Genomic DNA, 204270 nt, shown 5'->3' with positions numbered 1-204270 from the left:
ATCCAACTTTAGAGTGCAAGAGACACCTTGGTAGGAAGGTTCGAACACAGGCAGACACATACACTGACACCTATGGGCAATTCAGTGGGAACGATTTTGAGCTGAGTGACTGGAGGAGTCATATGCATGTCTGGTGCTTTTGGGCCATTTGCGCATCTTCCGATTGCGCAAATAATAGATCCTTAATTCGATAGATTGCGCAAGTATAACCCTGCACCATTGATAGATTGCGACCATTGCATGCTCATTATTGTTGGTAAAATGCGCAGCGCAATCGACTGATCTTTAAGCATTTGCGCAGTGCAATTTGTAGATGAAGAGAACATGCGAACTCCACACAGATTTCTTTTCTTTCTCCAAATGTTACAGTTTGGAAAGACAATTATCAGCCCTCCACAGTAAAGGACCCCGCAATGATTTACATCTGTAGGAAATTATAAGTCATAAACCGAAAAGAAAAAACATGCTGGATTGTGTTTATTCAGACTATCAAAGTTTGATCTGTGTCGCTGATTTCCACAGTGGGACCTGTGCGCATATGCATGTGCGCGCGCGCGCGCGCGTGTGTGTGTGTGTGTGTGTGTGTTTGTGTGCGTGTTTCACAGTTATGTGCCACATGTTGGAGAAATGTTTCACTCCCCCAAAACAGCGTCGTCACCGGCGCTCTGCTCTCCCGCCCGGCTGCAGCGTCCTGTCCTCAGTGTCCTGTGGCGGCTCGGCCCCGGAGGACGCACTTCAGCTCCAGACGCGCTCAGAGGAGGACCGGCGGCGGCGGCGGCGGCGGCTTCCCCTCCAAACATGTGAAGACCTAAACCCCGCGTCTCCTCACCACCACCACCACCTCTCCCTCCGGAGCAGACTCCTTTACACTCGATGCAATCCGCAGATCTCTCCATTTTTGTTGCCTCTTTTCGTGTAATTTCTCGCGTCCGTGCGCGCTCGCTCGCTCATGGCAGATCAGTCCACATCCGGGCCACAATGCTTTGACTCCATTATTGTCTAAAAACTGGCGGAGAGGTTTTGATAAACCTTGTCATTATTATTTTTTTTTTTTACATTTTTTTACCCCCTTGCTTCTAAACGACACGTTTTTGTTTATTTTTTTTCTTCTCCTCCGTGCGGTGACCCGGCCCGGGATCCAGGGGAGATGTCCAACCAAGGAGTGCGGCGGAACGGCCCCGTGAAGCTGAGATTAACAGGTAGCCTTTAAATCCCCCTCGTTTATTCCCACACAGCGGCGGCGGCGGCGGCGGGAGCCGTCTACATGCTGGAATGAGTCAGTTCCCAGGGGCCGTGGAGTTTTGGCTCCATGTCGCCTCCACGCCGCGGCTCGGCGCCGCAGAGCACTTTTAAATGTCTCGTACTCGCATGTGGTTGCGTGTTGTGCTGAAACCGGCTCGGCAGGGGGAAAGGGGTGAAATTTAAATGTGGTTCTGGGAATTAGTCGGAGCCCTGGTGGTGATGGTCGCCAGTGCATCAACACGGGAGCAGCTCCACACTACTACACACTAAATCGCGCATTTGTGTGGTGAATTGACATTTAAAATATGAATAAAAAGTAAAAATAAACGAGATTAAATATGAGAAAGAGAAGGCAGCCGCTTTGCTGCATGTGTGTGGTGCTGACAGACAGGCTGAAAGTTGGCTAGCCGCTGTTAGCATAGCCTGCTATCATCAGAGAAGACAGGCTGATCCACAGGTCAACGATCTGCAATCTCAAGTGTCCCAGAGCTGCGCACTGACAGACACATGCCTCCCTTTCCCCTCAACCCCTCTTATTTTTGTCCAAAACGGGTCAACATCCTGTCTTGATTCATAAATGCAATGTGCTGGTAAAAAAACATGCATGTTGTGGTGGGAGTGACTGGATGTGTGAAGCAAGCAGTGATGATGTGCTGCTCCTGGGTTGTGTTTTCACTGCACAGACAGATAAAGGTTGACCAGAGAGCATCAGGCTGTTTTGACTGGAAGGAGGAGGAGGTGGGTCAGACAGCTGCCCTCCTTTTTCTTCTCTGATGTATGTCCAGGATGTGACCTGAATCCCGGTCGCCTGGAGAAAACAATCAGGATGGAGTAAAAAAAGGGGGGAAGAGACGGGCAACGACAGGCTGATCTTGGTTGTATCGCTGCATGTCTCCATCAGGAATGAGTAACTTTACGCCGATTAGTGAAGCGGGAGTTTGCAGGTTCGAATCCCACCGTGGACAGGTCACTCCTGTGGCTTCATGAGGAAGAACCCTTGACCCCCATCAGCCCCTGGAGCGCCTCAGCGTGGCTGCATCCCAGATATGGGGGAACTGAGGTTATGATAATAGAAATAAGCAAATTGAGAGTATTCTTTTTTTTTTTCCAACTTGAAATCCCCATGAATCCCACATCAGGCTAGTCGTTTTTTGATCCCGTGCCTCTTCGCCCTCTTTCCTTTCTATTTCAACAACATTTCTATTGACATTTTTTTCATAGCTTCATTTTCCAGACGACTCTTTGGTGCTTGTAAATTAGTTGGTCGCTGCAGTTGGAAATGGGCCGCGGTGGTCTCCTGCAGGAATGTCAAGAATGTGAGTTTGCTGTGAAAAATGGCGAGAGCGGGACCTCGCAGACGACCTCTCCTCTTGATGCTGAGTGATACTGCGTGCCCCCCGCAAGATTCCCCATTAAAGAACAATGGAAAACCAGCCCTGCATAAAATCACCCTTCTGCTCATGGGTCTGTTTATCTTTGCTTCTGCTTTTGGGGTATTTCCACCTCAAATCAGACAGATTTGAGGAAAATTCAAACCGACTGACCATGTTTTTCTGCATACTCTATGTGAGTGATGTCAGATTTGTTGGCACAAATCATCTCGTGGGAAAAGCTTGACAATAGAATGTCGAATATTGTGTGTTTTCTTTCTGTTCTCTGATGCTGTTTCATTGTGAAATCAATTTAAGCAAGATTATCATTCTTAAAATCACAATCACTGTGCAAATGACTGGAATAACTACTTTCCAAGGAAATCATCAATTAGTACAGAGTCGCATCAACATGAATAGTTCAGAGAAATGAAGTAGTACTTCATATTTGCTGCTACGCCTCATTTCTAAACCCAACATCCCCCCCGATCTCAGAAGCTAAAGGCAGTACAAGCTTAAAACTCAACAAGTAAGGAGATTTATGTTGTCGACGTTGAAGCTTTTTCAAAAAGTTGAGTTTTCAGTGACTCCAAGTGCCGCCGTCGTGTAAACGTACCCCCAAAACACAACAAAAGCTTTTCATTTTTTTCTTTAAAATGTTGTGTAAACAGGGCCTGGGAAGCACCTGGAAAAACCCCATATCCATTCTGCATTTATAACTCGCAAACTCTACCGTGCATCCCACAAATGCATGTTTATTAGAAAAGTGGCATCAAAGAACAAATAAACTTTCCAAAGGTTAAAAGTTACTGCTAAGAAAAATTAATGTCACCAAAGCTACCAGTTCGTACCTTGTCAGAACGACTAAATCGATTCTCGAAGACACAATTTTGTGAAGATTATGGATCCGTGTACCTTTCGGCCATTAAATTTTCCCTTCGATAACGGGAAACCATCCGATTTTCGTTTTCCGATTTGATATCGGTAGACAAAAAAAACCCGTAGACGGCTCGTTTCACGTTTGGAAATTGACCATCTATTTCCATGTGACAAACATGTTGAGTGTTATCCTGCAGCTCCATGTTGCAAACCGGAGCTCAGAGCAGGAGAAGGAGCTCTATAGGAGGGCGGCCCGACTCCTCAGTTTCACAGGAGCGGCTTCGCTCCACACTGTCATTATGTGTTGCTTTGTTTAGCCCTGCCTTGCACAGCTGTGTGTTCTGGGGCTGGTGAGTCGAAACGTGTCGTCGTGCTGCTGGAGCTGCTTGTTGCCGATCCGAGACGTACGCCGGTTCTGACACGTAGCTGTTGATTAATTTCTTCCCGGGAAGGTCGTGACTGACAAGTTTCTACATCGAAACCGACCCATAGATGTTTGTTGTGTAGTCGTCTGCACCCCTCCCCCACCCCCAACCCCACGCCTCCCACACCACCTCGTCCATTCAAACCAGATGTTGCAGATGTTTGCCAGCTATTAAACTGGAAAAATATTGCAAGCAAGCTGCTAAAACCAACACTCGGGGGTGAGAATTGCCCCTCGACTGCGCAAGACGGGTTTCCATTATTGCTCCACAGCTGATCTCCCCTGAAATTATGTCACACACAAACATTGGGCTAATGTCATAACAGGCCCGATCCGCCGAGTCAGAAGTGACATCACCGAGGCACGGCTCATTGCTTCGTGTCTGGTCATTCTTAAATTCCGTCACGTGCGTGCTTTGCATAATTTGCGCCGCTATTCCATGCGAGCCATAAATTTGCCGACACGCGGCTGAATGCAAATTCGCGGCGCCTCAACTAATGGGATTGAGAGCAGGGAAACACCAGTCTGCCACAGACGCGAAGTCCCAAGCCGTCTGTCAACGGGGTCCTGTGAGCAACTTGCCCGTGAGCTGGAATAACCATAAATCCTCGACGGTTACCGCCGTTGTGTCTCGGCCTGGAGTTCGCATGTGACTTGTTCGGCATATGGTTTGCTCATCTGCATTCTTTGGCGCGCCGCGGACCGGCGAAGAGAGCTATCTCAGTGGGATTCCCTGCAATTCTCCATTCGCATTCCCACCTCTTCCTCTCTGAGTCACTCCTGTTCTTTCCGACTGTAAGCCTCTTCCCTCTCGGGGCCCAGTCCAAAGCGTATTTCACTCCCACCCATACCGACTGCGCTTCCTCCGCCATCCCTCGTTCTCTTTACGCACACCTAATCGACCAGGGTGTGTTTGTGCTATTTTTGATGAAATGTTTGCAGAGTTTCCTCGCCCCGACAGCTGCTGCTCGAGGGGGGGGGGGTGACTAAATATGATAAAGATGCTACAAAAGCTCGTGGGGGCTTCACACTGCCCCACTGTGTGGCCCCCCAGTGAAAGGCTCAGGTCTGCGAGCCTTCGCCTTTCAGAGCGCCTTCCATCTGCAGATGGGGGTCTTTGCATGTTGCCTAATTGAAGGAGAAACCCCCACAGCTTGCCGCACATGGGGCCGCAGAGGACCCGATGATCAAGAAAGTTTTCATGTGGTCTGAGCCGGGGCTCTCATGCCTTTCATGTGCTCTCGGTCTGAGCCGCTCCTCCAGAGCGCGCGGTATGGAAGTGATTTGGGTTCATCTGGGTGTTCAGACAGGATACACTGTAAATACACAGTGATTAGCTGCATGTGGTGAACTACTGGCCCGTCGTCGGCACGACTTTTGAGCAAACATTTCCACATTTCGCTTCTGACAAGTTGCAAAAGAAACTGGCACATGACGAGGCAGGAGAACGGACAAAAACAAGGGTGGGCGGTTGTAACGAGCAATTATGGCACATCGTTTGTAAACATTTTCCTTCCCCCTGCTGAGAGCCTCCCATAATTTTAAATTGTTCCATCAATTAATTGACTGGCTGGAGTTGGCTTTCCTGTTGGTTCAGCTGCTCCTTCAACGAGGACAAAGCCTTCTGCGGCCGCTCTATCCTCAACCGCCGCCAGCAACGGCCCCGGAGGAGACCAGATGTATCAGAGGGAGAGGGAAACAGAATGAAAGAGGGAGCGAGCGGGCAGCTTTGTAGAGAGGAAGTGCTCCCCAGACCCCAACACTTGTCCAAACGTCACCCCTGACAGGTGGGGAGCAGAGCGGTCCCAGAGCCCCCTTTTTTGAGGTTCCCTTGCAATAGCAATGTGAACAACTGCAGCTGTATTACTCAGCGGGGCGTCTTGTGTGCGTTCGGGGTGGCTCCCAGCCTCATCCTGTCACTGGAGGATAACCGTGTGCCACGGCTTTGATTAGTGGGCCGCCCTTCCTGCTGAGTGGAGCATCAACGCTTCATAATGGAGGCTTTGTCATTTTGATAGGGCGGTGTTTTCTAATAGACGTGCACTTTGCCTCATTTGTAGTCTGAACGAGAAGAGTTTTGTAGTTGATACTCGAGCGGAGGCCACTTAAACCCATTTATAGTCACTTATATTCTAAAATACAATGTATTTTCTAGGATGAGACAACCTCCACAACCACCGACATGCCGAGAGCATCAGTGCTGGATCAAGGATTTCGGCAGCTGTTTTGAGTTTTTCGGGACAGATATCGCATTTTAAGTTGCATCTCGTTCTCCGGAAAGCGACGATGGATCTTTTTCCAACATTGCTTGACATCTGAGACCTGAAACAACTAATCAATAATGAAAATAATCATTAGCAGCAGTGCTAATCAGTGGAAAATAAGTGGAAGTGATGCTTCTCTTAGCTGCGTTGTCTTCAAAGAGATGGTGTAATGGGGAACTCGAACTACTTTCCATGGGAAACATGACTAGACCATCACAAGGACAGCTAAAAGGCACTTGAATGTTTACGTTATACCGTACATGGGTCTAATTAGGGTTATTGCAACATCACATTATCCGTAAAATAAAATCTACCTGTCTCACGACAGATGGGAATATATCACACCTTTGTTGCGTAAACAAACACCACAAAAATTTCCCACTTTCACTTGACTATGTTGTGTAAACAAGGCCTTGGTTGAGTTGAAGACTAGTCGAAAGCTCACTACTCTTCACCTGAAAGAGTGTGTGGAAAACTCAAATCCCATTGTTTAGCAGTTTCTGACATAGTCTGGTTAGCAATTACAATAAAAAGCTGTGATCAACTCTGCCAAAATGAGTGTGAATTTTCCAACAGTAGAGAAATACAGTTTTCTCCCATCTCTTTCTGATTTTGGAATTTAATTGGGTATCAATATACTGTGACTTTGTGGTCAGGTTTGCCACATTTGGGTAATTTGCTGATCGTGTTGCTCACGATCCGCTCTGTTCATCTCTTTTAATGCGATTGAAATGCTCAGTGAAATCCTAACCTAATTTATATTCTGGTTAAACTTGTGTAATGTTGTATATTAAAGTTGATCGAATTTTATGATTCCTGCATTGCTGAAACCTCAGCACCCTTTCAGGAATTTGACATTTTATTTGTAAAAACCTCAATGTGGCTTTACCGCTTCAGCCCCAAACTTAACCTCTGATCTACTGAATAAGCTCTTACAGTATATCATTGTGTGTCTTTCCCCCCTCAGGGCAGAGAGATGATGATCCCTTCCTCTCATACCTGAAAGCAGTCACAATCTCTTGCTTCAGCATTGAATGCAGCCATTTTGCTGTGAGCCTCCGTTAATTACAGCTCATAAAGAATTCAAATTAGCGTGGTGCATTCAGGGTCCGGGATGAGCCAGATCCGTATCGTTGGACCGGGCTACTTTGGGAGCTCACACTTTTCTGTGTGCCTTCAGCAGCGCTGGCGGCGGGAGGGATCCCGCAGAGCGAGAACATCCCTTTGGCTTTGGGGTAGCGCTAATCCTCCTGGGTGGTTTGGGAAAGACCCTCTTCAAAGACCTGCTCTGTTAACCTGGCCGTGGTGGTTAATGGGTCAGAATTGGATTAGTGGCGAGTGTGAGGGAAGGAAGCTCCGCAGACGAGAACTAAACAGAATTTTTTTTTTTGCCTCTGGCACTTTTCCTATCGCGCCCGCCTGGCTGTTCTACATGCTGTACCTCCCACCAGCCAAGTCCCCCCCCTCCCCATTTCTTGCCTGTTTCCCAAAGAAGTACACTCTTTGAAGTTAGGAACTTTTCTTGGGGGTATTTTTTTCCTATCAAACACACTAGCATGCATATCCAATGTCGGGCTCGAACTCTGTTTGACTTCAGTTGCCCTTTAGTTGCCTGTTGTGAAGTAGGAGTATACTCAGTGTTAGACATGTACACACTTACTTTACAAGTCTTATGACAGTACTTTGTCTGATGAGTATAACAAAATGATGTTAAAATGATACAATAAAGGTTAAGAATAAGTTGGAAATTTAAACGAGAAGAGTGTAAATATGGTGAATAATCTTTAAATCCAAACATTAATGTTGAGTGAAGTTGAAATATTGCGATAATTCAATGATTATATTCGAGAATGAAGTTGAAACGTTGAGTACAAGGTTGAAATGTCATGAATAAAGTTTCGATGTCAACATGTGAGAATGAAGTAGAAATCTAAACAATGATTTTGAATACAGAGAATAGATTTCTCTTAAAATGTGATGGAATCAAATGTTGAGGCTGATGTTTAGAATAAGCGAATCATTAAGGCCAAATGTCACGACTAGTTGGAATTTGAAGTCTTGAGTCAATTTGTTTCAACCATTTTAACGTTGATCTCAAACTGAAAACCAAACTACTCTTCACATGTTCATTAGCTGTCTCGCAGCATCGCTTACATTTGTCTTGGCCTGAGGAAAAGGGGTCTTACATTGGTTTGCCGGCAGCAGCAGCAGCAAACTCTTTCGTTATTGTACTGGCCTGCACCTCTGAGAGACACTGGGGTCTGGTCTGGAGGCCGTGGATCAGTCGGCGAGGGAAAACGCCTCTCCCATCACATTCCACGTCTGATCCGTGATTGAAGCGGCGGCATTAGGCTCCTTTCCTCCCCCGTCTCATTTGTTTGCCGGGATGTCTGTGATTATTATTATCATCTCTCAGGCAGCGCAACCAGGTGAGATCACTCAGCGAGTTTGCACCAGGTCTCATTAGCCCTGATAAACAGCCACACATGCTGCGCGGGTCATTTCACTTTCCCCAGAAACGGCGCTGGAGGCCGGGTGGCCGTCGTGTTCGTGCCCAGCTGTCTGACGAAGCGGGGCAGGGCGGAGGGGCGGAGGGGGGGGGGGGGGGGGGGGGGTGTAACCTGAGATTAATTCGCCGACGTGCCAGTTCTGCCTCAAACCGGTGTGGACATGGGTTGATGCGATTAACTTCTGTAACTCTGACTAACCTCAAGCAGATGGAGGGGGGGGGGGTGAAGGGAAAGGTGGGTGGTGTTGGTGCAAAAGACGCCAACAGCTGACTGGAGACGTCTGTCCGTGCCTCCGCCTGACGTTAGAGCCCCTTCAGTCCTCCGAGGAGACGGGATCAGAAGAGAGATGTTTATATTCACACCGGCTCACATTTCAAATGGCATCTCCACTCGAGTTGAACAAATACACCACAGGATTCCTGCATAGTAGGAAAGAAAACAACCTCTGCATATGCAGACAGAAGCAAATCTGATATTCCAGCTGATTTTTTTTTCTTTTCTTTTCTGACACCTCTGCCTTGGAAAAATCCTTAATAATCACAGAGGCTCCTAGTTATACTCGGTATCTGTTACCTGCCCTCAGTGAGTCTTGAGATTGGCTCTGAACTCGAAGTGTAACAGTCTTCCTGATAAGAGCTGTGGTTTTGTTTAGCAGGAAATCATCTATGAGACTAATGTAGGAGTGTCTGATGATTCAGCGAACGGGCAGACGCCACAGACGCTGTTCTCATTCATGTTCAGATATGTCGTCTCACCTCATGAACTTCATCATCAGAGTTATTGTACACATTTACAGTCTGCTGCTGGAAACGGAGTCCTCCAGAAGTGATGACTTTCTGTAATCTAACCCAGATGTTATTTTTCTATTGCTGTCCTAAGACTGAATGAAATTCTTGTGTGGGCAGGCTTTTTATGCCTCAGTGCCAGTAACAGCCATACTTGGAGGCATTGTGTGTTTTTTGTGTTGGCTGTTTCATTTTGGTTTGTCTCAGGAACATCCGGGCTAATGTCTTTGAAATTTGACACAAGCATCCAATGTGACTCATGGATGAACTGACTCAATTCTGGTGGCCAAAGGTGGAGAGCTTGTCTGCGTCGTCGTAGATATCGTAGAGAAAGAATACTTGTAGGGATGGGATCCAAACATGATAACCATGTTTTACCACAGCTGCCAATAATCCTGAACCGATTAGACTTTAGTCTTCCACTTCAAATTGTGAGGTAATTTTGTCAGGAACATTATGAGGAAATGTATTTAGTTTTGGCACGAACGTCCATTGTGACTCCGGTATAAAAGGTCTTTTTGATGTTAGGTTTCTCATTCGTTTTGCCATTCCTGCTGCTACCTTCATAATCTGGATATGAGTGTGTGCTGGCGCTTGTCCAGTTGAACAAATTGCATTGCTTTTGGTCAGTGTGGTAGCATTTGTTTAACTGCATACAAAAAAGTGTTGAGATACTTGTACATGGAGGCCAGAAGATATTTTTTCCTTGTTTTCCCAAGAAATGGTTGTTTGAGTTCTAAGTTACCCTCAAACCTTTTACCTACGTCCATTGTGACTCGGAGGGGAACTCAGCAGATTTTAACTCGTTTTTGACACAAAGACTTGCATTGACTAATTCTAATCCAATAATTAAAGGTCACTGTTTCTATTGCCGAGTTTGCAAACATCAATAGTGGTTTGTGGAGGAGTCCGAAGCAGTAGTTTCCTTCACTTAATCAATTGAAGGTTATAAGTTGCCGCAGGTTAGATTGTTTATTTTACTGCTTTGTTGAAAATCTTTGGCTTCATTTAAGAGCTCAGGCTTCGAGGGATGACTTAATCAGCAGCTAAATTTGGCTCCAATACGATGATGCACATCCTGTCTATACTTGTCAGCCACTTAGCAAAATCTTTTTATGGCATGCACCTGCGCGAGGCGTTATTCAGTCGTTGTTTTTGATCGGGAGACCACCATCGCGTTGCTGTGAATCATCAACGCCAGTAATGCTCACGATTACTATTAACTAATACCTCATGTCACAACCAATGGATGGATGTTTGCAGATTTCAGTCAGGCACGTTCATCTATAATTACAACACGATTATTGTCCCGGTTCTTAAAAAGTGGCTGATGTTCCTCTCAGTCCAACACATTCATTGGCAAGGGAAACTGTGGAAAAGAGGAAAATATGGCTGGGTGGTAATGATGTAACACTGCTCCCAGATGAAGTTGTGAAATCATTCTTAGAAACTAAAGTTCCCCAGGAAATTTGGAGGGGGGGGGGGGGGGGCGTGCAGTGTTTCTGGCAGGCAATTCAGGAGTGTGGTGGTCCTCAACTTCTGCTAAACAGGTTGGTACTATCCCACCCCCTTCCTTCCACTGTAGTTCGATCCAGACCTCTCCATTACATCAGAACGGGCATCGGGGCCAAGGAGCTCGCAGAGCCACTCAAAACAGCTCGGGACCCGGCCAACGGCGGTGCAAGCTTGCAGAAGCACGGAGACGTGCCTGCACTCTGCTCACTGTTTTGACTTCACACTTAGCGGTGATGATACTGTGGAAGACTTTACTCGCCTGGATGACTCTCCGTTCGGCACGTTGTATCACAGAGTGGAAAGAGAGAGTGATGTACTATGCAGGGCTAACAGGAATGCCACTAGAAATTTGCCAGTGTGGCGTGGTTTCCCACTATTTGGAGCTGAAAATAGGAGGGGTGGATTCTTCTATTATGCAATTACAGCAGACTGTATCACAGAGGGAAAAGGTGACGTGAGACGGATGAAATGTTCTCACACTAAGAATGTTGCCAGCCTCTTTCCTCTCACGTGTGGATGTGTGTGGTGATTTTTCCCCATGTCATCGAGCAGGTTTTTGCACAGGAAGATGAGCGCTTTGCTCTTCTCAGTCAGTGCATTTGTTACAGTTGCGTCTCTTTGTGTGCACATTATATCTTTGTTTGAAACTGGTTTGGTTTGAAAGCAGTCTAATGCATTGTTTTCCTTCTGGTTTGCACCGAGTGTGACAGCCCAGTTGGTGACACGCTGAAGACTTTGGTCTACATAACAGCCCCATGACATCCCTCAAATGTTTTGTCTTGTCAGACCTGAAGCTGAAACATTTTAGGTTGTATTTTGTTTCTTACATTATGCAGATTACATTTTTAAGTGCAGAGTTTTGAGGTTAGGTTGTAGTCACTCAAAATCTATCGTCACAAGTTATTAAAACGCTTATTAAATAATGCTTCTTGTGATGTAATCTCATCATTCCTAATCCTACAGTGTTTACCTAAATGCTACTTAAGTATAATTTTCTGATAATTCCATCTAAAGTGGATTTCAGAGGGAAGACGCGTTTCATATGAAAATTGGTCACAATTAATATTCTTTAGTTTTATCTAAAATGTTTTCTTGAAATTTAAATCATGTTTTTTTCCAGACAGCCACATGGCGTCGGAGTAAGGGTTACTATTCGGTGTTTTCATGTAGTGGTTGAAGCCGTGACATCTTGTATGTGCATAACAGCATCAAACATGGTTAAAAACAAGTCCTACAATAAACCTACCACAAAATTGATTAAAAGCTTGTTTTTATAGAAAGAAACCACTTTCTATGTGTCATTGAGGTTGAACTGCCTATTGAGCAGCAGCAAGTTTGATTGACATTTAGAGTCCACAATTTGGAGAGGCGTTCAAGGCCGGTTAAGAGAGTTGGTCATTTGTGATTGAAGCAGTTTTGGAGAGGTGTTCATGGACAGTCCTGAGCGTCACTCGTCTGTTCATATTTATTTTGTGTCGCTCAGAGGCTCAGTTTGCAAGGATTGTTGTGAAGCTTGTTAAGTGGACATAAATCGGGTCACTGCCACGGGTAAAGGATTTATTCAACTTTCGGAGCTAAATTCAAAAACAAACTAGAAAATAGGTTTGTTAAAACCCATGCATTAATTGTCAATACTAGGATTCTTTCTGTTCCAGCTCAGCTTAGACACCACTAGCGTTGCTGTCGGTCTTCTCCTCGTTCATTTGAAGCGTTTCATATCTTGCTTGTTAGAATCTCCATTAGTTACAGTTGCCAACATCATGGCACCGAGAATAAATCCAAGACAGGTCGATTTGCTCCACCATTATTTATCTTGGCCGGGTTCCCACACCTTAACAATGTCTAATAATCACTTAGATTTAGTGTTGTGTGGTTTTCCAACCGCGGCGTGTCATCTGTGCTTTTAACACCACCTGGCAGAACAGGTCTCTGCTTCCTCGCAACGTCTCAATGTGTTTCAGCAGATCTCTCATCACGTCCACAGCAGGTGCCGAGTGCGATGTATAACAATTTATGGCTTCTCGTCGTCACAACTCCTTTCGTCCTTTCTGTAAAGAAGTGATTGGGGATATGTTGTGTCTTCTGTCTTTTCTTTTACTCTGATTCCAGCGTTTTCTTATTCTTTTTTTTTTTTTTTTTTTTTCACACTTCTGGTCACAGTGATTTGGTGCAACAGATGTCTGCAGAGATCCTGCAACAGGAGTCCGCGGCCTGCACGTTTTCTACATTTGCTCTGTGGTATTTACTGGACGTCACAGGGATTATGAGTTTCTTTAGTACTTTTCGCTGCTGGTTTCCCCCTCAGCCCCGCGATTGTTGACAAGATTGCACTTTTCCCCTTCCTCACATGAGGCACATGTGAGAAGGAGATGAAGCATGCCTCTGTGATTTTTGCAACTTGGAAAGAAGCACTTGAGGTCCAGTTTTTTTTTTTTTTTTGATTTCTTTTTTCTAGTGTTCCTTTTCTGTTTTCCTCTCAGTATGAAATGATGCACTGGCAGATTTTGTTACTTTTTCCTTTCTAATTTTGAAAATCTTGGAAATTGCAGGTCCTTTTAGAGGTATTAGAAGATTTTCCTGGCAGCCAATGAGTTCCATGATCACTCTGCTACCAGTGACTCTAATATTTGCTCCGTGTGACCAGGGGTCTTATCAGATTTGCATATTACATAAGTGGATTTACTAAGACGGAAAAACCTGGCAAGGCTGAGATATTTCCCAGTGCCTTTGAGCCAATTTGTCCTCAAACCACATTTCCACAGATAGCCCGCACCCTGTGAAGAGGGAGATTCGGTTTCTGAAACTTGACCCCACTTTCTCTCTCTGTTCTGCCCAAATGCAGTTTAAGGGCTGAAGTTAAGTGGTATAGCCAGGTCTTTTAAAAGTAACCCACTTTCACTACTCCCCGAATGCCCTCGATTAGTTGTTGTGGCAAACATAGTTGTCTAACCCCCTGAAAAAGAGTAAAATTCCTTGTTTGCTGCATTTCGTCTTGTTGACGTTAAACTTGCATCAGACCAAGCTAGTATATATAGCAAATCGTTTAATTTTGAATATTTAGAATAAATTAGGGCTGGGCAGTGGTGTGGTGGTTAGCATTGTGCCTTAAACTTAACACTGTCGCCTACGACTGGTTCCATTGAACTTTGATAATTCAGAAAGGCGGATGGATCAAATCAATTGTTCTAATTGTTGCTCTCTAACAAAGCAGAATTACACTGGCTTTGAAATTAACTATTGCCATCTTGCAGAAAACTTACTTTAATGGTGATGTGATGGACCGAAAATCCTGTGGTGATCACTGACAGAGAAGAAATGTGACATTCTCTGCAATTTAGGGAAAATTAAATGTGCACAGCTATCAAAATCAACCATAATCGTTGTAAAATGTCTGCTAAACAACCAATTTGCTTGCATCTGTATGCATCATTGGTCTGTTCTCCATGACTTCTTCAGTTGCAGTGGAAACCCAAACAAGGACGCACAGAAGGGAGTTGATTCTTATCTGACGCCATCCATACTTTCTGGCTGTTGGTGAGTCTCTGTGTCGGTTCAGCTCAGAGTGGACTCAAGCTTATTGAATATCAGCTTTCCTTTGCTGCAGCTACAGTGATGTTGGTCTACAGAGGCCATGTTCAAGACTAAACACAACCCAACAAGCTGTCAGTATTGACAGATTAGGAGACAGCTTGGTGATTAGCGAGAGACTGCGAACAGGTTGCTGAGCTCAAACATCGGCGCTCATCAGTGGCAGCCCTCCGTCTCGGTTTTTCTCCCTCGCTGCTGCTTTTAAAGTCCCGCAGAGGTTAGGGAGGAGTGTTGAGGGGAAGAGGAAGCCCTTTGTTTATAGAAGAACAATGCCGCTCATGAGAGTCCGCGGTCCTGAGCCTGGAGTCAAAACAGCGGAGACAGACAAACAGGCAGACAAGCAAAGGAAAGGTTGTGTGTGTGTGTGTGTGTGTGTGTGTGTGTGGGGGGGGGGGGGGGGGGGGGCAGTGGAGTACTATTCCCTGAAGATGTCGCCGACTGTCTGGCAGCATAAAGTTGACGCACTAGACTGGATGAACCAGGTGGACAGGAAGGGAGGGTCACAAAGCAGTCAACCTGGAGGGTGGGTTGATGAGGGTTTATTTAGGTTTGCACAGTTTGTGCACCCCCCCCCCCCCCCCCCCCCCCCCCCCCGTCTTCCTCCTATTAGGCTTTTTCCAGACAGTTTTGATTTGGGACAGGGATGGGAATAGTGGGCTATTGCCAGTCTCTGTCCGCCCACCCCACCCCCCACCCCCACTTCCTCCACCTCACGGGCTCCACTGTAATGGTTAACCGCAGAGCAACCGCTCGGAGGCGGTGTGAACCCTCTTTTTTTCCCCACACGGTGCTCTGTCCTGATCCCAGGCTGGGTTTCGTTGCTCCGTGTGAACGAGTCAGTTAAATATTTGCTTCACAACACATGAAAATAGCTCCCCTGCTCCATCTTTTCCTGCCCGGTGGTTGCTGCCATGATGACGGCCCTTAACCCCCCCCCCCCCGAAACATCACGTGACCACCCCCTCGCCAGGTGTTTGGCTTGCGTCTGGTGGACTTCATTGATTCGCCTCCACAGTAGGGCTCTTTGTGCTCCGCCTGTGAGAAACTGTGCCCGTCCTCTCCCCACAGGTGGGACTTTAACGTCACCCCCCAAGGTTTCGCCTGTGCCGAGGCTGCTCGTCGCCACTCTGAGGAATCGGCTTATTTTAAAATTATTATTAAGAGATGAGCCGGCGAAGGAAGGCGCGAACGCAAGCTTGGTAATCACTTGTGTGCAGGGTTTGTTTGGCTTTCCCAGTTGTCCCTCAGGCAAGCAGCACTGTTTGGGCTGCAATGTGAAAAACCATTATGTCGCTAATAAGTCGCAGTTGCCGAGAGGCAAACACACGGCACCCCTGTTCCTCGTGTCAGCTGCCAGGTTTTCTTTCCATGCAGTCACTGACAAATTTGTTTATTTTTCTGCCAGTCGTAATGTGTCAGGCTGCAGGTGATGCAGCTTTTTAACAGCATTTTCGACGGGTCTGTGTGGGCGAGCCTGTCTGCCTGCAGCCACATCCTGTAAGTCAGCCTCTTTAAATGCAGGGGATAATACATGCAATCTCTTTTTCCTCTCTGAAGTGCTTTATATGGTACTATCATCATCGAACTGAGCTGAAATCTGATCGTCGTAACACTGCTGCTGAAGAACGTCAGAACTGGGTGTCGTCCTTTTAAACATTACACTGATGGAGAAATCTGCCAGATAAACTGTTTAAATAGCACCTTTGATGCAGGTTAGTCCAGTTGGTTGATATGCTGAAATAAAACTGATAAAACACGTCTGTTGAAAAACCAGATCACAGAAATGAGTGGCCCAAGAGGAAGAATCCCTTCGGTCTTTACAGTAACTGTCTGCAGTTTCTCTTCAATGTCTCGGCGGTGCTCATCCTGTCTGTGTCTGCAGTGGTGTCCCCCCCCCCCGGTCCCCCCCTCCGCTCGGCCTCATCAGTCAGCGCTGCAGTCCCTGGCGGTGGGAGACGCTGCCACCGGAATAAGAAACACAGGCAGCACAGAGAAACCCTTCTCTCAGCTCTGCCTCCATACTGGCCGTCGCTATGACGACAGAAGATTTTTTTTTTTTTTTAACAAGCCGGGATGCACGGCTTTTTTTTTCTTTCCTTTTTGTGATGCTTTTCCGGAGCGGGCGTCTGTGTGTGTTTATTTGACCGAAGACGAGAGAAACCAGTCGTAGTCACACAGTCGACAATACAGACTTCATTGTGTGATGTACTAATGAACTGCTTCACTTTTTTTTCCAAACTCTAAACACAGATTGTGGCGCTAAAATGAAATGAGACCGGGTGAACATGCGATATTTGATAACAATACAGATTTTTTTTAATGGGTAAATACTCAAATCTTCAGCTTTGATTTTTCAATCATCCTTTTTCAGATTTGAAATTAATTCAGAAGCAGAAATGTGGTTGTTTAATTGACCCCAAAAAAAAAAAAAAAAGAGATTTATGACTGTGCCCTGTAGGTGCAAGCTCGCCCACTTCCTCTGCTCAGCTATGGCTTCTATCACCAGCAACTCCATTTGGACATAATGACATAGATTTGGGTTGATTTCTGCGGTTCATGCATTAATAAGCAATCATGAACTTAAATTGTCATGAAAATATTTTTGTGCAACGGAATTTTTATTTCTCATTAAGCTTCTTTTGTTGTTCCCCTCTCTCTCTTGCCCCTGCTCTATATTCAAAACCCGCTCACTTCTCCTCCTCCTCCTCCTCCTGCTCCTTCGTTTGATTTCTTCGGCGAACTTCACAGCTAAAGTTAGCACAGTGTCATTAGAGAGGCTTTACTGCCTGGAGGTGTGACAGAAACTTCGAATTATATACGCCGAATGTGACGAGGACTTCCAGTGCGAAGTAGGCGGCGGGCCCTCCGTGGAACCTCATCAAACATGAATGAGGCCAACGCTGCCATAAAGGGTGACAGGCAGCTCAAACCGAGGGTCCCAGCCCGCCCTTCATGTTCGGCTCTCGCAGCATCAATCACTCCACCTCAGAGTTACAAGCGAGGCTTCACTGATCCGCTCCCAGAAGCCCCTGGTTTAACTAAAGCGCGGCGTGCGCTCAGTGACTGGCAGCTCGTCTGTTAGCATATCAAAGCAGCGAAGATGAATGTGAGCTATTTCATCATTTCACTCATTTTCCAACTCTGTCGATCGAGGGCTGTTTACAAAGAAAATATTCATCTAAAAAACTTTGAAAGGGGCTTTTGTGTTGAACCTCATGCAGGAAGTCGTAAGCAGTTTTGACATGGGCGTATTTTTGTGCACCTAAATATTTGATGATATTTTATTGATTCCTAAAAGCTTGTTTTTTTTATTGATTGTAGGATTGATCTCAAAAGATGAAACACAATCATGAGTGAATTGGAAATTTAAAAAAAAATTTGCTTGCTCCTTTAAATCTCATCGATATTGGCAGGTATCTGCCATTGTAGAAATTGTAGATTGTATACATTTCAAAATGACTATGACATCTAATAGATAGTATACTTATTCTCAAATAAATATTGAATTAATATTTTGATAAATACTTATAGTTGATGCATGATTGTAAATGGATTTAGATTTACCACTTACCACCGCGTTAGCAGTCCCCAAAGCGCTTTACGCTGTTAATTATGATTTCTTCTATGTAAGAAAGGGCTAAGAATGGATAGCATTGCCACCTAGTGGCCAGAGCATGAAGCACTTCTGTAGTTCTTTGATAAACGCAGCTGGTTAGCTCCGTTTTACCTGTGCGCGTGACGCTAGTGGATGTTTGTTGCATGGTTTAAATACTGACCCAAAGTAAGCCCATTTCAAGCCCTTTAATGCAGCGTTTTCAAGTGAGTGTCCGTTTACAAGACAACAACGCTCAAAGTCACTGAATACACAACTTTTTGAAAATGTCTCCTTTGGTGGAACCTTTTGAAAACAATCCGTCTCCGTGTAAAAAGCAGAAAAATCTACTTTTTGAAAAAGCCGTTGCTGCACATGCGCACCACGACTACAAATGGCGGCTTCCAGAGTGTCATGACTCCCAGTACTCCCATTGTTAATGTTTATAGCCTGTTGGTTTCTGCTGGCATGTGTGTGTGGTTTCACTACAAAAACGATAAGAGCACCCACTAGTGGTTATACATCATAACTACATTCTTTTCAGTGTTTGTTGTTTTGACGTAAACTAGCATCGTTTTCAAAATGTAACCGTGCCGAGGTGAAACTTTTCTGAAACAAAAACGCAAAAACTGCTTTTTCAGGGGGTCTTAGTTTAAACCAGTATCCATTAACCTTTTTGAATCTGAGGTACTACTTCATGAATAACTAGGAGAATGAAATCATGTTGTTTGTATTGCCCGTTAGTTTACTCCTGAAATCTTGGTACTGAATGTCCAGTATTGTCTTGCAGAATTGAACATGAAACAGTTGACGCCTGTCCCCCTTTACCTTATTTAATGACTGTGTCCATTCACTGTGAGTCGTCATTCCATGGTGAGTTTCCACTGTGTCCTGATTGATGTCCTGTTGCACCCACCTCCTCTTCCTCCTCCTCCTCCTCTTCATTGTTGCTCCGCAGCCTCAGACGCCCAATTGGCCTCCTTGCTTGCCATTGTCTCTGTGTGTCTACCATACCAGTGGTTTTCTCTCTGTTTTCTGTTTTCAGCTGTAATTCAGCCCTTTTTATGTTTTCATACGGAGCCTATATGGGTATAATTGCAGTGTTGTCTTCCTGCTGTGTGGCTAGCTCAGGGCAGCTCATGTGCTCACAGGAGGGTCTGTAGGTTTTCCTGGGCTTCGTCGACTGCTGTCTGGCCTTGTTGCGTCTTGGCTTTCACTGCAGTTTCTCCCATATTTTTTGTTTTTTCCAATTGTCTTTTCTGTTGTCCTCAACTTTGAATTGAGGTTTGGTGCCACTTCCTCTTGCTGGTTTTGTCAAAATTGTTCACTGGTTTGTCTGTACCTCATGTGGCTTTAATGCATTGTGATTTATAGATAGGTCTCCATCAAAAGTAATTGCCGCTATGATTCGGTTCACACTCATGCTGTAAACCCGGTTTGCGCTGTATGATAGTTTTAACATGGCGAAATGTGCTTCTGTGATTGTTGAGGCGGTATTTTTATTAGCCGAGAACTCAACCCCTTAGAAGACATATGACCAGTGGAAGCAGTTTCTCAATAATAAAGATCAGCTGTGAGGAGACAGTAGTTAAAAATCCTCCTCTGTGTTTTTTTTTAAATGTATTTAGTGCTCAGATTCACTAATTTGCACGTGAGTTGACAGTAATTGCGACTATTTTGATCATCCTAACAGGCTCTTTTACGTCCCTTCATGACAAATTACCACTAGTTCGCTCTTGGCGTAAAGAACCGGTATGCTTCTATACTGGCTCGGAGCCACAAAGTGCCAGGTCATAACATCACCTTGTGTCTGATGCCATTCTAGGCAATGGAGTCTTTTCACCTGCAATTACAGAATTAGACTCGACTCCACCCAGCCTGTTGCAATGACAAAGGAGAAAAACAAGAATACCCTCTGAAACATTAACTGGGGCATCCATCACATCTTTACACGCTTGTATAAACTCTGAAACACAATTGATGCAAGCTATTTGCACCCATTGGGTGGTGCCTTCAGCTAAGAAACAAAGCCCACAGTGGATCATATTGTCGTTCTGGTAGCTTTTCTGTGCAGTGACGGTTTGCTGTGGGAATGGACGGAGAATTTGGACAAAGTCCAACATTTGACCTCCTGGAATCCGCTAACTATTGTTTGGGTACTGTCTGCAGTCTCGTGGCCGATTACATCGGCCATCCATGAACTTGTCCCCCTTTTCCTCCAATCACACATTCTGAGCCACGTTCAGAGATATCCTCATGATTGCTTGTCTTTCGTCAGAATGTATACGTTTGTCTTTTCGCTCTCAGAAACTCCTTCCCCTGCTTGTGATGTCAGTGGCTCTTCGCTGTGGACCAGTTGGTGCCAGATTAGCACCCCTCGCTCTGGCCCTGTGCCAGATCTTGAGGTGTGAAAGACCTAAGATTTGGCTCCAGCACAGAACCTGCACCTGGTTGTTTCTGGTTGAAAAGAGGGGCGTCCATCTCCCTCCTGTTTTTATGGGATCTCAGACTGACTTCATGATAAGTTTAGAGGCCATCTGTTGCAGGACTTGTTGTTCTTGACACCGAATAAAGTGCGTCATGACTCTGAATAGATGTTTTCTGTCGTCATCGGGCTGGAGAATGAATTTAGCACCATTCATACACCTCTCTGAATGTATGGGGCAACAGATCATATACAGTAAATGCCTAAAACCTGAAACAAAATGCATTTGCCTGTGGTGTACTGCAGCAAATACGCTTACCTTAGTCAACCCCTGTCGCCTCCTCCCTTAAAGGCGCGACATGCACACACACGTAAAGAAACGTACACATGCTGCACATTCTACCGCGCTCGTTAATAAATAATTAGATCAGTTGGCGTGGAGGTCGGTGTGTCTCGTGCTCGCACATGCTCTCCTCTGTGTTCAGCAAGAATGTGACTGAAAGTGATGTGTACCAGATGTTTTAGAAATGAGGTGGGTTTCACTGGAACGTAACACATTCCCAGGGATGTTTGCGGAAAGAAATTCTTTCTCATCTGTCGAGCATGTTCTGCAACCCCCCCTCCAACCCTCCACCCTCTTCGACTGGGTATGCATCCAGTTTTTGTTTTTTTTAAACTTCATGTGCCCTGCCTGTAAACATTATGCATATGTAGATGCTGGCAGTGTGGGACGCCAGTGATTTGTGTGTTTAATTTAGTCAACGCCGCGCTCAGAGCGTATGTCCTCCTTCCTCCCGTTTCCTGGTGCCTGAAGCGTAATGTGATTTTGAGTGATATGTGACGTGGTCTGTATGTCTGAGTGATTGTGGCATGAAGGGGATGTTTATAGGAATCGACAGCTGCTGCAGATTGAACCTTCAGCTGCAGTCTCCCACTTATAGGTCTGCCTTTTTTGTCTATTTATGTCTGTACGGTCTGAGCACACTCACCTGCAGGTGTAGCTACAACTGCAGCTAATAATTCTCATCATTTTTATATTAACTTTGGATTTATTTCAAAAAGGTTATTGGCTCGACCTCCAATCAGTGTTTAGTCTATTCGGCTATGTTTTAGGCCGGATGCCATTGCTGCTGCAACCAGAATTCAAACCCAGGTTTGCTCCTCTTCCTGTTCCTGTAATTTTGATCGTAACTGAAAGCTTTCTGATCTCACTGGTTGCTTTTTAACTAGCTGTGTCAATACCAGAAGCACAAACGGGCTTCATGCTTCACTTACTTTCCAGTAAAAAAAAAATGAATTCCAAAAGCTGCCACCCAGCATCCAAAGACAAAAGCTATTTTATATTTCTTAGAATAAAGCAGCTGTTCCCTTTTAAATACAATGTGATCATGTCGGGGGTTTTAAGAGAGCTGTGAAAAGAAGAGATTCGATCATGGGACCTTACACTTCATGCTACTTCGTGGTCAGTTCAGTACGTGTTACTGGTTTGAAATGAACTTACTATTACAGCCATGTAGTGATTGGTGTGTTGTTCAGGCTCAGAATTTACCCTTCTTCCATTCATACATGTGAACACATGCTTCATTTTGAAGGCCAAACGTCCCTGCAGTAACGATAATGACAGTTTGTAGTGATAATTCAAACACCCTGCGGTGTTGGTGTAGTGTAAATAACACTCATGTACAACATTATCACTCCTAACTGGCTCAGTTAGTACAGTGGGTGGTCTTCAAATCACAGAAATCGTGGTTGATTCTTGGAAGTAAAGTCAGTTTGCCATTTAGCTGAGAAACACCTGCAGTCCAGTGACAACAGGCAGATTGTCGGATTATGTTCCCCCTTGAACAAAATAGCGAAAGATGAGGTCATTCACATTGTGTCTCGCTGCGGTTTTGCCACAAAGAGTTCCAGTTGCCGCTCCAAGTGTTTTGGCGGGCAGATGTTACAACCTCACCCAGATCAAACATTTAGAAAAAATAAAGTGGGCCACAGCGTGTGAGCTGCTTCCACTTCACTTCTTTGGATACCGTTTTTTTTTTTTTTTTTTTTTTACACACACCTAACAATGACTACAGAGAAAAATCAACTCTCACTGCTTGAAGTTTCTATCTGTACTAATGCATCATCCCTCTTTAAACAAGTGAGTCAGCCACATCAGGAATCCAGCCAGATTAGTGGCTCTTCCCCAGAGGGACTTCATTATCGAGAAAAAAAAAGCTGTTTCCACACGCCTGACTCACTGGCTGCAACTTCAGACACCCAGGTGGTTACCGAGCTTCCTCATCCATCTGCACTTGCACAGGATGGTGCGAGTGGCTCCACTTCGTCACCTCCGTCACTGTATCAAGCTCTGTTCTGTGAAGAGTGTGCAGGGACTAAACAAGACTGCAGAATTCAAGTGTTTTCTATTTGATTGTGCTGAAGCTGCAGTTTCAAAGTAAAGTGGAGTTTGCCTCTTGTGTTGCTGTTGACAAGGTGTCACGACACAGACAGGCCGCGTTTTCTGTGCTATAAATAATCAAAGGGAAGATGTGGTTTGTGTAATCTGTAACCAAAAGCTGGCCGGTGTTTGGCTCGGAGATGCGATGTAGTTGTTCTCAGCACAACGACACCCAACGAGTCCCAAACTAGACGAATCATTTCCTGCTGCCTACCCGTGCACATTCCTGCCACTTCTCTAACCTATCATTCAGAAGGGGGGGAAACTGGGCAGGAGAAGCATAAGAATGAGATGATTTTGAGGTTGTTTAAAAAAAAAAAAAAAGGGGGAAAAAAAGCTAAAGATAATCATGCATCAAGATTTGTTTTTTTGCTTAAGCTGCAAAGTTCAGATAAATTCAAGCTTTACAGTTGAGGTTTTATTTTAATTGAAATATCTTTCTTTTTTCCTTTCTGTTTCAGTCCTCTGTGCCAAGAACCTGGTGAAGAAGGACTTTTTCCGTAAGTATCCACCACTCACAACTGTTTATAATAAACCCTTTTGAGGGGTGTTTCCCTGTAGGGATTGTGGGAACCTGATGCACACCCTATAAAGTCCTCCTGAATTGTCGAAATGTGGTCCACTTTGGGCCACTAAAGAGTCTGCTGCAACCCATCAACAACACCCGAGGATGTACTCATTTAGCCCTTTCAGCAGATGTGGATACTTTCTTACACGTCCTCTAACGGGTTGCTGTCACGTCTCATTAAACCTAAAAATGCAGACTTTATGTAATTCCTCATTTATACTTCCCATATAAAGTTTTGTGTCTCTACAACATGCATATATATATATATATATATATATATATATATATATGAATGGGCGGCTCTTATAGGCACCGCTCGGTAAATCCTTAATAACTTTTGTGTAGGTGTCTGCGGTACTGCAAGTGTTTTGGTGTGTTTGGGTCGGGCTGTCATGGTGAATGAGCACGTAAAGGTCCTGTGCTCTCTCAGGTGGTTTCTGTGGTTCCCATTCCTGCCATTCCTGCGCTCAGGAGCTGAGCAAACATGCAGTTTTGGGAGTTGAGTGGTGGACAGTGACACTAAGAACAGAGATAAACCAAAAAACAAACCACAGCAAAAAAAAAAAAACCCAACCCAAAGAATCCTGCGTCTGAAAATGAAATTGGCTTATGTTGTAGCCTCAGATTCAGTCATGTATAAATAATACTCTTTATTGTTAATTTATAAAAAAAATTATATGAATGGAAAGTTTTGCCACAATGTCAACAGTCAAACTCAAACAGATGCACCTGAACGCATCACCCATGTACATCATACTGTTTCACGAGCAGATCATATTAAAGTAGAGGCGTCTCATGTTTCATCAGAAAAGTATTTAAAAAAAGTGCTGTTTACCTAAATTCTGCTTCTGTCAACAGATGATGTTGAGGTGTTGATTTTCGATGTCTGTGTTGAGATTTGATCATTCTTTGCCATAATTGTCTTTATTTATTATCTTTTAAAGGAGAAAACAGGCAAGTTTCCTTATTATGATCAGATGCCAATAAAACCTTTCTCAATTCTTTAATTGTATGAGTTAACCATACCATAAAAAAAATACAAAGCAGATTCCCAAAATACTTGGCAAATATGGAACAGGATGAACATGGAAGTATGTGCTCGGAGCCGCTGAAAATGCAAGTTTTTCAATTGTGGATAGTTTTTCTGCACATGCGCGAGTAGATGGACAATAACAACAATGGCAGCCTCCAGAGTGTCATCACTCCCAGTCCACATTCTCACAACCAACAGCACCAACTTGTGGCCCGACATGAAAACTACATCGTTTTCAGCGTTTCTGCTGTTTTCGTGTAAATGGACATCGTTTTCAAAACATTGCCATTGTCAACGCAAAACTTTCCTGGCTCGAAAACGTAAAAATTATGCGCTTTCACTTGAAACGTTGTCATGTAAACTTGGCCCATCTTGATATCTTGTAATAACATGTTTGTATTGTGGCTCTTTGGACATGCTGATTAATGCATATAAAACTAAAGCAAGGTTAATTTATTTATAGAGCACCGTTCAGACACGTGGCAATTCACATTGCTTTACAAAGAAATTAAAATAAATACATTAAAGCTTTACAATGAAATAGAATTATTAAAGAAACATTAAAGCAAGTTAGGAATCTTAAGCGTTTAAAAGTATGATATACTTTAAAACCTCACACACATCGTTTTCACAGGATCAAGTTTAGGTTGGACTACCACTGAACTCTATTGGTGACGTGAGCTCCTGTTTCAATCCCTGGACTGTTTCATTGAGGAAATGGAAAATTATTAACCTAAACCCCTGAATGCTTCCCGGGTGGTTGCCCACTGCTCCTTTTGGGCTGGTCAAAGGAGGAATCTGACTGTCCTCCTGTTTATACATGGCAAAAGAATCTCTTCAAATAGGCTCAAAGTAAAATTTCAAGCCGGAAAATGTCATAAACACTCTTGTGTAACTCACAGTTTTCAATGATGCTCATTTAATTTGCAATGTTTTAATTTATTTCCAATTTGTATTTATCCGTTCAATGATTAAACACTCAAAATGTAAACAAAATCCAAAACAAATGAAACTTCATTAAATAATTGTGACATTGTAATCATTTTAAAAGGGCTATTTCCATTTTTTATTTTTATTTTTTTAAATTGAATAAATGCGTAAACTGTTAGTCGAGTCATGAAATGGTCGGTGTTTATTGTCTGATTGATGGACCTTGTAACACTGTTTGTAATGAATGGTTAAACACTCAGTTGTTGGACTTGGACTGGTCCTATTTGTGTATTTATATGCGGCTGAATGACGAATCTGTCGGAATGACTCAGCTACAAATGCGCTGCTGTCTCAAACGACTCGCAGCTGTACTCTTATCATCAAAGACCTTGTTTGGCGTCACAATCACACAAATTCTGCTGCAGTAAATAATGTGACTGTTCCTGTAATGGATGCAAGTGTTGCAGAGCAGACATCACAGCGCTCGGGCCCGCTGTGTTTATCACGATCTCGCCAAGCCGCGAGCGAGCGCTGCAACGTTGCTCGGTTTTTCAGCCTCGTTGAACAGCTTGAAGTGACTATTTCTTGTCTCCCCGCAGGCCTCCCAGATCCCTTTGCCAAGGTGGTGGTGGACGGCTCGGGACAATGCCACTCCACAGACACTGTGAGGAACACGCTCGACCCCAAGTGGAACCAACACTATGATCTGTGAGTCCCAACACCTTAACTACAATAAAATAGTTATTATTCTGGTATATTTCCTTTTAAACTCATGTCACAAACCGGGCTGTACACAAATCACTAAAAGGAAAATACACTTACTCCAGGTGAATCAACGACATTTATTGATTAAACTATGGGAAACGCAACAAAAACTTAATTGGTATTTTTAACAACTAAAAGATGTATTAAATGCATCAGATCAGCTACACAGGACCTAAAATATATAGCGCTTCTGAAGCCTGTCACGTTTGGTCAGTTCATACCACTTTCATCTGTCAAGGAAAAGTTAAAAATAAAGCCAAATATATCTTACATCATATCTTCCGCACTTGTTAGGACTGCAGGGCCTTGGAGTCTAACCCAGCCGACGTCGGGCCAGAGGCAGAAGGCCTGCACGCGCGCCATTCTTTACGCCATTGTTGAGTTTCAGTCTGCCAAGTGTGACTACCCCTAATTTGAGGACAAACTGCAGTCTGAAGCCATTCCTGGGCCGTCGCCTCATAAGCCGCACGTCCGTCTTTATTTAACCTTGATAAGTGTCGGGATTTGCGATTAACAGAGTCTGAACAGTAACAGAGGAAAACAGCTCCCGTGTCTGGCCTCTCACTTATCTCGAAACTCTGCAATGACATAACACTTGAGTCTAAAAATGTTCCTTGGAACAGTTTTTAAAGAATGAGGGGAGGAGGGGTGTCTCCACTAGTATTTTCTTCCATTGACCGAAACACGTGTATGTCTTGTTGTACCCCGACTTTCTCCAAAGATGGTTGTGTCCTGTGCAAAGTAACCTGGAAAAATCCAGAGGCGGAGAGCGTGTGAGTGAAAATGTGCGGGTGAAAGTTTCCAGTATGCGCCCGGTGTTTATCCAAACGGTCGCGCTGAGCCAACAGCGAAGAGGAAGCACGTGCCTCCCGTTTGTTTGGTTGCTACGGATACGGGACCCCTCTTCTCTCTGCGCGGCCATTAAATTAGCCGCTCGTGTCACGTCTGACAAGAGGGGGGAAAAAAGTCACTCTCACGTATGCACACCTTGTGAGGGATGAACCGGCCGGAGAACGCGCAGCGGAACATCTTTGCTCTAATTTGTCCCGAGAGAACGCAGGAAGAAACTGGTGGAATTTATGTGAATTCTAATCTTCCGTGCCAGTGATAAAATTACCATCAACACACGCCGTTTGTCTGTGTTTATTCTCCTGGCCGGCAGAAGAACTTTCAGGTGGCGCGTCGGAGGAGGGAGGATTTTAATTGACTGAGAGGAGCCGCGTCGGCCGTCTGGCCGGCTCACGCTTATTAAAATAGGGCCCGCAACACCTGGCACGCTCAACGCAGCCTGGTGCTTTAAAGCTGTTGGCACCGACGCGTTTTTTCCATTTGTCGTATGTGTTCATGTGAAGGTGCAGAGATGCTGTGTGCGTATGTGCGCCCAGCGTTGTGGTTTCGCCGGCCAGTAAACTGTGACCCCTGCAGAATTGCTGCAGGATGTGGCAGGCGTGCCAAGGAGAGGACACGTAGTACGTCTGGCTGCACGCCTCTCAAAGTTCTTCAGAACAAATAAGCAACAGGGGAATAAAAACTCATCGCAAATTCCTCAAGTTGCCGGCATTTTGCCTTTATTCGGACAGTATCTTAAAAACATTGTTTTCAAGTGCTCCGACAAAAAAATAACAATTAAAAATATTTCAACATTATGATTTAAGACTGTATGGATCCAGAGCCTGAAAGGCTGTTAACCACGTTGCGATGTTGCTCTTCGAGAACTTCAGTTGCTTATTATTCGCCTCGAATCTCAACACTGCCCCCCACAGGTCCCAGTGGAACTGCAACATTCAGTCTGTCTCTCTAAACTTTGAGAACACAAATATAGGCCATAATAACATAGATTTTATTCATCCCACAATGGGGAAATTCCAGTGTAGGTATTAATAATAAAGCTAAATGGATAAATAAGGGCAATAGCTCAAAGTGAATATATAATATTGCATTTATAAGAATAAAGCCGCATCTGAAAAGTAAGAACAACAGAATACATGTGGGAGTTCTGAGGAATTGAGTCGCCTCAAGCGGCTCTTTGAAATGGAGGGCTCTGAAAATTCACTAAACATAGCAACAAAAGGTGGCAACACTGAAATGGTTGAGAAAAGACTACAGCACTACTACCTGGGTGAGGAAGGGAAGAGCTTTGGTTTTATTCTTCATTAAAACGCAGTTGCTTTCTATTAGTCTATCAGGGATAGATTTTAGCTTCAGTGGTTCAACATGAACATCTCTGTATTTGCTGCTTATACACAGTTGCTCATGCAAATGCTCACGTTCACAAGCCTGGTGAGCACATTCTTATCTAAAATAAGTGAATGGAAGAGGCCGCTGCAATTTCTCGCGGTGCCATGTTGTTGACGTCACCATTTAGAAGGTTTTTATTTTATGCTGCTCGTCTTATCTTCTCCTGCTAATCCTGTAATGTTGTGTTAAGTTGATTAAGCCTAGTTTCTAACTGCTGTTTATATTTTTAGCAGAGGTGCCGTGTGTTTCCACATATCTCCTGGCTGCTCCCACAGATTCTATCATCCCAGCTGAAGTGTTACTGCTTCTTTTAATCACATCAGGAAGCAGATTGAGCTGATTCACCCGCGTACAGTCTGTTTTAGTTTGAGGACAGGGACACGGTCCACTGGTGACACTTGGATGCATTTTAGATTTCATATTGTGATTTTTATTTTTTTTCTTTGTGCTTGACCATATGTCAGGAAATAAACACAAAAAAAAACGTACGTCCCTGGGGTTGAAACAAGGTTTGTTTTGTTTTTTAATGAACAGATGTCTTTAAAAAGCACATCTGACTCTTTAATCTGCTGTATTGTCCATTTATGGCAGTTTTCCCTTTGTCTTCAGTGTGTGTGTATGTGTGTGTGTGTGATTGCCTGTGACTGTATTAAAAATCTTAGCCAGACTAATGAATTTTATTACATGGAGGGTGATCCAGAAGACTGGTGTTCGGTCGTAATGCTTCCCTCCCGTTACGTCTGTCTGACATCGCAGCCCTCTCACATCGCACCCCAGACAGGCATTTGGCATGGACTCAAAATGTCCAGACGTCTTACTCACAGCCCCATTGTTTCATATCCCTTTTGGTAAGCGGCATGGTAATTACAGTGGGATGCAGTTCTGCGAATCGCACAGATGATTAGTTTTCGGCTGAAGGAGGGAGTCCACTGCAGAAGATGTGCCACAACAGGTTCACACGCTGAGATTATATCACACCCCGGCTTCACACACATGAAGAGACCAGACGGCGAGGGAATAGTTTCCCTTTTATCTGAGTTAGTAGAGTCCATTATGCGGCCTCTTCCAGGGATGTCGAGCTAATTTTAGATCAGTCCTAAAAAACTTATGATTAACAAGCTGAAATTTCTCTTTTAGAAAAGCGCCACAGAAAAAAAAATTTCCCTACAAGGTTTGCCTTCATGCTAATATTAGAAAAAACCTGTTGTTACTCAGGGCCTGGATACATGACTTTGATTTAGGGTGTCCATTTACATAAACTGCTCCCAAGGTGGAACTTTTAGGAAACGCTCCGACTCCATCTCTGTGTAGACTTTTTGGAAATGCAGCTCCTGCACATGCACTCCAGTAGATGGACAAAAACAACAATGGCAGTCTACAGTGTGTCATGACTCCCAGTTCATATTCTCCTGGGACTTGGTGGTTTTATAGTTGAGTCGCCGTAAAAACAATTCGAATTTGTCATCTGTCCATACAAAAGTCTCACCATTATTAATGTTTATAGCGTACTGTTCTTTGCACGCATGTGTGTATGGTTTCATTACAAAAAACAACCAACAGCGTCGACTCGTGGCCCAACATGCCAACTACATCTTTTTCAAAACGTTGCTGTGTAAACGTGAAACTTATCTGAAAGTAAAACGCAGAAAGGGTGCATTTTTCTATTGAAACATGTAAATGGGGCTTCTGGCTTCAGGATTTTGCCCAGGCTTCAGCTGATAATGTAGATTTGGTGCTAATTTAAATTTGCTGTCAGTGCAGCGTCTCACTGAAATTGGCTCTAAATGTCTGATAATTTTACAGGAAAGATGCAACAAACAATAAAATGAAGTTACCTTAATTACATTTAATAAGTTCTTTATCGCTTCAACACTCTGCAATGTCTTTCCCTTTGGCCAGATTGGACCCCTCTGGTGGGCTTGTTTTGGTCTGCAGGCTCCCCGGGCCCGAACAGCCGTTTACTTTCACCACTGATTGAAGCGTTGTGCATTCAAGCAGTGGTTCACAACGTTCTTTTCCTTCTAACCCCCAGAGAACCCCCGTTTATACTCATAAACCCCGTTTATAAATATAACATTCGAGGCTATTGTCGGTACATTTTAATCTGCAACGACCGACTGTCACTTTTTCCTGTGCGCTCGTTGACTTTTTCCACATTAGTTCAATCATTAGCCAACTTCTTTTCGTTTTCGCGTTGGGTTTACTCGGCAAGTCTAAATAGTTAACTTTTTTGGCAAACGACCACTCAGTGGTACAGCTCACATTATGGCCGACCACATTTGACCGCCTGATGGATGGCGGTTTATAGCTAATTAGACTTTTAATTAAGCTGCTTAAATAAAGCTTGTGGGTTTTATCTTTTATGTATGAGGGTGGGAGACGATCATTTATCTTCAAATGTCCTATGTGTAAACCCATAAAAACCAAATGATGGAAGAGGGCGGAAAACTTGATGAGAATGCTCTGAAAGAGCGATCTCCCTTCCCACAGTCTCCTGTAGCGGTGACATTTTCAGTGTGAGCTTTATAAATGATTCAGAGGATCGCACTCTGCTCGTGATGCTTGGTCTCACACTTCGACGTTCAGGGTCAGAGTCACACCCTCGCAGATCCGAGCTGGGAAATCCCTCTCCGCCTGCTTCTTCCTCTTCCTCCTCCACACCCCGACTCTACATGTGTTCGACGTGCGTTGGGTCTCGTCGCACTGGGACATCCTGTAGTTTGATGAGAAACCTTTTTTTTTTGTGTGTGTGTGTCTTTGTCCTCTCAGCTACATCGGAAAGTCGGATTCCATCACGATCAGCGTGTGGAACCACAAGAAGATCCATAAGAAGCAAGGGGCCGGTTTCCTGGGCTGTGTCCGCCTTCTGTCCAACGCCATCAACCGCCTTAAAGACACAGGCTGTAAGTGTACGTCATCTCTCAGGTTTTTCTAGACAAGGGGATATAATTTAAAAACACATGGTTTGTGGATCAAGACCGAAGTGGCGGTACAACCACATAGTTACCTTATGGTTCTGAAATCACGGCAGTTGTGTTCAGATGAAGAAGCATTATTCATGAGGTTCTGTGTCCACAGGGCAAAGAAATAATTCAACAAAGAGATTTATGGGGACCTCCGGCCCTCTATGTCAAAGTTTTTATCATTTTACGGCATTTGATGCCAAAAACATGATCACATTGCACCATGTAGTAGAAGGTTGTTGGAAATAGAAAAATGAAAACTGTAAACACAGTTTAATGTCAATGATAATAAAATGGCTTTCACAACAGACACTTTACTACAAGCATCAAATAAACAAACAGGTTTAAGCCATGAGCTATGAACTGTCTGGTTAGTTGAAAAAAAGATTTTATTTTATTTTTTTAACTTTCACTTTCAATTCTAGTCGCGTGGTCAATTTTCATAAAAGCTCTATTTATTTTTGATATTGCACGATCATATAGAAACATTCTGAAGTCCTGTGTACATGTGCCCACTCTCTGTTCATTTATACGAGTAAAAGTTCTCTCTACGTTTACACACTATAATTTCTTTGGCATTTGTGTGCGAAGCACAGCGCTGCAGAGGCCGTCTGTCCTGAAGGAGAGCGGCTTCACAGACTTATTTATTTGTTACACTTTTGCCAGTTATTGACATATTGCTTGGTTTTCTCAATTTGCCCCAAGTGGATAGATGTGAAATTAGTAAATGTGTGTACATCTACAGCCGTAATGAAGCTGTATCCTTTCGTTCTGTGACGAAGGAAAAAAGTGGTTAATGACACATTTGGACTCCCTGCCTCAGTCGGTAAGCCTGACAGAGGCCAGATCAGGGTGCGAGAGGGGGTCAGCACACTGCAGAACAGGAAGAGCTAATCAACCTCACCTCACAATTACTGTAAAAATGTCTCATGGCAGACGCTAACAGGATGAATGAGACGGGTGCTTTTTAGTAAATGGCTCCTTGTAAATGCAGTGTAGCTAAAAGGACCTGAAGTGACTTCAAAGATTGTGAACCTGTCGTGTATGATCTGTTAAGTTAAACTGTTTAAATGACCAAACTGCCAATGAGTGCGCTTAATTGCACTTCAATTTAAGACTTCATTGACGAATTGGTTCATCTGCTTGGTACTGATTAACCTCCAATATGCCAAACTACAAAAAAAAACAGACACACGGAGCCTTTATGTAATAACGGTACCAAACCATTTTATATTTAAGTAAACATCCTGTAGGAAGTTCAAATTTTGCTCCAACTAACATTAGAAAACTTCTCCATACCATCTTCCATGACAATTTCAACATCTCGTCTGTCATATTGATACCTTTAATGTGAAAATATGCGTCACTTTTGAGTTCTTTTTGTTGAATTGTTGCACTGAACTGCAATCAAACAGTGTCAATGCTGCATGAGTGAATGATGGAACTGCCAGGGACTCTTGCACTTTGCTCGAAGACATTAAACTGCAAATGAGACGGAGGCTTCTAGTAAAAGCAGTGCCAGGCTGCGGCGGTTTCGGCGAAGCAGCCTAGAGGGATTTCTTTGACTTCTGTACCTGCTCCTAGGCCTGCGGTCTTGTATGCAGAAACGGGAAAGAATCCCACCGCTTTTCCTAGAAGCCCCTGACACTGTTGTTTTCCTGGAGCGACACAGGAAACCTGAACCTCGTGCCACAGCTGCGAGTGGTTTGCCTTTGCATTTCCCCCCTCTCTCTCTCTCTCTCTCTCCTGGCCTTTTCCCTCTATCTCTCTCTCTCTTTCTCGCTCTCCTGGCCTTCTCCTCACCCCTCGGTTTCCCTTTCGGTCTCCTCCACAGACTGGCAGCGCGCAGACAAACACACAAAATGCCATTGTGACCAACCTCGCTCTGTCCCTCTATCTGCGTCTGCTGATCTAGACAACCGGTCATTTCACGCAGACACGCGTAATTGTACAGCTATTTAAGTGGAAGCCTAGAGTTGTAGCCCTCCCTTTGTTGTGGTCCCCCCCCCCCTCCCCCTCATGTGTGCATTTGTCATTCTTTTGTTTTTTTCCTGTACATTTACCAGCAATTGCCATGTTGTCCCTTCTTCCACAAGCCAGGGCGAGGGCACTGAGTTGACTTCGACATTTGTTCTAATTGTAGAGCGTCTTGACTTGACTGTAAGGTTTATGTGTAATTGCAAAGTGTTTATGCATCTGATTTGAGCTTATATGACTAAGTATTTATAGGCTTTCATGCGTTGCTTTGTGTGTGTGTGTCTGTCTGTGTGTGTTTTTGTGTTGTCTCTGTGGCTGCTGACCTCCGGCCAGCCTTGTAACGGTTTGACCATTGCCTGTTTTGGTCCCTGTTTAGTCTAGACAGACATCCTGAGCTGATCTGCATGACACCCAGACAACAGAGAGCAGATAGTGGCATTTCTTGTGTCTGCAGGCAACGCTGACAGTTTTTTAGTTGTTTTTTTTTACAGGGGAGGGGGGGGTTCTTTCCGCCTGATCTCTCGCTCTCTCTCGCTCTCTCTCTCTCTCACCCCCTCCTTGCTCATCTATGTCGTTCTCCCTCGCTCTCAAATTCCACAGACTTTAAGAAGTTCAGACAAAGAGTTTCCAGACTTTGGCAGAAGTTCACCTCCATGCTAAGGCTGAGCGGAATAGTGCCGGCTTTGTACTGAAATTTGTCAAATGTTTGACCCCAGCATTTGAACTGAAGCCTGCTCTGTACCGGCGTTCAGTGAGAGTTTTACAGCCCGTGGCTGTTCCACAGAGCAGACCATCTGTTCCAGGGCACGGCCAAACTCCGGTCTGCAGACAGAAGAATGAGAGACCGATAAAGAGGGAGAGAGCGATCCACTCCGACTGATATAAATGATACAGGGACTTGTCCAAAGAGGGGAGGGGGGGGGGGGGGGGATACATCCAAACAGATGCGAGTTTCCACGTATCGTTCACAAAATGATGAATCCTCTCCCCTCTTTGTCCTCTCCTTTCTGTTTTCTTTCATCTCCTCTGTCATTTCCTGCCTGTCTGATTGTGTTCTCTCTCTTTCTTCTCCTTTCTGCTCTCCTCCTGAACAGACCAGAGACTAGACTTGAACAAGCTGAGTCCCAACGACAGCGACACAGTCAGGGGCCAAATAGTGGGTGAGTACAGGCTGTGCACTCCGTCCAAGAGATTAGCTGTGGAAAAATACTTTTACAGAATGTTATTGCTTGCTTTGACAGTCCCTGAAGCCACAGAGCTCGTAATGGCTCTCCGCCTTTCTCGCATGTTCAGGCGTATTATATACAAACATGATTGTAGCTCAAACAAATTCGATCTTTTCAACTTAACAAGAACCGTCTCTCCTTCAGTGGACGTCTGATAAGATTAAACCCCTTTCCTGTTCCCCTTAAGGATGTACGGCAACATTTTGTGCTCTGATAAAGTAGCTGTCGCTACCCTGTGATCCGCTGTCTAGTAATTCCACCGCGTGCATCTGTCTGCCATGTGTTGCAGTGAGCCTGCAGTCGAGGGACCGGATAGGCACAGGAGGTCCTGTTGTGGACTGCAGTCGGCTGTTCGACAATGATCTGCCAGATGGGTGAGTGAGTGAAGTGTATGAGGGGACGTCTCTGGACATCTCAGGAATCCTCAATGCTTCGACTTCAGAGGTGGAGACGATATGAAGAACTTAAACCAACCATTCAGTCAATCCACCTTTAGTGAGGTGGACTAAATGTAAACGAAGTGATTATTAATAATTAGAGAAATAGAAACTAACAGGAAAACAACTACACAAAATAAAATTATGAAAGAAATGTGAAATTAAAATAAAAACAAGATGATAAAGTAATGCTATGACAAAGGAAACGTCTAACCTGTGATAAGAAACATGAAACTGAATTTAGGAAATATACAAATGAACGTTTTTGTAATCTATTTCTGCATACGACACATTTTTTTTGTCTATTTTCTTTTAATTTTGAACTGATAATACGTTTTTTGCATGTTTTTATCTGTGATTATGGGGTGAAAGTAAAGAAGTGAAGAGGCTTAAAGGAGACATATCATGCTTTTAAATCCTTCCTTTTTACATATAAATCATACAGTTGTGGTCTATACAACGCGAAACTGCAATGCTTGGGTCTGAATTCCTCATTATTATAGCTCCACAGGCCCCTTTTCAACCCCTTTTCTGATGCGCTTCTGAGAGCAACTCGTTTTGGGGCGGTCTCTTCAAATGCAAATGACACACTTCATACCCCGCCTCCTCTCCAGGTTGCAGAGGTGACACTCGGTTCAACGTCACCCTGTTCGGCCATCTTTGTAGTTTGATAGAACAGATACAATTATCTAGCGGCGCAGAAACTTTATATTCACACATTATTTACAAAATGTCAACAACGGAAGATTTGTCCATCCAGCCATACATGTTGGAGCCAGAGTCGGACCCGGCGGAGCGAGATGAAAATGACGATGATGCACCTACAGAACAACGTCTTCATATGGATGTAACGCAATGGTGTGTTACTATATTTACACTAACTTCTCCATCCATGCCCACTACTACAATACTGCCTGTATTACAACGACTATTTAACACAGAAGTTACATTATAATCTAAAACGAGCACACAGCGCTAACATATGAAGACGGTGCAACTGCTAATGCTAACAAAACAATGACAGGGACGTCTTATCATCACACTTTTTAGCGTTATATACAGCTTACCGAAGTGCTCTGTTCGTCGTCTCCATAGATAGAAGGAACTGACCGCTCAATCAGACCAAGTCTTTCGGCAAATCCTTCTTTATACTGGCGGAGGTTGCTGAAGCAGTCGTCCTTAAAGTGATTCGCGCACACAAAAATGACCTTACCCACAGATGTGGGTACATTTCTGTGAAAAATAAAACTCAACCAGGCACTTCGAAAAGGTTCTGATGCTGGGAGACGGTGTAACGAAGCTTGTGGGTTACTACATCCAACAACCGAACATTTCGACTTATCCTCTCGTAACTTCGGTTGGACTACAAAATCGCAGCGAGAAACAAAAATGGCGGATTGCTCGAAATGTCGATGTCCTAATTTGGCAGTTCCGCTGAGAATACTGTGACGTCATTGTTCAAAAAACGTAATAGAGAATAGAAAAATCGAAACCGATCGCAAAATATGACCAAAACAGAATATAAAGATATCAACGGAGCACCTGAAGAGACTACTTTGAACTTTTCTGTACTTCTAAACACTCTAAATATACAACAAAATGCATTTAAGGGCTAAAAAAGTGGATTTAGCATGATATGTCCCCTTTAAAGGAACTACATAAAGTGAATATAGAAAGAAAAAAATTAAATTTCGCAATAATTAGGAATAAATTACTAAACCGTCCAATAAATGAGAGCCAGTCTAACAAGGTATATTTGAAGCGTTCTTCTAAATGCTGCATGCAGGTCTACTGGATAGTTCTTGGCTGTTTCACTGTTTCCACTCACTGCTGCATCTGTGTGTGTTTCTGCCACCAGCTGGGAGGAGAGGAGGACGGCGTCCGGGCGAATCCAGTACTTGAACCACATCACTCGCACCACACAGTGGGAGAGGCCTACCAGGTGAGTACACTCCGCAGACCTCCTAAATCAAACCGCAGGAGGCCGCCCCAACACCCGATCCCCGACCCCTGTGCTCCGAGTCCCGGGTACCCTGGAGAAAACAGCGGAGGAAAGGGGTCAGAGTGTCAGACATGTTGCTCCAGACAGCAGTGCTTAATGATGTGGAAGAGCCAGAGAAGTCACGGAGCTGACACCAGGAGAAATAGACCCATCTCTTTCCTGTTTTGACTGATGAAGCATATGGATCCTCTTATCGAAGCCTAAAGACTTGATAAATCCTGCCTACTGGTTTTCTGCTGTTGCAGATGGGGCCTTCTCCTTTTGCTTCTTCTTTCATTTATCCAGTCTTTCACTGTGAAGATTCAGGAAGTCACCAGATCTGTCTGCAGATGTTTTGCATGATGGACTTAATTTTAATTTGTGGGAAATTTTATTAGCAAATTGACTTTTTTCTTTTTTTTTTTTTAATGTATTGACATTTCTCTTATGAGTTTTATGTGCCTGTTTTTGTCTGCAACCTTAATGTACTGCTGTCTTGGTAGGACACTCTTGAAAATTAGATTTTTAATCTCGATGAGGTTTTTCTGGTAAAAGTAAAGGTAACTTTTATTTGTTTTCAAATTGGTAAAGCCCAGACAGAGTGAGCATACACATGCACCACTCAGTGATATTCTAAGCCTGGAATCAAACCCAGGTTTTCTTGGTGTTATATGAGACTATGAACGTCTGTGAACTGCCGCACCGCTGTGCGGCCTTTTGTCCACATTCGAGGACACGTCCACCTTTCAGACCAGTCCCGTCACTGACTCGACCACTTTCCCCGCCGCTCTCAGGCCCGCCTCGGAGTACTCCAGCCCCGGCCGGCCACTCAGCTGCATCGTGGACGAGAACACGCCCATCAGCACCAACGGCGCCACGCCCACCACGGCGATACCGCCCGGTGACTGCGGCGATCACCGGGCCCAGGAGAGACGGGTCCGCTCACAGAGGCACCGCAACTACATGAGCAGAACGCACCTGCACACGCCACCAGACCTCCCGGAGGGATACGGTGAGTGGGAAGCCAGCACAGACGCAGCTGGAACCGACCGCGCAGTGTAACGTCTACATTCATTCGGCAGGTTGCTTTGCAGCTGGGACGTTGCCTCAGTGCTCACTGTTCAGCTTCAAATAAATTAGAATTGTTCAAAGTATGCGTATGTTCTGTATCTCGGTATAATACGCCAAGTTTCACAAAATCATCAACCACAACATTTACCAGGACTAATGGATTTCTAATTGAGATTACAATTACTCCCATTTTTCTGCACCTACGAGTGCTTTTGCAGTCCCCAGGTAGTTGAAATGACTTATAAATTATGATTTGATTACAAAAAAATACAGTCACTGGCCACTTCATTAGATACACTCATACAATCTAATGTGATCCAATTCATTAACTCTGTCATAAAGTCTGCCAGCGGAGTTATGGCTTTCAATTTCACTTGGGATTTTCTGAGAGGTTTAATTATTTTATTTCATTTATTCATTTCTCTGACAGTAACAGTGTCTCTTCATTCAACTGAGGCCATGATTAGTCCAAGCGCTCTCATTGTAATCAGATGTCTCTGGCTGGCTTTCAAAAAAATGTCAACCTGAAAATATGTTCTTTATATTCTAGTTTTCGGAGGACTTGGCCTGAGAGATGGAGAGAAATGCTCACTGTATGAGAAAAGTTTGCAGGACAGAACAATGATATTATAAACTCTAGCCTTTCTGATGATTTTTATTTTTTTTGGACACAAAATACAGAAACGTTTATTTTATTGTGAATGTCGAGTGACATAACGAGGTTAAATGCATGTGAGGAAGAGAAAGACTTCAGATTACTGTCGGTGATCAGTTGAAATCAGCACAAGCTGATTGTTTCATCATCCAATGCAGCAGCCAACAAGATGGTAACGCTGGTGTCAAATCACAAGAACTTCATCCTGCATGTCGGCAGGCTCAGATCTGTTCAGAAAAAATATATATTTTAGATGATCTTTAAAGTGGCGGGGGCTAAAGCGGCATGTTGAATTCATAGACAGGGAATTAGGTTGCCGTTTATTGAAGAAAAATTATAAAAGAACCATATTTGTTTACCCTCAAATTAAAAAGGCCAAACTTCACTTTAATTTATGCTGCTAATCGTCGTTCAACACGGCCGTTTGGGGCTTCTTTGAGAAAAGAGTAAACTATTGTACTATAATGTATAGAGTTCTGCATCTAACGTGAGCTTTATACATTACAGGTAAACAATATGTAAAAAAATCCAAATAGATTTGCAATCTCCTGCTAAAGCCACTTTCCTCATTGAATTTTGATCGTTCTTGTGTAGCTCAGCTGCAGCTCCACATTAGCCTCAAATCCTGGCTCCATCTTAGAGTGTCTAATTGAATTGATCTCGCTGTTAAAAGCTGGCGGCAGCCATTCTCCTCTCTGCCCACAGTCAAACAATCAAATGCATTCAACCACAAACACACGCACAGTTTGCAATCCTCCACACAGCCTCAGGGAGTTTTGTTTATCGCCACAGTAAACTCTTCTGTGCGATTGGGAGGCCGAGCCGTTGAAGAGTATCACAGTTTTGTCCCTCAGTATGTCAGATTAAGAGGCTCCGAGCTTTGCTATGCTTGTTGGGTCTCCTGGAGACTTTGCCAAAGTCCAAATCATTCTGAAATAATACACATTATAACGTTATAGTTAGACATCAGCACATTTCCGCGCATAGAGGAATTATTCAGTGTTTTTAGACTCGCTTCACAAATTAAAACATAAAAAATGAGTGTGGTTGAAATTAAAAAAAGACTGAATTAAAACAGCGCATTAAATATGAAATCAGCAATTTGACTGCGAAATCAACTCATCACTGTAATGAAACTTGGTTTATAGTATATTGCCACTATGAAGACACCATAAACCTGCTAAATAAAGCTGTGAAGAACATGAACGCACTGGTTGACCCGGCCTCGGGGGAACAAGGTCCTCACGTTAACAGCTCGACGATGCCGAGTGTCTGATAGTTGAAAGGGGCTCGACTCAGTCCTGTTAATTTCTCGGCTCTTCCTGTAAAACCTGTCAGCAGCCGCGATTCTCAACGCCCGCCAAGAGCTGTCACGCCGTGCGCCGAATGTATGACGAGCTCACGGGGGCCGAGCGCGGGTTTGGAAGGTTATGTGTACATACATGTTAAAGCGTGGAGGTCGAATCAAAGCGATGCCAGCAAAGGGCTCTGCAGGCAGACAGCTCTTTGAGTTTTCGGTTGGTGAGCTCATTCATCACCGCCTGACATAGATATTTCCAGACATCCTCCCCCCCTTTGTCTCTCTCTCTCTCTCTCTCTCTCGCTCTCTCGCTCTCTCGCTCTCTCGCTCTCTCGCTCTCTCGCTCTCTCTCTCTCTCTCTCTCCCTCTCCTCTCTTTTTCCTGTCCACCGTTCACATCCCCGTCTCACCTCCTCCCTCTTCTTCCTCCTCCTGGCTCCTTTTCACGATCCCCGCTGACTCAGGCTGCGCTGTTATCTCCGACAGATCATCTTTTATGTCGTCAGATTATGAGAAAAATCTGTCTGCATGTGGCAAAAGACTAACCACTGGGTTTCTTCTTCTTCTTCTTTTTTTTTTTTTTTTAGATGTTGTTCATTTTTGCGCCGAATCCAAAACTGCATCCACAAGCAACTTGTAAATCAGTTTTTATTTCTTCTTCCAGAGCAAAGGACGACGCAGCAAGGCCAAGTTTACTTCCTCCACACTCAGACAGGTGTCAGCACGTGGCACGATCCCAGGGTACCCAGGTACGACCTGCACACCATCTCCGACTGACTCCATGTTTAGATTTTCACTTTTACCATTTCACTTGTTGAGCCGACGTTTTCAAACAGGGTTAGTCTATGACACGTCGGCACAAGGTTCAAATCAAAGGTCCTGCTCGTCAGTTAAGCACCTGAACTTTACCAACAATCTTCTCGCTCCTTGGTCTTAGCTGTGTTTCTATCACAACGGTTGCATTTGCATTATGATGGTGAGATGTCGTGATTGATCCTGCTCCCCGTGGTGATTAAACACGTTCACACTAAACCTGCACCCACTAGTTTGGGTGTAGCATTGGAAACACTTGGACTCAAGATCGTGAGAATAAGACAAAAGCTCAGATAATACAGATAATGAGTTGCAAAATCTTGCAATTACGATGTCAGAATTGCCTCTCACACAGCCGATTCGCCAGCTGGGGTGAATTGATGGAAGCCAATTGAACTCGTTTGGGCACTTCTGCAGAATTTCCGTGTGAAAAGGGGCTCATTTTACTGAAAACAGGTATTTTCTGTGTGTATTTTCCTGAGAAACGTATGTGGAGGTGTGAAAAATGGACCTTAATCCAAAACCCAACATGAGTTGCGAGAGCTGCGCCGAACGGGGACGTCCCACACCGGCTGCTCCAACGCATGAGCGCCAAAGGGAAAACTGAGATTTTCACCAAAAGCCTCACCTGCTACTGCGTTTAAAAACTCTGGCGGCCTTCGCAGTCGAACTCTGGTGCTTCGTTTGTGTGGATGTTACGAAGAATTGCCTTTTGAATTTTGGTTGCCCATGAAATAAGCAAACTGAGGCCACTTTGGTGTTGGGCCTTGTTTCACTTCCTGAAATTCTGAAAGCAGCAGATCAGAGCTGATGAGAGAGTCCTGTCAGACTCCAAGGTGTTGTGACGTCTCAGCTGGTAGAAATACAATTACACTTATCCCTCAATGTTATGGCTGATCCATGCAAACAAAATACACTTAAGACTGAATGTTTTATTTATATATATATATATATATATGTATGGATGGTTCTCCTCTTGCTGGCAAGGCCGTTCTGCCTCGTGAATTTATGAAATCCACCTCTTTTCTCTCAGAAACAGCGCTACCTTCTTCTACAGTAACTCTCTTGAAGGATTGGACTTCATGACCTTCAGTCCTCACGTGCACAGCTTTTCTTTCCGCGGACAGCTTTTAGTCGATACTGAACACTGTAAACGTCTTACAAGAGCTGTAATTTCATCCTCTGGCCATCGAAATGTTCAGTTTTTGGCTCATTTATCTCGTGTCAACTAGACCCATCACTTTCCTTCATCCCATTCATTGTCTATGTGAAACGTACTGTAGTGCATGATGGGTGAGGTGTGATGCATTTCAAGTGGCGTCGCCCCTCTGGCATTTGATTAACGTTGGATCCAGCCAGATCCGCCGCATCGTGAAACCTTACGTCTAAACTTTACGTCTAAACTTTACGTCTAAACTTTACGTCTAAACTAGCTGTATTGGAACCAAAAAGAGGACAGATTCGCCAACTGCGCAGCTTTAGTAATAGAAGAGAAAGTTTGTGACCGAGCCGCCATCTTGGTCCGGTTTGAACTCCAGAAGCAGACGGCCCCAGAGTCGACACGTTTGTCCAATCGGGTTCAGGCAGGATTTTGAAGTAGTTTTTGATGTGTGCGGTTTGTTAGATGTTGTGCATGCAAGAAAAAAACACCCCAGTGGACACGTACCAGGTGCCATAATAAATAAATAAATAATCAATGTTCTCTTTACTTCTCAGTGGTCATGATTTTATGCATGAACAGAAAATGACCTGGACTGTAACTCAATCTTTTCTTTTCATTCTGCGCTTCGGTCCAAACCATGAAACCAAATTCAACCTTAATTTACTTCGCCTCGGTGAAACTTTAAAAGTCCTCCCGCATTCGCTGACATGACTGACGCTACCCGTTGCTCCAGTCGTGGCGGTGTCACTCCCGATCCGCTGGTAGCGCGCAGAAAATCTGCAGCCGATTATGAGTCCGACGTGCTGCGAGGAGGCGCACGACACGGCGCTCTCTGGGCAACGAGGAGAACTCACTTGGGGGCACGTGGGGAACGACTCGCTGGTCTCAGTCTGTTGGACTCTGCTCACTCAGGCATGTGTGTCCTGTTCATTACTGTATTGCCAAAGAATTCACATGCACCATATCTGCACATGCAAAAACAAAAAAAACTAAACGGGGTTTCGAGAGCTCCTGCAGTAAAACCTGATCGCTTCTCTCTTGCATTCTATCACTCCATGAGTGATGGATGACATTTTTATTGCTGTAGATAGGAAGATGTTGGACGCGCCACACCTTCAGCGAGCGCTCCCTCGAAGCAGCGTCCAACAATAGCAGATGGCTTCGCTGCCAAGCTCTCGGTGCTCGTGAGGCTCCGGCCCTCTTTTGGCTTTAACCCTCCAGCGCCGGCACAGAGCGCCTGCTGTAATTTCTGAGCCTTGTGGTCTCCACGGAGTCCAGCTGAAAGGGGTTACAAGGCAGCAGTAAATAATTTAAGATGGGAGGAAGAAGAAAAATAGAATAAAAGTGATTTCTCAGACATCTCGGAATCTCGCCGTCCACTTGAGCCCAGTTAGTCAACGCTTCGGTATGTTTTATACTTTCGGTGTGTCCATTCTACCAGGTCACGCCCCGTACTAGTGCTTGTTTTTCTGGAACTCTTACATACTAAATGTGTATTGTGTCCACAGGGATCTGAGTAATGTCAACTGTGAGGAGTTGGGTCCTCTGCCGCCAGGATGGGAGATCCGAAACACCGCCACCGGGAGGGTTTACTTTGTCGACCACAACAACCGAACTACGCAGTTCACGGACCCACGCCTCTCCGCAAACCTGCATCGAGTCCTAAAGTAAGCACCAGGGCCCGTTCAAACGCATGAATTCAATGAGTTATTTAAAACGCCAGCGAATTAAATGGGTTTCTTTTCTGTTTACAGTCCAAGTCCCAATGGATCCCGAGGAGGCATCGAAAGTCAGAATGTCAGGTAAGGTTTGGGCTTTGGGGCAGTGGTGCTTACTTCTTCTTTACTCGAGAAAGAGATATGAAAAAGTGTGATAATGACAGGCAATGCCACACATCAGTCAATACCAGTAATCCTTCTTGTGTACAATGAACGAATACTATGTTGCTGATATTATTATAACCAATGCTATCAAACTTAACCCTGTCTCAATACTAAGCACAAGTATTTTCCAGCATTTCTTTCAGTTAACTATTAGTTCAGAAGAAAACATAAGGAGATGCTCAGGTTAGTCACTTTCCTGATGAAGGGGTGGTGTATCTTTATCAGCGCTCAGCAAGGTGCGATTTGTCTTGATCATTTGTTAAGATCTATGCAGGCTAATCATCGTACCTTTTGCACCTGAAGTTACTCTAGAGCTAATTTTATTGATTTGATTGTTACATTCATTTCTAAAAATGCATCTTTTAATTCAATAGATATTAGTTTTAAACTCCACAGATTCCGTTTTTATAATAATTTCTTGTAAGAGAATTGAATTAGATTAGACACGCTGACGTAGTACTGGAAATACGTAATACTTTGCAGAAAGTTCACCAAATGAAAGTAATGCTGATTGATAGTCATAAGCTAAGTACAGGTTTGCTTGTGCAGGGAAGCATGTAGCCAAGTTATTCAGTCAAATAAGATTTGATTAAATATCAAAATACAAAGCCATCTAGTGCCTCAGACTGTAATTTGAGTTATTCTTCCTTATTCAAATGAGCTTCAATATTGAGAACCTTCAAAAGACAAACTTTTGAATCTTTTTACAGTGTCAAGGTTTTATTGTCAATCCACAGTGCTACTTTAATCCCATCACGAACCTTTTATTCATAGATGGAAAGGAGTAGTGCCTACTTAAAGCTGGGCGACTCTTTGTTCCTGTGCCTGTCTTCACATGTATAATTGCCTGCACGTATTGTTTCCAATTCTTTTGACTTTGCCAGCAGCCCCGGCTGCACACAGACGGGAACACACACACCAGCTCCCAGACAACATTTGTAGTTTCTTCCCCCCACACCCCCGTCAGTCAATGTTTTACACTGCGATCCTGTGCCAAGGTGTGTTCACCACCTGTAGAGGTTCTTCTGCTGAGCAGACGTCTGCACTCGGCTCACTCCCCCATGGCCTTTCTTTCCACATGCATGCATGCATGCAAAAAAAAAAACCTGACTCAAATTCTTCAGGCCTGTGCAGGTTTTGATCATGAAGGCACTTTAGCACACAATCCGTCACAATGCTGTCTTTGGCCAGACATCAGATAGCAGAGTGGAAACCGAGGCTGCCGCGTCTGAGGCTGATGACCGTCTTGCGTTCAGGAAACGGAGCATAAATTCTGCACCCGGAGTCGGCGAGTGGGCTGCGTGCGCACGCGTGTGCGCCAGTTCACGCCTCTGCGCTCGCCTGCGTGCACGGATGCACATGCTCAGGATTGTCTTCACCCTGCGCAGCTGTTCAAACACATACTGAGTAGCAAACACCCGCAGAATCACCCACAGCTCCTCCTCGCTCCGCGGCGATGGAGAAGTTGTACGGGTGCCTCCACCTGACCTCATTCCGGCTCCACACGGAGAGACGAAAGGCATCGATGCAGAGATCCAGTTTTTTTTTCCTTTTTTTCCTCCTTTGATTGATCAAAGAACATGTTGGCAGTTTTGGATTTGTTTCGCTCTATTTAAAATTAAAACTGCGCCCCTTGTGAAACGCCTTTTTAAAAGCTAACTTGGGCCGCAACATTTGTTTTTCATACTGAAATTTTTTCCTGATTGTGGCCAGATGTGTCGCCATCATCGAATTTTGATTGCATATGAATTATGGATGAATAATTAGTGTGGACCAATTTCACACAGAGGGGAAGAAGAAAAAGCCTTTCTGCAGCGATATTTGTATTTCGTGTTCTAAAAGACCATCAGAAAGACACAAGGGGCTGTTTTTACCACTGTACCAAAAAGTTACTTTGGGAGTGTTTTTCACATCGAGTTACATGTTCTCCCTTCCTCAAAGTCAAATACCTTATCATTTATCCTGCATTTTTAGACTGTAAACTCATTAGAAAGACGTAGGCGTTTGCGTCATATATCTGCTCGAACAGACAGCGTCACATAAATTAGATCACTGAAAAGCTCAATCAAAACTGGAACATTTTTCTTTATCTTTGAAGTGCTTTTACTTGAAATACTTAAATATACAGAATGATTGTTCCACTAGGTCTATAGCAACACCTTCTTAAAAAAAAAAAAAGAAAGTGGTTTTTATCAGTAGAAAAGCTGTTTCCTCAGCTGCGCTCAAAACACAGGATGAAGTGATATTGAAGGATACAGAGGCCTGCTCCAAAAAACATGACAGTATTTTGACCCGAGCCCCAATAAATCGTCCCTGTTTGCATTCGCCACGTAATAGTTGATCGGTGAGCTTTTCACTTCAATTTCTGTCCCGACTGCGGAGGGACTTTTCAAGCCTGTGACAAAAGTCTGGAAAACATATCAAGTCTTTGTGAATTTCCATCAAGACATCTGCCTTATATCAGGTCAGGGATTTTAGAAATATTTCACCCCTCATGTGCCGTCATCTCACAAAAATGTTTGATACGTATATATATGTCCATCAAAGTTCGACTTTATTGCCCTTTTTATTCGCTAAAGACACTGCCTGAGCACTGAGAGCATGGTTTCCATTAAATTCCCCCTGTGATGTTGCAATCTTCTGCTCAATCCCAGCAGCCCCCCCCAGCCCTGATTGGTCAAGGTCACTGTCCAATAGGTAACCCAATCCCTGTCTGTTTTAAAGACCTGGCTGCAGAATTGCCCCATCTGTGCAGTTGTATGAGAAGCAAACTGAAGTTTTCCCAGACGTTTGTGATTTGTCGCGTAGCAAAAACATTGTGTTGACTCGTCTCCGCTTCGGGGCGTCTGCAGGTATCGCTGCTCATCAGCGAGCAGCTGGAAGGGGGAACGGAGAGACGGAGCTGGGAGCGCTTGATTTATGGGAGAGGGCACCGGAGGAGATGCTGTGTGCCTCATCTCCTCGCCCTCCCACCCCGCGAGCCGTCTGCCGTGTTTGGGTGCCGTCAGGAGAGCGCCCTTCCTGCCTCCCCGCTCCCTCCCGAGTCTAGTCTGCAGGAAATAAAGGGATTCATGAGGAGGTCTCGAGTGTCCTGTGGGGCCCCGCGGCTTTCAGGGATTGCAGGAAGCGATGGAAAAGCCGAAGTGTATTCTGCTGGGCAGACACCCGAAACTAAACCCAGCCGCTTTAAGGAGAAGTTGTCATTGCGGCGAGGGGGAATGTGTATGGACTTTAAAGTAGCAGTCTCCAGCTAAATGAACTCCTGACAACTGTGTCGGAGGAGAGATTAAAGCAAACCGGCTGACGGCTACGGTTTCTCCACCCTGTGTTTTAAAAAAACAACAACTCAGTGGTTTGAAGTAATTACCTGATAAAGGTCGGCGTGAAACTGATTATTTTAACCTTGGCATCACTTTGACTGTCACATCCTACAAATTCAGGGTGCTTACTTACACACACACACACACACACACACACACACACACACACACACACACACACACACACTGGAGTGTGTATGTGTGTTTTCACTACTCTGTGCTCAGCTCCAATGTGTAGTGTTTATGACCCTGCTCATGGGCACGCGGGACTGCTGCCGCCACTGCAGTGCAAAAGGCCAGTGTGAACATAATCCTTCATGAAGAGCTTTAGAAAGGCTCTTTTGATGTGGGTGTGTGCATCCGTCTCCACTGTACCCCCCTCCTGAAGGTCTTCACCCCAAGCTCGGGTCTAAAGCAGCGTCCTTTATCTCCACAGTCTGGGGCCCGTGTCTTTGTTAACTTCAGAAGAAGTGCCTCAGTTTACACACTTTACATCACTGAGTCTTTTTTTCATGGTTGTGGCCAAGTTGGTAGATCAGACTGTCTTCCACTCCCAAGGTTGGTGATTTATATATGCTTCATATGCAAAATCAATTTTACTTTATTTCTTAATATTTGTGAGTCACTGTTTGTAATCACTGAGAAATCTCAGGTAACACTGAAAACATATGTGGTCCTTTCTAAGAAGGTAAACAAATTCATAATGGACACAGCTCCAGAAGTTATCAACCAATGTCAAGAAAAATAAATGAAACGTGAGAATCTAGTCTAGATTTAACATTTAATCAATTCTTTAATCATCCTGTTTGATGTGGGATTACTATTTCCTTCTTGACAAACTAAGCACAGATCTTTTTTGAAGGTTTGCGGATTCCCTTTCTTCTGCCTCTTCGTGTATTTTAAGATCAACCTCACGATGATGAGAACTCTGTGATGATCAGAGCATCACATCCAGGACTCCTTCATCTTCTTTAAGCTGGCCTTTATACAACAGTGGCTGCGTGTTTTGGTCTCTCGTCCTCTAATGTAGAAAATTGGGCGCTGCCCTAATGGAGAAGTACAAGTTATACCCGCCATTGCATAAAGCGTTTCCACAGTACTGTAAATGTATTAAAGAGGAAGGAAACATGAAGGAGCTGACAACTGGAAAGTCTGTTATTTTATGTGTCTCTACTTACAAAAGTACGATTATGACAAAACATCTAATTGAACTTGAAAGGACATTGAATCTCCACCTTTGGCGTTAATTGAAACCAGACATGGCTCTCGCTTTTAACTTTTAACTTTTAACTTTTTACTCCAGCATGTTTAGCTCCAGACGGTCTGCTCCTCTTATCTCTTCTACACGATGTACCATGCTTCTTCTCGCCATCCTGTAACCTTGGACGGGTCACTCGTCAACGTGCCGAGACTCCGGCGTGCACAGAAATCAATAATCACAGGCTGGCTCTGGTTTGGAGTTAAATGGTGAACAGACCTCACTTTCATTTTCACCACTTCAGCAGTCTCGAATTTACACGCTTCGCCACGTTCACGCCAAAGACGACCGTTGCAGTCGGGGTGTCAAAACACATTTTAGTTCAGGGACCGCATGCAGCACACTTTCTTTTTTTATTGGTATTTTCATAGTTCACAAAATTCTCCACATAATGTTTTGCCTTTTGGCGCTCATCTGTACATTAAAGTTGAATCTCCACAAAACATCCAAACCTCTATAAATGGTACAGAGATGAATGATTGGTCCTTCCACCATATCCTACTAAACACGCTGACTTAAAATCGAATTAACTACATCTCCCTAGAACAGGGAAACATGGGGGCACCTTTTATTTAAAAAAGAACAACTTTGAATATGAACCCGTCAAGAACCTGCAAAAGGAACCATACCCGTTAATGTTATACAAAAGATGGCCTCGCTGGTTTAACATACCTGATCTATGTGTCCCATCTTTTCAAAAGCACGTTTTGTTGCAGTCTCATGGCAAATGTAATTCTTTCCGTCTTAAAAACATCATGTATGAAATCAATCCACACATCCACTGTTGGTTTTTCTAGTTTCATCCACTTTCTTGTAATGGTCTTCCTGCCAACCGCACTAAGTGTCTGAAATAGATATTTATCAGGTGGCAGAGCCCCCGAGACACAGAGAAACAAACTCAAATGGAATGTCTGTCAAAAATATACTCCTGAATAATTTCATAAACCTGCCATGAAGGCAACAATCCTGTACTGGACCAGAATATGTGGAAATGATTTCTCTCTTGGCGTCCGAACTGTCTCCCAACATGCAGATGAGTTGGTGTAATGTTTTTAATTTTTTTTAAACTGGTGCTATAAAAAATCTAATGAGGCTTTTCCAGCAAAACTCTCTCCATAGTCTTGAATTTGAAGTTTCAGCATAATTTCATCTTGACCGCACCGGTAGAATACCGGTCAGGGCTAACGTCTAACGTTAGGTTAACCTGATTTAGGATTAATTTAGGATTGAAACTTTTCAGGATAGCTGAATCACAATCACAGCTTCTCTAGAATATTTTCTGCTCTGCACCTTAAACCAAAACGTCCACCGTACCATGCAGCAGTTCGCCTGGTTGACCTGCGAGATGAGTCAAAAACACTGTTTTACTTGATCAATGCCTTGTTTGTGAGACGAACAGGCCTGTGCCAGGTGGAGAGGAGCAGCGAGGAGGATGTGTGCTCAACAGAGAGGGAGATGTCTTACCTCCACTAATCCCACCTCCGTCCGTCTGTCCGTCTGTCATTGAGGCGCTGAGGCAGCTGTTTGACTTGATGTGCTTCCCAGATGACCTCAGTGTGTTTACTCCTCGTTCTCAGCACTCAGCATGGGACGGAGAGAGGAAAAAAAAAACCTCAGAGAGCTGTGTTTTCTGCTTTTGGCTTTTCTCTTATTTCAGTGCCCTTCCTTGGGTACTTTTTTTTTTTTTTTTTTTCCCCTCACATGGAATCTTGTTTGTAAATGTGTTTAGTTCACCTGAGACTAAATATTTTTCTTTTTCTTTTTCTTTTTTTTTTTGCCTTTCATGTCGCCCCCGTCTCGTCTCCCTCCCCGCCGCCCCCAAGCCGTCAGAACCAGCTGAAGGATCAGGCCCAGCAGGCTCTGGTGTCTCCCGGTCAGCTCCCAGAGGAGGCCGAGTGCCTCACGGTGCCCAAATACAAGAGGGATCTTGTTCAGAAGCTGAAGATCCTTCGCCAGGAACTGTCCCAGCAGCAGCCTCAGGCGGGCCACTGCCGCATCGAGGTGTCCCGCGAGGAGATCTTTGAGGTGAGGCTGGAAAAGAACAAGCTCAGTCATGTCCTCATGTCAACTGGAGCTCAGCTGGGGGTTGGGGGGGTCTGTTATTTACAATATGCAGGAACTGGTACATAATTTAACCCTGAGGAGGAAAGTTTGTTCTCACAGCCAGAGCATGTGTGAAACCACTTAAAATGCATTAGAAAATGTGAGTGAAACTTCAAAATAATCGGACGTGCGCTCCATTGCACAACCACACGCCCCCTCCTCCCCCCCCCCCCCCCCCCAAAACCCCAGCCAGCACATTGACTTCTGGCACTGCGGGCAATAAACAACAAAAAAAATTCAGCGTTGAGGCACAATTTCCAAGTAATAGCCGTGCGTTTTATGTCTTCTAAGTGAAGCAGCCAGCTGAGCGTTAAATTATTGTGTACTTGTTATTTATAGACTCACCCAAGTTATTTTAAACATTCTTGAAAAGGTATTTTCCTCCCTCGTTCCTCACGTGCACTCCCGTAAAGGCGGCTGGCCGCAGCGGCGTGGTCTCCCTCAAACACGGCGTTATCTATGATGTGTGAAGGCAGTCTGCTGGAAATCTAAAGCAGACGTCTTGTTTGAGTTGACCGTTTTTCTCAAGTACATTTTCTCAGTGGGGGTAGGTAGTTGGTTTTCTTTTCTTTTCTTTTCTTTTCTTTTCTTTTCTTATTCTCTCCCCTTATGCATCTAGGAGGTGCATGAGGCCTTCATCAGAACAACAACACCTGCAACAAACTGTGTGACCCTCATAAAATATGCAGCGGAATGTGCTGGAACAGCCACGTCTGTTAATCTGAACGAAGACATTTTTGTTGGCTGATCTCAATGTGAGAGCAGAGGGCGGGAGGATGGAAAGAGGAGGGGGGGGGCAGCAGAGGACGTCTTGAGGTTGAGCGAGACATAACTGCATAGCTTCTTCCAGACCCGCTGAAGCATTAAATTATGCCTGAACAGGCAAGTGTTAGCCGGCGGACTGTCAGAGCCGTCTCGATGTGTGCTTCTCGGGGCAGATAAGACGTTCGTGTCTCTTTCAGAGCTCCTCGATCTGGAGGGCACAGTGGGACCCGGCTGTGGGAAAGGCCGTGTTATTACAGTCTTATGGCTGTGTTTATTATAACTGCCCCTAATCCACTTTAAATGCCCCCCCGATGGTGTGAGCCTGGCACACGAGGGACAAACACTGATTGAGGCGGAGAACCGATTCAAAATTAGAGCTGGAACAAAACACGGCAGCTATACTGTCGCTTCACAAAGCTGCTCGCTTCAAGGAAACAGAAGAAACATGACGACTCTTCTTGTTTTTGCAGAAAGTCACTTCTTCATACGGTCCGTAAATAAGTACCAATCACAACGGACGTCCTGCAGCTCATACAGCGGGAAATTGATTTCAGCTGCTACTGTGTTTGACGCAGCACTCGTGTTTGTGTTGCAGGAATCGTATCGACAGGTGATGAAGATGAGGCCGAAGGACTTGTGGAAGAGGCTCATGGTGAAGTTCAGAGGAGAAGAAGGACTCGACTACGGAGGAGTGGCCAGGTGAGGAAGTGTGACCCTTGTCTATGTCTGGAGCAGACTCTTTCTGATCTGAAGACGAGGCTGTAACTTCGTTCTCTTGTGCTGTCATGCAGGGAGTGGCTCTACCTGCTGTCACATGAGATGCTGAACCCGTACTATGGCCTGTTCCAGTACTCCCGCGACGACATCTACACGCTGCAGATCAACCCCGACTCCGCAGTCAATCCTGTAAGTGCCACGTTGGCGCAGCCACATTTTTCTAAAAGCCAGTACACATTGTCATTTGGGCCAAAAATGAGATCTTTCTGTGTGGCTTACGAGAGGAGCTTCTTCTCTTCTCTTGCACAGTAGTGAGAAAACAATAGTCTGAGGCATTACATTTCATTATTCCTAACTTGAATATGTATAATACCGTTTGTATTCAGTCTTAGTGGACATTTATCTTAAATATGTAAATCACAGAATAGCAGCGAAAATACAACCAAGAAGAAGTTTGATTATTGTCATAGACAATTATATTTACAGGCAGTTTGTTTTCATACATATATACACATATTTGATAAAAGAATAAAAAGAGTCTCATTTAATCAATTTCCATGAGCCAATATTTGAAGTTTTATACTTCTCACACATGCCTTTTAATAGTATATGAGAGTATATGACTACTTTACTCTGAAAGGCATAAATATGTATTATTTGTTATTGCTTTATAGCACTGTATTAATCCCCAGAGGGGAAATTCCTTCCCGAATTATCATAGGCTATTTGAGTATAAGTATCTTAAGTTTATATAATTCATGGACTTAATACTATGTAATATTTCTAGTGTCTGTCTTATAACTATTATATATATTGATATTCACCAATCTTGGATTCTATGATTACTCAATCTCATTTTCCTGATTGTTAGAAAAGAGCCAAATTTCAACTTTAAGATTGTAAACCTTTTCTTGATAACTTAATAATATTCCATTCTGCCTCCCTGCAGGAGCACTTGTCTTACTTCCACTTCGTGGGTCGCATCATGGGCATGGCGGTGTTTCACGGCCACTACATCGACGGGGGCTTCACTCTGCCCTTCTACAAGCAGCTGCTGGGTAAACCCATCACCCTGGACGACATGGAGTCGGTCGACCCCGACCTGCACAACAGCCTCGTCTGGATCCTGTACGTACGCCGCCGCACGTTTTAATCACAGCAGCGTCTGAATTAAAGGATCCGAGGATTTCCGGGTCACGTCACTTTCCATTTTTCACTGTGTTCACATGCACTGTTCATGTGTGACCTCAGCAGGTGAAACTAAAGCTCTCACAAATAACAGCTTAAACCCTTTTTCTTACTTTGGGGGGACAGCGCCCTCTAGCGGTAACAACGTGACGCCTCACAAAGTCCAAGATGTTTAAAGAAAAGACATAACTCCGCCAAACCAGAGCAGAGGGGATAAAATAGAGCTCATGTCTGTTTAATCTGCTCATGAATACTGCATATTTTCTTTATTAGAGAAAACAACTGATTTGTGGGAGGGAGGAGGGGGGGGGGGGGGGGGGGGTTGTTTATTGAACTCAAAAACCTCAACTTTGCCCAATTTTTTTTTTATATAATTATTGGGGTTTTCCCCATTAAATCAGTCTTGTAATCACTTATCATTGGTTTATAGTTTATTACAGATACATGCTTTTTTTCTGCTTCAATGTCTTTTAATGATCTTCAGACGTGACTCATTCTAGTTCAGGTTTATACAACCTTTATGACCAAAAGAGCCCTTTTTATGAGTTTCTATCAAATAAAATTTGTCTGGCGCCACAAACCAGCTTTACCCATTTTAAATATTTTACTCTTTTTAGCTATTTATAACCACTGTGTATTTCCTATTGGTTTGAAGAGTTTTAGCCGTATTAGCAATATTAACCATTTTTTGTCTGTTTTTAATGATTTTATCGTTGCACTATTAGCTGTTTTTGTTTTAGCAGCTTTTAGTAGTTTCACGCACGGTGTGCACATAAAAGATATTGTTTATTTACAGAGTAATTGTCTGAAAGTTTCAAGGAGCCACTACATAGTGGCTTAAATGTAACCTGAGTGTTTTTGTCTTGTCGCCAGGGACAACGACATCACAGGTGTGCTGGACCACACCTTCTGTGTTGAACACAACGCGTATGGAGAGATCATCCAGCATGAACTCAAGCCCAACGGCAAAAGCATCCCCGTCACCCAGGACACCAAGAAAGAGTACGTCCGGCTTTACGTCAACTGGCGCTTCCTGCGGGGGATCGAGGCTCAGTTCCTGGCTCTGCAGAAAGGCTTCAACGAAGTCATCCCGCAGCACCTGCTCAAGGCTTTTGATGAGAAGGAGCTGGAGGTACTTCAAAATGGGCCCCGACTGCGTCGCTTGCTCCTGGACCACGGCCTCTAAAATGTTCTCTCTTCCCCGCAGCTGATCGTTTGCGGCCTCGGGAAGATCGACATCAACGACTGGAAGTCCAACACGCGGCTGAAGCACTGCACTCCGGACAGCAACATCGTCAAGTGGTTCTGGAAAGCCGTGGAGTCCTTCGACGAAGAGCGTCGGGCGCGGCTGCTGCAGTTCGTCACCGGTTCCTCCAGAGTTCCCCTCCAAGGTTTCAAGGCCCTTCAAGGTAGGAATGAGCCTCCTCAGCCCTCCTTTCGGTTGGAATTCCAGAGATGGAGTTTGTGAATGGAATACAAAGCGATCCAGGCTTGTTGAACTTATTTTAGTTGTTCAGAGAAAACAGTTCACAGTATAGGACTGCATCTCAGCTGTGGTATAACCGGTCCAATTAGAGCATAATACCCTATAAATAGTGATAACGCCAAGATTTTCTTTTTGTTTTATTACAAAAAATTATAAGTGACATGGCCAGTTTACACTGTTACATCACTGACATTCAGTTCCAGACATCAGTGTATTATTATGACCTCCACTTTTACTAGAAATGTTAAATTAAGCTCATCAGTTACTATTATTTAAAAAAATATAGGTTAATGTCTGGAAGTGGGCCGGATTGAACCTTCTTCAAGACCAATTATATCACACGTTTGGCACTGGCGTCTTTCGTCGTCGTGATCGACTGGACTCCTCCAACTTAATCGTGACATCAGTTACAAGTATTGCAGTGTTCATTCACAGGCTCCGTCAACACACTCTCTGTATGTGTGTGTGTGTGTGTTTGTGTGACCCGACATGAGCCGTGAGCAGCGGTTCACCGGGTCCGTCCTGGCAAACAGCTCTCCAGAGACGGAGCGCCCGGCTCCCCTGGTCCTCCGGCAAACTGCTTCCTTATGTAACGAATAATAGAACACACATAGAATCAGATTAAACACGTCGCTCCAGTCAGGAGGACAAATGTCCACTCGGTTAACGCTGGAATCCAAATACTGAAGTGATTCTTTTGTCTTGAATAACAAAAGGCCTTAAGGCAGGCATTACATGTGATCTGAGCTTGGCATAAATGCAGGTTACTCACCAGAGCAAACAGGTGTGTTTTTTTCTTTCTGTTTCGATATGATTTGTTAATGTTTGAAGGAAAACACAGAGAGTACAGAAAACACTGTAGTTTGTGTGTTTATAAGAAAAGAAAAGGAAGCTTTGTGGCCACTATTGTGGCGAGTGTGTCAAAGCAGATGAAGGCTTCTATGTGTAAATCTGAGTCTGACAGAGTGTTTATATTTTTAATACAACTTTATCTCCATCCTGCTGAGCCAGTTTAAATTATGGTTGCTGACTCTGGGAAGAAATCAGAGTATCTGCATGCATAGAAAAAACATGCAAGCTCCCAACCCCGATTATGGGTCAAGAATACTTACCACTACATCACTGTACTGTCGGATTAGTTTATATTTTAATGGCATTACTGGGGCTTTTAGCTCTCGGGCCCCATTTACACGACGGTGCTGAAGTGAAAGCGCATCGTGACTTGTTTGTTTTGAACGCAGGTGCCGCAGGTCCACGGCTCTTCACCATCCACCAGATCGACGCCAGCACCAACAACCTGCCCAAAGCCCACACCTGGTGAGTGACACGTTTACAGCAGGACAGTTCAAACCTCACAATCTCCTCAGTGTCCACTGACGGAGGTGGTGGATCAGTCCGACTACTTCGTCCGTTAAGTTTTACTCTGTTTCCCAGTTTCAACAGGATCGACATTCCCCCCTACGAGCAATACGACAAACTGTACGACAAGCTGCTCACTGCCATCGAGGAGACGTGCGGCTTCGCTGTAGAGTGAGTCACCGACGCCTGGCAGAGCTCGCCGCACGCCCTGGAGCTACAGGGTCTGTCCCCTGATGAGCCCCCGCCCACAGGGAGGGGTGAGGGGTGGGCTCATGGATGCTTGCTTCACCCGCGGACCCCCACACTTCCACGTGGTCACGCGAAGGGAGGGCGAGCAAAGAAGACCTGAGGAAGTCACGTGACTCTAGGGGGGGGGGGGGGGGGGGGGGGTAGAATTGTTTTCTTTTTGTTGCCCCTCCCTGCCCTCTTTAATAACTTTTTTTATTTTATTTTTACTTTGAAACGGATCTCTTCAGCTGCTAATAACTCAGACCATTTACTAACTTGTGGAACCTGCAGAAACTTGCCGGCTCTTCCTTTTTTTTTTTTTTTTCTAAGTTCATTTTCACATTTTAAATAAAAACAAGAAAAAAACAAAAAACAAACATATTCCATGTAGCAATGCTTACCACCTTACCAAGCAGAAAACAGTCCACTCCGAAACAAACAGCCACATTAACAAGACTACAGGGTTATCATCGGTCACCGGAGGGACTCGGGCTGCTCGCCGCCGCCGAGCGGCGATGCCAAGGACGAGAAGGCGACGCTCGAGACTGAATCCGACCAACTGTTTACAAACCTTCTCCAAAGAGCGCAGCGTTTCCGAGTCGCTGCATTCCCAGAATCCCCTGTTTCACACGTTTAACAGCTAGCTGTGTTTAAAAAAAAAAAAAAAAAAGAAAAAAGAATGAATGGTTTGAAGTGTGTTATTTTTATATAACTGGGAAAATTAAGAAAGAAACAATAAAATTCTATATAATATATATAATTTATTGCTGTTATATTTCTGAACCCCCTCTTTTCCTTTACATTTTCTTTTCTTTTTTTTTTTTTCCCAGAAAAGCAAAATCTTTTTAATGTAAATTGTTTAAATTATAGGAGACCGTTCCTGGAAGCAGAATTAAGCTCACTGAAGCATGCTGCGGTTTATTTCTCGTAGCCTTTCGCAGTGAACGGTGGGTGGTTGTCTTAAGGGCAAAACAAAGTTAAACCCACAAAGTCCGCTGAGTGCCATATTCATTTGTGAATGAATCTTTGCAAAATCTTGAGCGTACCCTTTAAATTGTCATTCCGGACTGGAGCTGCGTACGATGGCGTGATGTTTCACTTTTTTTCTAACAGTCATTTGTAGCCGGGCGATGTAAATGGGACTGACATGAAGCTCAATGTTCATGCTTAATGGTATCTGCTGTCCACCGTTATCTGTGCAGCCGACGTGTTAAAGAAAAGAAAACCCTTTACTACCTTCCAGCCATGTGGTGCTAAGAAGCATTAACGCTTGCTTAAAGTACAGCATGTTTGTTCGATCCTTTATCATACATTCAAAAATAACAGAAAATATTGACCAGAACAGGACGATACAGTTTCCCTGTCTTCTCTTTGATGTCTAATGTGCTGCAGCTGACCAGCGAGCCCCAGCTTCGTGTCTTTTAATACTACTTTCAGCCACAAGGTGGTGTAGTGAGTCACTTTAACGTCTTTATGTCCTCAGTTCGGTAATGGGTCACTGAAGAAGAAAGAAATCTCATAACACAGGCCCCCTGGTGGTTGTTTGCGGTATTGATTGTAGCTAATGTAACTACACCTCATTTTTTACCATACAAATATGTAGTTTTGCAGTTTTGTTGTGATAGTAACGCACAATGTTTACTGCCAGTTTATAACATGTAAAAAGATTTACTGCCAAAATTCAATATGTTTTTATTTTCCAGCTCGGGGCCACAGGGTCGTGTAGTGTTTAGAGATCATCCCTCATAACGGAATTATCACGAGTTAAAGTTTGATTGAAGTTAGCGTGTTCTCCCTGTGCCTGCATCTGTTCCTCCAGTTCTCTTCCACAGTTCGAAAATACATAGACCTGACATCTGAAATATAACTTAAAATTGTGGCCATGAAATAGTAATTTGGGCTCCCAAAACAGGAAGTGCGCAAAGAGTCGTCCATCTTCCACCATCTTGTGACGCAAAACTCTCAACGCCACACTGAGGACATCCAGAAAGTGACAGTGACTCAACACTGCCACCCAGTGCCCAAAAGTGACATGACTAAAACCACTCACACCGCACCTTTAAAGCGTTCACGCTCACACATGTTCGTGGCCACTAAATGTTATCAAGCCACCTTCTCAGGAGATGTCATACCAAGATTTGGATGTCTGTTCATCTGAGAGAAAAATAAGCGTCATGATATTTTGTCCTGGTAAAAATGTCGAGTGTTAAAAGGGTGTTTTTAATGTTTGTGATCGCAGCAGATCGTTCACATACACACCTGTAGCAGGTTCCTAAATGACACAAGCTCCTGATCTTCACTATACATTTTTACATTGAGAAAGGGGGGGGTTGTTTTCTACCAGTTAAAAATGTTTTTTTTTTTTTTTTTTAAAGATGCTGCCTGTCTAGCAATCTCTACGACCGTGGACTGTTCTTAACGTTTGCATACACTTATATATATTAAAACAAAAAAAAAAAAAAGGTTTGCTTCACGTATGCAAAGTGAAAAGTGTCCTCAGATGGTGCTTTGTACAGTAATAAGATATTGTTCATATATGTGGATCAAACAGACTTGTAATTTATCTTTAACTTAAGAAGAAAAAGACTTTCTTTTTTTTTTTTTTCTTGAACTGAGAAAAGAGGAATTGCACACTCGCACAGAAGCGAGGCCGCCGGGTGTATTTGTGGCGACCCTTCTCCCACCTTTAACCAGTCCAGTGCACAAGCTGATGGCCCTGCTGTCTGTTCCTACACTACCCCGCTCAAACAAAACCGCCCCGTAGCTGCCTCCCACTCAGCTCAACTCTGAACAAGTTGAGAGATGCCGCTCTTTGTATTTCTTTGTTTTTTTTTTTTTTTTTTAAATAGCATGATCCACTAGCAGGACTATATCTCTCATAGCTGACTGATGCAATTTGATGTATGTTAACACTATCATTTTGTAAGAGTATTTTATTTTTGTGTGTAATTAGTTCTAATTAAACTTGCCTTTGTCTAACAATGTAAGGCCTTGTACACAGAATTGTCTTGTCTTTTTTTTCCCCCTTTATACACAAAAAGAAGAAATGTCTGCAGTGGTCATGAAGCGGGGATTTTATACTGTTCTGGCGAGACAGTAAATTCGGCTCCACATAATCTAATAATGGTCATTGCTATCCTCAATTCATATATGCCTTATTGGAAATATTATTTCTATATTTAACTTTTGCTGCTCAATTTCTGCCTTAGTTTAAATCAGGGGTGTCAAATATCAGGCCCTTATACATTGATAATTTGAAAATGTACTAACTCAAGTAATTTTTCTGATAAATGAGTTCTTAACACTGCGATACTTTAATCAGAGGCTTGTTGGTTCCTCTGAGAATAAATTACAACAATCTTGCATTTACATGTGAATGGAGCGTGTCTCAGACCCCCTGCGGTGAAAACACAGATACTCCTCTGGATTGAATGAGTGGCAGATGGCTCCAAGGAGAAAAACAGGAAATAGCCAGGGGGCTGTTGAAGAAAGAAAAGTGTCAAACATCTTTTGTTGTTTCTATCAGCATTATAATACTGGTTATTATGTTAGAATATCCTTTGTATGGAGTCATTGCAGTTTGCACTGTGGCTTTTATTGTTACTTAGTTTCTCATCGGATGGCCTTCTTGGGGTCCTTCAAGTAGCACTGCGCATGTTATTAAAGGTAGTTTTCATGGTCGGCCACTTGTGGGTGCTGCTTTTTGATTTTGTAATAAAACCACACACCTACGCTATAAGCATTAACGATGGGAGTGACAAATGACTCGACTATAAAAACTACCAAGAATATGGACTGGGACTCATGACACTCCGAAGGCTGCCTTTGTTATCGTCCATCTACCATGTGCAGAAGTTTTTGTTTTTTTTTGTTTTACCATGGAGTCGGAGGATTTTAAAGTAGTTTCCACAGTCGGAGGGCTTTGAAAAAGTTGGGTTTTCCTCCGTTTTCCATGGAGACTGACTTGAAGCATTTTCGGGAAGTTAAACCTTAGAAGCCGTTTTGCCATAAACGTTGCATCATCATTGACTCTGAGCACCGTTGTCGTATAAGTGGTTGCCCAAAACACGACAAAAGTGTTTTCAGATGAAAACATTGCGTTAACGGGGGCCTCTGTCTCGATTGCCAAAACAAAGCTGAATCTCATGAATGTGTCACAATGGCCCATAACCACACTCGACATTTGATCGACGCCTCGGCTCAACTCCTGGTGGGTCATGCACAAGCTCTGCAGGAGTCTGATAAAGTTCTATTTATTTGGTTTCTGTCTCTTTTGCTCTGCATGAAGTGAACTGACAGTTTGACATCAACATGAAAACCTGTATCTATTTTGATTTGGATACAAACATTTCAAATAGTTTTCCTTATACAGTAGTTTATGTTTAATTTGAAAAAAATGAAATGAACTTTCTTAAACACTGACATTCTCTTTTTCTTTCAGCTAATAAACCCTCGACAGCAGAGTCATTGAAACACACTGAAAATGAGAATTTATCCAATATCAAATTTTTTTTAGTCATTCTTCACAAAAAAACCAGTATATGGCCATTAGGTTTAGTGAAATTTGTTTTACAATGTGAAATGGTCCAATAAATTAATAAAATAAGCTGTTCATGATGGTCCTTGTTTTTTCTCAGCAACTTTCACATTGTATTTGCCAGTTTATTGTTGTGTTTGACCTTGTTATGCCTTCAGCTCATTGCACTAAAGATTTCTTTCATTTTCATCGTATTACTGGAGTCACTGGCCCTGACGTCCCTGTAACATTTTCCTTGGTTTCAAAATGGCCTAATTTTACTGCCGCCCGTCATCTTCAACGACAATCTGTGAATGTGTTCAGCCTGATTGATCAAAACCCTAGGAGAGATTATCGGAGCTTTTCATTGTTTAACAGTCCGTCTAACTGGATCCACCTGGTATAACAAGAAACAGCTCTGAGTCACATCAGTACATATTATATGTCTACAAAATGCAGGGTGTGACATAGAAAAAGGCTTCTTGGGTGAACTGAACAGACTTTTGGACTCTCATGTGTTTTATGATACTAATGTTCAGTCTTAAAATCAAAGCAAGACTCCCAAAAATTGTTTTCATTGCCTTTGTGATAGAGTTGGGCAACAAAAATGTATTTCTTTGAACAAGAGAGCGATTTTGTAATGAATTATTACCTTCGCCAACGAAAGCGGAAATTGGACAACAAACGAAGTTAGGCGAACAAGGTTTTGTGTTTGTCTGAGTGTTTTTCTGTATTTATTTATTGGTATGTATGTATGTATGTGTGTATTTTACCAACTGATGATTTGTCATCATCCAAGGACCAATCGATTAGTCTTTGGGATGTTAACGGCTAACCGTTTACAAATAAATCCCCCCCAAACATACTAAACTGAAAAAAAAGTCTCTTTCATCTCCTTTTGTGCTTCACACAGTGCTAGTGATGCTAACTTGGTTCCGCCAACAAATGTGGTGCTGGCGAATGTATGCTCTCAACCGATTGCTCGTCTCGTTTAACAATGTGTCTGAATATGAGGCTCATTTACAGCTTAGAATGTTGAATTAACTCATACACATGCTGTATATTTCGAAATGACCTTGATGTGACTGCAAATAGTCCGCAGGCCACCAGTTGCCAAAGTTTGCCTTTGAGCGTCTTTATTGGATTTGACATACAATGACTGTATATAACGTGTATATAATATATATCCTCTCTATTTAGTTAATTTGTAACACAACATTTAAGATTTTTCGCCAAAAATTATGCAACAGGAACAAAGTTTCGTCTCTTCTGTTTGGGTTTGACCGGATGACGTCACTGACGGTAATACCTTTTCAGAAATACAGTCTCACCGCACCACCAGTTTCTGTCTCGTACATATCCGTCCGCCAACATCCGCCCCGATGCTAAAGTACGTTAAGAAAGATTAAAACGCTCCATGACTGAACACGCAACTTAATGTTAGATCATTTATTATCGTCAAAGATATTTTTCGTGTTTAAAAGCTTGTTTTATGTTTGTTTCATGTTGTCGAGTCGCTGAAGCGCAAACTCTTTGAGGCGGATGGATACGACAGAACGTGAGGGGGAGGAGAGGGGGGCTCCTCTGACTATATAACCCGGGCCTCATTTTCACTTTACCGGCATTTCAGCGTCAACTGCCGGTCGGAAATTTTTTAATCGGTGGACAAACTTCGTTGTATTTATTTTATTTATACCGCTTGTTTACATCATGCCTGGATATTCCGACAGAGATCGCGGTCGCGATAGAGACAGAGATAGAGGGTGAGTGTCTTTTCTTGGAAATATTTTTTTTCCTCCGTCGCGTGATCCGTTGAAATGGCCGACAGTATCTAAAACCAAAAGAAACCCGTCCTGTTTGAGCGGTGACTGTCTTTAATGTTTGAAATGTGGGATTGTAAATAGTTTTTACGTAATTAAGAACCCAAGAGAGTCTTTAATGTTGAAGTAGCCGGTGTTGTAGATGAACATGAGGCGCGGGCCGGGTGACGGAGCCTGTTGTCTGGCTTGCGGCCTTGTCCGGCCTGTTAGCTTCAGGCCTGTTAGCGCTCTGCTACCGGAAGCTTATTTTCCGCCCTGTAAACTTTACATCGCGCCGTTTTATATGGGTTTATCTGCCTACACTGCTACAACTGCCATCATGCCACGATGTTTACTGCGTGGTTTTCACCGTGGTGCGGTGATGCTAACTGCTGCTAGTCGGCATGTCGCCATGTGGCATCGTGATGCGGATACAAAATGCCGGCTGTATTTTCCATTGTTCCTCTGCTGGTTGGAAAGTATATGGCAGGTTTTTTATTTCACGACATCATGCAGCTAAGACGGGCCCGGTTTGATCCGACATCCCTTGTTGCCTGTCTTAATCCTGAACTATATTAAAATCTGCTTTTTTTCCCCCCCTCTTAGCTATGGCGGCGGCCCACCTCGGTTTGGAGGAAACCGTGGCGGCGGCGGCGGTGGAGGAGGGAAGTTCGGTAATCCCGGTGATCGGCTCCGTAAGAAGCACTGGAACCTGGACGAGCTCCCCAAGTTTGAGAAGAACTTTTATCAGCAGCATCCCGACGTGGCTCGCAGGAGTCCGGTATGTTGAAGTCGTTGCGTAACACTCGTGGACATGTGCCATGTCCTGCACGTGTTGCAGTTACGCAACTGTTGCCGTCGCTGACTTTTTTTTTTCTTTCTTGTACTTTACAGCAAGAAGTTGAGCAATACAGAAGGACCAAAACCATCACAGTGAAGGGGAGAGAATGCCCAAATCCGATCATGAAGTTTCACGAAGCCAGCTTCCCCTGTAAGAATTTTTTTATTTTATTTTATTTTTTAATTTCTTTCAAATGGCATCTGGCACCCAGTGCATGGAGAAATATTGAACTAATTGTTTACTTTCCCTTTAGCTTATGTGATGGATGTCATCAACAAACAAAATTGGACTGATCCGACTCCCATCCAGGCTCAGGGGTGGCCTATGGCACTAAGTGGCCAAGATATGGTGGGAATTGCACAGACTGGCTCTGGCAAAACACTTTCGGTGAGTAATCTTTTATATAAATCAAAAAGGCTACATGTAAAAAGTACAGATTATTATTAATGGAAGTTTTGCTCCACAGTATCTGCTGCCTGCAATCGTGCACATCAATCACCAGCCTTTCTTGGAACGTGGAGATGGTCCAATTGTAAGCTGACACATTTATCACTGAATTATAGCTCCAGCACTGTCAATGTTGTCGGATATGAATCATGGTGGACAGACGTCTGTATTTCACAAATCAAACGCCTGTCATTCTCCTCCTGGCAGTGTCTCGTGCTCGCCCCGACACGTGAGCTGGCTCAGCAGGTGCAGCAGGTGGCTGCTGAATATGGCCGAGCATCTCGTCTGAAGTCGACTTGCATCTATGGAGGCGCACCAAAGGGACCACAGATTCGTGACCTGGAGAGAGGTACTTTAATGTTCTGATTTTTATATATATAGACGCACAATCTTATTTTTTCTTAATTTGTAAAAGTGAGGATTTAATACCTTATGGTGTTTTGATTAAGGTGTGGAGATCTGCATTGCCACCCCTGGAAGGCTCATTGACTTCCTCGAGTCGGGAAAGACCAACCTCCGTCGTTGCACCTACCTTGTGCTGGATGAGGCCGACAGGATGCTGGACATGGGGTTTGAGCCCCAAATCAGGAAGATTGTTGACCAGATCAGAGTAAGTTTATCGTGTTTTTTTTCTTAATTTAATAAAATGCTCTGTACCTGGTGCTCTAGGTGGACACATTGTACATTAACACTTTTTTTCTTCCCCATAGCCTGACCGTCAAACTCTGATGTGGAGTGCCACTTGGCCTAAAGAGGTTCGCCAGCTGGCAGAGGATTTCCTGAAGGAGTATGTACAGATCAATATTGGAGCTCTGCAGCTGAGTGCCAACCACAACATCCTGCAGATCGTGGATGTTTGCAATGATGGGGAGAAGGAGAACAAGTGAGTACCTACAAAGAATTGCATCATTAAGTTCAGGTGGCCATATTGAAATTTTACAGAAGCTAAGCTGTGGAGTAATTGGGGCGATGTCTTGCAGACTCATTCGTCTGCTTGAGGAGATCATGAGTGAGAAGGAGAACAAGACCATCATCTTTGTAGAGACAAAGAGGCGGTGTGATGACCTGACTCGGAGGATGAGGAGGGATGGGTGAGTATTCTTAGCAAGACCACCTTGATGGACTAATTTAATTTATATGTGACTTAAACTAACATTATCTTTTTGATAGGTGGCCTGCTATGGGCATCCATGGAGATAAAAGCCAGCAAGAGAGAGACTGGGTTCTTAATGGTAAGACTCTCTCTTAAATAGGAGCTGTATGATATGATCCACATGTTGTTCAGAATTTTATTGTCTTTTGTTCCTGCAGAATTCAAATATGGAAAAGCTCCAATTCTTATTGCTACAGATGTTGCCTCCCGAGGTCTAGGTCAGTATCCCCCCTGAACTTTATCTGTACTTAAATATATTTCAAAAGAAAGTGTATTTGCTTTCTTTAACTCTTCTGCTTCTTTCTGAGTTTCTCCCCTTGACCTGAAGGATCAGTCTGTGTGGCAGGGCCTTGGCATGACAAGCCCAGGTATCCAGAGGGGGAAGGAGGATTCTTGGAGGTGTCCAGACTGGCGAGGCACGGGTCTCCCAGTCGTGCAGATGTACAGAGGTGACCAGGCCCAAAGTGCAGCATAACGCGCTGGCCTGCCTAAAAAGAGAACCAAAACAGGGGCACAACTTGCGGGCTGGCTACAGTTCCTGCCCCATATGTTCGCCTGTTCTGTGACAATGGTTTGGACTGCTTCACACCCAGGCGCCAAGTGTCCCCTGCTCAAAGCCCAGCTACACTGTCTCCCATTGTCTTGCATGTATGTTTGGGCGGCGCATTGCAAGTCATTTGAGTCACTGTTGCAAAGACTTTTAGTAAAGCATGGGTGGCGTTAAGTTTTGCACTTCAGTCTGAAGAGCAGTCCGTCAGATCGATCTTACCTTCACCTCTGTAAAGACATGGCTACTGGCGCGTTTGGTGACAGTGGGACATGCTAGTTGGACACACTGGGACAAAATCCAAGCCTACACTCCTCCCTCGCCTGCGTTTCAAAGTCATGTCGAGACCTGCCAACGAGAGACGCTATCAAGTGAACTGAGTCTGGAAAATACTGAGAAGGGGTGCACTGTAGAGAAACTCTAATGAGCTCAGAGCAACAATTTCTTGGAAAAAGACGCAAGTGGGAGCTTAATAGCCAGCAGCTCACGAGCGTACGAGACAAAGGGATGTTGAGTCAGTGTTGGTTGGAGCCTAGACATCTTGTATGTGGGGTATGTGCTGCAATGGGAATGGACGAGTCAATGCATACTCCAAGAATGGTAAGACTGCACATCCAATCGTTGAGGGTGGGTTTTTTTTTTGAAGGGGAGGTTTTTATTTATTTTACTGGATGAGTTGGAGTGTGCATCGTGTCTTCCCACCGTAGTCTCCCCAAGGACTTACTGTTAGTCTGTTGCAGCCTTGTGGGTTTAACCAGCCCTCCCGCCTCGTCACTGTACTAACTTGCTCCTTCTTTGTTTTTGATTTGGTTGCCGTGGCGCTGGCGCACATCCTCGTGTGCTTTCCTTTCTTTATGCCACACTGCAACGTAATCTTACAGATGTTGAAGACGTGAAATTTGTCATCAACTTTGACTACCCCAACAACTCTGAGGACTATATCCACCGCATTGGCCGAACAGCTCGTAGCCAAAAGACAGGCACAGCTTATACCTTCTTCACCCCCGGCAACATGAGGCAAGCCAGCGACCTCGTCTCTGTGCTGCGCGAGGCCAACCAGGCCATCAACCCCAAGCTCCTCCAGATGGCTGAAGACAGAGGAGGTAAATCCAATTGGTGAGATACAGAAACTGCGCAGTGAACTGACTGCAGCCCCTTTCTCTCTGCTGCTCTCTATCTTGACACCTGGATGGGATCACCATATTAAGTTTTTCTCACACAACTAAGATTTGAGGGCGTCTCTGCTGCCGTTCTCAGTGTTTTTTCTTTATTTCTGCAGGTCGTTCAAGGGGAGGCAGAGGTGGTGATTTCAGAGACCGGGATAGGTATTCTGGAAGGCGCGATTTTGGCGGTTTCAGGGACAGGGGTAACGGCAGAGGCTTTGACAATGGACCAAACAAGGCGTTTGGCACGAATTCGCAGAATGGAGGTTACGGAGGCGGCGGCAGCAACGGCTTCAGCGGAGGAAGCTACAACGGCAATGGACAGTCAAACTTTGGGGGCAACCAAGCGGGATCGTTTCCTGGCCAGAACAACTTCCAGGCCCAACAGTTTCTCGCCGGTAAGGCTGCCGGCGCACAGAACGGCACAGGTCACCCCACTTTCCAGTTCCCCCAAGCACAGGCTCCACAGCAGCACCCTCCTCCGCTGGTGCCGTACACGATGCCCCCACAGTTCACTCAATAGACACACCTGACACTTGAAAAGAAGTAAATTATTGCTTTTTTTTGGTATTTTTAAGTTCTGTACTTAATCCAGAGTTTTTGTTTTTGCATTTACACAACAGGGTTGCAACAACTTGAACCTCTATTCAGCCTTTTTAAGATCTGCAGTGCAGCAATAGTGCCGTTGCACACTTGTTTTCCTATTACTATTTAATTTGTTACATTCCTCAGTAATGTTAAGTTTTGTACTAGGGTAATTACAAATGTATTGTTTTTCATGTGTACCATTGAAAGTGATGTTAAGCTCCTACCTTGGAAGTGCACTGCATGATCTTTCAAATAAAAACCCCTGAAAATGACTTGAGTTTGAGTTTCCTTTACTGTCCAGTAGGTGGTGTGGTCCACACAAGTTTCACTGAATCTCTTCAAAGACTTCAGATCATTTAATGTGGAGGTGGTGTTACAACATGGATGTAGGCTTTTCGTTTCCACATTTAAATCACTCATTTCCTCCTTTGGTGTTTAGTCCAGTAGCCAACTGGGATTGGTAACTTGTTCTTCCTGTCTCAGTCTGGATTAAGAGTTATACCCTGGCAGCACATCAAGACCTCAATCTTTATTTTAATCCACATAAACATTTCATATACTCAACCTTAAGTAAAACATCCATTTTGAATTGGAGCTTTATGACAAGTTGCAGAAATCAATGTACACCTGCTGTTATAAAAGAGTTCTTAACCAGCTGGGTCAGTTTTATTTCTGTTTGGCAATGAAAAACATTGCAGGAGGGTGATGACACCATCCCTCCTGTAGGACTCAACCCTCGAATAAAGTACTTAACCGATGCTTTCAGCAACCTCCAATCTGTCAAATCAGAAATGAATGCATGGAAAACAAAGTGGTGACTCAACAGTGGCCGTTTGTGCTGGAATGATGAGACTTAACCCTGGAGAATTGAGAAGTGTCTGTACCACAAGATGCTATAGAAGTTACTCTACATTACTGGCCAGTCCGTCAGTGGCAGGGTAAATACTATTTCTACTGCCTCTACCAATTTTTGCTAGACCAGTGTGGACTTGCGATACCACTTTGTGCCACTAGATGGATCAGCATCTCACACTTGTTCTGTCAGCAACCCAACAGAAGAGAAACTTGTTTGGAGCTCCAAACCTATAAATTCAAACTGTTTATCCTCTCGAGAAAGTGGTAAATTTGGTTTAAGGATATAAAAAAATGTAGGGAACTGTCAAAGGAGCAAAAATGGTTAAAATGCCTAAAACGGTGAACATGACTAGGGGGAAAAAAAGCATCAAGTAGTCTTAACCAAACCAGCTGAATCAGTTAGTCATCTCAAAAGATGAAAAATGCTAAAATTCTGAACCATGGTCATAAAATGTCATGAATGTACCTTTAGCAAAACTACATAAATAAGTTTTTAATCTACATGATCTTTTATGATTAAAAGTGTTTTGTGGCTCCAGAAGAATTATACTGTTTTGATGGGAAATATTGCAAACCTCTGCTTTAGCACCTCCATACTGACCTCACATTACAGCAGGATATTTTACTGGATAGGGGTTTTGGGGATATGCTTGCCTCACAGCGTGAAGTTTGCATGTTCTGTTGGTTTCCTCCTGTTTTTTCCTTCTTTCACAGAGAAAAAACAGGTGTTCTGTGTTAAATGATGGTGAGAATGTGAGTGATCGAGTCTCAATGTGACGGTCTGATGAGCTGTCCAGACTGAATCCTGCCTTCACCCATAGTCAGATTGGCTTCACTACCCTGTGATCCGGAAGAAGAGGCATGAATGATCAAAAGATGGACCACTATCCTTACACAAGCTTGCAATACCACTTTGTGCCACCAGATCCAACAGAAGAGGAAGAAGCAGCAGTCAACAAAGGTGAATTGATGGAATCAAAATTCTCAAAGCAATCGAATTGGCTCCAATGGACTTTGTTGAATATGTCATGGAAGATGTAACGTGGCATGTAAAGTTCACACAAGACGACGAACCACTTCAAAACCAGGTTGTCGACAAGACTTCATTTCAGTTACGTTAGCACCTGCCATGACTTTGGCTTGGCTCACATTTATATGAGTCCAATTCATGTGAGGCGGTGGATCAAAATGATTGTACTCTACTATAACAAAACGAAACCCCTTTCGAGACGTATGATGAGGTCCAGTTGACTCGATTCAGTCGTTTTGAGACGCGTCCCACCGTAGACCGAGAACATCTCTCTTGCAATACCATTTCACACCACAAGGGAGGTATACGAACTTCTGTTACCGGGGCCTTTAACCTGCAAGACGCTTTTTTCTTAACTTATTTTCAACGCAAGTTTCATCTCCTGGCTAAGAATATCCTGTAAATATAATACAGCTGGAATGGCTGAAACCATGAGAGAAGCTAAAAAGGAAAATAAGACAAGGAGCTGTAACTGCTGGAAAAGAAATTATACAAAACAGCTAAAATGACTGAAGTTGATAAAACAGCTTAAATGTTTGTAAAAACATGCATAATACAACAGCTGTAGGCAAAGTTGTCTGGACATGTCACTGTATTTTGCAACAGAATTTTCTTTTTAAATGGGCTTCATGTTGAGATTGTAATAATTTTCCTTAGAAATGGTTTGGTTTTGTGAAAAATAAAGACATTTTCATCGGGTATTCTCTGTGGCACAACTAATAAAAACTTTAAAGTTTAAATTTTAATGTTATTATGGTCACTATTTTACGGGTCCGGCCCACTCAAAATGAAATTGTACTCTGTGTGGCGGCTCCCTCAACGACAATATTTTTCACAAATCTGCTCTGGAAAGTTTGAAAAGGAAAAAAGAAGCAAAATGACAAAAAGAGCCACAAAAGCAAAAACACTTAGAAACGTAATAAAATCCAAACATTCTTTGAAACGTAGCGTCATAAGATACCGTTTTAGTCTTATAGCTCAAACGATGCAGCTTTATTAAAACGGTGTTTAAAGGTTAAACATGTTTTGCGGCTCCAGATTGTTTGTATTCGATGAAAAGTTTTAGTACTTTGTAATCACAACAAGGGAGCAAGGAACAGCAGGTGCAAACTAAATTTACACCTACAATTGTTCTGGAAATGAAAGTCAAACGAGAATTTTTTGCATTTTGGATTTCTTTAAACTAACTCTTATTTATTTTGTTATTTTTACATATATACACGAGCCATCTTCGAACTATTTAGAAACCTTATCACAAGCGTGTCATTTGTATCAGGAGTCCTGAAGCGGGGACAACGTGCAGGACGGTGACCCCCCCCCCTCCCACCTGGTTCAATGGTCAACGTGCCTGCTGATTGTGGCCCTTGGCTCCACGTGTCGCAGCCCCACCTCGCTCACACACTGAATCTGAAGCTCGACGCAGGCCAGAGCCTCGAGTGGTTCCCAGTCGGAGCTCTGCCACTCGTAGTCTTTCTGGGTGCGGCTGCTTTAAATTGCTTTCTACATATTTAAAGAGCCGAGGCCTGTGAAGTATGCGAGGAACGCATTCCGTGTAAATACTTCCAAGAGTTTTTATGAGTCAGATATCTTTTTTTTTTTTTTTTCTTTTTCTTGATAGGTGACAGCCGCGCCCTGGAGTCGCTGACAGCACCTTTTGCACGAAAAAAACACAAAAAAAAAAAACACGTCAAGCTTGTTTAAGCTTTAAATTAGTGAAGCAGAGTGGCTCCGATTCTGACCGACGAACTGGGCTCATCTGGGAGAGCTTTTCAGATTGTGGCGTTTAAACCTGCCTCAGTCCACAATGCAGTACAGAGGGAACCCCGCAGGCCCATGCAGAACGTGCAAACTCCCCACAGAACGCAAACTTCTTAAGTTCTTGCAACACTAACCACTGCCACGCGGTTCCACCTTCAGATATTTTCATGTGTTTGGGACGACGCCACCTCCCAGCCTGGTTCTGCAAAAGGTTCCGTCCTGTTAGAAGGAGTTTTTTCTTTCCACGGTTGCTCTTTTGTTTGGATTTGTTGGGTTTTTCCTCTGTTAAAAGCACCTAGAAATGACTGCGTTGTATTTTGTGCTGTATGAAAGAAATTGAATTGAATTTTTTAAAGTGCAACTTATGCCAACATACAAATAAAAAGTTGCATCAGGAGGCTCCTTTAATTCTCAGTTTAGTCTCTACGAATGATGAAAATATTCCCGTATCTCTGTTTCTGAATGACTTTGACCTGCGTGCATCGGTCAGGGTTATCTTCACACCTCTACTCATTTTGGGACTGAGTGACGTGAGGCGGAGCTTTGCTGTGAAATGAGCGACGTTCATCAATATAAATCCCCACAAAGTCTTCATCATCTCACATCTACAGGCCCACATTGCAACCAATCACGTGTACTTTACTGCAATAAAACGTTCATAAGATATAAACCCTGAATTTAGAAAGAAAATGACTTAAAACTAGTGAAAGTATCGGTCTGTGCAGCAAGTAGTTTTTACTGGATAAGAGATTCTAAACTAGTTTTAAAATCATAAATTCAAGGACTCAAACTAAGCTAAATTAGTACAAGGGTATATAGATTTAAACTTAAGAGAACTTGATTTTATGTTATTGTTTGATACTCCAATGAGCAATAACATATCAGGTTCAAGTAAGAGTTGCTTCTGCAGACACAAACAGTTTTCCCTGCAGAAGATTCCATCTGACTGGTCACTTTCCTGCTTCAGACGACGTATAAATAATGCAATGCTCTGGACACGAATCAACCTCTCACGGGATCTTCACTTTACGTGCGTTCAGAGAACAATAGTGTTACTGAGCCCATGCAGTAATTTCCACAACGCAGTAATCTGTTTATAATGCGGCGCCGCCTGAGGGCCTGAGGAGCCTTTATGCAGATCCGAGTTTCTGCCCTTGTTCTTTATATACAGAGTTTACAATTCTCTACAATCTATGTGAATTTGGAATCAATTAAGCCATAAAACTTTTTTTTTTTTTCATATTTCAGCTGCCTTGAGAACAAATGGGTAAACCCTTGTTTTACATTCGAACGACACTTGGAAATTCTTTTTTTATAACCAACTACCTTATTGATCTGTTCCCATTGCACCTAAATAATTAAATAAAAATCAAATCTCAGGGATTTCCAGTCGCATTCGGATTTGTTTTGTCACTTTATACAATCTCCCATATTTTCTGAGAATTAGATCGGTCTGATTTTTTTTTCAAACGGCCAAAATATTATGCAAATATCACTGTGAAGCAAAAGCAGGAATCAATAAGACAAGCTAACACTTGCATGGAGGCTGCAGCAGGAACTCCCTGCAGGCTTGGGATTACGAATGAACCCCTTCATGTCACCGTTTCAATCATTCGTTACTTGGTCGAAATGTTCTTGCAGATTTAAACGCGGCATCGAGGGCGTGAAGACCCCGTGCTTTGTGTTCTCTGTGGGATTTCACTCCTTTTTCTTGTTTCTTGTCTGTTGCTCCCTCCTCCCTCCTCCCTCCTCCTTCCTCCCTCCTCCCTCTGCCCTGCAGGTACGTGGGTGCTGGTTTGAGGAGTAACTGCTCTCTGGGTGTGTGCGTCCGACACACCCACCGCAAGCATGAGACGGAGCAGCATGCTGGACCCATTCCTTCCCAGCGAGGCGTGAAGAAGTCACATTGTTCCACTTTACCAGCTTCCAACGCTTACTCTGCATACTTACCTCTGACACACACACACACACACACATACACACACACATTGGGCATGCGCTCTGTCGTTGTCTCCTGTTTCATTTGGCAGCAAGGTAAAGTTTGCATTCCTGCTATCAGACCTTGACTCTTGGAGGTAATTTCATAGGGTGTGTGTCTGATAACAGCTGATAGGCCGAGGTCGTTACGCCCCACCGCTTTGGGTGGATGAAGTGTACCGATCCTACAGCACACAAAGACAGGTAGTGATCAGATAAACTGCTTCCTACAGTCTCTTTTATATAACCACTGATCATTCTAACGTTGATTTCTTCTGTTATTAGAACGTCAGCTGGAGTTACAATCCGCTGGATGAGCTCAAAACTGTATATTTATTCTCTGTCGTTTCATTATATTCACCCAAAGAAATGTAGATCAGAGGTTTGGTCACGTCTGAATGAACAATGACGGGGAGCAGTAACGATGATCCCTAGATCCAACCACCGGCCGACTTGATATTCCGCATTCTTTCACAATTGATCTGCTGGAGACTGCCAGTGCTTCTTAACGTCGTGTCACATCAAGTCCTGCATGGAGCCGAGAACTGAACGAGTACGAAGAGGCTTTTTGACGTTTGCAGAAGAGATGCTTGATTGATTTTCTATTTTAAAGGACGAATTTGTCCGTGTGTGTTGATCTCTCACCTGTTTCTCATTTATAGGTCATGGACTGATGACAAAATGAGGTGATATAAAAACATGGAAGTGCGAGCGAGCGCCGTGAAGCCTCAGGTGCGTAGAACAGGTCTGCCCGGTCTGCTGCTCCGCTGCTTTCAGTGACGACACACCTGCTGGCCTGGGAGGAGCTGAGACAGGTGGACGCTCCTTTAACCGAGCCGAGACGCTGCCAGAGACCCGAGAGGAGGAGAGAGAGGAGAGAGAGGAACTGAGAGCAACGCAGAAGACGGGTCCCAACGGCGTCCCAAGATGTCGCAGAAAAAGGAATATGTCAACATGAGCAAGTGAGTAGAAGCTTTGTGTGGAGTTTCCCCTCCTGGCGTCTCTATTGTTTTCTCCTCCCGGTGGGCTGACCCGGCCGCTTTTAACTTTGGTTGCCACCTGCGACCCCGCGTCTGTTTCACGATGACAATAGAAAAGCACCACGGGAGACAGAACAGTGATGCGTCTGTTCACTTTGATTCACTGGGTCCAAAACAAAGCCGCGTCTGTGCGTCAGTCAAAATGAATGAAACCCTCTTCTAAACTTTTTCATGTTGACGCTCCGTTCACTCCGGCCTCTCAGTTTTCACATGTTCTTCTCACCTCGCCCATCTCACTCGGCTCACCGCAGTACTTTTATTCCCATGTTTGATCACTGGGTGTATCATCTTCAGTTTACTGACTTGTTAAACCCCGTGTGTATGCCAGTGTTCTGACTCATTAAGATAATAGCTCAACAGTGTGTCCGCCGACAGTGTATCACAGAGCGCAGCTCATTGTCAGCGCTATGTAGTAGAACCGGTGGGTGTGTGAGAGCGCAGAGAGTCGCCTCCCGTCTGCTCCGCATGGGCATTAAACTGTGGACTCTGTCAAATAAATTATGCAACCTCAGTTTAACCCAGGGTTGGCAGTGAGTCAACAGGTGTTTATCTGCTCTCCGTCTCCGTGCGACCTGTCACCCGGGGGTGGGGTGGGTGGGGGGACACATTTATGAAGCATGAGCGGCCCCACTCAGCAGGGTGCGTCTTGACTTTACTCAATCTGAGTGACAGGAAGGCTTGAAGGAGTGGCAGGGCAGGGTCTCCTCCTTCACACTCCAGTAAGAGTGATTGTTTTAGCCTGACTGAGTTCGGGTGGATTCTGACACGAGCTGCAGGGATCCTCAAGAGATTTTGAAAGGAAATGAAGTCATAAGTGTCATAAACATCTGCAGGAACTACTCTAGATTTGTTTAAGTAAAAGTGCTGCTCCTATAGCGCACAAATACTCACTTACAACGGGTAGTAGTGCAAACAAAAGTTGTCTCCTCTGCAAAGAACAAAGCAATACATGTATTTATTTATTTTCATCAGTAAAATACCAACAAATAGTGAGAAAGGGGTTGAGCAAAATGTGGGCAACTTAAGATAATGTCTGTAAACATCGTAAACTCTGCAAACTCTTATCGTTTTGCTTAATATTGGAGGATTCTCAGTACTTTATTTTACTATTGCTGCATAACAAAAACAATGACATTTCAATGATTTCTTTAATTTACACATTTCTAATTTGATATCTTGAATGTTTAGACACTTATCACATTGTTAGTTACTTCACTTTTTTCCCCCATCATTGTGCAATGAACATAAAAACACAAAAATGGTGTGAAAGATGACAAGAAAAACAGCTTGATGACTGTGAGGCTCTTGATACGACTGACTTTGAAACAGATACCAGTAACAATAGTATAAACTTAAAGCTGCAGTGCAAGAAGAAAGTTTGAAACTTGACGAATTTTCTCACGTTTTTACCACCTTGATTTTCTTATTTGCCCTCAAGTAATGAAGAAAAATTTATTTCTATGTCTGTCCGGTATGCAGTGTCTGCTTGATCACTAACACTAACACTTTTCACCTGAGAGAATCCTTAACAGTTTGACCATCCTGCTGCCTTGTCACCCTTCGGCTCCTCCTACACCTCTTCCTCCCCACTTCTCCTCATCATCTGCCCCCTCCTGCAGTCAGTCTATGTCTTCTCATTGAAAAAACAAACAAACCTTAAAACCCCCTCACACATGAATAGTTTCGTAATTGAAGCTATTAAATACTTGTACAACATTTCCTCTCTCGTTTTAATTACATCTCAGTGAGCAATGATAAGAATGCAGAGCAGAAACTACTCACTCCTACGTCAGTCCGCCTACTACGAACCACAGCGACTGACCCGGCTGCCATCATCCATGTGTCCTTTTTTGCCACCACACATTAGACAAGAGCTGGAAGGTGCAGCGCGGCGCCAATGCTCTGCAGGAATGTCGCTATCGCAAACACTCCCGGCGACATTCCTGACTACAGCTATCAGACAGAGAAGAAAAAGGGGGGGGGGGCTGGCGACACTCCTCTCGCCCCCTCTTGAAATATGGCCCCTCCACTCTGACACGGGTGTGTCACTGTTTGAATAGTTTGGCTTGTCGATGGAGAGGCCGTCGTCATTAAACACAAACGTTCTTGAAATATGATGCATTTCTGCTCCTGATTCTGCTTTTTGAGACTTTAAAGACATTTCAGTGCTGATACCTTAATAGCATTATGCCTGTGAAGCTTAAACTTGGAAGAGATTATGAGTTCCTTCATCTCCCATTAAAACCGGCACCCTTTAGGGGTCACGAAGTTCCTTTGGAAATGGCGTTCCCTTTAAGTGATATTTGAGATTATAGAGCATGTAAGTGCACAAACATGTTATTTAGTCACAGTGAAAACAATGTGTAATCGCTTGTTTGGAAAATCCTCTAAAAAAAAAAAAGTACATGTTACAACTTGGGTTACCGGAACAGAGCTGTGGAGGACTTTCTCTCATTCTGTTTGGTGTTTCTGTGCAGGACTCAGGCCAAAGATCTCTCTTCGGTGATCGCTCGCATGCAGAAGAATGCAGATGAAGTGGAGAAGAACATCCTGCAAACAGAGCAGCTGCTGAAAGCGGTGAGAATTGCACCTCCACCAAACGTTGGAGGCTTTTAAGCACAAAAGTTACGGTTGTTTACAACATAAAACCCTCAATACCAGACTGTGCATTCTCAAGGTCAGGGCCTCAATTTTCCTAAGAAATATGCATCGGCCTTGAGCGTGCCGCGTCTCCCTGCAGGACACCGAGAGATCTGTGAAGAAGCAGCCGCTGCTCCATCAGAAGGAGAATGCAGACATCCTGGCGCAGGCCGAGAAGCGGCTCAAAGAGCTCTTCATGGACGTGGACAGAGCCAAGAAGCTCCAGCACCCACAGGCCAGAGAGATCGAGCGAGAGTGAGTTTGTTACAAATGAAAACACAGACGCACTTGAAACTTGAAACGTAACATGGCACCGAGGGCATGCTGGTCATTACCGCACTCCCTTTCTCTGGCCTCCACCCGGTTTCTCATGAGGTGGAACTTCTTTCCTGTTTGCAGTGTGAAGAATTTGCATGAGCGCTGGGCGAGGGACTGTGGTACCTACAGGGAGCTGTACAGCAAACAGCAGGACTTGGACCTGAAACCGAAGATCGGCTGGGGCCCCCTGTTGGATGAAAAACTGGTCAGTTGACGCGCATGAGTTCTACAAGCTTAACCTCATTATGTGGCTGTGAAGTGTAAACCAGCTTCAGAGCTACATGTTGAGCTGGTTCCTGCTGTGTGGCGTTTTGTAGAAACAGCTGAAGACGGCCGAGTACGGCCCCTCGCTGTCTGACGTGGAGAAGCAGATCGCGGCGCATAACATCCTGCACCAGGAGATCGAGGAGTACAACAAGCAGCTGCAGCCAAACACCGCCGGCTCCCAGGTCGCTGCGCCAAACATCACATGCACAAACACGGCGCCACCGCCGCACACACGGGATACACCCCTAACCCTCGTCTTCATCCTCCTCGATTTCAGGAGCAGTTTGACGCCCTCAAGAAGAAACATGATGACCTCACTGTAAGTTGGTTCTCTGCCTGTTGACTCCCGGTATTTGTGACGCGCTGTTTGAAGGATCGGCCTTCTCCGCACTGCGACCAAACAGTTCAGCTAAAAGTCAGAGTATTTCATGTATTAGCTGAGTCTAATTATTAAAAAAATAAAATCCCTGGACAACCTCTGTGTCTCCAACCAACCAACCAAACTAATAAATAATGTAGCTCTAATTAAAGCAGAAGCAAAAAGAATCTATGAAGAAGCCAGAAACCCAAATGTCTCCTCTCAGCCAGCCGCTCCTCTTTCTAACTTTATAACCTTTTCATATGAGAGGCCACCAACATATTATATGATTATATCATAAGGAGAGAGAGCACTTTCAACCTTTAACAATTTGTCTTAACTTTAATCAGAGTGGTAATTCTGGTGTGTATTACAGTGTATTACAGGGTATTACAGTGTATTACAGTGTATTACAGTATATTACAGTGTATCTTGTGTATCCTGTGTATTGTGCAGGACAGCTCAGAGCGCAGGAGGAAACATCTGGTCTCTCTGTACGAGTACATGCAGAGCTGCAGTAAGGAGCTGGTCTACCTGTCGGGCCAGCAGGAGAGGATCCTTCAGAGGGACTGGAGCGATCGCATGGTCGACCCCTCAGGAGTGCGCATGGAGTACGAGGTGAGGCGCAGACATGTCCCGATGAATCGCCAGAGTGAGAAGCTCAGTGCAGAGAAACGTCCACAGTTTCCTACAACCGTTTATTTGTGTTTGTCTTCAGAAATTCAAAACGAGCGGACTTATCGCACACGAGAAAGAAGTCAACAAGCTGGATGATGAAGGGAAACAACTCATGCAAGCAAAACACCCCGGCACCCCGACGATAAAGGTAGTGGAGGAGTCGTCGTTATTCATTATTGGAACAGCCAATGATGTCAGAAGCTGATGTTCACAGAGCTGAACTTTTTTTTCTTCAGGCGCACAGAGACATAGTTCAGGCCGAGTGGCAGGAGTTCCTCAACCTGTGTTTGGCACAGGAGGTCCACCTGGACAACATCGACAGCTACAAGAAGGTAAACGTTGTGGCGGTCTGCCGTCACATCTCACCGGCTAAATCACCAATAATTCACACAAAGAAAAAAACGTCCGTCTCCTCTGCAGTTCCAGCTGGATGCAGACCAGCTGTCAGATTCCATGGAGAGACTTCGGTCCACCATGGACCCAAGAGCTGTGACCAACAAGAGCAACCCCGAGGTCCTGCTGGCACTGGAGGTACAACGCTGCTTTCTGTCGTCAACGAACTGAAGAAATGTGTTGGTTTGTGACATGGAAGGCTCAATTGTGAGAGATGATTTAGAGCTGGAAAAAGCAAACAGAAGTTGATACGACGGCTCACATGTGTACCCAGAGGAGAAAAACCAACAGACACTACCCAGTCTGAAAAAACATGCTTGCATCGCGCTCAGGAACAGTACTTGAATTTTTTTTTATTGAATGTCTGATCTCAATATACAAAGTCATTAAGATGAAACTGAAAACAAACTTATATTTAAGAAAGAAAAACACTGAGACAGAACTACAGGTGAAAGAGGGTCTGTTTAGTTTAATGAGTTTTAGTTAGAATATTGTTCAGCAACTCCTGTGTTTACTTTACAGTATTTGCTTCGATTTTGTTTTTTGTGCAACAGTCGTCTCCAAAAAGCAAGTTTACTGGGAGAAACAGAGTGGCTGTATTTACACAGGCCTCTTCTTTCGTTTCTCAGCGTATTTCTTTCCAGAAAGTGAAAGTGAAATTGTTCGATCTTTCAAGTTTCTGGTTTTAATGGTGCTCCTGTATGTACTTCATTTTCTGTAATCAGCAAGCCATCAGACCCTCACTTCAAAAGCGTCACAGATTTCACAAGCTTTCAGCGAGATCTGCTCCGTGCCAGTTACAGAAAACTAGAAGGTGTTGTTCTGTTTTAACCATCGTCTCACTGACGTTCCTGACTCCTCCAGGGAGACGAGCCGGCCGTGAAGAGGAACGAGCAGCGGCTGGCGGCCCTCCGCGACCTCAGCACCAAGATCGTCCCACTGAAGTCACGCAGAGTCAAACCCACCAAACCCACTCCAGTGGTGGCGCTCTGCGACTGGACAGACGACGACGTAGGATTCCAACAGCTCCATTAAGTCGCGACAGCGTGTCTTTTGTCTTTTGTAGCCGCCGTGTTAACTCTCCCCTCCTCCGTCTGTCCGGTTCAGGACGTATTGCGACGCGGTGAGACGCTGAACCTCAAATCCAACTCCAATAATATGAACTGGGAGCTGCAGAGCCGGAGTGGGGAGACCAAGACCCTCCCTGGGGCGTGTTTCATGATCCCACCGCCGGACGCTGAGACCCTGGAGAAGGTCAACAGGTAAACACCGAAACCTCTCGGCAGGTTTTTTTTTTTTTTTTATTAAAAAAGAAGTGACCTATTCTGAGGCGTAATATAACTGTTGTGTATTTTCAGTTTGGAAAAAGACCTGACGGACTTAAAAAGAAGCAGAGCCACGCTGATGACCTCCCTGAAGAGCCCCACAGTGGAGGTGGTTCGTTCTCAGAGGGCAGGTGACGAAACTTTCCCTCAACATTTGCATATTTTCCTTTGGCGGCGTTGTTCTCCTCCAGAGGTCATCGGTTTGGCACCTGACCCCGAAGCTGATAAGACCTTTCACATACGAGGCCCGGATTACACAACAACGTGTTCGAGTGAAAATGCTGTTTCTTACAAAAACAAAAAGTATATCTGACATGGGTTCCATCTGTGGAGACAAATTCAAATAGTGACTGAGCACTTCTACCAAAAGGAACAATGAGAATGTTTCCTATTAATTTAAAGAAGCAAGTTATTTGTCTGAAATTTTTATTACCTTAAAATAAGCGTCATTAAATATAATCAGCAACAACAAGTTCAAGTAGAATAGCCTTCTTCCTACCATCACCAACTTTTGGGAGGTGTCTTGCCCTTGTCTGATCTAATGATGTTTATTTTGTACCGGCTGTATTATTATTCCGAAGGCAAATATTAAAAGGGAGTGAGCTTTGTTTTCTTAGTTTATTTTGTTAGTCTTGGTGTAGAAAAACAGCTGTAGTGTCGCTTTAAGAGTGTTAGGTTGGGGTTGGACTGCAGAGTGCAACCTGATGAAAAAGCGTTGAGTGTTTTGCTTATTTCTGTCCTCTTTTGTGGATGTTTGAAAGAAAAGAAAAAGTTTCTGATGGTAACAATGTACAGTAAAGAAAAACAGGTTTTATTTGTGGTATTAATTTATTTTCTGCTCCTCAGTTGCTGTTCAAAGCACTCCGGAAGATCCAAAAGCTGTGCAGCTCATTGGAGAAATCGACCGGATCAACAAGGCTTTGGAGAGGTACGAACTGGAGATCCAGAATCGATTGAGGACTCCGCTTTCCAACCGCAATCCCACACAGGATCTGGCAGAGCGTCTGCAGGAACACGAGGTGAGCACCAACAGAGTCGGGCTTTTCACGAAGGGCACCGTCAGCTGTGATTGTTAAATTTCCAAACGTCCGTCCTGCAGAAATCTGTTCTGGCCGTGAGGAAGCTGGAGTCCGAGAAGGCGGCCATCCAACGAGAGATGGAGCCCATTCTGGCCAAGAAACCTTTGGGACCCACCACTGCTACCCTGCCCATTAAACTCAATACTGCCAACAACAAGATCAACGACCTCAACGGACTTCTGGACCTTTACAACAAGAAGTAAAGAGATTTCAGATATCTACACATTAACAACCACCTCCTCATGCCTCCATGTCCCTCCAGCCATTTCTCTTCATACAAGACCTGCACAACGCTGCCGTCGACTTGTTTACTATGAGTTGAAGATAAACCGATTGCCTACAAATCAAACGTCAACCTCACTGACCTCATAAATTCCTCTTGAAAACAACCCACTAAAGCGTCCTCCCTAATACCTAATGATTATCCCACTTAAGTCGTAAAGTATTTAAAGAAATGGGTTGTGTAACTTTTAGAAAAAGCACTTTCTTTTTCTGTTTGAAAACTTCAACTGAAATACTTACGTTTTTTTTTTAATCTTTCTATTTATTCTTTAAGAGAGACACTTTATGGGTTATTCAGTTGATATCTTGTCATTATAGTTGATTTAAATTCAATTTGCTGCATATATATGGCACTTGCAACTAATACCACAACACAGAACACAAATAAGTAGTAAGTACATGCAGGAGGGGAGAGAGAAACAAGACACTGAGATGGAGAGGAAAATGAAGTAAATACAGATATGATTGAGGCGGGAGATAATCAAATAAAATGGTGGTTAATGAGCACAGATTCCACACATTCCACTGCTCTAACAATTGAAGCATACAGTGGCTGTAAACAGCTAAATGGCTAAAGTGGAAAAATCCATTTAAAAAAGAGGAAAAACCTCTAAATAAAAAGGCAACAGAAGCTAAAAATGTAATAAAATATATCTAAATCGTCTCGACGGAAATTGTAATTTGAAAATGTAATAACAACAAAACCATGTAAATTAAGCTAAAAAATAAACACAGATCAAGCAGAATTTGAAATTAAAACTAGAAGGATTATTAAATGATACGGAACATTTTTAATTCTTTCTTTAACTAGAGCGACGGCCTCCATGTATTTGGAGAAGCAGATGAAGAACGTGGACGGGATGCTCTCTGGCTTCGAGGAGCAGCTGGCGAACGACCGCGCCATTCTGGACCAGCCCAACTCCCTTCAGAGTGGCAACCGGGCGCTGCAGGTACTCTAACTCTCTTCACCAATAACACGCTTGAAGGTATGATGGAGTATGAGGACGGCTGCTAGTTGTTTTGCTTTCTAAATCTCCATCTTGTCGAACAGGATATGCGTAAGAATGTTGTTTCGAGGCGAGAGGATCTGACTAAAATGGGCAAAGACTTGAACCTGACAGAGCAAGTGTCCCGCTCCCTGGAGAAGAGCTTCAACGAGTACTGCCCCGACATCCAGCGGCAGGAGAAAGACGTGAAAAACCTCAATAACCGATACACCAACATCGGTCAGCAGCTCCAGGAGAGGTGAGTGGATAAAACACACACATAGATCTGTACACCATGTGTTCTCCCAAACTGCAGTTCTGAATACGTGTCGCTTTAGGGCCGATCTCATCAAACAAGCCACCAACAAAAATCAAGATTTCAACAACGCGGCACAATCGCTGGATTTCTTCCTCGTCAATGTGCCAAATAATAAGATCAAACCCACCGACGGCGTGGCCCAGATTGCGACCAAGGAGACGTCTCAGAAGGTGTGTGGAAGTGTTCACTCCCCCTCATGAACGACTGTGTGATTCAATAAAGTCATTTGTTGGTATCCAGATTGAATTTTTGCACTTGACGTTGCATTTTGCTTTCTAATACTCTTTTCTTCCATCCAAACCCAACTTTTCTCTAATTGACGGGAAATGATGCAGCTCTGCTAAACACCGAGTACACAGCTCCCATCCCTCTTATGACTTCACAGACATTTAAAGATTTATTGTAAATATCATTTGTAAAGGTGAGGATTTAACTCACACCTTTATACATCCAAACATGGGCGATTCCTATCAAGTTTTACCTGACTTCTTACTGCCATGAAAAAGAAGTTTAGAGTATAAACTTAAGGCATCCAGCCCCTGTTTATTCACTACAAACAAATCTAAAATGAACGGATAAGTTAAGGCCTCGTCTCGGTCAGACTGTTTGACGGTCAGCGGCATCTCAGTCAATCAAGTGTTGTCAAGAAATGAGCTCCGGCAGGAACTCACCTTTGCTCTCTTTCCATTTGTGAGTAGAGGGTGGTGGAGGACATCAAGAAGAAGGCAGCTGATGTCAACAGAGTCAAAGATCTTTCCCGTGACTTGCAGCATGTCCTGAATGTGAGTTTATAGAACGCTGTCATTCATCTACCGGTTTGCTATCTACATGCAGCCCGCCCCTTCAGTGTTTCATGTGTGTCCCTTCAGGAATATGAAACCAAGTCCGGTGCTTATCGAGGCACTCTGAGAGACGACGATGACGATGAAGATGACAGTTACGGGGAGCTGGTGTCACTGAAACGTCAAGCCGGACCTCTGGCTAAGGCTGTACAGAGAAAGGTAATAGGCTTATGCAGATCTCACAGCGGATGGCGTAAAAATGAGAGAAGGTGAAGGAAACTGATTTATTAATTTTTTTAATCTCCAGGAGAAAGATCTTCTGAACCTTTACGCTGAGGTGTCTGCAGAGAACGAACAGCTGCTGAGTCAACTTGGGACGTCAAAACACATGATGGGCCGGGTATGGTGCTCAAACTCTCCTCAGTAACAGTCAAGTTTCCACATGTTCAGATTTAATTTAATGTTCTTAATGATCAAATCTAGAATCTAGCACTGTCCAAATCAGCTTTTTCAAGTGAGCAAAGTCCAGCTTGTATCATCTTTAGTTGTAGGTGTGCTACAGTCTTGTCAAGCAGCAGTGAAAGTGACATCTGGAGCTCCAGCCGGAGGATAACAAATAAAACTGCTTCTGTGTTCCATGCAAACAGTTTATTTAAGTTGCTAAACAACCTTAAATCCAGAATCAAGAACGAAATAAGTAATTTTTTTTTTTCCTAAAAAAAAAAAAAAAGATGTCATCAACTGGAAAACCACCCGTCTATGTGTGGTTACTGCTAGAATTACAACAAGACAAAGAACCATTGATTTTCAAGCTGAAAAAAATTGTAATGTGTCTAATAATAACATTATTTTAAGGCATGCTGCCCAGATTTCTAACTGTCAGTTACACCTTTAAAACGCTGAACTCCTTGTTCTTTTTTTTTTTTTTTTTTACAGAATGAAGACAGAGCAAGTCAGATAGTTGTCTCAGAGCAGCGGCAGTTCCAGAGTCAACAGAATGACCTAAAGGAAGCTGGTAGCCTGAAAAAGGACTTAGAGGAGGAGGTCGCCAGGCGCATACATGCGGAGAGAGATCTGGAAACTTACCATAAGAGGTTCATGTCTCTCAAGGCCAGGAAAGGAGTGGAGAGGCTGGAGGAGAGAGAGGTGGTGGAATATTACCGTGACCCCAAATTGGAGGCTGAATTGAAGTCAGTCAGAAGTCGGATCCACGAGGAAGAATTGAATAAATCAAAAATCCGAACAGAGATAGAGATTATCCATGAGAAGATTATCAAACTGGAGAAAGAGCTCAGCCTCGTTGAACCAAAACTAGTGACCAAAATATTTACCGAATATGAGAGAGACCCGCAGCTGGACATAGAGGTAGTTAAGATGAAAGAAGAGATAAGGAGGCTACAGCTGGAGTTCCAAACAAGAAATAGCGAAACCGTTCACGTGAAAAACGAGTACACCGTTCTGTCTCAGCAGCAGCAAAAGATCAGGGAGAAGGTTGTTAAGAAGGAGGTGGTGAAAATTGAGAAAGATCCACAGATGCTCAAAGCTGTCGTCACTTTCAAAACTGATATCGTGGACGTGGAGTCCCAGTGCAAGTCGCTCAACGACAGCATTTTCGGCACAAGGAAAGAGATAAACACTTTGGAGAGAATCATTCCCACCATCCAACCTAAGATTGTCTCCAAGGTTGTGAAGCAAGTACAGCAAGATCCAGAGATGCTGGAAGAGTCAAAGAAGCTGCGGATCGCCTTGGAAGAGGAGAAGGATGAGATTGCCATCTTGATGAAAGACCTCACCACACTTCAGCTAAAGTACAGCGAGGTGGAAAGAATCAGGCAGAGAGTGGACATGAAGGAGATCGTCAATGAGGTCTACAGAATCGACCCTTCGACGGAGGTTGAAATAAAGCGTCTTAAGAAAGAACTGAAGGACGCCAGCCGAATTCGTGCAGACATCGAGACAGAAATCAACACAGTCATGTCAAGTTTGAGTGCACTGCGTGCTCAGAAGCCAAAAACCGAGTTCAAGGAGGTGACCCAGGAGGTTGTGAAGGAAGAGAAGAGTCCAGAGGTCATCAGGGAATTACAAAGGCTGAATAACCAAGTCTCCCGATTGCAACTTAACTATGACACCACCTACGAGCTCCTGGTCCATCTGAGGAAAGAAAGAGATGACTTGAGAGCAGAAAAATCCAAGGTGGAGACACGGCTAGTTAACAAAGAGCTCATCAAATATGAGAATGATCCTCTTCTCGAGAAAGAAGCTGACAGACTTCGAAGGAACGTGAGGGAGGAGATTCAGAACCGCCGCAGTTTGGAGGAGTGTCTCTTTGACCTGCAGAACCAATACATTACTCTTGAGAGGCAGAAGCCAGAGGAGAAGATCGTGATGCAGGAGGTGGTTCGTCTTCAGAAGGACCCCAAGCAGATCCTGGAGCATGAAAAGTTAAACAGGTCCTTAGATGATGAATCGAAAACTCGTAGAAAACTTGAACTGGAGGTGAGGCAGCTCAGAGGCCTGAACCAGGAAATGGAGAGTAACTTGGCTCAGATGAACGAGCGTCAGAAGAAGATCCAGGTGGAGTCAGAGCTACGGAAGTTAAAGTCCCGCATTCTTGAGCTGGAGACTACTCCTACACCCGTGGAGGAAAGGATCGTCATCGAAGAGGTCCTGAAAGTGGAGAGGGACCCACAGCTGGACAAAGCCACAGATGTCCTATGCAAGAACTTTGAGAACGAACGCACCAACATCAGCCGTCTAGAAAGAGAAATTCGCAACCTCAGGCTCCAGTTAGAAATCCTGGAGAAGGAGAAGTCGATGGAGAAGGTCGTGTACAGAGAAGTCGTTCGTGTGGAGAAAGATCCAGATGTAGAAGCTGAAAGAGAGCATCTCAGAGAGCTCGTGACACAGGAAAGAAATTTCAGACGCGACCTGGAAGACCAACTCCAGAACTTCAACATCAAAATTACTCACCTGACGACGTCGAAGTCCATAACATCAAAGGAGGAGTACACTCTCACATCAAACAGAGACGCTCTACAGCATGAGAGGGACGACCTTCTCAAGAAGCTGAGAATGCTGGAGACTCAAAGGCAGAGCATCACTATGACGTTCCAACAACAGACCAGGTTGGTGAGTGAGAGGACGGAGATGGATCGACAGAGAAGTCTCAGGATATCCTCTGACATTCAGCTGCTGGAACAAGAGATCCTGAGAGAGAAAGAGAAGCTACACCAGAGGGAGAAGGTCATCCTTGAGCTACACAGCACCTTCAAGAAAGAGGAACATTCGGAAACTCACACCAGAGAGACAAATCTGTCCACAAAGATCACCATCTTAGATCCTGATACCGGAAAACCGATGTCTCCATATGAGGCCTACGTGCAAGGACTAATTGAGCGAGACCAGTACATCAAACTGTCCGAGCTGGAGTGCGATTGGGAGGAGATCACGTCAGCTGGTCGAGATGGAGACACAACAATTTTGCAGGATCGAAAAAGTGGGAAACAGTTCTCTGTCAAGGATGCGATGAGGATGGGCCGCTTGACGCAGGCTGAATTCATGCGCTACAAGAACGGACAAATGTCCATTTCCGAGTTTGCCCTCCTTGTAGCAGGAGAAATGAGTAAGCCCTACATTGCACCAGTCATCCCAAGATCTCCTACCAGGCACACCCCAATGACCCCAACGTCTCCCAGCAAATTCTTTCCGTCCTCTCCCTTGAACTCCATGCCCTCCCCTCTGAGGTCCTCCTATCCCAGCCTGAACAATCTGAACAGCGGCAGCTTGAACAACCTCAGTAGTCCGTCTGTTGACGAGTCTTTTCCCATCTCGGGCGTCTTTGACACGACCACTCAGAGCCGCATGTCTGTGAGGAGCGCGCTCACACGCCAACTCGTCGACGCTGACACAGCTCTGAAGCTGCTTGAGGCACAAGCAGCCACAGGTGGGATCGTCGATCTCAACAAAAAGGACAAACTCTCCGTCCACAAGGCGGCGCAACAGGGACTCATTGACACGAGCCACATGTATACGCTTTTGAACGCCCAGAAAGCCTTCACTGGGGTTGAGGATCCTGTCACCAAAGACCGTCTTGCAGTGGGCAAAGCGGCGATGAAAGGATATCTCTCCCAAGAAAATGCCAAGAGGTACATGGAGGCTCAGTACCTGACAGGTGGGCTAGTCGACCCCTCAAAAGCAGGTCGTCTAACTGTTCAAGAGGCTCTCGCTGCCAAAATGATCGACAGCACCACAGCGAAAGAGCTGGAAGATGAGTCTTCTTACCCCAAAGATTTTGTTGACCCCATCTCTAACGAGAAGATTTCTTACAAACAGGCAATGGATCGCTGCACCACAGACCCGAGCACAGGGCTCCTCCTACTTCCTGCTGTCTCCACCGACTTGGCAAGTTCCCCATCCTACTCAAACTACCGGTTCAACTCCCCATACCAGTACTAGGTACACAATGTGTGGTGATTTGAATGCTACAGCCAGTCCTGCTGAAGGATAACTGATACATGAAGAAAAAAAGAAAAAAAAAAGTCAGCATTATGATAACTTTGGGGGGAAAATGTAATATTTGGTGAAACTATACATGTTGGTTCGGATTTGTTTCAGTATGATATTTGATCTGTGGCAAAAACAAGGGGAATTTTATTATATGGCTTTTTTTTTTTTAAGTTCAATCTTTATTAAAGGTGCTTAATAAACTAAGCATGTTTCACATTCTGACTATTATTATGTCATTTAAAATATGGATATACTTTGTAAACTAAGTTAACTCAGCAAATTATTTGCTATTTCTTCCTAGACTGTGTTTTTTTGTTTTCACCCGAGCGCCTATTTTCTAGTTTTGATTAGTCTCCCTTCAATAAATCCAGTTCTAAAATGATGTATTTTAATAGAGATTCATAGCTTTATCTTCAACTTATTGATTTCAGCTGCAATGAATGAATGAATGAATGAATAAAATAATTCACCATCATTTTCAGCATTTGGAGGTCAAAGTATACGCCGAACATCATTTTTTGTCAAAATCCATAATTACTTACATTTCTTTTATAATTTTCACAGTGTTCACAATTGAAGAAGTTGAACGGTTTTCCTCATCCACTTCTATTGTATAAAAAAATAAGTAGAACAGATTCATGATGCTTCAAAAAAATAAGAATGACCTCAAAAAGATAGAACGGAGTCATATTGTTTGCAAAACACTGCATGTTCAGATACTGGCATCGTTCAAATCACTGGAGGAGGAGAAGTGAGTCAAAAGCCACAAAGAAGACCGCATGCACACACACACACATGCACACGCACACGCACACACACACACACACACAAACTACAGTCATTTCCAGAAACAAGATACTTTACAAAGCCACGATTACTTTTCTTGTCCGGGAAAAATCGACAGCATGTGCTTGGTATACACACAGCTTGTAAACCTCTGGTGAGTCATATGCTTGGAAATGATGGATTAAGAATAGAGATTAAATGTGACTCACATGCAGCGCGTTGAGGTTAGCAAGGTCACACTCTACATATGGGCAACGATATAAGGCATGCGTCTATCGACAGACCAATTAAGACTTCAGGAACATGCAGACAATGAAAACACCGATAATAACACAACTCTGTGTGTTATAAAGCAAACGAGTGGAAACCTGACGGATTCACAGTGTAAATGCTTGAAATGTGACATTGGCGGAGAAACGACTGGTTTCGACCTCCGGGTGGAGGCGCCGCTAAACGGTGCTGATGTGGGAGAATTCCAGCCTCTGGGTTGGGATGTCTGCCTGGCAGATTACCCGGCGTCTGAAGGGACTTTGTGGGATTAAGGCGCGTGAGCCTGTCTGGAGGCTGAGGTGGCCCCACGCCGTGTCCAGAGGGGAGGGTTGAAGGATGTTCCCTGATGCACAGGTCATCTCCCTGAAGGTAGTACGCTGTGGTGACAATCCTAGCCTACAAGCGCCCAAGGTGTGCCACCTTTCAAGTTGAAAAGGTCCACCATCTTTTCCCGAACGGCTGCGTCACGACAGAAATGCGTGAATGACATGAAACTCCTGTAAAAGCCTGCTGATCAACTCAGATTATGACTTTATTACATAAAACATGGAAGGACTAATGGCTACCTGATTGCGTGGGCGACGGGTGTAATAATTGGCGGCTGGTATTGTCATTATTCTCCTGTAATACCAGACTGCATCGCTCAACGCTTCAAACCCCGGCGGTGAACATCTGCACATTTGTTTCTCTGAATGAAGGAAGTCGGCGCAGCCTCGTCCGCTGCCCTGCAATCATGCCCAAACCACCTCTACTAGTATTCAACAAACCCTGTGTCGAAATGGGCTTTTCAGCTAAATACAGTCGTGTGCATATATACAACACAACGTCACTTGTTTGAATTAAACATTTATCCTCTCTGAACTGGGGACATTGAATAAAAGCGATTAAACAATTAAGACTAGTGAAAATTCATAATAAAAAAGTAGAGAAGCAGCAATGAAAAAAAAAAAAGAGATAAACTAGCAGCTCTAATGAAAGTAAATTTATGTTTGTGTTAATTACGGGGGGGGGGCTACTTGTTTATCTTTCGTACTGTTAGACACCTTTCATGTTACGGTCAGAGAAACTCAGTTATTTCAAGGTTAATGAAGCGCTCCTCTTCCTCAGATAAACAGGAGTTTAGTGGAGCAGTAACCATTAAGACAATAGCTAAATGCATGTTGAAATCAACCAAGTTTTCTTCGGTCTGGAAAATAAAATGCAGATTCTTACAGAAAATCCAAATTCAGCCTGAGAGCAGAATAGGTGAAATGATTCTCTTGACGTTATAATCACAAGGTCTTAGAATTGAGCTCATCAAATTAATCATCAGCGTCGACATGGATGTTTTTGTTGTGGAGACAGAAACACCTTTAGCTCTGAAGCCGTCCAGTTCAACTTAGCAAAAATGTCAACTTTGGCCAAGATAGACATAAGAGCAAAAATGTCCTCGTGCTTTATACTCATGACAATGTTTGTTTGTGAGATGGACAGTCAGTCACTATCATGTCACTAGAAAGCATTTATCCTTTTTGGGTTTTTCTCTGTAAATCCATGAGCGCACCGTTGTGTTTGGTGCTCGATGAACAAAATTGAATTGAACAGATAAAAAAAAAAAAAAAAGTTTAGTTCATCAACTGGGAAACCTTCGTTTAAAGGAAAATATTAGCCTGCTGACTGTCCCTCACCACTGTTAAAACATTTTCATCACATCAAATATTAAGAGTTTCTTCTTTGCTTTTCCTTCATTTTGTTCAACTGGAGGAAGAAACTGCAGTTGAAACTTCACGGCTTCATCAGCAACAAACTGACAGATTTCCATCTGCAGAGTGAAAGTTTATCTGGACGAATGTGAAAAGTTCTTAATCCCACCGGTTCATTTCCACTGATCGATCCGGTTTTAATGTGTCTTTTATCTCTGAAAGGAGCAGATTTATGAGAAACAACTTTTTTCCATCCATGTTGTTGGATACGGATTTAAAATGTGAACACAACACTCTCAGGTTTGAGTTGCTGCTGGTACTAATGGATGTTCTGGGTCATTTTTGAGGCGACCACTGAGTGCCAAGTTTGTCCTTGAGTGTCGGAGCTGCTCACCGTGGCACGTTAAGGGATTATACAGTGACTGTGTCATGGATTAAAGCTCCACTGCAGAGCATAACACTTCCCATTGTCTCCAGTTCACACACAGCAGAAAACAGTATTAACGGAATCTCTCTAGTTATAATCTGTATTTAAATGGACTGGGCTAAGGAAAAAAATAATAAATCGTGTTAAAAAAACAATACAAAATATTTTATTGAAATTGTAGTTTGTAACAGACACAAAACAAATGAAACCAAGACATTACATAGCCTGCCACAACTAACCAAAACCTGCAAGCGTACATGTTATTGTGAGGATCTGATGAGTAGATCCTTCTTCAAATCCCCCCCATTACTACTGCTAAAGCCCCCTAATAGAGCTGAAGGAGCTCTTATTGAGCAGCTAAGTAGCGCTCACTGACGTCATTGTGTGGTTGTTGGTTCTCAGCAGGAGGAAGCTTAGTGTGCAGCCAGTGTTCACCAAGTGTTTGTTTACAGACACAAGTATCACCTCACAGTTAAAGCTCAAGACACTACTTTACTCTTCTCACACGAGTACAGAGAACACATCACTTTACAGAATAGCACATGTCTTATTTTATTGTCCAGAGAAATAATGATTAAGTTGGAGGAGTGTAAGTGGAAATAGGATTTTGTGGCTTATTTGTTTTGCCTTTGTTAATGATAGATAACTATTAAACAAAAAAAGATAAATATAAATGTAGAACATTTGAGATAATTGTAAAAAAAAAAAAAAACGATCAACTTTGGGTCACAGAGATTAAAGCCACTTTGCAATGAAATTACATGAACTCCCGTTAACTACATTTAAGGTTTACCTGGAAATCAACAAACGTTTATAACATATCTTGTATGTATTGAAAAGTATGTTCACTGCAAGATAAATAATTAAGTTTTATATACATGTCAACGCAGAGTCATGAAAATGAAAGACAAAAGGAATGGTCATCTTATTGTTGGTGATTTGATATTTTTCGACTAATTCTGCTTAACTGTCACAAAGTACATATATCTGAATAATCTGTGATTCAGTGACAATTTATTGCATCAATTGGGTTCTTATACTATTAATACTACTTCTTTTAATCGTGTTTTTATCAACATTTTTACAGAGCAGTTTGAAAGTAAATCAAATATTTTCCAAGCAAAACTTAAAAAAAAAAAAAAAACAACAACTCGAAAACTCCTGCAAACTGAGCAGGAGTTCTTTGTAGTTTCACTGAGATGAAATGAGATTAAATATCATACGTCGACCGGCTCGTCCGTCTTGGTCAGCGGCAGAGTGAGCGAATGCTGCGGGAAGCGGATGGCCTCGCTGTTGCGGCGCATGTACGCGTGTCCGCTGATCGGGTACCACATCTCGGTGAAGGTCAGGTTGGCCACGGTGATGGCGCAGCGGCCCAGCACCTTGAAACCGCATTTTCTGTAGAAAGGAACCAGGAAGTCTTCGCACATCAACGTCGCCCTGCGCACGTTGGGCAGGCAGCGCAGGTACTGCAGGTAGCGCCACATGATGATGGGGCCTTTGCCCTGCTGCCGGAACGTGCGGTGCACGGCCAGCACGTGGATGTGGACCGTGGAGCCGCGGGGCTTGTGGAGAGTCAGGGCATCCTGGAGCAACATCGGATTTACAGACGGTCACACTTTACAGTCAGGCACGCTGTGTTAAGTTGTTAAATGACGGGGTTTCTTACTGTAGTCAGCTTGTCTTGGTCCCAGAGGGATCCGATGATAAAAGCCACCAGGCGGCCTTCCTCGAACCAGCCCATGGAGAGCTCCGGACACAGCGTGAGGAAGTGGCGCACCTCATCCAGGTGAAGGGGACACTCACCTGACACTGAGATAAACGCTGAGGAAAACAAATAAAACCCAGCCAGTTAGAGAGGGACAGAGTTTGGCACGTGCGTAATCACGGTTTGGCTCCACTTTTACGCGCACGCCCGACGCGCACTTAATCTGGTTTTGTTCACTTTTTTGTATTAATACAACTGAAGTAATACATATTCTGGCAGATGTCTAAAACTAAAAAAAAAAAAAATGTTAACTCTACAATTGCCAAGAATAGTTTTACGCGCGCGTCTTTTCACGGCGGATTTGACGCTCACGCGACGGCGGCGGCTCACTCACCCTCACGCTCGATTTCAAAGACGCTTATGGCATCCTGGGTGTTGAGCGGCCGCACCTCGCTGGCCGGGAGCGTGTGTCTCCTCTGGATCCCTGGAGAAATTGAAGGTGAGGGCTGCATTGGCTTGATGAAATGCTGCGCGCCCACAACGGACATCATACGAGGATTTTTCACGCTCACCTAAAAAGGAAATAAAAAACAAAAAACAAAAAAACCGTCTCTGGTGTTGCTCTTCTGTGTCCCTGCTGAGCAGGATCACCTCTGTCGGGGCCCTGCGAGGAGAACAGGAGGGTTTGGTGTCAGTACTTATAGGACAGCTGTGACTCACCGGCTCATTTGCATGTGAATATTTGATGCCAGTCAATGAGTGGTGGCCATAACCGTGTGTGGCAATTTGCTGAACCCTACAATTACCCGGGTCCATTGTTTGTTTTTGTCTGTAAAAACAGGCAGACTATAATGAATGACTCCCACTGATCCACGACCTCCGGCCTTTTTCACGCAGACTCCTGATCAGCCGATGTGTAATAGGTGGCACATTTATCGATGCATTCCGACATAATGAGTAAAACGAAGCGACACGCCTCATAATAAAAGGAAAACATCAGTGCAGGAGCACTTACCGGACGCTGTGGAGGTCAGTGAAGGTCCGAGCTGCTCCGCGTCTCTGCCGCTCTGCGGGAGGCGTCTCCCCTCGTTATGGAGTGATTATTACTATGAGTCACATGATGAAGGATTACAGACTTTGTTTCCACAACTCGGCGCATTAGACACTTTATCTCCCCTCTGACTGTCCACATGACAGGTTCAGACGTTCATCAGGAGGATAACATCGACAAAGTTCCCGAAATTGATGTGAACAACGCATCACTACTTTACAAGTTTGGATGGTCTATATAAGGACCAGCTTATTGTCAGTATCACAACTCCACTTCCAAAAAGGTTGGGACATTTAAATGAGAACAGCATCACCCCCCCCCCCCCTTTTGTTTCTTTTTTAGAAACAGGTATACCTTCTCCGAGTTAATAAAGTTAATAAAGTAAGATTAAGATTCCTCCCTCATTTCATTTGTCAGGTCTCCTGTTCCAGATGTATTCGTCGCCCATCTTTCATGGGTTTTTCCTCATTTTTGATTTTTTTCCTTTGTCAGCTTTTTTCAGTATTCTTATGTCAAATCTCAAATCTCATTATGGTTCTTTCAATCATTTTTAGGCTATTATGTTTATAATACCACCATTAATACCATCGCCCAGCTCGTCATGTTGATTTTCCCTCTGTCATTTATGAGGGAACAAGAGAGGACCCAACACTGAACCTTGAGGAACACCGCAAGAGAAGGAAGCAGTGGCAGACACACATTCAAACTCCACACTGACCACTCCTCCACTGTCCGCCTATCATGCGGACTTTCTCTCCGAATGTGAATGAAACCATTAACGGGCGACAACCGGGCTCCATAGGCTTTAATTCATTTTTATCACTATAATGACTTAATAACTTTCTTTCCATGAGTGTATTGAAATGTGAGTAAACATCGTGCTGTGCACGACAGCTGAAATATATAAATACAAGGATTGTTTTTTTTTCCTGCAAACTCAAAAAGTATAAAAGCTGTCAATAAAAAAATAGCACCCGCCTCCTAAATCCCACAAATTAATCACTGCTGCAACACTAAGAGCTGCACTAAGAGACCCCCCCCCCCCCCCCCCCCCCCCCAAAAAAAAGGAACAAAATTCAGGGCTTCACTTATCTTTCATTACATATGTAGATTTATGATTTTTTTTTTATGAAAATACCTTCATGAAAATACACATAGTTCAATATATGAACAGTATATGTGGCATACATGGGTTTTAGTGAGCAGAGAAAGGCACAGAAGAAGAAGAAGAAGAAGAAAGTAAAAGGAAATACTGGTGTGATTGATGGTGTTTTTTTTTTTTTGTGGGTTTCTTTTTTGTGCAACACACCAAATAATTACAAGTCGACACCGACCTACTGTCAAACATTAGAGCGACGTTTCGTAGCAACAAGGCAGCTTACAGTCACATTTCTATACTCGTCTGCAAAGCAAAAACAATCCTCAGCAGAGGACTGGGAAAAAAAAAAAAAAACACTACTCAGTTACAGTTGAACTAATAGAAGCAAACCTATTCATATGATGGACATTATGGTTTTAGATTGCTGGAAAAAAAATACTGTTTTCGATTTTGCAGAATGGAAGCTTTTCTAAGAGTAATGGTAAATACTGGCCCGGATCTCATTCAGACCAGGAAAGGGGCACTTATTTCTAACGTCTGCAGGTGTTAAAGGAGGATCTATACTTGCACACTTTGCTTTTGTACAGCCCCGCGGCTCGACACAGACGGGTAAGGCAGAGTTCTAGTGCTTCTTACAACCTCAAACTGGGCGGGACAGCGAGCGAGGAGGGTCCGACTGCTGGTGTCCGTCTTCGGGTGGAGGTTCGGGAGGGGTAGAGGAACGGGGGCTTTTCCGTTGCTGATGTCGTGCTGCGTGTGCTTCGGAGAGAATGGGGATTAGTCATCAAGCCGACGGCGGGACAAGGAACCTCCCCTCGTCTACTCCGTCGGGGGCGCCGGCGTCTCGTTGGCGTTGTTGTCGGTGAGTTTGTTCTCCAGCTCGTCGTCGGAGACGAGGTCCAGAGAGGTGCCTTCCACCTGCAGCTGGCGTCGGCCCGAGCGGCTGGAGGAGAAGCTGATGGGGCCGCCGCGCCTGCAGGAGGGAGAGGAGCCCGGGTGGAGCGCAAGTGCAAAGTCAGCACTTTATGTCTTCTATGCCAGGCAGGATACACACCAGTTATTGTTTCCTAGAAATCTGTAAACGTGGCTGCGTGGGTTGGTCACCTGAGGCGGTTCTTGAGCGTGTGCACCTCCCGGCTCAGACCCTCGCTGGCCTCGGTGGCGTCGTCCAGCTCCCTCTGCAGTTTCCTGCGCGAGGCGTTGGCCCTGGTGGCCTCCTCCTCTGCCTCCTCCAGCTGACGCTTCAGCTGCTTCATACGAGAGTTCGCTTTCTCCACCTACACACACACACACACACACACACACACACACACACACACACACACACACACACACACACACACACACACACACACACACACACACACACACACACACACACACACACACACACACACACACACACACACACACACACACACACACACAGATAAAACACAGTTAAAGACATGAGAGAGGAGTTGGGGAACCACAGTTCTGAACACTTTAGGGATGTTTAATGCAAGGGAAATGAGAAAAGTTGAAATAATCACTTCAGGTCAGGGAGAAGAAATCTGCTAAGTGTTTTATAGTAGAAATGTTTTTTTTCGCCTGTGATCAGGAGTGACTTCAATCAGAAGAGGAGTTCTTTGTTTTGCTATCAAACGTCTCAGTAAATTACAGGAAATCAACAGAAATGCCGCCTTCGTTTTGGACCGTAAAAATAGAAAATTCCCAAATGGTTCAGTAAATAAAAGAGGGGCTTTAAGGGGGCTTTATGTGTTCATGCTTGCTGCGTCAGACTCATTCTAAAGGACCAGAGGAGAAACTCAATAGTCTTTCAGATGAAAGGTGAAACAAGGATTTCACTTCTAGGAACGCAGGTAAAGCAAATGCAAACCGTTGTTGCTTAACGAAACTATGTTTTTTTCATCTGTTAGTAAAAACTGAAACAACATGAACATTATTGCATATAGAGAAGAGCTTTGACTATAACATTGAATGTAAGATTTTATCTCATTTCAAACCTGCTCTTTGAACTGGTCAGCATGGCGGCGCTCGTCCTCCACCTGCATGCACACTTCTTTTAGTTTCTTCTCAGTTCTTCTCACAATTTTGTTGGCTGCTGCTCGCTCCCTTCAGTGGAAAACAAGTTTATCAAAGTGTCATGGCACCAACTAGGAAAGTTGTTAAACTTGAGAAACTTTTATTTATTTTTTTCTCACTTTGCCTCCTGCTCCAGCTGCTCCTCCAGCTGTGCTATCTTGGCCTCCAGGGCGGTGATGGAGGCCTTGAACCTGCTCTTCACCGACCCCTCCAGCTCGCCCAGCTTGGCGCGCAGCTCCTTGTTCTGTCGCTCCAACTGCTGGCGAGCGTTTTCACTTTTCTGGCCCGTGCTGCGCTCTGCGCTCAGCTCTGTGGTCAGAGTGTCCACCTGAGGGAGGACGGCACTTTGGGATGAGATTTCACTGAGAAGAGACCAGGAGAGGAGAGAAGGTGGGCGAACTTGGACCACACCTGCATGGTCGTCTTCCTGAAGCGGTCATTTAGCAGCTCCATGTTGCCCTGCTCCTCCTCCAGCTCCTCCTCCAGCTGAGCGATTCGCGCCTCGAGCCTCCTCTTCTCGTCCATCAGGGCAGACCTGACAGGAAGAACAAGGAACAATGAGTGACGAGATACGACTGCAGCAAGTTTAAGGAGTCACGTTTGCGCTCACTGTTCAAATGCATCTCATTATTTGCTCGTTGGCTGTTGGGCAGCCGCTGTGCAAAAGACGTCTTGTGTGTGGCTCACACTGTGAGAGTCTGTCCCATCATCCAAATCATGATTTTTGACGGTGATCTTTGAGTGTCAGTGCAGCGCCGCGTGTGTCTTTGCAGCTGATCGGGAGAAACTTACTTTCCAGAGGTGCTGTTTGAGATTTCATCCTGCAGCTCGTCCCGTTCCTGCTCCGCGTGGCGCCGACCCCTCTCCGACGCCGCCAGGTCCTGCAGAGCACACAGAGAAAAAAATAAAACCATCAATCTGCATCAGAAAAACCTACAAATCTGTGTGAAAATCAGTCCTGACCTCATGAAGCTGCACGATTTCAGCCTCCAGACTCTTGAGTTTCTTCTCATTTTCCTTCGATATGGCAAAAATGTCGTCCCTGGATGCCCGCGCGTCTTCCAGTTCTCTCTGATAGTCCTTCATCTGAGCCTGAAGGAGGCGTCGAGGAGACGTTAATGGAGAATCACATGCAGAGCAGAACTCATTCGTTTGGAATGATCAGATTTAGGTACCTGTAACTTGCGCAGTTGTTTGATGGCTTCGTCTCGACCCTTGTTGGCTCCTTCTATGTGACCCTCGATATCCTTCAAGTCCATCTCCAGCTTCTTCTTAGCAGCAACAGCCAAAGCCCTCTGCTTCCTCTCGTCCTCCAACTCTGCCTCCATCTCCCGCACCTTGAAAGAAACATGACAAGTGTTGAATGTGAACACGGCTGAGTCAGCGGATCCACCCGTAGATCATTATCCCTCACCTGTTTGACCAGCGATCTCTTCTTCTCGTCGTTCTGGTCGTCCCGGCCCTGAAGGTCTCTCTCGTACTGCGCCTTCATGGCCTGCATGTTGACCTCCAGACGCAGCTTGGCGTCCTCAGTGGCCTGCAGCTCGTCCTCCAGCTCCTCCAGCTGAGTCTTCATCTCCTCCAGCTGCTGCTCCAGAGTGCGCTTGGACTTCTCCAGCTCGTGGACCTGATGGATTTTCAAGAGAACACGATAAAGAGGGGGAAGGAGATCCTCCGGGTCTCGAGACCGGTGGTGTCGAAGCAATGTGACGCTCACATTCTTGCCCACGTCGTCCTTGGAGCTCATCAGATCTTCCATCTCGGCCCGGAGCTGCTTGTTGACCCTCTCCAGCTCCTCTTTGGCCTCCAGAGCCTCGTCCAGAGCTCTGGTCAGAGACAGAGCTTTGGTCTCCTTCTCTCTGGCCTCGGCTTCGGCGCGGTCGCGTTCCTCAGCGTAACGAGACGAGATGCCCTTCTCCTCGGCCAGCATCTGTCCAGGAGAAAACAAATTACAATCACATTTCTGAGTTTGAACTGTAAATCCATCTAATACAAACTTGCTCCATCCGGGTTATTCACCTGGTCGAACTTCTTCTGCTTCTTCTCCAGGCTGGACACAATCTGTCTCTGGTGATCCAGGTCCACAGTCAGATCGTCCAGCTCCTGCTGCAGACGTGTTTTGGTCTTCTCCATCTTCTCGAAGGCGATGCTTTTCTCCTCCAGGCGCTGGCTCGACAGCTCAAAGTCCTTCTGCAGCTTCTTCTTGGTTTCCTCCAGGCCTTCGATGGTTCCAACGTCATCTTCAAGCCTCTTCTTGCTCTCCGACAGCTGCACACAGAATCAGCATCAAGTCAAAACCAAGCTTTACTATTGGACCATCGTTCTCTATATTTTCCGAGCGTTACCTGAGCCTGGAGGGTCAGCAGCTGTTTGTCCAGGTTCTTGCGCGCCTCCTCATCCTCCTCCTGCTGCTCCTGCAGAGCGTTCTTCTCCTCTTCCAGCTGACGAATGCGACTGCTGAGGTTCAGCTTCTGACGGGTTTCCTCCTGGAGCAGCTCCTACGTGAAAACGACAGGATGCATCATGAGAAAAAGATTAACGGAGGATTATATCAATAAACACAAGCTGCACAGCACCTGTGAGTCCTGCAGCTGACTCTCTAATCCAGCGATGTCTTTGACCATCTTGATGCCCTTCCTCTCTGCATCCTCCAGCATGGTCGACACGCTGTCCATCTCCGCCTGGACGGAGAAAGAAAACCAAGCTGGTAAATAGTTTTCACTTGTATGGAGCGCTTTTCCCCTGCTTCAGCAGCTTCCAATCACTTGAATCATATTCACTCATTCAACGCGTTCGGTCCATCTGGGATTCACCTTGTGATTGGAGGACGACCGGCTCTCAGCTACCAGCTGAGCCGTAACGTCGGCACTATGTTCACCAAGGATTCAGAATGTTGCCGATTGACCGAGAAGGATCTAACAAAGCTATCCACATTCCACCCTAACAGCCTCCGTAGAATCCTGCGCAACGTTTGACTCAAAATCATTTCAAACAAGGATCTGTTCGAAAAGGTGCGCAACCGAATCCATGGCTGCCTTACATTGGAAACCAGAGAGAAAGCGAAGGGTCGTCATAATATTAATATGAATGCTTTAAGTGTTGACAGATAATTTGATTAAAAATTTTTTTTTAAAAAAAGATTCTATGTCAATGGCTCAAATGATCAATGACACCAAATATCTATTAGCATTTGGGAGTCTTGACCAGAGGCCACATGTGGCCAAAAGGCTGATATAAAGTATTCTTTCCTGTGCCGGCACCTTAAACCCATCTATCATGTCGCCAGTTCACCCGTTTCCATGGCTGACCTGCAGTTTGTGTGAGCGCTCCGCCAGCTCTCCCTTCGCCCGCTCTCCCTCCGTGACTCTGGCCATGAACTCCTGCAGCTGAGCCTCCAGCTTCTTCCTCTTGTGCTCGGACTCGGCCTTGGTCTGCTGCAGACTCTTCACCTCGGTGGCCAGCTCCTTGTTGGCGCTCTCCTGGCTCTGCTTGGTCTTCTCCAGGTTGGCCTTGAACTAAACGTCGCCAGCAGAAGGAAAAAAAAAACCCACTCATCGCATTAACGTCTCCCCGGTTGATCTGATAACCGGGAGATTGTTGATTGTGTGAAAGTCAGTTACTCTCTTGGCTTGTTCCAGCTGCTCGGACAGCTCCTCCAGAGTGGTGCTGTGCCTCTGTCGCATCTCCTGGATCTGAGCCTCGTGGTTTTTAGTCTCGTCCTCAATGGCCTTCTTCAGCTCGGCAACCTCCTGTTCACGCTTGGTCCTAAACAGAACAGACAGGATCAGTGAAACACACCCGCTACGTTAAGATAAATCAGACTGTGAACGATGTTACCTGAGCTCCTGCTGGGCTGCAGTTGTGTCCAGGGTGTCCTCGAGTTCAGTCTTCAGGGCCTCTAGCTCTTCACTCAAGTCCCTCTTCAGTTTCTCGGCCTTGTTTCTGGCCTGCTTCTCGGACTCCAGGTCCTCCTGCAGCTCGCCCATCTGCGCCTGCAGCTCCCGAACCTGCTTCAGAGCGTTGTTCTTGTGGCTCGCCTCTTCTTCACCCCTATTAAACATTGCAGCAAACATTCAATCACAGGGAACGGGAAATCAGTGCAACTCATGGCAAAACTGTGCTTTCTTTTGAAATGCTTGATACCTGGTTGCAAAGCTCAATTTCTTTCTTATCAACCTATTTTTAAGTTTTGTGGACATCATAAACTGCACGGCAGTTATGGTTAGGACGAGTCCACAAATGCCAAATTCTGTCAGCAGTGACGGGAAAGGAATGTGTTTAGGCTGCAACCCTTCAGGGGTGTCATGTGAGCCGCATCTTTCACTTGACCCAAGATTTATGCCAGATGCTCGTTTTGATGCAATCCGAGCAGATTGTGGTAACGGGCCTTGCTCAGGGCCCCTCGGGACTTCAGTCATTCACTGTCTCCCGTTTAAAGTGGTTGCCATGCCAAGCAACAGCATCTTTCTCCTATTTTTCAGGCCAGATGCCTCTCTAGAGATATACCATTAATGATGATTAGAAAACTTTGCATTTCCTGAATCAAATGCACGTGTGAATGATGAAGCTAAAAAAAATAAAAATTTATTAATACTGAAGAAGCTGAAAAAATATGAAGAACAAGAAGTTGACGAGGTTGCAGAAAAAGTTGAATGAGTAAAAGTACTTGTAATAATTAGAAAATATCGATAAAGTTCCAGTAATAATCATAAACTACAATTAAAGTAGCAGTAATAGTGAAAATTGTATCACTAAAGTAGCAGTAATAGTTAAAAAATATAATTAAAGTAACTGAAATTTCACTGATGTGAAAAAGATATTGGAAAAAAAGGTAAAGAAGTTGAATGTTTTAAAAGTTGAATAGTTTAAATTGGTTAATGTTTGAAGGAGTTATAAGCTGAAGACGTTTAAGATTTTCCCCATCTACTACTAAGAAATTAGCAGATAAGTTGAAATATAAAAAGGAAAAAAGACATCAAAAAGTTGGAACACAGCCTTGTTCCCAGCAATCACACAAAGAGGATTTCAATTCATTTGGATCTTTTTGTGAAATATATGCAGCTACATGATGCTTCCACCAGGTGGCAGCAGAGGCAGAATTTCCTCCTGCAGTTTCCTTGAAGGATCTGAATCCTGCAGCATGACTTCACACGAACAACGCCACACAGACAACATGTGTACAAACCATGCAGTGACTCAGTGAGAGCACACATTCCTCTGCGATGAGAATCAGCAGATAAATTAGACTATAATATAACAACGAAACACGTAACCTCACTGATTCACACCTGTTTGGAGAGTCTGAGCAAATGAAAATGTTGCTGTAAATGTGATTTGATTATGAAGCAACACCTCAGTCACTCGACGTTAAAACTGTGAAGCCCCTTTAATGAGCTCACATTGGCGGCGTCTCCTACCGGCTCTGCATCATCTGCTGCTCCTCTTCCTTCTTCCCCAGCTGAACTTTGAACTCTTCCGTCTGCGAATGCAGCTCGGTGATCTGCTCCTGGAAGTCGGAGATCTCTGCATCCAGCTTCCTCTTGGCTTTCTCAAGCTCCTGGCGTGTCTTTTCCTCCTTCTTCAGTCTCTCTAAAAAGACGACGGAAAGGACGGCGATGTGTCAGAAAAGACATTTTCTTTAATGAAGTGTGCAACAAATGTCTGCCGGCGCCCGACCTTCCAGATCGGCCAACATCATCTCCTGCTTGTTCTTGACTTTTCCCAAGCTTTTGGCCTTTTCTTCTTCCTCAGAGAGTGTAGAAGTCACCTCGCTGATTCTGTCCTCCATCAGTTTCTTTTCCTATAGATGAGAGAGAAACACAATTCATCCATCCAAGCGCTGAAGGCAATCATCAAATGTTTACCTTTTTGAAAAAGTTGTGGGTTGATTATTTCTCGTAAGTGTAACTTCTAGACTGTGATGTGTGGAAAGTTCTAAAACTACCAGGAGGTAGAGAAACAGAGCTTTGCTTCCATTATGAGGCTCCATCAGGACGACAGGCGACATATAACATTTTTAACACACATGTCCAAACATAAATAAATCCAGACGACGAACAAACAAAAGTCTCTTGTTCGCTCACTTTTTGAAACTTCACGTTCTGGTCCTCGAGCAGCAAAATGTCCTCTTCAAACTTCTTCATTTTGGCTTCAGCCGTTACTTTTTCTAGCTGCAGCTTCTGCCTTGCAGCTTCTTCCTCATCCAGCTGTTCTTCAATATCCTGCAGCCATAAAATCAGCATTGGGACGGTGAACGTCAGAAGTACGTTGCGATGGATCGTTTGTTAGAACACACTCTGACAGGACAAACCTGGACGTGAGCCTGCATCTTCTTCTTCTCGTTCTGCAGGCCCTGGTTCCTCTCCTCTTCCTCCTCCAGCCTGGACTCCAGGTCGTGCAGGATCTCCTCCAGCTCCTGCTTTTTGGAGGCCAGGCGAGCTCTCATCTCCTCGGCCTCTGCGAACAGCTCCGTCTCCGCCTGCAGCTGCTCTGCCAGGATGTTCTTCTCCTCCATCAACTGCACACAAGTGATGATGACGACGATGATGATGGGCGCCGGAACTTCCTGCGAGTTTGCTGCCGTGAACCAACCTGCTGATGTTTCTTCTCCATGTCCACCAGCTCTTCTTCAACCTTCATCTGCTTCTCCTTCACTTTGACCAGCTCCTCGTCTTTGGCCTGCATCTCCTCCTCCTGCCTGGTCACCTGCAGCAGAGGCTTCACCTGCAGGAGGGAAAAACACAGAGCTGAACATCTGGAAGCATTACGTGCACCTCAGATAGGATCCGTGCATTCAGATAGGCCTGCACCTTAGTGAAAAGCCTCCACCACTGCCAGTGGCGCAGCTTCAAGTAGGCGGCGCAGTTTCTTTGGAGAACCTTCAGAGCGCTGAGCTGCTGCTGCTTTTTAGCGAAGGCCCTGCAGCGACACAGAGGAGAGGAAGAAGCACATCAGACACGTGGGGACGAGTCAAACGCGAGCCGCGGGGGTCCGAGCCGAGCCTCACTTGCGAGCCAGGTATCCTCGACAGACGGCCTGGAAGTAGATGATGATGTCTGTGATCTTCAGGTCTCGCTCTTCCTCCAAGTGGGCGAGGACGCCGGCCCTGAAGAAGATCTTACTCTGACCAATACGGAAGAGGTTTCCATCCAGCTCCAGGGCCTGAATCTACACAACGAAGAAACACAGGGATCAGATTCTGTGTAGGTGATATTATAACCTTTAGAAAGGTAAACATACGTTTAAAATTGTGTCTGTTCTGGTTTTTCCTGGATTAGATTTTAGAGGATTTTTTTTCGGATTTTCATATTTTTCCTTTAAAATCTCCAGTGATTTTTTTTTTAATATCCTCTGTGTGACCTAAACTCTTGTTAAAACAATGAGTTACTAACGACTGATTAAAATTAGTTTGACCAATTATAATCTGAGATTTGAGTTGTGACTTGAGCTGAAGATGAAGGTTTGATCCTCACCATCCTCTCACAGGCCTGCTTCCCGTCCATGAAGCCCTTTGGAATGGCGTTCGGAGTGAGGATCTCGTACCTAAACACAGAAAAACCAGACAGGAGACGAGGCTTTGCTTTTTGATTCTCTCATATTGAAACAGAGAGAAAGTAGTGGAGGTGTAGAAATAAATAGATAAATTAAAAGAAAATCATAAAAACAAAGAGGAAAAAACAAGATTTACAGTAGAGAGGTAATGACAGTAATGCGATACCTCTGTCTGAACTCCTGGAAGACGATGCGGTTGGGGAAGCCCTGCCTGCAGATCCGGATCCCCTCCAGAACCCCGTTACACCTCAGCTGGTCCAGAACCAGGTGAGGGTCCAGTTTCCCGGCCTGAGGACGACGAAGAGGAATTAATTCAACCCGATTCGGGGATCGCAAGATTGAAGCGATGATGCTTTTGTTTCAGTTGTGTGTGTGTGTGTGTGTGTGTGTGTGTGTGTGTGTGTCTTCAGTTCAGTTCCCAGATTGTGGAGGTTTGCTTATTATAAAGAGATTTCCAGGAGCTTCAGCCACTGTTGAAGACTTCGGACACTGACCCGTTTCTCGTGGTTGGGGATGATGCAGCGGACGAAGTTGGGGTTGGTGTTTCTCAGCGTGGCCATCAGTTTGGACAGCTGCTCTTTGTACAGCTGTCCCACCGTACGGAACATGCCCTTCTTGGTCTTGTAGGCGGCACCGAACGCCGTCTCGTTCATCCCTGCAACCTGGTCCAGGCCCACGATCCGGTCAACTGTGACCAGAAATCAGTCAGTGGATGAGGAAGTTTCTTTTTATTAGACACATGAATGTAGAGAAGAGAAAAACCAAAAAGTGTTTTTAATTGTGTATGAGTTAAACATTGATGCGTGTGGATGCAGCCAATGAAGGTTGAGACGAGTCCAGCTGAGCGGAATCAGATTTTTTTCTGCTTTTTGTGATAAAACATGAGGACAGACAGCCGAGACTCCAGATGTGACTGAACCAGCAGCTGCTTTGATTCTACAGGTGACAAAGAAAAAAAACCTTTGTAGAGAATTCATTGTGAGTTTGTAAAAGATTTTAAAGGATATTTCAGGTCAGTAATGATGAATTGTTATTATTATTATGTCGCTGTTTGTTGGAAGAAGTCTGCTCGTCATAACTTACTAAATACTTTTGGTTTCTTTCGTCTCACTGTGTGGATGAACTGCAGAAATATCAGACAAAAGCAGGTTTTCTGGACTCGTCACGTCCTGATTGAACAAAATCATGTATGTAAGATTGACTGGCACTACTCAGAGTACTCAGAGTTATGTGTGATGAAGAAGCTGATATTTATCCTCTCAGGTGCTGTGTTTTCCTTTACTTTATCACATCAGCTTGAGTCCTCAAATAGAAAGGTTATTCAGTATTATTTACATTTCTAAAGTTATTTTTTCCAGTAATACTTAAAAAGAGCAAATTTCTTGTTCTTGCATTTTGAATTTCTGTAATTTTTTTCCATCATTGTTTCCATTCCAGCGTTATTTCTGTACCAGTGATTGTTAAAAAGAGATTCATGCATGAGAAGACAGGAGGTACGCTCTGAAAATGTTAAACTTCTATTATCATTTAATTAATATCCAAGTGTTCTTTTCATAGTATAATGGCTTTAAAACAGAACACGTTATGCTTTAGGATGTTTGTCGAAGGTCATTGGAATCCTACACAATCAACTCAATTCTCAATTTCATCACAGAAATTTAAATCATGCTTTACTTTACTTTACTATTAGGATCATTAGTTTGAAGGAAAACGTGACAAAGTCATCAAATCTGGTCACTTTGCTGATAAAGACATAAAACTGAGAGCTGCTTTCTTCCATTCAGCCTCATGTACCTGATCTTCCCCAGAAAGATTAAAACAGGGAGGTTATCTGGGCTGCTTATGTAATTTACCGGATTAGAACAGAATAAATTCAGCAGATTAATTAAATCATCAATATTTTTTTTTAAGTGCAGTTATGAATATCAAATAAAAAAAAATCTGTAAATAAACCAATAATCCTGTTTTCGGTAGCGATGTTAGACTTTAGTGAAGAGCAAATATGCTTTGGAGCTCGAGTTTTAATAACAAACTATTCATCAAGAGAAAAAAAAAACCTTTAAAGGTTTCTTAAATTCCTGTCATGACCTCATTATTAATGCCGAAAGTTAGAAAAGAGAATTTAAATGCATTGCAACATTAACTGAAACAACGAGTGGAGTGACAAAATCCAATAACGTCCTTTTATCCTCATGACATCATGGCAGTAAAGTTTATGAAGCGCAGTAACAAGCCTTGAAGTTTCACATAAAAAAAGCAGCTAAAACATTAATTTAACTCATTGTTGATGTACGTTACACAGAACGAGACGGATTCCTTTCAGGGAAAATGTTCCCACATCTGGAGAAATCGTCGTGAAGCGTTTCACTTTTTAATAAAGATGATGAACGGCGCTGCGTTGGATCAGACGTCTGGTCCCTCTGATGTTACGCTCTTTTAAGGAGATATAAATGTCAGTACAAAGTAATCCGTAACCCGGATTAAAACGTCATCCCGAGAAGGAGTTTGGACGTTTAGATTTATTTCCACTTTATATGACGTCTGCAGAAATGATCATGCAGCAACTCTGATGTTTTGAACTGTACCGGTGAAGTTAGGGGTTGATAATCACTTTGTTTAAGGAATCATGTGGACTTTTCTTTGTGGCGTAACGAATAAATCACAATAACGCGATCAAACAAATTTTCAGGCAAAACAGATTGTAATTCGAAGCGTGGTTACATAAAGAAATGGCTTTTCCTGGCTTCACATTCTAGGAATGGTCAGACTGCCAAACATGAGCCATGCAAAGCCAGCAGGAGCTTCTGATGGAGGCGCCGGGCAGCCGTGACGAGACAAGTGAACCTCTGAGGAGGAAGATTCACCTGGAGCTTCATGGAGCCCAGACACATTGTCATAGAAAGAGGCTCTCTGAAACGTCTGAATGTCTACAGCAACAGAGACACGGACAGAGAGAGAAGACGGCAGAGTGAGAAGGAAAGAGAAAGTGGACGTGCAAACACACACACACACACACACACACACACACACACACACACACACACACACACACACACACACACACACACACACACACACACACACATTTCCTCACAGCAGCACTGTTAAAAGAGTCAGTTTATCAGCGTTATACTGTAAAAAGTGCAGGTTAACAAGAAGAAGTGGTGGATTACAGCACAATGTCATTAGTCAGGGATGAGATTAGTCCAGAAATTAACATTATATAACCAGATTTGATCTTTATTGTCATTGTAACAAGTGCAACGACATTTAAAAGCGTCATCCGATCCGTACATCCTGCATAAAATCGACTAAAAGCACTAAAAGCAGGAAAACACAAGTTGACGCCCATCACTCAGTCAATGGTTGTATCTTTGCACGGATCCCTTATAAAACACACTGCACATCTAATGTGTGTTTCTGTGTCGAGTAGAAAACTGCTGGGCAGCAGTTCAAATAGAACATGACCACAGTGAGTATTGCCCTTGCACGTCGTGACCGATTTAAATGAAATTTAAAATATCAACACAAGATCGGTGGTTCCCAAAACATGAGCAAACTGGAGAGGATTCTGCTGATTCAGCAATAAAAATGTCATGTGGCTTGTAGAGAGTTTGTCTTTATCTTCACGTCACATGTTTCCTCATGAATGCATGAATAGTTTTTCTACTTTAATATCAATTTGTGTAAGATGTTGCCGAGCTTCTATACAATAAATCCTTATGAATTCAATATTTTTTATAAGGTGTCGTGTGACTCACCATCTTTCCAAAGCTCGGCCACAAACTTGTCCGTGGACTGGTGCAGCAGCGTGGCAACGTTGTCATTCAGAGGATCCATGTTCTTCATCAGCCATTCATCGGCTTTATAGTCCACCTGAAGTGACACAGTGGCTCATTAGGTTTCCGTCGAATATTAAAGAAGACATAACAAGAATATACATTATTGCAGGAAAACAAAAAAAACGACTCGCATTTTATTCATGCGAACTTTGCTTCACGTTGTCTCAGGCCCTGTTTACACGACAACGTTTCACGTGACAACACTTAATCCGCTAAAAAAAGGAGTGCGTTTACACTGCAGCAGCGGACACAGAGACTACGATGTAGTTAGTATGCCAGGCCACTGGAGGGCGCTGTTGCTTGATTTTTTTTAATGAAACTACACAGACGTATGTGCAGAAAACAAAACACTATAAACGTGAAGAAAATGGAGAGAACCCGACATCCGCATGGACTCATGACACATCGGATGCTATCAGGGGAGAGTCTCAACTATTAAACTACTGATCTGGACGATAAAACTAGAATATGAACCGCGGGTCGTACCACTACGCAGCCGCCATGTTTGTTTACAACTGAATGAGCAGGAGGGAGGGGGAGAGATGTGCATGTGTAGTAACAGGCTCTGTTGCCTCCGCAGGAGGGATTTGCTCCGTGAAAGAATCTTTCCACCTTGGGAGCCGGATTAAAAACTTTGCGGATACAGTGCATCCGCACACTGGTGCTGTGTAAACGGACCCCCCATAAAAGTGAAGAAAGTTTTGCGGATACACTCAAATTCGTTGTCGTGTAAACGGGGCCTGAGATGACACGCTGAACGGTTTGGTTTCCAGCCCTCCGGTCTGTTGCCTCGCCTGTCCGTTACAGCGGGCGCCGTGCGTCTGAGCCGACAGCTCCGTCGGGCAGTAACACACCAAACACCGCGGCCCAGTTGTTTTAGCTCGCAGGCCCAGATGTGCTGAATGTGCAATCTCGAGCGGCGCAGTGAAAAGTTCAGCGAATCGGTGGAAATGATCAGACGTAGAATAGAGACAAAGCTACTAATAAGTCATCAAAAAAAAAAAATAAACTGAGGGGAAGAATGTGGGATCTGCAGATGGGTTTAATCAGAATCCTGGAAAAGCAAACTCACCATGTTTATATTTTTTATACCATTTTCAGCATCAAATTAGTTTTTTTTCATGTGTTTGTTAAAAAAAGCTCATCCTGCATTCGTCTAAAGTTTTTTTTTTTTTTTCTCCCCACTGTGCAGGTAAAACATCATGAAACTATCACTCCGGCGGTGAGATCACATTTCACGCTACGACTGACGAGCGCCTTCCCTGGAATGCGACGGCGGCGTCTCGCTTTCCCCCCCCGGCGCAGATGGCGGACCGCCGCACAAAGGTGAGAGTTGAGAACCCTCCGTTATGTAACCAGCACGCATCAAAGACTCCGTCTCGCACCAATCGGAACCAGATGCGGGTTTCCTGCTGCAGCAGCAGTCCGACTAACTGGGCCGTTGTTTTCATGCAATGACCTGGTTAAAGAGGCAACGGAGGGGCTGGAGTCAGAAACGAAGCTGCTGCGCAAGAAAAACACCCAGAAAGCGAAGAATCTGTCACCGTGAGGAAGATTGAAGCGGACTAAATTAAATGCCGTGCAGAGACTCTCCAGAGTATAATCAGGACGGGTCGTGTACACACCCTCCCGGCGTAATGGATGACGCAGAAGTCGGCCTTGTCCTTCAGCTGACGAGGCTTCTGAAACTTGGTGTGTGTGCCCTGCTCCTGCAGCACCTTGTCCACAAACGTCTTGTCGGTGGCCTTGGGGAACCAGCACTCCTCATCCAGCAGAGCGAGGATACCTGGGGGATTGTTCTGAGAGGACGCACACACACACACACACAACACACACACTGTGGTAAATACACAGAGCATTTGCACACACACACACACACACACACACAGACGAGAGTCGAGAAGAGACGGCGAGCACTGACCGGCCTCTCGATGAGGTCGATGCAGGGCTGCAGGTCGAGGCCGAAGTCGATGAAGCTCCACTCGATGCCCTCCCGCTGGTACTCCTCCTGCTCCAGGATGAACATGGTGTGGTTGAAGAGCTGCTGCAGCTTCTCGTTGGTGTAGTTGATGCAGAGCTGCTCGAAGGAGTTCAGCTGCACGGAGGAAGAGGACGGGAGGCGAATAAGGCGTGAATAAGATGAAAAGTTCTTGGTAATACCGCATTTAATCGGCTGCTACTTTTCCAATTACTGCAAATAGAAAGCAACTCATTACTTGCGAAAGTAACTCTTGCATTACGTTACGTTTCTCCCGGAGCGAGGTCTGTTGTAGTTACTCGCATATACCTGAATCATGTGTCCACTAAGGCACTGAGTTAGTTCTTTCTTCATAGAAACACCAACAGTAGTTTACTGTTACACCTACAGGGACAATTTAGTTCCTCAAATATCATTTTTACACACAACTGCCACGATTTATCCACTGTACCACCTGGTGGTGCAATGTGGTATTGCAAGCCTGAATTAGCGTCCACCGTCTGGTTGTTTACACAACGTGACATTAAATCCTTGAATGACAGCTTTCATAAGTTAGCAAAAGTGAGTAATTGATTACAGTAACAGATTTACTTTGTTTCAAAAGAGTCACGATACTTTACAGCAGATAAAAATAAAGAGGCCACACATGCATTAAAGTCAGCAATTTAGCAATTCTTAAAAAAAAAAATATAGTTCAGGATTAAAGAGGTACCAACAAAAGTACCTCGAAGATTTCGAAGCCTGCGATGTCCAGGATGCCGATGAAGGACGCCCCCTGCCGTTTGGTCCGGTCCAGAGCCTTGTTGATGCGGTGGACCAGCCAGCGGAACAGACGCTCATAAGTGGCTTTGGCCAGAGCTTCCACAGCGAAGTCAGCCTGAGGTGAGAGGAAGCAGCAACATGACGGGCGCCATCAACAACACGAACTCGGCCAGACGTGACGAGAGCATTAAAACATTGTGTTGCAGTTTCTGCACGGGCCGGGATGGATTGGTCTCGGTGCGACGTCGGAAAGTGAGCAACAATTAGGAGCATCCATCATCCAGACCCGGCCAAACATGTGTGAGGAGTTAGTGAACACGACGCGCCGTCTAAACAGGAAGATATTACCTGGAAAAAGGGTTTTAGAGCTGAATTCAAGCGAAGTTACTGTGAAACAAGCAGCTGATTCATGACAACATAAAACCTGATTGATTTAAACAAACTTTAAGGATGAAAAATAGTGAACTTTGATGTTTTCTACTCATATTTATGAGAAAGTTTGCTGTTTTAGATAGAAAAATGAGCTACAAAAAGACAATTAAACTTAATTTTTAACATATACATTACAGTATTCTGATTGCCGCGGCTTTACAATCAACAGACCATCAATCTGGACTCCCAACAATTCACACTCAGTTTGATCTTTATTAACTGGTGGAGTTTTTTTCTGTTTATTTCAATGCAATGTCAAAGCTCTGGTCATGTCCATGTTTTATTAACTTTCTACTTATTGCCCAACATCATCCACCGTCTTTCGGATTATCTTAACTTTTTAACCACAGACATCACGTTCTATTGTTAGATTTTTGAAGCCAATGTTTTCTTGGTAGGTTGAGATCGAGACACGGTCCAGAGTGTTTCCAGATCCTCCAGATCAGACGACTGCACATTTGCTTTGTATCAGTAAACATAACATATAAAGATTATAGCTCATCCGAACTGCGGCCAACAGGCTGTAAACAGGCAATAAAAGATGTGACCACATCGCACCTGCTTTCTGTTCTGCACTCATCCGGCTCCCCGTGGGTCTTCCACTTTGATTTGAGCTACTTTTAACCCCTCATGGAAAATGCAGTTTGCTTGATGTTGCGAGACGGTTGAAGAGAGCTCACCTGCTCTTTGGTCTGCGCCTTCTGCACGTAGTCTCGCCCCACCTTGATCCTCGGCGTGAGGATGGCCCGCGTGAACTCCATGACGTTCATCCCCAGCAGGTGGCAGAGCTTCTGCGCCACTGGGACGAGTGAGGAGCATCAGTTTAGACAAACGTCGACTTCAAACCAGCGATCGTGGGCAGGTTCAAAGCAATAACATCAATTTCTGTCACCCTGAATTTAAATCCATTTGAATGTGAATGTAAACAAACACAGATGCAACTCAGAAAGCGTTTGTCAGTTGTTTCCAGACTCATACACACTGAGAATAACTGTAAATTACAGTATCTGTCTAAAAAAAGAAGGAAAAATGCAGCTGTGAGATGAACAGACTGTCTCAAGGACAGTTTTAATAATGATCACTGTACAAACCATTCTATCTGACTTCTGTCTCACACTGTGAGTCCACAAGAATGCAGGAATATCCCGCAGTGCCGACATGATTCCTGCATACTGAGCATTGCTTAATAAACAGATATACAATACAGCTTCAGTGTAATCATGTTTCCATTAAATCTCACAGTGTGATGTGTGTTTGCCGGCTGTCAGACCGCCTGCTGTGGTGGAAGTGGGAGGTTCACATTCATCTCATTTCCTGGAGTCGCACCACCCCGGCGAGGAGCGTTTACCTGTGTTCTCAGGCATGGAGGCCTGATCGGTGTTCCTCTCTTTCTTAAAGACGATGTTCCCGAACTGCAGCACTGCGGAGACGACCTTCAACATGCCTGGGAGGGGCGAGCGGAGCGACAAGAGAATCCAGGTCAGGTAAAGCGGGGAAACAGAGTTCGTTTGGTTTTTTTTTTGGTTTTTTTAGGGGGCAGATCTGGAAGCGCCACTCACAGACGATCTCGTCGTGGTTGAAGCTCATGATGTGCATGGCCTCCATCGTCTCCTGGAAATTGTCCTTGTCCTGCTGGCCCGGGATGGGAATGTTACCATTGGACAGGAAACGGTAGTTGTTGAAGCCTTCGAGCAGCAGATCCGCTGAACACAGGGAGGAAATACAGAGATTTATAGATTTTGCGTTTTTAATGGGTTTTTTCTTTACATTTTTGATTTTGCTGCTCGCAAAATCTTCATCCTAATGAACGTTTGGCACATTTACTTCTATACTATTCATGATATCCAGGGAGATTAATAAAAGTACCACAAAGCGGAGAAATTGGGCTTCGTGCTTGAGGATTTCTCTCCCATACAATCACATGCAGGAGTCACCATACATGTAGTATAAACACTAATAAAAGGGAAATACATGCAGGAAACCTGAATATAATTGGATTCATAAGAGAGTAGAAGTTACCTGCGACTGCTTCAAAGTAAAAAATAAAATTAAAAAAACCCTCAAACTGCAGGCAAGGTGCATCTAATGCAATGTAACGGAGGGATGCAATGTCCCTCAGGTCGATGCTTCACCTCTTCTGCATCCCACCTCTCATGTTTAACTCGACATCACCAGCAAACTGGACAAAATAATTCAATCAAACACACACTCGTCGCTTAACTCACACTCCAATCGCCTCATTCCAAAAATCAAATTCTGGTTAGATGTCAGACTTCCTGTACCTTCACTAAATGTGTAAATGTGCACAATATACTGCAAATTTATTGTAATTACAATATTTCCATGGGCTTTAATCGTATCGCATATTTGCAATAAATTACAGTTTGGTTCCATGCATGGTGCCAAAGCTGGTGTGGATTAATGGCAAGAGAAAGAGCACTGTTTATTTGCAAGACTGTACTTGCATTTATCGTTTATCATATTGTTAGTGTGATACTCAACATGCATTTTATTGTGTCTGTTGGAAATCATTCACTGACACATTCAGTTCTGAAGATTTAAATTCATAATCCTGAAATTCCACTACAGCTTATGAAACAAATATGTTCTGAATCCCCATTTAACAATGTGGTGATCATAAGATACCAAAGCTTTCAGGGGTTTGGGCTTTCATTCTCACCAGTTCTCCTGAGCTCCGTTCCTTACTTATTATTTCCCGTTTCCAGATTCCTCCTCTCGTCTACTCACTTTTAAGATGCTCCCCTGCTCCGGCCAGCAGGCGGTAGAAGATGTGAAAAGTCCGCTCATCTTTGGCCTGTCGGATGGCCCTCGACTTCTCCAGAAGGTCTGACAGCAAAAGTTAAGGATCTGACACAGAAACCAGTCGGATCTCAATGGAAATTAAACTCAAATTACAGTGCAACTGTCCATGTTGGTAACATAAAATGGAAAAGAAAATGTGTTTAAGGCAACAATTCATAAAAAAAATCCAAACAATTAAATTCCAGAGAGACTTGGTCCACACAAGAGATAATAAGCCAAACTGAAAAATAAAAGGGAAAAACAATGAAAACTTTCTTAATGCCTTTTTAGAAGGAACAGCATTCCTGTGGTGAAGCCCGAGCTGTGGTCGACCACGGCTCTCTAAACTCAATAATGGCATTATTGCATGTCAAATCAGTAGACTTCAGGCAATTCTGCCAACCAACCACTTTGGATCGACTCCACATTTCATTAAAATAACACAGACTGCCTCTATTGTGTGGATTTATAAGCTCGACTCATCAGTTTCCGAGCCTCTAAAAGGGTCTCGGTGTATAAATGACAGGCGCTTAAAAGTGGCTACAGACATCATGCAGTCTGATCTGCTTGTGCAAAACATTTTCAGGGACGGTTTTATATAAATAGATGGCTTTTTTATATTATTTTGAAAATAGTTGTTTCTTGATTAAAAATACAAAGTGAGAGAGTCCAGTCCAGTCCAATCCAGTCCAGTTCAGTTAAGTCCAGTCCAGTCCAGTCCAGTCCAGTCCAGTCAATATGTTATACCGTAGCATATCAGATGTTTTAATGTTTCATACAGAATATTAATGTCGAAATTTACTTCTACAACTAGATGCAAGTCTGAATGAAGAGAAAATGCTATAATAAAAAAAAGAAAAAATGTTCGATCTTCCATGTCTCTTCGTTTGGTTCTGGAACATTTATCCTCTCTCCTCCGTCACTTGCCTTCAATAAATAAGGATACAGGTTTCGATGTTCGCCCCAACGATGTAGCCCGTGACGTCAAAGTTGATTCTGATGAACTTTCCCTGCAGGAAACACACACATGTCATTGAACATCACAGGCTAATCAAACAGCCCGGGGTTGGTGTGTTTATTTACGTCTTAAATACCACCTTGTGGATTGTCGCACATGTCAGAAAGATGGTGAAGTGAAAATGCCTATATTAGGAGGCGGCAGGTTCAGCGGTCAGAAAGAATCTCAGGCATGTTTGTGGTTTCTTGACACTGGATAAGTGTGTGTGTGTGTGTGTGTGTGTGTGTGTGTGTGTGTGTGTGTGTGTGTGTGTGTGTGTGTGTGTGTGTGTGTGTGTGTGTGTGTGTGTGTGTGTGTGTGTGTGTGTGTGTGTGTGTCCGCCGATATTCAGCCGGTGATTCACGCGGACCCCGTGTGGTTTATCTCGCCCACATGGTTTACTTAGTCACGAAAAAATGTAGCGAGAGCGAGACGACCGCTGCAACTCATTACAATGTGATGGTAAACCGGTTACAATGCAAGAGCAGGAAGAGAGAAGATCTTAATGAACACAAATACAAAAACTAACGAAATATTCTAAAGTCACATGGTTGAAAATGCCAAAAAGAAGCTTTTCTTTTTTCTTTTTCTTTTTTTAACACTTTGGATGGAGTTCAATGATAAGATATGCATTTAATCATTTATATATATTTATATGAGTTTTACTTGTTCAGTTAGACCAGGGGTGTCAAACATAAGGTCTGTGGCCCAAAACCGGCTCACAAGAGTCTCCAATCCAACCACTGTAAAGGAAAAATTTAATTTTGAATGCAGCTTTCTTAAGGCTAGTGGACATTGTGCCACAGAAAAAACTGGCGTCAAAGCCATGCTACTAGACAGACTATGTAAAAACATGCATGCGAAAGACTGCAAAATGCAACACTTAGAGAAGTATAATGGACATTTCACTACGTTTTGCATTATCAAAATGGGCTTTAAGTTGAAGTTGCAGTCATTTTTGGTATTAATTGTTCAGACTTGGCCAGGTTTTCCTAACCCAAACCCACTCAAGATAAACATTAACTAAAATGTGTTCGACAGCAAGTTAAAGAAGGCAGCAAGAAAAAAAGCTTAATTGCCACAGAAGGAATTAAGCGACTTTTTCATAGGTTTTCAAACTGGGCTTGTGACACAGAATAGACGTGTTTTATGCAGTTTTCGCAGCTGTGTGTTTTTTTTTTTTTCTTTTCCAGCGAACATTTCAAACTGCACTGATGTACAGTCTGTTTCCCCTCTGGATCATATCAGCGCAAGTGTTTGAATCGGGGGGAATCATTTTTCAAACAGAAACTCACAAAGCGAGACGAGTTGTCATTTTTCACCGTCTTGGCGTTGCCAAAAGATTCCAGGATGGGGTTGGCCTGCAGGAGCTGCCGCTCCAACTCACCCTGTGGAGAAAGACAGAGAGGTAAGGAGGCTGACACGTATTTAAATACCCTAAGTATTTCTTGTTCGCTATGGATCACATTTTTCTCTGTCGGCCAGCAGGACACACACAAGCTGGAGAGTCAAAGTCAGGAAAGTGTAACCGAGTCAACATGCTGAAGTCATTTCTCAGACAGTCCACAATTCATCACGGCTCTGTTGGCTTTACCTTCAGTCAGCTGCAGCACAATGTGATTTCTGTCACGGGAACTCGACAAGTTTAAGGGGCCAAGACAACCAAACAGTTTGACTGAACTCGTGAAACCACAAGGGCACGATGCTGAACATGTTCTGCTGCACATCCTGCAGTGAGGCGATGGTGAGCGAGAAGCTCTCTTCCTGCCTGCGCATTCCTCTGGTGGGGATCGTGTACCCTATGTATCCCAAAAAGTATACCACCATGGTGATGATGGCTTCCTTCCAACTATAAAAACCCCTCGACGCTAAAATCCCTCGACGCATGACACAATCTTCTCTATCCAGGGCAATAGTGGTGCAAAAATAACCCCCACTGCAAAGTGCGCCCTGCCAGGAGACGGCCGAGGGTCTCTGGACTCTGCAGCCCACGAGGAAATGAGTAAGTAATTAAATGTAGGAACTACCTGCTGGTATAGAAGTTTAAAGCTGACACAGACTGCCTGATGGTTCAGTAACATTACAGAAACGTCCACTGCTGCACATTTATTTCACCCTTCTGTATGTGCTTTAGGACGGAATGAATAAAGGCATCATCTAAAACATATCTAGTGTATGTACTGCTGACACAAGCCACGTTTGTCCCGAATACCTTTGTCAATGATTTCTAGTAAAATGACAAATGTTACTTTCTGTTTAGAACATACGAAAAGTACAAATATATTTTAAAACCAACAGTAATAGCATTATTATCTTCAAATGATCTATGCACTGTGAATTGAAAACACAGAGAAATAACGGACTGATTAACTAGCCCCAGCTTGCTCTGGTTGTGTGATACCACTTTGTACCACTAGATGGAGTAGAGAGGCACTATAACCCTTTTTTAAAAGTTTTAAAAACAAAACCATTGTTTCTCAAGTTGCTGGTAAGATAAAAAAATAGAAATAAAAACAACATTTTTGGCATTATCTGACACATATATACATAGTGTACAAAAAATATATTAAAAGCAAAGGTAGACTAATCGAGTGCCAGTTGGCTTTAGTCATGTAATACCACTTTCTACCACTAGATGGTGTAGTGCAGTGGTCCCCAAGCCCCGGGCCGCGGACCGGTACCGGTCCGTGGATCAATTGGTACCGGGCCGCACAAGAAATAAATAAGTACTTCCGTTTTACGTATCATCTGTGTCTAAACGATCTTTTATTTTGAAAAATGACCGGATTCTCTCGGTTACGTCTCAGTCACTTGAGCGCAGAAAAACAAGCTCAGGGCTCCCATTGATTTGGCGTTATGGTGAGTTAAAATTTTCTTTCACTCTATGTTCGTTTTTGTGGTGTATCTGTATCAGATTTGGAAACGTTAACATAGCGACCAGAGTCAGCGAGTGTTCGGCTGACGGTTCAAACTGGCAAACTGGTTTAAGTTACAAGAATAGAACTATTATTGCTTTTATTATTATTGCTCAGTTAAGAAATGTTGCTAAAATATTTAAAATCATAAAAAAACCATAAAAATAAACTTCAATACAATGACAATACTGATCAGCTTGGACACGTCTGCTTACACATATCAAGATGAAAGAAATCGTGCTCGTGATTGTTAACGCGTATAGGAAACTGCAGAGTCGACCAATTGAGAGAAAACTTGGAAAAGCTTGGATCCAGTATCCCAGTTGTTGCAGCAAAGTGTGAAAACGAAAAGAAAAACTGAGGATCCCTCTGTGGTGATTTCTCAAGTGTGTCTTGGCCCCAATGTGCTAGCAACAACTCAACACAACCGACACAACAAACAGCAAACAAGAAGGACGCCAGCTTTTCTGATATAAGTCTGAGAACAAGGCTTCATCTCCGATTGCACATATGGGCTACATATGGAAATGAGATTTCAGGCAAGATTATTTGCAAAAAAAAAACCCCATCAGTATTGGGAACAGGAGAGCTTGATGCCTTCGGCTCTGTCGGTCTGAATGTGTTGAAACTTAAATGCGGGAGATCCCCGATGACCCCTCGTCTGCTGACAGACGCGGTTCTCACTCCTATGTAATGTCTTTCTGTTAGTTTTCATGGGCTGTATAATGTGGAGCATTCCTGCATAAATGGCATTCCCATACCTCTTCCTCATTGTGAGGAATTATGCAAGTCTGGTCCCCCTCTGGTCTGCTTTACCTCAACTTCTGCCCCTTTATACCCCCCCCCCCCCCTCACCCCCCCACCCTGCACCATATCTCCTCAATCTCTGGCTTTACATTCCTCTGGAAAATCAGACATAAGTTCACATGCCACACATGCGATACTTAATAAAAACGAATGAATTCAAGAGATTCTCCAGCCTTTGTGCTCAGATGATACCAGCAGGTTTCCACCTATTAGTTCAGTAGAGAATAAAAAAAACCAACAAACACAGGATCTCTTCTCTCCCCCTCCTGCTCGATACCTCTGCTCTCCTTCAGCCTCTACATTCCTCTGGCCGGCGCTCAGGAGCAGTTGTAACGTAGCACGGAGGGAAGAGCCGCCCGGAGGAGGACGGCGCTCTGTGGGCGCCGAGTTACAGCTCCTCACCGCACAGATAACGAAACACGCAGCGAATTAAACGGGCTTCTGCCCACGGCTGCGTTTTGCTCAACGCTGCAGGTCACGGAGCTCATATAAGATTCCCTCTGCTCCGACAGTTATTAAATTTACGGCGCAAAGGGAGACGTCAGGTGTTGGTTTAGCAGGGGAAGAAAAATAGCTTCTGGATGAATGAAGCCGAGGCGACATGAGCCAGAAAATATCAGGTTTTGTAGACGAGAAACAGAAGATGGAATTAGGGCAAATTGAGTTTCACATCCACAGACGCTCAGTCGTGTTAGGGCAAAATCCTCTTGAGTTAATATCTGCAACCTCCGAGTGAGGCCACGGTATTCGATATCATCAAATAAACGTCTTTTCACATCAAACACATGCATTGGAAGGACATTACTGATGGAAAACGAGCAGAAATGCCACAGATCTCACCCCCTGTGTCATCATATTAAATGTTTATCTCAATTAGATGTCAAACTTGAATTAGGAGGAGAGATGTTCAGTGCGGCTTTGGTCTCATTTCTTCAATTTTACCAACACAGTGAGGTTATGAGGACTTCTCATCATTACTCTGGAGGTCAGCAGGTTTCTGACTGACAGTCACGTCTTACGAAACAACTCAACTGTTTGAATGAACCTGCGCCAGCCGATTAAACAAAGTGTTTTTTATTATCACCAGCCGGCCGGCTTTAACGGCAGATTCACTGGGTTTCAAATGATCATGTGAGAAGACTGAGCCAGCACAAACAAATACCTCATGCAGAAAGAAGCTTAGATTAGTCTGTCAACAGAGATTTAGAGCGGAGGCGCATGCAAATACACACAAACAACAAAAACGCACCACACACACACACACACACACACACACACACACACACACACACACACACACACACACACACACACACACACACACACACACACACACACACACACACACACACACACACACACACACACACACACACACACACACACATCTCATTGGATTTTTGGGAGTAAGCAGGAGACACACTTGCCTGTAACTTGAATGCTTTGGGAGATTCGGGCTGTTTGTTATGGATAAACAAATGCAAGTGTTACAACCTGGAAGCGCTTACGTCACACACAGGAAACAGGACGCCAGTCTCTCGCAGAATGGCGTCAGGAGGCAGGAAGCGTCGGCAGTGACATTAATGTTGATTAGGACACGACTTCATGACACCTGATCATCAACGCTACTATGCTAAGGAGACGGAACAAAACCGGGACATGTTCTTCACGAGAAGAACTTTTCAGGATTTATCGTGCAAAATCAGTTTGAAGAATTCCAGATTAACACTTAAAATCATTCCCTGTGTTTAACTTTGGTCTCTTCTGAATGCTTGTAATTTGACACCAGCATGATCATTTTATTCATCTCTAACTGTCCTGAACCAGACGACCACATAAGGAAATGTGCGATGAGAAGACGTCCTCTAATAAAGGCTGAAATTCATTGTTTTTTAAAAAGCATTATGCTCATCATGAAAGTTTGAGAACCAATATTATAGATATTCAACATATTGATGTATAAATAAAACAATAGCGAGATGATGAAACGTCTTTATTAATGCAATAATAGCTTTGACTAAAATACACCTACTTATACCTCTAAATCTCAATAATTTATTCATTTTTATTAATTTAATTAAGCAGCTTTTCACTGGACTATATGGTGACGAAGGCTTTAAGCTACAAAAACATCCTGCGTGTCACAACAATGACATGAATTTTGTGTGGAGCAAATAAATGGTCAAAAGGTAATTGTTTCCAGCCTCTGTGTTAAACTAACCTGACCTGCCGCTGGCTGCAGGATTTATCTAAAGCACAGGTATGAGGGCGGTACCGCTCTTCTCACGCTCGTCGGCTTTTCGGTCAGACCTTTAAAATTTAAACTACACAATGCAATAAGACTACTCGGTTTTTCATCCAAAGTGAATAAAGGCGGTATAATTTCAGAGGAAACGAGGGAGGGAGGCCTCAGAGTGGCTGAGACCTGAGTGGGACAGATGTGCGCAGAGGGTTTCTCACAGGAATGTTGTGGTCTTTGCGTCCTTTGTGCGAGGAGGCGACGTGGGCCAGGTACTGGATGACCTTCTTGGTGTTCTCGGTCTTGCCGGCGCCCGATTCACCTCTGAAAACAAACAGAAGCAAAAGAAAAACCTCAAGCAGAGTGTGACGAAGTGAGACCCGACTGGTGGATAAACAGTGGAAGTCAGTTCAGGAGGACATGTGCCTACATGCCGTATATTTCTACATTTCAATGTGTGTAAATTGCAGGAGGTGGGCGAGAGGACGATCCCGGCAAAGATGGAATCCATCATGGAGGACGCCTCTCATCCCCTCCACGACACTGTGGGGGCATTAACCAGCGCCCCCAGTGGCAGACTGCTGCAGGGTCATTCATACCTGCTGCTGTTAGTCTGGTCAACAGCAGGAACTGAGAAATAAAATGTGTAAATATCACTGTCCTGGCACTGCTACACTGTCAAAACTGTAAATATTAATTCTACTGACTATTTCCCCCCCATATTTCCATATGTATAGATATATTTAATTTATATATACTGTACCTAGACTTTTCTCTTGTGTGCAACTATCCTGTCTGTCTTTAAGTATTTGTGCAACCAGATAGTTAGTCTTAATATAATAGTTGTAACATGTTTAAATGAACTGATTATTAAATAAGTGGAAGCCCAAAAAATGATTTAATGAGTTATACTACTCACTCCTTTTCGGACTTGCAACAAAATCATATTGTTCTGCTGTACTTGTTCACGGTTCATTTGGTGAAATATCTTTGGTTGATTGGTGTGACTTGTTCAGCATGTTCAAAATAAAAAAATTTAATGATTCACATTTTATAATAGATTTTCACATTAGAATACCTCACTCAGTATCCAGTTGTGTTATCACGTAAAGTGGTTGGAGACTGCTGAAAAGGTAAAAAGTCCTTTTACTGTTCAGATACATGATAATCTCGGTCTTCCCGAGAAGAGTGACATTAAATTAAAAACTAAAGAAAAACTGGAAAGGGAGGAAGTTCCAGTTGGAAGACCTGTGCGGGTGATTAATGGCTTTCAGTCGTTCCCAACTAATTTTATGGGGGGAAATTTCCTTTGTGAGGCACAAGAATCGACTGCTTACCAACAAAAACAAAGGAATGAAAGCAGAACGTGTGCGCCATCGTTTCCATTGAGTCTGAGTTTATTCCAAACTGGGCTCAGACTGGAAACACTAAGTAACAATGCTTCGCTTGCGAAATCCATTTGTTTCTGAAGTTAGAGACTCGTGTCGTGATACTGAAATTGATTAATAACGTGGAGCTGCTGAAAGCTCCACGGAAAAGCAAGAACTGGGAAACTGGCCGGACCCAACAGAAACAGAAGGGTCCAGTGTCGTTCTGGAAATATTCAACATGGAAAAACTGATGTGCTCACTGATGAACGAAGAAAAAAAAAAAAAATACTATCAGATTTGGAAGAATGAGTGTGATTATATAACTCTGCTACGTGCAGGACTTGCATGACTCCACAGCTTCAAAACTTTGTTTTAGGGATTTTATCTCTGAAAAGATTGAAACGTTAACAGAATTCTAAGCACTTATAGACGGTATACAACTGTTTCTACTTCACCCTGTTTATGCCTCTATCTTTACTTCTGCCATTTTCTTTTTTTTACAAGAAGAAAATGACATGTAACACTTCACTAACTGAAACGGTGAATAAGACAGTTTACAAGAAGAGCAAATAAAGTGAATAACCATCAGGCTATTTGTTGTTTCACTTCGATCTAAATCCATTTGTTTGAGCGGAGAACGCTGTGGTGTGGGGAAGTTTCCAGGCGTCTCTAATGATAGCCGTGTCCAGGCAGGGCCCTCCACATCTCCCACAGTCGGGGCCCCAAAGCCCAGAAATCCAGAGCCAGCAGCCAAACCGGGCCAGCGACACAACCTCTAACGACATACCGGCGGCTTTAGTCGAGCCGGCCATTAGCCCCCCTGCATGCGAGCGAGCTGCAGCCTCAGCTGCTGCTCTCCACTTGGACGAGCGCTGCATACCACGACCCGGAGAAACAGGTCAGATTAGGAGCACGTCCCAATTTGTCTGCAGGGTTTTACAGAAGCATCAAGTCTCACTGGAACCCTTGATTAACTTTCTCACTTCTCTTCTAGACAAAATGCAAACGTGTATTGTAACTGGATCGTGTCTATTCTGAGAACTCTTTGTACGTCCTGCGTCTCCTCCCAGGCTCTCTCTCTCTCTCTCTCTCTCTCTCTCTCTCTCTCTCTCTCTCTCTCTCTCTCTCTCTCTCGTAATTATCATGTGTGCGAGGTTCAAACAGTATTTCCAACTATTAAGTGAGAGATTCTTTAGGTTCTCTGACCGCTCCTTGTTCTGTACTTGTGGATATAACCCGGGTGTCAGGAGGGGGCTTTCCCCCGTCTGGCTTATATGCACCTGTTTCAGTTGAATTATTTTTATTTCCTTTATGGATAAATTATATCCTACAATGCCACAGACACGACGTCTGAAATAAAACTTTAAATTGTGGCTACAAATGACTATTTCGTGGCCTTAAATTACTATTTTGTGGTGTCACATTACTATTTCCTGGCCAGAAAGTATTATTTATTAGCCTCAAATTACCATTTTGTGATCTGAAATTAATATTTTGTGACCTCCAATTACAATTTCGTGGCTTCAATTTAATATTTTTTGGCCTCAAATTAATATTTTCTGGCCTTGAAATATTAATTTGTGGCCACAATTTTAAGTTTTACTTCAGATGTCATATCTGGCGCTCTGTAATAATCCACCTTGAAGTGAAGCATGCTACACCAGACATCACAAAAAACTAATATATTACAATGTACAGGCGAAAGTTGCACAACTCAAGAACATTCTTTATTTTAAACAGAGCTGATCCTGGTTGTACTTTTCTGACTTTTTTCTAAATGTTAAACACATAAATCGTGTATTTCTGCATAAAGACTTCTGGTAGGTCGCAAAAATGAAAGAAGTATGAAATAAAATGAAAAATAAAATATTTTAGACCAACATATGATTTTGTAAGACTGTCATGAAAAAGCAGAAAAAATACAAAAAGCAGAAAGCTGGAGGTCTTAAGTGTTAAGACAAGAACTCACAGGCTAAAGAAAGTTATCAAGCAACCTCCAACAACTAGAAGAAAAACTAAAGTGGACAAGCGGCAGTATATGGCTGCTGATATGTCAGTTCATTGGTTTTCATGCTGCCGCATTACAGATTTAGGTTCATATATTCAGTACGTAGGAGAAAAAGACTGGACGAGCAGGAAAATAACACGATTGTTTTCTTGTATGAGTTCATCCAGTATTTGTAATGCAGCAGCTCAACGGTGCCAACAGAGGGAGGCGTTATTCATAATGTACCAGCGATTATGTAACGGCTCTCATCTCATCACAGGCAGCATCAAGGAGCCACCACACCCCCGAGAGAGAGAGAGAGAGAGAGCGAGAGAGAGAGAGAGAGAGAGAGAGAGAGAGAGAGAGAGAGAGAGAGAGAGAGAGAGAGAGCGTGGCAGTTAATTACTCTCTACCATAAGGGATGAAGGCAAACCGCTAAGACCACGCTCATAACTTCCCTCGGCGCTCGGTCGAGTGGTCCAGCATCCGCACAAAGCTACTTGAAAATAGTCTTTAAATAAAACCCAGCAGTGTAACGGGAGCTGGCAAACTGAGTCAGGGGGAGAAAAACATGGAGGAAGATGCAGTAAGGGTTAGTTTATAGAGGAAAAACACCCAGGAAAACCAAAAGCTATGATTCTCATAAAGTACGTTCACAGCAGTGAGTGTATGAGTAACGTATATGAACGTTTCAAGGGCAAGAACAGAGATCAAGTTAAAGTGAAACTATATAATCCTCTTCTGGAGCGTTTAATTTTCCAGCCCATTGAGGTGCTTCATCACCGGACGGGAGATTAACGGTCGAGTCTGAGTCTAACAGAGACGTGACCCCCAGTGTGGGGAGGGAGGAGCTGAGAGGACTGAAGAGATGTCGTACTCACGTGCAAAGGATTGATTGGTCCTCACGATCTGCACAAAGAGAAGAAAACAGAACTTGTCAACCATCTTCACAATACTTACAGCTTTATTGTTTACCGACAAGATTCTAGAGGCTAAACAGAAAGAAGATACTAAGACATGCAATTCAATGTATTCACTTCGCAATGGAGCACAGACAACATTAGATGGTGATATTTGATCACTTCATGAGAAACCCTAGAATATTTAGGGATTTATGGAAGCAAAACATCTAAAGCAAAAAAAAAAAAAAAAGAAAAAGTAGAGACACTGGCAAGAAAATACTGGAAAAATAACCTGTAATAATACAAAATACCTAGAAAAGCTTTGTGCAAGCAATTAGGTTCTGTAGCTAGGAGTCAGTAACACGACGAGGAGCATTTAAAGTCAATTAGAAGTATTGCAGAAGTTCACTAATATGCATTAGGAACAAACTGGAAACTATTGCATTGAATGCGGGAACATTTCCAGAAATAACTCTGTATTGAGGCAAGTGAAAGCTGTGGTGACGCCACAGTTAGAGGATGGATGAGATGATTTGGTATGAATCCCTTTTCAGATTAGTTAGATATTCAAGAATCAGCTCCTCTCACCTTTCAGAGAATCAACAACTTAACCGATCCAGTCACTTCTGCCTCATGCTAAAACTACGTGTAACAACAGAGACTCGTTCCTCCAAAGCCACATTAACAGAGCGTCAGAATGTTTTTTTTTTTACAGCCATTCCTCAGCCTGCAGCATCCAGACTACCCGGAGAAACCAAGCTGTGCCGCGGCCATAAACCGACACCGAGACCAGTAACCGAAGCTCCGGCACCTCTCATCACACAGGAATTCAGACCAAAGTCTAGATGACAGGCTCAGCAAAGCCCGGTGAAGAGGTCCGACCCCTCACCTCTGAAGGTCTTCCTGCGAACCACCGGGAACGACAAAGACCAGCAGCGGCGGGAGACTGACACGTTTATCGTCTCGCAGAGACTCGGAGCTATTTCTCATCCTGGTCCGATCACAGCACGCCCTCATTAACAATAGACGGAGGCATGTTGTAAGAGGATGAGCTTCGACTTCTGTAGATCCTTAAAAAAATAACATGCTCAGAATTCACACTCACACATGAATGACGACAGCTGCCAGTCAGTCAAACCACCAACCTTGTAACTTGAAGACAACCCGCTCTACCAAGTTCACCCATATGAAGGCAAGGCAAGGCAAGGCAAGGCAAGGCAAATATCTTTATAGAGCGCCATTCAAACACAGGGCAATTCACAGTGCTTTACAAAGAAATAAAAGGAATTAAAGGAATACAGGAAAGCCTTACAAAGAAATAACAGAAGTACATTAAAGCAAGTAATATAAAATCTTAATCTTAATCTCCAGACATTTTCCCACAACCACTGACCATACGGTTTCTTTTGGGATAACTTGGATCCTTCAATCAATTTCAAGGCGCCAAAATGGGAAAAAGTGCCTCATTGATTGATGGAGGTGAAGACAAGCCACACACACTCTCAATACACACCTCAGACCAAGTTTATAGCCAACAGTCACCCTCAAGCAGATGCTTTTGCACTGTGGGAGGAAAAAAAACCCCAAACACTTCTGCACTGGAAGAACATGCAAACTCCACATAGAAACTTTGAGTGCTAAATGCTATGCTAACCACTGTCACAATACAAGAATGTGAACTCACAGTGAGGTTTCATCACTAAGGTTCATCACCAGACAAATGTTTTCTGAAATATTGCAAAATCGGTTCATCATGGGCTCACAGGAGAGGAGACGTCTGATAAAAAACATGTCTTGGAGTAGCTGTTTGCACTCAGACTTACAGTAACGTCCTGAAATTGCAAAAGCATGCGCTGGTGTGCAGAGGTTAAAACCATATGGAGCAGCTGCAGCAGGAATTACAGTACGAACTGCTTCCTGTCTGCACACACACACACACACACACACACACACACACACACACACACACACACACACACACACCCTGTGTGTGCTGACAAGCACTTTGATGTGAAGATGTGATCTTCCTCAGCTGTATTTTGGGTTTCATGAAAGACCTCCCAGAGGATTCTGTTTTTTCTTTACAGGCTTGCAGGTTAGATGAATAGATGAGAGTTTCAATTTGAAAGTTAAAGTGCCTGCATCAGTGCAACTGTCAATCTAAACAGATAATTAAAAACACATTTATAGATGCATATGTTCATTAGTTATTCCCATTGAATACAAACTGTTTGGAGTCTTTTAGTCCTGCTTTAATTAATTGATTAATTTGATGCATAATAGTTCCGTTTTGTGGCTTTATTATAAATCCTAAATCACTGATTCCTGCTCTTCCTGGGCTAAAAACTCCACATCACACTAGACGGTGCCTGTTCAGTTTTGAGGACATCGGACACGTGCTTGAGGACAACTTCATATTTTCTAAAAGCGGATTTCTTCTCTCTTTGAGTGCCTCTTTTATTGAGTCTGATTGAAGCTCCAAACAAAACCCTGGTTCTGTTGTTGAATAGAGGTGAGGCTCAGGTTCTGCCACAGCAACGTCTCCCACACCTTGCTGACGGGGGTCTGTTCTCTCACTTGGCTCAGATGGTCTGAAGAGGTGTTACGTTTTCACAAAGTAAATGCTGTTGGTGCACGGACACGTGAAGTTCTTTAAAGAGACAATCGCTGAGCTGGGGCGATCTGAATGTGGACATGTAGAGACTTTGTGTTCATTGAAAATGATGCACAAAATACAGAAATTGAACGAGGTGCATGCACGGTTGTGTTGGACACGCACCACTGAAACAGTGTCAGAGATGAACAGGCTGCTCCTCCTCACTGGAGCCATCTGCCCTGCTAATGAGTCAGCCTTTAACGTTTGGGTCGGAGCCTGATTACGCGTTCTGTCTTATGTTTTACAGGCAGCTCCACATGGACCTGATGCTTCTCATATGTACCTGACGTCCGTGTTCCCAGGAAGAGGCAAACAACCACGCAACAGAAACCAAACGTGCTCTCAGCGGAGCAGCTTCAGTAACATCGGCTCAGAGACGCGGTTCGCACGCATGACCTCATGCTTCTGAAATTAGCAGCTGATTGCACTCTGGGAATGACGAGACAATCAGAACCTGCTGCAGATTGAGATGATGTGCTTCCATTTAAAACCACACAACAAGCGAGGCCAAGCCGAGAGACCGAGAATAACTTCAGTGTTGCTCTGGAATCTTAATAAACAACATGTGACTTTTAAGTGATTCCTGACAGAAAGAAATCCACTCAGGTACATAGAAACTTTGTTGTAGCCTGCAGGCAGCAGCGGCCATTTATTTGGAATAATGTTGGCTTGACCCGTAATAATAGAGTGCTGAAGGAAAGACCCCAAAAGCCCCGAAATATGTTTGACTTTTTCTGCTTCTCTCCTCCTCATGTCAGCACATTTTCAAAAATTTGTTGATTAGATGTCTAAACTATAGTCCAATTAGATTATCAAGTCATCTGAAATGACAGATCAGATTAAACTTCTGGTTTCTGATTCTAAACTGGACTCAAAGTCGTCTTAACAATCATGTTGTGTTTATATTCATGTTCTACCATTCCACCGAACAGTTGAAAGAGTTAAACTAAATCCAATTTTAGAGCATACAATTATCGTTTTACATCTAGTACAGTGGTTTGAATGTTAGGAAGTCGTGGGTTGGGGTTGTCAGCCTTTCTGTGTGGAGTCCAAAAACCTGCATTTGAGGCCGACCGGTGACTTTAGATTGATCGATTGTGTGTCTCTCGTGTTTTTTCTGTGATAACATGTTGACCTGCACAGAATGTAGAACGTGGTTGGCTCCAGTGCCCCCGTGACCCTCGCATGAACCAGTAGAGAAAATGGATGGAGGTGATAATTGTCAATCTTAAAGCACATGTTCGCCTGTTCCATTCAGTGTTTTTTCTCATGTATAAGGCTTAAGGAGTCAACAAACACATGACTTGTGGAGGCCATTCACTGACGTGATGCATTATTTACATCTAAGCTGAACCACCATCGCCCATCGCCACATATGATGGATTATGGCCATAGAATGTGAGGGAATTCCATTTTGATCTTCAACTGGAGAGCATTTATTAGTCCAGTTCAGTTCAGACAACTTCATTCATCCCTTATGGGCCCTTTCTTGCATCCTCCAATTTATCCAACGCACTGCATGGAACGCTGTAATGAGAGCAAACTGTGATATCTGCTGCAGGTTAAAACCAACAAGTATTGTGTGACTCTCAACTTTTGAAGAAATGCAGCAAAAGAAGAGCGAAACAGACGTTGTGTCGTGTTTTCATACCTAACAGAGACACTGCATCAATTTACATTCATTTCCTGCAAAGCTGATCTAAAATCAACCAGCGCTTGTCTTGAAACATGACTTCACTGAAAGATTTAATGATTTTTCCTCATGAGGAGTTTCCTTCTTTTTGTCCTCACAAGGATAAAAAAAAAAACCTTCAACCAGAAAGAGACTCGGTTCTCTGAGGCAGCAGGAGATACGACACACAGGGAAACACACACAAGACTTCAGTCACTTGACTTTTACGCCTCAGTCGTCTATTTTCTACCAATCATAATTCAGACGTCCTATTCTTTTATTTCTTGGATCTCCGTCATATCTTCACTTTTCACTATGATCAGTAATGTAACTCAACAAATGTTTGATATATTGATATAATTTCCTCTTAATGCTCCGGTTTGCATAAAGCTGGCCTTTAACCTGATTTAGTCCATTTATAAAACATCTTCTCATATGAAACATTTCAGGATAAATGAAGGTAAACATTATATGAAACAGATAAGCTTTATTTGACAGTGAGGGATAAATGTGAAAATTACAAAGAAGAAATCAAAGTGGAACTGCTTTGATTCTCTATGTGCTGCAGAGATGATCATCGATACTAGAGAAGTCGCTTTAGTGTCAAAGTTCGACAGTAATTATGCAAAAACACGCAAAAGGCTGCAGAAATAGTTTGAACAGCAGAGCAGTCAAGTAGATTTCAGATGTTTTTATCATCAGATTCAACAAATAAAGCTGAAGGTAGACTCATATGTGGGGATTTTTTTTTGGGGGGGGGCGCGTTATTGTATTTTTGCACCAGGAATCATCATTAAATTATGATGTAAATTGTGATTATTTCTCTTTAAAATGAGTTTGCCCTGTGAAGTCTCCAGATTAAAAAGATCAGGATGAGATAGAGGTTAACTTCACCTGCCACAGAAAAACAAGAGTTCAGGCAAACACAATACAATCTGATATTTTAAGTGCAACACAAAGGAAAACGATCCATTTTTATTCCGCTGCTGAGTGTAATTTAACTTTTGATTTATGCAACTGTGCTGAAATTTGAAAACCTTTAAATAGATTATGAACAATAAAACTGTTTTGGACTGAATGTGATTCTCAGGCTTGTCTGTGGCAGACTGGATCTCGCTCTGGATGTGAGCTGTGCTGGTCGAGTGGGTGAGCATGAGCGTCCATCTCGTCCGTGTAGACACCTTGGGCCTCCTATATCACCACGGCAACAAACTGCTGGGTCACGTTTACCCAGGATGCCATGCTGTCCGCTCGTAGGCGGACCTCTCCAACATAACGTGCTCTTCCCTTCCAGTAGCTCATTACGGCCTCACTAAATCTTCGCCCCCCCTTTGTATTTTCCCTCTTTCCCCCGGTTGCTCTCATTTCCCTCTCCCCCACCCCTGAATGGCGCAGATTACTCACACCACTAAAGAAAAGGAGCCCGACTGCAGACAAAATCAGTTTCCCTCAGTGGCAGATGTTTTTAATTTGATCACCTCATCATCGGGGATTTTAGCTGATTCGGTTATTTCCTCCGTAATGACTCACGGCCAATCATGTAGGGAATGTTAATGTCAGATGGGAATAAGTTACACCATTCATTCATCAAGTTCAGGTTCGACCGCAGCTCAGTGCTGTTTGGGTACGAGGTAAACACATCCAAATGACAGCAGAGAAAAAATAAAGCAGCTTTCAGACCAATCAGTATCACTGCAGTGACACGGTACAGTTCACCGCGCGGTGAAATGTTTCACTTCAGCTCCGTTTCAATTTGGAAAGCAGCTGATCTAAATACACAGTGGCACCGGTTTCCTGTCGTACTTGTAAACCTCATTTATGATGTCAAATAAAATCAAAAGGGCAGACGACGAAAGTTCATTAGAGGCATTTGTGCGCCTCATTCAATCAATCCGTTTCACGCAAACAAGGAAACGGGCATTTCGAGGGGCAATTTTTCACCCTAGTGAGTTTAGAGAAGTGCACACTGTCTGACTCACGGCCATTTAACACAAAGAGACATTAACACGGTTCAAAGCAGTGCAGGGAAACGTCATTGGCTTTAACTCAACCTCTTCTTTTCCGGTAAATCTCATCTTATTCACTCATATGTGGCTACAAAGTTTGTATTTATGATGAAGTTCTATCACAAAGTTTGTCCAACTGGAATCGTCTTTTTCTTAGAGATTTGTTCCCTCTTTCCACTGCTAAAGTGTTTCTTTGTCTTCTTTTGTCAAAAAACAACCTGGTTCTGTTTGATCCATTTTATAACCGATGCAATGCTCATATTGCTGTTTGGCCTAAACTCTGCTTATGAAGCAAACGCTCTTCTGCACGCCTGACTTGGTCCTTAATGCAATAGTGTTCATGTGCATTTAAATATGATTTAGACCAATTAAAATGAGCTCTCAGGTCAGCTGATGTCAAATGTAACTGCTTGTTACGCAGAAGGATTTCACCTTTTGTAAAAATACATTTACTCCAAGTGCAACTGACATCTACAGGAAGATCTGTTAGAGCCTCTCCACACTGGGGCTGCATTACACTTCCTTATCCCAAACGTGACTGATCAGAACATGACAGCGTTGGATTTGTGAACTTTTCGTCATCACAGTCAGGTTTTCACCCAGAATCAGTCTATCAAGTAGCTCGGTGTTTGTACTCGGTCCAAAGGCAAAACCGTCACTGCCACCGTGCAAATCCGTCTTCATAATAAGCTGCAGGCGCTCCGAAGCTTTTACAAAGGGAGTCAAGATGTCAGTCTTCATGAGAGATTGAAGTCGGTTTAGGTGACGTCGCCTTAAAAATACTTCTATGACAAGAGCAAAGACTTCACACAAGGACTGGGAACATTTTTAAAGTAGACATGGACTCAAGTTAAACTAAAAACTAAAAGAGGACTTTTTATAAACATCTCAGATAAAGATGCAGCGTGTAAAATCAATCAGCATCCAACTGTGAATTCTCAGTTTGCGAGGGAGTATATTTTCCTGTTACTGTTCCCATTACCCTCTCTTTGTCAGCACGTTTAGGAACTGCTGTGAAAACTGGAGTAATAAAGTATTGGGTTTGTCTGTTCAGGGAATGGAAGAGGATCCCAATCAGACCTGAACCTTTGACTCTCGGTAACAAAACACTTCCTCACAGGTGATGATACACTTCATTCGAGCTGATAAATTGACCTAAATCCACAGACTGAGCTGTTAAGTCTCCTGCTCTGAGAGCTGATTATGTCCTGTACGGCAGGGTTCCCTTTGCTGCTAATAATTTATCCTCTGTGAGGATTAAACAAACCCTCATTCTTGAGATTCCAGAGCAACCCCCCCCCCCCCCCCCCCCCCATCCACACCTCCACAAAAGAACCTAATCATCAATTATAACCCCCAATTTCAACCGTATTTAACCTCATACTGTCTTTGCACGACTGATTTCCCCAGATTAGAGTTTCAGTATTTAAATCCACTTTACTCCAAGATTACTCTCTTAAACAACATTATGAAATATGAAGTGTTGCAACTAAGACAACTCATGAGAATTATACACAATTTCTGGCAACGATTAATCTATGAAATCAAAATGGGTTGCCAGTCATGACTCATCGCCCAAAAGTGGAACATAATCTCATCTGAACTCCAGGCAGCAAACCACAGCCACCAAAAACATTCTCCACATCCCGACATGAAACCAGACCCGAGTGCACAGAGACAGTCGCGGCACAAGGATCAGAATTACGTCCATTTATTGTCAATGTTCCCGGACATAAAGCCTGAAGATCGCCGCATCGCCAGTCCAACTCTGACCCACACATTGTGCTCCTGAATGCCGTAAACTGTCACTTTAACTCTGTAAATCAGAAGAATGCACAAAACCAGAGCAAATCGTTTTAATAAACAACTTGTCGAAACAATATATGCGGCAGGACTGAATTAAAGTTGGCTTAAAACGGCGATGTAAATCCTTCTAAAGACTTTCACAAGTGGATGTGACACATTTTTCCACATTGTAGCTCAAACTCTCGCAGTTTGCTTCATAAAAAGGAGTCATAAAAAACGCGGCTGAAGGCAGTGAAATTTCTCGCGCCATGGTAACCGCTTCACACACATGAGAAATCCTCCCCGATAGCCAGAGAGCCGCTCTCTTCTAAACCGGCATGTAAGTGAGCACTGCCCGCAAACAGACACACACTTTTTTTTTTTTTTCAATGCACTTACAACTTTCCTGGTCAAAGTAAAATATGATGCTTTTATAATCGCAAACATCATTCAAAAGAAAATAGGGCTGCCTGATTACTCAGAGGCAAGACGGAATCCAGAGCTACTTAAAGCCCAGAGGAACAAAGCCCCAAGTGTGTGTGTGTGTGTGTGTGTGTGTGTGTGTGTGTGTGTGTGTGTGTGTGTGTGTGTGTGTGTGTGTGTGTGTGTGTGTGTGTGTGTGTGTGTGTGTGTGTGTGTGTGTGTGTGTGTGTGAGAACATGTGTGTGAGTGCTCTCATACACATTCCCAGACAGTGGAAGTCGCTAGCGCTCGGCGTGGTCTGGGAAGTGTCGCTCTTCGTTGATACCTGCTGTGTTTAACTGTCACTTCCAAGCTTCTGGCCCAACGTGATAAGACGCAAATTAAACAGTTAAGTAGGAAGAGTAATGCGCTACATCCTCCTAAAGCCCTTTAATGAGATAAACAAACCTGGACACCTTCAACAGTCACTTCATATCATTCACTAAAATATGGAAAATCCTGAGGAGGAGATTCTGTAGTGGCCGGATTTATATCTCCCGTCTTCGCAGCAAATATGAAACATGACAAATAAGTGTATATTCTTAAAATATGAAATAAACTCCAAACTGTTTGTAAAATAGCTGTTTACTCTGGTGCAGTTAAATTCATTCTGTGAAATGGGACAAACCGTCGTGGGGCAGATCAGGGGAGGAAATTCACACAATTCATTAATTAGATTTGGGAAATTCTTCATGTTTTTCAAGGAATGTGGGCACAGAGAGTGAATATTAAATCATCACACTGGATCAGGCAGGTAGGTCAATGATGCAGGATTGTCTGTAATAGGAAAATAAAGGGCGGATTTAAATATTAAACCGAATGGTGTTCAAATATATGAGTATCATTTTTGAAAAAGAAGCTGAAGAAAAAAGAATCAAAGCCCAAAATCAAATCCCATTCTCCTTCCATTCGAGGCCATTGAATGTCTAAACAGGTCAACTGTGTTCGTCACCGTAATGCTGTTGAACCAGCTGCCAGTTCGGCATTCAGGAGCCCCACTGAGCCGCCCCGGCCCTTTGTCAGTAGCAGTCTGTGTCTGCGTGTGCTGGAATTCGATTGCACCATGGTTTCCCCTGCGTCCAGCGCCGGGGCCTCCTGGGTGTGGACTAGGTGTTGTTTTTCAGCAGGCTGGCATGTGCAACAGAGGTGATAATAAAAGGAAAGGACAAAGCAGGTGGTTGGGTAAGTTTATCTGCGTCTCCATCGGTCACCTAGACAGTTTCTCTCTGTGCCAGTTGGGGTGGAGGCTCAGTGATGGTTCCAAGGAAAGAGTGAAGTCAGGGAGAGAAGGGTGCGGTGGGAGGAGAGCAGATAGGAGAGGAAAGTGAGGGGGAAATGCAGATACCAGAGAAGGGAAGCTCAGCCTGGCACATCGGGAGTAATGATGTAAAGAAGAGAAGCCGAGGTACTAAAATAGGAGCTGAATGTCAAGTCACCCACTGACTTGCTTTCAGACGTTTCCGTACTACTGATTCAGTTGCCGGACAGCGACGACAGTTGGCAGCTGAGATCACGGACAGAAATAGACGGTCACGACGGGTCATGGAATTTCTCCGCCCTCTCGGAAATGACAGCAGTGTGCGAGAGACCACCTGGGATAGTGTGTGTGTGTGTGTGTGTGTGTGTGTGTGTGTGTGTGTGTGTGTGTGTGTGTGTGTGTGTGTGTGAGTGTGTGTGTGGAGAGAAAGATCACACAAACAACAGCTCTGAGGAAGCTTCACCATTTACACCTTCAGCTTCAGCTTTCCAACAAAGTTAACCTTCACGCCTTCAACCTTCATATAATTGGAGAACAAATCAGTTAAATTCCGATATAATAGTCAGAACTCACGGGGCCAACGGTAAAATCAAGGCCTCTAATCCCCGGAAACAAAAGGTTGCCTCTTTCAATAGTGACTGTGAGTGGAATTATAGCCTTTCTAGCAATTTAACCCTTCAATGCCAAGTGTATACCATTTGACAACAGAGTTTTTAAATCTTTAATGTCTTATTCACAGATACTTCTACAAATAGAATCAAAACAATTAAGAGATGACCCGCTCAACTAACTGTGCCGCAGTCGTCTCGATATCTCTATATCAACAGGAAAACTGTTCTTGAACACTGAATTAGACTGGAACGACACATTTATTTATCAATTACTCGAACTATGTAGCAGCAAAACGTGTCATTCACCTGAAAGGGACTCAAATAACCAGCTATTTAAATAGCAGAACGTGGAGCGTGTGCTTCGGATCGATGAAATCTAGGTTTTCCAAAAGGTTCCGACAGCAAAGTCATTGCAACTTCAACCATAGATTTGGTTGGTTTCTATGTTGGATGTAGTTCTGACTGCAATGTAGATCCGGACCAGGGACCCCGCAGTCAATGTTTAAGACTTCACTCAATAAAAACGCTGAGCAAACATGAAGAACAAGTTATAAGAATTTGACTTTTACGTCTTCACCGACTGTGACCCTTAGTAAATTAGTGAATGAAGAACAATCGCTTATAAAGAGGTTAAACACGGGATGAATGAACCGTGTCGAACCCGTGTGGAAGCTTTTCATTCTCTCAGCTACATCAGCTCGTGCTGCACTGTCTGATCTGTACTCCTCAGAGGGTTTTCAGACCGACTTTTGGAGTCTTTCCCTTCTCATGTCCCACAAAGGGCATTTTTCAGATGCCGGGGTGAAATGAGAAAAGTCTGCGAGGGGGGAAAAAGAGGGGCATCAGGACAGAACGAGCAACGGAGGGAGAGAGAAACGAGGAGAATAAGATTGCACATGTGTTGGATTGGTGTGGTAAACATCCCGGAGCTAATTAGAAGACTTTGAAATGTAATATGCGTGTCCCACTGCATTTACTCTACTTCATTTCTCTCGGTCTGAAGATACGCAGCAGCCGTCCTGAAGCAGAGCAGAGATGAGACAACGTGCTGCCTGCGTAATGGAACTCAACGGCTAAACGGGACCGTAACATCTGCTGGCAGTGGGAGTGAAGCAAAGCGTGGAACGAATACTCAAACTACTTGTAGATTATGTAGGCTGTCGAGGAGGAGGAGAGCATTACGAGAGCCTCGGAGCAATAAACAGACCGAAAAGATTTTCACATTCAAACCCACGTTTGGGCTCTCATTTCCCTCGGTGATGAAGGAGGGTGGGGTTTTATTCTCCGACACTGATACACTCCGTCACAACTCTCATCATCATCATCATCAACTGGGAAAAAATGAAACAGGTGTGCTCTTCTTGCTCAAATTCCAATTGCATTTTTTTCATTGCCAGACCACTGAGCAGCCTGTTGAGGTACCACAGGGAGCGTAACAAGTGCTTTTTACTCGGTGCATGCCGATATATTGATGTACACAAACCCTTCAATAAAGCAGACAGTCCTTCCCTATGTCAGTCCAATTCAAACAACTCCTGCGAAGCATCACGGACTATTCCCCCGACTTCTTGCTCCTGTCATACTTTATCAACTCCATGCAACTCTCTAACTTCTCACTGTCGGACACGATTACCTGCATGGGCCCCCGTGGAAATACAATCCACATTATCCCCGCTGCTGCTCAAAAGGTCACTATTAGATTTAACACACTTCTCTGGAGCGTTGTGATGGCACCAGACAGTGGATGTATTGAGCCGCCGCTGAAACTACAGGTTACACACACGCACAGCTTTGTTTATGCCAAAAGAGCGTAAGTGCTTTATAATAGTGTGCCTGCAGAGAGGGTAAAATTAGCCCTGTGCTGTTGGGTGTTGCCTCCGCGTCAATGAAAGGGAAGAGAAAGCAGTTGCGGGAGATATGGCAGAAAGTATTTGGCAACATAATCAATTGCAGATGGCAGCCGCCGGGTGGCTTGTTTTGGTCCACAGTGGTTCTTTGTGACGGCTCGGCCTGCCATAATCCAACGGGACAAGGACGTTTTCGTGTGCGTTTGTGTGTGGCTGTACTGGCACCTCTCATATCGCGCTGCTAAGCTCCGCAGCCCCAAAGGAATTCCTGATTCACAAGGGGGAGCAGGGCGGGTTCACGCACAGGGAGGAAAAATACTTCAATGAGATACTACGTGACCGGGTTGGACTGAATGAAGAATATGTAACGGCACACTAAATCTGAAAATGTTAAAGGGATGAAGGCTGCTGGAAGTCAAGTCAGGTCACTGCAGCAGCAACCATTAAAGGTGAATGAAGCACTTCACAGAACAAGGTTAAAACCTGATTAAAACACCTGAAGGCTTTAAAACATCCAGAAGAAAAGTGTTTTTAAATATTTCAGTGACACATTTTTTTCTTAACAAAACGAGACGCAGCTGAACATGTGGCACTTGGGGGCATGTGCTCTGCAGGTGTTTCTCACTCATTTCTTGTACTTTGACTTTTCAGCCAGCACAACGTCCAGTGATTATCCTACTAGTGCACGGATGGACTCTCATTTGTTCTCTCCTCCTTGTTGACCTGCTGGTGCTGAGTGAGAGACAGCTGAGTGGGCTCGGGGTGCTGTAACGTTCTGTTTCTTACGATGGGTGGTCTCACTCATAGAAAAAAACCCAAGAATCTCATGAACACAACACAGGTTTTTATATGTCGACATCAGAATCATCTTTTTCATAGATGTGATTAAATCATGGTAAATGGTTAACTGTGCGAACCAATCACAAAACTATCATCACCGTTGCTTGATGTAATTAATAAGACTGAACAAACAGTCGGCCGATTCAGCCTCCACACATATGAATTCAAACCATACAAGATCATGAGTAAAAGGAATAAACTTTATCTGGAGTTTATGTGCTGCCAGCTCTGCGAACTGGTATAAAATAACCAAATTTTGATTGAATAAATTATAAAAATAAGAAGAAAACAACAGCAAACATCCAGAGAGCTGATATTCCCGACAGATGATGGAAACAAATGCCTCTGAAGTTGAACACTGCAGACTCCAAGTCTCAGAATTGATCAGATCTGCCTTACTGTCTTGGATATGGGCCAGTTTTCTGCTCACGTGTTAACTTTATAGATGAATAAAGAGCAGATGGACTCATCAGCTCATTTCGTGGAGTGACGGATTGAAACAAACAGCCGTCTCACTGCTTCGCTCCCCAACAGCTCGCAGGTCTGTGGATGTCAGCGATTGGGGGGGGTGGCAACAGCTTCAGTCAGGTAACCCAATCTGCTGAGCCGAGGCCTCTGGCATCACCGCTATGTGTCTCTCATGACAACACTATCTAAGAACGAGGGCATTACAAGACAGGGACTCCACTAAATCAACTCCCCACAACCTGGCTCAGACACACACCTACGACAGTGCGTCGGGACTGAGAGCGTTCACTCTGGACTGCACATGTGTTTACACACAACAGTAAACATATACAACCTGTAACCTGCAGGCCTGACCAACCTGGATAACTTGTAATAGTCACCGCTGAGTCTTTAAGTGATTAAAATACACTGGGGTGGAAACACATAAATACTTTGCTGGATATTGAAAGAACTTGAATGAACTACAACTATACAATACAAGGTTACATAGATACAGTCCTGAAAGAAACAACTTTTTGAAAAAGTCTGTCCATACGAGCACTCGCCATTGTTGGTGTTTACAGCGAATTGTTCTCTGTGTGTTGTTCCATGACAAAAACAAACAATATCACCCACTAGTGGTCCGGCATGTTAACTACATTGTTTTAAGTGTTTATGCCTTTTTCGTATGCACGGACATCGTTTTCAAAACATTGCTGCGTGATAGTGGCATGAAAATGTAAAAATTACGCATTTTATCTTGAAACATTGTCGTGTAAACGGGACCTCAGTCTCATTTGCTAATAACAACAAAAAAATCACTTTAACCTTAAAGAGATGAATACAGAGGCAGATGTCGCTGGTAATCCTCATTTCTCTGTCAATGTGACTCTTCGAAAAATCAAACAATTTTATCTCATAAAAAGAGGTTACGTAAGCGCATATATTCAGATGTTTGCCAAAGCCTTAATTTAAGAGGAGATGTCTATACAGAGGGAAGATAGCCATGACATATTAGGATGCAGAATGTTAAGTAGGTGTGCAATCTTACACTGACACTCCTAGTGCAAGCTTCTCATTACAAAAAAAACAACAAAAATGCACTATTTAGAAGTCTAATTAGAATACAACTACATAAAACACATTCTTTTTAATGTAATTGATTTAATCAATTTTACTCCAGACAGTCTGTTTTTGTGGTTTCTGCCAAACATCTGACATCCATATAGCTGTGATTTCCAAAAATGTGCAGAATAACAAGGAGGAAAAAGCCAAAATTGAAGCCGACCTGGTGTGCATGACAGCTGATACAGAACAGTCCTCCTGATCGCGACCCGTTTCCAGGATGGGTAGAGGAAAAAGTGTGCATAGCCAGAACTATATATCAGAAATGATGTACAGCTCCTAAGCAGTGGGATGATTTTATCCTGTATGAAGTCCACAGCTGCCTGTCATTATACGTGCATCAGTTTGTGTGTATGTGTGTGTGTGTGTGTGTGTGTGTGTGTGTTTGCACTAAAGTCATACAAGCACCCCATTTAAACAGACTACACCATTTGTCTGAAATATATAGCTTCAATGTGTACCGACGGCATTTTTGAAGACCAGGGGAAAAAGTCCCTAACACACACACACACACACACACACACACACACACACACACACACACACACACACACACACACACACACACACACACACACACACACACACACACACACACACACCTGTCTTGTCACTCAGACACTGGGTGTGCCCTCCACCAGCCCTCCTCTCTGGCCCTCACTGCCCCAACAAGTGGCCTCATTTCCCAGAGAAGAGCCGTGCAGCTCCAGGCCTCCCTGGCTGCACCCACACACACAGCACCCTGGTCCCAGCCCCCTTCAGTCTGCACAAAGCCCCCATTGTGAGCCACAATGCTGGCCGCCCCCTCTGCCTTTCCCCTGTACCCTCTGCTCCGTTTCCCCCATAAACTCTGTCCTTTCTGCTCCCTTCTTGCTTTCCCCTCATTCTGTTTTTCAGTCTTTCCTTTCCTACACTTCATGAATCTGTGCAACGTTGCTGATCGTGTGCGCATGTTTTTAAACTCAAAAATATTCATATCCTCCTCAATATGAAATCCTTCAGTATTCCCACTGTGACTCTGTGGTCCGAGACATTTTCCATTTTTTCTGCTCGCATTACCTCATCCATTCCCTCGCCTGCACTGCAGGACAAATATTTCATATCAAGGAGTAGCTGTAACTCATGATGTAAGGCCCAAGCAAAATACAGAACAGAACACCCCTCATATCAGCTTTTGTGTCATGTGGGGCCTGGTTTCAAAGTTCAGATCAGTTCAAACAACTTCAAATATCATTTAAGGAGGAGTCTTGCATAGCCTCCTTGTTTCTACCTACATCTTTACAAACATGATCGCAAGAATGCCAAAGGGACTTAGTAAAAAATGTATGGAAAAATGATAACAGGAGCAATGTAAAAGCATTGGTGAGACCAACAGCAATGCAGTGTTTACAAAATAAGCTAAGATCAGCGTGTTATATTAATCTGGCTGAACATATTAAGAAGAATTTAGCCTCATAAATCAAAATTTCTTCAAAAATGAAGAGATGGACTCCTCGGAGTGCACCCTGTGGAACACCGCGAAAGCCACATAGCACAGAACAGGTACAATATGTGCATTTACTATTAACACTAAAGTCAAATTAACAACAGTACCATGAAGAAATAACTGAATGTGAAGAGACCAGAATCATCTTTATATACAGTACTGAAATGATTCCTATGAGCAACAAGCAGCAGGCACTGTTAAAAGTTAAAGTTGTACACGTTAATGTTGAAGCTGTTTTAACCTCACACGTGTTCAGTTTGAACAACGTTTTCATAGAAGAACTCATTCAAGAGTGTAAATTCTTGTTAGAAAACTAAAACTACATTTACAGTAAATCTACTTATAAAAGCAAATAAAAAGAACAGTGTCACCTTCGAGTCTTTCCATTGACCCGTCCCACACTTTCCAAAATCCACAAAATTCATAATTACAGCTCTGTGGCATCATTGTCGGTAAATTCTGCTCTTGACTGTCCTCTGAGAAGAATAAATACCGCAGCAACAGACAATGGTTTTACTTTCTCTTTGTTCAGGATCCTCTGAACGTGCTGTGTCTACAGCGCCATCTGTATACTCCTCGATCAAATCCACCCCATCACGTGTGTTTCAGACTTAAAGAGGCAGCCTGGACCATGGGATCCATGGGAATCCCACATCTAAGAACGCTAAAGAAATCACAGCTTTTTCCAATCCGTTCCTGCATTGCTGAAAAACCAGGGTTTGCGTTTTGTCTGTTGAGAGAGGAAACACACACACATAGATGTCCGTTGGTCAACTGCTGCCTGGTGGAGGACGTAACGAGCAGTCGTTTTAAGATGAAACATGTCTAGTTGTTAAATTATGTCTTGATCCGAGCAGATTTAGATTTGAAGTAAATTCTCTCCTTTTCTTGTAAAACACTTTCATCTCAACATCATGCTCTTTAATCATTTAGGTTCAGGTTTATCTGAAAGAATACGATGTCAGTCTATAGAGGCCGTGTCTACTTAGGATAGATGAAGAGTTTAAAGATTTAAAGAGTTCCAGTGCAAAGAGTTTAGTTCTGTTTTAAATATTCCAGGTGCTGTTTGATGAATCTATGAGTCCCGATTGAATTAAAAGATTCTGGGATTGGTTTAAAGAATCAGTGTCTACTTTGTAAAGAACACAGTAGTTTGAAGAGTTCAAGTCCAGTGAAACATGAAAAATCTGATTCAAGATTCCAGGTCGAGAATAAAGGATCTAAGGCCCCGTTTAGACGAAAACATTTTAAGTAAAAATACATCATTTTTGCATTTTTCGTTTCAGAAATGTTTTGCTTTCATACGGCAACGTTTTGGAAATGATGCATGTTTACACTGAAACTGCAGGAGGACCGAAAACATTGTAGTTGGCATGCCAGCCCACGGGCTGGCGCCGTTGGTTGTTTTTGGAATGAAACCACACACACACACATACAGGGAGAGAAGGATACGCTATAAACATTAACAATATCAAATCCCCCAAGAATACGGACTGGGAGTCATGACACTGGGAGCCTCACTTGAAGAATCATGTGTGTTTCAAATGTCTCCATCAGATCTAAAATATCCAGTTTGAAGATATAAATTCATGTTTCAAAGAGTCCAGGTGAGATTAATCGATCATCTTAAAATCACTCATAGCTGTGTGTCTATATACTGGTCAATCAAGTCCAAACCCTTCCTCCTCAAAGTTCGAGCCATTTTCTCAGAAATACATGAATGTATGGAAGTTGTGTATGACTCAGACATGATTTCAAAGATCCTGTGATTTTCTGGAACGAGCATTTTTGCAGCTGCAGCACAACGCGACTGGTGCTGATGTGTCAGTTTGACGACTCGAGAGGCAATTTAAGAGAAAATGGCAACGCAAAGAGAAAGAGAGGCCAGGCCATGGCAACCAACCGCCGGCTGTTTCCAGACATGAAGGAGTGATGAGAAAATGGGCATTCCTCACACTTGTCATCCTGTGTTTCCTGATCAAAGAGCAAACAGAGCTGCCACAGAGCTTCCAGCAGAGCTGCGGTTTGTAGTTTCCATGTTAAGTGAAAGGCAACCGAACTGCTTTCAAGGATGTGCGGAATTTTCCTCTTTAGTGTTTTTCAACCCAGAACATTCTGGTTGAAATAAATAGAGAGAGAGAGAGAAAAAAAAAAAGGGCAGAACAAACTAATAAAAAAAATAAAGGTGGAAATTAGAGACGCGAGCTGTTCTACACACTGAGAGAAGAAAGAAAGCAATTACCAAACAGTAGGAGACTCTAAATACTTTGCAACAGTGAAAGGAGGAACCTGAAGACGGCGGCGGCTGAATGAACCAGCCTGAAGTACAGAGTCAGTCAACGCAGGCAAACGCTTCCCTCTGCAGCCGGCTGAGACTCTGCCACTCACAAAGTCTCACTTTGATTCGAGGTTATTTTGGTTTGCATACACAGATACACACATAGGTATCCATGGTGAGGTACCCCGACTCACAGAAGCCCAGCAGAGGGATGACGGGACGCTCAGGCGACTATGACAACTTGGCGATGACTCAGCTCGTAGAATTTAGCGCAGCGTGGCGCGAGTGGCTGGGATAGTCATGACCTCGATTCACCGTCCCTGCTTTGTTCGGCCTGTTGGCAGGGGGGGGGGGGTCCGACAGATAGAGCGAGGGGGAAGCGTCCAACATCCAGACAAACAAGTTGCAAAATTACAGGACGGTGCGTGTGATTGTTTCGGTCTCACTCCCAGTTCAAATATCTGATCACACTTAAAGGAATACACAGATAAAGCATATATATATATATATATATACAATTGATGTTAATCAAAAAAAAACATCTCACTTTAATACTTTTAGATACAGAAAGTGCTTTGAACAAGCTTTATTCTTCTTCACCTCAGGAAGCTGAATTGAGGAACAAGCTTATACATACGTCTTATACAACGTGTGATGGGATGTTTACAATACAAACTAATGAAGAAAATATTGACTTTAGTATGTGGAGCATAAAAGAAATTTTACTGAACATGTATTTTATTGTTTGGGGCCTTGTTAAAGAAAAGATTCTGCCGCCACATCAGGTAGACAATAAAGTTTATCTCATCTTATTTTATCTTAAACAAGCACAAATAATTGCCTGAACTTATACTTGTTAGGAGTCTATGTCGTATAACAAATGTGAAGAATTATTTTTAAAACAAGCAGTAGCAATCGATGAAGAACATTTACTTTATTCCATTTTTTGAAATCTTTAAGCAAAAAAGTCAAACTTGTCTTGATTTCAGGATGCATATTTACACATACCCAGTGTCCTTCAGATCTGGACTCTACACCAGCAAGGCTGCAATCTATATATACAACTGATTAAGCCTCACCATGAACACAACACTCAGGTCATTTCTGCCAGAAAGAAACTGTAGTTGCAAGAGGAAGCAACCCCACGAATGGAACAAGTTCAAACCAGGAACCATCTTGCTGGGTGGCAGTAGTCGCGACCACTGCTGCGCTGTGCCGCGCCACAGGCGACAAAGAGTTGGAAACAGATGATCCCAAAAAACGTTGTGAAAAATACTTGAGAAGTTAATATTCTGTGTTCAGCCCATGGCTCCAGATCTGAGAACATCATGACGCCATGTCAAGACACAAAACTCCCCCAGAGAGACGGCAGCCATGAGAGTCTGCCCTCAGTCAAAGACGATGTCACATCAAGGCATCGAGGACAAATGAAACCAACAGGCTATTTAAAGAATCAAAGTAAAGGCAGTGATGCTGTTGTTTCCAGGGTGTGACAGTGAAGATACACAGCAGCCCGGCGAAAGCTGTTTAAACACGGATAGACTTGGATAAGGGTAATCAGAACGTTCTACTGGACATAAAAGGATTCAACAACAATCTGTATCTAAAGTCTTGCCTCTTACATCCATCCACCGTCCTTCTCACTCGGTCCACATGGAGTCTGAGCTGCAGCATAAAGTCAAGATGCTCAGACATTCCTCATTTGCAGAGTTTTTAACCGACAACAAGTCTTTTGTTGCGTTCTGGGTGTTTCTTTAACCAAACGACTCTGGGGTCAGTTAATTCAAACCAACGATTTTAAGACTGGAAGACAGCCCACTTACTCAACTGATCCAGCCACAGACGCCAGACAATATATTCTCTCCAGAACCGAGTGCAGCAAAGTGTCCACGAGTGAGATTGTAATCAAAGTCCATCAAAACAAGTTGCACAACTCTTCTTAAATTCACGGTCTCAACATATTCAGTGATACTCGGTCTTTATCAGAGCATATTAGTTTCATCTGACTTCATCTCCTCCTGAACTGCAACGGGTTTTAGTGTTCAACAGCTGCGACACTGAGGCATGCAGTGAATGTGCAGGATGAAAACAAATCTACAGGATCGGAGCGGGCAGGTCCAGTTAATGACGACCTGAAGAGTGATGGTGATGGAACCTGTTCTCTCTTTCTCTCTCTCGTCTTTTGCCTTTCTTTATGAATCCCACAGTCACAGCAGGCCAGCTTATCACCACCCACCCTATTAGAGGCTCAGAGGTCTCACCCTGACCACTTCCAGAGGATTACTCTTATCTGTGGTGCAGAAAGAGGTTGTTGTCCACCAGGAGCTGCAAAAGGCTGATGCAGCATAAATCGTACAACAACAAATCTTTAAGAAACTATTCAGAGATGAAATAATAAACCAAAGCTACATAATACATGAACCGTCTTAAGAAGCCGCAGTGGTTCAAAAACGTCAGAGTCAGATTAGCACACACCCGACTGAAATATTGGGGAAAAAGATGAAGCACTTCAGTGGAAAAATCCGCCACTGTAAATGTTAAACATCGGCCTTGTGTCGCCATGCAATTAACAATTAACTCCACGCCGCTGGAAAACCGTTCCGATAGTTAATCTGCTATTTGACCCTCGTGACAGCAGACCTTTCAGACACAACCAGCGACGTCACATCCGCTCTGACCTTGTGACCCTTCACACACTTTGCACACCGTCCTCACACACTAATCTGCTGCGCTATGCAGCTGGACCCCACGCTGGCCGCAAGTGAGCTAAACTCAAGGCGAGAAAAATATACAAATACATGTTCAAGGTTATGCAACTGAATGTGTGTGTGTGTGTGTGTGTGTGTGTGTGTGTGTGTGTGTGTGTGTGTGTGTGTGTGTGTGTGTGTGTGTGTTACCTTGAAGCATGCAGCGGTATGCCGACTCAGAGATGGCATAAATGTGCGGAGGCATCTCGTGCCTCTTCTTCCCTCTGTACATCTCGATGATGTTCTCTGAGTAGATGGGCAGGTTCTTGTAGGGGTTGATGACCACACAGAAGAGGCCCGAGTACGTCTGGAATTAAAGGGACAAACAGAAACCCACAGAATAAACCACACATGGCGAGGGAAACATGTGTAGGACATGCATACTGAAGGCAGCAGAACTTAAATTCTAGTCTGAGCCACATTTTGTGTTACATTTGATTGAGAACTCGTCAGGTTGTTTGAGTGTTTAGAATGCTGGTATATATGTTTGTACACTACACTGCACCGCTGAGGGAATGTACACGAAAAGCACATCAAAAATAATGTGCTATGACTTTTGTTAACAATTCAATAAACCGTTTCTGCAAGAAAAATCGCAAAAGAAAAAAAAAAATGAAGAAAATGTTCCAGTCAAAGCGGATAGGATTATTGGTGAGAATGGGAGTAAGTACACAAAAAGCACCTCAAAATGTGCAGAAAATTCGGGAATAGAATGCTGTGACTTTTGTTAAAAATTCGGCAAACTGTTTCCGCAAAAATTGCAAAAAACTGAGAAAAATTTGCCAGTCAAAGCTGATGGGATTCTGGTGAGAAAGAGTAAATGGACTAGTCGTGCTGTGAAATACACTGGTTGAGCACACTTCAGTTGAATTTTGGCTCCTGAGCGTAATGACTTTGAACTCATCAATCAAGTGCTTTACTTTTGATCGACAATTTCATTGGATGCATTAAAGCCTTTTATCATAAAACACAGTTTCATAGACGTCTACATGTAGATCATCAAATCTCTCTGAGATTAGAAGCGGCGTGCAGATTTCCAGCTTCAGCTTCACGGTCCGCGTTACATCAGTGTAGCAGCACGTCATTACTCACTTTTTGTGGATTACATCATCACAGTGGGCACGTAACGCAGTGATGGACACAGAGCAGACTGATTACAGGCGGTGCTGACTACATGAAACACTGAACAGACACTAGTTCTGTTGTGAGCAACAAAAGACCTCAAGAGTCCTTATGAGAGCCTTCAGATCTAAAACAGCACTGTGCAACATTAAATAAAGAGTTTATGAAGAACATAAAGACTCAGGCAGTAGTAAATAGCACACGCAGTAAACTTTTAGCCCCATTTTCTGACTTGTGGTGTTGCGTTTGGCTATGCAATTAGATCCACAATTTCTCCTCTGGGAGTGTGTGTGGTATGAAGGCTTCTCAGCTATGCTCTGAATCGAGCAGGCGGCGGAAGGCAGACAGGAGCCCGGGAGAGGCCCTGCTGGGGCAAAGGCTCGCTGTCATTCTGCAGATGCTATATAGGGGCTCTGCAGTCTCCCCCCAACAGCACGACCTTCACAACTGGCTTGTTTGAGGGGCAAATGCACACCTCAATGCATCTCCGTGGCACATATCTGCACCATGTGAAGCTTATCTGCTGCAGCATGCATGTGTTTACAACACTACCTGCACAGATTACACATTAGTACCATGTATGTTTGACTTGATGGACGATCACATACGTTATGAAATGATAAAACACTGTCAGTTCTTCTCACTGAAAGGTTATTAAATGTATTAGGAGAAACATGTATGGCTTTGACTATTCGTTTCTTACAATAAATTGAAATAATATACAGTCAATGCTGGTAATAAGGAGTTAATAGTGGAAATCTGTATATCAGTTTGGATGATTCGATCACTGAGGAAATTAATAAGTTGTTATTATTGAACTACTGCTGCTGTGTGTACAAAATATATCCATATTCATGATTTAAACATTTAAAAAAAAAAACAGTGTTGGCCATTGTAAATGTGTTACAGTCAATAATGTACAAAATCTGACATTATTATAACAAAATAGTGGAGGAAAAACTATTTCACAACCACTGTGATGAGGAAACTGAAAAAAAAAAAAAATATCTAAATTCAAGAAATGAATTCTAGTTTACATATAACTGCATCATTGGGTGTTTTCCTTAACACGAGGAGGAGGAGGAGTATAAGAAGAAGAAGATAGTGAGTTAGCTGCCAACATGTTTTTACTTTAGAAAGAAAAAAATCAACCAATGAAATAAAACTGCATCATAAATAGGTTTGTTACCAAGCTTTGAGTTTGACTCTGGGCCTCTGGCAGCGATGTGAGCTGCTCGGCTCCCCGCCGGCTACAAGGTCAAAGATACAGGCATGTTTGTTTGTTGGGTCACCTTACACAACTCCAGACTGGAGTTTCCGCCTCGCGGCTGACCGGCAAATGTACAGTCGACCTTTAATGTCTGCGGGCACTCGTATAATACACAGTGTGTACTGGTCTCTCAACGGCGGTCATAAAATATGTGGAATAATGGTAGAGGTGGATGTACACGAGCGCAATATGAAAAAGAAAATGGCGTGAATATGAAACCTCTGACTCTGAAGTTTCAGCACATAAATAAAGTGAATATATGAATTTAGACGGCCTGTTCACCTCTATATGAAGTGCAGAGCTTTAGAGGAAGTCATTCTGGTTTTTACTGCAAAAATAACATGCAACTATCCATCCATCAAATAAATACACATTGTCTACAATTTTTGTTTTCAACTTCTATTGATTATTGATCCACTGGTTTAGTCAAATTTGCAGACTAAACACAGTATTGACACCTGACCAGTTGATTGAAGCCTGTTTTTACCAAAATAAGTTCAGAATCCTATTTTTTCATCATAGATTTTAGGTTTTTCATTATAAATTTTGAAAGAGCGCCTTAAATATTGCATTTTCTGATATAAATCAAAGGATAAATTTGGCATTTTCAGAAGTTCGGGCCATTGCAGATCAAAAGGATCTGTATATATGTTCCCTCAACTTAAATGAGCTTAACACCAGTGAGGTAACAGATCCCTTTCGATTTTAAAAAGTGAAAATCTCCCGCAGGCTTAGGTAGAACATGGAAATTCTCAAATTAGGGAATTGTTGATGTGAGGCGACAGTGTGAAGCATTTTATCACGGTCCCACACCAACTGCTGTGTACAATTAAATTACTCTACACTTAAAATACTGTACTAATAAAGAAGAATATATTACTTAAATAGGCTGCATACTACAGTGATCTCATATCAAAGCATCAAACATCTGCTCCACGATTAACAACCAAATACAAGACCGGCTGAGTGACTCAGCAGCCACAGGTTCACTGTGGAGCCCCGGAGAGTCGAGGGCCGACGACTGGAGCCGTTACATAACAGCTCCGGCAGCGTGGAGCAACTGATGCTGCACTGCTGATACAGACTAAAGCAGGGAGGGAAAGGAAGGTGCTGAAGGAGAGAGGGAGAGAAAGAGAGAGAGAGAGAGCAATGGTCCAGCTGACGAAGCTCCCTGCCGTTGGAACAAACACTGAACCGTGTTGGCAGCTGTTCTCTAAATCGCTCTCTCTCTCGTCTCTACCTGAAGGAAGAGCAGCCCTGCTGAAACTGGAACTCTCCGCTCTCTCCTTTCGGAGGCTAATGAAATATTAATTCTCGCATATCTGTCAGCTGCGGCTGCTATAAATAGTCTTGTCCTGTTGTGTCGGTCCGGTTCTGCAGTGTGCAGCACAGAAAGAGAGAAAAGAGCTGAAGTCAACACCTACAAGGACAGTTTGTAATCTGCTGCATCACGTTGCAGTGTGGCGTAGTCTCTCTGGCCTCGCCGCCGTTCCATTTTCAGGCTTGGAGACCTGTTTTGTGAAGTTTGCATGTTCTTCCTGTGAGCGGCAGGGTTTTCCCTTGTACATTCTCTTAATGTGGAAGCTGATCTACTAACACAGGGTGTCATACTTGAAAATGTATTATGACTTTATTACTACCATATGTATTTATAATGATTTACATAGTCTGCAAAGAGACTTTTATGATAAGATATGCTCTGTATCACATTTCCAGTGATCTTTTCTGAATCTCTTCTGTTGTTCTTGATTTTCCCACAGATCTGACTGGCGGCGTGACAGATCTTCTCCCAAAATCTGTTTTTCTTTTTCCTCGTGCCAAACCTTTTTTTTTTTCTCTCCATTAAATTCTGTTTCATAACTTCCTCTATCAAAACCCAGAGGTATAACATCCCGTGTTGTGCATGTGGGGGTTCGGCGCTCTCATCCAGTCACTCAATGGTGAGCTCAAGCAAAAACGCGCTTATTTGATCACCTGCAAAAGTGTCTCTTTGTGCAAGCATGGCAATTTTCCACATTTTTAACATGATCTTAGTAAATTTGGTCCAAAGCAGGTGTAGAAGTTTTCTTTGACTGAACCTGCAATCAGCATCATGTGGTGTAAATTGTGTCTAATCAGTATTGCATTTGCATCCGACAGTCTTTGAAATGTCCTAATAATTCCTATCAACTTCCCCCAACTTCTAAACTCTCCAAGTCAGACAGAAACAAGGAGTAATTCTCATGCTCTCTGCAGCTCTGCTTCCGCACCACCAAGTCCTGTGAAACCTCCGTCAGGATCCGTGCAGCATAAAGAACGTTTCTACTGCCGCTGCTGCCAGCTCGCAGCCGGAACGTACAACCGGCTGGCCACTGCCTGCCAAAGCGGCCGAGCCTGGCCCCGTCCAGGAAAGAGAAGGCGATATTTCCACTGTGAAATGGGATCCAGGGGAGGGGATGGCGTGGCCTAGTAACAGCTGAGCAACACACAGGCAACAGCAGACACAACAGGCGAACCCATCTGCCGCCTCTGATCAGCCAGGCAGCGCCTGTGCTGACAGATCATTCGCCCATCCAGAGGCAGGAAGAGGGGAAGAGGGCATTCTGGGTACAGAGGCCGCCTCGGATCCATTGATTTGTGCGGCGTCCGGGAGACTTTGACCGTTCCCTGGAGAGTGCCGCAAAACTAACAAATGCCTCAGACTGGGCTTTTAAAATACGATCAATACACTGCGGTGCGAAGTCAGATGATCTTTCAAACTTTGAAAACTTTTGCTGCAGGTCATTTCAAATGCAGATTAAAAGCATTATTCTCCAAGTTACTGGGAATATTAGCTTCTAGTTACTTTTATGTACATATAATAAAGTTATTTCACTAATTACTGTGGAAAATCCTCTCTCTTGAGTCTTCGCCTTCAGCAGCATTATAGAGACACTTTAGCTGCGCTGCCAGCACCCCGCGGGTTCGCCTGATGACTGATTCATTCATTAGTTTAACTTGCATCATTCAGCAGGAGGAAGATGCTCTGTAATGTGGATGTTCGCACTTCTTAAAATAAACTGAGATATTGAGCTGCGAAGACACGAAACCGTGAAGACGGATGGACAAGCACTTCTTAACCAACTAGTTTGACATTTATGTAACATTTAGTTCTAAAAACATGCATTTTAATGAAGTTATTGATAGTTTTATTCTCCACTTACCAATCTATAGCATGTTACTTTTCAGAAAACTCAGTTAAGAGGGTTAATTAGGAACCATTGTTATCTATCTGTGTCTTTTTCTAGTTATGTATAATTGGCTTTCTGTGCTGCTTCTGTCAATGTTTTTGTGGAATTTCATAACTTGTGTCTGTTTTGTCTGCAACGTCTGAGAGGCAGTGTCGCCTAAATGCCAGTTTACCCTCTTCAATAAAATAGGAGATACACAAGATATATTCGTGCTTCTCACAGCGAGGACGAGGCTCAGCCGCCTGCACCATTTGCACTCCGCCGTCACATTTTGTACTTTTCCTGAGCAAATTCCAGCGAATCGCCACGTCGTCGCTCAACAGTCGCCATCTTAGTCTCATCTCCCGGATGAAGTCTGCCAGAGCTGTGAGAGACGAGGAAAAACTACTCTACAGTGTTGGAGACGGACACACGGGGATTCCTGGAGAGGCAACCCCGCCAATGAGAAGAGGGGAAAAAGACGTAAATGAGCAATTAAAGCAGGAGCCTGTCGTGGATCTGCAGGATAGTGAGTCTGAGACGAGTGTGGGACAGTCGGAGCTGCAGTGGGCGGCAGGAGACAGACGGACGGACGGTTTCTTTGCCATGGAGGAATGCTTGAGGCTTTCAGACAGCTGAGGCTTATCAAACGACACAAAGGCCTGCTTGTAGCGCCGCTAGCATAGCCTGTGACTCACCACCTTACAGATAGAAAGCTGCTGCGCTGAACGAGCCGACCCGGCCGGCCGGCCGGGCCGCTTTCACACCGGTGAAGCCGTCAGCAGGCAGAAGGCCACACAGAGGAATAACGCCGAGAGCGGCGGATTACTGAGCACTGACAGGTGTGTCATCACAGCCGGATCGAAGCACGATTGCAACTCATTCGGGAGGTTACTAATTATTTAAATGAGATTAGGTTTTTGACAAAGATCTAGCTGTGCACAGGGCTTGAATAAAATTATAATCTCAGCTACTTTTCCAAGGTTAAATCACACTGACAAGATAATCTAAATAATTGTACCGTTACATACTGTTTCACAATAAAAAAAGTAGAAAGAAATCTTAAGTTCCAAAGTGAAACTAGCATTTGTAGTTTTAAAACTGAACTGTGAGTTTTAATTCAAAAATCAACAAGTGCAATTTAAAAGAAAAACAGGCCTATCGTTGTATTCTGTGAGAAAGCGTCATTATTTTGGTGTTTAGTGTCACACAGTGGTGCGCAGACCCGCACTTCCACTTTTGGTTCTAAAGTCTTTGTTCATTTTATTTTGGAGCCCCATTAGCTCCTGAAGTGTCGCGGGCGCTATTCTGCCTGGGGTCTCCTTCTTTTTCATTACAAATCATATTTATAAAATGACATACAAAGTCACACGCACAGTGTGTGTGGAGTCTGCATGTTCTCCCTTCATGCGTTTACCCACCATCTCTTGGGTTAACTGGCGACTGTGAACTGCCTGTAGGTGGGAGAATGTGTGAATTTGTGTTTCAATGATGTTGCAGGATGAACTGTGTCCTTCACTTGGGTGAAGCTTTTATAATAGACGACTAATGGATGAAGGGACAGAAGGATGTTTAATGTTCTCTGCTAAAGTTATTAAAGTCTTACAGTTTTGAAAGTAAATATTGTTCATTTCTTAATTAAATGAGACAGAATTAATCACACTGACTTGTGAATATTCCTGCAAACACTTGAAGAAATACTAAAACAGTTGACTAGACGATATTATTATTTTTAACAGGCTTCACGGTGGAGCAGTGGTTAGTGGTTCTCCCACTGTGTGCCTGTGTTTCTTCCCACCGTCCAAAAACATACATGTGAGGTCAATTGCTGACCCTGAATTCCCCGTATTCATGGGGTCTTTTACTCAAAATTCTGAAATAATGCGTAACTTTAGTCGCCGAGTCAGAATGAACTTTCGTTGAAAAGGTAAAAAAAAGAAAAACTGGACTGTGAAACACTCAAAGACAAAAAGCCACACAGAAGATTAAATGTGAAAGTGAGCGAGAAACCTGCCGAGTACAGTCGGCATGTCCAGTGAGGAAAAAGCAATAAAAAGATCTTGAAGGTTTTCAGAAAGACTTGACCCGTAACTCTTTACGCACTAATGCAAAACCGCTGCGATCGAAACACGACTCAGATAACGAGGTCGTCCCAATAACCTGAACTCAAAGCACAGCCTGGGGGGGGGGACCATATATTATGTCTGCAGTAGATGCAGCAGGAGCTCTTGGGGGTAAGTCAAATAATCTGGAAAAAGTTCACAGCCCCTTACAGAAACCCAGTGCAGCAAGACACATGTTTTTAATTCTTTGTGGCCAAAAGGACAATCAACAAGCTCCAAAGCCGATTGAGCACCAAGGAAAAAGCAGAAAACTGTGACAGAGCGGCGTTAAGAGTGAAGAAAAACACCGTCAGGAGCTGCTGAGATGGCGGGGAAATTCAATCCAGATGGAACGTTTCAGGGATGTTTTTTTAATTTTTTTCATTTCAGGAGCGACAAATTGAAACCACTGTCTTCACACGCTGCAGTTCAGTTGACTGACTTCATCGGGAGACTCTGTGCTGATGTTTCATCGCGTCTCGCTACAGTTTGTCCTGTCGAGTCCCTGAACCGGAGTCTCTCTGGTGATGAGTAACCCATATTCTATTCCTGGGAAATGTGTCACCAAATGGGTCAAGATCACACTGAGAGAAATGAGGATTCGTGGAGACAGAAGCACTGCAGTGATACCAGCTACTGGAGATGCACAAAATATTTGTATTTATTTTGGTATTGTGATATAAACATCCACAATGTAGATATTGCAAAATAGTGCGTTAAATGCTCTGTGCGATCAGTAGCTGCACGTGAACATATTTGGCCAATTAGATGGCGCATGTTCAACACTCGTCTATTAATGCTGTGGAAACACTTCAGTGTAGTTTAGGATTAGAAGTGTGAATGCTCACTGTTTGACACCAGGTTGTTTGTTTGTTGCTTTCCGTCTGTCTCCTCTCATTTCCCCTCCAGGTCTGTTTCCTCTCCAGTGTGACCTGCGCTTGCTCCGGTGGGACTGTGCCACTAGATGGGCGTTACATAAATTGAAGCAAAAGGACCAAAACGTGTTCGGTGTTTGGATCCCTGCAGCTTGTTGTAATTTAGGTGGAGGATGGAGGAATTCCCGCAGCTGTTTTGACGCCTTGATAGATTTTATTAGCTGTTAGTAAGGGTTAGAGTTAGCGTAAAAATACTGCCAGAATGATCCCACATGTCAAGCCCAACAGTTAGGTAGATATATATACTTAATAACAACTGTGCAGCATGTGTTTTGTTTACATCTTTGGTTTTTATGTTAATAATATGACCCTTTTTTAGTTTGTCATATGTTCATGATGAAAAGGTGACAAAGAAAACCCCCCGTCCCCTCATATTTGTGCCAAATGTGTTTAGTTTGAACCAGACGGTGGTCAGGCAATCTCTGTGATCAGTCCAGGCACACCAGCAGGAGGACAGACCAGGACAAACAAACTGAAAGCAGTAGTGTTTATGGAGGAGGTCTGCCTTCAGCCGAGGTGAGAGAGGAGCTGGGGGGGCAGCTTTGTATCCCAGAGGCAACGAGGAGAGGAGATCTGGCAATAGTTAAAAGACTACAGAGAGCTGTCAGTCATGCAGTGTGCAGCAATGTGCGAGTGTTTCTGTGGTCAGGAGTCATTTAGAAAAGGAAAACATTCGGTGCCTGCTCGCTGTTCAAACAAAAGCCCGATATGAGATCCTTTCACAGACGAGCGCAAAAATGAGACCTACGTGGAGGGAAACTGTCGGGTCAGTTTGCTTTGATAACGGCCTGGAAAATTAAAACTGTATCTGTGCATCCAGCGTGGAAAATATACACAGTCGAACCCGAGCACCCGGGGCGATTTCACTCACATAGATCAGTCCGGAGTAGTAGCGGTCCTTCAGGTTGTGCAGCACAGACGCCTCATTCAGGCAGGTGAGCTCCGCCATGTCCTCCACCTTGCTGAACTTGGGCGGGTTCATCTTCTGGATGTCATCCTTGTTGATCACCACCTTCTTGCCGTTCTCCGCCAGCTCCACCAGCACCTCCTCGCCGCGCTCCTCGCGGATGCCGGCCGCCTCGAAGCCGTGGCGCTCGGAGGGGACCCACACCAGCTTCTTGGCCGTCCAGTCGGCCTGCGTGGCCGGGTTGTAGACCACGGCCCGGTCCACAAACAGGTACCGCTCCGGGTCCTCTTGTCCACTCCGATGAGACATCTTACTGGATATTTACCAGAGCAACGTGGCCACCTTCAACAGAGAACAGTGCAGAGGTTAGTGGCTGTAAGGCGACCTGCAGGCCGAGAAGATATTTGATTGTCGTCATTCGCAACGATCAAAAACCTTCTAAGCCCTTTGGCATGGAGAACACCTGCTCATAAACTGGTCCGGCCAAATTCGTCATATACTCAACAAGCTTTTGAGGTTAAGGTATTATTTATATCAAGTACAAACCTGACAACTAAAAAAGCCCAAAATGTGCTTTATCTGTGGTTCATGCTCATTATATCAGCATTTGTGCAAACATATAAAGTTTTGATGTTTTTAAGGCACAAAAATGAAAATTTAACTACAGTTTCCAATATTCTGCTCCTCTGCGGGTACGGTGAAGACATTGTTGGTACAACACACTCAGCTCAACCGAAAATTAACACAGAAATGAATTAAAACCTGAATAATTGTTCAAACTGATGGTCAAGGGTAGAATAGAGTTTTCAATGCTCCGAGGACTGGACACAGAAACCTCCAACAACTTTTGAAGTGGATCCAGAAAGGATTTGTTGAATGAATGAATGAATCAATGGTTTACTTCTGCTCATAGTTCAACACAGTGATAACACAAACTAATACTGTTAAAGGACTATCCTGAAGCCAGTACCTTATTTGTCCTATAGATCCTATGGAATAACAGAGAATATGTGCAATAAGACTATATATTGTGGAGAAGATGATCTGGTATTTTCTTCCCAGGGAAGAGGAGGTCCAGACCTCCCATGATCTCCAACATGTTGATAGCAGAAACATTATATTGAGTTATCTTAGAGAGGCAGTAATCACAAGATGGTATCCTATTTTCAAATGTGCGATAAGCCTTAATCTAATAAAATATAACTTGATTTAACCCATATAACCTGTCTGAGGGACCTTTTTATATCTATAACACTGTCATCAAGATGCTACATGAAGAAGCGATTTACATGATTTACACCTTTACTAATCACGACACAGCAGAATATGAACGTGTGATAGAAAGAATGAATGGAAATAAGCCTCCTGCCTCAAAGCTTGAAGCAATCGAGCTCAACTTCACTGCAAAATACAATCTCAAGAATGGACATATTTTAAAAAAATGTCTGAAGATCACCAGAAAAGCTGATCATCAGTTTAACCCGTGTGAAGGGAAGAACTGACGGCAGAACCGTTGGACCAAGTTACATCAGACTGGCTGGTGAGTACTTTATCTACTACACATTTATAACACATTAATAACTGACTTGTACAAGTTTCACAATTCCAAATAACATGAACCAACGAATCGTCGTCCTTCTCAAAACAGATAAAAGCACTTTTAAGTTGATTGCTGCCATTATTAACATCTCGATTCTTGAAATGATGCACACGTTTGAAACACAATGGTTTCTATAATGTACCTCGATGAACTGGCCGCTGAGCCACAATCTATTGTCAGATGAGTTGAATCATAAATATTTATCTGATTCCATCATAAACACGTTTGGTACAGGAGGAAGGAATAGAAATGATCCACCTGACTGACAGCAGCGACAGCAAAGTAATGAATGACACAGTGAGGAGGGAAGGCCGCGTGTCACCGCTTGTTCAGAGGATGACAACATAAAGAAAGAAGTTGAACGGGATTGTTCAGGCCGACTTCAGAGCAGCTCCGATAGTCTGTGTGACTTATTTATGAATGAATGACCCTGCATGGACATGGTGAGGAAACGATCCCTCTACTTCTTCCAAAAGAACATTTTAACTCAAACGACGATCTGTGTCGTACTTAAACAGACACAAATAACAGTCGAACACATTTTAGGCACATTTGACATTTTTTTTTTGTTCAAAATTAAGTAAATATCATTTCAAACTACACAAAAACAGCAAACTGTGAAAAGGAGAAAGTCGCCACTGGGGCTCGAAGACCAATTTTCCTTGTAAAACCAGATAATCCAAAGAAAAATGATATACTGTTTTGTTTGTTATCCCCTAAAACTGACTGGTGAGCCGCCAACAGTTATCAGATGAGTTGTATCATTAAAAAAAACATAAAACGAAACTGTCTAATGTGCAGTTAAAGGACACTTTACATTAACTCTTAAATATCAGTCACTGCCCCTACTGTAGTGATTATGCCATACATATGTCATCTTTAATTCATGGAACACTTCAGATTAAAAGCATGTTGTGTGACAGAAGGAATGAATGGAAATAATCCACCTGGCTCACAGCATAACAAAGTAATGCATGAATACCGCGCGTCACCACTTGTTCAGATCATGACAGCACAATGAAAGAAGTTGGGCTGAATTGTTCCAGGGGACTTCAGATCGTCTGCGTGACTTATTTCTGAGTGAACGTCCGTGCTTGGACACGATGCGCAGAGTGCGCACACCGCGGATGAAACTGGAGCTCCCACAATGCAGAATGAATAGACATTTTTTTCACTCAGTAACCAACCGAGATGGTACACTTCACACTGCAGCCGTGCTCACAAATAAACCTGCGCAACTCCTGGCCAGTGTAAAGTAGGTTAACCGGAGTGGAGCTGTGTTACAGACACAAATACAAAGAGAAAACCTGCTTCGTTCAACACGAGTTGGATCATTAAACATGGATTTTGGGAGAAAAATAACAAAAAAAAAAAAAACTCGTTTAACCTCACTGGCTCAGTAATGACTGGATAAAGTTCACAGTGCGCCCTCCATCCTGAGGATTGATCCCTTCATGAACAGTCACAACCTCCATCAGTGCGTCATAATGCCAATAAATGATCGATCAGGGTGATCAATAAACTCACCTGGTGTTGCGAGGTGAAGCAGCAGCAGCAGCGTCCAATCCTGATCCGAGCGCTCCGATCTCCTCCTGTACGCAACGAGCTGCTGCACACAATTGAGATGCAGGCATGTGTGTGTGCTCGGGTATGCAGTGCGCACAGTGCGCACAGCGCGCACAGCGCAGCCTCCCCACTCCGGAGCCCCTCCTCAATCCCCCCCCGTCACCCCCCCGGGGGGAACACCGAACTCCCCGCCACCCTCTCCTCTGACGCAGCAGGCAGGACAGCACTTATTTATTTGCAGTTGGAGAGAGAAGAGGAGAAGGGAGGGGAGGGGGGGCTCTTTAAATCCATCCCACACATATCTAGGCGGTGCGCACACCCACCACATGCGGCACAGACACAATCGGGCTCTCTCACTTTGCAGACTTTCTCTCCCTCCTCGACTGGAAGGGACAAAAAAAACAAGTAAACAAAAACACTTCCCACAATTTGCTACAAACCACTGACATGCGTCAGAAATCATCCCTGCTGCTTGTCAACCTCACAAATGCCTCCAAATTACATTATAATTTTTCTCTGCTCTATTATAACAAAAAATAACACAGCAAGTATTCCTACACCCGAACCCTTTCATGGGAGAGCTTTAGAAATATTTACAGACTGAAATATCTGAAACCTTTTTTTTTTCTTTCTTACACTTTTATGACTTTTAAAGCCATAAATCTAAACCATCCCTCTTTAATTCTCCTTTACCCACCTTATGGTCCACTAGTCTCCAACACTGTACACATGTGGGAATTGTAATATTGACCAAAATCACAAAGTTCAAAGTTTATAACATTAAAAAAATTACAATTTTCAGTTAAACAGGCCAGATTTTCCATATTGTTGATATTAATACATAATAAAGACAGGAACTTTGATCAGTTGAATAAAGCCGGTTTATGTGTTAATAAAACTACAGATTTTATGTGAAAGAAATACAAAGATGATTCACATTTTTTTGTTGAACTTTTCAGATTATGTGAATTTAAGTTTATGTCATATTTGGTCTAATTGTATTTTGTGCATTTTTAAAGTAGAATTTCTGACAGAAAATAGCTGAAGCTGAATGAGAAAAGAAGTTAATAAGTACTTTTTTTTTTAAATGCCAGAGCAGGCTGCGAGAAACAGATGCGCAGGTTCATTTTTCAGATTGGCAGCGACGCAAATAGACGATAAAATACATTTTACAAAAATGTGAGGTTTTAGTTTCAATCAGACAAAAGATTTGAGGAAACGTTTTTTTTTCTGGTTTGTGTTACTGAATCATCTACAGCTGCTCCTTCAAATGGCCCCTGACGAGGTTATTATATTAGTTAATAATCTCAAATTATTGAACATCCGGTGGAGGTCAGAGCATTTATCTTAATGCTCCTCTTGGTTTGCGGTTTGTCACAGCCTCAGTCTGAATTTCAAATGACTGGACACACAGCGCCACCATCTGGTATCCGAATGCAAGTGCAACGTGAAGGAATTCAACTTGCTGAACTTTTCCCATCAATACACCTGAAGCAGAAGGTCTGAAGCAGAGAATCGTCTTCGAATCTTCATTGTTTTAAAGCCCGGCTAACAAACAGCACCGACTGAAACTTTACATTTGGAGAAGAACCGATGAACCTTTAATGAGCAATTGGGAGGACTGGAAACAAGATGCAGAACAATGTTTATCACCTAATGGGTCAGGTGGGATGGGGAAGTACAATCTACCCATGTTTGATATCTAAATTGAGTTGTGTATAAAACAATGTAAAAATAATATTGATGAAATAGTTCAAACATCAACTGCAACTAAATCTCAATAATAAAGCACAAAATACATTTTAAAGTGTAATTGATCAAATACATGTATTGATTTAAGAAGCCTAAAGAACGATGCTTCACGATCAACTCTAATTCTCACAATCCTTCAATAATCAGGTACAAGTTAGGATCTCTGCTGCACACCAAAGATTCTCTCTCTGGGATTAATTGTGTTTCTATTATTTTTTACGTGACTACACGCCTACAAAACAGCGCCCTCTTGTGTTTGAAAACAGGAACAGCAACAGTGCAAATGAGGTCTTCAGAGGTGTTTTATTACAAAATGAAAAAAAAAAAATCTTGGACAATAACACGTTTTCTCATTAAATAGTTTGATTTTAGTCTGAACCGTAAGAAACATGATGACCCAATCAAATTCCAGATCACTTTTATATTTATGTACAATTGACTCGTGTTAAACACCTCAGCGTCCCCCCCTCCAGGCTGCCGCGCCTCTCTTCTTCCCACCTCCGCCTCCTCTTCCACCGCCTCCTCTTCCTCCCCCTCCAAAGCCTCCCCCTCCAAAGCCTCCCCCTCCAAAGCCTCCCTTCACTTTCTTCCTCACGCCACTCGCTTGTTCTGTGTCGTCGTCGTCTCCGTCTCCTCTCCTGGATCTTTTCTTTTTCTCACCTTGTTCCTTCATTTCCTAAAGAAAAGAGAAATGTGTATCTGTGAGGCGTCTCCATTAGGGCCCGAATCAAAAGAAACTCAAGTAAAAAATTAGTCAGAAGCTTCACAAAAAGAAAACAGTACTTGTTTCAAACAGAAGAAGAAAACATGCCAACTAACATATTTATCTATTTCTATGACAATTAAGAGGCTAAAAATGTTCCATACAACATCGTTTTTATACCACTTAAGTGTGCATAAGTGAAATGAAAGTGGACTGACCATCCGGGCGAACCTCTGCGCCTCGCTCACTCTCTCCACCAGCATCATCACCTCGTCCTCCTGGGTGGGAAACGCCGGGAGTTTCTTCCCGATCAGGGTTTCGATTCGCTGGAAAAGCTCCACGTCGTACCTTCGATAACAGAGAAGTGCTCTTGCTGCAGTCACTTTGTGCAAGTAGGCACACATCAGCACAGCTAATTGACCGGTTAGGCAATACAGGCAAACGCTAAGGGCGCTGTGGCCTCCAGGGGGCGCCACAAAACCGAGAAAAGAAATTCACCTTCAAGTTAACTGGTAATTGCCATTAAGTCTTAAAACAGAAACGTTCACATTGATCCAAATCTAAAAGCGATGCTCAGCTGTAATTTGTTGAAGCGCGTACATTGGGTGATGTGTTATAACTTAAAGAAAATGCTTTATAACATCATTTATAAGACACTGGAATGGGTTGTTATTGGGAGAAATAAACATTTTGTTCTTACTGTGTTACAAAAGTGATGGACTTCCCGGACCGTCCCGCTCGGGCCGTTCGTCCGACTCGGTGGATGTAATCCTACGAGGAGAGAAGCCGATCGCGTCACTCCAGTGGGAGAACACAGGAAACCCCCAGACACGGCGACGGCGTTAACGTGGGAATACCTTAGAGTGGGTGGGGATGTCGTAGTTGATGACGCAGTCGACGTGGGGGATGTCCAGCCCTCTGGACGCCACGTCCGTCGCCAACAGCACCAAGCGGGACTTCGACTTGAACTTGTTTAGAGCTCCGAGACGTTTATTCTGACACACAGAGGACCGCCAGGTCAGTAAATACATAATGCGAGGGCCTGTGTTTACCACACACTAAAATCTAAGGAGATCAGAATCTTTGATCCCGATACGTATGCACCAGAGCTCTTCCGTTATCGGTCATAACTGTGGATGGGCTTAACGGCTCTTACCTGACTCATTTGCCCATGTAGAGGGATGGCGGTGATGCCCAGGTTCCTCAGCAGCAGCGCCACCCGCTGGGCGTTGTTACACGTGCTGCAGAAGATGATGAAGGAGTTGCCGGCGAGCTCGTTCAAAATGGACACCAGATAGCAATCCTACCACAAAGCAGAAGGTTCAGTATTCCAATGGACTGGATTTATGGCGTTTCGTTGCTCAGTCAAAATGTGTTGGGATAAACTGGATGTAACTTTAACTCATGGATTCATTGGGAATTTATCAGGGAAGACAGGCGAGTCAAAGGTCTGAGGTCTACCTTGTACTTGGCTGGAATGAAGATGTAATACTGCTGCAGTTTCTCCACTGTCGAGTATTTGGTAGAAACGGCACATTTCACCGGGTCCTTCAAAGCGGCTCGCTGCAGTTTCTGCACCTGTAAACAAAACAACGGGTGTCAATGTGATTGTTTCTCTCAGTTTTGTCCTCCTACAAATTGTTTTCCTGATGAATCTGCAGCATTAGACGCCAATAAACCGCTGACATGTTGCCATCTTTACAGGACTTGTTTACCTTTTTGGTCATGGTGGCAGAGAACAAGAAGGTGCGTCTATCTCTGGGAATCACCTTCAAGATTTTATCCACCTGGTAAAACAAAGATGTTGGTGGTTTTGAATGCCGGACAGTTTCCTGACAGCGGAGGTCGAAATGGTTCAGAGAAAAACATGCAGGAGCTTCTTATACTTCTCATGCACCAAATATTTGCGGAAAATTCCCAACAAGTTGACAATCATCTATTAACCGTTATCAACCCTTCACAGGACTTGTCGGGAGGCGTTTCAAAAGTTATCTACTTTTCATTTACACCCGTATTTTAATCTAAAGCTCGTTAATTCGTTGTACGGCAGAAACGTGAGACACAGACAGAGTAGTGTTGTTTTAACCCCCTACCTCGGTTTCAAAGTCCATGTTGAGGATCCTGTCTGCTTCATCCATGACCAGAAACTTCAGCGCTCGCAGAGAGAAACCTTTGGTGTTCTCCATGTGGTCGATCAGCCGCCCCGGGGTGGCTGGAAACACATGAATGTAACATAAACTGACTTGTTTGAAGAGTGCAGTTAACAGCTTATAGTTTAAATCAAAGTCTTACCAATAACAATGTGAGGTTTCTTTGCCAGCACCAAGGACTGAGACATCATATCGATTCCTCCCACCACGACAGCTGCAACAACAAGAAGTCGTCGTTTTAGGAAAAAGAAATAAGCTCATTAATTTTTTTTTAATCAAAGACGGTAGATGTCTAGACACGTACCACACTTCACCCCGATGCTGGAGCCCAGCGCCTCGAACTGCTCAGAGATCTGAAAGGCCAGCTCCCTGGTAGGGGTGAGGACCAGCGTATGAAGCCTCTGAGCTGAAGCCAGCAGGGATTGAAGGATGGGCAGAGCAAACGCTCCGGTCTTTCCAGAGCCGGTCTCAGCCAGGCCGATAACATCCTTTCCTGTGGGTCGAAGGAGGAGGACACTGCTGAGGGCAGATAAAGGCTGCAGGGTTTTCCTACACACGTCACATCATAGTTTCAAAGAAAAAATAAATACTTTTTACATTTAGTCGAACACATGTACTGGCAGTGAAAATAAAACAGCTGCTGCACAATTCCCTCCGAAAAGTGATGCTATGACAGAAGCACAGCCATGGTGATATTATAATCAGCAGGGACAGACACATTGACGGCATGTCTTTTAAGAAAAAGTAATAAAAAGGTGGTATTAATGTCCCACCTTGCAGAGCCAAAGGAATGGCCTCTATCTGGATCTTTGTTGGACTTTTCCATCCCAGCTGATCACAAGCCTCACAGAGGACCTCGGTAACACCCTGTGGGAAGAAGACGGGCAGCAAATTTAAACTATGGGCAGAAAAACATTAACTTTTCACCATCTTTCAAAGAAATAAGTAATACACCTTAAACTCGACTGTTTATACTGTATCAGTCATTAGCTTAGCTGGGCTAACTACATCAGCTTTGTTGCTACATGTCTTTTCCGTCTCGCTCTCTGGGACAAACTCACCAAATCCTTGAAGGTCTTTTCCTGCTCGTCTTCATCGGGGCCATTCGCGGTGCTGTTCTCGTGGTCACTGCTCGACTCTTCGTGGGTTTCTTCTGTGTTTGACTTCACGTTTTCCTCTGAGTCCGCCATGCTTCCTCCCGTGTCTTTAAATCCCTAGTGCGCAGGCGCTTGAATGAATCCGCAATGCATGATGGGACATGTCGTTTTTAATGGCGCACACATACAAAAGAAAATCTAATCCGTCATTCATGGTGTTATTCAATTTAATGTTTAGATCTTTTTAGATGGATTTAGGAATTTGATTTTGCATTTTGTGTAGGTTTGTGCCTGTATATTTCTTGTGGGGGTGCTTTGTCTGAATGTCTATGTGGGTATGAAAATAAAACTTTAAAATGTAATTATAAATATATACCGGTACAAAACATAGGATTCAGGTAGGACAATTCCAATGGATTCTCAATATTGGAGAAGGGTTTTACTTCTTCCTACTCCTTTTAAGATAAGTTTAATTAAATGCGTTATATTTGTGGATGTATGTACCAATGTATGTCTGGATAATAGGGTATATACATGGATATCATTTTATTTGGTATAAATTAAAATTCTAAATGTGAAATAGATTTTTAGTTTTCTTTTATTAACATAATTTTTTCCTTAAGCATCCATCTTTCCAAAATGCATTTTTAAAATCCAAACCACCACAGAAAAAGGATCACATCGATTCCTCTACTTGGTTCAACTGAAATGAGGAAAAGCATGTTTGAAGGATTTATTTAACTGCAGGTCAAACAACTTCACACATGAATTCAAAAGGCGGGCGACAAACATTTGCCCCCTTTTGTTCTGATGTCAAACATTTCACCTTTAAAATAAACGGTACTACAATCATACAAAACACTCTATGGTCAGATGACTCACAGCTGGCAGAAGGAGAAACTGTTCCAAGGTATTAAAAAAAACAAAACAATGAAATGTTTCCAATTAGGATGATCAGATTAAACCCAGTATCTTTATAACAAAGGATAGTTTGGATCAAATGAGGCCGAGGCTGAATAATGACCCCGATGACTCTGCGCAGAAAGCATGTAAGAGAAACACTCCAGACATGTTTGAGAGTGTCAGAGAAGTCCTTCCATCTCCCTCATGAAGGCTTCGTACACCTGGTCTTTCGTCTTCATGTTGGACTGATTCACGGCGCCCATCTGAGAGGGGTTCGCCAAGCCCAAGGTAGTGGCTGCCGCCAGCTGTTTCTGCCACAGGCCTCCTCCCAAGCTATCATCTCCCCTCCTTCCTCCAATGCCTCCGCCCGATTTCTCCATCGGCCCCGGAGCGGCCCCGTGCATCGGCCCGCTCTTGTCCCTCCGTACCCTCAGTGCCGTGGGCACGAAGCGGGTGACCTCCGCTTTGGGATTGATGATCTGAGGCTTGGCGGAGATGGTGGCGCCGCTGGAGCCGCCGCCGGCGGCCATGGCGCCTCCGGCGGCTGCGAGAGATGTGATGTTGGCACGTTTCTCGATGGTGGCCGCGTGGTGGTGGCCGGGGGGGTTGCCGCCAGAAGAGGCGGCGGCGGTCCCCGGGGGAGGCGGCATCTGCATGACACCGGGTCGCATGGGCATGGCGGGCGGCGGCATGCTGCTCTGCGAGCCGTCCTGGCCGGACCCGGGGCCTTTCTGCCTCTGGACGATGTTGGGAGGGGCACTGAGCACGTTGGAGTTGAGCGGTGGGGGGAAGAGGGAGAGCGGTGGGGCGAGCGGGCGCGAGGGGCCTCCTGCTCTTGGGGGAGGAGGTGGGATACCTGCAGAGAGTCAGACAGATGTAGGGATGAGGATTTGCTGCTACTGCAGAGACACTGTTTCGAGTCTCACTGATCATGTGACCTCACCGAGGTCATTCCATGTCCATGGACAATTACAGCTAAACTGAGTCTTCACTCTGTTAAATAATGCACACTTCAGTTCTTTAACTTCTATTTTAAAATCTTGTTGCACTCACATTCTTACCTATATTCTCTATTTTCATATTTCCAATCCATTTTGGGCGATATATTTTGTCTATAGGCTTTATTGTTTACACTGAAGGAGGGAAAGCGAAATGAGTTGTCGATTCTGACTTTTAATGTTCCAACCCAAGATGTGTTTATTGAATGTTGTTGTATAAAACACGCTTTTATTGTTTCAAGTTGGATTTCAATGCAGCTGAACAGAAATGTATTTTAAAGGGGTCATGTCATTCAAAATTCAATTTCGAATGGTTTTCCGACAGTAATATGCGTTCCCACACCTGGAATGACGCCCCAGAAGTGAAGAAAGTCTGTCCTCTCTCTCTCTGGCTTGTTTCAGTTTTTAAAAAGTGTGTTGCTCCAACGAGCCAATCAGAAATCAAACCCTATATAGTGTTATCAGGGGTTTAGCCAATCCCAATCAAGGTGAGCCCTCTCTTTAGCCCGCCCACAATTAGGCAGCTCTACTCTGGCACATGGCACCACGAGAGGAAGTACTTCCTCCTCTTTTCAAGATGGGCATGTTTTTTGGGCGGAGCCAGTCCAGCTCACACAGACACAGCAGATTCTGAATGCAGCTCCTATGATCCAATGTTCAAACAAATGAAAATCGAGAAAAAGATGAATTTGTGGCAATAAATTCTGAATACAATGCTTCTGGACCAACAAAACCCATGTTAAAGTGTGGAAAAGTTGCATAATAGGACCCCTTTAAACTAAAACATGTATTTTCACACTCTGAATAAAGAGCCGCTTCCAGATGTTTGACCTGCAGTCCGATGTTTACCTGGTGGTGCTGGAGGTGGGAGTCTGGGAGGGGGCCCACGTGGCGGGGGGCCTGGTGGAAGGCCGGGAGGGGGTCCTGGTGGAGGACCAGGCGGGCGGCCTGGAGGGGGGCCGGGAGGCAGCAGTCGAGGCATCGGACCCCTCATTCCACCAGGCATCCCGGGAGGTCTTAAGAACGGAGGCGCTCCTGAAGATGAAGACGATGTAAATGTTTAGATGATGAAGTGGAGCCAGGGCTCGATAACGTCACGGCTAATAAATGTCGTTACTAACCTGGTGGAGGACCTGGAGGGGGGCCAGAGGGAGGACCAGGAGGTCTCATGGGAGGAGCAGGGGGCGGGCCCAGGGGTGGAGGCCCAGTCATCGGTGGACCTTGCATGTGTGGTGGTCCTTGCTGGCCAACGGGCCCGCCGGGAGGGGGGAGACGCTGGTTGGCCATGGGGTGGGGCTGGTTGTCTCCAGGTTGTCCCCGGTCCTCGATGTCAGAGTTGTCGGATTCATCTGTGTACTCCTCCTCTACTTCTTCCTCCTCCTCCTCAGGAACAGACTGACCTGCGGAGAAAATAAACAAGCAACCAATGAAATCCCCCGAGTAAATAAAGAGGGAAAGAGTTGTGCGTTGCAGCTACGCAGCAGTGACGTACCTGCCATCCGTAACATCATGGCCTGCAGAGGCGTGATGGCTTTGGTCTTCTTCACCAACCTCTTTTTCTTTCTTTTTCCTTCACGCAGTGCTTCTGCGGGGACATCTGCAAACCGTACACTGCGACCTGAAGAAAAGAGACGTGAACGCAATCAATATACATTAGTAACACGTCTGCGAGTGCAAAGTCTGAGTTTAGAGGACAATAGTTCAGTGAAGCGCCAGTTTGTAAAAGTGTTGCAGTAACTTTCAGTCTGTCGCAGATGTAGGATCACCCTGAAGCTCCTCTGAATGACTCACCAGCATGTCTGTCGTTCCTGTCTCGCTCCTCCTCTTTCTCCCGCTCGTCGTCACGCCTGTCCGATCGCATCCGCTTGTCGACGTCTAAGCCGTCGTCTCGCTCCTCCTCGCTGTCCTCCTCGGAGTCGCTGTCGTCGTCATCCACATCGTCCCGATCCCTGTCGCTGTCACTGCCGCTGTCCCGATCTCGCCCCAGATCCATGCCGAGGTCCTTTTCCAAACCAGGAATGTTGGGCTCTGTCGACGAGAGGAAACAGGAGGAGAGGCAGAAATGTGAAAAGCGATAATGATTTATGTGAAGTACTTTGATTCTGGATGAATGCAGTCACGGGCGTGATCGTTATCGATACCTGAGTCTGTGCCGTAAGCTCGTCGAGATGGAATGCCGTACAGCGCCAGGACCTGTGGAGGCGGAGGCCCAGGAGGAGGTCCGGGGGGCTTCTTCCCTGGCGGCAAGCGTGGGACGCTGGGTACTGAAGCCAACACCGGGCCAGAGGACGCCGACAGGGGCCCTTTACTAACAGATACAATCAGAATGAGCTCAGAGGCAAAGCAACACATTGCAAATGTAAATATATGTCACACAAACTAAGACCTACCCAAAAGTGGAAATTTTCTTCAGTATGGACGGAGGCTGAGCCCCGGGTAAGGGGATGTCTTGGATGTGGATGTTTGATGGAGCGTGCGGCATGTCGGGCAAAGGGATACTGTCAACTTCCACCGACTCTGCATTCTGAAAGGGGGACAGAACAAACAATTAGGGGACTGATTTGAACTATTTCATATCTTTGTGGCTCAAAATTGATCATATATATATCAAAGCTCCCTTTCGGACATTTATGCAAACGATGGAATTCAAGCTCAGAAAGCTGTACCACTGAGCAATCGGGAGTAACAAAGCTCATAAACTTAAACTGCAGAACTGACATTAAAACATTCATTTCAAACCAAACACAACATGAGAACCGACCTTGACCGAGTCGAAATAAAGAGCCAGCTGTCCTCGTTTGGTCTCGTAGTCCAGTTCCAGCTTGCGCAGCTCCTTGTACATTTCAGGATTCTCTCGCTCATACAGATGAATGATACGTTCAAAGGTCTCACGCAGCTTCTTCCTCTTGTCCCGCAGCACTTTCTCATTGAGCAAAGGCTGCTGGACCGGATTAAACTCTGTTCAGGAAAAACCAAAAGCAAAAACAGCACTTTTGTTAGATTTCAGAAATAATGAGATTTAAAACCTGGGAATGTGATGACTTGATAAGCACATGAATTGTGCCTCCTCACCCATCTCATCCAGCTTCTCCATGTCTCTGATGATCTGTCGGGGGTCCTTCATCTTCAGCACCGCTGCTCTCACCATCATTCGTTGCTTCTTGTTCTATAGTAAAGAATAAAATATGAGCAACAGAAAACCACCACCATCATCAGCAATGCATTTTAAATTATTCGGTTTGCGTCACGTACCTTTTTCAACTCCCGTTTCCGGGCCTCCTTTCCTGTAAAGAAAAAAAACAAAACACACATACATTTAACAACAAGCGATTGGTAATACTCCAGGTTGTCATCCAGCTGGTCAACAGCTCTGTTCTTTTTGAGGTTGGTACTTACGGGCCTGGTCGGTGGGATTCATAAACTTCCCACTCTTGGTGGAGGAGGTCGAACGTCGCCCCATTTTTGCAGTGTCTCTCCTTCACCCTGCAAACATCAGAGAAAGGAACAAACCTACATGAAGCTGCTGTGCACAACTGAAGAGTGTTTGAGAGCTTATTGGTTGACAGGTTTTGATTTGTGATTGTTTCTCTTTACTCAGATTGTGAGAGCCAGAAAGATAACATTCTAAAACTTGATTTATCTTCATTCTTCTAACAATAGAATTACTATTATGATCCATACTATTGCCTCAGCAAACCACAGTTAACGACCAGAGAAACTTGTTCATACATTTATTTTGTGGATTATTGTAATAGTGCATTTACAGGTCTCGGTAAAAAATGATTTGTTAGACAGCTGCAGATCATCCAGAGTCCTCACCAACAGGACAGGGTGGAGCACATCACACCTGAGCTTCCACTTCAAAATCTTCTAGTCTATAAAGCTTTGAATGGTTTCAAGGCAGAGACATCTCTGATGTACTTGTAGAATATGAAAAGTACAGACCCCCTGAGGACCCCAGAAAGAAGTTTACCAAATGTTCCCAAAACCAGAAGAAACAAAGTGAAGCGTTTTTTTTGTTCCTACGCTCCTCAACTGTGGAACAAACTTTTTAATGACATACTTACTTATTGTAAAGTGGGCCTAAAGGCATTATCATTTTCTCAAGGTTTACAGTAGATTTTATTTCCTCCATCTTAATAAAATTTTTGCTTTATTTATTAATCTTCTCTTTAAATTGGTTTGTTTTAATGTATTTATTTAATTTCCCTTTACAGCACTGCGAGTTGCTTTGTGTCTGAATGGTGCAATATAAATAAACTCGCCTTGCCACTCAGAGCATCACATTAATCTGCAAAATGTTCTTTTTGAAATGACTCTTCTCTCTGACATCTGGAGCAGTGTTTTGATAACAAAGAGCCTCCATTACTTTACATGTATTCAAACATAGATATTAAGACATGGGGTTCCTCTGCAGAAAGCTCTGTAAGGTGTAACTCAGCTCTGCTAGTTCAATTGGATTAGGGAGACTTCAAATACATGTGGAATATTCATGTAAACAAAACCTAATTTAAAAAAACAGATAATCTAAACGTCATGTAGCGTTGAATTTGGAGTCATCTGCATTTAGCGTAAAAGTTAGCAAATTGCAGCTGCAAAGGTTGGAATCGACAGAATATCAAGATCTTAACGCGTCAGGCAGAGGTATAATTAGCTGTACACATGTTCAGATCATCTAAATAAGAACTTGAATCCGGTTTGGGCTGATCTGAATGAAGTCTGGATTAGCCTTAGCATGCTGTTAGCATGCCTTGTTGCTAGGCCCGCGTTAGCACGAGACGCAAGAAGAACGACTTTACCTTTTAATGAGGAAAACTAAGAAGCCTGCGGGGCTCCGTGCCAGCACCCCCGGGTGCAAACAGGGGTAAAGTGTGCCGCTTGAAACACGAGTAAAAGATCTAAATGCTTCAGGAATGAACGCACACGACGCGCACAGTTAGCCGGTCGCCATGTTTACTGCCGCGAGCCAGAAAGAAATGACGACTTTGACGTCATCAAAACAAGTGACCAATGAGAAGAAACCTCACGAGGACGTTAAAAGTTAATAGATGAAACATTATTCGATATTAAATTTGGCTTTATTTTAGTGTTTTTCTCTCACTCAGCCTCTTGTTTTTCAACTATTCTTAGAATGTATGTGTTCTTTGAGATAGAATAGAATAGAATAGAATAGAATAGAATAGAATAGAATAGAATAGAATAGAAATATTTTTCTAATCAGGGTATAAATTGTTATATGTTTATGACTAAATTGTAACAATATTTTTTTAAAAACATACAATAATTTACATACAAAACATAAATTAATGTCAAAATGTCAAAACATAATCGATGACAGACACAAAATCATTGATCAGCAAAAAGCCATTCTACATTAGGAACAAAAGCAGCCATTAGTAAGAGACTCATTCCACCAAAATGCAGTATATAGTTCAAGATCTTCTTGCAAGCCACCGCTTTCTCTTCATGATACACACATCATATAGTTTTCTTTATTTACTTTTTTTCCCCAAATCACTACAATCAGATTTTCTTGACTGAGGATTTGTCCATCAATATTAATTTATATTCATTATACATCATTGTTCTTTCACATCTCATAATCCTACTCACTGGTCTGATCTGACCTTCCGTGGTAGCCTCCTATCAGGGGATGGCAGAGATGCCGATTCAACCTTTCCTGACAATAATTAGAACGTTTATCTCCACTTAGAAGTTAATCTATTGAAGAAAAAACTTTAGTGAAAGCCTTTCCTTCAATCACTTTTGGATGGATCCATAAGTTTAACCGCCTGTACATCCTTAAATTTCTCTGGATCTGCCCCTGAACATTCGCATATAGTAAAAAACGGTCACTTAAATATTTCATGTATTTCATTTTTCTACCAACAGATGTCGCAGTAAATTGTATTTTCTCCAGTTTGTCTCAATCTCAACATCTGGAGACTCTAACGTGTAGGTGAAAAATGATAGAAAAAAAAAAAAATCCATTCTTTGCTAAACTAAAATAAGGAAGGCTTTACACACGTTTTGGTTTCTTCATGTGCAGTCACCAGTCCTTTGGAGTCTTTGTCTTGTCAGTGCTGTTCTTTGTATTAAGCTTAAGTAAAGTGTAATGATGAATCAACTTAATTTTTGTGTTTTAAGAAAATGAATTGAAATCACCTCTCTCTGAATGCATCACACAATCAGCATGATTTCCTCCTTTCCTGTTCAAACAGGACAGACCTTTTTGACTCCACCTTCGGAGAAATGACTCAATGTTATGATGGTTTGACTGACACCCCAGAAGACCGACCGGATTTTTGTTTTGCTGGGAGAGATTACTCAACAAACATAATATCTGTGAGGAGAGTAAAGTTACCCGGAAGCATCACGTTTCCTTTAGTTGTTTACGGTCGAGTCGTTGCGAAACAAAATGCTACAAGATAAACATGAAAGCTGGCTGAGGCCTTTTCCCGTAAAGTCTCATCATGAGCGTGTTTAATCTTGAGAGATTATTGTGCAGATAATTCGAAATGTTTTTAAACAGGTAGAAGCTGAGATCAGTGAGATCAGTGTCAGGATGAGACACTTTAACCTCACGCCGCGGGCTAAAATAATGAAACTGAACATAAGCATATGCAAGCTCAATAGTTTGAACCGGCTCAGGCCACACTGGAACATATTCCAGTGCACAAACAAGGGCGGTGTGTATTCAGGTGCATTGTTTGTTAGATGACATGCGGTCCAGATCCGTATCGGTTTCCAGTCACCAAACTAAAACTATTCCAAACATTTCCAGGTTGGCAAAGTAATCATTTGCAAAAAAAACCCAAAAACAAAACAGTCTCAGCAGTTTACGGTTCAACGAAGCTAAAATCATAAATAAAAACACCAAATATGCTTGAAGGCATTACTTTATTTAACCTTCTACTGGGGAAGTCACCATATTTGGTGACGTGACAGTTTAACTGACATTGATGGATAATACATGACGTTAAACGTCGAGATAGATGTTTATGGTTTGTCCTCCTACCTCAGCTGAAGCATCTTTTTTTGTACACATGTCCAGCCAGTGGTGCTTTTTAACACGTGGTCAGTGTTTGAGTGAAATCCAGTGAGAAATGTTTGTGCTGTGTGTTGTTTTGGTCGGTATAAATATATTTTATCATGTGCAAATGGCACATAAGGGTGTTTTACAACAGCTTTGAAGGTCCAGAAATATCCCCAGGTCACAAACAATCTCACCTGATTGGAAGGCCACTTCAGTTCAGAGGGAAAAAAAAGGCAATTTATTCCTCAAAATGTCTTTATTTTTTTTTTTTTTTATAAATTACAGACAATGTATAAAAATATAAAACTGCAATGTGTTGGTGCACATTTTTATTTCTAATTTAATCTTTTTAATGAGCCAACAAATAAAACCAGCTCTCTTCGGGCAGAACACATTAAAGCATTTATGACCATATTTCCTTCATCTGACGGTGGAAGCCGTGATTTCAGAAGACATATTCTACTATTTCTTCTTTTGCTGCTGCTTCCTTCAGCATTTTTATACATAAAAATAATAAAAATTTAAAGTGCAAGAAATTGAGATTGCATCTCCAGATATCTGTTGACTTCATGCTCAGGCATTGAGTTTTCTCTCCGTTGTTTCTTGTGACGTGTGACTGTGGAGGGAATCGGCTGCGTCTGAGGCCCGACGTGTTTGCTGTTGCGCCTCAGAGAAGCTCATGCGGCCCCAGGTGCCCTGTCGCAGGTCCAGCCAGTTACTGGGGGTGCTTATCCGCGTAGAATCTTCCTCCCCTTCGTCGCTGGACCCTGCCACGTCCTCCTCGTTGGCGCCGTCGCCCCTCTGCCGACTCGGCTCCTCCTCGCCGAGCTTCCCGTGGCACAGGTTGCAGACCCTCTGCGTCTTGGTGGGGTGGATGGGAGCGATGACCGCGCGCTTCCTGGAGCAGGTGTTGCAGACCAAGAAGCCGCACTTTCTGCAGTGGTGCCGGCGCCTGGTGGCGTTGAAGTTGCTGAAGCAGCGCATGCACTTGTAGGCGGCCTGGTCAGGGATCCAGGAGTTGGCGAAGGAGGAGGCGCTGCCTCGGCGGCCGCTGACCTCCGGCAGGGCGGCCTGGCACTGCCTGATGTGGCTCATCCACGCCCGCTTCTCGTCAGGCGACCGAGCCGAGACGAAAAAGGACTTTTGTGGAGTTTGGATGAGCCACTGGTTCCTCAAGTCTTCATTTCCCTCCACGTCCTCCAGCTGGACGTCTTCTGGGGGACAGAAAACAGAAACACATCATATTCATAACGATGTTTTAAGATGAAAGTCTTCAGTCAGACTGGCGCCGAACACTAACAACAGAAGTAAGAAGGAACATTGATTAAAAAAAAGCGATAACAGTAAATAAATAGAAGAATGGACTGAGGCTACAACATATAACTGCTTTATAACAAGATGGATCAAACCTTTAACGAAACTAAAGATCCTTTTTTCAGCTGTTTTTCTGTAAAACAAGGATTCATTTTATGCTGCACTGTAACTTTATCTCTTTTTATTGTGTTTTATTCTTTGTATTTAATATTCTTTTGTTTTTCACATTGACTATGTTTTTATTGTTATTATTGCCTTTACTAGACTTTGACCACAGTTCAGATACTGCTGCTCTGTTACTGATAGAAAATGAGAGCAGTGTGAATGAAATGAAGGCACCAGCATTTATTTAGTTTGACCATTTATTAGGAGAGTAACCATTAAAAAAAAACCAACTCATACATCTCATAAATAAAGTGCTGCTGTCGTCACATTTTGCCTTCTTTATTGAGGTAAAGCATCTTTTCCTTCAATAATTTCACCTGATTGATGCATTTATCGTAAAAAATCAGAAAAGCCTTTTAAATAGGAAAAATCTGTGCAAGTTTTCCAACAGCTTGATGCAATTAATGAAAAAAAATCAGCATTTTATCTTTGAAACGTGTCTATAGTAATCTGCATTTTATCATTTTAATTCTTGTAAACTGGAAAATGTATTGAATCTGTTTAAGACGTTTTAATTCTGAGGATGTGATGTTTTGCTGCACATTTGTTGTCCAGGTAAACCTTGTAAAAAAAAAAATAAAAAAAAAGATCTTGATGTCAGTGAGTTCTTTTCCTGGTTAAATAAAGGTCAAATGGAATTAAACTGAAAGCATCAGATCTAATCAATCTTTCAAATCCAGTGAGAAATCATCCCATCAAGAGATTTTTCAAGCCAGAAATAATGAAATATGTGTGATTTTGGTCACGACGTTGCGTTTCCATTTATAGTACCATACTCACACGGTGCATGAGGGCGACTTTACAACGTATTGCAGTATTACTAGACAACACACCAGAGTGAGGTTTCTCAATAAATGTTTGTGTGTAAACTGTTTGTAGAGGCAGATAGTTTGACTGTAATTATGTTTGAGTTACAGGCATTAATTAAACTGTTTATTTTCGTGTTTCATTAAGCAGCACAAGACAGATATATTCAAGTAATGACGTGTTGACGGCATGATTCAGTTACTTTTTGCGAGTTAATCATTTAAAATGAAGGAGTTTCTCACCTAAAGTGATGATCTTCTGGTCGTTGTGCCAGCGCCCCTTCAGGATGATGCTGCCGTAAACCAGAATGTCATTAAAGAGAAAGAAAGCCTTGGTTTTCTTCTTCTTGCGACACTGCTTCATGAGTCGCCCCTCTCCGATCAGGATGCGGCCCGGCCTGAGCAGCGGCTGCCCCGCCGGGCCAAAGGAGATCTCCACGGCCTGGATGCGCTCCCGGTTCTCCCGGTCAAAGGTCAGCCGGTTCATGTTGTCTGCTTGCAGCTGAGAAGAGCTCTGGAGGCAACTGCTGTCTGACTGCAGCTTTTATGGCTTCCTGAAGATGACGCATGGATTGTTTTTATATTCCCATGAACATGTTTAACAAGGTTTGACAAAAGAATGACAGATGACTGCCCAGACAAATAGTTAGGGTGATTTCCCCGCACTGATTACTTCTTCTTCTCACCCGCTATTGTTCACACCCATTTAGGTGATTACCTATTGTGAACGACCCCAGTGTGAAGGTTAGTGAAAGTGACTGAACATGATAGAGAGAGAGAGAGAGAGAGAGAGAGAGAGAGAGAGAGATAGATAGATAGATAGATAGATAGATAGATAGATAGATAGATAGATAGATAGATAGATAGATAGATAGATATTAGAAGACATTTTAGATTTGAGACTTGCAAACAGATGAAAAAGTCATGAAAAAACACCAATGTGTGTCTATTTAGATTAAAAAGAGCTTGCTGGATTTTATCTAGTTTACTTTTCTTCCTCACTCACTGAAGTGACGCAAAATCAAAATAAAGCGTCTGTTGCCGGGTAACGGAACGGATTTCCAGGCAGAATTTTCAAACTCGGTTTGTCTTGCAACCAAACGTTAAATCATTTTCTTCAGGAATTTAATCCATAACTATCACGGATAGAAATGAGGAAATGCTTGAAATTTCTGTTTGAGAGTCGAAGTAACCGACTGAGCAATCACATTGTAATGTTTTGGGACGAACATGTGAAACCAGCACGGTTTTAGTGTGTCTCTGCTCCAACACAGGAACAGGAACTTCCAGCTCTATGGGGACATCTGGTGGTCACAATCTGACACAGCACGTTTATCTGTAGCATGAAGGTCATCAGTGCTTTTTAGCTCTTCATCTCGGGGAGTCCAACATACCGGTGTTGGTATTTAATATTGGATAAACATTTGGAATTATTTAAAGGGTTTTTATGTTTTTTTTTCTTTCGCTTCTGGTCAATTAGAGAGGAAACAGAAGGCCGGATTAAAAACAATCATACACAGCAGTTTAATTTCTCTTTATTTAATTTCATCACACTACCCTACAGCAGCTTTTTGCAGAAAAGAAATGAATTCACCTGCCGAATATCATCTGACATCTTGCAGAGTTTTATAAATTCTGCTTCGCAGCAAAGAATGAAAGAAGAAAGCAGCGTCTCGCCGTGGTCTGGCCTCTAGTAGGGGATGGGTCCGTAGTAAGCGGTGTAGGCGGCGATGATGCCCTCAGTGTCCATCATGTCCTCACAGCCCAGGTTGGCCTCGCACACCTCCCTCAGGCTGACGGGGGGAGGAAGCGGCCGTGTCATTCAGAGCCTTTATGATCACTTTGTACATGAGATCCAGTCTGATCGACCAGTTGAAAAAGCATGTGGTGTAAAGGAGGGATGAAGGGATTACCTCTCGAGCTGCGCCAGAGTCAGTTCTCCTGGAGCTCTCTTCTGTCTCACCACTGTGGACGCCTGCTGCCGCTCCACAAACATCTCTGCACACATTTAACACCGGCTCATTAAGAACGATGCCAACATCACAACAGGAAGCTCCAATCAGTTTGATTTACACAAGATAAACACATTTGTCGTCCAAACAATCAGCTTTATATGTATAATTTCTTTTTCTTTTTTCATCCCGTCTGCTGGTTTAATATCTAGAATTTCCCCACTGTGATACTAACAAAGGATCATCATCATCATCATAAATAACAACAACAACAACAGTAATGAGTAGAATACTAGAACCTGAGAAGTCAAATTAAGTTCACTATTAAAGTACAATTAATGTGTTTTTCCACTTATAAAATGTGATTTACAGAAATACATTTTCTTTGTTTTTCCTCATGCTGAAAATGTTGAGAAAATCCAACATCTTCTATTTGATAAAACTTATTTTTTTGCTTTATTGTGAGAAAAATTCATTGAAGTCAAATCTTGAAGTTTGGAGATATTTCAATGTGAGTCCGACAGAAAATTAAGATTTCTTTTTAACCCCTGATGTTGTTAAATCCTATTTCAAGACCAATTGTATAGTTTATTTTATAGTAACAAACAAAAACATAATTTACATGTAATAAAATCTCACCAAAATCACATTTAAAAAAAAAAGTTTTATATTTATCTTTAACCTAAAAAAAGGATTATTTACAAAGAAACCACAATATCTGTTCACTTGGACGATGAAGGGGTTAATGTAATAGCTGATATGACTGAATGGGGTTCAAACCTGCGTCCTCACTGGCAGACTGAGGTCCGGTCGCAGCATCTGTCAAACACAAAAACACAGAATCTCAATCTGTACTGCTCAAGCTGCGCAAAGTCACTTCAGAGGTAAAAAAAGTGTGTGTTGGGCGTATCGATCGTACCTGAGGTCACACAGGCCAGGGTGCAGAGGAACAGGACCACCAGAGTCTTCATGGCTCCTTCCTTCACTGTCAGCAGATATCAGGCAGCGACTTTGACTGAATCAGTCTTCTCCCGGTACACATATATACATCAGAACACAGTGGGTTCACAGACGTGGCCCGTGGGGCGGCGTGGGCACGCGATTGGCTGGGGAGTCATGTATCACACACCCACACAGCTGCGGAAATCATGCAAAAAGAAAAAGACAAGAAAAGAAAAGAAAAAAAAGTGAATTTTTCTATTCATTTATGTGGGTTTACATGAGGAGACACACTCCCAGTTCACAGAAACACTCACATGTACACTTGATACACAAAAGTGACTGTAAAGACGTTTTGCTGCAGTGCGACGCCTTTAAGTGATTCTTACAGCAGAAGCACATCAGATTGTTTGTTGCCAGTTAATTTAGTCAATTTGATGCCATTGTATTGGTTAGATGGTCTCTCGCGCACGTGTACAAGCTTTAATTGTTCATGTTTTAATACTTTGCTTACATCTCTGCATTTTAAGTCTGTCTAGGTTTCAGTTTTAGTGGATTTCTAAGTCGGGCGAAAGCGATGATAATTATATGGCTTTTGTATTTGATAGATCTAAACATGTCAGTAGAGGAATATGCAGGTAAAAAGAGTCCATGTGTTCCTCAAAATAGTCTGCGTGAATTAATTCAGGTTGGATGAAATATTTTAGTTCAAATGGTTTAATCTGGAATTAATAATCCAAGTGTCTGTTTTAAAAGTCCAGGTGAGCTTTGATGAGTGTTTAAAGAATCTGTGTTGGCATTTTAAAGAGCCTCGTTCTGATATAAAATGTCTTGGTCAGGTTTATAAAAAAAAAAAAAAAAGGTCAAAACTCCAAGTTCAGGGTCCAGATTAAACTTTGTGTCTCTGAAAAAAAAGCTGAACTTTGTTTGAAGGAAAACATTTAGCTTTTGTTTAGTTTTCTTTGTGAGGATATTGAAGGGTTAAAAAAAATATCCACATTAACTTTGTTATATATGATAAATTACTGAGTTCTGGTGTCCTCTAATATAATCTGTCATTTGCAGGAAATAATGAAAATACGGTTTGCGGTTTAATTAATTATTGGATTAATCTAATGTGTTGGATTAAGTTGAGTGTTTTACATGCCAGACTAGAGGGTGTCACACTGAGAATAGGGAGTCCAAAAGGTGTGTGTTTGTTTTCACGCATAGGTGAGGAGAAAAGTGTGTGAGCCGACCGGAAACGTCTTTCAAGGACACAGATGAGATCAGACTCCCGCCAGGCTCCTGCTGAGAATCTCCTCTTGCACATGCATGACACTTTCCTCCACGCCTGCAGATTTGCGTCAGGAACTCTGAAGGAGAGCGTTAAACGTTCATGCCTCTTGGTTTTCTGCCCCTGCGGTGGAGGGTAATGGCGGCCGGCAGCCTGGAGATGTCAGAGTTTTCCTGCACGCTTCTTTCCATGTAGGTCAGTCAGTGCAGCAGGCAGGTTTGTGGGCTGCAGACTGAAAAGGGAGAAAAAAATAAAGAATAAAAACCGTCGTCCCACATTATGTGACATAATTTTAATCCGTATTTTTTTTTTTTTTGCCTCTTTTATTGCAAACCGCAGCCATTTCCGACATAAAGAAAGCAGCGTTTGGAAACAACCCCCTGTTTGTTGGAGGAGTTGTGGGAGGGAACTTTAAAAAGGCCAAAGTTGTTTTTTACCGCAAGCCGATGGTTTGATGATGAAAGCTCCAGAGTCCTCCGGATTTCTTAAAACAGGATTTGATAATATTTCAATTCAGCATTTCTGAAAATGAAATTGAAAAACTTCCGTGTCAATATAGGTCACATGTAATAAAATCACACCGTAGGTAATAATCTGAATATTGAATGTCCGATGCCTCTGATTTATTGGGTGTTTTTGCTCACTGACCGGGTCACTGCTGGTTGCTCTCCGTCTGGTTTTCGGTCGCAGACGTCAAGAATCCAACCTCAGGATAACTTCAGTTGTGGCCCCGCGACGACGCAAGAAAAACAATCGTGCAGTAGAAGCGTCTTTTTGGATCTGAGGCACGTCGAACGTCCCTCTGGGGGAAAGGACAAGACGACCTGTGAGCCGCAGACAGCTTGCCATGTGTCGTTCTACCAAAGTCACAGACTCATGTTCGGCTCAAAAAGTTTTAAAGAAATGTACACTTTTAATGTTTTATTCTGCTTATTTCATTATTGCGCTGTGTTCTTTACTCTTTGGAAAAGACACGCTTGATCTGAAGTGCTGAAAGGTGTTGAAGTGGTAAGTAATCCATAAAGGTTTCTGGTTTGATTCCGGGACTGGACACCTTTCTGTGTGGGGTTTGCATGTTCTCTCTTTATAGACCGATAGAAAAGCTCATAAATATAAAAATCCAGTGACGACTGATCGATACCAACAAACAATACTTCTAATATCACTTATGTCTGTTTTGGGGTTTCTGTTAAATTAGCAATATTTAGGTTGTATTTCTGCCATTTGACAGGACTATTTCTTCTTCCACGTGTTATTTTAATGGTGATACGGCTGAATAAAAGCCTCACACACACACTGGGGCTCCAGATGATGCGATCAGATGATGGACGATCACTAATACAGTCTCATTTGAAGGCGAGATAAAACATAAATGATTGTTTCCCTTGTTGCGTTTCTGATATCTCTGTTTAAAATCATAAGCAGAAGGTTATAGTCATCTCAGTATCCGGCTGCTGGACTCATCTACATGTACTTGAAAGTCGGCGAAGAGCCTCAAAAGTGTGTTGCTTTTCGACTGTGGGAGGAAAACACATGCAAACCGCCACACTACTGCTTATAAAGAAGCACAACAGCTATTCTCATTAATAATTCAACCTGGAAGTGAGATCAGCTCTGCCACAAACAGCATAAATATTAAAATATTGAGATATTACACCTCAAATCAAACGGGAGAAACTCGGATATGAGAATATAAAAGCCAATCTGAACTGCTGCATCAGCCAAACCATTCCACATAGAAGTGAGTTCATCAACTTACCACATTCAGACGACCATCACTGCACACGCAGAATAATTTCGCAGATTCTAACAATGTCAGCATGTCACCTAAAATGTACATGTATGGATGAAATACAACCAATCTTACAACAAAATACATATAACCCATTAATCTTTTCACAAACACAGATTTATCTTGTAAATTTAACCTTATTTTGAAATTGAAGCCTTTCTCCACTACAACAACAAACACAAGTCATTATTTTCACTGCTTTTAAAATATACTTGGTCGTTCACTCTTGCAGTTTCCCCTCCAAAATAACACCAAAAAAAAAAAAAAAAAAGCATCAAGCAAACAAATAACAGGATTGAGACCAAAGCCAGTGATGTGAGTTTTATTGTGTTTTATTATTCGTCAAAGCAGTGGAGATAATCACTGACAGCAGTGCCGGCGTGGCGGATATGTGAGAGACAATTAGTGGATAAGGAGCGAGTCGCTTCATTCCAGCTCGTCCCGTTAAAAGCTTTTAATTATCTGGAAAGGTGTGATAATAGAAGATAAAAGTTATCCTGAGATTACACAAGAAACGAGCTGAATATGATTTAAGGATTTCAGTGTTGTTGTTGGGTTTTTTTTTTCCCCCTCGGAGACACAAAAAAAAAAGAAGAAAAACAGATACATAAATTATACAAAAGTTGTGTTATGTCGCGTAAAAGACCGGGACAAGATGACGACTTTGCACGAGAGTGTCGTTTTAGTATCGACGTGCCACAGTTGGCTGGTTTCGGGCTCCAAAGTATCTCTGGTAGGCCTGCTGGTAGCCGTGGCGGAAGGCGTAGAAGCGGCAGGGGGAGTAGTCCTCGCACGTCTCTGCACGTCTCTCGGCGGGAGACTTTATTTTCCTGGATGGGAGGGAACAGAGGGGGTGAAAAGGGGGGGCGGGGGGGTTGTAAACACAAACACATTCCCCACAGGCTTCATCTAACCTAACAATTCATGTCAGCGCCATGTGTGGATGTTAAAGTCATAATTAAGCCTCGTCCTGACGATCCGCATTGCGAAGTGTTTCCTGTCTCTACCTGGCGAGGTGGTAGGAGCTGAGGCCGTTCCCTCCGGGGGGGGTGTATACGTTGCCTCTCTGCTGAGGCGCGATGAAGGAGTTGGCTTGGTTTGGAGGCACAAACAAATCTGCAACCACAAGACTTTTACTAGAGAGGAAATTTTGATGACACAGGGTCTTGATGCAGGTGAGACGGCAAGCCGGGAGGTTGTTAGTGGAAAATAAAAAAACAACAACAACAAAAAAAAACAAAAAAAAAACATGAGAATTAAAAGCATTGGGATCTTTGTTAAGAATGCATGCATGTTTTTCCAGAAACGAGAGACAACATTTAATCACCTTCAACGGATTCTGAGCTTTCATGAGACTCTACGGGAAAAACATGGGATGGGGTTAATCATAAATGACGGATCACTGCTTTTGATGTATTACAGGTTATGAATAGATGACGATAGCACGGGTGAGGCGGCGTGAGGGGGTTCGGTACCGTAGCAGACACAGAGCGAGACCACGGCACAGAGTGCCAGACACCTGAGGAGGCTCCTCATCCTGGGGCTTGTTTATCTGCCGGGAGAGACGAGAGCGCTGCTTCAGTTAGGCATGTCAGCACGGGGGTAAAACGGTGAGAAAAAGAAGAGAAGGTGGAAAAGAAGAAATTGGCAGAGGCGTCGAAGCGGAGGGTAAACACGAGCGCTGGAATAGAGGGATGAAAGTGGCGACGTTTCTATATGTGTGCCTGTGGTTTGGGCACGAAGGCTCCGAGCAGAACCTATAAACCTCCAATATATGCTTTACCATATACATCTGTGCAACCATGGCCGGCCTGCAGCAGGAATTATGTATGGAACAAACAAACCCGGGGTATGTTTGTCAGCGGCGGACTGAACATCCAGTCTTCTTAGTGTGTTGAGCAGATCGACGTCCCCCCAGTTCTAAACCTCGGCTTGCAGGCAGGAACGTCGCTGTGGCTGAGAATCGCCGCCTCGCGGCCAAATAATTGAGACCAAACACGGTTTCTGAGCAACTCTAATGTTCTTCCTGCACGGGCAACTGTTCCATGTAAACACAACTGGAGGAAAGGTGTGCGGCAGATGTCTGTGCCGACACACACACACACACACACACACATACACACAGACACACACACACACACACACTCAGACGTCATGTTTGCGTGCCTGTGTTGCAGGGAAGCTTTCATCCCTGTCGTCTGTTTGTGGGATTTGGAGCAGATTGAGTCTAAGCGGCCCTCATTCTCACCATCAATAGCTGCTTTCAGCGCACATAAACACACACTCACACATGTACAACTAACTGGCACATGCTGGCACACACACACACACACACACACACACACACACACACACACACGCTCTCACACAGTCCTTGTAAGGATCCTCCCCTCGGGCATAGTTTGGCTTCAGTCAATCTCTTCGACTTGCAGTTGGCTCAGAAAGAGAAAGCCTGAGGGCCGAAATTCAAGAAGAAACTTGCAACAACCGACAGAGACGTGTGTGTGTGTGCGTGTATGTGTGTGTGTGTGTATCAGGTGCTGACAACAGTGTCTACAGAGTTTTTATGCCTGTCTGAATCTTAATAGGGGTCCTGGTGGGTTCACTGCTTCTTTCCCTTCAGACAGAATGTGCCTACCTCACTGGAAAAAACTAAACAAAACAACCAAAAAAAAAGTCTGGCTGCACTGAGAGCCAATCTGAGTCCTTTTTACAGTAAAACACGAGTACTGTAGGCCGACTGTTCACCGAGAATTACACATGGGTGATTAGTACAAAAAAAAAAAGAAAGAAGAAGAAGCATGCATTAAAAACCAAAAGCTACTAAAGGAATCTTTTACTTAAGTTGGAACTTTTTGTTCCGCCTGACGTACGTTTTAAGAGCGCACTCACCGTGAACGTTACCCAGCTGGAAGTTTTGGTAATATCTCTCAGTATTTCCTCCCCAGGAATATTTCCTAATACCTTACAGCAAAGCTTTTATACTCATCTTTTCTGCCCCCACACCCACCCACTCCATCCTTCTGCCCACTGACTCCCTCTCTCTACGCCGCCCTCTCTCCTCCCTCCTCGTACTATCAGCCCTTTTTTTCCACCGTTTAATCAAACCTGGGCATTAGCTCACTCTCTCCTCTCACTCCTACGCCCTCACCAACAAAAAATAAAAAAAGAGAGCGAGAGAAGAGAAATGCAGAGCTGAAAGGAGAAAAACAAGAAGAGGTAAACTGAGCGATAGACTGGAGGTTGGCACGGGGACGTCGGGCCTGTTTCCATCGCAGGTACATGATAATATTCACTGCCGTTTGCCAGCCTGGCAGCGTCACTCCAAAAAAGAACAGACGCGACCGACCGGCCTCGTTTTCTGCCCCAAAATTCCTCTCCGAGAGAAGGAACATCACGGAGTGCATCGCTGGTGTTTTTTTTTTTTTTTTTTGGGTGATGATGTATTTTAAAACTTCCCTAATAAACAGTAAGCTGATATTAGTGTTTATGAATATGTTTTTATTGAAGCTCATAAATGAAGACCGCTCACATAGCGACTGGCTGTGTCGCTGCTTTGTATAAAATCCGTCTTCACAAAGGCTTTAATTGTCGAAAGTGCCTGCACCTAAGTGAAACAGCAGCTCATGAGTGAGAACCTTTTATTAAATGGTTATTTAGCGTCTATAAATGCTAAACGGGGCTGGGTGCTGCAAGTAAAAACTTGGTGCGGTTGCTTGAGGGTGCGAGCAAACCGCACCGACGACACTGGATGTTTTAGAGAGGATTCGAGGGAAATGTTTGACAGACGTGGTTTCCTATTGACCTCTTTATGACCTGTTTGTTTCCATCCATATAAGATAAAGAGCAGCGGATTCTCGTCTTTATGAGCATTTCAGCCACACGACATGGATCCATTTTGGCACCTAATTATCCGAATGACAAAAACATCAAACCCAGAAGACGTGGGTGACATTTTACTTCAGTTTTCCCCGTTTGCTTTGCCTAATAAACCAGCTGAGTGATATCCAACATTTATTCCCTGGAGCTGACCCGAGTTCACCTGTGAGAAAGTCTGCGGCCGACCTGGAGTCTGTTATTCTACCAGGGCTTCAAAACATTACAAAACAAATTTCTTAAGAGTAGTTTTTTGGACATTTCGCTTTGTTTTGCAGCCGAAGGCATCATTGAAAGTGGCTTTATGTTGAGATTGTATTTATTTCCACTAGTAATTGTTTGTTTCTGTGAGAAGATTGACATTTCCATCACGTACACTCCGCACCGCAACAAATATTAACCTTAAAGTTTAAATCTAAAGGTTATTATGGCACTATTGGACAACCAAATAAACCTATTCACACATACTCACAGTTATTATTATATGCATGGTTTTGCATTTTTGCATGAAAATTCACACAGAAAGACTCCTAAACCCAAACTGGACTCAAAGCCACTGTCCAGCCCACACATACATGATCCACCAGTAAAACTTCATAAACTGTAGAGAATTACTATGATTCTCAAGTGTGTCTGCTATATTGAGCAGCATAGCTGCGCTTTGACCGAAACTATCAAAAATCACTGATTTATTGGTTTATTATTAATTGATGAGAGGAGGAACATTGATTTAATGACATTTGAACCAGATGATAATTTAATAACTATGTAATTACTGTATCATCTAATGTATTTCAAGGCAGAAAATATAAAATTCTTCCGTTTTGTCCCTTTGACAATAAGGATGAAATTCTGCTCATGATGGATTCATTTTGTAGTTGAAATGTAATTTTAAAGCAATTTGTTGACATAACATGACAGAGGCTGGCAGCAGTGGAGGCCGGGACTGCTAACCACTTCCACAAATGATGTTGACATGTCAACAACAGCCCGAGCTGAGCTGGAAGTGGGTCGAACACGCCGTATAAATGGGACTGGAAGGGTCCAGCAGTCCTCGAAACTCAACCCCATTTCAGATCTGCTAAAGCTTCGCAGAGCGACATCAGATTAGGTAATAATAGATTATTATTATTGCTTCGGCAGTCTCAGTGTGTTCACAGTCACGCTCCACGGTAATGGCGACAGCTGCCATGCAAGGTGTTCCACCTCTGTTGGGAGCAGTAAGGGCTTCAGCGTCCCGAGCAAGGACAGTACAGAGCCTACAAAACTAAACTCAAACGAAACAAATCATACTTTATTGTTTTTCCACATTAACCCAGCCTACATAAGGACGCTCCCGGGGGATGGTGGAGGTCAAGGGTCATGCTCAATGACGACCTGTGTGTAATTCAAACCTGCAAACTTAGCAAATCAAACATACTCAGCCTTAAAATCTCGTCATTACAGAAGTTTCTATTGAAGTACTAATGCACAAGCAGTCGGCCAGCATTAACGTTAACGCGGTAGTCACACACGGCTTGCGGTGTATACTATGTCAGAGTTATGTAATCCCACATCTCATTTGAGTCAGCCAGAAAACCTCTGAATAGCCGTGTGAGCGCGGCCCCTCGCCAACAGTAAACAAACCAGAATAGGACGACAGCCCGCGCCAAGAATCAGCAGGACCCGAGACAGACAGATAAACATTATGACAGACCCGGAGACGCAGATAAACCCCGCCGACAGATAAGAGCGAGAGAGAGAGAGAGAGAAAGAGGAGAGGCGACTCGGGAGTCAGACGGACAGAAAGCACGTGTTGTTGCAGTGGCATGTTTCAGGCGCTGCGGCTGCAGAACCAAAGTCAGTGATGTGGTCGCATCAGCAGCCGCCGAGCGGCAGTTTGGTTTCCGAGTGCAGACATTAAATGTTCACTTTCCACGGGACGATACCAGAGACACAAAGGGAAGAGATTGCTTTTCCCTCTCTCTCACTTTTTAATGCACGTTTAAAGCACCAGGGAGGATTTGTGAGCTGTGGATTTGGAGACGGGAAGATGCAGAGGGTGTTAATGAGAGACGGCAGAGACGGTGATTTCATGGAAAAAGACGGTCAAACAGAAAAGTTTGTCACCATCTTCTCCTGAATGTGCATCTCTGAAGCCATAAGTTGGTGTTTTCCTCCCTTTGATTCAGTATTTTTCCCCTTTCTCTGACCTCCAGTCACCTGTTTGGTAATCAGGGTGAGGAAAGTTCCTATTAAATGGACATTTGAGAGGCGGAATCATGTTTAACGTGATGAACAGCACCTTAGTAAACAGGATGGCGATGAACCGGTGAAGCTGTGCACTTAAATCAGGAGAAAGACAGACGTGAAATGGCCTTGGAAGGGGAAATGAGTGGATTACTCTGTTGACTCAGAATGTATGATAGTAAGAGACATGTGCCTGCTAAAAAATAAAATGAAAAGAAAAGTGGGTGGAAAGGGATGAATGGAAGGAAAGAATGAGCATTTGGCTGCAGAAAACTGAGAGAATTCATGCAGAAGTAAAAAAAAAAAAACCCAAAAAAACCTTGTTGGAATGAGTTTGCATTTCATAATGAGGGCACAACCGCAAATGTGTAAGCTATTCGGATAATGTCTGCAAAAACACATAGTGCGACCTGTCTGGGCAGGCCTGGTTTCCCCTCAGTGGGCGAGCAGGTGTACCTCAGGCTGCACTGCGGCTCGGCCGGCCCGCTGACAAACCCTGAAAAACCTCCACCACTTGTAGTGTTTTTCCTCCTGCCCTATTTTCTTAATGGTCGTCGCAGTGATTTTTTTTTTTTTCTTTAATGTGAAAACACGTTAAAGGGATTGAGTGACTCAGACTCCGACTTGAAAACATCATGTGACGTGGCCGGCTGTGGGATGGCAGAGGATGCGGGATGAGAGACAGACATTACTCAGGACCGTCCTCTGATCGCCCTGTTGTCCCTTGGCTGCGAATTCTTACACATGGACGTCAACAAACCTTCATGTCGGCTCATTGAACCTCGTGGGACACCAGCAGAATACGCAGACCTCACACTCAGAAATGTATTTACTTATTTGTGGCGCTGTCAGGCGATTGCATCACACGCAGCTTTTAGTTTCTCTTCCCAGACATTAGAACTTGCTGACAGCAACAGACCATTATAGAACAGTGTAAACAACATACCTGTGTTTCTGTCCCTATCTCGTCCTGCCTCGCCCCCCAAAACTGCCTGTTTGCAAACACACTTGAGAAACACGTCTTAAAAATAACACTCACCGGGTGTAAGAGTTTTCAACTTTGGTTTAAAAGCACGGCGAGCCTGTGCCAAAACAAAAAAGGCTCTGGGGGGAATAAGTGAAGGGATAAATACCTGCTGCTTAAAGTTACAGTACTGCATGGATCCAGCGTTGGCTTGCATCAAATATCCCCACAGGTTAGTGTGGTACATTTGGGGAAGTTTTCTCAACCTGCTGTGGAGCAAACAAATATACTGAGACCATTAGAAAAGCAGAGTGAATGAAGTAATGCAGTTTCATTAAATTGAAAAAAAATAAATAAAAAATAGTTTTCATAGGCTGCTTTAGGACTCCCAGAACATGCAGACACCACAGAAAGGTGTTCCGGCTCAAATTCGAACAACAACAATCCTCTCACTGTGTGGTTGGCGCACCAACCACGACACCACCATGTGGCCCGCGGCACTGATACGTCCATCCATCTTCGGAATGGGTTCGTCCAGCTCAGGTTGGCTGAGAGCTGCAGCTCTTCCCGCCTGACTACGACCTCTAACTCAGGGGCGTCCAGCTCATTTCAGTTCAGGGGCTGGACCCGTAAAATAGCGTCATGATAAGCTTTAAATTTGTTTTTACGAAGTACATGTACGTGATGAAAAAGTGTTTGTTTTTGTTAAACGTTTTGAAATTACTCCCGAAAAATACTGCAATCTCACCATAAAGCCAATTTTATTGGTACTTTCTGATGCAAAATACAGTGAAATGTCAAAGGATCTTCACCTATGTGAAGAACTTTATGTTTGACACCCAGTGGAGCACACACAGCATGTGATGGGCTTCAAAAAACACTTTTTATTCCTCCACTTTGAAAGCGACGAATCCAACATTGTAAACACTGTTGATGAGGTTCAATGTGGTTAAAATACTAATTACTACTACTAATAATCCACCATGTATAAGATTGTATTTATCCCAGTGAATAACTAAAACTGCAGTAGATTAACATCCTTTGGTTGGATGTCGTGTTTCACGTCCCTTCAATAATCTGTAAGAGGGTGAAAAGCGGTGTGAGGTTTAGATAATTAACATTCAGTCTCGGATGTCTTTTTAAAAAAAAAAAAAAAAAATACAGACCACCAGCCCAGTCTACCAAAGCCCCTTGGCCGCCTCCCAGTGGCGGTGTACGGCCTGCGGTCCCTCGAAACAGGGATGCCTGGGTTTTGTTGGCCGTCCACACTGCCACCGAGGCCTCACAGCAGATGGATGGGTGAAGTTTCATGAGTGCAAAAGCAAACTGGGCGAGAGAGCAAACTTTTCTTTCTTTTTTTTACCCCCCCCCCCACAAATTTTCCAGTAACACACTGAATATCTGCTTGTTTTCAATAAAAACATTAAATACTTAAATTGCTCGCGAGGTATTAGCTTGGCAAGTTGTATTTGTTTACATTTGCTACATAGATTCAATGACCAATTCATGCAACAACAAAAAACTAAACAAAACAAGCTTTGAAATGTCAGAAACTTTTTCTTGCCACCCGTGAAACTAATTCGTCTGGTTGAATCAACGTTTAAACGTTCGGAGTTGAGCCGCAAATGACTCATCATGTTTACACGCACTCATTATATGGTATACACTTCTCTCAAAGATCGGGTTTTAATTGACGCTCAATGGAAAATCCTGTTTATTTTACACTTTGCATTTGCAGCAGACGGATCCTGAGCGTCTGCTGAGCGTCTGTGGGCTTGAGAAGGACTGAACTCTGTCAAACACCTTGTGGTGTCTCACCCTCCATCTCCTGTAATCTCCCACCTGTCATTACGGAGAGATCACATAAGTGCATAATTCCATTTAGGAAATAGTTTGCTTTTCATACGAGAGCGCAGCGTCAGGTTGGGTCCTGCATGATTCGGGCTTTAATCTCCGGTGAATGTGACGCTTCACAAGACGTGTTTGTGCGTCTCCAGCCAACACGCAAACCTCCAGGCCTCGGGTCTCTGGTTATTATCACTTTTTCTTTTTTTTTTCATACGGAAGTATGTAAAAGGATGTGTTGGCTTTGGTGTTTAAGCTGTAAATTGTTAGAACAGACTAAATGATTGAGATAAGTAGTTAATGTGTTAATAGTGGAGGTCGTGTCAGGAGACTTTGCAGGGTGTGTGTGAGTGTGTGTGACTACATGAGTGGGAGTGTGTGTTACGTGTTTCGCCCTCCGTACAGCTCAGTATAATCTGCTCCTATTTCTCATAAGAGCACTATCCAACTTTCTTTTCCCTTTAATGTGCTATTTACTCCCCCCCCCACCCGCCCCTCCACTGCTGCATGCTGCCAACCCCAACAAGCAGACCTGCCCCCATCTAACCGGTGAAGAATTTTGCTGGTAGTTCCGTCGAATCAGATATCATCCACAAACAAGCGATCGCAGACTGAGGCTCTCTTTATGAGAGGTTGATGAGTTCAGCTATCTGAGCCGACGGGATGAATGAGATCGGCCCTCGCTGTCTGCTGTGCAGGAATTTCCTCAAGCCGAGATCCCGACAATGATTGCTCTGCACAACTGCAAACAACACTGACTTGGGCCTGATCTGCACCACGTCGTTCCTTCACTGTCTACCTTTCTCGCATTTCACTTTCCTCCATAGTCCGTTGCTTTTCTGTATCTTTTCTTCTTGGCTATGTACGACTGCTAATTATCCCAAACTCTTGGACTCTGCTGAGGGACTTTTTTTTGGGGAAGTCTAAACTTTACAGCTCGACTTCGCTCCGACTGTCCACGATCAGGCAGCTTGATTATAGATGCACATTTAAAAAGGGTTCAGATATAATCTTGAATGGAGCCGGGTTGAAACGCCCAGTCACACCAGCATTTTAAGGTTCAGGGGAAAGTTGGTTCTTTCCAATAGTGCTGGACTATTGAGATTTATTGGAACCGAGAGGTGACCAGAAAGGAAGTTTGATATCTTTTTAATGGAGACATTAACATTTGAAGTGGGTTTGTCAGTCTCCAGCACAAACAGACACTGTATATACAAAAACTAGATAAAATATTCACCTTCCAGCCATCATCTTTATTAAATTTGAGGATTACTGGAGCCGATGCCAACTGAATGTGGATGAAGGCAGAGTACACACTGAAGTCCATCACAGGACAAACAACCGCACACACACATTCATGTGTTTCGCACTTACTAGTCAGCCTCAAATGCACGTTTTTAGACTACTGGAGGAAAACGATGTACACAAACAAACAAACTCCAGTGAACCTAACAACGCAAGCTTGCTCCTCCAATGTCTCGGCCGCCACTGAGCAACAAAGCTCCCGAAAACTCCCACAACCGACTCAAACCAGGGACATTTAGGCCCCGTTTCTAAATGAAAACTGAAAATTTTCATTGCTCAGAGCCATTAAAAATGCAACTTTTTGAAAATGGCTCACAAAGTGGAACTTTTCCAAAACACTCCGACTCCATATCTGTGTAAACATGCTAAAATGCTAATAAGTTGACTGAAACCAAACAAAACTTACTCTGGATAAATCACCGAAATACAGGAGGATTATTTTCCGTATTATTTGCCAGAAAAAGTTCATATGAAATTTCACTATGATGCACAATGATAAAATCTTCGGAGGGACGGCAGCACGTCACCACTAACGAAGCTTAGGCCCTGTTTACAAGTTTAGAATTTAGAAAACAATGCTCGTGCACATGTAAATGACAGAAACAGTGAAAACGATGTAGTTCGCATGTCAGGCCACTAGTGGTTGCTGTTGGTTGTTTTTGTAATGAAATCACACATCAACACTGACAAGAACACAGACATTCGTCTTAACACACGACCAAGTGGGACTGGGAGTCATGACACTCTGGAGGCAAACACTGTTGTTATTGTCCTGAAGCAGCGTTTCAGAAAAGTTGCATTCGAGAGTAGGGGCGTATTCGAAAAGTTGCATTTTCAGTGGCTCCGAGCATCGTTTTCAGGTAAAAACCAAAATGCAACAAAAGTTTTCCATTTTTACTGGAAAAGTTACTCTAATATCTTACAAGACCTTTTGGAGGCGCATTGTCTGATTTGACATAATTATATGTTGGTTATTAATTGCTGCCAATCACTTTATTTATTTATTTTTTTAAATCAACCTCCTTCCATTCTTCTCCTCTCAGAAACCCCGTCTCCGTCTTTTTTGCACGGGTTGCCGTCTCTCCCTCGCTGAAAGCTGTCCTTCTATTCTCTCTCCCTTTGTGGTTGTCAGAAGCGGTCACTGTAATCACACGTACGCAGCCACTAACACAACAGGCCCGGGCAGGGAACCAACGCCGTCGTCCGCAGTCGCCTTGTGACACGCAGGCAGCTCGATGGCGGCGAGCGACGAGGAGCCGCGCCGGCCTACATTCGCACCCGACAAGCCTTCAGCTCCTCTCAGACTCACATTCCTGCAACTGTCATCTTATTTTAGACAAACACACGAGGTGAAACCTCGTCTGCGGGGGACGATGTGTCCCTGAGTGACCAAGTCAGGACATGCCGTGATATTTCTGTGTGCAAAAGCAAAGGCAATGTTTGTTGGGGTTTTTTTTAAATCCAAGAAAACTTTACACATTTTCACACTTTACACGCTTATTTAAGTTGAAGTTCAGTTTATATAGAGTACTTAACTAACAGGATCTCATCCACTTAAGCACTTAGCATTAGTTCAGGCAGTTAGCATTAGCTCTGATTCAGGCAACACATGATGGTGTTTAAAACTTAAAAATAAGCATTAAGAATAATTTAGGGATGAATTAGGTTTGCTAAGGAAGCAACAAAACACATCCACATTCATTAGATCACTAGAGTGAAGGTACATAAAGTGTAATTAACGACAGAGCCACGGTAGCATGTTAGCCTGCGATGTGCCAGTCACAACACGGACTCGGATCGCACCATAATAGACTGACGAGAGAGAAAATGAGAAAGAGAAAAAAAACAAGGGAGGAGTAAGTTTCATTGGAGGAAACCTGAAAAGATAATGACGAGATCGCACCAGACAGATAAAGTCATTATTCCTGTTGCAGAGTACTTTCAATGCCTCGAGCCTTCTGAGAAGCTCTATTTCAAACATATGTGCAGAGGGCTGTACTGTACAGGAACATTTTCTGATGCACACAGCGATCTGAGATGTTTGTCTGAACTTGATAGTTTGGAGTCAAAACAGGTTATTCAAAGGGAAAAACATCCCCCCCCACATGTGGGTTGCTGATGTGTTAAAGTACATGTTGACGTTAGAGTCCAGGTTTAGAAAGATTTGTCTTTTCTGACAGAGCGACAAAAAATTGCAATCAATTAAGTGGTTTGAAGAAGTGGCTTGCACCCTTTAAACATGAATACCCCTGGTTCAAGTCCAGCCTGATAACTGTTCGCCCTGTGATGGATTCTTGACCTGTTTTAGTTCATCCATCCATATTCAGCTGGAATTGGCCCCCACCGTCCTGCGACCCAGAATTAGATGGATTAATGTAGCACCGGGTTCATTTTAAGGTTTTCTGCCGACTATTTCACAGTGCATCCATCAATCTTCTATTCCAGTTCAGGGTCGCGGGCGACTAGAGTCAATGCCAGTGAGCTAAGGCTAATGTTTTCAAGTGAAAATTGGAAAACTTTGGTTGCTCGGTGCCACTGAAAATGCATCTTTTTTAGAAACGGCTCCCAAATTCGAGTTTGTCTCTGTGGAAACGGTGGAAAAGGAATGCAAATTATCTGAAATGCTCCGACTCCATCTTCATGAAAACGACAGAAAACAAACCCATATTTTCTGAAACGCTTCGAGTCCGTTTCTGTGAAAACAGCGGAAAATGCAACTTTTTGAAAATGGGCCTCAAGGTGGAACTTTTCGAAAATGCTCTGAGTATGTCTCGGTGAAAACAAATGCAAATTTTCTGAAACGCTCCGACTGTTTCTGTGGAAACGGAAGAAAGAACAACTTTTCTGAAGTGCTTCGTCTTCCAGGAAACTGCAAAAAACGCAACTTTTGTAAAATGCTCTGACTCCACCTCTGTCGAAACGGGGAAAATGAAACTTTTCGGAAAACTCACGTTGCCTTTTCAGTGTCTGTTTACACGACAGCAGTGCTCGGATCCTCTAAAAATGCAACTTTTTGAAAAATGGGTCCAGAGGTGGAATTTTTCAAAAATGCTCCAACTCGGTCTCCGTGGAAACAGGGGAAAAGACGATTTTTTTTTTTTAAACGATGCAAGTGCACATGTAAATACAGCCATAGTAAATAGTTCTTCTGCACATATACTAGTAGATGGACTATAACAACGTTTGCCCACAGAGTGTCATGACTCCCAGTCCATATTCTCCTGGGACTTGGTAGTTGTTTACTTGATAGTCACCTTAATAACATTTTGAATGTCCGTGTATTCGCCATTGTTAAGGCAGGTTTCATTCTGGTTCACTCACCAGTCCATCACAGGACAAACATAGCAATAAACAGTCAACCACTCACACTCACATTCCCACCTGTGGACAGTTTAGTTATTATGGACTGTGAGAAGAAAACTCCTGTACAAGGACAACATGCAAACCCTCCACAGAATTGCCTGGCCTGGATTTCAACCCAGACACTGATACTCCACCAACGTCTGCTCCCGTGTACCTGCTCGCAGTAACAACTGGTTAAATAGGTGCAGCATACTTCATCAGTTTGAGCTTCAGAATTCTCACTGAAACAAGTTTTCTTTCATCGCTGGCCGGCCGTTCCCTGCATACGAGTCCTGGATATCATTGTCCAGTGGACTGAGCGTAACTAACGCCCACAAAACCGCTGACTTTATTCATAGCTGACTCTGGTATGCATGCAGTGTGTGTAACGCCGAGCTGTGGACAGATAGACACCAGTGTGAAACCTGAGTGATCCTGAACCCTGGAAACTGGAGGAACCTTTCATCTGCCCAGCTGAGTGAAACCTCTGTGCCCTCTGCAGGTGAATATAAGTAACTACCAGTGGAGAGTAGAGTACCGTGCAACATTTCACCGACATGTTTGTGTGTATGAGCAGCTTAACACGTCAAGAAAAAAAAAAAAATCCAAACAAACGAGCTGAGAGATTCTTGTTAATTTAGATTAGTTGGCCTCTCTGCTTCCTCTCATCTTCTGCTTGTGGTCTACGGTCACATGTAAGCGCTATAATTCCTCATTTAAAGCTTATTTTCCATATATTTCCACATGAAAGTGTCTCCTCATGTCTGCGGACTGTTCTGCTGTTAAGCTCAGTGAGAGCCCGACTGTCAGTCTGTCTCTCAGGAGGTTTCCTGACCTCTCGCTGACTGCCGACTGCCGCCAGCCAAGACTGGTAATGATCCACAACACAGACAGCAGAAACTCAGGAGAGGAAGAAAGACACGTTTTCTCATCTTTTCTCGCAGCGCCATTTCTCTTTTTCCATCTTGCATTACGCTGCTGTACCCGTAAGGTTTGCTCTCCATTCATTCTCGCGGTATTTCGAGCTGTTGGACTATTGATAAGTTTTTACAAAAAAGCTGCAGTGGCAAAGTTGTGTAAAAGCTATTATTTGTATGCAACCGATATAAAAGTAAAGGCCCCAAGAGACGCATCGAGCTTGAATTCTGCCTGCTGTTCTTTGAAGAAAACTAAACATGTAGGATGAATAGCATTAGCGCCCACACAAAGGATGAAAAAAACATTTTGACATTTTAAAGATGCCTCAGTAAACACATTAGGCTTTTGAAGCTATATTTTCACTTTAAACGATCACGATAGGAACTTCATCCGGGCCTACAGCTTCTGGCTCTTATTTGTGCCATATAAATAAAACAACAACAACAACAATGATATTTATAATTAATATTGTTTTTATCGATGTCCCGCCATCATGATCACATTCTGCAAGTGCATCTCTGATGTCATTTGCCTAAATGATGATGAAGTAAACTGAATCTGAATATATTTGAATGTGTACTCACTGACGCCAAACTAGAACTAGTTAAACCATATTGTACATACGCCTTTATTAACCATGTTTGGAAGTGTAAAACAGTCAATGTAACCTGTTATAGAGCACTGAAATATTTGGAAATGTAGGATTTCAACACCAGGGGGCTTTTTACAGTCAATCTTAAACCAACACAACTGGATGTTATCAATGTGTGATAATCTGATGAAAGACGACCTTGTATTTCACAAATTATAATTAAATCCCGATAAAAGGACGTCATGTCGACGCCGATCCATCTTCTGTACCGCTTCATCGAGTTCCGCGTAGCTGGGACTTCACCGAAATAACAATCAAACTTCATTGCCTGTCTACTAGAACGTCCGTGTACTCCCAGTTTATAGCGTATTGTTCCCTGCGTGCATGCGAGTGGTTTCGTTACAAAAAATAGAAGCACCCACTAGTGGCCTAACATGAAAACTACATCGGTATCAGCGTTTCTGCTGTTGCCGTGGAAACGTTGCTGTGTAAACGTGAAACTTTTCTGAAATCAAAACACAAGAACTACACATTTCTACGTGAAACGTTGCGTCAACGAGGCATCAGGGTGAATCCAGGTTAGAACCTGAACAGACTAAGAGACGTGACGGTTGGTTCTTGTGTCGAGTGTGGGAGACCCCCCTTCTGGGACTTTCTGAGGTTACAGGGTTTGTGTTTTGACACAACTCTCTCAACATGCTCAGCATGGAGTCGACTTTATCTTCTGGCAACATCCAGGATCTATAATGTGTATTCCCCCGGCCTCCTGGGTCTTAATCACTGCCTAAAAGCGGCGACGGCAACACTGCCTTTGTTACAGATGCTTTAAAGTATTAATGAGTACATTACGACACTGAGGGCTGGGATTGGGATGTTTTGATAGCCGGGGGGCAAATCGGGCCCGGCCCCGCGCACATATGGGCCTGAATAATGAAAACGAACAGATTGCGAATTTATGGGCTGCAAGCTATGACACAAACATATAAATCCTCATATAATCTTGATCATTAGTGATACAGCAAGATTTGTGGCAGAAACAGGCACAGTAAGACAGCCTAACATACGTGTGCGTGTAGATTTGCGTGTTTGTGGAGGAAGAGGCGGAAAAACATGAGATCCAATAAATATGCGGCTGCCACATGGATCATTCCTTTTCATCCAGATCCAAGGAAGGCACAAAAACACAGGAAACACGTGTAGAATTAAAAGCGAGCAGAGACGCAGGAGAAGCTCTCCACATTGTGCGAGGCGAACACGGCGGCGTGACGCCGCAGAATGCTAAATCACGCTCGCTCAAAGGACTAATTGCCCCTCAATGTGGGGCTGCGTGTAAAGCCCCTCCGAGCGCCTTCCTACAACCCAATAACCTTTCCCGCTCCCCTGCACGCCGCTCGCCCTCCTTCCTTTTAATCTTCCACCATGCTTTTTCCCCGCATTCGCGCGCACAAAATCAATCCTGGCTGTTTTGCCCTTTTCACTCCTCCAAGTCAGTTTTGTTTGTTTGTCTGTCGGTGGCTTTAGGTGGCGGTGTGGTGCATCGATTTGCAGCCAATTTTTCAGCCTGGCGCTGGCGTGACACGCAGGCGGGGAGGAATGTAATTACAACCGCAGGATTGCTTTTCCTGACGGCGTTCCATCACACACCGAACCCCGGGAAGTGACCGGGTTGAATCTGAGAGATCCTGCTGGATGTGCCTGCAGCAGCTTCTTTGTTGCATCAGCATTTATTAATTGCTATTAATGGTGTGGCGGTCGCCTCCCCCACCGGCCCCCGGTGTCGCCACGCCACCATCTGATTCGGTGATATCCAATTAGTCTCTCCCTCCGAGGAGAAGAAGCTCCAATCTAATAAAGCGTCCTCTCTTAATACCGGTGGAAGCTTTAAAGCCTGGATTACAGCCTCCTTCCTTCAGCCGCACCCAACCAAACCCCCACCTTTCACCGTCGACTGTACCTGAGTCTCACTGGATCTCCAGCCGGGGGTCTGTGTGAGAAAAATAAATAAATCCACCCAGCTGAGGTCAAACTGATACCAAACCCCTCCTGTGATTATCCTCCTCCTCCTGCAGGAGTCACAACAAATGTTTCCTTACAAATGATTCTCCTTTTTCAGCTGAGCTCATTTCCTGTGGTTGGAAAGAGGAATCAGTTTGTCATTTTAATGAATGTAATCAAATATCAAACCCTGAGACAAAAAAAAAAAAAAAATTGCATCAGAGATCAAAAGAGTAATTTTCAGCTGTCTAATATTGGACCACTTTACATACTGTGATCCTCCATAAACAACACGATTGCTCCACTGAGTCATAACATGGAAGTCGCTTCTATTTACATTCATTCCTGCTTAAAGCACTTCTGGTCGGATGAAATCTGATTTGTGTTTCTTTGTAAACTTTGTTCACTCGGCTTTAGCTCTGGACTTTTTCCTTCTCTGAGGAAAACTGCAATATTTACATCTTCAGATCCTTTGAAAGGTTTGATTTTCTGCAGCTTATGGACTCGTGAACATTCATTTATTTCTAATTGTCAAACGGATACAAGCAAAGTAACTGAATAAAATCACAAATAATAGTCTTCTAATGCCAGTTTACTTGAAGGATAACACAAATAGTAATTTACTTTGAAGACTAAGCATGCGTTTGCAATTACTCAGCTCTGTTTTACATTAATCGTATTACTTATCTGAACGTTTGGTTAAAAAGTGGTTCATTACTCTTAAAGGTTTAGGCCCGTTAACGCAGCGTCTTGAAATGAAAATGCATAACCTTTGTCACATTTTGCCTCCGATTACACGGCAATGGCTTATAGAGCCACTGAAAACCCAACATTTTGAAAACTTTTAGAATGGTCGGTCTCTATGGAAACAGAGGATAACCCAACTTTTCAAAAGTGCTCTGACACCGTCTCCATGGAAACGGAGGAAACGCAATTTTTTCCAAAATGCTCCATCTCCATTGAAACTGTGGAAAACGCAACTTTGTTTAAACCCCCCGACTCCGTATCCATTTTGAAAATACGCTTATGTGGCCATGAAAATGGAAGACACAATAACTTTTTGTAAATGCTCCGTTTCTGGAAATGGGGGAAAACACACCTTTTTGCAAATGATCTATCTCCATGTAAACAGGGGAAAATGCAACTTTTTGAAAATGCCCAGACTCCGTCTCCGTGGAAATTGAGGAAAATGCGAAAATGATGCAACTGAACTGTTGTTGTGGTAAAGGGGCCTCAGTGTATATGGTGAAAATAAAGAATTCCCTTGTTAAAACAGTCAGATCTTAATTTGCACGTTTAATTAAATCCACGGTTACATTAGAAGAAATGCTTTAATCCGGGTAAATCACTAACTAGACTTGATATATTAAAACACTTTCAATCTGGCAGACATCACATTTTTCTTGCGTTTACTTGATCAAACGAAAGTCAATTTCACAGCACAGTCATGCATGTAAAACAGACAGAAACATCTCATCCTGAATCTATAAATACTCATTCAAAGAGATTCTATAAAGATCAAGATTAAAAAAACAGAAACTGTAAAAAGCTCCAACTCAACATAACCACTTCAACTATTATTTCAAATTCATCAAACATCAAAGCCGAAGGTCACGTCTGCACCCGCCTCCTCTCTGGTGCTCACAGTGTGTGTGTGATAGGAGTGTGTTTTTTTCCCACCACGACGGAAACCAATCAACCCCAATGTCAGATCTCACCGCGCTTCAGCATTGTGACTTCACATGCAACATCGTGCAACCAGTCGGCTGCAAATCCTCCCAGAAAGAAGAAGTAGAAGGAAAAAAAAAATAAAAATTATTGTTTAAGTCGACACGCTTTCATTTCTGCCTCAAATAACATCAATGTCGAGGTCCCGCTTCAGCAAACAGTGCTCAGCACATTTTGTGTGGCGTGAATTTCAATGCGCGTTCGCCTCTTTTATATTCCGACTTTACCGTCATGGCTCCAGGACAGCCGAGCTGTCCGCGGCCTTCCCCCCCCCCCCCCCCCCCCCCCCCCCACCCCCACCCCCACCCCTTCGCAATGTTTTCGTTGCTGCCTCAAATGAAATATGGCATATTAATAATTGCACTCCCACGTACTTGCTGCTGCTGCACACGGAGCTCGCGGCTCGCCGCAGCCCGCCAGCCAGAAGAAATTACAGGGTTTTATGGCAGACGGGGACCTTGCGACGGCTCCACTGAGAAAACTTGAGCGTTTATGTGCTGTGATGCCAATTTTTAGCGACTCGCCGAGGAGTTTCAGCGGGAAAAGGGACAGAAGTTGGTAGAGGGCCAGAAAGGAAACAAAGGAAACGCTCACAAGAGGAGAGACTTGGGGGGGGGGGGGGAGAATATGAATTATTTCCAGTATGCTGATGCAGGGCCTGACCAGACACTTTAGAGCACAGATTTATTCAATTCATTTCTATGGCTTTAACAGACAGCAGAAGTTAGCCCTAAGCTGAAATGTTGCTTATTTAGCATGAATAAACTCAGACAACAGCTTTCATGGAGGTGGGATCTTTAAAAGTTAACAGTTAAGAGAGTCTTGGTTGTAATTTTTAATGGAATATAGCCAATAATGTAATCAATTGCTAATTGTGTCATAAAATTTGGTCATGTTTTTATTAAAACGAGAGTCAAACACTGAGAGTGATATATATATATATATATATATATATATATATTTTTTTTTTATATATATAAGAAATGCTCCAAAGAAAGCACATATTCCAATAATTAGCACAACTATTTTCAATGTTTTAGTATTTCCTTCAGTTCACTTTTCTTGGTCCATTAAAAAAAATTTCAACATTCGCCTATACGCTGATGACACGCTTCTTTATGTGTCAGTCTAGTTTCAATCACATTCAACTGTCTTAATTGTGTCGTAATTGTGTATTTGGTGAGGAGAAGTGGAGATTTCATCAAGTTTTAAGTAGCTTAAGCTTTAGTTCTGGACCATTAGGTTCCCAATTTAGTTTATTGTAGATTTTTGGGTCCGGAAAGTCAGATTTTTCTTCTTTGAGTGGATAAGAATTGATTTCAGTGTGTTCATAAAAGTCTGGAGCCGAGAGCAGAATCGATATTGATCATCTTCACAGGGGGAACAGGTCAAGACAAAAGACTTCAGAACTACTTTCACATGTTTATGATCAATAAAGCTCAGAGATTCATCTATCAATAGTAACCAGCAGATGTAAACACGTCCTGACAATGTCATTAAACAAAAGGCCCCATGACGACAACCGACGTAAGCCAATGAAATGAGATTTGGGTCAATCTGCCCCGTGGAGAATTCCTCGCAGTGTCCCATGAGATCAGCACAGCAGCGTCTTAAATCCTACGTCACTCTGATACTCAGAGAAAACCCTGGAAGGATCTGAAACAGACCAACAATCAAAAGAACAAGTGACCCAATTAGAGCTACAATAAAAAGGTGTTTTGAAAAAAAATACAAGGAGCGTGTTTTATCCTGAAACTGGCCCTGAAAACTAAACACTAAAGCACAAATATGATGCATCGAGAGTTTTTACATTTTAGCAGATTTGATACACCCAAAGTGTGGAAATTCACTTTAATTGTTCATCAGCCAGGCAACATTTGTTATTGGTTTTATTAAGCAGCGTTAAACCTTTTTATTTGGTTAAAGATCTGTTCAAACTAAATTATTGTCTGTCTTATTGTAACATTCGTATAAACATTATACATAGTAACATTAAAGATAGTTGTTGGTTCTATTTTGATATTCTAATGGTATCTTCTTATATTCTATTTGTTTGTTTGTTCATTGTAAATAATGTGTTTGTTGAAATAAATTCTTATTCTTTTTATTATATTCTTGTTAATCATGCATTATACTTTAATACTCCATTTTTACATTTTTGATAATATATATTATATATACAATATTTTATATATTTGTAAAAAAAAATTTAATCATTTTATAATATTCTTATTTCTTTTACACCTTTGTGTGATGTGAAGCTGCTGCGAACTGAATTTCCCTGAATGAAGTTATATTTTACTTATTCAAAACATGATTTTTAATTCTGACCCTTTGTCGTGATATTTTTCTGCACATTTTTCTTGTCTGTTATATAATTTCATTTGTTTAAATCTACTTTTGAATCTTCCTCTCTTTCAATATTGAATTGATGTTGAAAGGTTCTATATGAATGTATTAAGATTATTTTATTGTTATTCAACATGTACGGGAAAAAAATCATTTTTGAGACAAGTTACAAAAATGCTGCTTTTGTGGGAGTTTTAGAATTTGTGTACCAATTCTACATTAAACTGACTTGAAAAGTCTCAGCTTCCTTCCTCTGGATGATGTTGGCCTCCTCTGGTAAAATAGCCTCCATCTGTGGTTAAAGAGATCATGTTATTTTAAATCAATAACAATCTTTTTTTAGATATCAAATATTGTAAATTAGGTGCAGCCTTTTGTTTTGAAAAACGTATTAAAGTGAGTGAGGCCATTAGTTTGACAAGTTGATGATGTCTATTCCAGAAGCATGTGACGATCAGAAACTTCAGCTGCACTGAAAAGTGTAGGAAAGGTAACAAATTTAAATTTAAGCTATAAATCATGATATGTGTGATTTT

At 43.5% G+C, this 204270-nt stretch overlaps 10 protein-coding genes across 13 annotated transcripts; 3 read left to right on the top strand and 7 right to left on the bottom strand.

The window, feature by feature from the left end:
* The first annotated feature begins 650 nt into the window (after positions 1 to 650).
* smurf2 (SMAD specific E3 ubiquitin protein ligase 2) lies at positions 651 to 57111 on the top strand. 2 transcript variants are annotated; one of them, XM_080488168.1, is made up of 19 exons: positions 651 to 1199; positions 23496 to 23534; positions 26165 to 26273; positions 31338 to 31471; positions 34603 to 34668; positions 35024 to 35108; positions 37030 to 37113; positions 37947 to 38164; positions 40842 to 40926; positions 43661 to 43819; positions 43907 to 43954; positions 50437 to 50638; positions 52077 to 52180; positions 52273 to 52387; positions 53148 to 53326; positions 54260 to 54518; positions 54594 to 54795; positions 56114 to 56189; positions 56307 to 57111. In XM_080488168.1, the coding sequence occupies exons 1-19, from the start codon at positions 1148 to 1150 to the stop codon at positions 56404 to 56406; spliced, it is 2316 nt and encodes a 771-aa protein (XP_080344294.1). In that variant the 5' UTR covers positions 651 to 1147; the 3' UTR covers positions 56407 to 57111. The 2 variants fall into 2 exon arrangements, with proteins under 2 accessions (XP_080344294.1, XP_080344293.1); XM_080488167.1 differs by having other exon boundaries at positions 700 to 1199; positions 31338 to 31477.
* A 5183-nt stretch (positions 57112 to 62294) lies between these two features.
* ddx5 (DEAD (Asp-Glu-Ala-Asp) box helicase 5) lies at positions 62295 to 67785 on the top strand. 2 transcript variants are annotated; one of them, XM_080487868.1, is made up of 13 exons: positions 62295 to 62738; positions 63381 to 63555; positions 63669 to 63765; positions 63869 to 64002; positions 64082 to 64147; positions 64270 to 64411; positions 64512 to 64672; positions 64773 to 64945; positions 65043 to 65153; positions 65233 to 65294; positions 65374 to 65433; positions 66644 to 66878; positions 67042 to 67785. In XM_080487868.1, the coding sequence occupies exons 1-13, from the start codon at positions 62686 to 62688 to the stop codon at positions 67067 to 67069; spliced, it is 1497 nt and encodes a 498-aa protein (XP_080343994.1). In that variant the 5' UTR covers positions 62295 to 62685; the 3' UTR covers positions 67070 to 67785. The 2 variants fall into 2 exon arrangements, with proteins under 2 accessions (XP_080343994.1, XP_080343993.1); XM_080487867.1 differs by having other exon boundaries at positions 62357 to 62738; positions 66644 to 66865.
* Positions 67786 to 73325: 5540 nt separating this feature from the next.
* evplb (envoplakin b) lies at positions 73326 to 88601 on the top strand. Its single transcript, XM_080487652.1, has 23 exons — positions 73326 to 73686; positions 73796 to 74095; positions 76651 to 76750; positions 76914 to 77068; positions 77213 to 77336; positions 77449 to 77580; positions 77676 to 77717; positions 78213 to 78374; positions 78475 to 78582; positions 78671 to 78766; positions 78855 to 78965; positions 79692 to 79838; positions 79935 to 80089; positions 80186 to 80283; positions 80999 to 81171; positions 81252 to 81430; positions 82325 to 82463; positions 82565 to 82758; positions 82838 to 82988; positions 83517 to 83600; positions 83688 to 83819; positions 83908 to 84000; positions 84537 to 88601. The coding sequence occupies exons 2-23, from the start codon at positions 74061 to 74063 to the stop codon at positions 88053 to 88055; spliced, it is 6129 nt and encodes a 2042-aa protein (XP_080343778.1). The 5' UTR covers positions 73326 to 73686; positions 73796 to 74060; the 3' UTR covers positions 88056 to 88601.
* Positions 88602 to 91416: 2815 nt separating this feature from the next.
* LOC308124137 (serotonin N-acetyltransferase-like) lies at positions 91417 to 94050 on the bottom strand. The gene is made up of 4 exons (XM_080486965.1): positions 93995 to 94050; positions 93374 to 93551; positions 92941 to 93095; positions 91417 to 92857 (listed from the first exon to the last, which is right to left on the bottom strand). The coding sequence occupies exons 2-4, from the start codon at positions 93528 to 93530 to the stop codon at positions 92489 to 92491; spliced, it is 681 nt and encodes a 226-aa protein (XP_080343091.1). The 5' UTR covers positions 93531 to 93551; positions 93995 to 94050; the 3' UTR covers positions 91417 to 92488.
* A 769-nt stretch (positions 94051 to 94819) lies between these two features.
* Positions 94820 to 159963, bottom strand: LOC308124166 (myosin-10). 2 transcript variants are annotated; one of them, XM_080487026.1, is made up of 42 exons: positions 159670 to 159963; positions 156507 to 156884; positions 147169 to 147325; positions 125778 to 125805; positions 121761 to 121863; positions 120728 to 120757; positions 116874 to 116966; positions 115528 to 115591; positions 114528 to 114626; positions 113339 to 113482; positions 113128 to 113223; positions 112460 to 112578; positions 111310 to 111462; positions 110529 to 110702; positions 110233 to 110406; positions 108527 to 108641; positions 105260 to 105453; positions 104932 to 105053; positions 104687 to 104756; positions 104221 to 104381; positions 104024 to 104132; positions 103806 to 103937; positions 103525 to 103731; positions 103298 to 103435; positions 102891 to 103014; positions 102632 to 102803; positions 101052 to 101264; positions 100835 to 100979; positions 100523 to 100729; positions 99791 to 99895; positions 99560 to 99712; positions 99234 to 99482; positions 98932 to 99144; positions 98629 to 98841; positions 98390 to 98551; positions 98178 to 98306; positions 98007 to 98095; positions 97626 to 97749; positions 97334 to 97542; positions 97136 to 97244; positions 96234 to 96406; positions 94820 to 96102 (listed from the first exon to the last, which is right to left on the bottom strand). In XM_080487026.1, the coding sequence occupies exons 2-42, from the start codon at positions 156849 to 156851 to the stop codon at positions 95949 to 95951; spliced, it is 5970 nt and encodes a 1989-aa protein (XP_080343152.1). In that variant the 5' UTR covers positions 156852 to 156884; positions 159670 to 159963; the 3' UTR covers positions 94820 to 95948. The 2 variants fall into 2 exon arrangements, with proteins under 2 accessions (XP_080343152.1, XP_080343153.1); XM_080487027.1 differs by lacking the exon at positions 120728 to 120757.
* A 1326-nt stretch (positions 159964 to 161289) lies between these two features.
* ddx47 (DEAD (Asp-Glu-Ala-Asp) box polypeptide 47) lies at positions 161290 to 165536 on the bottom strand. The gene is made up of 12 exons (XM_080486959.1): positions 165375 to 165536; positions 165087 to 165180; positions 164618 to 164806; positions 164456 to 164527; positions 164257 to 164375; positions 163879 to 163950; positions 163625 to 163741; positions 163320 to 163466; positions 163021 to 163158; positions 162864 to 162934; positions 162382 to 162511; positions 161290 to 162136 (listed from the first exon to the last, which is right to left on the bottom strand). The coding sequence occupies exons 1-12, from the start codon at positions 165501 to 165503 to the stop codon at positions 161915 to 161917; spliced, it is 1500 nt and encodes a 499-aa protein (XP_080343085.1). The 5' UTR covers positions 165504 to 165536; the 3' UTR covers positions 161290 to 161914.
* A 477-nt stretch (positions 165537 to 166013) lies between these two features.
* On the bottom strand, positions 166014 to 172274 carry wbp11 (WW domain binding protein 11). The gene is made up of 12 exons (XM_080487168.1): positions 172111 to 172274; positions 170708 to 170794; positions 170564 to 170595; positions 170384 to 170477; positions 170073 to 170269; positions 169702 to 169835; positions 169453 to 169619; positions 169103 to 169339; positions 168804 to 168929; positions 168433 to 168711; positions 168161 to 168346; positions 166014 to 167169 (listed from the first exon to the last, which is right to left on the bottom strand). Exons 2-12 carry the CDS (start codon positions 170769 to 170771, stop codon positions 166493 to 166495), a joined length of 2193 nt encoding a protein of 730 aa, XP_080343294.1. The 5' UTR covers positions 170772 to 170794; positions 172111 to 172274; the 3' UTR covers positions 166014 to 166492.
* A 2347-nt stretch (positions 172275 to 174621) lies between these two features.
* On the bottom strand, positions 174622 to 177142 carry LOC308125059 (pleckstrin homology domain-containing family F member 2-like). Its single transcript, XM_080488544.1, has 2 exons — positions 176876 to 177142; positions 174622 to 175561 (listed from the first exon to the last, which is right to left on the bottom strand). The coding sequence occupies exons 1-2, from the start codon at positions 177117 to 177119 to the stop codon at positions 174921 to 174923; spliced, it is 885 nt and encodes a 294-aa protein (XP_080344670.1). The 5' UTR covers positions 177120 to 177142; the 3' UTR covers positions 174622 to 174920.
* Positions 177143 to 178151: 1009 nt separating this feature from the next.
* Positions 178152 to 179618, bottom strand: bglap (bone gamma-carboxyglutamate (gla) protein). Its single transcript, XM_080488900.1, has 4 exons — positions 179504 to 179618; positions 179365 to 179403; positions 178546 to 178630; positions 178152 to 178425 (listed from the first exon to the last, which is right to left on the bottom strand). Exons 1-4 carry the CDS (start codon positions 179553 to 179555, stop codon positions 178323 to 178325), a joined length of 279 nt encoding a protein of 92 aa, XP_080345026.1. The 5' UTR covers positions 179556 to 179618; the 3' UTR covers positions 178152 to 178322.
* A 3289-nt stretch (positions 179619 to 182907) lies between these two features.
* mgp (matrix Gla protein) lies at positions 182908 to 185639 on the bottom strand. Its single transcript, XM_080488928.1, has 5 exons — positions 185484 to 185639; positions 184067 to 184143; positions 183919 to 183948; positions 183599 to 183707; positions 182908 to 183421 (listed from the first exon to the last, which is right to left on the bottom strand). Exons 2-5 carry the CDS (start codon positions 184125 to 184127, stop codon positions 183274 to 183276), a joined length of 348 nt encoding a protein of 115 aa, XP_080345054.1. The 5' UTR covers positions 184128 to 184143; positions 185484 to 185639; the 3' UTR covers positions 182908 to 183273.
* Positions 185640 to 204270: the final 18631 nt, after the last annotated feature.

The sequence above is a fragment of the Lipophrys pholis genome (genome assembly GCF_963383615.2).
Source record: "Lipophrys pholis genome assembly, chromosome: 19".
NCBI lineage: Eukaryota > Metazoa > Chordata > Actinopteri > Blenniiformes > Blenniidae > Lipophrys > Lipophrys pholis.
Note: the sequence above shows the minus strand (reverse complement) of the source record. Positions and strands in the feature narration are given on the sequence as shown.

Excerpts from the sequence above, each read along its gene's own strand:
- mgp (XM_080488928.1), bottom strand. The coding sequence starts at position 184,127 with ATGAGGAGCCTCCTCAGGTGTCTGGCACTCTGTGCCGTGGTCTCGCTC. Across the intron at positions 183,949-184,066 it reads CTCGCTCTGTGTCTGCTACG|AGTCTCATGAAAGCTCAGAA; the intron begins GTACCGAACCCC and ends TTTTTCCCGTAG. Across the intron at positions 183,422-183,598 it reads AGCTCCTACCACCTCGCCAG|GAAAATAAAGTCTCCCGCCG; the intron begins GTAGAGACAGGA and ends CCTCCCATCCAG.
- ddx5 (XM_080487867.1), top strand. The coding sequence starts at position 62,686 with ATGCCTGGATATTCCGACAGAGATCGCGGTCGCGATAGAGACAGAGAT. Across the intron at positions 63,556-63,668 it reads ACGTGGCTCGCAGGAGTCCG|CAAGAAGTTGAGCAATACAG; the intron begins GTATGTTGAAGT and ends TGTACTTTACAG. Across the intron at positions 64,673-64,772 it reads AGATTGTTGACCAGATCAGA|CCTGACCGTCAAACTCTGAT; the intron begins GTAAGTTTATCG and ends TCTTCCCCATAG.
- bglap (XM_080488900.1), bottom strand. The coding sequence starts at position 179,555 with ATGAAGACTCTGGTGGTCCTGTTCCTCTGCACCCTGGCCTGTGTGACC. Across the intron at positions 179,404-179,503 it reads CCTGGCCTGTGTGACCTCAG|ATGCTGCGACCGGACCTCAG; the intron begins GTACGATCGATA and ends TGTGTTTGACAG. Across the intron at positions 178,426-178,545 it reads ACTCTGGCGCAGCTCGAGAG|CCTGAGGGAGGTGTGCGAGG; the intron begins GTAATCCCTTCA and ends TCCCCCCGTCAG.
- LOC308124166 (XM_080487026.1), bottom strand. The coding sequence starts at position 156,851 with ATGTCTCATCGGAGTGGACAAGAGGACCCGGAGCGGTACCTGTTTGTG. Across the intron at positions 105,454-108,526 it reads GGCCGAGCTTTGGAAAGATG|TTGACCGGATCGTGGGCCTG; the intron begins GTGAGTCACACG and ends TTCTGGTCACAG. Across the intron at positions 99,145-99,233 it reads AGCAGAAGAAGTTCGACCAG|ATGCTGGCCGAGGAGAAGGG; the intron begins GTGAATAACCCG and ends TCTCCTGGACAG.
- wbp11 (XM_080487168.1), bottom strand. The coding sequence starts at position 170,771 with ATGGGGCGACGTTCGACCTCCTCCACCAAGAGTGGGAAGTTTATGAAT. Across the intron at positions 170,478-170,563 it reads GGAAACGGGAGTTGAAAAAG|AACAAGAAGCAACGAATGAT; the intron begins GTACGTGACGCA and ends TCTTTACTATAG. Across the intron at positions 167,170-168,160 it reads CCCACCTCCAGCACCACCAG|GTATCCCACCTCCTCCCCCA; the intron begins GTAAACATCGGA and ends GACTCTCTGCAG.
- LOC308124137 (XM_080486965.1), bottom strand. The coding sequence starts at position 93,530 with ATGATGTCCGTTGTGGGCGCGCAGCATTTCATCAAGCCAATGCAGCCC. Across the intron at positions 93,096-93,373 it reads CTTTGAAATCGAGCGTGAGG|CGTTTATCTCAGTGTCAGGT; the intron begins GTGAGTGAGCCG and ends TGTTTTCCTCAG. Across the intron at positions 92,858-92,940 it reads ACCAAGACAAGCTGACTACA|GATGCCCTGACTCTCCACAA; the intron begins GTAAGAAACCCC and ends ATGTTGCTCCAG.
- evplb (XM_080487652.1), top strand. The coding sequence starts at position 74,061 with ATGTCGCAGAAAAAGGAATATGTCAACATGAGCAA. Across the intron at positions 77,069-77,212 it reads GCCAGAGAGATCGAGCGAGA|TGTGAAGAATTTGCATGAGC; the intron begins GTGAGTTTGTTA and ends TCCTGTTTGCAG. Across the intron at positions 83,601-83,687 it reads ACTTGCAGCATGTCCTGAAT|GAATATGAAACCAAGTCCGG; the intron begins GTGAGTTTATAG and ends GTGTCCCTTCAG.
- LOC308125059 (XM_080488544.1), bottom strand. The coding sequence starts at position 177,119 with ATGAACCGGCTGACCTTTGACCGGGAGAACCGGGAGCGCATCCAGGCC. Across the intron at positions 175,562-176,875 it reads CCAGAAGATCATCACTTTAG|AAGACGTCCAGCTGGAGGAC; the intron begins GTGAGAAACTCC and ends TCTGTCCCCCAG.
- ddx47 (XM_080486959.1), bottom strand. The coding sequence starts at position 165,503 with ATGGCGGACTCAGAGGAAAACGTGAAGTCAAACACAGAAGAAACCCAC. Across the intron at positions 163,159-163,319 it reads TACATGGGCAAATGAGTCAG|AATAAACGTCTCGGAGCTCT; the intron begins GTAAGAGCCGTT and ends TCTGTGTGTCAG. Across the intron at positions 162,935-163,020 it reads ACATCCCCACCCACTCTAAG|GATTACATCCACCGAGTCGG; the intron begins GTATTCCCACGT and ends CTCTCCTCGTAG.
- smurf2 (XM_080488167.1), top strand. The coding sequence starts at position 1,148 with ATGTCCAACCAAGGAGTGCGGCGGAACGGCCCCGTGAAGCTGAGATTA. Across the intron at positions 26,274-31,337 it reads TGGAACCAACACTATGATCT|CTACATCGGAAAGTCGGATT; the intron begins GTGAGTCCCAAC and ends TTGTCCTCTCAG. Across the intron at positions 43,955-50,436 it reads ATCGAAAGTCAGAATGTCAG|CCGTCAGAACCAGCTGAAGG; the intron begins GTAAGGTTTGGG and ends GCCGCCCCCAAG.